Source organism: Podarcis pityusensis, assembly GCF_964106645.2.
Source record: "Podarcis pityusensis genome assembly, chromosome: 2".
Lineage (NCBI taxonomy): Eukaryota > Metazoa > Chordata > Lepidosauria > Squamata > Lacertidae > Podarcis > Podarcis pityusensis.
The window spans coordinates 118,598,035-118,843,735 of record NC_138029.1 but is presented as its reverse complement, the minus strand read 5'-3'; the positions used below and the strand labels follow the sequence as shown (position 1 = coordinate 118,843,735).

The following is a 245,701-nucleotide window of genomic DNA, read 5'->3' as shown; positions in this document are numbered from 1 at the left end:
GGTTCTCCTTGCCCTCCACCAAACACCCATCAAGTGTAACAAAAGAGATATTTACATTTCCCTGTTTCCCAGCCAAGTTAATCACACCCTTTTGTCTTCATCTGGGTTTGTTATTTCTGGAATGACACTCAGGTATCAGGATGCCAGGAATTATCACTCAGGCAGAGGGGCTGCTGAGTAGCTGAGCTCACATATCTATATGAATTTCTGAAGTTTTCCCAGTGAGCCAGTACATTTATCAGTGAATTCCTTTGGTATTGTGCAGCAGAGGCCCTTTGAATAGATTTTGTTGTTGTTGTTTAGTCGTGTCCGACTCTTCGTGACCCCATGGACCAGATAGATGAAGTGTTTTGTGGGGACAAAAAACAAGTCACAAAAGCGACTGTGCTGATTTTGGTAGTGGGCTGCATGTGCATGATATCTACTGGAGGGGCAGCACCCCCCCCCAACCTATACATAAATTCCTGCAACACTTTCAATTGGAATTGGAACCGGAGCAACCTTGCCGCTGTTTTTTAGGACTACAACTCCCGTCATCCCTCAGCACTGGCCATGGTAAGCTGGGGCTGATGGGAGTTGGAGTCCAGCAGCAAGAAAACAAAAATATAGGGGGTGGGGGAAAGACACGCGTTTCCAATCCCCCTTTCTTTTCCCAGGAATTTCCTCCATTTCCCCCACCCCCACCCCGCCTCGCGGGCCTTTGCTTCTCCCAGGGTCGGGGGCGGAGATGATTCTGGGATCCACCCCAGTTTTGTGCAGGTTGCGACCTCCAAAGGGGCGACGCCGAAGGGGGTCGATCCTCAGAAAAGACTTCCTCGCAAACGGGTTGCGCCTGTGCGGAGTCACTTCCTGCTCCGCCTTCTCCCGGGGGAAGCCTGGTGCGAGAGGGGAGACCCAAAGTAGCTTTTTCATATATGCTGTATATATTGCATCTCCGGAAAGCGGGAGGATCTCCTGGGATTTGAGGGATCAGGTGAGTTAGCTCGCTTGCAAGGGGCTGGGAGGTGGGGCTGCGTGCAGTGCAAAAGAGAGGAGGAGGGAAAGGGAAAGGGAAAGGAAGATGTGATTTACGAATTTCTAGATCTAGATATATATAAATAAAAAGAAGCCACAAAAGGGGGGTGGGGAGTCAAATATAAGTGTAATAGAAATGTATGGGATTTTTTTCAAAGATACGCAGACAAACAAATTACAAAAATACATTTCTATTACACATATATTTGACTTCCCTCCCCCCGTTTTGTGGTCTCTTTTTAGTTTTGATTTTCATACTGCATTTTCCACAATACTCCATCTTTAAGTTATTCTTTAGTTTCTCTGAATAATACATCTAACTGCTTGTTTTACGCTAATCCTGCTAATGAGCTTATTTGCATAAATGAGTTTTTTCAAATATTCCACAAATTCTCCCCGATTTTTAATTTAAAAAATTTATTCTCGGTTTCTTATTGCACCCGTTAACCTTGCCATTTTGGCATAATCCATTAATTTAATTAGCTACTTGGCTGGTACCGCAACTTTTTTCCATTTCTGGGCAGTGATTTATGAATTCCTAAAGCACACTTTTCTCAAAACATTCCAAGGCGGCATGTAACATCTGGGAATCAAACCAGCAGAAAGCTTTAACTGGAAAAAATAATCAGTAAATACTGATTGATTGATTGATTGATTGATGCAGGCAGGCACCTCGTGTGGTGGGCTTCAGAGCACAAATTGTGCTAGTGGGCATTTGTTTCATTTTTGTAAAAATAATAAATTTTGGGGCTGCCTTTCATTGCAAAGAAATAGCAAGTCACTTTATGGGGACGTGGAATGTAACAAAACATGCTGATCAAAACCATATCAAGTCCAAGGGGACTGAGGAGGAGTGGTTTGGTTTGGTTTTGAAGGGGTAATACATTTATGTGTTTTTCCTCCCCCCCCCCCACATATATGTATATGTATATATATTAAATTTTTCAGATTTTGAAATTTACAAACATTTGTCAAACAACCAAAATAAAAAGAGAATTTTATAGGTTCCCCTTGACTTCCCTCCTCCCCATTGTGGGTCCTTATGTTAACTTTTTTCCTCCTGCATCTTCTCTATTAATCCAAATCTATTAAATCTCCATTATAACCATAGTTTGACGTTAAACTACAAGTTCCATTCCAATCCTACTAATAATTTTAATTGTTTACAATGATTTTTAAAGTAAATTACAGTGGCGCCTCGGGTTACAGATGCTTCAGGTTACAGATGCTTCAGGTTACAGATTCCGCTAACCCAGAAACAGTACCTCGGGTTAAGAACTTTGCTTCAGGATGAGAACAGAAATTGCATGGCGGCGGCAGCAGGAGGCCCCATTAGCTAAAGTGGAACCGCAGGTTAAGAACAGTTTCAGGTTAAGAACGGACCTCCAGAACAAATTAAGTTCTTAACCTGAGGTACCACTGTATATATTTCCCCCATTCCTTATTAAAATTTTGCTCCTCCTGGTTTTTAATTCTTCTGGTCATTTTTGCTATTTCGGAATACTCCATCAGTTTAATCTGCCATTCTTCTCTGGTAGGGACTTCTTTCCACCTCTGGGCTAGTAACATACATTTATTTGTGTTTTTCAAGTCACTTGGAGACCTCCAGGCAACAAGCAAATAACAGATCTAAAGAAAAAGCAATAATCAGCATCAGTTGGCAGTACTCTTTGCACCCTGGGAGAAGGAAACTCATGTTATCAGTTCCCAGTCGGCGCTACAAAATTTTGTTGCAGGTCCTGTTTATCCCCTCTGATTCAGAAATATTCTTTTGTTCTTTCTTTTTTCCTCAGGCAAAGGATCCTGACCTAGAATCCAGCTGTGAACTCTGGAGGGCCTGTTATTTCCGCACTTGATTTGGTGGGAGGCTCATTTCACACACCCCAATTCAGGCCACCAGGAACCAAAATGGCGGCAGATCGTGGCGATGCGTCCGATTTTGGCACAGAGACTATCAGAAAGTTGGGTGTGAAGACTGAGAAGCAGGACCCAGTGGATATCGAGCCAGGGAACGGCACAGGGAAAGAGCCTCGTGCCGCCCAGCCTGAGAGCGCCAAGGGATTCTGGGAAGGTGCCGCACTGGACCATGTCAAATGGGAGCCCGAGGGGGCAGCGCAAGGATGCTGGGAGACTCAGTGGCAGCGGTTTTTGAAGGCGGTACAGTCCCCGCACTTGGAACGAGGAAAGGTCCCCCAACCGGGACCTGCACTGAGGGCTATTTCTCAGGCCGATCTGCCTCCCTTTGAGGGAGCGCCGGAGAGAGGCCTGCAGCTGAGGAGGCAGGAAGGAGCTCAACTCCTGCCCAGTGGTGAAGCCCACAAGAGCTCGGGGGCCGAAGGCGAGGTCCTCGTTCCTAGGACGGTAAAGGAAGAGGACCTGGATGTGGAGAGTGTCCGCCAGCACTTCCGGCAGTTTTGCTACCGGGCGGCCGAAGGGCCCCGCAAGGTTTGCAGCCGCCTCCGGGACCTTTGCCGACAGTGGCTGCAGCCGGAGAGGCACACCAAGGAGCAGATCCTGGAGCTGCTGGTGTTGGAGCAATTTCTGACCGTCCTGCCTCCAGAAGTCCAGGCCTGGGTCAGGGAGGGGAGCCCAGAGTCCTGCGCGCAAGCAGTGGCCCTGGCTGAGGACTTCCTGCTGCAGCAATCCCGAGAGGAGGAGAGATGGGAAGAGGAGGTGAGCCAGGTGCTTTCAGCCAGGTCATTTTTTGGTTAATAAAAATAATAAAAATAATAATAATACAGTCATACCTCAGGTTAAATGTGCTTCAGGTTGAGCATTTTCAAGTTATGCTCTGCGGCGACCCGGAAGTAACAGAGCGCATTACGTCCAGGTTTCGCCGCTCTCACATGCTCAGATGCTAAAAATGACGTCACGTGCATGCGCGGAAGCGGCAGAACGCGACATGCGCAGATGTGCAGTCATGTCTTACGTTCTACTCAGGATGTGAACGGGGTTCCGGAACGGATCCCATTCACATCCAGAGGTACCACTGTAATAAAATTAATTTATAGACAGTCGTAGCTTGGTTGACTAATGCCTTGCGACTCAAACATTTTGGTTCCCGAACGCCGCAAACCCAGAAGTGAGTGTTCCGGTTTGGAAAGGTTCTTGCAAAGCTTCCGCAGCTTCCGATTGGCTGCAGGAGCTTCGCCTTGGTTTATGAACGTTTTGGAAGTCAAATGGACTTCCGGAACGGATTCCATTCGACTTCCGAGGTACGACTGTACAGTGGTACCTCGGGTTAAGAACTTACCGTATTTTTCGCTCTATAACACGCACCAGACCATAACACGCACGTAGTTTTTAGAGGAGGAAAACAAGAAAAAAAATATTCTAAATGAAACAGTGGGTGTATGATTTTTGTGGTTCATGCTGTGGCCACAGACATGTGATCTGACAGTGAGTTTGGAGTAGCCCAATGCAAAAATCCTGAGGATCCATGTGGATCCATGCTTTGTAACCACGTTTTTGCACCATTGCAGCCCCAGGCAACAGTGGGTGCGTGATTTTTTTGGTACAGACTGTAGCCATGGACATGTAATGTGATCTGATGGTGAATTTGGGGTGACCCAGTGCAAAAATCCTGAGGATCCATGTGGATCCGTGCTTTGTCACCACGTTTTAAATGGGGAGGGAAGGAAAGCAAAAGCCCCCCCCCCCAAGCCAGACAGGATATACGAAGTATGATTTCTTTTTTATTTACGGTATTTCTTTTTTGGCCACCTCTGTCACTGCAACCTTTGCTCTGTGCTTGCACACTTTTGGGCAATAGGGCATGTAACACACTTTTTTTCATCTGCCAAGATATAGAAAATCAATTTTAATGTCCCTATATAAAATGCCTAGTGAAGCAGAAGGATATTACATCAGCCACTGTATTAAGGCTAAACGTTTGAAGAACAGCTCTCTATGGGGGGGGGGAGACTAAATTCCATTTTCAATCAATTGTTATTGTGGCAGCAATTATCAGTGTATAGCGCACAATGAGGAAAAGAACTTTAAAAAATATATATAAAAAACATTCTCACGTTATACTTCAAAGAAGAGTATTAGGCTTTTAATGAAGGGGAGAGGAGAGATGCTGTAATCCTCCTGGCTCAGGAGATTCTGATTTACCAGCCGCGTGTAGAAAGTATAGATTAAGATATTTGATATACAGCATATAAATCCAGAGATTTCCATGTCTCACTCTGCAATCCAGCCTGCTGTTACTTACGAGCAGGGAAGCAGGGTTTCTCTTCCAAACAAGCATACTGTCTCCCTCCAGCAGTACATTGCTTGGAGAAGCTGTAATTTGGAGGGGGCCTGGGGGCAGGGCTCTCTGCTTTTGGAAAAGAAATGAGAAACCTACCATTGTAAAGCAAAAGTCCCCCCCCCCACCCAAGCCAGCCCTCTCTCTGTCTCTCTCTCCCACCTGCATGCTTTTGCTTTTCGGCTGCCTGCGAGTCCCTAGAGCACGGAGAGGAGGAAGTGGTGGGCTGGAGCCTGCACGCAGTGTGACTAGGAAAGAATTAGAAGGGAGGACTCGATCCTTTCCTTAACCCTCTGCTTGCCAGGAGGGCAGGGGATTCCCTGCTCTTTGTTGAGTTTGAGCAAACGCAGCAACAGAAGCCGGTGGGCAGTAAGACCCTGAGGCAGAATGCAGGAAAGCTTCCGCCTTCCCCCTTCCCTCCGCCCGCCCGCCCGATCTTTTTTTTGCTTGATTTTTGCCTATTTTGCCCCTGCGCTCCGGAGAGTCAGCGCCAGGGTCCACACATTCGCTCAATAACACGCACAGACATTTCCCCTTACTCTTTAGGAGAAAAAATCTGCGTGTTATAGAGCGAAATTTACGGTAATTCGTTCTGGAGGTCTGTTCTTAACCTGAAACTGTTCTTAACCTGAAGCACCACTTTAACTAATGGGGCCACTGAGCCGCCACTGCACAATTTCTGTTCTCATTCTGAAGCAAAGTTCTTAACCAGAGGTACTATTTCTGGGTTAGCGGAGTCTGTAACCTGAAGTGTCTGTAACCTGAAGCGTCTGTAACCTAAGGTACCACTGTACTGCCCTATACCCACAGGTCTCAGGGTGTCTCACAGAATAAAATCAGAATATAAAACCACAAAATACATAATCAAACAAAAACAATAACCCCCCTTGCCCGTTTTAAAAGGGCATAGAATGTCAATCAAATCAACCAAAGGACTGGCTAAAAAGGAACTTTTCTGCTTGGCGTTTAAAGGTTTATAATGAAGGTGCCATGGGAACTTCCCTGGGGAGAGCATTCCAGACGGGGAGCTACTTCAGAGAAGGCCCCGTTCTCGTGTTGTCACCCTCTGGACTTGCAAGAAAAACCTGATTAATGCAGATTTAGAGCAGCCATGGCTTCTCCCGAAGACTCCTGGGAGCTGCAGTTTGTTAAGGCTGCTGAGACCTCTTAGGAGGCTGCCTCCCTATTCCCCTCCCACGGCCACAATTCCCAGAGTGGTTTACTAACAATCCCTTTTCCCTGGAACTCTGGGAATTATAGCTCTGGGAGGGGAGTAGGGTGTCCCCAAAGAGCTCTCAGCAGCCTTAACAAACTCGACTTCCCAGGATTCTTTGGGGGAAGCCATGACTGTTTAAAGTGGTATCGTATCATAGCACTTTAAATGTATGCTGTGAATGAGCACTCTCTTCCAGGACTAAAACAGCAGACAGCTTCACTTTTGACTCTTAGATAATAATAATAATAATAATAATAATAATAATAATAATAATAATAATTTATTATTTATACCCCACCCATCTTGCTGAGTTTCCCCAGCCACTCTGGGCGGCTCCCAATCAAGTGTTAAAAACAATACTGCATTAAACATTAAAAACTTCCCTAAACAGGGAAACCTAAACAGGGCTGCCTTCAGATGTCTTTTAAAGAGAAGATGGCTGTTTATTTCCTTCACATCTGAAGGGAGGGCGTTCTACAGGGTGGGTGCCACTACCGAGAAGGCCCTCTGTCTGGTTCCCTGTAACCTCACTTCTCACAATGAGGGAACCTCCAGAAGGCCCTCGGCGCTGGATCTCAGTGTCCGGGCTGAATGATGGGGGTGGAGATGCTCCTTCAGGTATACAGGACCGAGGCCGTTTAGTGCTTTAAAGGTCAGCACCAACACTTTGAATCGTGCTCGGAAACGTACAGGGAGACAATGCAGATCTCTCAGAACCGGTGTTATGTGGTCCCGGCGGCCACTCCCAGTCACCAGTCTAGCTGCCGCATTCTGGATTAATTGCAGTTTCCAGGTCACCTTCAAAGGTAGCCCCACGTAGAGCGCATTGCAGTAGTCCAGTGGGCCTCAGCAGCTGCTTAATTTCTATTTCTGCTTTTAATTTTCCAGGTGCCAGGGGTGTCTAAGGAGGTAGCTGCCGAGTCTTCAGAGGCAGAGCAGGCGCCGTCGGACACCTGGAAGGCGGTGCTCTCTAGAGAGGTCAAGCAAGAGGGGGACGGAGAAACCACCTGTGCAGGTGAGGATGCTTTGCACCTGATTACCAGCCACAGTTACCCCAGGGAGGTGGTCGAGAAATGTGTCCCTGCCTCCCATAAGAACTGCATAAATTGCCTAATGGGGCAGTAACCTCTCCCCGCACCTAGCCAAATAGAGAGTGAGCATGCTCTGTAACTCACCATAGAGTGTCTGTTAGAAAAGGAACAATGGAACACTAGGAGCGGGGCAAGTCAAAGTGGCCGGCTGGAAGAGATTTGGCTCTACAGTTTTACAGCGTGTACTTTGTAATTTGGAGTTTTCAAGGTCTGCCTTTAAATTGCTATGTATATATTTATTTCTATTATAGATTTTGTTTTCTGATACTTCTGTTGTACTCTGTTTCGAAAACATGTTTTGGGAAGAAGTTTACTTACAATCTTACTGGAAATTTATTTACAATCTTAAATAAACACATTGTGATGTTTTGTTGTAGCTCCCATTTATTATGACTGTGGTACCTTGGTTTACAACCATAATCCCTTCCGGGGGTTTGTTTGTAAACAGGTTGTAACCCAAGGCGTGTTTTCGCCAATGGGGCCTCCAAAAATTCTTTGTTCTAGTACAAAAAAAATGGGTTGTAATCCAAAACAAGTTTGCAAACTGGGACACGCATTTCCGGGTTTGACGTGTTTGTAATCCAAAACGTATGCAAACCAGACTGTTTGCAAACCAAGGTACCATTGTATTTTCATATTGATGGTGATGATATAAATTTTTAACTTACCTGTTGCTAATAGTAGTCATAATCATAGCTGTCAACTTACAGATTTGAAAATAAGGGACCAGCAGCCTCGAAAATAAGGGATCAGCAGCCAAAATAAGGGATCAACAATTACTTTGATAAAATACATATTTTGTTGCGTGCAAATGGCTTTAGATACCTATTAGGTTCACAAATTACCATGTAGCATATATTCAACACAAAAAAAGCAACAATTTGTTGTTGACAAAGCACAGCTGGACATAGAAAGGGCCCCATTACCTTCAGTAGCTTATTTAAGGGACATCATCAATAAGGGACAGCAGCGGAACATGGTGCTGGGATAAGGGACTGTCCCGCCAAATAAGGGACGCTTGACAGCTGTGGTCATAATTCACATCAGAGTTGCATCAGAGTCAGGTTAGAACCATTGGAATGAATGAACCGGTTAGTCATGTCCATTAAATTTGGTGGGTTAACTCTGAGTAGGACCAGCCTTAGCTACAACCCCTTGCTAACTCGCCTTTTAGGAAACCTCCTAATTAGCATTTATCTAGAATTTTAGGGCAAAGGTTCTCAAACCATTCAGCCCCAGAACACGCTTGAGGGAGCTCAAGGCCCTCCAGTCACAAAGTAGCGGTTCAAGACTAAAGCCAGGAACAAAATGGAGATTGGGTCTGGCATAATCAGCTGGCAACAACCGACATTACTGATACCTAATCACTCTTTGGCAACTGCTATTTATATCACCACAAGGATTCCCACTGTGGCAGGGAGTACCATGGCTCCATTTTCCTCAGGAAGCTGCCTTATACTGAGTTAGAACATTGCTCCATCTAGCTCAGCATTGCCTGTTCTGACTGGCAGCAGCTCTCCAGGGTTTGGGCTGGGTGTTCATCAGTATGCAGAGAGGTAGTTGGAGGATGGATGGCGGATAACGGATTGAGGTTGAATCCTGACAAGACAGAAGTACTGTTTTGGGGGGACAGGAGGCGGGCAGGTGTGGGGGACTCCCTGGTCTTGAATGGGGTAACTGTGCCCCTGAAGGACCAGGTGCGCTGCCCGGGAGTCATTTTGGACTCACAGCTGTCCATGGAGGCGCAGGTCAAATCCGTGTCCAGGGCAGCTGTTTACCAGCTCCATCTGGTACGCAAGCTGAGACCCTACCTGCCCGCAGACTGTCTCTCCAGAGTGGTCCATGCTCAGGTTATCTCCCGCTTGGACTACTGCAATGCGCTCTACGTTGGGCTACCTTTGAAGGTGACCTGAAAACTGCAATTAATCCAGAATGCAGCAGCTAGACAGGTGACTGGGAGTGGCCGCCGTGACCACATAACACCGGTCCTGAGAGATCTGCATTGGCTCCCAGTACGTTTCCAAGCACAATTCAAAGTGTTGGTGCTGACCTTTAGAGCCCTAAACGGCCTTGGTCCTGTATACCTGAAGGAGCGTCTCCACCCCCATCGATCAGCCCAGACACTGAGGTCCAGCGCCGAGGGCCTTCTGGCGGTTCCCTCATTGCGTGAAGTGAGGTTACAGGGAACCAGACAGAGGGCCTTCTTGGTAATGGCGCCCGCCCTGTGGAACACCCTCCCTTCAGATGTGAAGGAAATAAGCAACAATCCTATCTTTAAAAGACATCTGAAGGCAGCCCTGTTTAGGGAAGTTTTTAATATTTAATGCTGTATTGTTTTTAACACTTGATTGGGAGCCGCCCAGAGTGGCTGGGGAAACTCAGCCAGATGGGCGGGGTATAAATAATAAATTATTATTATTATTATTATTCAGACAAGGAATCTTTCCCAGCCTGGGACTTTCTGCATGCAAAGCACATGGTCTGCCCCTGATCTTCCTTCCTTATGTTGAGCTTGGCCTGTTGTTCCTTCATCCCTTAGCACAGAGAGACTGACATGTGGACGCTCTGCTTCTTCCAGCAGATGATCAGAAGAGGCCATTGGTGATGGAGCAAAATTGGACAGGACGTCCCGGGGAAGACGATCCACGTGGGATGTTGGCAGAAAGGGATAAACGAAGCGTTGCCCAATGCCCGGTTCGGGGAGTAACGTCTGAAATCCAAGAGGGAAAGGAAGGGGGTGCAGTCACGAATTCTTGGGGAGGTGAGAAAGGACCGGAGGGAAATGCCAAGGGGGCAAAGGCTGACCTTGAATGCGGGAAAGCGCTTGGACACGATTCCGAAAACGAAACAAACCTTGGGCAAGAGAAGCTGTGCAAGTGCCCAATCTGCGGGCAAAGCCTTAGCAGGAGAACCGGGCTCCTTATACACCAGAGGATCCACACGGGAGAGAAACCCTATAGCTGCTCAGACTGCAGGAAAAGCTTCCGGCACAAGTCGGTCCTTATTCGACATCAGAGAATCCACACGGGCGAGAAGCCACACAAGTGCCCCGACTGCGCCAAAAGCTTCCGGGACAGATCGGCTTTGGATGTGCACCGGAGAACCCACACGAGGGAAAAACCCTATCAGTGTTCAGACTGTGGGAAAAGCTTCAGCCACCGCTCCAACTTGATTACTCACGAGCGGATCCACACGGGAGAGAAGCCGTTCAAGTGCTTGGAGTGCGAGAAAAGCTTCAGCGACCGGTCGTCCCTAACGGCGCACAAACGGGCCCACACCGGAGAGAGGCCGTACAGGTGCGCCAAGTGCGGGAAGAGCTTCTCTCAGAGCTCCAGCCTCCTTTCGCACCAGAGAATCCACACAGGGGAGAGGCCCCACGAGTGCCCGGATTGCGTGAAGTGCTTCCGCGACAAGTCGGCTTTCTTCGTTCACCGGAGGACCCACACGAGAGAGAAGCCGTATAACTGCTCTGGCTGCGGGAAGAGCTTCAGCCATCGCTCCAACCTGAACACGCACGAAAGGATACACACAGGGGAGAAACCTTACAAGTGCTTGGACTGTGGGAAAACCTTCGCCCAGAGACCAAGCCTTACTGCACATGAGAGAATCCATTCCAAAAAGACATTGCAGAGCTGCTGAAAGGTTGGGGACAAATTCCGTGTCCAGAGGAATGCGTAGCTGACATCATTAGGAGACGGCGCCTGTGTTTGTCAAGTGCCTTCTCCCGTGTTGTACCCCACCTGAACTTTTAAGATCCTCCTCAGAGGCCCTGCTCAGAGATTTCCTGCCAGATGAAGGGATGAGAGCCCCCACTAGGGACAGGACCTTTTTAGAAATGGCACCCTGGTACTTGAATAGCCTTCCCAGAGAGGTTTTATTTGCCTGGTGCTACCTACTGGGCCCTTTAAATAACTGACCTTTTATTGTCTGGGCCTCTCAGTTATAAACTGAGTTTTAATCGGTGCTTCTTAATTGTGTTTCAGCTTTTTAATTAACTTGTTAGGAGTTTTTGTTGTTTGATATTGTATTTTTAATGTGCTTTTTCTTCTTCACCACAACATGCCCAGGGACCTCTTGTCATGGGGTGGCTATATAAATGCAGAAATTTACAAATGAAATGGTATATGGTTTCAGGAGATCTGAGGTTCAGTCCTCATTCACCCAGGAAGCCCTTTGCATGGTGCCTGGTCCCTCTCTCTCTCTCTCTCTCTCTCTCTCCCCTACTTCACAGGGTTGTTGTGGACATGAAATGGGGGAGGGGCCTTGCATGCTGTCTCTCAACCTGTTTGGAGGGAGAATGGGATAAAAATGTTAGAAAGTAAATACAGATCAATTTATTTATGCAAAGAAAAACTGCTTGAGTACTAATAGTGTCTGTTTGGAAGGCAGGTATTGCCCCTTGTTGACAAGTTTTGTTCCAACAAAATTCCCTGCCCCAAATCCCTTTCCCAACTATGCTGAGAATTATGTGTTAGATATATACAGTCGTGCCTTGGAAGTTGAATGGAATCCATTCCAGAAGTCCGTTTGACTTCCAAAACATTCGACTTCCAAGGCGCAGCTTCCAATTGGCTGCAGGAGCATCCCTGCAGCCAATCAGAAGCCGCGGGAGCCACGCCAGATGTCCGGCTTCGGAAAATCATTCAAAAACTGGAACAATCACTTCCAGTTTTCAATCATTCAGGAGCCAAAACATTTGAGTTTACAGACGTTCGGCTTCCAAGGTTCCACTGTATCCAGAATATTTTCATCTATTTTGCTTAATCCTTTTTTGGTTGTTCCCTTCATAATCAGTGAATCGTATTCTGTTGGTGCCCACAGAGGGGTCCATTCTTTGCAGTCAAAGTGAAGACTACAAGCCTAGCGTGTAAATATTGGGGAAATGGAGGTTGGGTCTGTCCCGTATCATTGATAATGTCAGACTATGTCTTAATTGAATTCCCTAATTAAATTACGATACGATAATCTTTATTGTCATTGTCCCATACAGAACAACGAAATTGAAAAATCTACATAAGACATTCAAAGCCCAGCTATCCCAACCTGGTTAGCCCCCTAAAAACTCTGCTACCCCATTTTTAAATACAGTATATTCCCATACAGACTCCTTACAATGCGCTTAAAAAAACCCCCCAAAATTCCCCAATTCTTTGCATTTCCTTGTTGCAAAAAGCTTTTGTCAAAGGTGAAGAGACTTAATTTTTGCTTGTATTTATTCCACACCTTAATCAATTTTTGGTACATGGATTAACTTTAGTAATATTTTTAGTAGGTCCTGAACAATACCATAAAGCAGGGGTTGCCACCGTGGTGCCCTAGACTCTGAGCTTTCATTTAATAATAATAAACAGTCTATTATTATTTTTTAATGATATTTATTGAAAAATTTTTAGAATTACAGAAAAGAACACAGCAGAAAAAGAAAAAGAAAAAAAAGAAAACAAAGAGAAAACAAACCACATCAAACAATGTAAATTAAAAAAAAAACCAAAAATACACCACAAACAGATAAAAACAAATCCATCATTCTCGAATCCTCAACTTTCATTACCTTCTTTCTTTGACCTCCTCCTCCTCCCTTTTTTTGTATCCTAGTTATTAATTATCGCAGCAAATCCTTTCCATATTTCATAATATTCTGTCATTACATTACCTTAATCTATTTTCATCTTATCTTATAGAAAACCTTAAAACTTAAAACTTAACTCTTATTTTTACCAACTTCTCATAACCATAATATTCTTACCTAATTCTTTAGACATTTTGGCTAGAGCCAAGTAATTTCGTTCCAACATTTTTCTAACATTCATCAATTTTATAAAACAATCCTAGTAATAAAAAGAAAGAAAGAAAAACAATCCAATCTTCATCCAGCGTCCCTTCCTGCTGGTCCCGGGTTTTGTCAGTCCTCTTTATCCCATTGATCTAGCGCATTAACCTCGAAACCTTATATCCGAGGCCCTTAAGTCTCTTCCATGTCCCTTCCGCAGCTCTTCTTCATATTCTCCTTTCACACATGGGAACTCCAGCTTGGTAATGTTTTTGACCCTTTTCAACAAATCAGCCCCTTTTCCAAAGTCCAGACTAAACTCCATGTGGTATTTAAAAACATGTTTCAGAATCTCTCCAAGATTAAGAGCCCCCACAGCCCCAAACATCTCACGGCCCATTGCCAGACTCGGAAAGTCCAAACATCCCTGCATAGGGGGGTCTATCCAACCCCCCATTTCCAAACCAGTCCAAACCTTATCTTTCCAAATCTGGCTTTTTCCAAGTTCATTTGTCAAATCCAAAAGCTCATGTTCCTGCAGGGCCACAGCTCCCTCCATCTCTGGCGCCCAAGATTCAGCAACATCCTCTTCTCTCATCTGTTCTGTCAGGGCACACTCCTGGTTTAATTCCTGGGTGGGCTCCACATAGTTTCCCACTGCCTGTTCAAAAATTCTGACCGCATTAGTCATCAAATCCGTATTCTCATTTAACTGTTCCAGTAGGGCATTTGTTTTACAGAGAGCACACAACAGAGCTTCTGAATACATTGTCCTACAAGGTCACAAGTCTATTTCCCACAATTGTAATCTGTAACAGCTGCAAGCTCCCTGGAATTAGTTACAGTTTCACAGTCTCCCTCTAGGGGGAAAACTTCTATTTGTTCTTTCTTTTAAGGACGAATCTAGCAACAAAGTTTCCTTTTTGAGATATTTTGTCAATATTTGTTCCTTTAAAATGCGAAAGGGAACAGTGGAATCACTATGTTTCTCTTCTTTTAGCTATCTGTCAAAAGCGTTTGTCTCTGGTCAATGAGCTTCAAACGTCAGTCCTGACACCCCGCTCCAGGATCAGGACGGTGGAAAGTCACTTTACTTTAAACTCACTTCTGCAGGTTTAAACAGTCCGAAAAAGATCCTCCTCCTTCTCCTGCTTCCGAAGGGGGTTCAACAATTTTAAATGATGAAAGTTAATCTTTTAGAAGCGATTTTCTGAGCTCTAGTTTACGTTGTCTTTGCTTTATTCTGTCTACAAAGAAACGGAAGGCTGACTTCCTGTTTAGACCTTCCCGTTTCAGTACCAAATTGAAGTAAATTTTTAAGTCCAATTCCTTTCTGCTCGCAAGTGCTTATTTAAAGTCCAATTGTCCGAAATTTAAGTACTCACGGGTGATTATTTTAGAAGCCAAATTGTCCCAGGAAAAAGGCAGCGCTCTCCGGCAACGGATATGCGGCTTCGCTCCACGGAAAAAGCAGTTGACTCTCAGCACCACGCCACTTCCCCCTCTTTGCTTCAGAGCCCGTTAGTGGGTTCCTTTGCGGGTTGGGGGGGCGCTAAGGGTGCCCGCCGAGTCCCATGGTCACAGGCTTCATCCGCCTGTGATTTTTAAAAGGGTCCCCGCTTCGCCGTAGTGGAAAACACCCGTTTCGCGTGGAGCTAGTCCCTCCAGATCAGAGGGAGTCCGCCATTGCCGATGGCGCCACCCCGGAAGTCCCTCTTACCCCGGAATAATAATAAACAGTCTAGTTCAGTGGCATACCACCTGCTTTGTCCCAGGTTTAATCCACAGTATCTCGAGATTGGGCTGGAAATGTCCCCGAACCATAGCTGTCAACTTTCCCCCTTTCTTGTGAGGAATCCTATTCGGAATAAGGGAATTTCCCTTTAAAAAAGGGAAACGTTGACAGCTATGCCCCCAACGCCATCCCTGGAGAGTAGCCGCCAGTCATTGCAGTTAACACTGAGCTATTTGGACCTGGGCCCTGACTCGGTTTCTGTGCCCTGTAGCCCCCTTTTTCTCCCCTGGAGCAGGAAAGTGCTCACCTTTGGGATTTATTTTTCTCCAAGCAGGTGGCAAGAGGTGCTGGGAGGAAGAGACGGACCGTCCAGAAATGGCCGGGGATCTCCATCCGTACTGGGTCCTGCCGGAGAACGTTGAGCCAAACCTTTCCCAGCGTCCGGATCAGGGCAAAGCTTCGGCAGGCCGGCGAGGAGGCCCATCAAATAAGGAAAGAGAGGCAGCCTCCGTTGTTTGTTATCAGCACTTCTATGAGCCGTGCGGCGACAGACAGGTACAAGAGAGGCTCACCAAAGGCGGGAGAGAGAAGACATGCCTAGAGTGCGGGAAGGCCTTTCGGCGGAGGGCCGAATTGGTCGCCCACCAGAGGATTCACCCCGGAGGGAAACCGTACGAGTGCCTGGACTGCGGGCGAAACTTTAGCTACAAATCCCGCCTCATCACCCACAAAACGATGCACACGGGAGAGAAGCCGTACAAGTGCCCCGACTGCGGGAAGAGCTTCAGCCGGCAGCCGCACCTCATGTCACACGAGAGAGTCCACACAGGGGAGAAGCCCTACACGTGCGCCGAGTGCGGGAGGAGCTTCAGCGACAGGTCTAACCTGAACACGCACAAGAGGACCCACACCGGCGAAAAGCCGTACCGGTGCTCACACTGCGGGAAAAGCTTCAGCCAGAGCTCCACGTGCATGAAGCACGAGAGGATCCACACGGGGGAGAAGCCCTACAAGTGCGGGGAGTGCGGGAAGAGCTTCTGCCAGCGGTCGCAGCTCACCAACCACGAGAGGACCCACACGGGAGAGAAGCCCTACGGATGCTCCGTCTGCGGGAGGGAGTTCAGCAGGAGGATGGTCCTCGTCACTCACCAGAGGAGGCACACGGGAGAGAGGCAGAAAGCGCATCTGCACTGCGAGAAGAGTTTTGCTCATGCTGCCGACTGTACAAGGCACGAAAGAAGCCATGCGACGCAGGGACCGCAAACCGTTGGGTTGGTCCCAGGGCTGTCTGTGGGCACACCGTGTTTAAATAAATAAACAACACCGCTGTTTCCACCTTAAGCTGAGTTCTGCAACGTGTGTTGTGAAAATTTTGCATGTCATTGCTCTTGTTTTGCATATTCCATTTTTTCCACTTAAGCACGAATAAAGGTAAAGGAGGGACCCCTGACCGTTAGGTCCGGTCGTGGCTGACTCTGGGGTTGCGGCGCTCATCTCGCTTTACTGGCCGAGGGAGCCGGCGTACAGCTTCCGGGTCATGTGGCCAGCATGACTAAGCCGCTTCTGGTGAACCAGAGCAGCGCACGGAAATGCTGTTTACCTTCCCTATTTATCTACTTGCACTTTGACGTGCTTTCGAACTGCTAGGTTGGCAGGAGCAGGGACTGAGCAAGGGAGGCTCACCCTGTCGCGGGGATTCGAACCGCCAACCTTCTGATCGGCAAGCCCTAGGCTCTGTGGTTTAGACCACAGCGTCACCCACATCCCCTTTCCACTTAAGCATGCATATAAAGGTAAAGGGACCCCTGACCATTAGGTCCAGTTGTGGCTGACTCTGGGGTTGCGACGCTCATCTCGCTTTATTGGCCGAGGGAGTTGGCGCATACACACACACAAATGTGTGCTGACCTGAAGAAATCCTGTTCAGCTTATAGAGATGGGAGACACAGGCATACCAACAAACGAACGTGTTTGCATTAGGAGATGTCCTGAATTAGAGGACCTTATGCATTATATCTTGCGCTGCCCCTTATATAATGAAGGAAGAGAAAGATTTTTAGCACCTATAATGACAAGGTCCCCTGGCCAGAACCCTTCTGACATGATTTTATATCTCCTCGCAGACACAGATAAGTATGTGACCTGGCGTGTAGCACTCTTTGCAACTGCTGCTAGGAAAATTAGAGCAAATTATATAGCCAAGGTAGCCACCAGCTGTAAAGGAGATGAATTCATCTGACCCTATCTACATCAAGCTATATTCTATCTTTATCATCAAACCCCAAATATAATTGCACACTGTATTAATTAACATTATTTTTTAATATATTAGTGGCCATGTGATAATTTTAGCTTACTTGCACCCATAAGGACCAGAAACCTGAATTATTATTATTTTTACAAGAAAGCAAGTGGAGAGTCGCAGGAAGCAGAATTCTGTAGCCAGTGCTGAATTCTGATCCTGTTCTTTGCTGTGGGAGCACTCTGCCCCGGTTGTCCCGTATTACAAAAACTATCCCTTCGTTTGGGATACATTTTCCGTTCATTTTAAAGAATACTTGTTTAACCCCCAATGCCCCTTACGTCAGTGAGAAATTGCAAGAGGAGGATCAAAATCAGCCAGAAAATTCCAGAGGGCTGGAACTTTGTGGGATGTTCCTCAGAGGGCTATAGGTTCAATCCCTGGCATCTCCAGACATGTCCCTTGCAGAGTGTGTGAGAGTCATGCTGGCTTGCCTTACAGGGCTGTTGTGAAGGATTACGACTAGATGACGGGTGTAAAGCACTTTAGAGCACTTGAAAGCGCTATACCAATGTTAAGTAGTATTTATTATAAGAATGGATTGGTATTATTACAATGATAAGCTGCTGTTCCTCTGAGGAATTTAAGGTGACACACTGGTTCTCTCTCTCCCTGTTTTATCCTCAAAATAATCCTGTAAGGAAAGTTAGGCTGACTGCCACAAGTTCACTCACTACCTGGCTGAGTTAGGGTTTGAATGCTGTACCACACAACCTTGGACTGAATGGGCATTTTTATAACCCGAAGAGCAGGCTGGGAGTGCAAAAAAATAGACTCATTTTGTTAAGGAGGACTTTGCTTCCTGTCTGCTTGGAAGCAAGTCTCAGTTCTGTGGGGCTTACTCCCACAGGCTGCAATACACTTACTTACCGTATTTTTCACTCTATAGGACGCACCGGACCATAAGAGGGGGAGAACAGGGGGGAAATCTTTTTTTCTTGTTCTCCCCCTCAAAAGCAAGGTGCGTTCAAGAGCAGGTCGGGGAACAGCGCAAAGGCTGCGCACAGCCTTGCCGCTGCCCCCCGAGCTTGTGGGGCTGGCGGTGGGGGGAAGTGCTGTTTTCCCCCACCGCCAACCTCAAAGATCCCTGAAGCCTTTGGAGCGCAGCTGCACTCCAAAGGCTTGAGGCTTCGGGGACATCCTTTGTAGCCTCCTGTGGAGGCTTTGCACAGCCATCCCGAAGCTAGAACAGCTTTGGGCTGCAGGCTGCTATCCGCAAGCCTTGGGAGCCCGGCGGGAGTTCCCACCGGGCTCCACGGGCTTGCGGATAGCTTCCTGAAGCCTGGAGAGCGAGAGGGGTCGGTGCACACCGACCCCTCTCGCTCTCCAGGCTTCAGCGAAAGCCTGCATTCGCTCCATAGGATGCACACACATTTCCCCTTCATTTTTGGAGGGGGAAAAGTGTGTCCTATAGAGCGAAATATACGGTGCCTGGGAGCAAGCCCCATTGAATTTAATGAACTTGCTTCATAGTAGACAAGTATGATAGGATTGAACTGCAATCCCCACCCCTACGTCTACCTAGAAAGTAAGATGCATTGTAGACAGCGGGACCTACTTCCGAGTAAACTTGCACCTGAAATAATCGGAGAATGCATCAAAATAAGAGACCAGACATTGAAATGCAGGAAAAAAATTGTGCACTACTCAACCAATAGTATTCAGCAAGCGCTTTCTGGAGTGGGGGCGGGACGGATCCTAGCTAAGGGGCAGAGTATCTGCGTTGCAGATTCAGTCTCTGGCTGAGAGAGAAATCCTCCAGTCTGAAAGCCTGGGGAGCTGCTGCAGTACTGAGCCAGCTGGACTCTTGTAGAAGGAAGCTTCCTATGTCCCTACATTATATTTTCTTTCAGAAGGCACTCAGGGCTTTGATCACTTTCAACAGAATAAAATGAATGGAGCTCCCAAACCGGAAGCCGATGGGGGTAGTTCGTGACTCAACCCTTTTCTGTCTCTATGAGCCAATAGTGGCTTTCTATGTAATGTCTGCCCACCTCTGATTTGTGGGAGAGGCTGCACCGTAGAGATTTTCTTTCAAAAAGTGAAGAGTGGTGCAGCCTGCGTTTCTAGTTTCGAAGATGGAGAGGAAACCTATAACCTGCAACTTCCATCATCCCTGACCATTGGCCATGCTGAGTGATGTGAGACAGGAGTCCCAACAACTTCTAGGTGGGCCACACTCTCCACACACCTCCAAAAAACACTGCCCAACCAATATTTTATTGTAGCTGTAATTTGGTAAAGGCCCCCCCCCCATTCCTAAAGACAACCCACAGCAGCATAGATGGGCCTCGTTTGCATGTAATAATAAGAGCCTTGCTGGATGAGAATAAAGGCCTCCTTAGTACCCAGTTTCCAACAGTGGTCAGCCTTTGGGAAGCTCGAAGGCAGAACCTGACCCTAGGAGTGCTCCACTTCTGATCCTCAGCAACGGGTACCATTTCTGATCCTGAAGAGGTAGCATATATAACTACTCTATCATTAACAGTGGCTGTTGAAAGCCTTCTCTATCACTTGGTCTAATCCCCTTTTCAGCGCATCTAAGACAGTGGCAGTGAGTTCCACTGGTTAACCCTGTGCCGCTTAATATTTCACGCTACTTGCGTTCTTTAGGGTTTCGACAACAGCAGAGCAACTCTGCATTGAGAAGAAGCACAAAGCTCCTGTGTGCAGCCGAGAGCTGGATTTGGACTGGATCATAGCTGTCAACCTTCCCATTTTTTTGCAGGAAATTCCCTTATTCCAGCGCCGCTTCCCGCTGCTATCCCGGATTGTTAGATATCCCGTAGACTGTCCCCGGGACAGGTGCGGCTGCTGATTCCTTATTTTCAAATCTGAAAGTTGACCGCTATGGACTGGATAGGAGGAAGGAAGGAGGGCAGTTTAAGAAGCCTTTGCTACAGCTCAAAGGGGAGATTTTTTTGGGCTGCAGATCCAAACCAGCCCCAGCCTGAGCTCCCGACCTAAAACCAAACTACATTTCAGGGTGGTTGTGTGCAGAAGTTTCATCCACTTGTGGCTGAAATGCAGGGGTCATTGCAGCACTGGACTCCACTGCAAGGCTTTTGTGTGGTCGCAACTCGGCTCCAGCCCCACCTTCAGCCTGGAAAAGGGATATGATAACGGTGCGCCTATATTGCAGGGTTGTTGTTGTTGCAATTAACCACCCATTGCAGGGGGTTGGACTAGATGACCGTTTGGGTCCCATCCATCTCTCCAGTTTTATAGTTCTGCGAGTCTGTCTCAGCCTGGACCCCAACTTGCAACATTAACATTGGACTACACTGCAGGGTTGCTGTAAGCTAGAGCACCCCCACCCAACAACCTGTAATAGTATAATAATTATTATTTATTTCTTATACCCCGCCCATCTGACGGATAATAGGCTAAATTTGCATTGGGATTATTTGCAAGGTCAGGCTTATTTTAAAACCCTATTAAAAACCCTCACAACCTTGAAATTTTATGCACCAAATAAGAGTGGAGTTATCGATCTTTTTTTCCATTGTTACTTTTATGTTACCTGCTGGGAAACCGCGGTAAAATCCTGCATCTCTCCATAGGTATCTATAAACAGGGCGTTGGCACCGATATATTTTTTTTAATGGTTTCTCCAACGTGAACCCGGGAATTTGCTATTCGCACCATGAGATGTGTCGCTCTTCCCTTTTCTCTCTGTACTCTGTGGGTTTTTGGCGAGGGCATCTCTGTGATCATTTCCTCCTTATTCTACTGGGGGAAACCCAAGCGGAGTTTGAATTTCCCAGGCGCGGCCAAGGCGAAATCGAAGGAGGGGAAGGGGCGGAAGAAAGCCTTGCAAAAGGATCAGGTGAGAGCATGGAAGTGCACGGGAGGTTCTCTTTCCAAGCCTGTTCTCTTTCCGCGCCCCCAACGGAATTCCTTGAGAGCTAGTGCATTGCTCAGTGCAGCCTCCCATCCAAACACAAGATTCCTAATCTTAGTATACCTACTGGGAAGGGATGATTTGGTCAGTGGGCCTCACCTTTTACGCTTCCTTCCTCCCCAGCTTTTGCTGGTTCTGAATGTATTCGGGTGACCTGCTGCAAAGACGGCAGAGCTTTTTGCACCTTTAATAATGTGTGTGCAAAAGAGCACTGGGCAATATCTGCTTCAGGTGTCGATTATCACGGTCAAACTTTGTGAAGAGCAGCGATGTGCACAGGCCCATCAGATTTGCTGCATATGTGTAGTATCCTTCCAGTGATGGATTTTCAGCCGCCCACTTCTCCTGGAGAGCGATGATATTCAAGTTTTGACGGTAGAAGGGAATCATGCAATCATCTCCCTTAATCATCTGTCTTAAACCAAACCCTCTTGTGGCTGTATTTACATGGTGCACTGGTCATTTGTGATCTCTCCTGCCATGAAGTGAGTTGAGTTATTACCTTGCTTCAGTAATTTGTTGGCAACCTGAAGACGCACAGGCTATAATATGTCCAGAGGCTACAGACGACCTGATCCCCATGAAGTCTGAACTGTCATGAGCTAACTTTTTAATAAAGATATATGAATTTATTTTTTAAAAAACAAAAACAAAAGAGGGCACGTCTGCTAATACAGCATGTATGCCAAGCGGAAAGAACCTCTTTTGCACAATTAATTAAAGGTACCGGGTTACCATTTGCATCCAGCCCAAACCCCTCCATTGAAATATACTTAAATGTGGAACACTGTGACTTATATAGTATACAATGGTGATAAGTGATTACAAATATTGTGTTTTGTTTTAAGCTGGCTTGCATTGTTAAGTGTATTTTGTTTGCATATTGTTGTCTGCTAATATTAAACGAAAAGGCGAGGTTTAAGGGAGGGCAGCTGCCACCTTCGTTGCATAAGCTTTCAATGCACCCCTTTTCCCTTGCCCTTCTGCACCTGAGAGGTGTGTTTCTGGGATTCACCCTGTTCTTGTAATTGTACATTGTTTTAACAAAAGTTTAATCCTATTTTTGTAACCCACACCAGGAGCGTGCTGTGGATAGGTGAGAAATCCTATAAATGATTAAGATAGTTCCAATACATCATCATCATCATCATCAACATCATCATCATTTATTGAAATAAATGATGATGATAATAAATTATAGCTATAATCAGCCTAAAAAATGATAAGGAAGATTTTGATAATACAGTAAATAAAATGAGGAAGAGTTTGATAATAAGTAAAAGTAATAAAAGTACAAATAAATAATGATGGTAATAAATTATAACAATAATTCCAGTACAGTGGTGCCCCACAAGACGAATGCCTCGCAAGACGAAAAACTCGCTAGACGAAAGGGTTTTGCGTTTTTTGAGTCGTTCCGCAAGACGAATTTCCCTATGGGCTTGCTTCGCAAGACGAAACGTCTTGCAAGTTCTTGCGAGTTTGTTTCCTTTTTCTTAAAGCTGCTAAGCCGCTAATAGCCGTGCTTCGCAAGACGAAAAAACCGCAAGACGAAGAGACTCGCAGAAGGGATTAATTTCGTCTTGCGAGGCACCACTGTAGAGATAATGAATAGTAATAATAATAATAATAATAATAATAAATTATAGCTATAATAAGCCCAAAAAATGATGAGGAAGATTTTGATAATAAATAAAAATAATAAAAGTACAAATAAATAATGATGGTAATAAATTATGACAATAATTCCAGTAGAGGATAATGAATAGCAATAATAATAATAAATAAATAACTAAATAATTTTATTTATATCCCGCCCTCCCCAGCCGAAGCCGGGCTCAGAGCGGCTAACAACAATAAAAGTAATACAGCATTCTAAAATCAATTCATTCTAAAATCAGTTCAAAATCAAATTAATGGCAACCTTTGGGCCAGAGTTCTGTGAGGATTACCAAAGGAGGGGGTCAGACTCTGCCTTGGCCAAAGGCCTGGTGGAAGAACTCTGTCTTGCAGGCCCTGTGGAAAGATGTCAAGTCTCTTGTGACAGAGTATTAATAATAATTATTAATTACTCTTGTGACAGAGCATTAATAATAATAATAATACAATAAATAAGGATAATAATAAATTATAGCTATAATAAGCCCAATAAATGAGGATTTTTATAATAAATAAAAATAATAAAAGTACAAATAATTAATAATAAATTATTATTATTTTATAACAATAATAATTTCAGTAGAGGATAATGAATAGCAGTAGTAGTAATCATCATCATCATCATCAACTCTGGTGATGACAACCAGCTTGGATGGCTTTAAATGAGAATTGGACAAATTCAGGGAAGAGAAATCTATCTGTGCTACTATCCGTAAAGGCTGGAGGCAGAAATGCTTCTGAATACCGGTTGTTTTTTGTGCTCGTGTCCTGCTTGCAGGTTTCCCATTCATAGCTGTCAACTTTTCCCTTTTCTTGTGAGGAATCCTATTCGGAATAAGGGAATTTCCCTTTAAAAAGGGAAACATTAACAGCTATGTTCCCACTGGGGCCTCTGGTCAGCCACTGTGAGAGCAGGATGCTGGACGAAGATAGGCCCTTGACCTGATCTAGCAGGCAGACTCTTACTATGAGGAGCTATGAAGCACAGGCAGATCTAATTTATTAGGCTTCTGATTCCACCCTCCAAAAGCCTTTGTGCACGACAGGAGAAGGAACTTCGTCTCTCGTTGCCGCACCACAACTCCCATCAGCCCCAGAAAACGTTGGCCGGTGGCCAGTGAAGAAGGGAGTTGTAGTTCAGGAGCGTCTGGAGAACCAAAGTTTCCCCACATCTGATTCTTTGTGGCTAAGAGGACGAAAAATCTTTCTCTGGGCACCCCTTTCTTTCCAGTGAAGTGTTGTAAACAAAACATCTTGCCCTTCTTCCCTTATGGGGGACACGAGAGCCCATATAGAGTCCTTACGTAGGTTCCCTATTGCTAGGAGAAAATAACAGAGGCCAACCAGAGAATATTGAGAAGCAAAGCAGCTAGTAAGCCTGATCTTTATTGATCTGTTGCAACAGGGTGTTCCCCTCACACGCAGGAAAGGAGGAGGACCCAGAACAAACGTGTGCCTGCCTTTATATAGACATTTTAAATTCCCTGCCCTGGAGCTCAAGACCACCCCTCCATACATCATACATACATCACAGAAAAGGCGGTCTACAGCAGAAATGTGTTGTTTATCTCCTGCCTGGCAGGTTACCTGTTAATGGTCACCTGACTGGATTACCTGGGGAGCCTGGCCAGTCTTTTGTAATGATAAATACTTAGCCAGGTCACAGGCTCACCCTATTCAAACACAGACAGACATACCCTTAAGACAGGATTTGTGAAGGAAAAGACGATGGGGAGGCTTTTCCATTTTCCTTTGACCTTGCAGAGAAAACATTTGGTCAGTTTGGGAATCAAACATGGTTTCAGGTCGGTCTTCCTGTGCTGATCTATGTACGTGCTTGGTTGGTACATTTCTGAACATTTATTATATATCTAAGACTTTTAAATTCTTATCACAGAAGCACCTGGGTTCTTTCTTTTTCCCCCTGCCTTTTGCAGCAAAACCTTTTTTGTGGGACTGGCTAGCCGCAGCTCAAGCTTCGCCCGCCATTGGCTTGAAAAAGGAAAATGGCCGCCGAGCCAGGAGATACGTTGACCTTGAGCCTACCGCCCGGTGCTGTGCTGAAGCAGAGGATGAAAGTGGAGGAGCCAGACCCAGCCGAAGTGGGGAAAGGCTCTCGTGCCATGCAGGATGGGAGTATGAGGGAATTCTGGGAGAGAAACGTGTCGGGCCACGTCAAGCAGGAGCCACAGAAGGGACCGCAGCAGCCATGGGAGGCGCAGCTGCAGGAGTTCCTCAGAGCGATGGAGTCTTCCCACTCTGACGGGAGAGACCAGCACCAGCGGACGTTGGCGTTGTGGGACGAGGCCCAAGCTGGCCTGTCTCCAGGTGGCGCCAGGCCACGCCAAGTCCCTTTCCCGCCACATCCCAGGAGAGAAGCCAACAACCTGCTGGCCAAAGAGGAAAGAGAGAGTGGGAAAGTGAAGGAAGAGGAGATTGGTCCTGACGCACCGCGGCAACACTTCCGGCAGTTCGCCTACCAGGAGGGGCCTCGAGAGACTTGCACCCGGCTCCGGGAGCTTTGCCACCGGTGGCTGAAGCCGGAGAGGCACAGCAAGGAGCAGATCCTGGAGCTGGTGATCCTGGAGCAGTTCCTGGCCGTCCTGCCCTCGGAGATGCAGAGCTGGGTCAAGGAATGTCGCCCGGAGACCTGCGCCCAAGTCATTGCCCTGGCGGAGGAGTTCCTGCTGAGGCAGCAGGAGGACGAGAGACTCGGAGGGAAGGTGAGAGGCTTTAGTGTAATAAATGGCTCATACCAAGTCAGACCCAGGTCAGTATTGTCTACACAGACTGGCAGGGGCTCTGCAGGATTTTCAGGCGGAGGACATTCCCATCTGCTGCATGCAACACAGATGCTCTGAGCTACAGCCCTAATATGGTTCGTTCCAGTGGCTTTGTACCGAACCATCCGCTCTATGCATTTAAAGTCCTGTTGTGCCACTTCTTGTTTTTTTCGCAAAAAAAATTATTAATTTTATAACACAAATAAAAAACACAAATAGAAGAGACAAACAATACAAACAAATTCTTGTCGTATCCTTATTTTCTAAACATTGTTATGTTGGCTTCCCCAAGTCCCACCTATCTGATTTTACTTCATCTTTAGCAGTTTACATATATCATAATTTCTAACCATCTTCCCCCCCCCAACAAACTTACTTTAACCATAAAAAACTTCACATTTTATCACTTATAAAATACACTATCTTCTACTTCTAAACCTAATGCCTGTATCCACTTCCAAAGCTATTCTAAGATTTAAATATTAACATATTTTTTCAAATATTCCTTAAACTTCTTCCAATCTTCTTCCACCGTCTCTTCTCTCTGGTCTCGGAGTCTCCCGGTCAGTTCGGCAAGTTCCATCTAGTCCCTCATCTTCATCTGCCGTTCTTCGGTAAATCTTGTCTGTTGTGCCACTTTAAACAGTCATGGCTTTCCCCCCAAATTCCTGGGAACTGTAGTTTATTTAGAGTGCTGAACGTTGTTAGGAGACTGCCTGCACAGAGCTGCAATTTCCAGAGTGGTGTAGCAGCCGGTCCCAGTGAACTCTCTATCGATTCAGAGAGTGAACTCAACTGCAGAAAGGGTTACTTGTGGGCCACACTACTTGTGTAACTTTTAGGGGGAACTAGCCAGGATTTCATTTCATTTTCATTTTAAATTTGTATACCGCCTTTCTATATTACTATACACAAGGCAGCTTCCAAGCTGAAGAAACAACAAAATAGACCTCAAAGAACACACACATAATAACAAGCTGATCCAACACAAAAAGTCACAGTAACTTTAAAATAAACAATTTGTATCAAATATTCAATAACTGACTAGAATATAAAAGTAAAAATAAATACCAGCAAATAATAATTAAACAGTTTACACTGTTTAGAGCAGGGGTCAGCAAACTTTTTCAGCAGGGGGCCAATCCACTGTCCCTCAGACCTTGGGGGCCGGACTATATTTTGAAAAGAAAAAAAAATAACGAATTCCTACGCCCCACAAATAACCCAGAGATGCATTTTAAATAAAAGCACACATTCTACTCATGTAAAAGCACGCTGATTCCCGGACCATCTGCGGGCCGGATTTAGAAGGCAATTGGGCCGGATCCGGCCCCTGGGCCTTAGTTTGCCTACCCATGAATTACAGTAAAGAATTACTGTAATCAATAAAAATAACAGCAAGTCACAATGCATAAAATTTCACAAAACATACAAAACTATGTAAAAGAATCAAATTTATCGGCTACTTGATTTATCGGCTACTTTTAAAATGAGGCTGCATTTTAAATTGCATTTTAACCTGTACTTTAAATTGTGTTTTTCCCCCCATCATGTTTTTTACTGTGATTTTATTGGTGTTAGCCGCCCTGAGCCCGGCTCTGGCCGGGGAGGGTGGAGTATAAATAAAATTTATTATTATTATTATTATTATTATTATTATTGAAAAACAAGGATTCCCGTTGGATAGAGGGCAGGGGTGGTTGTCGACAGAAACATGGCACCCGCTTTTCATTTGGAGGAAAAGCGAGCTGTGGGTCGTCCAATCTGGAACGCAGATGTGATCGGAGGGCCTGCGGCCACTTTCCCCCCGAAATAAAAGTAGGTCGGTTAAGCAGGCTAGTTTTCAACACAATGTGTAGCTTGGCCCTGCAAGAAGAGGATGGGCAGGCATTTTTAGATCTTAACATGACATTCTGAGTGCTTTTATTTATTTATTTGAGACCCTCGCTGTTTCTGTCTTATGTGCTGTTCAAGGAGGCGGTACGGGCCTTCCCTGAGGCGGAACGGGCTCCACCAGATACCTGGCCCAGGCCTCACTTCAGGAAGATCAAGCAAGAGGCCGACAGAGATGCCACCTTGCTTGGTAAGCCTTTTGTTTTTATTTTGTTGTCTTCTTTTTTAAAAAATTTGGTGCTCTGAAATCGCAAAAGGGAATGTTGAAGCTGCAGCGGCTCGCTGGGAGAATGGGTGGCGAACCCAGATACAGTCGTATCCTGGTTCTCGAATTTAATCCATTCCAGGAGTCCGTTTGACTCCCAAAACAGTTCAAAAACCAAGGCACAGCTTCCAACTGGCTGCAGGAGCTTCCTGCAGCCAAACGGAAGCTGCGGAAGCCACGTCGGATGTTCAGCTTCCCAAAAGCATTCGCAAACCAGAACACTCACTTCCGGGTTTGTGAACGTTCGGGAGCCGATTTGTTCAACAACTAAAGCGTTTGACTACCAAGGTACCACTGTATTCTGATTAGGCCCTCTCAGAGGTTCAGAGAAGCCCGGCCTCCTTCCAGCTTTTGAGGCCGCTAGCCATAAAAATAAAAACCACATGTCTCACACACGTGATCCAGCACCAGCTACAAGTAGTTGTCTATATAATCAGCTAATCTGAAGGACATGTTCATCCTGGTCTAATTTTGTGCCATCAGGGCCCATATATTTTTAATAGTATTTATGAACATTTTTGACTCCTTAAAATAACAAAATCTATATCAGCTAACATTTTTTTGGAAACTAAATGACATCTCTTACTTACTTAAATGTGCAGCTCTGAGCTGAGAGTGTGTGTCAAAGGACAAGTTGCAAAACTTATTAAAGACCCCCAAATTTAGGTACCACTTTGAAATCCTGTTTCAAATACCGTTTTGTGCACTGAGCTGACGAACTTTGCCTGTGCTAGCTATGTTGTTGGTTAACTTTCATATTTACAAGTATAAAATCTTTATCACACACACACAAAAAACCCCTCCAGTGAAGGTGAGTTCAACATCTCCTGAGACATTAGTAGGATCTGCATATGGCATTAGGGGGAAGGAGAGGAGCAACCCTGAAAAGTTGATCTTCCTTCCTTTGGTTTTTAACAAATCTTTTTTCCCCCAGCTTCTAAAAATACATAAAACGAACAAACCCCACATACCCACAACCCTGTCAGAAACAGTTCATGCAATATAAATAATAAACATTAAGTTTGTCAATCATTTCGAAATAATTACATCAGTCTTCTGCTCTCCATCTTAACAGATTGTCCCAAAGTGAGTCATGGGCAGCTGGCGGTGAGAAGATAACTTTGTCTTTTCCAGATTAATAATAATTTATTACTTATACCCTGCCCATCTGGCCGGGCCTCCCTAGCCACACTGGGCAGCTTCCAACATAATATCAAAAACACAATAAAACATCAAACATTAAAAACTTCCCTAAACAGGGCTGCCTTCAGATGTCTTCTAAAAGTCAGATAGTTGTTTATTTCCTTGACGTCTGGTGGGAGGGTGTTCCACAGGGCGAGCGTCACCATTCACTTCCTTCCTGTCTTGAGCCTGATTTTTGCCCACTTTCTCTTTTAGCAGAGGATAATAACACCTGGATTATTTCCCCCACTCTAGCATGTTCTGTGGGGACACGTCGGAAGGAGAGGAATCACCCGGGCAACGCTGAGGAACTGGAGCCGTTTGTAGCGTTGTCAAGGGAAGACGAGCAAAACATCGCCAGTCCAGCAGAGGACTCTGAGAGCCTGCAAGGAAACAAACCAGAAGCACAAGGCGGGAAATTCATTAATTCTCAGGGTGGGTACGAGGACCTGGACGACAGCATCGCGCCACAGCCAGCCGCCCTGAAAGGTGAGCAGGAAAACGCAGGGGTTCAGTTGGGGCAAGTTCTCAGGCTGAGGTCCGATCTCATAGTGCACGAGAGGACACTGACGGGTGAGTCCCAGTACAAATGTTCAGTTTGCTGGAAAACCTTTTGCCGCAGGAACGTCCTCATCACTCATCAGAGAATCCACACCGGGGAGAAGCCGTACAAATGCTTGGACTGCGGGAAAAGCTTCAGCCAGCGGTCGCACTTGATCTTGCACGAGAGGACTCACACCGGCGAGAAGCCCTACAAGTGCTCGGACTGCGGGAAAAGCTTCAGCCAGAGGCCCCACCTGGTCAAGCACGAGAGGATCCACACCGGCGAGAAGCCCTACAAGTGCCCCTACTGCAGGAAGAGCTTCAGCGACCGCTCCACCCTGACGACCCACAAGAGGACCCACACGGGGGAGAAGCCATACTCGTGCGCCGACTGCGGGAAGAGCTTCAGCGACCGGTCGTCCCTCATCGCGCACAACCGGACTCACACGGGCGAAAAGCCCTACAAATGCTCCGAGTGCGGGAAGAGCTTCAGTCACCAGTCGACCCTCATTCGACACGAGAGGATCCATAACGGGGACAAGACTCTGAAGTGTTTGGAAGCCGGGAAAAACGCAGTCTCCGTCTTGGGGGCAGATAAGAGACCCCGCTTGGGGGACAAGCCCCCAGTGCCGTGGACCAATTCTGTGAGTTGGGGGGAGCCTCTGTCTCTGAGCCTCAGCAATGCCCCTTCTGAAAAATGAAAATATAATCTCCATCAGAGGGTTGTTTGGAATAAAATAAAATTAAAATAAAAAAAGGTAAATAAAATAAAGATGATGAAGCATTTTGGAAAACAAAAAGGGTGCTTGTAGTCTTTTTTTTTTTGCAGATTTCACCCTGCTAGTTTGCTAGCAGTTATTTGGACACTTAAAGGTAAAAGGACCCCTGATCATTAGGTCTAGTCGTGGCCAACTCTGGGGTTGCGGCGCTTATCTCGCTTTATTGGCCGAGGGAGCCGGCGTACAGCTTCCGGGTCATGTGGCCAGCATGACTAAGCCGCTTCTGGCGAACCAGAGCAGCGCCCGGAAACACCGTTCCGAGCAACAGGAGCTCACCCCATCGCGGGGATTCGAACCACTGACCTTCTGATCGGCAAGTCCTAGGCTCTGTGGTTTAACCCACAGCACCACCTGCATCCCATTTGGACACTTACTTTATGGTAAACTTTATGGTGACAGTAGTTTTTCAAATAGATTGTAAAATAAAGATGGTCTTCCTCAGGACTTTTGCAGTTGTCTTGTAATTTTTATAGCAGAGATGGGAAACCTGCTGTGGCCCTGCAAATGTTTGGGCAGATTCGCACCAGATGCACATGATTTGCTGCAAAGAATCCTGGTTACTGCCTTTTTTAAGGGGGCTGGGAATTGTAGCTCTGAGGGGAAAACTACAGTCCTGAGAATTATTTGGGACTGGTGCTCATTAGGACTGGTAGGGCTAATGGCAGGGAGACCAACAGTAGGTGGTGCCAGAGAGCCAGTGACAGGCAGACCCAACTACAGTTCTAGTTGTCACAGAATCATAGAGTTGGAAGTGACCCCAAGGGTCAACTAAATAGAGATTTTGTCCCAATCCTCTTCCCTGCAGATCTGCATACTGATGGCTTGTCTAGTCTAGCATCCTTTGGACAACCAGAAGCCTCAATGGGAAGCCGCCGCCCCGCCCCCACCAGCAGGACCTTGTATTCAAAGGCATATACAACCTCTGACAACGGAAGAAGAACCTAGCTGTCAGGTGTCTTATCTGTTGATAGCCTTACCCTCCATGAATTTGTCTAACTTCCTTTCAAGAGGGCCTTCTTGGTAGTGGCTCCCGCCCTGTGGAACACCCTCCCATCAGATGTCAAGGAAATAAACAACTCTCTGACTTTTAGAAGACATCTGAAGGCAGCCATGTTTAGGGAAGTTTTTAATGTTTGATTGTGCTTTTAAGAGTCTGTTGGGAGTCTGTTTGGCTGGGGAAACCCACTCAGATGGGAGGGGTATAAATAATAAATGATGATTATGGTGATGATGATGTTGGTGGCCATCACCGCCTCTTGTGGCAGTGAGTTCCACAGTTTATGCCCTGCGTGAAGAAGTCCCTCCTTTTGTTAGTGGATCCATGCTGTACTGTTAAAGCACACCCAATGCACCTTTAAAAAAACACAACTCCTGCTCCCCGCCCCCAACAATCCTGGGAACTGTAGCTTCACCCTGGCAGAGCCCCAAATTAAATTAAAAACTAATTTAAATTTAAGAAATAAATTAAAAAGCCTCTAATTAAAATGCACCTTTCCCCATAGGGGAGCTATATATAATTCTATAAAGCAAGGATTTCCCAGACTGGTCCTTGGAGGTTTACGCCCTCATATTGAAGCTAAGGTGAGCAGATGCACGAAGGAGTTAAAGCTAACGAGTCGATGCCCAGAGGGGCTAGATTTTTTAGGCGAGGAGGGAAGGCTGGCGGCGAGCAACCCGTGAGGTCATTTCCTGTTCCGCCCACCGTGGGAAAGTAGCGTTTGAATTTCCCACGCGGGGCAGGCGCAGCTGGATTGTGGTTTTCCTCCTTCTTGGAGCTCCGGTGAGTCGAGGCGGAGGGCGGGGAAGGCTAGTAGAGGGGAAAAGACGAGCCCAGAGGAAACTGCATGGGATGAGGGCAGGAGGAGGCAAGTCAGATGGGAGGACAGGACGTGAAGGAAGTTGCATTATGGCATTGCAGAGGTGGAAGGGACACCGAGGGTCATCTAGTCCAGTGTTTCCCAACCTTTGGTCTCCAGCTATTTATGGACTACAATTCCCATCATCCCTGACCACTGGGTCTTGCTAGCTAGGGATGATGGGAGTTGTAGTCCAAAAACAGCTGGAGGCCAAAGGTTGGGAAACACAGATCTGGTCCAACCCCCTGCAATGCAGGAATCCAGGACAGATGGCCTGCCAACCTCCGCTTGAAAGGTTGCTGGCAAGGAGAGAAGAGTTCAGACTCTGCCCCCTTCTCTCCCTCAGCCTGCGTTGTTTGCATTAGCTCCATACTACGTGCCTTTGGTCCACCCTTTGGGAAGTTTATCCCTTGAGAGTCTGGGCTCTGATGTTGACTATGTTCCCCTAGATGCTCAAATAGGAAAGCGGGAAAGGGGGTTAGGAAGCCCAGAGGCTACTTGATGTGGTCTACACTGATGGACAGTGGCTCTCTGGGGTTTCCTATTCACAAAAGAAGAACTTTTTCACACAATGCATGCATGCAAAAATAAATAAATAAATAAATAAATAAATAAATAAATAACTGACAGGCAGGGTACCTGCCTGTCAGGTGTTGGTGTGGTTGCTCGAGAGCAAACAGGCAAGACTCCAACCTGTCTTTTCCAGGCTTTATTATCTGTACAAACTATTTTACAGTGCAGAGCGTCACAAGTCCATGTCTGCTCAGTCGCTAGCAGAATCTGGGAGTGGGCGGTCCTTATACCTTCCCCAGCATAACAGTCGTGGGACCCCCATCCTTCTCCTCCTCTCTGTGCGCGCAAACCCACTGCGCAACGTGGGCGCTGGCAAAGGGGGACTTACCTCCCCTCCACTTTGCTCAGGCTTGGTGTTGAGGCTCTCCCTAGCATCTTCTGATCCCTGCGCCCCTTCCCCACTGGAGGCGGGGCTTCCCTCCTCGCCAGAGGAACAACTGCTTCACAAGACCTTCGGAGGCTCCCTGTAACACAACTTCTCTTCCACCTCTCGCCTCTGAGCTGATGGCAGTTCCCTGACACCGCCCTTCCCGGTTCAGAAAACTGGGCTCAGGGTGGCTAACAACCAATTTAAAACACTTAATTGATGCAACAAAAAACACCTTAAAATACAGTATAAAACGTGAATAACAATAAATTCAGAATTCAAAAATCAATTTAGGGGGAAAATCCATCCAATAAACATTAGATGACATTAGCAGACCTATGGAACTCACTCCCACAGGTCTCAGCGATAGCCGCCAATTTGGGGGCTTTAAAAGAGGATTATACAAAATGACGGAGGTTATAAATGGCTGCTCAGCTATGCTGTGCTTCCACAGCTGGGAGGCAGCAATACCAGTTGCTGGAATACCAGTTCTGGATACCAGTTGTTGGAAACCACAGGAGGGGAGAGGGCTCTTGTGCCCGAATCCTGCTTGCTGGTCTGGTTGGCCACTGTGAGAACAGGACGCTGGACTAAACGGAGCATTGGCCTGATCCAGCAGGCTCTTCGTATGTTCTTAGGACAACAGAGGCTGAGTTACTTGACCAGATCAACCAATGTTTTGACTCTGGAAAACAGCTTCATATACTGCACTTAATCTGTTTACCAGAAGTAGGGAACTATGAACCTACAGATGTTGTTGGTTTGCAGCTCCCCTCAGCACCAGCCAGCATGCCCAGTAGTCGAGGATGATGGGATCTGTAGTCACACAACCACCAGCGCTCTTTGGATCTGGTGGGCCGGGGTTCAAATGCCCATTCAGCCATGAAGCCTACTGGGTGGCCTACCTCACAGGGTTGCTGCGGTGATGAAATAGGGGCAGAATCAAAGGTTTGAGACATCCTGGTCTAAATATTGCCAGCTGACTCTTTCTCTTTCCGCAGGGAGGGAAGAAAACCTTGTTAGTCAGGGAGGTTGAATTTCACCCCTTAGAAACACACACACGTTGTCGTTACGCAGTTAAACAGCAGTGCTGTTTTTCAGGTTGGCTTTGGTCTGGGAGAAGGAGAGGGAAAATGGCGAACGAAGGAGGGGGTTCAGCTAGCGGCGTCCGGGTTCAAACTGTGGTGAAGAAGTGGGTGAAAAGAGAGGAGGAGGGCGGAGGAGAAGAATCGCGGCTTGACTCGAGAGAAGACCCACTTGCTATCCGGAGTGAGCATAGAAAACAATTCTGGGTGAGAGCCAGACTGCATGAGATCGCAAAGGAAAACTGTAAGGGACCACAGCCACACAGGGAGGCCCAACTGCAGGAGTTCCTGAGGAAAGTGGAGTCTCTCCACTCGAGAGAGGACAACCCACAGCCATTGGTGCTGCAGCCTCCCATTTCAAGGGATGGTTTTCTGTCCTCTACCGGCAATGCAGCTGATATTGGTTGGCAGGAAATAGGAGAGAAGACTGTGAGCCGAATGATGCCAGGCTTCTGCAGGGGAGGCCAATGGTCTGAGAGCGGCCTCTTGGGCGAAGGCAAGGCCAGCCACAGGGAAGTGAAGGAAGAGATTCCGGATGAGGAGTTGGCCGACCCGGACACCCTGCGGCAGATCTTCCGGCGATTCCCCTATCTGGAAGGTGACGACCCCCGCGAGGTTTGCCAAAGGCTCCGAGAACTTTGCCACCAGTGGCTGAAGCCGGAGAGAAGCAGCAAGGAGCAGATCCTGGATCTGGTGATCCTGGAGCAGTTCCTGGCTGTCTTGCCCTTGGAGACGCAGGGCTGGGTCACCGAACAAGGCCCAGAGACTTGTGCCCAGGCTGTGTTGCTGGTGGAAAACGCCTTACTTATGCAGCAAGAAGGCAAGAGACAGGAAGCTCAGGTGAGAGATTGGAAGTTGCTCATTTCTGAAGAGTTTTTAAATACATATGGCCTAGTCAGAACATGAATGGGAGAAATAAGGTATAGAGGGCAGACAGGGGGAGATGTTCTCACAGTGGCCAAACAGATGTCCATGAGAACAGTAGAAGCCTAGTGCAACAATGGTCTTCATGATTGTGATTCCCTAAGTAAGTGGTATTCAGAGAAACAGTGTTAGAAACACTGATATATAAGCTAATCGTCAAATGGCACCTTAAACCTAGGTTGTGGTCACCACAATGGAAAGTCTAGGCGCCATTTCCCCCTCAATGGGATTTGTTATTATTATATATTCATTTAATTTCTATACCACTTTATATTTTAAAGAAAAAAATCTCAAAGCAGTTCACAGCACATTGAAACATCAAATAAAACAGCCCAGAAGAAAATAAATTTAAGCTTCAATGAAAGTATTTCAGATCCTTCTGTAAGTGACATTTTGCTTTCCCCATATTTATGGACCGACTTAATTTATAGAGATGCCCCATAGCAGAAGAACTCTGGGAAGCCAGTGTGGTGTAGTAGTTAGAATGTCAGACTAGGAGCTGAGAGATCAGGGTTCAAATCCCCACTCAGTCATGAAGCTCAATGGGTGACCTTGGGCCAGTCACAGCCCCTTAGCCTACCTTACAGGGACGTTGTAGGGATTCACTGAAGAGGGGAGGTGAACCATAGACTCCTTGGAGAAAAAGGTGGGAGACAAATGCAATAAATGAGCTCTTCTGCTTAGCTGCTTAAGAAAGCTGGAAGGGGCCAGCCAGGTGGAGGTGTCACTAGCCAACCTGGCATACAGAAATCTCCACATGGTCGCAATTGGACCTGTGCCAGTTGTAAAATGTGCCTGGTGAATTTCAACTACAGTCATACCTTGGAAGTCGAACGAAATCCATTCCATAAGTCCGTACAACTTCCAAAACATTCGAAAACCAAAGTGCAGCTTCTGATTGGCTGCAGGAAGCTCCTGAAGCCAATCAGAAGCTGCAGAAGCCCCGACAGACATTCAGCTTCCAAAAATCATTCGAAAACTGGAACACTCACTTCCAGGTTTTGATCGTTCAGGAGCCGATTTGTTCAGGAGCCAAGGCGTTCGAGATCCAAGGTACGACTGTACAGTGGTACCTCGGGTTAAGTACTTAATTCGTTCTGGAGGTCTGTTCTTAACCTGAAACTGTTCTTAACCCGAAGCACCACTTTAGCTAATGGGGGCTCCCGCTGCTGCCGTGCGATTTCTGTTCTCATCCTGAAGCAAAGTTTTTAACCTGAAGCAGTATTTCTGGGTTAGCGGAGTCTGTAACCTGAAGCATATGTAACCTGAAGCGTATGTAACCTGAGGTACCACTGTACTGCAGAGGAGTATCCTTGCCTGCAACAGCAGCTATTGTGATTAGTAGTCACCAGCAGACTTATCCTACCTGAATTTAAGAACCTGCAGAAGGCCTTGCGCCTGAATCAGGCCAAAGGCCTACCTAGTCCACCATCCTCTTCCTACAGTGACCAACCATAGGAGCAGAACCAGAGCACAATACAACTACTCTTCCCAACCTGCAGTTTGTAGCAACTGGTATTCGGTGGCATCGCTCCTTCCGCCATTGAGAACAGCAGCCATTGATAGTCGTCTCTTCCCTGCATTTGTCTAGTCCTCTTTTAAAGCCACCCAATTTAGTGGCCATCCCTGACTCTTGTGGCAGGGAGTTCTGTAGTTCAGCCCTGTGCTAAAGAAGTCCTTCCTTTTGCCTGCCCTGAATCTCCTAACTTTCTGCCTCATTGTGGTTCCTGCCCCCTGGGGTTCTGGCGTTAGGAGAGAGGGAGGGGAACCCTGCCTTCTGGGACTGCCCTCTCCAGGCCTTGGGCCTGTTCCCTGAATGGGATCCTCACTTGTTCTTTTTAAAAAAAAATTATTGGAAATTTTATTTACAGCATAACATAACCCCCCCACCCCCTAGTACAGAAATACAATAAGCATAACATACAACCATACAAACAACCAAATAAAAGACTTCCTCTATCCCGTATCTGGCCTCCTTATTTACTTCTTATAAGCTGTTTCCTTTATGAATAATTATTAAGATTTTTCTAATTATAACTTAAATATCCACAAAGTCTCCTGCAGACATTAATCGAAACAAGTCCAGGTATGTATTTAGGGCACTGTTTTCTGAAGTATTCTCTGCATTTCCCCCATGCTTTTTGAAACTCTTGCCTCACTTGTTCTTCCAGGTACCGGAGCTTTGCAAAGCAGAGAAGGCGCTTCTATCTGAGGCCAAGGAGGATCAGGCGGACACCTGGCAGGGGCCGGTTTGCATCAAGGAGGAGGACGAGAGTGCGAGTGCCATTTCCTTGGGTAAGAATCTGCTGTGGCTGGGATGGGAGAATTGCTCTGTTGCCTTAGAATGTGTTCCCCCTCTTTTCCCCTTTCTCCGGTCAAAATGAGGAAGAACATCCAACTGACTCTGGTGAATTTTCCTAACTCTCAGAAAAGAACTTACATTATTTGGATGCTCTTTTGCACGTATTGCCTAAACACCATTTTCTAAGGCAGCCCTGTTTAGGGAAGTTTTTAATATTTGATGTTTGATTGCTGGGGATGGATGGGATATAAGTAATAAATTATATTATTATTATTATTATTATTATTATTATTATTATTACCTCTTGTTTAGTTTAGCCTGCTTCTTGATGTTCTTTCTCCCCTTGATACATGGAATGACTCATGTTGGGAATCTCTCTTTATGCCCCTAGGCGATGAGAGGACATGGGAGATGGAGCAACATCGGCCAGAACATTGTGGAGTGGTGGAATTGCTGGGAAGTACCAAACAGAACATTCCTCACTGTCCTGTTTGGGGGGAAAGCTCTGGAAGCCCACAGCAGAATCCCCTAGTGAGGAAAGAGGATGAAGTTGCTCAGTGCAGGCCTGTCTTTAGACAGAAGCCTCACCTGACTTTGCACGAAAGCCCCCATTCAGGAGAGAAGCCATTCAGCTGCTCAGCTTGTGGGAAGAGTTTCAGTTGGCGCTCCAACCTTGTCATACATCAGAGAATGCACACGGGGGAAAGGCCGTACAAGTGTCTGAACTGTGAGAAGAGCTTCAGCCACCGCTCCAACCTCAGCGCCCACGAGGCAGTCCACACCGGAGAGAAGCCCTATAAGTGCACCGACTGTGCGAAGAGCTTCAGCCACCAGTCGCACCTCATCACTCATCGGAGAATCCACACGGGAGAGAAGCCTCATAAGTGCTCGGATTGTGGGAAAAGCTTCAGTAATCCGTCGCATCTCAAAGCCCACCGGAGGATCCATACAGGAGAGAGACCCTACGCGTGCTCCGAGTGTGGGAAGAGCTTCAACCAGAGATCCATCCTTATTGTTCATGCAAGGACCCACATGGGAGTGAAGCCGTACACGTGCGCCGCCTGTGGGAAAAGCTTCAGCCAGAGCGCAAACCTTACAGCTCACGAGAGAATCCATATACCACACGGACCTTCCATTATGCAACAGAGCTCTCTGAGGAAAGGAACTGTCTCAGTACCATAAACATGGCAACAACCTCAGTTGGGGAGGCCACATAGAAGAGCTCCAGTACCTGTTTGATGCTTCTTCTTTTTCAACCTCGCAGATTGTTACGTGGAAAGGAAATATTTAAAGTTGATAATAAAACTGTAAGCCCTTAAAGGCAGGGGGGGATGTGTGGACTCTGCCCTGTGGTTCTGTGAATTCTGTGGCAAGAAAACATGAAGTGTTTGGGAGGGATTTTCTTACAACCTTTTGTCAATTGTTTTTATTTATTTCACGAAATCCATACACCACCAATTACGGATTCGAAAATATTTCAAACCGTCAAACTTAACCGTTTAAAATATCTGCGTAAATCAGAAGAGATACCTGTGGATGGGGAAAAAACAGTGGTTAAAAATACAGTGGTACCTCGGGATAAGTACCTAATTCGTTCCAGAGGTCTGTTCTTAACCTGAAACTGTTCTTAACCTGAAGCACCACTTTAGCTAATGGGGCCTCCTGCTGCCGCCGCGCTGCCGGAGCACGATTTCTGTTCTCATCCTGAAGCAAAGTTCTTAACCCGAGATACTATTTCTGGGTTAGTGGAGTCTGTAACCTGAAGCCTATGTAACCTGAAGCCTATGTAACCTAAGGTGCCACTGTAATGCAAATTAATTAAAATTCTATTTATATTTAATTTTAAAACTCACCCAGTTAAGTTAATAGATTGTTAAATTATTTAAACTGTAATTTGCTTTGAGATTTTTCTTTTGGTAATAATAAATATAATGGATAAGGATTATTTATTATCAGGCCCAAAATTATATACAGGGGAATCCCTGCTTACACAAGGGTTCCATTCCTGGCTGCTGTGCACATCAGTGGGTCATGCACAAGTCCGTTCTGCTCCTGCCCCGCCCCCTTTCGGCACCCAAAACTGCACATCAGCAGACAACCATGTGCTGATCGCACGTGAGTGGCAAGGTGCCTGTATTACTATATCAGCACTGACTCTGGAGCAAAGCTGCAAGCTGCCCTTCAGGTTGGCACCTTTCATAGAATTAGAAATACAGTGGTACCTCGGGTTGCATATGCTTCAGGTTACATATGCTTCAGGTTACAGACTCCGCTAACCCAGAAATAGTGCTTCAGGTTAAGAACTTTGCTTCAGGATAAGAACAGAAATCGTCTTCCGGCAGCGCGGCGGCAGCAGGAAGCCCCATTAGCTAGAGTGGTGCTTCAGGTTAAGAACAGTTTCAGGTTAAGAACGGAACTCCGGAACGAATTAAGTACTTAACCCGAGGTACCACTGTACATTCAAAATCAGTTCTTGTATAAAAAATATGTCTTGCCTATGAGACAGCAGGGACTATAGAGTTTTTCCAAAATCAGTGCTGACTCATAAATGACTCATAAAGGCAGCTTCAAAGCTAAGCTCTTTTATATGTGCCTAAAGTCGCCCACAGGTGTTGTTACTGATACAGAATTATGAGAAACTAAACTTTCCATTACAGGTTCTGGCACCCTTCTGCTGACTGAAACAGGATAACAACCCAAAATCTTGGAATGTATAAGAAACCCGGAACAAATAATAGCCAACCCACACAGCCCAGCTGCAAAAGCTAAATCAGGTTATTCTGCAGAAACACTGAAATAAAATATCAGTTACGTAACAGGATGAGAGAGATTGAAGGACCTGGGGAAACAAAAGGAAGCTTTTGCTTGGTGCCAGGAAAGCACAAAAACAGAGTCCATGTTAGCCTCTCCAGGGAGAGCATTCCTCTCGCCTCAAAGCCACTGTCAATTTCATTTTGAAAGGATGCTCAATGGAAAAGGCTATAGATGTGTTAAGTTGTGGGCGAACATATCAGACGACACAGCGATTCTTCCAAAGCAGCTCTTTATTTGTAAGCTGGAAAAGAACTGAACTGAGGAGCTCAGTCAGCCTGCTTATATAGAGCTCCACTAGAATGCAACAGTAACCATTTTCTGTAACTAGCCAATCACTGAACGTCACTTTCGATCCTTCATTTGCATACAAACTATCCAATCACTGAACGTCACTTTCGATCCTTCATTTGCATACAAACTATCCAATCACTGAACGTCACTTTCGATCCTTCATTTGCATAACTATCTACAGTATCCCCCTGCTGGCCCAGGGTGAGAACTTCAGTACATAACAAGATGGACAGTAGATTGATTTTTACTCTACTGTCTCTAGGATCAGATGCAGCCCATCTCTTAATACCAGTTTCTGGGGTACAGGAGCAAGAAAGGACTATTGTGCACATTCCCTTCTTGTCGTCTGCTTCACAGAGGTATCTTATCGAGTTGGCCAATGTGGGGAACAGGATGCTGGACTAGGTGGGCTGTTGGCCTGATCCAGCAAGCTCTTTTGATGGGCTAGAAGTGTGAGCTAAACAGCCTCCTATAACCAACATGCTTAAGTCTAATTAATGCATGAAGGGGTTAAGACCGTAGAGAAAGCTATCCTGCCAGGTTTAGCTCAACCTGGGAGGAACTAGGTAATCAAGCCTTTGTCCTCCTTCCAGTCTATCTGAGAAGCTCAGTGTGTAAAGACGTCTGAGCTGGGGCTAGAAATCCAGGCAGATGGGTGGGCTATAATAATAATTTAATAATAATAATAATTTATTATTTATACCCCGCCCATCTGACAGAGTTTCTCTGGCCACTCTGGGCGGCTCCCAACAGAATATTAAAAATGTGATAAAAGATCAAATATTAAAAACTTCCCTAAACAGGGCTGACTTCAGATGTCTTGTAAAAGTCAGATAGTTGTTTATTTCCTTGACATCTCATGGGACGGTGTTCCACAGGGCTACCAAGAAGGCCCTCTGCCTGGTTCCCTGTAACCTCACTTCTCGCAGTGAGGGAACCGCCAGAAGGCCCTCAGAGCTGGAACTCAGATCTGGGCTGAACGATGGGGGGTGGTAATAATAACTTCTTCTTCTTCTTCTTCCTCTTCTTCCAAGCTCAGACCGCATGGCTCTAAGAAGCCATTCATGAGTTCCTATACCCATAATTTAGGAACTTTGTAACTGCCTGTGCAATCTGTCCTGAAGCGCATGAATCTCAACTTCAGAGAGGTTGTAAGTAAACCATTAACTTACCAAATGTGTCATCTTTTTCTATGCTTGGGGAAAGAGGGAAACTTTGGAGGGAATTCACAAGGAATTTTTTTTTGGTTACTCTACAGCAGGTATGGAAAGCTTAGGCCCTTCAAATGTCACCAGTAAGCATGGCCAGGGATGATAGGATTTGCAGTTTAGCAACATCTGGAAGGTTGAAGGCTCCTCCATGTATACTGCAGGGGTAGGATCCAAACCAATGGGTTCAAATACCAACAAAAAGAAATTTTGACTTAACGTTTGGAAGAACTGAAATGTTAAGTGCTACTTTTGACAGTGGAAAACACCATCTTGGCATATGCCAAGCTCCTCTGTTAGAGGCCAGATACCAACTTAGCCAGGATCATGGCTGTCAACGTTTCCGCTTTTTAAAGGGAAATTCCCTTATTCCGGATAGGATTCCTCGTAAGAAAAGGGAAATTTGACAGCTATGGCCAGGATGCTGTAGCTGTGACTTGCCCCTGCCTTGCCAGGAGGATGGACTAAACAGCCTTTGAGGATCCCTCCCCAAGTCTCTGATCCCAGGACTCTCAAGGTTTTGATATGTAAATTTTAAAAGGTACTGCCACTGAGAAAGAATCCAGAGGGGATGCAGTTAAGCCAGGGATGGGGAACCTGTGGCCCTCCAGACGTTGGGGGACTCCCGTCGGCCAAAACCAGTATGGCCAATGATCAGGGATGTTGGGAACGGGGAGTCCAATAATATCTTGAGGACCACAGGTCCATCGCCCTTTATATAAATGACAGTGATCGCAGCCAACAGGGGACAGATGAACGGGAAGGCGTTACACCAGAGACCTTCAGCTTTTTCGGACTCACAGTGCAATTGTTTAAGAAGGGCATCATTTTTATATTTTTATGCTGTGAACCGCCCTGAGATCTTCGGATGAAGGGCGGTGTATGAATTCAATCAATCTATCAAACTGAAATATCAGAAGGGGGAGCATGGAAAAGGCGTATGAAGAGCCCCCTGGATCAGGCCAAAGGCAGCCAGCATCTGGTTCTCACAGGGCCCGACCAGATGCCCGGGGGGAGCCCCAGAAGCAAGGCTTTTCTCCCGTCCTACGGCCCCCAGCCCTTCCCTCCTCCGCCTGACCCTGCAGCGCTGCTGCCTGCCAGAGCAGGCAACACTGGGTCAGGCGGACAAGGATTCTGACCGGCACAAGCAGGCTTCCTATACACCCCAAAAAGAGGCCCTGCGTGGTTCTCTCTCGCAGCTCACAATTCCAGAGCTGCCAGGAAGAATGTATTTCAGCCATCAGTAGCAAACCCCGCTTTGTAATTCACTTAATTGAATTATTCGCTTTCTAAGGGGTTAAAACGAACAAGAGGCGCGGTTGGGTTTCCTAGAGCGGACCGGATGTTGTGGCCGGAGGGCGGGATGTAAACAGTGGCGGTCACTTCCTGCCCCGCCCACCGTGGCTAAGTGGCCTTTGAATTTCCCAGATCCTTCCGTGCTTGTTCCTGGGGAGGGGGAGATCAGGTGAGTTGGGCTGGGGTGGAGCGGGTAAGTGATCCTCTTGGGGGGCAGTTGTGGGGGGAGGGATCCAGGGTGGGAGGTGGGAAATGGGCAGGAAGCCCAAGGGAGCGGGGGGGGGGGGGCTACTTTGCAAGCTCAGAGGTTGCCAACTTCTCCCTTAAACTCCTGCTCCTCTGCCTTTTAACAACTGCTTGATTTGCAGAAGGTGGTGCAGTTTCCTCCCTCTGTGCTGTTTGATCAAGGCAATATGCAAATTAATTAACATAAAAGCCCTCAAACTTCGCACGTGCAGATGCTGCTAGTAAGTCTTGGGTGCTGCTCTTAAAGGAGGATGTGGCCACTTTTGCAGTGGGGTTGCAGGAGGTCTTGGATGGACCCTGGCCAGGGGGTATGAGTTGTGGACGCCGGCAGGTTCAGGGCATAGCTGTCAACTTACAGATTTGAAAATAAGAGACCAGCAGCCTTGAAAATTAGGGATCAGCAGCCAAAATAAGGGATTTTAGTCAACCAGCTGAAATGCGAAGTTAAAAGGGACCAGATAATTTGGGAGAGCAGCGCTGGTTTTTAGCCCTTCGTTTCCAGAGGTTGCTGCTCAAGACACCAGCTGATGAAACACTGCAATTAAATAACTACAAGCAGCAACCACTTTTCATGCAAAACGAAGTCCAAGCTATGAAGATGCTGCTGCAGTTCTGTATCTTTTCTCTCGTGCTCCATCTGCAGCTCTCAATTCCATCAGGCGGGGCAGGAGGAAGGGGGGGGGAATAGCGCCCGAAGTAAACCCGCAGATCAGACCATCTATGCTAGGCTACCACTACAAATCTATGGGAGAAGCGCTTGCGGTCCTTCCTCCGCTTTCCCCCTCTATGGTTAGCCCTTGGAACACCTGCCCGCGCCTCTGCCTCCTCCTCCTGGAACGTAAGATCAGGCCAAAGGTCCTGTCCTGTGCTCACAGGGGCTAACCAGAATCCTCATAAAGAAGCCCAGAAGCCGGACTCGAGTGCGACAGCACTGCTCTCCCCAACTTGTGATTCCCAACAACTGACATTCAGAGGCACACACTACCTCCGAAAGTGGAGGTAAGAGGAGCTTGGCAGTGGGGCCGATTTCCTGGTTTGAAAATGGAACCAGTTACAGCAGGGAAGGACATCTGCTTTGCATGGAGAAGTTCCAGCTTCGAACCCTGATTATCTTCGGGTAGGGACGCGGGTGGCGCTGTGGGTTAAACCACAGAGCCTAGGACTTGCCGATCAGAAGGTCGGCAGTTCGAATACCCGCAACAGGGTGAGCCTCCGTTACTTGGTCCCTGCTCCTGCCCACCTAGCAGTTCGAAAGCACGTCAAAGTGCAAGTAGATAAATAGGTACCACTCTGGCGGGAAGGTAAACGGCGTTTCCATGCACTGCTCTGGTTCGCCAGAAGCGGCTTAGTCATGCTGGCCACATGACCCGGAAGCTGCACGCCGGCTCCCTCGGCCAATAAAGCGAGATGAGCGCCGCAACCCCAGAGTTGGCCACGACTGGACCTAATGGTCAGGGGTCCCTTTACCTTTACCTAGGACTGGGAATATCATAGAGAGCTGCTGCTGGCAAGTTTAGACAACACTGAGCTAGACGGACCAATGGTCTGACTCGGGATAAATCAGTTTTGTACAGGGTGAGTCTTTTAAAAAGAGGCCCCGGGGAACATGTGTATTCTGTATCCACGGGGCCTGTTTTAAAGGACTCACCCTGTATATACCTAGAGCAGTAGTGGCGTCTCTGTCACTAGAAGTCTTCAAGCAGAGGCTGGGCAGACATATTTTGGGGGAAAGTTCTTTTTCTGGATTTCTAGCACCTAGCAGGGGGTTGGACTAGATGACCCACAGATCCCTTTTCACTTCCAAGATACTATAGTAGTGATGTGGAGCCTATGCTCCTCTAAATATTGCCGGACCACAACTCCCATCACCCCAGATCATTGGCCCGGCTGCTGAGGCAGGTAAAAGTTGCAGTCCAAAAAAAAAACAGCTGGAGTCACAGGTTTTCTGAGCCCTGCATTATATCTTGGTAGAAATTAGTTGGGCAGCAAAGCCAGTCCAGTAATTGACAGCTATCCTTGGAAGAACTAGTGGAGATGAACATAACTCTCAAATAAACATAGAAATCCAAGGGTTGTGGGTAGTCCAATTTGGATCTACATAGATACTTAAGTTCTGAACTGACTCTTGAGTAACTGGGAAAGAGATCTTGGAGATCTGTTTCTTGTATGCATTTGTTTGCTAAATAGGTTAAAATGATGGTTTGCTGTATTTATATTGGGTTGACCTATGGGTAAACAGAGTTTTATTCATTCAAAATTCAGTAGTAAATAAAAATAAGGACTGACGTTCATAAAATTCTGCATAGTGTAGGAATTGGATAGCTATGTCTCTGCTCCTATTATTAGAAGGTAAGGTTATTTATGAGTCAAGAATCATAGAGTTGAGAGGAGCTTTGCATGCCATCTAGTTCAATTCCCCTACTTGAAGCAGGAAACCCAGAACTAGATTATTCCCAACCGGAAACCTCGGAGCGCACCAGCCTCTCTAGGAATTGGTCCCATTGTGCGACTGCTCTTACCATCAAGAAGTTCTTCCTGTCCTTCAGCTGTAATCAGCCCTCCTATAACCTGATCCCATTAGATCTAGTCCTCCCCTTTTCTATGCGACAGCTTCTCAGGTGTTTGAAGAGGGTGTCTTGTTTTCTCAAGGCTAACTGATTCACACCACACTATTTAAAGCTCCTGGCTCCCCCGCAGAAGAATTCTGGGAACTGTAGTTCATTTAGGGTGCTGGGGATTGAAGTGCTGTGAGGGGAGAATTACAGGTCCCAGGATCCTTTGGGGGAAGCCCTGTGCTTTAAATGGATGGTGTGGCTGTGACATCAGCTCTTTCGAGGGTTCTCCTTAGGACTTATTTTCCAAACCCTTGGCCACACTGATTGTCTCTAAACATGGAGGAGAAGGCTATCAGCCATGATGGCTATTGTCTGTCTCCACGGTCAGTTGCTTGAAACTACTAGTGGGTCCTGTTTGCTTGGGTCCTGCTGCTTGTAGGTTTCAAACAGGCATCTGGCTGGCCACTGTGGGAACAGGATGCTGGACTACAGATGAAACTCGAAAAATTAGCATATCGTGGAAAAGTTCCTTTATTTCAGTAATTCAACTTGAAAGGTGAAACTACTATATGAGATAGACTTGTGACATGCAAAGCGAGATATGTCAAGCCTTGATTTGTTATCATTGTGATGACCATGGCGCACAGCTGATGAGAACCCCAGATTAACCATCTCAGAAAATTAGAATATTCAATGAAATCAGCAAAACAAGGATTGCAGATGGAGCAATATTGGACCTCTGAGAAGTGGAAGCATATCTCGCTTTGCATGTCACGAGTCTATCTCATATATTAGTTTCACCTTTCAAGTTGAATTACTGAAATAAAGGAACTTTTCCACGATACTCTAATTTTTTGAGTTTTACCTGTAGATGGGCCATCAGCCTGATCCGGACTCTTTGTATGCTCTTAAATTCTCCAGAACAGTAGCTTTTTTCTGTTGAACTTAAAAAAAAAAAGAAAGGCATTGATATGCTTTACTGAGAATCCCAGCACTCCCAGTGGGGCTTACTCCTGAGCAGACCTGTGTAGCTTTATGAACTCTAATCTGAGCTGGCCATGGGAAGAATTGGAAGCTGGGCAGTTTTTATTCCACATTAAATGATCTATAACATTATTTGCCTCTGGCTGTGTCCATCATCAGTCCTGGCTCTGACCCCTGACCACCTGCAACCCGCAAAGGATGACCTCCGAGGTAACCTGGCTTTTGGGTAGAAAAGGCTGCCTTGCCCTTGACTAAGTTTGCTCTGATTCTGGCCTCTGGTTTTTCTCTGTTTCAGGGGCCAGGCCTGTTCGGCGTTTGCTTCCCCCTGCACACAACTTCCTTGCGTTGGGAGTTCAGGACTTGGTGGCGCTGCCAGGGCTGACGGACAGAATCGACCGAGGGTGGGGTGGGGGTGGAAATGGCTGCGGAGTCCAGAGATACGTCGGCGCCAGGTCTTCAGCAGGCCGAGCGAGAGAAGAGGGTGGGAGAGCAGAGCCCCGCGGGGCCTGAGGCGGGGAAAGACGGAGGGAGGGGGCCTTGTGTCATCCGTGCGGAGAGCATCCGGGATTTCTGGGAAAGAACTGTCCCCGAGGAAGCGATCCGGGAGCCCCGCAAAGGCCTGCAGCAGCGGTGGGAATCTCAGCTGCAGGAGTTCCTGAAGGCCTTGGAGTCCCCCCATGCGGTCGGGGGCAGCCCGCAGCTCCAGAGAAACAGTGCGCAGACTTCCCTGACCCCTTTTGACAGGATGGCTGACACCAGCCGGCGGCCTAGATGGGAGCCAGACTCCCAAACCCTGCCTGGTCTGAGCGGAGGAGCCTCCCAGGCCGAGAGGGGCCTCCTGGCCAAAGACAAGTCGGACTGCAGGAAGGCCCAGGAGGCTGCCAGCTCGCGTGAAGAGTGCCGCCTCTTCCGGCGGTTTGGCTACCAGGAAGCGGAAGGGCCCCGCGAAGCTTGCCGGCACCTCCGGAGGCTTTGCCACCAGTGGCTGAAGCCGGAGAGGCACACCAAGGAGCAGATCCTGGAGCTGGTCATCCTGGAGCAGTTCCTGGCCATCCTGCCCACGAAGATTCAGAGCTGGGTCCGGGATTGCAGCCCCCAGACCTGCACCCAGGCGGTGATTCTGGCGGAAGATTTCCTGCTGAGGCAGCGGGAGGACGAGGGGCGGGTGGGAGAGCAGCAGGTGAGTGTGGCTGGCCCTGGAGGTGGGGAGGGCATTGGGGACCGGAGGTTTCTTGGGAAGAGGGGATGGGCAAGCTTTGGGTTTAAAGGGGGATGGGGAGCGAAGAAGACTCAAGAGGAAAACGAAGGCAAGAGGAGGAGGAAGACTTGCGATTCTGGATATTATAAAGTGCTGATTTAGACTCAAATGAAATATGCCTTGCGTCAAGTCAGGCATTAGTTTTTCTAGCTACGCATTGTCCACGCTGACGGCAGAGCCTCTCCAGGGTTTCAGGTGGGGGTCTCTCCCAGCCCTCCTGAGATTTCAGGGCTTAAAACTGGGACTGTCTGCACAGAGAGCAAATGTTTTACCCTTTGAGCTGTAACCTCTTCTCTAGGTTTCCCCTCCCTTAGCAATGCACTTGAATTATTGAGGGCTGCCCAGAATAGCAGGCTAGATGCTGCTAGTTTTGCCACTACAGCTAGGCACCTAGTGGGTTGCTGGCCTGACTTTTTGCTTGAAAGCACTCCTTGGCTACACTGATCTGGAAAATGCTATTATTATTATTTTTAAGAACCCCATTCTCTCTATATCCCAGTGCAATTTCCCACTGGTGACAGATCATGGCTCTGGTGTCACATTTTTATAACACTCGTTTAATGTTATAACTCACCAGTTGTCAAGTACGGGAGTTCCCTTCTCCCTTCTTGGTAACTCACCGATAAGAATTAATGAGCATTTGGTAGGTTGATAGTCTTTTTATTGCAGTATCATGTTGCAAGCACAGAGTAGCAACTCTCTGCAAGGATAGCAGTTGCCTACTCTGACTCCTCCCCACTTCCGCAGCAAGAAGGGCACAAACGGGATGTCCCTCCTTTGTTCTCTGACTCGCTCAGGCTTCTGAGTTCGGGGGGAGGGAGGGAGCTCCCCCCACTCTCAATTGATGTATCGCCCAGCTGCTCCCTCCCTTCTGGTTGCTTAGCTACTATCTCAAAGCTGGGTAGCTCCTCCCTCAACTCCACAGCTTCTGTCTCTGCCTGTTTCTCTGCTTCTGGAAACGCTGGGAATGGGGGGCAGGGATATTCCCCTTCCTTTTTTGCGATTGCATTCCCCAATCTTCCCATCCAGATCTACCCCTGGCACCAATGTAGATTAGTTCCTTGTTTGGATAAGCATTTGCTCCAACACAAGGGCAGCCCCATGGGGTAATCCAGCTTGAGAGTTCAGTAGCACCTGAACCCCTGCAACCAAGATTCCTCCTTTGCGGATGCGCTGCTGGCAAGGTAGTCGGCGGGGGGGGGGGGGAGAATCCATCCACTGTTCCTGCCCCCTTGAATGAGATCCTCTTCCCTGTTTTCAGGCAATCCGCCCGTTTGCGGAGGAAGACTCTGCGGAGAAGGCTCCTCTGAACACCTGGCAGAGGCCGCTGCTTGGAGGGATGAAGGAGGAAAGCGAAGGAGACGCCCCCTTGCTGCGTAAGGATCTCTGAGGGGTCGTGGTTGCTCGGTGGCGAGCTGAGCATCGTCACGGCCTCCTTTGCACCCCAGTGACTGGGGACATGGGAGGCAGGAGGCTCCATCGGTCAACCTGGCTCAGAATTGTCGACATTGATGGCCAGTGGCTCGGTGGGCGGGGAAAACTCTTTCAGCCCTACCTGGAAATTTTGGGGATTGAACTTGGGACCTTTGGCTCTTATTTGGGTACTATGGTGCCCTGTGCGAGGCCAAAAGCTGGGAAAGCACTAACTGGGCTTTGGAAAGGAGGCAGGAGGACCCTAGCGCCCTGTCAGAGCCCTCACGCCTCCTTCTGAAACCCCCCTTGTGCCCAGTATGTGCTCCTGCTCTGATTCTTCCCCCTTGTGGCCTTTGGGAGACATCCTGCCAAGCCTGATAGCTCAATGCTGTCCTTGTTTTTTCGTGAGTAGGGAAGAAGGGCAGCCTGATGCTGGCATGTGCCACTTCTGACTGTGCTTATGTGTTTGTGTGTGTATGGAATGCGGCAGAGGGAAGCTTGGAATCATAAAGCTTTAGGCTTGGAAAGGGCCGCCAAGGGTCATCTAGCCCAACCTTGGATTGTAGGAATCACAGCTGAAGAATCCTCCAACGGAGGACCAGCCAACCTCTGTTTAAAAACCTCCAGTGGTGGAGGGTCCATCGTCCCCCAAGGGAGCCCATTCCACGGTCAAACATTCTTCCTCGCAAAATTGGATGCTCCTTGATACAACTCCCCACCCCAAATCTCAGTATTCAGAACAGCAGCATGGCAGAGAGAAATCTATGCTATTGAGCCCATTTCCCTGTGTGCTTCTCTTCTATGTGTGGGGATTTATTATTACAGTAGTACCCCTGGATGCGAACGGGATCCGTTCTGGAGCCCGTTCGCATCCTGAAGCGAATGCAACCCACGTCTGCAGGTAGCAATTTGCCGCTTCTGCGCATGACGTCATTTTGAGCGCCTGCACATGCGCGAGTGGCGAAACCTGGAAGTAGCCGTTACTTCCGGGTCGCCGTGGAGCACAACCCGAAAATGCTTAACCTGAAGCTACTTCAACCCGAGGTATGACTGTATTATCATCATTATTATTTTCATATTGAAAAGGACTTCATCCTAGAGCCACTGCCCACACTGGGGGCTGATGGGAGTTGGTGTTTGACAGACTCTTTATCTCACTGTTATGGGTTCAAGCCCCACATTGGGCAAAAGACTATTGCATTGCAGGGGGTTGGACTAGATGGCCCGCGTGGTCCCTTCCAACTCCTACGATTCTTTGTTTTTATGAACATTTGGAGGGCTACAGGCAGTTCCCCACCCCTGTCCTTAATGAACGCCATTCCTTTGCCCTTTCTAGCAGGCGACGAGAAGTTGTGCAGCCCGGAGAAGAATGACCCGGAAGCTTCCGGAGAGCTGGAGCCACGTTGGATGTTGTCTGGAAGGGTCGAACAGACCGTTCCCCACTGCCCCGGTGCAGGGGAACCTTCCGAGATGCTGTACGGCGGGAACTGCCTGGAGCGGGAAGCAGGGAAGTTCATCAACTCCCAGGGGACATATGAGGACTTGGACGAGAGCGCCATGCAGCCAGGGACCCTCCTCTTCCCCGGCGAGAGGGACAACGCCTGCCATGTGTGCGGGAAGGTCTTCCGGCGGCGCTCCAACCTGATCGCACACGAGAGGATCCACTCGGGGGAGAGGTGGTACAACTGCTCCGAGTGTGGGAAGAGCTTCGTCAGCCGGGCCGCCTTCCTCATCCACCAGCGGGTGCACACCGGGGAGAAGCCCTACAAGTGCTCCTACTGTGGGAAGGGCTTCAACACGGGCTCCAGCCTCATCCGCCACAAGAGGATCCACACGGGCGAGAAGCCCTACAAGTGCCCCGATTGCGGGAAGCGCTTCAACGACTACTCCAACTTCATCGTCCACAAGAGGATCCACACGGGAGAGAAGCCCTACGAGTGCTCTATCTGCGGGAAGCGCTTCAGCGACAACTCCAACTTCATCAAGCACCACCACTGAGAGGTCTGCGGGCTGTGGGTGGGGTAGGGTTTTGGGGGGAGACCGGGGGGGTTGTTTTGTTTGTACTAAACAAAAACTAGTTACAGACTATATAGCAAGACTACAAAGGAGCATCTCTGTGAGTGAGGGCTGTGGCAAAAAAGAGGTGCCCCAAAGCCTCCGTTGCCTTTGATAGCAATTGATTGGGTAGAGAGGGGATGTCTGGGAGACGACAAGGAGAGCAGGTCGTTTGCAGATCAGAGAAAAAGGAAAGCAGAACAAAGAACACACGGAGACTTCTAAAGGTTGCTCCTGTCTTGATGAAGCAGTTGCCCGGACTGGCCTGTAGCTCCCCCTTCACTCCTTGGGCCTCTGTGTCAGGCCCCTCCTTCTGTCTACGGTGAGCTGCAAGGGACCCTCTCTGTGTCTGCCTGGCTCTCTGCTCGGCAACATGCAATAATTGCCTTGTTCTGGGGCGGGAGGGACCTGCAAGCTGTCAGCAGAGAAGCTGTAAAGAGTGGCTCTGTGGGAGAACTGCCAAGTCTAACTCCTGATGCAGGTAGGTAGCCGTGTTGGTTTGACACAGTCAAAATAAAAATAAACAAAAAATTGTCCAGTAGCACCTTATAGACCAACTACGTTTGTTCTGGTATAAGCTTTCGTGTGCATGCACATTTCTGAGAAATACCCCACCGCACCCTCCCACTATATATAAGGGTCTGGTGACTTCTTTTTCAGTGTACAGCCATACCTCTTGTTACGTTTGCTTCAGGTTGCGCAATTTCAGGTTGCGTCCCGCAGTTACCCAGAAGTACCGGAAAAGGTTACTTCCGGGTTTCACCACTCGCGCATGCGCAGAAGCGCAAAATGACGTCATGCACATGCGCAGAAGCAGCAAATCATGAGCTGCGCGCGCCCAGGTTGCATTCTGCTCATGTTGCGAGCGGGGCTCCGGAACGGATCCCGTTTGCAACCAGAGGTACCACTGTATCTGAAGAAGTGTGCACGCACATGAAAGCTTATGAGAGCCAGTGTGGTGTGGTTAAGAGCGGTAGTCTTGTAATCTGGTGAACCGGGTTCGCGTCTCCGCTCCTCCACATGCAGCTGCTGGGTGACCTTGGGCTAGTCACACTTCTCTGAAGCCTCTCAGCCCCACTCACCTCACAGAGTGTTTGTTGTGGGGGAGGAAGGGAAAGGAGAATATTGGCCGCTTTGAGACTCCTTCGGGTAGTGATAAAGCGGGATATCAAGTCCAAACTCCTCTTCTTATACCAGAACAAACTTGGTTAGTCTATAAGGTGCTACTGGACAATTCTTTACTTTGTTTCTTTTTAAGTCTAGCTCCTGTCCCTGCCCTGTGCTGCAGCACCTGTCTGATTCTGCCTCTTCACTATCCCTCGAGCTCCTTGCCTCCAGTATTTCCCAGCTCATCCCCTCCTCTGGGGTGGTGGCCGGTTTCCCACCACCAGGAGCCAAATCCTCTCCCTCTGCACTTTCCATGGAGGGGGGGGTGGACTCTTGGTCAGACTGCTTCCCCAACTGCTCCTCATCCAGCCAGTCCCTGACAGGGGAGCTGGTCCGAAAGAGGCAGTGGGAGGCGGCAAGCCGGACTCCTTCCCCACTTCTGTCACCTTCCTTGTGCTAGTTTCCTACCCCCCCCCCACGCTCCCTTCAATCTAGGGCCGGCCCAAGACATGTTGCCACCTGAAGCAAAACAGAAAATGGCGCTCTGCTGCCACCTGAGGCGACTGGAGGCAGAACACGAAAACCCCTGTGTGCTGAAAAGGGAGAGAATATGATGCTGGAGAGGAGGTGGCCCCGCTCTTCCCAGGTCACACAACAGGAGGCAGCAAGTGGCGCACTTCTGGGGGGGCCCAGATCCGCTACCCCTCTCAGCTTATCTCCGGCCTGCCGCCTGAGGCGACTGCCTCACCAAGCCTAATGGGTGAGCCGGCCCTGCTTCCGTCATGCCTCCTGTTCCTTTTTTCCACTGTCTACTAATCCAGCTGCTTGCTCTGGTCAAGAGGAGCATTTCTCAATGGTTTGAAGGGGGAGGGAGGGACTTCTCTGCTTCCTTTGTAGTGTAGTGGTCAAGAGCGGTAGTCTCGTAGTCTGGGGAACCGGGTTCGCGTCCCCACTCCTCCACATGCAGCTGCTGGGTGACCTTGGGCTAGTCATACTTCTCTGAAGTCTCTCAGCCCGACTCACCTCACAGAGTGTTTGTTGTGGGGGAGGAAGGGAAAGGAGAATGTTAGCCGCTTTGAGACTCCTTAGGGTAGTGATAAAGCGGGGTATCAAATCCAAACTCTTCTTCTTTTTCTCTTTTTCCTCTTCTTTCTGAGCCCCTTAATGGCCAGCAGCCATCTCTCTTCAGCAGGTGAGCAAGCCAAATCTCCCCTTGCCCACCTTCCATGGAGTTCTGTAGGCCGGGATCACAAACCCAACACCGGTATGGGGGCAGCTCAAATGCCTGCCAAAAATACAACCAGCCAGGCAGAGATAAGTGGCAAGCTGGCCCCTGTTGTGTTTGGGTATCCCTCCTGCTCATTCTGCTGTGTGAAGCTCCAGACTACAGGGCCCTACGGCCAGCCCTGATGGTGCCACAGTTCTGAGTCTCCCCATAGCTATTTCAGCACCTGTGGAGGCCGCAGAGAAGCTTGCAACTGGCTCTGTGCTTGCTGCAGGCTCTTCCTCGGCCTCTGCTGCCCATACAAGGGTCTCGCGGCCCATCGCGTTCTTCAAGAAAGAGGAAGGGCTGTAGGACCAGCGGTTAGAGTACATGCTTTGCATGCAGAAGCTCCCAGCTAAAACCCTTAGCACCTCTGCCTGTGTGGTAAGGTAAGAATTTGCTTCCACACCGCTCCGTTTGTGATGCAGGTGAGGGACCACCTTTCAAATAAAAAATGGGACCCAGGAAATTAATTCCAAGTCCAGCATCCAGGGGGGCCCGGCGTTTATTATTATAGATACAGCGGTACCTCGGGTTACATACGCTTCAGGTTACAGACTCTGCTAACGCAGAAATAGTACCTCAGGTTAAGAACCTTGCTTCAGGATGAGAACAGAAATCGCGCGGCGGCAGCGGGAGGCCCCATTAGCTAAAGTGGTACCTCAGGTTAAGAACAGTTTCAGGTTAAGAACGGACCTCCAGAACGAATTAAGTACGTAACCAGAGGTACCACTGTATTGCCATAGGGCAGAGCTCAACTTAACATGGTTGTTCTAGCCGAACCACCACCTAAGAAGAAGTTTGGCGCAAGGAGCATCAGAACAAGGGTTTCATAGGCGGCACACGAAAAGCCACAAAACATCTAAAAATTCTTGAAACGAAAACATCCTTCTACATACATCAGGAAAGGTTACAGGACATCAGAACTAAAACACACATGGCTCCATATCGGTATCTTCACCCCTGCAGTCACCTTGGAGTGACCCAAATGTGCCCAGGCCATGGGTCTCAAATGTCCTCCTCTCACAGTTTCTCTTGCAACCAGGCCTTTGTTGGGCTGTTGGCATTATTTCCCTTATCTCGCTTCCCTTCTCCTTTTTCCTAGGAAGTTTTAATGAGAAGTTTGGATTTACACTCTGGTGCGAGCTAGAACACCCTTAATGACGATTTGTAACACTTTCAGGGTTAGATAGAAGTGGAATGCAGTATAGGAAGGCGGCTTGCGAGTCACAAAATACACGTAGGAATCATTTGTGGAAAGGTTAAATGCAATTAATACTGAAATATTATTAAAGTAAACAAAACACTACCCCCTGGGTCTCTTATTCTTACATCATTGGGAAGGACCTCCCCTTGCCAGAGACCCTTTAGAAGTACTGCCATTTATTTATTTTTATTTATACGGAGCCTGCTCTTCATCCAAAAAGGCTCCTTTCTTTGTTTGCTTTACAAACAAAGAAAAAGTCAATCCTGACCCCGCAGGCTTACAATCTTAAAAAAAAAGAAAGCATGACACACGAGGAAAGGGTGACAGGGAGGGAAGAGGAAAATCAAAATCAAAGCTCAGGCTTTGATTTCTAAACAATTGTTCCCATCATGACCACCTGGCATGGTACAGGCGAATCAACCTTTCCACAGCCAAAAGAGCTACATTTCAGGACGTTCTTCCAAATGTTTTGTCAAAATCTCTCTTTGTTCTTATTTGAATCTGTTGGTTTGGGTGCTATCCCCTACAGCAGAAATGGAGGAGCCTTTGCCCCTCCCTATGTTGCTGGATTACAGATCCCATCGTCCCTGACTGTTGGCCATGCTTTCTGGAAACATCTGGAGGCCAAAGGTTCTCCATATCTGCTGTAGAGCAACAGAAAATAAATTGGCTCCATCGTCATCCTGAAATCATTTAAGACTTGCAGGTTTGTCTCCTGTAGTCACTTCATTGTTACTGGGAAAATGCCTCACAGGAACAAGGAAGTGGTTAACTGGGAACTGGGATCCAGTGCAGAACTGCGGGAGGCAGTGGAAGACAGCAGTGCCTGGAGCGCTCTGGTCCATGGGGTCACGAAGAGTCGGACACGACTAGACTAAACGACTAAAGAACATCTCTGCCATCGATCTCACTGGCCATGTTCAACGCTGACACAATCACATTGGCTCTTCTTGACTCTCGGCAGCAGAGCGTGGACAGTTTTGCTTGTGGATTAGCAATAAATTGACTTTTTTAAAACAGTCAAAAGGGTTCTACATAGAACAAATCCCTTCTAGGCCTTTGGAAGAACCAAAGACATGGGGAAAAAATCACAGATTAAGTACATATTGGGTGGTGCAGTGGTGCTTTTTAAAAATTAAACCCAGTAGCCAATAGAATATAATTAGGTAGTTTTGTTTTTTGTTTTGTTTTGTTTTGTTTTGTTTTTTGTAAGTCTACTCACTTAGCCCAGAAGACCTCCCTAAAAGCCACTGATGGAAAGCCCTTCAAGAGCTTTTGTGGTTTCTGACATTGTTCTTCTGGCTGTAGACAAAATATTTTAGTTGGCTTACCAAGATAGTTTATTCTCAAGCAATATTTAATACCTCTGCCCAGTGGTTCAGAGGGAAAGCAATTGTCAGCACAGCTGCGATAGCATCACCCTTGGTGCCTGGCTTAAGATTGACCTTGTGGACAAATCTGATGGACAGGAGGGAGGAAGGAAGGAAGGAAGGAAGGAGAGAGAGAGAGAGAGAGAGAGAGAGAGAGAGAGAGAGAAATCTACATGCCTTTTGGGAGCATGCTAATCACAAGACACCTCCAGACAAGTTTGTTTTTTTGTGGGTATAGTTTGCAACATGACATTGACGCAATAATAGAGCATGAAATGGAAAAATTATACTGGACCTTCCACACATCGTTCCATGTTATCAATTGTTCTGCAATGCTTCCCAATGTTATGACACAATTGCCGTCTGGAGGGGCATTCTTATGCTGGGGTGGAACCAAAACAAGTTGCAGGATTTCAGCAGAGAGCTACAGGATATAGAATCCTATAACTGTAGAGTTGGAAGAGACCTTGAGGGCCATCTAGTCCAACCCCTTGCAAATCAGAAACTTCCAGCTACCCCGTACGGGGATTGAACCTGCAACCTTGGCATTATAAAGAAAGCACTCTATATCCACCCAAAAAAAAGCCTTTTCCAGGTGCAAAGTGCGATCATGTATAACAAGCACAAATCACTGTAAGGGCACAATATAAAGGATGTCTTCCGGGGCCGAGATAGTAGATCTGTTGAAAGCAATGGACTTAAAAAATAATTAAGTGGGTTTACTCAGAGTAGGACTCAGTTTACCTTCATGTGGGTCTGGTAGCTCACTGGCAGGACTGGTGACCTAAAACTGGAGCGCCTTCTCTGTCATCACAGACAGAGCCCTGGGTTCAAATTGCACGTTTATGCAACAAGCTTAATCTTCCTCACAGGGTAGTGAGGCTGAAAGGCAAGGCTGGTGAATTGGGTTTGTTGCTTTCTTGGAGGAAGGTTGGTTATTAAACCTTTTTAAATGATAGACATGAGATGTATAAGCCTGTAGAAAGAGTAAATAAGTCCCCCCCCCCCTTGGTGTGAAAAGCTGGACTCAGCCCAGTGAAATTGGCAGGGGATGTGGCTTCAGGGAACGAAAAATGGAGCCCTCCTTCACACGACACTAAACTTCCCTGGAATTGAATTCTGTAAGGTGCTATGAGGGCTGCTGCTTAGATGCCTTTGAACAGTTCCTGTTGGCTGGGGCTGAGGGGAGAAGTTGCCAAAATTATCTGGAGGGCACCACGTTGGGGAAGGCTGATAGACAACATGGAAGAGAGCTCTCTTGAGAGGCTATTGGCTGGCAATACCTAAGAGTGGAGCCTCCTTTCCCAGAGGCTTCTGCATGCTAAAAGGTTGGGGGTCCACCAAGTCCCCAATGGGGAGCGGCCATCTTTTCTCCTCACGCCTTTCCTTACACCTTCCTCACAAGTTTTCCAGAAGCAGCGATCTTGGGGTAGCAAAGCAACCCGAGTTACGTACAATTTCGGGGTAACAATACAACTGGTTTGAAGAACAGGTGGGAACAAAAAAGGATCGGCCTTTCTTGCAGCCCATCGTTTGAGTGTTTATAAAGAAATAAAAATGTTTTGCTCAAGATGGTGTGCTTCATCTTTTTTTTCCCCCTTTCGTGATGGTTTGTTTTGTGTTTCCGATGTTATTTCAGCCTCATGGTTAACCTGAGACCCTTTGGGGGCCGGTGAGCTTTCTCTGGTCCACCAAGTCTTTTTCCCAAATGGTCTAGGAACATCATGGCCCTCCCAAAGGGGCAGGAAACATCATGGCCCTCCAGATTTCATTAGGCCCCCAACTCCCCTCAGCCCCAGCTAATGTGGCCGAAGGGCGGCCATGATTGTGGTTGCAGTTCAGCAACCTCTGGAGGATGCCTGTCAGCTGTCTGAGAATGGGAGTATACAGTCATACCTCAGGTTACAGACGCTTCAGGTTGCGTTTATTCCAGGTTACGGACTGCCAAAACCCGGAAGATGCGCCGCGGTGGGTTGCGAAGGCTGGAGGTTGCGAACATGCATCCCGCGTGGATCACGTTCGCAACCCGAGCGTCCACTGTATATACACACAGTCATACCTGCGGGTTGCGCGTTTTCAGGTTGCAGACCGTGCCGAATCCGGAAGTACCAGAATGGGTTACTTCCAGGTTTTGGCACTCACGCATGCGTAGAAACGCAAATGACATCACGCGCATGCGCAGAAGCGCTGAATCATGTCACGTGCATGCGGCGCTGCGGGTTGTGAATGCTGCGGGTTCCGAACATGCCTCCCGCAAGGATCATGTTCGCAACCCGAGGTATAACTGTATATATAAGGCATCAAAAAAGAGGGGGAAAACAGAGAGCATTTGTTTTTAAAAAAATTATTTCCACAAACACTTTTCTAGCTTCCCCCCACTGTGCAAACACTAATAGTTGAGCGAAATCTCCCTTTTGTGCAATGCGACAGCTGATACCAAGCACATGACAAAACCTGTATGGGGTGGCGGTGGGGAGAGTAAACCTTTTACCAAAGTGCATCTGTTGGGAGCCAGCCGGCACCAAATCACACAGGGTAAGCCAAAACTGAATTAGGATGAACAAGGTCTGCTCTGGAGCACCCGGCCCTATGAGCACAGCAACTCTTCTTGGCAAGTCTGTGAGGCAGTTGAGGTGCAAAACTCTGTTGACTAGCTATATATAGACTGCAGATGGGGACACACTTCTGGCAGCATGTAACTGTGGCTCTCAAAAGCTTGGGCTGGCTGTTTGGATGCTACTGGGCTCAGTTCAAGATCCACATAATAATTTAAAAGGCCCTTAGCAGCTTGGGGCCAGGATAACTCGAAAGACTGCCTAATCCTTGATATTCCTGCCTGGTCTCCGAGATCTGCAGGGGAGTCTCCCTTAGTGGTTCTCCCCGGCCCAGATGTACAGCTCACATCCCCTAAATTTGTGGGTCCAATTCTGTGGCACACCCTCCCAGCTGAGTTTAGGAAGACCCCTCTCTCCCTGTTGAAATTTCAGGTGTTTGACGAAGGCCTTTCTGTTTGAGCAGGAATGTTAAGTTTCCTCCCATGATTTTCTGATTTATTGTAATTGGTGCTGTCGATTGTATGCTTTGGAATGTGAAATTTGGGGCTTCCCTCGGGCTTGATCCAGTAGTTGCAGTTGGTGCTGAATGCTGCAGCACAGTTGCTGACAGGGCGGGGGCATTGTCAGCGTATACTCAGAGATCTGGGCTTGTTGCTGATTTGCTACTGGGCCAAGTTCAAAGTGCTACTATTAGTATACAAATAAATACCTTTTAGAAACCCTATCCAGATTCGTAGAACAAGGATGTGTATTTTAACTTGCTTTTTAGTTTCTCACTGATTCTTTTTTTTTTAATGTAATGTTTTAAATAGTTGTGTTTAACTTTATTCTTTCCATAAACCTCTTTAAGGTTTTTTGCAATCAACGGTGTATAAATTTATGATATGAATAAATAAAATTAATTTGGATGTATACCACTTAGAAACTTTGGCAATTAAGCAATATATAAACCCAGTCAGATGGGCGGCATATAAATAATAAAAAGTTTTATTATTATTGTTATTGTTTCCCTTTCATTGCTTGTCCGATTATAACCAGTAATGGCTGATTGCCTTAAGTAAAGGACCCTGCTTAAATCTTACAGTGGCAACAGAAACAAGCAGGAAAAGGCAGGACAAGGATTTGATGAGTGTGTTGGACCGTTCTGAGGAGGGCTGCAATGAATGGTGAGAGCCTCCCCCTGCTTCTGATCAGGATCCTGACTCTTCCCAGGAGCAGGAGGACAGTATAGATTTGGAGTGGTGGTTCGCAGAGGGACTCAGTTTACAAGGCAGAAGCTGGGACATACTGGATGGGGAACAGCTAGGAGGAGAAACACTGGAAGAGAGAGGGTTAACAGATTCACAGTCTCTGGACATCATTCACCCTCCTTCTCCAAAGTCACGGAGAGCTCAGAAGGTGGCAGCACAGAAAGCACAGTGGTTGTGAGATCAGGTTACAAGACGCTGTAGTGACGTGGGTGACTAGGGAGGAAGTGGGTGGAATCCTTAATTGGGAGCACCGTCATTCCTAGGAAATGGATTCTTTGTTCTCTCGCTGTGATCATTAAAGTTTCTAACTGGTGAGAAGACTCCTTTTCCTTTGTTCTGCTTATCTACTGCCAAAGGTGAAGCAGTTCCTGTGCAAGTGCTACAGATATGGCACATTACTCTAAACCAGTGGTTCTCAACCTGTGGGTCCCCAGATGTTGTTGGACTACAACTCCCATCATCCCTGAGCTCTGGCCTTGCTAGCTAGGGGTGATGGGAGTTGTAGTTCAACAACATCTGGAGACCTACAGGTTGAGAAAGGCTGCTCTAAACCCATATGGAAAAGAAACAAGTTTATTGCTACCCAACAGCCCGACCACTAAAGAAGCCCCCCTCCTGAATGAGTCCTCTCGTGGATAACCAGGTGCGGTCGCTGGCTGAAGCTTTTCCGACAGTTTGTGCACGCGTATGGCTTCTCTCCCGTGTGGGTCCTCTTGTGCGTAATGAGGAACGAGCTGCGGGTGAAGCTTTTCCCGCACTCGGGGCATTTGTAGGGCCTCTCCCCTGTGTGGGTCCTTTCGTGCGCGGCGAGGGCCGAGAGCTGCTTGTAGCTTTTCTCGCAGTCCACACATTTGTAGGGCCTCTCGCCCGTGTGGGTCCTCTTGTGCTTGACAAGGATGGACCTCTCGTTGAAGCTCTTCCCGCAGTCTGAGCATCTGTAGGGCCTTTCCCCCGTGTGGGTCCTCTCGTGGACGATGAGGGTGGATCGCTGAATGAAGCTCTTCTTGCAGCGGGAGCATCGGTAGGGTCTCTCTCCCGTATGCGTCCTCTTGTGCACTGTCAGCGTCGACTTGTGTTTAAAGTTTTTCTCACAGACGGGGCATTTATACTGCTTCTCTCCTGGCCAGGGGTTCTCAAGTGCCAGAAGGCTGGGCTGAAATAATTTGTCCCCTCCTGGATAACTCATCTGTTGGCTCTCAGGGGCTGTCCTGTGCTGATCCAGACAGCACAAAATGTGTTGTTTGCCCCAAACGCCACACAATTCCAGTTCCCCAGAATTCTCCGGCCGACTCGTCTGCCACTCCGCAGGCTTCTCATCACCTCCTGGAGCAAGAAAAGCATCTTAACATCAGTTTGGCTCATCCCCCAGGAAGAATAAATAAGAAAATCTCAAAAAGGGAGAAGCTGCAGTAAAGGGCAACCCAAATGATGAGCAGGCTCGTGAAACTCTCCTAAGAGGAAATGTTAAAAAGTTGGTGGCTTTATAGTTGTGAAGTTCTCCCTATTGGCAGTTACGCAAACTGCAGCGTGACGATAGCCTTACCTTTTTATGTATATAGGAAGAAAGGTCTATAAAATTTTGCATGGTGTGAAGAAAGTGGTTAGGGAGAAGTTTTTCCCCTCATGCTAAAGTGTAGATGCCTTAAATAATAAATAACAACACACAAAGCATTACCTGACAGAGTGGCATCTGCTTCATCTTCTTGTTTGACCGCGTCGAAGAGCGTCCCTTCCCAAGCCTGTGACAGAGCTGTCTCTGTGTTCGGAAACTCATCAGCCTCCTCTTTGAACGGCATCTGAGTAAACAGAAATCAGGGTCAACTGGGAGTGATTATGGCCTAGCGCTACTGTTTGGCAGAGTGAGAAGGCCTGCCTTTATTTACTGCCTGGGCTGTGAAGCTTACCAATAAGTCTTGAGCAAGTTCATATCTTAACAGACCAAGCACCAGGACAACCTTCTCGTCAAGCGGTACAAAACTCTTCAAGCAGTCCAATAATGAGATGAGAACTTTATAATCAACCCTGAAGCTCACTGGATTGCTTTGGCTAAGTCACCAAATCTACTAGTGGCATTTATAACCCATATTCTTTCTGAGTTGTGCAGGAACAGTGGTAGGGAACCTTTTTTTGGCATGGAAGGCCAGATTATTATTATTTATTAAATTTATCTACTGACCTTCATCCAAGGATCACGGGGTGGTTTACAGTATAAAAACACAAAAATACATAATATGACGACAAACAAAAGAATACCGCCCCCAACACACAGTTTATAAGGCCTATATTGTTTATTTAGCCAGAGGCCTGGGTGAAGAGGAATGTTTTTGCCTGCCACACATTTGTCCCCACCCTTCTGGAAGTGATGTCATCATGATATCAGGTGATGGACAGGTGGGCTGCTGCCCCACCCACCCATCAAAGTTCCTTGCACAGCTGGTGGCCAGACACATGCGAACCGCAGCACAAGGCCTTATGCTCAGCGACAGGAAAGCACTGAGCATAGGGAGGACAAAGGCTTCAAAAAACACAGGAACTTGGTCCACCGGAAACTTGGTTGTGTAATCAATCCATCAGGCTTCAACTCGGCACCCATCAGTTGACAGGTGATGACTTGACCCCTGCTTTCTGTAGGGAGCAGCTGCATGCATGATCAGATTCCCACAGAGAATTCAGCAGATCCAGCCACAGCTCTACCTGCCTCTACCTGAAGTCATCTATGATGTCTTGGGTGACATGAGGTGGCTGTAGTTTGGTGAAAACAGTCTTACAGGCCAAATAGGGACGAATTTTGGGCCACACTTTACTGGGGTAGTGTCAGGCTTCAAGGAATTGGCTTGCTCCGCGCCTTGGCAGTAGATTAGCAGAACTGAAGGAATGGGTTTCCAAAACTTAAAACCTGACTGAGCAGTCAGTCTGAAACGGGCCCCAAAATCCGCATTTTTCCTTCTCCAAGGGAGCATTTCTAAAATGCTTTAACTTGAGCTGTTGAGCAAATGCACAACAGGAACCCAGCTGTATAAACAAAGTGCTCTCCCTTATCTGTCCATGAAGGCTGGTAATGACGGATGGCCTTGTCCATTCCAAAGTGGAGCAGGGATGGCACATCTGGGTCTTATCTTACATCCTGACCACACTCTGATGCACAGACTTAGTCTGGGAATGGCGCCAGGAGGGCTCTTAGAGTTGGTGACCTTCTTACCCCAAGATAAGGAATACAGGAACAGGAACACCCTTATATGGTCAAGAGTACAGGAAGAGGAACACCCTTTTATGGTTAAGAGTACCGGAGCAGGAACATCTGTGATGTCAACTTGCGTGTATAAGCTGACGTGGTTGGATTCCTGGGGAAGGGGGGAGAGGGTGCCTGGAGGATATATATACTGCATGAAATTTCTCATTTCTTTGGACTTGCTGTGAACTGACTACACAAGTGCCTTCTGCTATCCAGAGAGCAGAATAAACTCTTTCTTTGAACCAACCTCGGTGTCGGTTGACTTCCTTTCTCCCTCCCGGGAGCAACGCAGACCCCACCAGTCGGTAAAGTCTAATAAGGCTACAGAACAAAGTTAGAATTCTTTAATAATCACAGCAAGGGATGATGAACGTCTCCCTCGTAAGAGTGGTGGTGCTTCCAATTAAGGCTACACACACACCAATCCCTCTCAATCTATGTCACCCCTACGTCTGGTAACCTGAGCTTGTGCTTTCTGTTTTTCAACGTTCTCAGCTAAGAATAAGCTGTTAGATGGGCAAGTGACAGGACACCTGTCACGCTGACTCCATTTCTGGGACGCTTTGGAACAGCTCCTTTCCTCCATGGCTTTTCTCCATGGCCCAGGCTCTCTGCTCTATGGAACTGCCAGCGTCAAAGCCTCTCACCTCCTCCTCCTCCTCCAGCCTCCTCAGCAGGAAATCCTTGGCCAGGGACACAGCCCGTAAGCAGGTCTCCGGCCCACCTTCTACAACCCGGGTCCGGACTTCACAGGGCAGGATGGCCAGGAACTGCTCCAGGATCACCAGCTCCAGGATCTGCTCCTTTGTGTGCCTCTCAGGCTTCAGCCACCGGTGGCAAAGATCTCTAAGCTGGCTGCATGCCTCTCGGGGGCCTTTGGCCTCCTGGTAGCAGAACTGCCTGAAGGACTGGCACTGTGCTTCCAGAGCCCCAACCTCCTCTGGGAGCTCCTCCTTCAGCATCTTGCAGCCTGCCTTGTTTTGGGCCAACTGACTATTGTTGGCAACCTGTTGGGTTGGTCTCTCCCCTCCAAGCTGCTGACCAGGTTCAGCCACCCTCCTGGCACCATAAATGGGTGAGGTTCCCGATTGCCTGGACTCCACTGCCTTCAGGAAACGACACCATTGGGCTTCCCAGTGCTGTTGCGGTCCTTCCTTTGCTTCCCCTTTTGCCTCCTCTGAATTATTTGTTCTCTCCAAATCCCCCAGGCTCTCCGCCCAGGCGGCAGGAGGGCACTTTGCTCCAAGAGCTGCAGCGTCCGATTCTTCCCTCTTCTTTCCCTTTTCTAGCACAGCTCGGAGGTGGAGACCCAGGGCTGCTATTTCCCCAGCCTCGGTGGCCATGTTGTCTTTTCAGGTCATGTGGTCGTGAGGTCAGTGCTCGGGGCTGAGCAAAACAAGAAAAACTGGAATTAAGTCATGAGAAGTCCCTTACCGAGATAGATAGATAGATAGATAGATAGATAGATAGATAGATAGATAAATAAATGTGTTAAGAGTTCCCAAAGGAGGAGTAGGGTGGGAGCACGTAGAGGAATTTGATCCAGGTTGCATTTAAAAGCAAACGGGACCTAATCTGCCCTTTCTGAAATGACATGAGAACCAAACCACACCTCTCTTTGGAAACGTTTTCTGAATTTTGCACTGCTGTTCTCCAGCCATGCATACAAAACATTTGCTTAAATACATCTATTAGAGAAAAGAACATGTTAAAAAACATTGCATTAAGGAGAAATGTTTATAGCGGGCAGATTTGCATACAAACATGCGAGGAACGATTCACAGTGAGGGGAAAGGACAGATTTGCCCAGTCCAGCTTCTGAGAAGACATGCACAGGACTGTGCTGTTGATTTTGTTTCTAAAAATTCAAATAATGGACTGCAAGGGAAGTGCAAGCTGTCAGTCACATTTGATTAACACAATCCAAAGTTTGTAAGCTAGTAATAAACCATGGCTTATGAATATGGTTTGTGGTTAACAAATTATGGTTATACCGCTGGTGGCCTGTGTGTTCAGACATTCAAATAAACCATGGTTTAGTGCAACATACAAACCACTGAAGGCTATTCTCCTCAGAGAGCTGCTGCTAACAGAGTCCCCTGTGATGAGAAATTGACTGTTAGATTACCGTACTCTAAGAATTGTAGTTCTGTGAGGGGGAAATTGTGTCTTCAAACAACTCTCAGCACCCTTAACTACAACTCCCATGATGCTTTGGTGGGAAGCCATGGTTTTAAATATATAGTGCAGATGGGTCCTGTATCTGGACTTTAATGAGCATTTGTTCTAATTTGTTCATGGGACAGTTATTTGACAATCAGTCTTTGTCCTGCATTCATCCTTACTTTGCTAGAGAGCACTCATTCATTTATACGATGTTTTTCAATACATTTCCTTGTCATTCTCCTAACCACAAAAAATCCTCTCTTTTATAAAGTAGATTTGTTGCTTGAGAGAAACAGAGCCCTTTCATCCACTTTCAAATGTGCAAACCTAAAGTTCTGATGTGCATTTAAATCCCTCCTGCAAATCAGCAGCAGGCTGGTTGCCAACCACACATTCAAAGCCACACACACACCCCATCACAGGACCACTGGGAACTGTAGTTTGCCCCTTGTGGTGCTGCAATTCCCAGCACCCTAAACGAACGATAATTCCCTGGATTCCTTGAGGGAAGCCAACTGCACCATAAATTTAACACACGTAATTTCAGACCCCTCCCCAAAATAGCATGGAAACTGTAGCCCCACACACAGCTACAATTCCCAGCACTCTGAACAAACTACAGCTCCCAGGATTCTTGGGGTGGGTGTGGGGAAATGCACTTTAAATGGCGCGATCTGGAGGCACCTAAAGGGCAAACACACAGGCATGAGACTCACTGGTCAGTTTTACTGACACAGCCGCACTGCTGCCAAGGAAATCATTTTGTGACATTTTAGTGGGTGCAAATGAAAGCACTGCCTTGGCTGCAGATACCCACCCTGCCCACTATCCTGCCATCCCGGGGGACCAGCCCAGCTACCTGGATTTCCCGGGGGGCACTCAGTGTGGACCAGTCATCTGACTCAGTCTAAGTAAGGAAGGGGGGATCTCCATGTATCTGGGCAAGAGTGGAGGGTGGGGGCAAAGGGAGGTCTTTAAACCCCCTACCTTGATATTTCCCCCCCTCCCCTGGTGCCCCCACTCCCTAAAAGCTCCCTTACCCTCTAAACTCACCTGATCCCCCTCCCACTGCTAGTGAAAAAAATATCTCCCACTTGAATCCACACCTGGGGAATTCAAAGGGCAGGTCACGTGAGGAGGCAAAGTAGGAAGTAAATTCCAAGCCGCCCTCTTTTCTCTTTCCAGGAATAAGGCATCCAGGCCTGTCTAGGAACCGACTCGGTCATCTTAACTCTTAAAAGACCGAGGCTGTGGCCAAAACCATACACTGAAAAGCACATTTCACATTATGCAAAGAAGCACCTCTGTGGGGAGGGGAGACTAGATGGCCGGTTTACCAGACTGCCCCTCCAATTTGATCATTTTGCTTTTTAAAGGAACTCACAACAGGAACAGTCTGCTTCAGCTTCCCGGGGGCGTGGCGCGCGTCCTGGGGGCATGGCGCCCACCGGGTCGCACTGCCGGGACGATGTGCTCCCTCCGCACTCCCCTTTCTCCGCCAGTGCTTAACAACCAGATAGATTGACATGTCTGAGCTCTTTGTTCCCTCCTCCCTCGGGGGCTGAGGAAATGCACACATCAAACGTATCTACTTATTTATTTCATCGAGAACCTACAAAGCAACACTAGACGTTGTGCTATATCCAGATTAAAAGGGGAGTGGGTTGCCTGCCTCTCAGGCTCACAATCTAAAAACAGGCCACATTTTTAAGATGACATTTTGGAAAGATTCTTAACAGTCAGCCTAATATTTATCAGGCATTCTGATGTTATCGTGTTTGTTTTGCTGTGTTAAGTCTTTTTTGGGGTGGGAATATATGAGAAATGCAAGAATTTGGAAGAAACCTATTAAAAGGGCTTATAAAACCTGCTCCTCAAAACCACTAACTTGCCAAGAGGCTAGTTAGCTTGTGTTTTCATGGTGGCTGAATAAAAGAGGGGTTGTAGCCTGTTAGCAGGCAAGTAATACAGTGGTACCTCGGGTTACAGACGCTTCAGGTTACAGACTCCACTAACCCAGAAATAGTACCTTGGGTTAAGAACTTTGCTTCAGGATGAGAACAGAAATCGTGCTCCGGCAGCACAGCAGCAGCAGGAGGCCCCATTAGCTAAAGTGGTGCTTCAGGTTAAGAACAGTTTCAGGTTAAGAACAGACCTCTGGAACAAATTAAGTACTGTATTTTTCGCTCTATAGGGCGCACCGGACCATAGGGCGCACCTAGATATTAGGGGGGGAAATAAAGAAATCCCCCCCCCCAGCCCCAAAAAGCAAAGAAGCCAAGACAGCGAGCGGGATCCTTGGCTTCGTTTTTAGTCGCAGGGCTGGGGCGGGGGAAGCCTGAGCTTCCCCCAGCCCCCAGAACGGGTCCGGGAGCGGCGGCGAGGTTGCGCGCTCCGAAGGCTTGCGGATAGCTTCCTGAAGCCTGGAGAGCGAGGGGTCGATGTGCACTGACCCCTCTCACTCTCGAGGCTTCAGCGAAAGCCTGCATTCGCTCCATGTCCTGTAGAGCGAAAAATACGGTACTTAACCCGAGGTACCACTGTAAAAGACAAAGAGCCTTTTTCCAAACAGACTGGCATCTAAGCAGCCCACCTTTCTGCAAACCCATTCACACACATGGAATTCCTGGCTACCAAGGCCCACCAGGAAAGTGGTCAAAGTACAAGGCTGAGCTATGTTAGGCACACCTCACTGCTTATTCATACAGGGCCTCAAATGAGGCCACCCAAAAACATGGTAGTGGAAGGTTAACTAAGGTGTGGTTTAGTGTTATGAATCAAACAAACCATGGTTACAGTCAGCTTGCAAATCAAGATCAGAAACCGTGGCTTGAAATTGATTTGTAAACCATGGTTTGTGCTACGACCCCCAACAGGGAGAGTTTCAGCAAGCCGAAAATGGCAGCAAACAAGCAATTCTGAAGGATGGTTTGGATTGTAAACCATGGTTTGGCACAAACGTGAGGCAGTGAGAAAGGGATTCAGCTGACAAGTGCCCCCAAACAGAAGCCTGTGTAAGGACTTCAAATAGCACAATGGGGCTCCCCCTTCTCCCCCAGAACTGGTTTGGGGGACAAAGAAGAAGGATCATTCAGTCTGGCAAGCTGAAATGCTTGCGCTGATGGAACAGTAAGACCTAAATTCCTTTCCAGAAGCTTCTGTTCATTTTCTGCAAGGAAATCCTTGCACACCATGCTTTTTTAAAGTACCATACACCTTCTTTGCCTTTTTAAAAGACACCTTTTGGTTTCAAATCCAGCACTGATATAACAGGGAGGTAGGATTGCCATCCAAGTGCAGAGCACCCTTAGGCACACACAACATCACAAAAGGAGGTTCTTCAGGTCCTCCTGGCCAAAGGTTGCTTGCCAGAGTGAATATTGCCATGAGCTGATTTCTCTTAGGGCCATTCAACACAACGGTTTCTGCATTATTAAAAAAAAAAAAACATGTCCTTGGGTCAGTAGCTCAGGCTGACTTATCTCCAATTCCCTTCCTGACTTCCCGATGCAGGAAAACCAGAGTCTTTTTACACACTAACCACCAAACTGTGGTTAGCAGGAAACAGGAAACCTACTTAAACGGTGGTTTGTCCAAAGCAGGAAGTGAGAAAGCAGGAATCTAGTTAGACGGCTATGTTGTACATCCACAGCCGGGGGCAGTATATTCTTCTGAACACCAGTTGCTCTGAATCACGGAGGCTAGTGGTGTTGCGCTTGCAGGCTTCCCATTGGCGGACCTTGTTGGCCATTGTGAGAACAGGATGCTGGACTAGATGGGCCCCATCCAGCAGGACTGTTCTGGATCCAAGCTCACAAGGTGGCAGCGCTCAGCACCAAAGATGGCCACGTCAAGGGTTGTATCCAAGGCTGGTCCCATTGACAGTAGACCTACTGAACTAATGGACACAGCTAATGATCTAGGTTCATTAAGGAAATTTTTAATGTCTGATGCTGTATTGATGCTGTATTGTTTTTAATATTCAGTTGGAAGCTGCCCAGAGTGGCTAGGGAAACCCAGCCAGATGGGCGGGGTATAAATAATAAACTATTATTATTATTATTATCATTAGTTTCTCTACACAGAACTCCACAGATTACATCAGTGTTTCCTACTGTGGTCTATACTGCCCCCTGGGGGTTGCTGGAATGATGCAGAGGTGCAATTGGGGACCATGAATAAAAACAGAGGGGCTGTGGAAGCATAGGGAAAGAAGAAAATTTTGAAAAACTGTTCATACACATTTCATCTGTTGTGTAATGATGCTTACTGCCACGTTGGGCACCATTGCAGGACGGTGACAACCCCTCCCCTGGATCCGGTGGTCATGAGGGGCTTTCCCAGGTGTCGGTGACCCCTTTTTGGCTTCACCCAGGCCCAAGAAATGGATCACAGCTTGCCTGCCTATTTGGCCAATGGCAAGTGAGCTACGGTGTCAGCCCGGCTCCTGGGGCGGATCGGACGGAGCCCGCAGGCTTCACTCTGGTCCGCCCTCCCATGAGTTTTTAATCCCGGGTCCTAGTCCATCTCTTCATCCAGTTTTCACTGCATCTTTCTGTCTGTTTGTTTAAATTAGAAGATAGATTTCCGGTGCAGGACGGCGCTGAGTATATTTTTTCCCCTGAAAAGCGGGAGATAGGCCAAATAAGTTTGGGAACCTCTGGGATATGTCCAACGGATTTGGCATCTGAACCAGCCCATTACTGAAACCCAGTGGGTCACCACTAAATGTGCATTTAACCGAGACCTATAACCAATCTTAGGTCTCTCTGGTAAGCCTTACTTTCCTGATTACCTGTAGAACACACTTGTTTACTTAATTCACACATTACATTTTCCCGATGTACAAAAGAAGCCATCAAATACTTTAAAAGGTGTGTGTGGGAGGAAGCTTGTTAAGCAGCCCTCCGTAAGGCTTCTTCTATGCAAAACCTTCATGTTAAAAAAACCAACACCCAATTCCACAATATATACAGTCATACCTCGGGTTAAATATGCTTCGGGTTGAGCTTTTTCAGTTTACGGTCCGCGGCGACCCAGAAGTAACGGAGCGCGTTACTTCCGGGTTTTCCTGCTCGTGCATGCGCAGATGCTCAAAACGATGTCGTGCGCATGCGCGGAAGCGGCGAAACACGACCCATGCACGCTCAGATGCGTGTTACGTTCTACTCAGGATACGAACGGGGCTCCGGAACGGATCCCGTTCGCATCCAGAGGTACCATTGTACAGTTATGAACTCCGAAGAGCATACGGAATCGGGCAAAAGGGCAGCTTCACAACCAGTCAGCGCACTGGAAGGCCTTCTCACGGGTGTGCAGTTTCTGGTGGGTCATGAGGATGTCCCTGCGGCCGAAGCTCTTCCCGCACACCAGGCATTTGAAAGGCTTCTCCCCGGTGTGGGCCCTCTCATGGATGACCAGGCAAGTCCTCTGGCTGAAGCTCTTCCCGCACTCGGAGCACTTGTAGGGCTTCTCGCCCGTGTGGGTCCTGCGGTGGGTGACGAGGAACTGCTTCCTGCTGAAGCTCCTGCCACAGTCGGGGCAGATGTAGGGCTTCTCTCCCGTGTGGGTCCTCTCGTGCTTGATCAGGTCTGACTTGGAGATGAAGCCCTTGCCGCAGTGCGAGCAGATATAGGGCTTCTCCCCCGTGTGGATCCTCTCGTGCTTGATGATGTACGACTTGCGGCTGAAGCTCTTCCCGCAGTACGAGCAGGAGTAGGGCCTCTCCCCGGTGTGCGAGCGCTGGTGCTCTATCAGCTCCGACCGCCACACAAAGCCCTTCCCGCATTCCGGGCACTTTTTCAGGCGCTCGTCTTCGATCCGCGGCTGCACAGCCACTCCTCCCTTGGCTGGCTGGTAGCCCTGTGGCCCGCAAACCAGTTTGTCCCTCCTGTTCTCCGGGTGGCTTCCCGGCAGGCTCTCGGAGGCTTCCCCTGGATCGGGACTGTTCCACTCGGCAATCCCCAAAAGCACCTCGTGAGGCCTTGGATCTGTGGAACGGTCTGGGTCGTCCTCCCCGCACACTCTCTCGGAAGCTGCCGGAAAGAAGGAAATCAAAACACAAGTCATTCTGCCAATGAATTACAGTGGTACCTCTGGATACGAATGGGATCCGTTCCGGAGCCCCGTTCACATCCTGAAGTAAACGTAAGACGCACCTGTGCATGTGCGGATCGTGCTTCGGCGCTTCCGCACATGCGCGTGACGTCATTTTCAGCGTCTGCGCATGCATGAGCGGCAAAACCCAGAATAATAATAATAATAATAATAAATTTTATTTATATCCCGCCCTCCCCAGCCGAAGCCGGGCTCAGGGTGGCTAACAACAATCAAATAATCAAACAATCAAATAATCCAACATTCTAAAAACATTTCATTATAAAAATTAATTAAAATCAAATTAATGGCAACCGTTAAGCAAAATTCTGTGCAGGTTGCCGGAGGAGGGAGTCATGCTGGGCCCTGACCAAAGGCCTGGTGGAACAACTCTGTCTTGCAGGCCTTGCGGAAAGATGTCAGGTCCCGCAGGGCCCTAGTCTCTTGTGACAGAGCGTTCCACCAGATTGGAGCCACAGCCGAGAAAGCCCTGGCTCTAGTTGAGGCCAGCCTAACCTCTCTGAGGCCTGGGACCTTCAGGATGTTTTTATTTGCAGACCGTAGGTTCCTCTGTGGGGCATACCAGGAGAGGCGGTCCCATACATGCTCCGTTACTTCCGGGTCGCCGCGGAGCACAACCCGAAAATATTCATCCCGAAGCTACTTCAACTTGAGGTATGACTGTATTAGTCTATGTGGAAATGGCTCAACTAACAAATAGGTTAAGAGGTAACGCCAAACAATTATTTTCTCAAAAATGGGAAATGTTTAAGAGAGACTTACAAAAAACAACAACAGTGACATATTATCTATTGCTTGTGTACATAAAATATTAAGAAATATAGGAAAATCGGTATGCTAGGTTGTAAGAAAGTATTAGAAATTATATTAAACGTAAGGTAATAATTATAGGCACATTCAAAATCACAAATGTCAACTATATCGGGAAATGATGGGAAGTATATATTTATTTTACTTCAGTTTGTTGTTGTTTTGTTTTGTTTTGTTTTGTTTTGTTTTATGTACCATTATATGATTATAGCTTAGCTGATATCTAAGTGGAATTAGATGGTCAAATTAACATTCTAAGTTAAACTAATTTAAGAATATATATATATATATATATATATATATATATATATATAGACACACACACACACACACACACAGTGGTATCTCGCAAGACGAATGCCTCGCAAGACGAAAAACTCGCAAGATGAAAGAGTTTTTGGTTTTTTGAGTTGCTTCGCGAGACGAATTTCCCTATGGGCTTGCTTTGCAAGACGGAAACGTCTTGCAAGTTTGTTTCCTTTTTCTTAAAACTGTTACAGTAATACAGGGTGCATTGCTTGAAGAGGTGCAGTTGCGACTTGATTTCGAGGAGCAACTCATAGCACGCGGTGTGGTAGCCTTTTTTGAGGTTTTTGAAGATTTTTTGAAAAAATGGAAACCGTGCTTCGCAAGACGAAAAAACTCGCAGAACGAATTAATTTCGTCTTGTGAGGCACCACTGTATATTAGTATGTATGTGTATGTGTGAAGTTAAATCTGTAATGACATTAATGAATTTCAATAAAGAATTTTTTCATCCAAAAAACAAAACAAAGTACACACTGCCTGTTGAGGCATCTGACTGGCTACTGTGAGGTAAAAGGTAAAGGTAAAGGTAAAAGGTAAAGGACCACTGGAAAGTTAAAATTCCAGTCAAAGATGACTATGAGGTACAACGCTCATCTCTCTTTCAGGCCGAGGGAGCCGGCGTTTGTCCACAGACAGCTTTCTGGGTCATGTGGCCAGCAGGACTAAACTGCTTCTGGCGCAATGGGACACCGTGACGGAAACCACCGCGCACGGAAACGCTATTTACCTTCCCGCCGCAGCAGTACCTAATTATCTACTTGCGCTGGTGTGCTTTTGAGCTGCTAGGTTGGCAGGAGCTGGGACAGAGCAACGGGAGCTTACCCCATCGCAGGGATTTGAACCGGAGTATTTTTGGGTTATTGTTTCTGTTTTGATTTTATATACTGTGATCTTTTTATGTGAACCACCCTGAGACCTCCGGATATAGGGCAGTATATAAATTCTAATAATAATAATAATAATAATAATAATAATAATAATAATAAACACCACATACAGATAAATAAAATGAGAGAGCATTGCAAGGCTGTATAATTTAGAATTGCTCAAGCAAGGCAACATCTCACTCATATCACCACTGCCTGACCTCACACCTCTTTAAAACACCAATACATGAGTCACTCACACTCTAAACACCATAGAAAGAGGAGTCCTCACCCAACAAGGCTGTGTCTCTGTCGTCGTCCTCCTCCTCCTCCTGCTTCATCTCCCCTAAGATGACCCTCCGCCAGGTGTCTGAGGAAGCGTCTTCAGCGGTGGGGAAATGAGCAGCCTCCTCTTTGAACGGGCCCAACATCTGAAACAAGAGCACAGGACGTTGAAAGGAGGCGAGGCTGGTTGCTGGCAAATTCAAGGGGCTGGTTTGAGTGAGCCCTATAAACCTTGGGACCTGGATACCTGAAAAATCACCTCTCCCTTTAGAGACCCAACCAGTCACTGCACCACCTGCAGATACAAACTTATTTTATTTATTCGTTGCATTTTAATCCCACCTGTTTTCCTCAAACTGATAGAATCTGGCTTCATCACGATGATCCAAAATGCGGCAGCTAGACTGGTGACTGGGAGCGGCCGCCGAGACCACATAACACCAGTCCTGAAAGACCTACATTGGCTCCCAGTACGTTTCTGAGCAAATTCAAAGTGTTGGTGTTGACCTTTAAAGCACTAAACGGCCTCGGCCCAGTATATCTGAAGGAGCGTCTCCACCCCCATCGTTCAGCCTGGACACTGAGGTCCAGTGCCGAGGGCCTTCTGGCGGTTCCCTCCCTGCGAGAAGCGAACCAGGGAAAGGGCCTTCTCGGTGGTGGCACCCGCCCTGTGGAACGCCATTCCATTAGATGTGAAGGAAATAAACAACTATCTGACTTTTAGGAGACATCTTAGGGCAGCCCTGTTTAGGGAAGTTTTTAATGTTTGATGTTTTATTGTGTTTTTAATATTTTGTTGGGAGCCACCCAGAGTGGCTGGGTGTAAATTATTATTATTATTATTATTATTATTATTATTATTATTATTTATACCCCACCCATCTGGCTGGGCTTCCCTAGCCACTCTGGGCGGTTTCCAACAAAATCTAAAAATATAGTAATGCATCAAACATTAAAAGCTTCCCTAAACAGGTCTGCCTTCAGATGTCTTCTAAAAGTCTGGTAGTTGTTGTTCTCTTTGACATCTGGTGGGAGGGCGTTCCACAGGGCGGGTGCCACTACCGATAAGGCCCTCCGCCTGGTTCCCTGCAACATGGCTTCTCGCAGGGAGGGAACTGCCAGAAGACCCTCAGTGCTGGACCTCAGTGTCCGGGTAGAACAATGGGGGTGGAGACACTCCAGATATACTGGACCGAGGCCGTTTATTATTCTTATTATTCTTACTATTCTTATTCAGAAGTGTTACCACTTCCAACTGTGGAGACAGAGCAGAACCACCATGCTAGTAGCCATCGATGGTCCACTTCATGCATTAGTGCAAGACAGTGTGCTTCTGAGTATCACTTGTTGGAGGCTTCAGGTGGGGAGAGATGCTGTCGCAAGCAGGTCTTGCTCAGGGGCTTCCCACTGGAGCATCTGTTTGGCCACTGTGGGAAACAAGATGGTGGGCTAGAAGGAGCCCCTTTGGCCTGACCTCTTCCTGGGTCCTTCCTAACATCCTCACCAGCTCTTCCTGCCTCTCGTCCTTTTGCTGCCGCAGCAGGAAGTCCTCCACCAGGGCCACCGCCTGGGAACAGTTCTCCGGCTCCACATCCCTGACCCAGTTCTGCACCTCCGCTGGCAGGACAGCCAGGAACTGCTCCAGCACCACCAGCTCCAGGATCTGCTCCTTGGTGTGCCTCTCGGGCTTCAGCCACAGGTTGCACAGCTCCCAGAGCCGGTTGCACACCTCCCTTGGCCCCTCGTTCTCCTGGTAGCCGAACTGCCGGAAGTGCTGTCGCTGCGCCTCTGAGCTGGCTGGCTCTTCCTCTAGAACCTCCTCCTTCACCTTCAAGCAGCTGACTTTGTCGCTGCCCCACAAGCCACTCTCTGCCAGCTGGGTTTCTTTACAGAGGTCCGGCAGGAGGCGGGCCATCCTCTCGCTCCCCTCCGAGATGCTGACTGGGGCGACGGCTGTGCTGTTGAAGGGAGAAAAGAAAAATTGGAGCTGGAAATCTTCTTTGGCTGAAGGCTACCTGCCAGAGTAGGGGGAGCCTTGCATTAAGGCACCAGCCTGGTAGCCACAGAGTCATAGAATCGTGGGATTGTAGAGTCAAAAGGGACCTAGAGGGTCATCCAGTCCAACCCGCTGCTCTGCGGGAATATTTTTCCTGAACCCACGACCTTGGGATCAAGAGACTCATGCTCTGTTGACTGAGCTATCTATTGGGCAGTGTGGAGGAGTTGTGGAAGTTTCTGCCTGAACTCTATGGAACGCAAATTGGAGTAGGATCAAGTGCAACACAAGAAACAAAAGAAGCAATAAAAATATAACTAAAAATCGTCAGGACGTCAGGGCATTACATTTGCTACAAAAAGCAGAAAAATAATTGAGGTGGTCCTCCATGAGCAATATTCAAGTGGTCCACTGGGTGGTAGGGGGTGGGAAGTTTGGAAACCACTGGTGTAATAAACAGACTATACCTATGTCTACAGGAAAGATGCTCTTGTGGATCCAGATTGCCACCCCCTCATTCTGCACAAAGACTCGCTCTCTGCTCCACTTGAAGTGTGTATCATCCAAAAAAAAAAACAACAAAAAAAATCGAAGGGCTCCTCGTTTTTCTGCCGCTCTCCCCTACCTGGCAGGCAGATTTCCAACCAAGGATGTTTTCCCAGCCTTCCCTCTCCTCCCCAGCCCCACAGCAGGGAAAAGCTTCCCCAGTTGCACTTCTGCCTGCCATGGAGCCCATTCGAGGCCCAGCACACCCTCCCTTCCCCTCCGCCCTTCCCACTTGCCTGGTTCTTTCGCAGCCACCGGAAAAGTCCTTCCGAGCCCTGATTATCTGCGCGTGGGAAAATTCAAAGGCCACTTTCCCATGGGAAGCGGAACAGGAAGTGGCATTTGATTGTTTTTGTTTCCCCCTTTCCTGCCGCAGAGGAGCTTCCGGTCTCTCTAGGAGGCGGTATTCCCTCACCTTAACCCTTTGCGGAGCAAAAGAGTCTTAATGCAGATTGTGACAAAGCTCGCTGACATGGGGGCCCTTCAGATGTTGCTGAACTACAACTCCCATCGCCCCTGGCTGGGGATGGCGGGAGCTGCACTCTGTTAATGTCTGGAGGACATGACATTTGAGACTAACACTGGGTTGGGAAACCTGTGGACATTGCTGGACTCAAGATTGCGCACATATCATACATTTTGAGTACATCTTCTTCCCCACCAAAGGGTGGCTGGTGAAACCCAGCCAGATGGGCAAGATATAAATAAAATTATGATGATGATGATGAATTATAGGAGCTGTAATTTTCTATGGGTGCTGGGAATTGTAACTATTTGTGGGGTAAACTGCAGTTCCCAGGATTGGGGCATGTGTGTGGTTTAAATATACGGTTGATTCCCATCAACCCCAGCCAGGATGACCAACAGATGGCATAAAAGGGGCATAGCTGCCAACAGTTCCCTTTTTTTAAGAGAAATTCCCTTAATCCGAATAGGATTCCTCGCAAGAAAAGGGAAAAGTTGGCGGCTATGAAAAGGGGAGGAAGAGAAGTTAGCGTCGCACAGGCACAGTCTCCAGTTGCTTGGGAAAAACCCTGGAGAGGAGGGGACTTTCAGTCTCAGCAAGGGGGACACACCTGCCGGAGATGAGTTGCTGTGCTTATTAGGCCTGACACTCCTGTGTCGATCGTGTTTTTGCTAATAAAGAGTTAACTCCAACTTGCTGAGTGTGTGTACATAGCACCTCCCAGGGCCTAGCTGCACTCCCAAGGAGACTAGTCCATGGTATTTTAAAAACAACAACCAGTAAACAAATTTCAGTACAAAACCATCATGTATTTAATGCAAAAGTTCAGAAGCCCCATAAAACCACCCAGTCAAACCTTCATAATGAAACCAGATTCCTGCCCCAGGAAGGGATTGCTTTCAGCACCCAAGGCAAGCCCTGCTTTTGGCAGGGATCAATGCTGCTCTGGAACTTCAGAGTAGAACCAAGCACAGTGGGGCACGGCCAATAGTCAAGGGTCTGGGGAGTTGGAGTCCAATAACACACTGAGGGCCACAGATTCTCCTTGCCCCCGTAAGAGAGGAATGTCCTAAGTTCATGGCAGAGGTGGCCAGCCCATCTCTCTCAGGTGGATTCTCTGATGTCCTGTAAGGTTCCACCACTCCCTGAAACTTTCGCTGCTCCCAGAGAAGGCCCTGCCTTCTCTGCCAAGTGGGTCATCTGATGCTTGGAGAAACTCGACCTGTTGCTGAAGCTGCTCCGGCACTCCAGGCACGAATAGGACTTGTTGCCCGTGTGGATCTTCTCGTGGGCCGTCAAGCTGGAGTGGTGCTTGAAGCTCTTCCCGCACTCGGAGCACACATACGGCTTCTCGCCCGTGTGGATCCTCTGGTGGTTCTTCAGGTCGATGCGTTGGCTGAAGCTCCTCCCGCACTCGGAGCACTGGTACGGCCTCTCGCCCGTGTGGATCCTTTGGTGCCGTGCCAGGATTGGCCTCGTGCTGTAACACTTCCAGCAAACTGGGCACCTGTGAAGCTTCTCCCTTGGAGGTTTTGTTTCCCGTGGGACGAGGAACGACTTCCACCGGTAAGTCCTCCCGGAATTGGTCCACACCTCTTCTCTTTCATCTATGAGGAGGCCTCCAGAGGCCTCACCTTTCTGCTCTAGTCTTCCCAAAGATTCCTCTCGTGTTTCTGAGTGCTCAGAACGGAGGAGTGGACCTTCAGCCTCGCCAAACATTATTCTATCACACAAAGAGGATGAGGAGAGGCAGTCCTGGCTCCAAGCCTCCTCTGCAGAAAGGAGAAGAGCAGATTGCACCTTACTTGTCTCAGGGGAAAGTTTAAAAGGGAAGCTATCTCTGCCTCAGAAACATTCCTCAGAAACTTTCTGGCTACAGGGAACCAGACAGAGGGCCTTCTCGGTAGTGGCGCCTGCCCTGTGGAACGCCCTCCCATCAGATGTCAAAGAGATAAACAACTACCTGACATTCAGAAGACATCTTAAGGCAGCCCTGTTCAGGGAAGTTTTTAATATGTAACGCTGTACTGTTTTTAACACTTGATTGGGAGCCACCCAGAGTGGCTGGGGAAACTCAGCCAGATGGGCAGGGTATAAATAATAAATTATTATTATTATTATTATTATTATTATTATTATTATCCCCACCCCCCCAAAAAAGTATCCTGCTCCCTTAAATAGCTCTTCTTCAAAAAGCTCTTGGTAAGGATGACAAAAGGTGGCACTGTGGGTTAAACCACAGAGCCTAGGACTTGCTGATCTGAAGGTCAGCGGTTTGAGTCCCCGCGACGGAGTGAGCTACCGCTGCTCAGTCCCTGCTCCTGCCTACCTAGCAGTTCGAAAGCACGTCAAAGTGCAAGTAGATAAATAGGTACTGCTCCGGCGGGAAGGTAAACGGTGTTTCTGTGCGCTGCTCTGGTTCGCCAGAAGTGGCTTAATCATGCTGGCCACATGACCTGGAAGCTGTACGCCGGCTCCCTCGGCCAGTAAAGCGAGAGGAGCACCGCAACCCCAGAGTCGGCCACAACTGGACCTAATGGTCAGGGGTCCCTTTACCTTTACTTTAAGGATGACCAAATGATCAAGGGGACGGATCAGCTCCCCTATGAGGAAAAGTTGCAGAGTTTGGGGCTACATATGGACTTATCCCTGCTCGTTTCCCCCAAAATGTTTCTAATGGGCACTCACTCGAAAAAGAAACATTATTCTGGGATCTTCTCATTAAAGTCTTGTTGGCTTCAAAGGAATAATCTTCTGGCTGAAGAGGCTTCTGCTTGGTCTCACTCGCCATACCACCACCTTTTGGAAGAGAAGAATATATTCACAAATGACAATTTAAAAACTTGTGGGACCACACACATGCAACACAACCATAGCTACTGGCTTCCAAAGCAGGGGGCCGATGGTGGGAATGGTTAGACTAATTCGTGGAAGCAGATAGGCTTATAAGCCATGGCAGCTAAATGGAGCTTTCCTGTTCAAAGGCAGGTTATCTCCAAATGCCGTAAGAACGTCAACAATATGGCCGGGGCTGTGGGCAGTGATGTCATCCAGCCAAGATTAGCTCTCTTCTCCTTTCTTTCCTTATATTCCAGCACTAAATGAGTTGAATTAACACCTTTCCACTCACAACGGCACAGAGAATAAAGGCTTGCAGCTTCTGACACAACTCCGAAGTCTCAAGGATCTAAAGAAAATGATTTGCGCTCTGATTTTGAATCCTGAGACTCACTTCTGTCAGCGGAGGGGGAGATCAGCCAGGTGGCTGTCAATACAGCTCCAAAGAACAGAAAAGGCAGGAAACTCAGTTTAGCTGTGATGCCTGCTCTTAGAGTTAAACTCTAGCTCAGATACACAAGAATACTGGTCTCTCTACGGAGCAGAAATAAAAAATATTTCAAGACAGGTCGCTGATTTCAAAAACCATTAATTGAGCAAAAGATCAGAGCATAAAGAATAAAAACCACTGTCACCAGACCAGCAATAAACTATATGGCTGAGGCTGATGGGAGATGTAGTGCAAAACATTTAGACAGCACCACGTTGGAAAGGCTGATATAGATATACATATTTTTTAAAACCAACCAACCTTGAGATACATGTTTTCTGGCTTTACATCTATCTTGTCAGGAAAAGTCTTTAGGAAATATGATATTCTGACTGAACTAGGAAGATTCAAGCCGGCTGGCCACGTTCTTTAAACGACATTACCTGAAATTCTCTCCATTTCCTTGGAGTCCGGTACACAGAGATTGTTGGTGCCTTTAGGCCTGGAAGTGAGGGTCAGCTTGGGAAAGAAACATCCTCCTTCAGAAGGGAAGACAAAAATACAAGTGGAATTAGGAAAATTTTACTCCTTCTGACACACTTCTCCATACTAACCTAGGTCCTAACCAGACCCTGAGATCATCTTTTGGGGCCCTTCTTCGTGTGCCTCCTCCACGAGAGATCCAGAGGGTGGCAGCACGAGAACGGGGCCTTTTCTGCAGTGGCTCCCTGTTTGTGAAAAGCTCTCCCCGGGGACATTGGCCTGGCGCCTTCATTATACACCTTTCAGCGCCAGGCAAAAACGTTCCTCTTCAACCAGGCCTGTGGCTGATGAACATTCTGTGTCCTTTTAAATGTGTTTTGTGGGAAGGAGGGATATTGGTTTATTTCAGTTTTCGTTCTCGTTTTTATTATGAATTTCGTGTTTTTATTTTGTATTTTTATGCTGTGAACTTCCCCAAGACCTTCGTATGAAAGGTGGTATACAAAATGAATAAATGAATAAATGCAGCTCCCAGAATTCTTTGGGGGAAGCCATGCCTGCTAAAGGGGTATAAGAATGCTTTAAATGTATGGTGAGGATGTGAACTTTTTTTTTTTTTTAAATGATATTTATTGGAAAAAAATTTAGAATTACAAAAAAAGACAAAACAGAAAAAAGAAAAAAAAAGAAAAAAGTAATCCATCATTCTCAAATTCAAATTCTCAACTTTCATTACCGTCTTTCTTTGACCTCCTCCTCCCTTTTCTTGTATCCCAATTAATAATCATCACAGCAAATCCTTTCCATAATTCATAATATTCTGTCATTACATTACCTTAATCTATTTTCATCTTATCTTATAAAGAACCTTAAAGCTTAAAGCTTAAATCTTATTTTTACCAACTTCTCATAACCATAATATTCTTACCTAATTCTTTAAACATTTTTGCTAGAGCCAAGTAATTTCATTTCAACATTTTTCTAACATTCATCAATTTTATAAAACAATCCTAACGATAGAAAAAAGAAATAAGCACAATCCAATCTTCATCCAGCGTCCCTTCCTCCTGGTCCCGGGTTTTGTCAGTCCTTTTTATCCCATTGATCTAGCGCATTAACCTGGTAACCTTATATCCGAGGCCCTCAAGTCTCTTCCATGTCCCTTCCGCAGCTCTTCTTCATATTTTCCTTTCACTCGTGGGAACTCCAGCTTGATAATGTTTTTGACCCTTTTCAGCAAATCAGCCCCTTTTCCATAGTCCGGACTAAACTCCATGTAATATTTAAGAACATGTTTCAGATTCCCTCCAAAATTGAGAGCCCCCACAGCTCCAAACATCTGACGGCCCATTGCCAGACTCAGAAAGGATGTGAACTTTGACAGGGAGCTTTTCCAAACCCTAAATGGGGATTGATCCTGAGGCCTTCTGTATGCATGCATGAATGAATTGATTTATTTTGGTCCCTGACCAGAGTACAACATATACAGTCAAACCTTGGATCCTGAACACCTTGGTACTCAGACGTTTTGGCTCCTGAACGCCGCAAACCCGGAAGTGAGTGTTCTGGTTTGCGAATGTTCTTTGGAATCCGAACGTCCGATGGGGCTTCTGTGGCTTCCGATTGGCTGCAGGAGCTTCCTACAGCCAATCAGAAGCTTTGGGTTCCAAACGTTTTGGAAGTCGAACGGACTTCCGGAATGGATTCCGTTCGACTTCCAAGGTACGATGGTACAACAACAGAGAACATACAAACATAAATAGATTAAAATTAAGCTCTATGAGTTAATACACGATAAATAATTCAAACTGCTAAAATATATAAGTTAAAGCCTTAATTGCTAATTTAAAACATATGAAGACATTGGCGGTTAGATTCATTCAAAGCTTGTCTCTTTAATTTTATAGCAGCAGCACAGAATTTAACCACTTTTAAGGTAATCTCTAGTTCCCTGTCCTCTGTTAAGTATTTCAAGTAATAATCATCAGTTCTGCTTGGGGTTTGCTGCATGATTTGAGCAATAAATACAGTGGTACCTCGGGTTAAGTACTTAATTCGTTCCGGAGGTCCGTTCTTAACTTGAAACTGTTCTTAACCTGAAGCACCACTTTAGCTAATGGGGCCTCCTGCTGCTGCTGTGCTGCCGGAGCACGATTTCTGTTCTCATCCTGAAGCAAAGTTCTTAAGCCAAGGTACTATTTCTGGGTTAGCGGAGTCTGTAACCTGAAGCGTATGTAACCTGAAGCGTATGTAACCCGAGGTACCACTCTATAGAGCGTATAACCTTGTAATAGTGACAATGTATGCAGAGCAAGTGCTCTAGCCACTGAGCTATGGCCCTTTCCTTACTCAAACTGACAGACGGGAAAAGTAGAGCTATTATATGCTTTCCTAGAGCCTTCCCAAGCCCTCTCAACACCGTTTATTGAGCAGCAAAGAAGGGATGCCTACCCAGAGAGGCCCAGTTGAAGTTGTTCTCTACCATGACATCTATATAGAGAGCTCTTTGGTCCGGATCCAAAAGGGCCCATTCTTCCTCACTGAAGTGGATCGCTACATCCTGAAAGGTCACCAAAACCTGGAAAGAAGACACAAGAACTTCGGAAGGGGCTTCATCCCAAGTCAGGTTGTTGATCCGCCGAGTTCACTAGTTTATAGACTGATCAACCAGAGGATCTCCAGGGTCCCAGGCAAGGAAATTGCATAGTACAGAGTCAGACCATCGGTCCATCTATTTTCTATGCCAGGCGTAGCCAACAAGATGCCCAGTTGACATTTTGCTGCACTACAAATCCCATCATCCCTGTCCATTGGCCATGCTGGCTGGGGCTGATGGGAGTTGGAGTCCAAAAACAAATCCAGAGGCCACCACAATAGCTACCCTTGATCAATGCTAACTGGGTTTCAAGACAGGGCTTTTCCTGGGACGTTCTACATGCATAAGAGGTGCTCTACAATTGACCTATATCCCTTCCCGAAAGGACTTGACGCCTTCGCACAAGCCACACAGTTGATCCATCTAATTAATTTTATTTATTGAATTTACAGTCGTACCTCAGAAGTCGAACGCAAGTTGAATGTTTTGGCTCCCAAACACCGCAAACCCAGAAGTGAGTGTTCCAGTTTGTGAACGTTCTTTGGAACCCGAATGTCCAATGCAGCTTACGTGGCTTCCGATTGGCTGCAAGATAGCTTCCTGCAGCCAATCGGAAGCCGCATCTTGGTTTCCAAACGTTTTGGAAGTCGAACGGACTTCCGGAATGGGTTCTGTTTGACTTCCGAGGTACCACTGTAAATACCGCCCTATAACCGGAGGTCTCAGGGCAGTTCACAGAACAAAATCAAAATATAAAACCACAAAACATATAATCAAAATAAAAACAACAGCCCAATAACCCCCCCAAAAAACCCCACATTTTAAAAGGGCATAGGATATCTAATTAAGTATTTTCTACACTGATTGGCAGAGAATCTCCAGGTTTTTGGGTAGGGTCCTTACAAGCTCTAGCTGAAGATAGCAGCAATTGTTTATGGGAGACTCTCAAACAAAGTACTTGTGTTATAAAATCCAACACATTCCCACTGCTCCTCTAACTGTTGCACCTCACTGTCTCTCCATAGAGCTTCTCAGGAGCAGCAGGTGGGGCTAAGGCCACCTTTCATACTGAAGCGAAGGGAAATTGGTAGGTTGTCGCCCCAGAGCCAGTTGTCCCCTTGCCCACCTGAGCTGGAACCAGAGCAACTGTTGCCACACCAGCAGGAAGAGGGGCTGGCTCAGAAAGCGTCAGGGATGCCATCCTTCTGAACGCGGTGGTGAAAATGGGTTCGTTCCAGTGGTTGAGCACTGCTGAAAGAAACAGAAGGGAGACAGCAGGAGAGGTAAGCCTCGAGCGTTGCTACAAAAGGGAATGAGGAAGGTGGAAGAGGCAAGCCTAGAATATTGTCATAAAATAGGAATGGGGACAACAGAAGAGGCAAGCTGCAGAAGTGAACCAGGATGGTGGAAGAGGCAAGCCTGAAATATTGCCATAAAATAGGAATGGGGACAACAGAAGAGGCAAGTTGCAGAGTTGAACCATGATGGTTGAAGACATGTCACACGCGGCAGTGAAAATGGGCTCATCCCAGTGGTTGAGCGCTGCTGAAAAAAACGTAAGCCGCAAGTATGGCTACAAAAGGCAACGAGGAAGGTGGAAGAGGCAAGCCATAAAGGAGAATGGGAACAACAGAAGAGCAAGCAAGAGAGTGAACCAGGATGGTGGAAGAGGCAAGCCTGAAATATTGACATAAAACAGAACGGGGACAACAGAAGAGGCAAGCTGTAGAAGTGAACCAGGATGGTGGAAGTGGCAAGCCTCTGTTTTTCTGGCTCACACAGATATCTTAGGAACCCATGACCTTGTTACTTTCTCCAAACATCCCCTGAGCCACACCTGGGTCACATGCCCACAATTTATTCAACTCCTGACACAAACAGCGAGGTGTCATCTTGAATGGCAATTTACAGTATTTACGCCACGTCATTTTAATATTTCAAATGCCCCTACAGATTCTTGGCTCTCCTCTGGCATTTGCAAATCCTCTAAGTAACCCTCCAGAACCCCCCCCCCAATTTCTTTTCAACAGAGCTATTAAACATGTTTTAATAAAATGCCTTAGACTCAGAATTATAGCATCACAAGGGATCCAAAGGGTCATTTAGCCCAACCCCCTGAAATGTCATGAATGTCCGTCTGCTCATTTCCCAATCCTCCAAACCTACAATAAGTCTGTCATTCTCTCAGAGGCTGCCTCCTCGCAGTGCTCCTGTGCTTTTGACAGCTTCATAACAGGCAGAAATGCTTCAGGTGAAGCTTTCCCCCCAAATACAGAAACAGTGAGCAGTTTCTGTTTTTTAAAAAATTTAAAGCAGAGACATCACCTTGCCAACAAAGGTCCGTATAGTGAAAGCCATGGTTTTCCCAGTAGTGATGTATGGAAGTGAGAGCTGGACCATAAAGAAGGCTGATCGCCGAAGAACGGATGCTTTTGAATTACAGTGCTGGAGGAGACTCTTGAGAGTCCCATGGACTGCAAGAAGATCAAACCTCTCCATTCTTAAGGAAATCAGCCCCGAGTGCTCACTGGAAGGACAGATCCTGAAGCTGAGGCTCCAGTACTTTGGCCACCTCATGAGAAGAGAAGACTCTCTGGAAAAGACCCTGGTGTTGGGAAAGATGGGGGGCACAAGGAGAAGGGGACGACAGAGGACGAGATGGTGGGACAGTGTTCTCGAAGCTACCAGCATGAGTTTGACCAAACTGCGGGAGGCAGTGGGAGACAGGAGGGCCTGACGTGCTCTGGTCCAGGGGGTCACGAAGAGTTGGAGACGACTAAACAACAACAACAACAGAGCTGCAAACTCTACCTTCCCCAAACTCTGGAAGTTTTGCCATAGAGGTCCCATCAGCCCTGGTTGGCATGGAGGTTGATGGGAGTTGTAGCGCCATCTGGGACTGATGGTAGTTGTAGTCCAAAACATTTAGAGAGTGTATCAAGTTGGGGGAGCCTTCTCTAAATCCATTTCTTTGCAAAGTGCACCATGGTTGCCACATTTGTTCTGGCATGGTAAAGTCACTCTGTGTAGGTTTGTTCAGCAATTTGGTTTAAGAATACAGTGGTACCTCGGGTTAAGTACTTAATTCTTTCTGGAGGTCCGTTCTTAACCTGAAACTGTTCTTAACCTGAAGCACCACTTTAACTAATGGGGCCTCCTGCTGCCGCCATGCTGCCACCATGCGATTTCTGTTCACATCCTGAAGCAAAGTTCTTAACCAGAGGTACTATTTCTGGTGCTGGAGGAGACTCTTGAGAGTCCCATGGACTGCAAAAAGATCAAACCAATCCATTCTTAAGGAAATCAGCCCTGAGTGCTCACTGGAAGGACAGATCTTGAAGCTGAGGCTCCAATACTTTGGCCACCTCATGAGAAGAGAAGACTCCCTGGAAAAGACCCTGATGTTGGGAAAGATGGAGGGCACAAGGAGAAGGGGACAACAGAGGACGAGATGATTGGACAGTGTTCTCGAAGCTACCAGCATGAGTTTGACCAAACTGCGGGAGGCAGTGGAAGACAGGAGGGCCTGACGTGCTCTGGTCCAGGGGGACAGGAAGAGTCTGACATGACTTAACAACAACAACTATTTCTGGGTTAGCGGAGTCTGTAACCTGAAGCATATGTAACCCGAGGTACTACTGTAAAAGGAAAACTCCCCTGCCTAGATCCAGGTTTGGGGCACCAACTGCAGCTTCCTGAAAGGCATGCGGGATTAGGAAATTGAGAATAGAACAACGCCTGCCACCTGGGCTCACCAAAACATCAAATAAACCCAGCTAGGTGTGCTCCACTTTCGCTTGCCTCGCTCTTATTTCATAGAGTGACAGAATCATAGAGTTGGAAGGGGTCCCAAGGATCATCCCAACCAACGCCCTACAGTGCAGGAATCTCAAAACGCCGCCCCCCTCCCAATTTGAAACCGTACAAGAGACCCTGCTTAGCTTTGCAAATGTGCCAGCAGCAGCCAATTGTTTAGTCCCAGGCTAGAACCTGCGGGCTTCAGCATCGCCCAGCCCCGCAAATTGCCAGGCGATAAAGGAGAGCTGTTCCCGGCACATGTGCAGAGCGCTGTTCGATTCCCACCCACATCTCGCTCGCGAGGGAGCCTTGCATGGGTCGGACACTTTCGGGGATGATCGGGGTTACAGAAAAGGGATCTCCCGCTCCCTTAAAAACAACCCTCCGCTCTGTGATCTGCCCCGCCTGCCCGGTGCCCGATCCCTTTCTCTCCCCAGGATCTACCTCCGCTTCCTTCCTTGCCCCTCGTGGCGCAGGGCAGCGGGCGTCTTGCTCCACGCAAAGTCTCCCCGGGGTTGGCCTCCGCCTGCCCCCCGGCTACCCTTGGGGAAATAAATCGAGACCACAAGGGAGCTGGAGGAGGAAGAGGAGAAGAAGCCACCGAAGCCCCGAGCCGCTCTGTTATGGATGAGATTCCTGCATTGCAGGGGGTTGGGCTAGATGACCACCAGGGATCCCCGCTCCCAAGTCTACAGTTCTGTGCCTCGCTTAAAACAGCTGCTTCAGGCTTCCGGTTCCCAGCTTCCGCCTCATCTTTGGCCATCCTGCTTCCGGAGAGGGGAGTTGGCTGGAGGAGGAGGAGCGCAGGAGCTGCCTTGCCACCGACCTCTGAATGCTTTCCGAGCCGCAGCTCAGAGCAGCGCCGCCTATCTCCTGCGCATAAGCGTGAAACTCTGGAAGGGACCCCTGGGCATCATCCAGTCCAACCCCCTGCAATGCAGGAATATGCAGCTGACCTCTTGCAACCTTGGCAGGATCAGCACCATGCTCTAAGCGGCGGAGCTATCCTCTACCTCGCCGGCTGTTTTTTGGCTGGTTCCTGGCAGGGGATTTGGTGAGTCCAGAGGCAGGGAGTCCCAAAGTGTAGGTGCCGCCACACTAAAAGATTAATTTCCTTATTCCAGTTCACCAATAATTTATTAGGGACTCTCCATCACTAGCTGCAAACTGTGGTTGCAGGTGAAAAATATAAGATCTCCTTCACCAGGCCCAGCTCTTGAATGTTCTCAGCCAGGACACTGAGATCCAGCGCCGGTTCCCTCATTGCGAGAAGTGAGGTTACAGGGAACCAGACAGACGGCCTTCTCGGTAGTGGCACCCACCCTGTGAAACACCCTCCCTTCAGATCTGAAGGAAATAAGCAGCTATCCTATCTTTAAAAGACATCTGAACGCAGCCCTGTTTAGGGAAGTTTTTAATATTTAATGCTGTACTGTTTTTAACATTTGATTGGGAGCTGCCCAGAGTGGCTGGGGAGACTCAGCCAGATGGGCGGGGTATAAATAAATTATTATTATTATTATTATTATTATTATTCTCTCGACTTCAGTCTGGCTCCAACCGGAAACCCACACCCAAGATAACAGATCCTGCAGCTGCTCATCGCAGTACAGTCCCTTGACTGTCTTGGAAAGGTCTTATATTATTGAAGACAGACAAAAAGCAGTCTTATTGTTGCCGATTCCTGCATCGCAGGGGGTTAGACTAGATGCCCCTTAGGATTCCGTCCAACTCTACAATTCTATTATTCTATTATTCATTAATTCATCACCTTCCATGCAGACTCCCTTGAAATGTGTTGGACGCTCATTCATTGGAGGTTTTTAAACAGAGGCTGGGTGGCAATCTGTCAGTGATTCCTTATCTGAGATACCTGTGTGACAGGGGGTTGGACTAGAGGACCTTCGGAGAGTCCCATTCAAAACACTACTATGATTCTATACAATCATCTCAGCTGTACTCTTACATTTGTATAGAAGGGAACTATTTATGGCAGCATATTGGAGATGTAATAAAGATAATGCTTCTTCGATGCATATGTTTATGCAATATCCTATGCTTATGAAGTTTTGGGAGAAGGTCCCTGATTGTTATATTGTAAATACTACTTTTTTGGCACGGGGGGGGGGTGTAGTACTGTCAGAGGATAACATTATTTTAAATTACGTTGGATTTGACAACCTGTCAACGTAAATGATTTTGCTGTGCCTTCGCTACAGCTAAAAGACTTGAGTCAGTGGAATGATAAATCTATAGTCGCCCTTTATTCTGACAACTCTTGCAACAGACAGACAGATAGCTTATAGACACAGATTGTGTCTGGACAAATAGAATGACATTTGGAATACATTTATAAAAAAATACAGTGGGTTAAATAGATAGGTAGATAGATAGATAGATAGATAGATAATTTATTACGGTCAGAGACCAGCTTATAAAACACACTTGGAGGTACAATCCCAGAAAGAAAACAAACAGTTAAAACAATGTACAACAATAAATTATAAATTTATAAATGCGATAAGCATATGGACACTTAAAACTTTAAGATAAGCTACCGCATAGATATGACACAGAGTCACCCATGGAACCGAGTTTGGGGGTTTTCTTCACGAACTAGTTTGAGTCGGGGGATGGTCTGCGCCTACAGATCTGTACACAGTGGGTTACAAATAAATGTATATGTATTAGAATAATAATTTCACTCATATACCTTTGTATTATGGAATTATAGTGGCTGTTTCTTTTAATGCTCCTTTTCCTTTTTTCGCGTTATTTTGCTCAATCGAAATGTTTTCAATAAAATAGAATTAAAATAAATAAACCAGCAGCAACATCATACTAAACGAACACTCAAGGCAAAGCTCCATGGTGCTGATGGGAGGGCACCAGCTTGGGGAAGGCTGCATAGTGGCATCTTACGGTAGCAGCCTTTCAGCTGTCACAAGACTCTGAAAATGCTTCTCCCACCCCACCGCCTTCTCCTCCTCCCGTTAACAGGGTTAAGGAGAGCGAGCCTTCGTTCCTAGAGAGGCCGCGAGAGCCTCTTCCGGCTTCGCTCAACCTTGGCTGGAGGACCCGAGGGAGCAGGGCAGCTGGTGGGCGGTGATGTCGGTGAGTGTGAAAAGCGCCCGCTTTCGGGTTCAGCAGAGCCCTTCGTCAGGCTGGAGGCTAAGCAGAGCAAGGGACAGAGGAGAGGGGTGGGGGAAAGGGCCTGGCGATGTTGCGGCCACAAAGCCCACATTTAATGCATTTAATCCCAGTCTTCTATGGGGAGGAGACTGCAAGCTCAGTTGGGTAAGGGCGTAGTAGTTTGCTCTGCAAGTTTCAGGTTACACCGAGGGCTGCTGGGAGAAAAGAGCACACAATGGCTGACCCCTCGTTTGTTTTAATATATATATATATAATAGATAAATAAAACTGACATGTCTCCACAGCCCCAGATGGAAATCTGCAATCTCCTCCAACCCTCCCTCTTAAAGCTGTTACTAAATACTATATTTAATAACGCACACCTTCTTGTTTGCTTAACAGTCTCTTGACAGCAGGAAGCGGAAAAGTTGGCCTCTGTTTTCCTATATTTTGGCTATTGTGTCCAAATCGATGCCGTTTGAGAGGTCTTGGGATCGCTTCCAGACTGTCACTATTTTTGAGCGTTTCGGGTATTTGGGGGATTCAGTCACATCGGTACAGCCAATAGAGGTTTCCCAACTGACGTTACTGGCTCAAACCACAGCAAAATCTTTACAGTGCAGAGAGGAAACAGCAAAGTCATCAATTTTCTCAACTGAAATTGAAGTTTTTTTGTGGGGGCGGAATGCAGATGAAAACACAGACATTCATAATTCAACAGCAACAACAATCTCTTCTTAAGATTTGGAAACATGCATTGTCGCTGAATATTGACCTTATTCTTTGTTTCCATTTGGCAGAAGCATTCCCCATGAAGAATATTGATTTATGATTATACCCTGCAGAGAGAGGGTAATATTTTCAGGCAATGCATTGATTTTTGGAGGGAACAAGTACTTGGAGTGCTTCTGGCTCAGCCCCGTTTTTTACTGCAGTGTCTGCTGAGCTGAGAAATGTGTCTGCCTGGATCTCCAGCTGCATTAGCAGGACTGAAGCAGAAGGGGATTCAGTGCGCCTTGAATCAGAGAAAGGAAGAGAAAAGGGCCTTTCTGTCGACGTGGTCAAGATTACTAGGAAATTCTATCAAAGACGGAGTGCTCCAGACATATTATGAAAAAGGTCTTGAAATAGATGATGAGAGGATTATAATTTTAAAAGAGGTTTTGAAGAAGAGAGAGAATTACAGTGGTACCTCGGGTTACATACGCTTCAGGTTACAGACTCCACTAACCCAGAAATAGTTCTTCAGGTTAAGAACTTTGCTTCAGGATGAGAACAGAAATCTTGCTCCGGCGGCACGGCGGCAGCAGGAGGCCCCATTAGCTAAAGTGGTGCTTCAGGTTAAGAACAGTTTCAGGTTAAGAACGGACCTCTGGAACAAATTAAGTACTTAACCCAAAGTACCACTGTATAAATTTTTGACGGAGGCCCTTTAAAAAAAATATATCTGCTTTAGATGGGAATTCCCTGAAGGGATTTCCTTTACTTATAAAGGCAAAAAACAAAGGTGTGTAGATTTAGACAGAACTATATGGGAAACAGATTCAAAAGAAAGGAAATTACCAAATGCTTTTTTCTTATATGGTGTCCAATCTCCCTTCCCATCAGGGCAAGAGGGTCTTTCAACAGTCAAAGCTTTCCCCAAAGGATCCTGGGAACTGTAGTTTGTTAAGCATCCTCAGAGTTCGTAGGAGTCCCCTCCCCATATTTTCCTCAGAGAGCTATAATTTCCAGAGTGGTCCTCTTTCCTTTTCTGCCCCTCTTTACTGAACAAGATCTCTGCTGCTCTGTTGCTAGGTTCTGAGTCTGCAGAAGCAAGAAAAAATGAATCTCCCTGAGACAGAGGACGCTCTTCAAGACACTTGGCAGGGATTGCTCTTCCAGGATATCAAGCAAGAGGCCGATGATGGAGTTGCTACCTTCTCAGGCAAGGATCCTCTTTGCTTGATTGCCCTCTCATCCTATCCTGGGACTCCCGCCCCCTCCAATTTGACCCCAAAGGATCAGTATTGACCACTTTGGGAAACTGTGCTCTAGAGATGGGGAACAATAGACATTCTGCTGTTAATCACCATGATTACTGGTCATTTATAGATCTAATCTCCATGAATTTAGAGTCACACATACCCTGGTTAGTTGGTTTTTAAAGCCGGAGATTATTTAATTATTTGATGTATTTATTATCCCACCTTTCTACCACGGCAGCTTACAGGTCAGTACAGTCAAACCTCGGCTCCTGAACGGCTCTGTTTTCAAACGTTTTGGCTTCCGAATGCTGAAAACCTGGGAGTAAATGCTCTGGTTTTCTAATGTTTTTCGGAAGCCAATCGTCCGATGCGGCTTCCGCTTGAGTGCAGGAAGCTCTTGCAACCAATCGGAAGCCGTGCCTCAGTTGTCGGACGTTTCAAAAGCCAAATGGGCTTCCAGAATGGATTATGTTCAACAACCTGAGGTTTGACTGTATCAAATACAAAGGAATAAAACTATCTTGACAGGAAACAATAGTTAAAAGTACATTGAAACACATTTAAAACCAGGCTTAAGATGCAGTTTGCCCTGACAGCGGCCTAGTGGTCTGCATCGCCTGCACCTTGGTTTTCAAAAGCCTGGATTAATAGGAAGGCCTTAGGATAACAAATAGGAAAGCAGTTTAACATCTCCTGAGAGGTAATTCCACAATATGGGGGCTGCCACAGAAAAGGCTCTGTGCTTCTGACAGAGAGAATGGTCTCACCTGAGGAGCTCAGCACCCAGGCAAGTTCGTATAGGGAGATCTGATGTTTCAGGTGGGGCTTCCAAGCACTTTTCAAAGGCAGCCCCACCTAGAGCAGGTTACAGTAGTCTAACTGGGATGTAATTCAGGCATGTGGCACCGTCGCTGTTTCCATGCAGCTGCTCCTAGTGTGTAGCCAGTGTTCCTTCCTTCCTTTCTCTGCCCCTCCATCTCTCTCCAAAAAAAAAAGACGCACATTGCAATTCTGTTCTTATTCCGGCAGGTGATGCGTGGATGTGTGGGAATGAGCCAAATCAGGCTGGAAACCCTGCAGAAGTGGAACCACATGCGATGCTACTGAGAGGAGCAGAACAGAATTTATCTTGGAGCCCCAATCTGGGAGATGAAGCCTCTGAGAGCCAGCAGGGAAACTGCCTAGCAGAAGAGGAGGACAACTTGATTGATCACCAGGGCAGGTACGAGGAACTGGAGGACAGAATATTCCAGCAGGGTCTCCCCGAGGATCAGCACGAAAAAGGACCCCTTGGGTGTGTAGAAGTCTTAAGGGAGACGTCTGATCTTCTGGCACATGGAATAATCCAAGCCAACAGAGCTCTGTTCAAATGCCCAGATTGTGGCCAAAACTTTAACAGTAGATCGGTCCTCATTAAACATCAGAGGATCCACACGGGAGAGAAGCCTTTCAAGTGCTCCGTTTGTGGGAAGGGCTTCCGCCAACACTCTCACCTTGTTAACCACGAGAGAATCCACACCGGAGAGAAACCGTACAGCTGTCCCAGCTGCGGGAAAAGCTTTGGTGACCCCTCACACCTCATCAGGCACAAGAGGACCCACATGAGAGAGAGGCCGTACAAGTGCTTGGTGTGTGGAAAGAGTTTCTGCACAGGGAACGAGCTTCTCATGCATGAGAGAATCCACACGAGCGAGAAACCGTGCCAGTGCGCTGCCTGTGGGCAAAGCTTCACTAGGATGTCGGTCCTCATTAGCCACCAGAGGATGCATACAGGGGAGAAGCCACACAAATGCTCCGAGTGCGAGAAGTGCTTCCAATACAATTCGCAGCTCGCAAAACATCAGAAAATCCACACAGGAGAGAAGCCCTACGAATGCTCCGAGTGCGGGAAGTGCTTCCGGCAGCATTCCCAGCTCGTGAACCACCAGGGCATCCACACGGGTGAGAAGCCCTACAAATGCCCCGAGTGCGGGAAGTGCTTCCGGCAGCAATCGCAACTTGTGAAACACCAGAGGATCCACACGGGAGAGAAGCCCTACAAGTGCGCGCAGTGCGGAAAATGCTTCCGGCAGCACTCTCAGCTCGGGAGCCACCAGAGAATCCACACAGGGGAGAGGCCATATGCGTGTTCAGATTGTGGCAGGGCCTTCAGCGACCCGTCTCACCTCAACAGACACAAAAGAACCCATACCGGAGAGAAACCTTGCGAGTGCTCTGTTTGCGGGAAAAGCTTTAGCACCAGTGCCTATCTTACGACTCACATGAGAATCCACACAGGAGAGAAACCGTATCAGTGCTCAGAGTGTGGGAAAAGCTTCAACCACAATTCAGGTCTCCTTGCCCATGAGAGAATCCACAGGGGAGAGAAGCCATATAAATGCCCGGAATGTGGCCAAAGCTTTAGCAGCAGATCAGTCCTCATTAAACATCAGAGAATCCACACGGGAGAAAAACCTTTCAAATGCTCCATTTGTGGGAAGGACTTCCGCCAGCACTCGCAGCTCATGAACCACGAGAGAACCCACACGGGGGAGAAACCCTTTAGCTGCCCCGACTGCGGGAAAAGCTTTGGGGACCCCTCGCACCTGATCAGGCACAAGAGGACCCACACACGAGACAGGCCGTACAAATGCCTGGCCTGTGGGAAGAGCTTCTGCACAGGGAACGAGCTACTTGTGCACGAAAGGACCCACACGAGCGACAGGCCGTGTCGGTGCTCGGAATGCGGGAAATGCTTCCGGAGGAGGTCAGCCCTTATCAGTCACCAGAGAATCCACACGGGAGAGAAGCCGTACAAATGCTCCGAGTGCGGGAAGTGCTTCCGAGAGCGCTCCCCGCTTGTGAAACACCAGAGAATCCACACAGGGGAGAAACCGTACACATGTTTGGAGTGTGGGAAGTGCTTCCGTCAGCTCTCGCAGCTTGTGAACCACCGGAGAATCCACACAGGGGAGAGGCCGTTCGTGTGTCCCGAATGTGGGCGGAACTTCAGCGACCCCTCGCACCTCTTCAGGCACAAGAAAATCCACGTAGCACGAGAAACCTTGTAAAGGTTTGCGTCGTCTACCTTCTTCCTCATCCGAGAATCCAAATCATTGAGTTAGGAGAGAAACCGTATCAGCAATCGAGAGTGCAGGGTAAAAGCTTCGACCACGTTTATGGCTACACAGCAGAGAGAAACTGTACAAAGGCATAGATTGCAGGAAAAGCTTCCATGGTGGCTGACGGATCATCGCACACAGGAAAGCAAAAACGGTGCAGAAAGAAGATTATGGGGGCAGATTTTTTTAGCCAGGCTGAGCTAGTTTCTCACCAGAGCAGGGTTGGTCTCAAAACTGTTCACCTCCAGCAAACACTTAAAAGAAGAAGAAGAAGAAGAGTTTGGATTTTATATCCCACCTTTCACTCCCCTTCAGGAGTCTCAAAGCGGCTAACATTCTCCTTTCCCTTCCTCCCCCACAACAAACACTCTGTGAGGTGAGTGGGGCTGAGAGACTTCAAAGAAGTGTGACTGGCCCAAGGTCACCCAGCAGCTGCATGTGGAGGAGCGGAGACTCGAACCCGGTTCCCCAGATTACGAGACTACCGCTCTTAACCACTACACCACACTGGCACCACAAGGGCTGAAACTTACTTAACCCACCAGCAACAAACGTGAGGCCCACCAGTCACAAGATGCGAGGGCAGAGCCAGTCGCAAAATAGGGGCAGATCTGAGATGAAGTTCAGCAGAGTCAGCTGAAAACCACTGCTCCCTGATCTCAGTTTCTAAATTCTTTGCCTTAGCAATTTCCCTGTAACACAGAGTTCCACAGTTCAGCTTTCCTCAAGCTGTGAGCAGTATCATGGAAGAATCATGATAGCTTTGTTTTAGGCAGAATTTTGCTCTAAGTGGAGAAGTCAAATTATTTTATGTTTCCTTTCTCTCCATGCATCTCTCACAAGTACTTTTATTCACCTCCTGCTATTTCTTCTCCTTTCCTCCCTTCACCGTTCCCTATGCCCACTCCAAGCTGCCAGTTTCTTTCATTCCTCCTATAACAGCTTTCTTCCTTCTTTCCTTTCATTGCTATTCTCAGGTGTGTGGGGATTTCTTACGGGAAGGGCGAAATATTATTATTGTTATTTGAAATATTAACCTTTGAATATGTGATTTCCCTCAATATTTCCTCTGGCCGGTTCCCTCCAGAGGAAGAACTTCATTTCTTCCTGCTCCTCTAAATTTCTGTCTCCCAGGAAACTTGACCCGGTGTGCAATAAAATTATGGTGCTGACATTGGTCCAACAGTTCGGGAACCAGACAGGCGAGTGAGGAGAAAGCACTGGGCAGGTGATGGCGCTGAACTCCACCTGAGAGTGGATTGAGATTCCTGGCCCGCTGTTTTAAGAAATACGGTTTGCCCATGGGCAAAAGAAGCCTGATGGACTATTCCCAGTTTAATGAACACCTGTTTACACACAGAACATAGGAATAGCCTGCTGGATCAAGCCAGGGGCCCATCTAGTCCAGCATTCTGTTCTCACAGTGGCCAACCAGATGCCTCAATGGGAAGCTGGCTAGCAGGACTGATAAAACTGTCCCTAAATCAGTGGGTGGCACTGTGGTCTAAACCACTGAGCCTCTTGAGCTTGCCAATCCTAAGGTTGGTAGTTTGAATCCCCGTGACGGGGTGAGCTCCCATTACTCTGCCCCAGCTCCTGCCAACCTAGCAGTTTGAAAGCACACCAGCGCGAGTAGATAAATAGGTACCACTGTGGCGGGAAGGTAAACGGCGTTTCCGTGCACTCTGGCACTCATCACGGTGTCCTGTTGCGCCAGAAGCTGCTTAGTCATGCTGGCCATATGGCTCAGAAAGCAGTCTGTGGACAAACACCGGCTCTCTTGGCCTGAAAGCGGAATTGAGTGCTGCACCCAAAGTTGAATTCGACTGGACTTAACCAGAGGTCCTATACATTTACCCCAAATCAGCCATAAAGTTATAAGCTAAAAAGGTGTTGATTTTGGACTATTGCAGAATGGTAGGGTGTGTGAAAGTAAGATGTTGAGACTGTAGTGGGTCAAAATTTTAATACCTTGGGGTTGGAAATATATTAAAATTTTTATCCACAACCGTCTCGGTATCGGCTTACTGGTGCTGATAGGTTTGTTCAGGGTGGTCACGCAGTATGAATACAGCAGCCACACAATCCCTGCTGGGTTGTAGAGCTTTTCCTCCAACAAGGATGAGCCTGACAGGCTGGATTGGACAGGAGGCCCAGCCAGCATCCTGATTTCCCAGTGGCCAAACAGATGCCCAATGGAACCCCAAAAGCAGGACCTGCGTGCAATAGCACTTTGCCCACTTGCGATTCCCAGCAGCTGTTATCCAGAGGTAAACTACCTCTGGCGGTAGAGGTACAACTTAGCCAGCTTTATGCCCCATGAATTTGATTTAAAGCCATTGCATCCTGCAGCAGCGAGTTCCATAGTTAAACTCTGTGCTTGCCCTGAATCTTCTAAGATTCTGCTTTGCTGGATGTCCCCGAGTTATTAAAATGTGTTCTGAGAATGTAAGAACAGCTGGATCAGGCAAAGGAGCCCACCTGGTCCAGCTTCCTTAATTCCTCCAAACATCCAGCCAGAGTCCTCTGCCATAGCAGAGCATAAAGGACACATCCCTCCTATGCAACTGATACCCTGGCCCTAGAGATGGAGTCTCCATTCGGCTGCCATGCCTTTGCTTAGGGTTGCCAAAACTTGTTTTAGACAACCCCCAGATTCAGGACAAAGCACCACCTTTCAGAAACTCACCCTGGACATTCTCCCACACATTAGTTATGTGACTGCCACCTTTATTCTAGATTAATTTTTTACCATTTTTAAACAGGTGTGGGTAGAGACCTCAGTAAGCTCATGTCAAGATTGGAGAATTGTTCCTTTCCCAGTCATGAGAGCACTGTGTTGATGGTTCAGGAGGGAGATACTTCCAAATGTGGTCCATGTTGAATTATTCCATATTTCTGAAGTTATGTATAATCCATGGAGAAATAAATATTTGCAGGGAGGGAATTGGCTTTCAGGTACTCAAAATTCTTCTAGAACTTTTGGGGGGAGTTTTGCTACCCGAATAAATTATCACCTTGCTTGGCATAACCTAGTCTGCAGTTTATTTCTATTTTGCAAAAAGATATGATAAATTATGGGGAGAAGGAAGGAGATATGCAGGACCCTCTAGCTAGATTCCAGCTCTGGGATCTCTGATGGACCCTTACTGGGTTCTGTGATTTTAGCAAGCATCACCCACATTGTCTTTCAAGCACCTCTGAATCCACAAGGACTAGAAATTTGCATTTTAAAAAACTGAGTTCCTTAGGAGACTTGAGTTGTCTTTTCTCATATTCCCTTTTTGGTGTACCTACATTCACAGCCTGTGCAGAACTGTACTTATGGTTTAACACACCATCCACAAATAAAAAAAATATTTTGGAAAGAGCAGCACAGATTTGTGTGTGTTTTCTTACTGCCAGTTTCGTAAGCTTTATTCCAGCCTTCCAGCCAATTATATAACTCTTGATTTGTTTTCCTGCATTTTCTGTCTTGTCATTGAAGCTGCAGGCAGTGACAAACTACCCAGACCTGGTTCCAGCCTCCATTTTTCCTAATATTTTATTACATTTTTAAATCCTGAACTGGGAGTTCTCCACACAGCAACATTTTATTGCAGAGCCCATTTGCCCCCCTCCCCTTTAACCAGATCACAAATGCACCAATTGGAGTTTGCTTTAGAAAGGAATTCATTCCAGTTCAAGTTTGACCCTTTACAAAACAAAGTTCACAGTTAATCTAAAATAGGGTTTCCCAAACTTTGGTCTCTCTCCAGCTGTTTTTGGACTATAACTCCCATCATCTCTAGCTAGCAGAACCAGTAGTCAAGGATGGAAATTGTAGTCCATAAAAACAGCTGGAGACCCAAGTTTGGAAACCCTGATCCTTTGCAATCTCCCTCCAAAAGTACTCAGAAGTTTACATGCTGCTGTGCTGAAGTATAAAATATACCAAGACTAATAAAACATTGGCACACACAGAGTGGAATAGGAATTGTTTATTTTCCCCCAACAATTGCAATCTGTAAACTTAAAGGCCCAAAGGGTTGGATTTCTGAAAGAATGCCATGGGCCTCAGATTGTGACCTGACAGAAGATGGTCCGATGAACTAGAAATCACCCAAGATTTTTGAACTAATTCACTGAACACTGTTCAACCAATGCACTTAACCCTGACACATGGGAAGATGCCTGTTTTCCAGCTGTTTTCCTAGCCACTAGACATGCATATTTTTTTGGGGGGGGGGGTGTCAGAATTAGGCCAGACGAAACCAGTCTTCTTTCCCCAGCCCCCGGCCGCACACAATCGGTGTTTTGTGGTGTCAAGAAACGTCTCCTTCCCACTGATGTCTCTCCCAAAGCTCTGATTTCAACTTTTGAACTTCTTCTTGCGGGGGCCTGCTTGTCTCTTTGCCCTTTTGGTGCCTGCTTGCAAATCCACCTCCATGGGATCCCCTCTCTCTCCCCCCGCGACACTTTTATCCACCGCTGGCTCTGCCACCTCTCCGTCGCTGCTCTTTCCCTTGGCTGCTGGGTTTTTCTCCGGGAAAAGCTCAGGCGGGTACAAGTAGCTCATGCTGTCGTCCGTTCCGCTGCTCTCGCTGCTGGACGCGTGCTCCCAGGATCCCTTCCGATCGGACTGCCGGTGGATCCCTGCCGGTGGATCCTCCCGGGTGGCACGGGGCTTCCGGAGCAAGCAGGCGGGAACGTACTTCGTGCCCTCCTTCTCGCATTCTTCATACCGTCTCAGCGCCTTCTGATAGCGCCGGCCTTGCACGTGGCGCAAGACGTGCGCCGGGATCCTGTTGATGTGGCGGAGGGTGAGCTTGCAGAAGAGCTGCGCGGGGCTTTTGGTGCTGGGCACGATGTGCGGCCCGTACTCGCCGTAGTCCAGCGCCCCGGCCGCCCGGACCAGCCGCGAGTACTTCTTGCCATTCGTGTAGGCCTGGAGCTCCGGCAACCGGCAGGGCAGCTCGTGGCCGGTCAGGGCGCAGCGGACTCTGTCCCCCGCAGGCAGGAGGCGCAGCGCGGGATGCTCCCGCAAGAAGCGCCGCACGGCGTCTGCCGGACCCTCGCGCGCCGCCTCGCACATGGCCGCTGTGGGAGGGGCTACGGCGGCCGCGAGGGAAATAAGGAGAGGCGGCAGCCAATCAGGGCCGCCCAGGCTGCCGCTCCTAGAGAAGCGGGAAACGATCGCAGGCCTGGCACCCGTCAACACTTCCGGCTCCCTGCCTTCACCTGCGCCATATGCGGGGCGGGAAGCGAGGCGAGGGTTTATCACGAGGCGTCCTTCCCTCCTGTGTGCGGGAGGAGCTGGTTTCTCAATAATAATAATAATAATAATGATGGTGATGATGTTTGGGTGACAACTCCGTACAGGAATCTTGGAGAAAGAGACTTAGGCGGCAAACGGGTTCCCTGTGTGTTTTGTTGATTGTCATGGATTAAATTTGTATACTGCCCTTTACCTGCGGGTCTCAGGGTCATTCACAATCTAAAATCACAATATTATAATAATAAAAAATAAAACAAAAACAAAAATAATCCATTAACCCACCCACTCCATTTTGTGGCAGAAGCACCTCCTCAATCCTTTGTGTTTTAACTTTTTGCCTGGGTGGGATGTTCTAATTATTATTTTTTAAAAGAAATACAATTTTTCTTCTAGATTTTTTTTTTTAAATGCTGGTTTTTATATATGCGTGTTTTTGCTTAAAATATTTTAAGTCGCTTTGAACTGCTGTGTCAAAAAACGGCTAATAATTTTAATAATAAGAGGGACAGATAGTTAACCCCCTCTAAAAACCATAGATCTGTGAGAATGATAGAGATCACCCAACACGCACGTTTAACAAACAATAGGTTCCCAATATTCTTTAAACAGTCCCATGACTGAAAATGAAAGTAGCAACCCACCGCAGTAATGTTGCCCAATTGAGCATTTGGAGAGCATTTGGTTCCTTTTAATCTGGGTAGCAGACAGGGAAACGTGTCTGTGGTGCATCAAAACACACTGCCTACAACACACGTGCTTAAAAATGGGTCTGGGACTCAGTGAAATAAAATTCCTAATTGGCTGAATATCAGAAATCAAAAACTTTGTTTCCAGAAATGTGAGGCATGGATACCAGTAGTAAATAATATTCAATGATTTCCCGGGGCTGGAAATGTCTTCCTATATACATAAAAACGTAAGGCTGTCGTTACACTACAGTTCATATGACTGCCTCTCAGGGGACAAGCTATCTCCAACATAAAACAGAGCAGCAGGCAGCTGAACGAACAAGCAGCGCAGATGCCAGGCAGCTGTTTAAAGGAGAGTGGGAGGTGCGCTGTGTTAAACACAGCTGCTGCCACCTTTAACAGCCAGGGAGGTGCTTCAGAGATCCATAGAATTACGTATAAAATTGTAGAGCTGGAAGGGACCCCAGGGGGCATCAAGTCCAACCCCCTGCACTGCAGGAATCTCAGCTAAATCCACGACAGATGGCCATCCAACCTCTGCTTAAAAAACTTCAGGGAAGTCCACCACCTCCCAAGGTAGACTGTTCCCCTGTCAAACAACTTTTACCGTCAGGGAGTTCTTCCTGATGTTAGTCAGAATCTCCTTTCTTGTAACTTGAAGCTATTGCTTCAGATTTTACCCTCTGGAGCACGAGAAAACAATATTGCTCCATCTTCCATGTGAGAGCCCTTGAGATATTTGAAAATGGCTATCATATTTCCTCTCAGTCTCATCTTATCCAATCTAAACATACCCAACTTCCTCAACTGTTCTTCACAAGGCTTGATTTCCTGTTGTTTCCACCAAGAGCTCCTGAAGGAGTTTTAAACTCCAAAACCCACAGAGCAAACTACAAAAAAGAATTTTGCTTCACTGAACACCAGAGCTTCCCACTTTTTTTGTCCTGTCCTTTTAAGGTGTTTTGCCCCAGCCCCCATTCTGCTGCATACTCAAATCTTAGAGGCAAAACAAGATGTAATATGCATCCCTTTTAAAACAAGATCTTTTTATTTTTAATTTCCAGATTTCCTTAGTTTCAGAAGCTGCAGTCTTTGCCTATAGATACCAGGCTGCTTTGTAACTGATCCAGCACACATTCAAACTGAGGCACTTGCACCAAGGCCACCTGCGCACAATCCATTTATAATGCACTTTCAAAAATCACGGCTTCCCTCCAAAGACTTCTGGGAGTTGCGGTTTGCTAAGGGTGCTGAGAGTTGATAGGAGACCCCACTATTCCCCTTCCAGAGTTACTATTCCCATAGTTATCATTACTATTTATTAAATTTGTACATCTGGGGGTGGAGCAACAAACTACAGCTCACAGAATTGTTGTTGGGAAGCCATGACACTTCAAAGTGGTATCATGGTGTCTTAAAATGTGTGGCGTAAATATGGCCAAAGTTCTGAAACTTAACAATTATGACTTGGGGGGAAAATGGGCTGCTAGAACTTCCTGGGGGTTCGAGGAAAGGCGAAACCAGGGATGGGGGGATGGCCTGCTGTGAGCACACTAAATGTTGCTGAACTACAATTCGGCTAAGGGGGGTTCAAATGGATAAGCGGTCTGAGGGGATGTGGCAGGTTTGTAAGAAACAGCTTCTACCCCAATACAGTGGTACCTCGGGTTAAGTACTTAATTTGTTCTGGAGGTCCGTTCTTAACCTGAAACTGTTCTTAACCTGAAGCACCACTTTAGCTAATGGGGACTCCTGCTGCCACCGCGCCACCAGAGCACGATTTCTGTTCTCATCCTGAAGCAAAGTTCTTAACCCGAGGTACTATTTCTGGGTTAGCAGAGTCTGTAACCTGAAGCGTCTGTAACCTGAAGCGTCTGTAACCCGAGTTACCACTGTACAAGAGTTTGTATTTCATTGACACAATGACCCTCTGGGTCTGTGTTGGACTCCAACTCCCCGGCCAGCATGGTCAGTGGTGAGGGAGGAAGGGAGTTGTAGCCCAGCAAAAATAATTGGGGGGGGGGGGCGGGAATCTGGAGGTCCACAGGTTCCTACCCCTGCTGTTATGTGACTTCCTTCTCGGAAGCCTCCTCCTTTAGAACGGCTGTTGAGCTGGAGTTTCCCTGCAACTGGGGCTGCCCCAGAGAATCTCCCCCATGTGGGTTTCTTCCTGTTTAATGAGCTGGGCTGGAGCTGGAAAGCTCTCCGGAAGTGGTTTCTCGCCTGTGTGGGTCAATTTGTGCCGCCGGAAGGACGTCCCGTCTCTGTAGCACCTCCCGCAGTCCGAGCACTGATAGGGCTTCTCCCCGGTGTGGATCCTCCGATGCCTTCGCAAGGACGTCCGGGTGCCGAAGCATTTTGCGCACTCGGCGCATTCGTAGGGCTTCTCCCCCGTGTGGGTCTGCCAGTGGATGACCAGGTTGGTCCTCTGGCTGAAGCTGCGGCCGCACTCCGAGCACCCAAAGGCCTTCCCGGCTCCCGCGCGTTTCAGGGCGCACTTGGCAAGCGAGCCTTCGCTGCACCCTCGGCCCTCGCGCCCCTCCCTCGCGCACACCGGCGATTCCTGTGCGGCCGCTTCCCCTTCGCCAGGGGAGCCTCTCTGGTCCTGCTGCTCGCGCCGTTCCCTCACGTGCGTTATGCCGTGCCGGAAAAGGTACTGCGCCTTGCTGAAGCCTTGCGCGCAGACCGAGCACGTGTACGGCTTGTCGCTCGGGTGCCCCTCTTCGTGTTTCAGGAGCTCCTCCAGGTTTTGGAAGCCCTTCCCGCAGTCGGCGCACTTGTGGGCTTTGGTGCGCGTTTGGGCCGCGATGTGCCTCCTGGCGGCCGTCCAGTCGCTGAAGCGGCGCCCGCACTCGGTGCACTCATAGGGCTTCTCTCCCGTGTGGATCCTCTCATGCCTCTTGAAGGAGGTCCTGTCGCTGAAGCTCCTTCCGCACTCAGCGCACTGGAAGGGCCTCTCCCCCGTGTGGGTCCTTCGGTGGCCGCTGAGGTGCGCCTGCTGGCTGAAGCACTTCCCGCAGTCGGAGCAGGCAAACGGCTTCTCTCCCGTGTGCGTCCTTTCGTGGATGATGAGCTTCCCTCGGCTGGCCAGCCTTTTCCCGCACACCAAGCACTGGTGCGTCCTCCGTCCCGGAAGACTCGCTTGGTTCGGGACAAGGAGGTCAGGATTCTGCATGAAGGCCTTCATGCTTTCGAAAGCTCCCTCGCTCTGGAAGATTCCCAGCTGGGCCAAATAATCCTCAGGCTTGCCATAGCCTTCCAGGCAATTAAGGAACTGGACTTGGCTTTCATGTGAGCGGCTCCCCAGTTGCCCCTTGGCGTCTCCTGCCCATGCGCTGCCGAGCGCATCTTCTGGCTCAGCTCTTCTCAACAAAGCCTCATCGCACAGTTCCACGTCTCTAGAACTTTCCGGCCCATTCGTCTGCTTCTCATACCCCTTCTCAGCCCCTGCCGGAAGAAGCAGAGAATTGTGACATAAAATTTTTGTTGGTTTTTAAAATCTTCTGTCTGGTTTTTTTTCCAATGTTGCCTGGTGTTTTGTTTTAATTCTGCTGATAGCTTAGAATAGTGTGTGTGTGTGTGTGTGTGTGTGTGTGTGTGTGTGTGTGTGTAGTTTTAGTGTGGTTTGGACTTTCTGTAAGCTATTTTGGGAACCTATTAAAGAGCAGTGTGTAAATCAAATAAGAGTGAATACAAATAAATACCCAAAGAACTCCTTCCTCTTGATCTCTCCTCTCTTTCCGCAGCTCCCTGGACAAATATCTCACTTTCTCCTTCCTCTTCGTCCAGCCAGGAGACGAATTCGGGTTTGAGAAGCCATAGTCCTTCAGAGGAAACAAAACGAAAAACCATCAGCACAACCTTTTTACTTTTGTGACTTCTCGAAAAGGGCTCCACTCAACCTTACTGGCCCTCTTCAGACACCAGAGAAGTGGCTAGGCTCTTCCACAGGAAAGCTACCTGATGCATGGGTCCATCTATCTCAGTATTGTCTTCACTGACTGGCAGCAGCTATCTGGGGAATCAGGCAAGGAGCCTTTCCTAATCCTGCCTGGAGGTGCCAGGGATTGAAACTGAGACTTTGTGCTCAGCCACAGAGCTGCGACTCTTCCCCACTTTGCCATGTCCGCCCTCAAACGTGGAGCTGACCCCGCCCGCTCTCCCCTAAACATTTAAAGAATTCTTATATCCCTTCAGCTGCCACAGCTTCTGCACCCAAAACATCCCGGGGACTGTGGTTGGTTAAAGGTGCTGAGAGCTGACAGCAGACCCCTGTTCTCCTCACAAAGTGACAATTCCCAGACTGGTTTAACAATCAAGCCCTCTTCCCAGGGAATTATGGGACTTTTACCTCTGCGAAGGGAATAGGGGCCTCCTAATAACGCTTATCACCCTTAATAAACTACAGCTCCCAGAATTCTTTGGGGGCAGCCATGACTCTTTAAAGTGCTATCATAGAGCTTTAAATATGAAAGTGTCATCTGTGGGGTCAGGTGGATTATGAATCTCCTGCCCCCAGCAGGGAAGGTGTTGAAATTCAGCTGCCAAAAACATAGTGAGATGAACCAAACCAATACTCATATTTTTCTGCTTTTTGAACAGCGTCCTTACCCAGGGAGACCACGTTCCCGTAATTCTCCAGCATAACTTCCCTGTACAGGGCTTTTTGGCTGGCATCCAGGAGACTCCATTCGGCGCTGGAGAAATACACAGCCACCTCTTCAAAAGTCACTTGCTCCTGAAAGGAGAAAGCACCGTCAACTTCTCAGCAACGCGATTTCTCATTTGCTCACAGTTCATATCAAGCGAGGGCTGTGCCACTGTTTGCAGGGAGCATAGGAAAAAGCATGGGATGTTGAGCTGAGCAAAGAATGCAGCTTCTGAGCTTGTTTAAGGTTCTAGTCCTCATGGACACCGGTCTTGAAAGACCTACATTGGCTCCCAGTACATTTCCAAGCACAATTCAAAGTGTTGGTGCTGACCTTTAAAGCCCTAAATGGCCTCGGTCCAGTATACCTGAAGGAGCATCTCCACCCCCATTGTTCTGCCCGGACACTGAGGTCCAGTGCTGAGGGCCTTCTGGCGGTTCCCTCACTGCGAGAAGCCAAGTTACAGGGAACCAGGCAGAGGGCCAGGCAGAGGGCCAGACTTTTAGAAGACATCTGAAGGCAGCCCTGTTTAGGGAAGCTTTTAATGTTTGATGCATTATTGTATTTTAATATTTTGTTGGAAGCTGCCCAGAGTGGCGGGGGAAGCCCAGCCAGATGGGCGGGGTACAAATAAATTATTATTATTATTATTATTATTATTATTATTATTATTATTGGTGCAAAGATCCGCTAGAAAGCAGGCAGAGCTACAGTCCCCAGAGTTCCCTGTGAAGAGGTGTTGCATGTTAAACCGCTCGGGGAATTGTAGCTCTGTGATGGGGATAGGGGCCCCCTAACAATTCTTTTTCTTAGTTTTCTAATAATTCTTTTTATTAGTTTTCAATTACAATCCAAGAATAGCCTTATTATAACAATGCCAGTTTACAATACAATTACCAATACCAATCATTCAAATACTGAATTATATAATTTAGATAAAGTGGCCCCTCCTCACATGCTAGAATTGAAGGTTGATGAGTTTCTTTACAGTATTTCTGCGTTCCAAAATCTTATTAATTTCAATTACATTCCGGTCATAATAATAATCCCATTATACGACAACTGCAATATTAATAACTTCGTGTTGACACATTAAATGATTGATAAAACTACAAGTGAGGCGCTCAAACTATAACCTTGTTCTTCCTGTGTGTGGAAATTATTCTGTCCGTGTTATTTCTTCCTGTCCTTGTAAAATATTATATCTATTCCCCCCCCCCAGTTGTTGCTGTTCTCCATCATGCCTTGGGCGAAGCTGATATTCCATTGTAGTTCCAGAAATTTCTCCCTTGCTCTGTCCCGTGCTTTGTTGTTTTGCAACTTTAACAACAGCTGCAAAAGTCACTCTGTCCCAATAAATAACCTGTTTTTGCCATTTTCCCTCTCACCCTGGGAAGAGCGGTCTGTCAAACTGCAGATGACTCAATAATGAACCTTATCAGTTCCTTGGCAAGTTGACAGATTCCTTTCATCCTACCATCCCTGGGAAGTTTTGTTTTTTTTTTTTTTAGGATGCCCAGAACTGCTCCCTAACAATTCTGTGCATCCTAAAAAACAACCCACTTTCCATGATTCTTTGGGTGAATTCATGACCATCTAAAGTAGTGTCACAGCGCTTCAGAGGTATGGCTCAAATGTCACCTAAGAATGCTCATTCCCCTATGGGAATTTTTGGAGATTTTCCCCTTTCAAGGTTTTCCGGACCCCCTTATACAGCAGTACCTCGGGTTAAGAACTTAATTCCTTCCGGAGGTCCATTCTTAACCTGAAACTGTTCTTAACCTGAAGCACCACTTTAGCTAATGGGGCCTCCCGCTGCTGCTGTGCCACCAGAGCACGATTTCTGTTCTCATCCTGAAGCAAAGTTCTTAACCCGAGGTACTATTTCTGGGTTAGCGGAGTCTGTAACCTGAAGTCTGTAACCTGAAGCGTCTGTAACCCGAGGTACCACTGTAAAGCCTTTTTGTACTTCTGCAGATAGACTGGGGTTCCCTTAGCCTGCTGTTGCTTCCCCCTCGTGGGCGGTGCTGTTTTGGCTACTTAAGGAACGGCACCCATTTCCCGAAAATCGAGAAAAAAAGGAACGGCACAACAGTGGTCAGCAAGCACCTACCTTCTCAACCCCTTCAGATTGCTTGCAGCAAACCGTTCTTACCTCTTCTTGCTCCTCACTGCTTCTTTCCCTCGGGAGGAAATTGTCAGCCGTCGCTGCTCGCGAGCCACCCTCTGGCCCTATCGCCCTGACCCAGCTCTGCATTTCTGGGGGCAAGGCCCTCAGGAACTCCTCCAGGGCCACCAGGTCCAAAATCTGCTCCTTGCCGTGTCTCTCCGGCTTCAGCCACCGGCAGCACAGCTCCCAGAGCTGCCGGCAAACTTGCCGCGGCCACTCGGCTTCGTGGTGGCTAAATGGCCGGATATATTGATGCCACGTGTTGGAGACGCTGCTGGTCCCATTTGGGGTATCTTCCCCGCTTCTCCTCTCAAGGCCCCACATGCTCCCGGCTTGAAGAATGCAAGGACCCGCAGCCCTGCCGGCAAGGTAGCTGGCCTGCTCCTCTTCCGCCATTTTCGTCCCCACTTTCGGATCCGCTGGCAACTGGAAGCTTGGGGTGTTGGCGCTGCCTTGCTCAGTGGCCATTTTGCGTCTCAGGCCAAGCCGGGCATCTGCAACCGGGGTGACCATTCGTCCAATGTTGACTTTTGGAAGGGTGGTTGGGCACCTCAAAACAACACCCACCACAGGCCAAAGAGGCCCAAATTTGTTCCCGGTGAGCTTCTCCCTAAGGGAAGGAATAAGCACCATTAAAAAGGTTAGGAGAGACTAGAAACGTTTTTATTTATTTTAAATTTCTATACCGCTTTATATTTTTAAGAAAAATCTCAAAGTGGTTTACAACATGTTAATTCAATAAAACATAAATAAAACAATCTGAAGAAAGTCAAATATAGAGTATACAGTGAAAGCAACATTAACAGAAAACTAAAATATTATCTTAAAGATTTCAGAATAAAACTTACTTCTGTCTCCCATGGGAATCTATGGGACTTTGAGATCAAAATCAGATGGCAATGAAATCTCATCCCAGCTAACTTTACAATGATATATACTCTCAATGAATTTTTTCTGAAAACTATGTTGGCTCAGGTAGCCTAAGAGCATAGTACAAACCCTGGAACTGACCTGAGTTAGCTGTGCTGATGCCAGCCAACCAACGTGAGGCGAGGAGAGAGAAATGTCAGTCCAAAAGACCAGTAGTTGCAAAACCACCAAAGTTTATGGTGTTAACATATTACTTTATTTTATTTTTTATAAAAAAATATTTTAAATTTTCTGTTTAGAAATTTAAAATACTAATTTTAACATCATTATAATATCGATGACTTCCCTTCTTCTCTTTCCACGGTTCATTTTACATATCATAAATCCCGGCATATTTTATGTAAACTTAACCATTCAGTATTCCATTATTACATCCATCTAAACTATTTACACTGTTGAATTTATCTTAATGCTGCCACCGTTTTCAGATATACACAATTCTTACCCCATATATTCAATAAACGTTTCCCAATCTTCTCTGAACGTATGTTCTTCTTGCTTTTCCCCCCTATATGTTAAATCTGCAACTTGCGTATATTCTGTCAACTTGACTTGCCGTTCTTCTTTAGTTGGGACCTTGCTCGTTTTCCCTTTTTTGGGCTAGCAAAACACGGGCCGCAGTAGTAGCATACATAAATAACTTTTTTGGGACACTTGGGCATATTACTTTATTTTAAAATCTGCATTTACTGTTGTTTTGAACATGCATTTTATATTTGACTTCCTTTAGTAATGTTTTCTTTTGAAATGCTTCCAATTTATTTTCTGTTGTTATCTTTGCTGCATTAAATGTGCATTCTGGAGCTGGCCTCCTTTCCAATGTTTTATTTTGATATCCTTAAGGTATTTTACTTTCTTCAGCAACGTTTTATCCTGGATTGTTCTATTTGATGTTTCAAATGTGCCGTAAACCGCTTCGAGATTTTTTTCTTTAAAACTGTAAAGTGACATAGAACTGAAATAAATAATAACAATAACAATAATTAATATTAACTGGAGTCCCTGAGAATTGAACCTGGAGCCTTGTCCTGTAAAGCAAATGTTCTGACACACAGCTGACATCAGAAATCTTCCTCAAAGTTCAGAGTGGGGTGAGGGGAGAAGAAGGGCTTCCCAAATTCTGATAATCTCTCGCATTCCAAAAAGAAAGAAGAAAAATAAGAGTCAGTGTGGTGCAGCGGTTAGAGTGTTGGACTAAGAACAGGGAGACCAGGGTTCAAATCCTGACTCGTCCATGAAGCTCAATGGGTGACCCTGGGCCAGTCTCTGCCTCTCAAAGTAACCTAACTCCCAGGGTTCTTGTTGGGGATTAAATGAGGGAGAACCATGTACGCTCCTTGGAGGAAATGGTGGGATACAAATGCAATAATAAAAATTCAAGACAATTCACCAGTTATTTCCTAATCTTTTGTCCCCATTGGAGGGGGGATACCTTTCAGTGGGGACTATTAACAATCAATTTTCCTGACGAAAAGTATTGCGGCTGGAAGCAAAAGCAGGCAGAACAAAGGTTTAAGTCAGGCTACAATTTTACATACACCTACCAATGAGGACCTGCCGATCAGAAGGTCGGCAGTTCGAATCCCCGATACGGGGTGAGCTCCCGTTGCTCGGTCCCTGCTCCTGCCAACCTAGCAGTTTGAAAGCACGTCAAAGTGCAAGTAGATAAATAGGTACCGCTCCAGCGGGAAGGTAAACAGCATTTCCGTGCACTGCTCTGGTTCGCCAGAAGCAGCTTAGTCATGCTGGCCACATGACCCGGAAGCTGTACGTCGGCTCCCTCAGCCAATAAAGCAAGATGAGTGCCGCAACCCCAGAGTCAGCCAGGACTGGACCTAATGGTCAGGGGTACCTTTTTACCTTTATCAATGAGTAAGCCCCACTGAATACTGAGGAAATTACTTCAGAGTAATTAAGCAAACAGAATTGGTTTCCAAACAGCCCCCTGGAATACATTTCAGGGAGGCTACCAGGTTTTCAAATCTGGTTTTAGTTCATTTTTTTTTAAAATGTTTTAAGCATTTTGTTTTAAGCATTTTTTTTTGTTTTTATAAAAAACACACCTAATTTTATGGTTTCATCATTTTTCCGTAAGCCTATCTGAAGTTGGATGACAACAGAGCGGTCTATAAACATTGTGAAATTTAAATTAAATTAACTGGTCACTTATTCTTCAGAACAGCCTTCCCTAAGCTCCAGATGTCCTCCAGATGTTCCGAACTGGCGCTGGCTGGAGTTGTACCCCCAAAATTTCTGAAGGGCATCATGTTGGAGCTACAGCTCCCCCCAGCCTCACAGAGCAGGGTTGTTGAGAGTTGTAGTTCAAATAATCTGCCAGGCACCAGGTTGGCAATAGCTGGCATTTTGTGGATTGCAGTCCACTCCCTCTGCTGCATGAAGTGTTATTTTGTCATTATTATTATTATTATTATTATTATTATTATTATTATTTTCTGTTACATCCTTGGCTACCCTCCTGCACTCCCCCAGCTTTGGGGTCGCAGCACATTAAAGCCCTATACTGAGCCTGGATGAAAACGGGGCTGGCGAATCCCTCCCCTAAAACTCGTTTTTTTTTATTTTTATTTTTGCAAACGCCTTTTCTTCCAACCGCCTCCCGCTCCTCTTTCATTAGAATCATTGCTTTGTTCATCGCCTTCCAAAACCACGATCTGCACATAATTGAAAGCAGCTGGAAACATGAAAATAGCAAGAATATATGCCTGCAAAAGTCCCTCCAGCCCCAGATCTTTTGCTCTCTCGCCTCCCGGGACTTTTGCCAGGAGCTTTGTTTGAAATCCCTCCCTCTGCAATTGCAACACGCCTTGCACTCACCAAGGATCTTCTTGCAAAAGGCGGAGGGGGCGGGCAGGCGGCATCAACGGGGCATTGTGCCCCCCAACCCTCTTGCTGGGCTGCTACTTGGGGGGCAAAGGACCCTTGCCGGTGCCCCCCAACCCCACGCCCCCTATGGCCGGCAGGATAGGAAGTGATGTCCTCGGTTCCTCTCCCTCCCCTTCCTCCCAGGCTGTTCTGGGAAACAGGAATCTGTCGCCTTAACCCTGAGAAAGTCATTTCCACACCCAACTCCTCCCACCCCACCCCCCAAAAAACCCAACCCTGCTGGATAGGACCCCAAAGGCTCGCCTCTCCTTGAAAAGCCCAGCCTCCTCTTCTGACAGTGGCCAGCCAGAAGACTGCAAGCGCAAGAGCCGCCTCCTTTTTCTGTTGCAAGGATTTAGAGATAGACTGCCACTGGCACTGGAGGCTCCATTTAGCCCTGGGGTGGGGGTGGGGGTCGCTAGCTGTTGTAAAATCCTGGCAAACGACATCTCCGGCCAGCTCCTGGTCGAATTCAGACGGTCGTGATGCGTACATTTTATGCTCTTGTTTTTATAATATTGGCATTTTAGTGATTTTCGTGCAAAGAATGTGCAATAGGGCGGGGGGGGTTGGAGAAGGAGGAGGAAGATAAGGAGATGAACAACTATATCACCTTCAGAGGACATCTGAAGCATAGCTGTCAACCTTCCTTTTTTTGGCGGGGAATTCCCTTATTCCAGCGCCGTTTCCCACTGCTTCCCGCTGCTATCCCGGATTGTTAGATATCCCGTAGATTGTCCCTGGGACAGGTGAGGCTGCTGATCCCTTATTTTCAAATCTGAAAGTTGACAGCTATGATCTGAAGGCAGCCCTGTATAGGGAAGTTTTTAAATGTGTATTGTGCAATGTTTTACAGTGGTACCTTGGTTTGCATACGTCTTGGTTTGCATACGTTTTGGATTATAAACACGTCAGACCCAGAAGTGCGTGTCCCGGTTTGCAACTTTTTTTTTGGTTTACAACCCCCCCTTTTTTTTTATTACAAACAATTTTTTTTGAGGTCCCATTGGTGAAAGCGCGCCTTGGGTTACAACCTGTTTTGGTTTACAAACGGACCTCCGGAACGGATTATGGTTGTAAACCAAGGTACCATTGTATTATGTTTTTATATACATCGGAAGCTGCCCAGACTGGCTGGGGCAACCCAGGCGGATGGGTAGGGTACAAATAATAAAATTATTATTTATTGTCTGTAAGCTGCCAGGGAAGAAGGTGCAGCAACAGCAACAACAGCAACAGCAGCAACAACAACAACATTATTCTTGGCATCCATCTGTGGCTGTAGAGACCGATGGGGAGAGACATGTTTTGTTGCAGCTGGGGCAGAGGAAGGGATCCAGTTGTGGTGCTGCAGAAGCACTGCAACGTTTCTTCTCTCTGCACTCCTCCCAGCGGCCATTCCTCCTCTGGTCACTGCTATGGATACATAACCTCACTGTTTTTTCCCAGTCACATCCATTCAAGAAAGCGACTGGGGTTTGTTCAATCTGGCACATCTCTGCACCAAGAGGAAAGCGTCCCCGGTCCTTATCTGAGAGGCGTTGTTTGCAGATGACACAGCCTTGACCATGCACTCTGAGGGCGCCTACAGAGACTCATCGTAATAATAGTAACGATAGTCTAACGCAGTGGTGGCAGCAGGCCCGGTGCCCTCCAGGTGTTGCAGCTTCAACTCCCATCAGCCCCCAGGGATGATGGGAATTGTAGTCCAGACATGTTGAGTATGCCTGCTCTTTATAAGTTGCACTGAGCCTTCTCTGTGGTGGCCCCCCCAGTGGTGAATTGCTCCTCCATAAAGGATCTTTTTGGTTCCAAGTGGATCTCAGCTAGATCTGGAAGGTTCCACAATGATTACCCTAACTCTAACCACTGCACAGACTCTCTTAACAAACAAACCACCACAGTATTAAGAGTTTACAATGATAAATACACTTTCCCTTTTCAAAGATATAATAATAATAATAATAATAATAATAATAATAATAATAATTTATTTGTACCCCGCCCATCTGGCTGGTTTCCCCAGCCACTCAGGGTGGCTTCCAACAAAGATTAAAAATATATTAAAATATCACACATTAAAAACTTCCCTGAACAGGGCTGCCTTCAAATGTCTTCTGATGTCAGGTAGTTGTATATCTCTTTGACATCTGATGGGAGGGCATTCCACAGGGCGGGTGCCACTACCGAGAAGGCCCTCTGCCTGGTTCCCTGTAGCTTGGCTTCTCGCAGTGAGGGAACTCAGTGTCCGGGCAGAATGATGGGGGTGGAGACGCTCCTTCAGGTATACGGGGCCGAGGCCAAGTATATCAATGTCCAAGCCATACTTTTCACATTTTTTAAGAGCTCCTTTTTATTTGTTATAATCAGTGTTTCTTACGTGTCCATAAAAACATTTTCTCTAAAATTCTTGGATTGGGAAAAAATACCCAAACAAACCAAATCTGATCATCATAGAACCCCTAAGCTACCTAGGAACAAAAAAAATCTATTAGCTATGTGAGTCATATGTCTTTCTAATGACAAATTTCCCTATCCTAGGGCAAAGCTAATCTCAAAACATGGAGCCACTCCTGGAAGAATTGCTGACACAGAGGCTGGGCAGTGGGAGAGAAGAGAAATCTTAAGTTTAAAACTCTCTGCATATATACAAATCAGCATTCGTCAGCATCACATTTTGTACTCTTCGCCCTTCAAACCCACCTCCCTCCCGCTAGAAGTGGCAAGGAACGTGTACATGCTACAGATTTATACCCTACAAACTTAAAACCTACTAGAAACTTCGGCCTGTACCCCTAACTGCTACTAAGCTACTACTAGGGTTTCGTTCCCCTTGCTAAAAGACATGTGTCAAAGGGGCAGTGGAATTGTGAACAGCATGCCACTCTGGCTGCCGTTTGCTTGAGGACTAGTTTCTTTGACAGGGTTGCAGAAGCTGCGACCTTCCAGGTTTTTGCTGGAATATGACTCCCATCACCCCTCCAGCTCTGTGTACTTTTCCACCACCTCGCAAGAAAAGAGGGCCTTTCCTGAATGGAGAGTCACAGGTGCTCAGCGGTCAGCAAAGCTTTCCACTTCTCCAGAAATCAGGCTGGAAGTTAAGCAGAGCAGAGGGCAGGAGGGAAAGGGCAGTGAGGAACCACTTAAGATGCTGTAGCCATGAGGTCTGCATTAAGTCACACGGCCTGGCCACACCTCGGCTTAATGTGGACTGTGAATCGCTTGCTCATCCTTTAATGATCCATGCGACGGTCACCTCCAGGCTTGATTATTGTAACTCGCTCTACGCGGGGCTGCCCTTGAAGCTGACCCAGAAACTCCAGCGGGCGCAGAATGCCACGGCGAGGCTCCTTATGGGGTCCTTGCCGTGGGATCACATTCATCCAGTGCTTTACCAACTGCACTGGCTCCCGGTGAAGTACAGGGTCAGGTTGAAGGTGCTGGTTTTGACCTTTAAAGCCCTATGCGGCCTAGGACCACATACCTACGGGCCACCTCTCCTGGTATGCCCCGCGGAGGACCTGAAGGTCCACAAATGACAACATTTTGGAGGTCCCGAGCCTCAAGGAGGTTAGATTGGTTTCAACTAGGGCCAGGGCCTTTTCAGCACTGGCCCCGACGTGGTGGAACGCTCTGTCACAAGAGACTAGGGCCCTGCGGGACTTGACATCTTTCCGCAAGGCCTGCAAGACAGAGCTGTTCCGCCTGGCCTTTGGTTTGGACTTGGTCTGACCCTTATGTTTCCCTCCCCTTATGTCTTGATTTATCAGCTACTTTAAAATGAGGCTGCATTTTAAATTGCATTTTAACCTGTATTTTAAATTGGTTTTCCCCCCCCTTTCCTTTCCCCCGACCTCTCTTTTCCCCCTATTATGTTTTTACTGTGATTTTATTGGTGTTAACTGCCCTGAGCCAGGCTCTGGCAGGGGAGGGCAGGGTATAAATAAAATGTATTATTATTATTATTATTATTATTATTATTAATCCCACCTCGTCCATGTGGTGTTCTCCTTCAAAGGCTGCCATCCCACAATTTCTCCTCCCTAATCCCAGAGATTCCCTGCGCATTCCCTGCAGCTCTCCTATTCGGATTTTCAAAGCATGTGACTTTGCGGCTAGACAGTGACAGAGCCAGCGATTCCCTCCCTCCCTCTGCCTCTTGAGAATGGCTTGTGTTTTCCTGGTGTCTTGGTCAGCCCTGATAAAGCTATTTATTGCCTGGTTGTGGACATGAGACGCTTTCTAGGTCTTCCCACTCAGCCGTTTTGGCATGTGGTTCATATTAAAAGGCAGAAAGATGCATTTTTAAAAAGAGTCTGGGCGTAATCAGGGTGGGTCATAAGGCAACTACAGCCACATTCACACCTCTGCCGGATTCAAGTTACAAAAAGAGAGATTCCAACTAAACAATGATTCCATCTGCTTGACAGTGAATGGTCCCCCAGGAGGTTATGGCCGCTCCTTCCTTGGAGGTTTTTGAGCAGAGTGTGAATGGCCATCTATCATGGATGCTTTAGCTGAGATTCCTGCCTTGCAGCGGGTTGAATCAGACGACCCTCAGGACCAACTCTACAATTCTATGGTTCTATAAACAGTCATGGTTTCCCCCAAAGAATCATAGGAACTGTGGTTTGCTAAGGGTGCTGAGAGGCCTCTGTTCCTATCGCAGAGTTACAACTCCCAGTGTGGTTTGATATTAAGCAGAGGGCCTTCTTGGTAGTGGCGCCTGCCCTGTGGAATGCCCTCCCATCAGATGTCAAGGAAATAAACAACTACAGTCATACCTCAGGTTACAGCTGCTTCAGGTTGCGTTTTCTCGGGTTACGCACCCGCCGAAACCCGGAAGTACCGGAACAGGCTACTTCCAGGTTTCGATGGTTGCACATGCACAGAAGTGCTAAATCGCGCTTTGCGCATGCGCAGAAGAGCCGAATCGCAACCTGCAGATGCGCTGCTGCGGGTTGCGAACGCTGTGGGTTGTGAACATGCATCCCACACAGATCACGTTCACAACCCGAGCAACCACTGTATCTGACTTTTAGAAGACACCTGAAGGCAGTTCCTGTTTAGGGAAGTTTTTAATGTTTGATGTTTTACTGTGTTTTTAATGTTCTGTTGGGAGCCACCCAGAGTGGCTGGGGAAGCCCAGCCAGATGGGTGGGGTATAAATTAATAATAATAATAATAATAATAATAATAATAATTCCCTCTTCACGGGGAGCTCTGGGAACTGTGGCTCTGTGAAAGGAATAGAGGTCTCGCCTAACAACTCTGAGCACTTTTAACAGAACACAGCTCCCAGAATCCTTTGGGGGGAAGCCATGACGGTTTAAAGCGCTACCACAGCACGTTAAACGTACGTGTGAGTGGCATACATGTGTGCATCAAAATGTCATTTTCCGAGACAGTATGGAACTGTGAAACTCAAGTCTGTGTCTTGTCCCCCCCCCCCCCATTTCTAACACTTCCCCTCTTGGTGGGTGCTCTGATGGCGCACGAGAAGCGAGCGGTCGCTGAAGATCTTCCCGCAGTCCGAGCACCTGTAGGGCTTCTCCCCTGTGTGGATCCTCATGTGGACCCTGAGGTTCGAGTTGCCGCCGAAGCTCTTCCCGCAGTCCGTGCACGTGTAGGGTTTCTCTCGCGTGTGGGTCCTCTCGTGCACCAGGAGGCCCGAGCTCTGGCTGAAGCTCTTGCCGCAGTCCCTGCACTTGTAGGGCTTCTCTCCCGTGTGGATCCGCTGGTGCCGGATGAGCACCGGCCTCTCCCGGAAGCTCTTCCCGCAGTCCCTGCACGTGTAGGGCCTCTCGCCCGTGTGGGTCCTCCGGTGGACTATCAGGTTGGAGTTGTCACAGAAGCTCTTGCCGCAGTCCGAGCACTGGTATGGCTTCTCGCCCGTGTGGATCCTCTCGTGGGTGATCAGGTACGCCCTCGTGCTGAAGCCCTTCCCGCAGACGGAGCACTTGTAGGGCTTCTCGCCCGTGTGGGTCCTCTCGTGGGCCTGCAGGTTGCACTTCAGCTGGAAGTCTTTCCCGCAGTGGGCGCAGGACTTCTGCCTCTCGTGAGCCGGCTTCTGCGACTCGCTTGGTGCAGGGACGGCGAGCTGGGCTGCATTCCCATCAAATTCCACGTACCTGCCCTGGGAATTTATAAACTTGTCCCCTTCTTTCTCGGGGTACGCTTCCTCCTGGCTGGCAGACGCTTTGCCCTGATTGGGCCAGCCAGAGGCGTTCTGCCCGCCTTTTCCTGACAGCACCCAGTGCGGTTCCCGTTTCCTGGCATCTTCTTGTATGTTCTGCTCCTGCCCACCTCCTGCTGGAATAAGGAGAGAATCTCAATGTTATTTGCTGTTTGCCTGTTAGCTACGAAGCCATGTTCAAAGCCTTGCTATTAATGTGCAGCGCCCTGAGGAGCTTGGCACCAGGTTACCTGAAGGACAATGTTCTCTGTTTAGACTTTGTTCAGTGTGAGGGCCATTTTCCCTTCTGCAGAACCTTCTGAGGGCCATATGCCAGTGCTGGGCAGGACCAAAGAAAAACACGGGAGAAGCAATGTGGTTAAAACTCTGCCACCAGGAATCCTTACCCAGCAAGGGTGCATCCCTGTCGCCTTCCTGTTTGATCTCTCTGAAGAGAGGCCTTGGCCAGGCACCCAAGGGAGACGCCTCCACTTCAGGGATCTTGGCAGCCCCCTCCTTGGACACCCCCGGCACCTGAAACGGAAGGAGAGATTGTTCTTACTTATCCAACCCCAGCCCGGTGGGCATGGTGCTTCACTCCTGCCCCAGAGAGCTTACACTATTTTTTTTTAAAAAAAAAATAGGTGGGTGGGAGAGGAAGGGGAAAATGTGTGATTATTTCAGCTACTGTAGGGCATACTCAGACCATTCACAGGCTAGAAGCAGACACCCACACCCTGGGTTTCAGATACCTGGGACCTTCTGCTTGCTAAGTGTGAACAATGAATTAAGTTTCTTCCCCATGTAGCTTAGTGTTGTCTGTTCTGACTGGCAGCAGCTATTGAGGTCACATGCAGAGGAAGATTATTCCCATCCCTTGCGGTCAGGCCCTTTTTCGAACTGAAGATGCCAGGGAATGAACCTATGAATATTTCTGTATCCGAAGTAAGAGCTCTGCCACTGTCCGTCCATTAAGGCCAACGTTCACCCAACTTAAAACACTAGGAGACCATGTTGAATAGTCATGGCTTCCCCCAAAGAATTATGGGAGTTTGTAATGGGCACTGAGAGTTGTTGGGAAGCCCCCTTTCCCCCTCAGAGGCCGTCAATTCCCAGAGCTCCCTGAGAAGAGGGGTTGACTGTTAAAGCACTCTGAGAACCGCAGCTCTGTGAGGGAAACGGGGGTTTCTGAACGCTCCCAGAATCCTTTGGGAGAAGCCGTGACTGTTATAGTGCCTTAATGTAGGCTGTGAATGCGGCCTGCCTCTGCCCTCTCCGCAACTCCGAAAGCCTCACAGGTAGCAGGGAGAAGCAGAATATTCCTCCAGATATTCCTCTATGCCACAGGAGCGGCGAGGATCCTAATTGCTAAAAACTGGAAAAAAGAAATTGTGCCAACGAAAAAGGAATGGCAAGACAAACTGTTAGAGTATATTGAACTGGGTAGATTAACAGAGGCAATTAGAGATCACACTAGAGAAGAGTTTCAAAAAGCATGGGGGAAACGCAGAGAATACGTCACAAAACAGTGCCCTAAAATACATACCTGGACTTGTTTCAATTAATGTCTGCAGGAAACTTTGTGGATATTTAAGTTATAATTAGAAAAATCTTAATAATTATTCATAAAGGAAACAGCTTATAAGAAGTAAATAAGGAGGCCAGAGACGGAATAGAGGAAGTCTTTTATTTGGTTGTTTGTATTGTTGTATGTTATGCTTATTGGACGTTATGTTCACGCTTAATGAGGGTGGATTTCTGTATTGGCGGGAATGGGGGGTTTATGTTATGTTGTAAATAAAACTTCCAATAAAATTAAAAAAAGAGGAAGGTAGCAGGGAGAAGCAGACACTCACCTGCTCGGGCCGCTGCTGCCTTAGCAGGAAGTCTTCCGCCAAGGCCACCGCCCGCGAGCAGCTGTCCGGCCCACCTTTCCTGACCCAGCTCTGCATCTCCGAGGGCAGGACAGCCAGGAACTGCTCCAGGATCACCAGCTCCAGGATCTGCTCCTTGCTGCGCCTCTCCGGCTTCAGCCACCAGTGGCAAAGATCCCAGAGGCGGCTGCAAGTCTCTCGAGGCCCCTCGGCCTCCTGGTAGCCGAACTGCCGGAAGCGCTGGCGCTCAGCGTCCATGCCAGTGGCCACGCCGTTATCCCCCTCCCCCAGGACCTCTTCCTTGACTTTCCCGGACTCTCCTGTCTCTTTGGCCAAGGGGCTGTTAGCTGGCTGCTGGGCTTCTCTGCAGGGCCCTGGCAGGAGAGGGGCTGTCATCTCTCTCCTCAGATGTGGCCTGGCGCCATCCATTCCCACCGAAGGAGGCAGGATGGGGTGGGCCTCGTCCCGCAACGCCAACGTCCGCTGCTGCGGGTTTCTCCCATCGGAGTGGGAAGACTCCATCGCTCTGAGGAACTCCTGCAGCTGGGCCTCCCATGGCTGTTGTGGCCCCTTCTGTGGCTCCTGCTTAACATGGCCTGACATGTTTCTCTCCCAGAATTCCCTGGTATTCCTGGCCTGCATGACGTGCGGGCCATTCCCCACTCCTGGGTCACAGGCCGCTAGGTCCGGTTGCTCCAATTTCACTCCCTGTTGAGGCCCAGCCTCGGGCTGGAGACCCAGCACCAATCCGTCCCTCGACATGGCTGCCATTTTATTTCTTCCCGGCAAATGTCCACCTGAGCCCAAGTTACCAGTTCTTTCCGCAAGCCCAGGCTGTGAAGCTTTTGTCCTCACGAAGCTGCTGGGTGTGCAGACATGCAAGCGCTTTGGAAGGGAAGTTTAAGCTTCCTGAGGAGGAAAACAAAAGGAGATCTATACTAATTTCATAAGAATACAAGACAAGCACTGTTAGGTCAAACCAAGGCTAAATATATGCACTTAATACCACTCCACAATCACAGTTCGAAAGCACATCAAAGTGCAAGTAGATAAATAGGTACCACTCTGGCAGGAAGGTAAACAGCGTTTCTGTGCGCTGCTTAGTCATGCTGGCCACATGACCTGGAAAAACTGTCTGCGGACAAACATTGGCTCCCTCTGCCAGTAAAGCGAGATGAGCGCCGCAACCCCAGAGTTGTTTGTGACTGGACTTAATTGTCAGGGGTCCTTTACCTTTACCTTTAACAGTCTCCTAACAACTGTCCATGACTCTTAAAATGGAACAAGAGTGTTTCCAAAAGGTGTGAATGTCATTCTCTGTCACCCCAGGGGATTGGACTAGATATAGGGCTGCCACATATACTAGGATTTCAAATGCGGAATTGAAAATTTGCCCTTGATCCTAGGCAAGTCAATTGCAAAATCGTGGGGGTTTTTTGTTGTTTTTTGTTTAGGTTTGGTTAAAAAAAAAAGCTCAATAACCTACTTTCTGAAATATGGCAACCTTAGACTAGAACCTGAAGGGGAAACCGCAGGGAAGATGCAGATTTTGGATAAATATCACAAGAAACCAATGGCCTCTCCTTCGCTGGAGATGTTTAAGCAGAGGCTGCACAGGGACGCATTGAACAAAAGCATTGAATAGATTACCTCCCTGCTCATTTCTATCTGTATAATTCTATGTTCTATAATTCTATGAACCTGGGACTTTTCACATGCAAAGCGGGGGATCTACCCCTGAGCTAGGACATATTCTTCATTTTTTCACCCTCCTGCCCATATTTCTCCTTCCATGCCTGTGTTCATACATATTCAATACAATCAACACCCACAGCTCTTTTAGGGAATAACACTAAGGCCTGTTGGGCCAGGACCTGGGAGACCAGGGTTCAAATCCCCCTCTGCCATGAAGTTCACAGGGTGATCTTGGGTAAGGTTACCAGACGTCCCTGTTTCCCAGGGACAGTCCCTGGATTTACAAATCTGTCCCCATACAAAATCAATTGAAGTTGAAAAGTGTCCCTGGATTCATTGAAAAAAAACTGGTAACCTTAATCTTGGGCCAGTCAGCAATTCTCAGCCTAGCCTACCCGCAAGGGCTGTTCTGAGGATAAATTGGGGAGGACTATGTCTTCCACCTTGAGTTCCATATAACACCGGTCTTGAAAGACCTACACTGGCTCCCAGTGTGTTTCCGAGCACAATTCAAAGTGTTGGTGCTGACCTTTAAAGCCCTAAACGGCCTCAGCCCAGTATACCTGAAGGAGCGTCTCCACCTGCATCGTTCTGCCCGGACACTGAGGTCCAGTGCCGAGGGCCTTCTGGCTGTTCCCTTGCTGTGAGAAGCCAAGTTCCAGAGAACCAGGCAGAGGGCCTTCTCGGTAGTGGCACCCGCCCTGTGGAACGCCCTCCCACCAGATGTATAAGAGAACAACAACTACCAGACTTTTAGAAGACATCTGAAGGCAGCCCTGTTTAGGGAAGCTTTTAATGTTTAATAGGTTATTGTATTTTAGTGTTTTGTTGGAAGCCACCCAGAGTGGCTGGGGAAACCCAGCCAGATGGGCGGGGTATAAATAATAAATAAATTATTATTATTATTATTATTATTATTATTATTATTATTATTCCTCATAGGTAAGGTGGGATATAAAATATAATTAGTAAATAAATGGCCCATCTAGTCTGGCATTCTCTTCTCACAGTGGCCAAACCAGACACCCCAATGGGAAACCCCAAGTAGGACATGTGTAACAGCACTGACTCCTCCCACTTGTGATTCCCAAAAATTGATACCAGAGGCGTATTCTGCCTTTGCCAGTGCAAGGAAAACACAGACACTGCGGCTGGCAGCCACTGAATGCTTTATCAAGCGAAGAAGCATAAAATCACAGAATTGCAGAGTTGGAAGGGACCACAAGAGTCATCTAATCCTGCCCCCAGCAATGCAGGATTTTTGCCCAAAGTGGGTGTCAAACCCACAACCCTGAGATTAAGAATTTCATGCTCTACCGACTGAGCTATCTCCCTAGGTCCTTGATTCAGAGCGATCCAACAGAGGAAGGGTGTGTGTGCGTGCAAAAAGGCACCATCACAAGCTAACCCCAGTGCAGAAATCCAGCAGGTGCAGCTGCCCCCAAACACAGAAATGCCATGATGGAGGAAAGCTTCACCTGTTCAACTTCTGCCTGCCACCCTGTTACGAAAGGCACAGAAGCCCAACCGGAGAATCTCTCTACTGAAATTCTCCATCTCTTCCTGCTGCAAACCCACTTTCCCCCACTCACCTGATCTTTCCTAAAAAGAACAAGGGAGGTGGGAGATCAGCACCGCTGCTCCTCCTGCAGCGCCTGGGAAATTTAAACCCCTGCTTTCCCACAGTAGGCGGGGCAGGAAGTGAGTTGCGCTCTCTTGCATCCCTCTGCTCCCAAAGCCTCTTAGTATCTCTAGGAAATGCAAGTCTCCATGAACTTAACCCCTTTAGTGAACGGCCATAAAGCAAATTGCTCAGAAAGCGGAGGGCCATTTCTGTTTAGCATCCCTTGGGATCGCAGCCCAGCATCCTGTTTCAAGTCACAGTGGCCTGTGGGAAATCTTCAAGGAGGACCAGAGCAAAAGAACACTCCCCCCCCTGTGGTTTCCAGCAAATGGTATTCAGAGGCATTATTGCCTCTGCATGGTGTAGTGGTTAAGAGCGGTGGTGAACCGGGTTCGATTCCCCGCTCCTCCACATGCATCTGCTGGGTGACCTTGGGCTAGTCACACTTCTTTGAAGTCTCTCAGCCTCACTCACCTCTCAGAGTGTTTGGGGGAGGAAGGGAAAGGAGACTGTGAGCCGCTTTGAGACTCCTTAAGGGGACAAACCTAGACAGCATCTAAAAAAGCAGAGACATCAGCTTGCCGACAAAGGTCCGTATTGTTAAAGCTATGGTTTTCCCAGAGCACCGAAGAATTGATGCTTTTGAATTATGGTGCTGGAGGAGACTCTTGAGAGTCCCATGGACTGCAAGAAGATCAAACCTATCCATTCTTAAGGAAATCAGCCCTCAGTGCTCACTGGAAGGACAGATCCTGAAGCTGAGGCTCCAATACATTGGCCACCTCAGGAGAAGAGAAGACTCCCTGGAAAAGACCCTGATGTTGGGAAAGATGGAAGGCACAAGGAGAAGGGGACAACAGAGGACGAGGTGGTTGGACAGTGTACTCGAAGCTACCAGCATGAGTTTGACCAAACTGCGGGAGGCAGTGGAAGACAGGAGTGCCTGGCGTGCTCTGGTCCATGGGGTCACGAAGAGTCAGACACGACTAAACAACAATGTTTATTATTATTGACTATACTGTTTATTCTCTCCTGGCCCCAGGGCACTGCTGTTGGGTCTCACACCATCCTCAGAACGACCCTGTGAGGTAGGCTAGAAGCAGAGAGTTGCCCATGCAGAAAAAAAAGAGGTTCCTCTTGGGGACAGCTTGATTTACGTCCGATCCCAATGCTGGGGAATAGGGGAGGCCAGACAGGTGGGGTATCAAAGGTTTACAGCTCCCCAGTGTGGAAAACTGGGGCTAGGGAGTGTTTCTGGATCTGTATTCAGAAATGTGGAGGGCCAGAGGCTCTGCTTCAGTCAGCCTCCGGCCCTCCAGATGTGCAACTACAACTCCCATCAGCCCCAGCAAGCACGGGCAATGGCCAGGGATGTGGGTGGTGCTGTGGGTTAAACCACAGAGCCTAGGACTTGCCGATCAGAAGGTCGGCGGTTCGAATCCCCGTGACAGGGTGAGCTCCCGTTGCTCGGTCCCTGCTCCTGCCAACCTAGCAGTTCTAAAGCACGTCAAAGTGCAAGTAGATAAATAGGTACCACTCTGGCGGGAAGGTAAACGGCGTTTCCGTGCGCTGCTCTGGTTCGCCAGAAGCGGCTTAGTCATGCTGGCCACATGACCCGGAAGCTGTATGCCAGCTCCCTTGGCCAATAAAGCGAGATGAGCTCCGCAACCCCAGAGTCGGCCACAACTGGACCTAATGGTCAGGGGTCCCTTTACCTTTACCTAACATCTGGCGGGACAATGATTCTGCACAGCTTTGTACCTGCTGCATTAACTCACATCCCCATCAGTTGTATCTGCAGCAGAGCAGCCGAGTGTGTTTTGGGGGCTGGGGGGCTGGGCAGCAAATGTTTGGGGAAGTGGCACTGGTTGAATTTCTGCCTGCAAACATTCTGCTGCCACCACTCACCCAGTGAGGTGCACAGAACCCAATTTGGAATAGAGCGAGGGCAGAGAACCATTTTCAGGTTTTTCCTTCTGGGGGCCACATGCAAGTGGTGGGAAGGGCCAGAGGCAGTGGGGGCTGGTGTCCACACATGCGCACACAACCCTCTCCACCCTCCATCCAGGCAATCACTGGGTCTCAAGGACATATCAGCCAGGCCCAAACACTCAGGGAGAATTTGAAGCAAAGTCAGTTGGAGGCATGGCCTGGGGAGAGGCTGCATTTGCCGCCACCCCCCCCCCCCGTCACTGATCATCCTATCTGTCAGGGATGCTTTAGTTGAGATTCCTGCATGTAAATTGAAATACTTTATTGTCACTTGTACAACTTGCATACAGTGAGATTACACGAGCACCCCCCACTCAGCTCTCTTAGTCTTAATTCCCCTCCTTTACTGACGCACACCCACCAAACCCGAAAGTCAGTTGCCTCATTGTTATCTTTTCATTCAGCAGCCTAACAGCCCACGGATAGAAGCTGTTCTTTACCCTGTTGGTGTGACTAATCATGCTTCTGTATCTTCTGCCTGAGGGCAGGAGATCAAGAAAGTGCCGGCCAGGGTGTGAATTATCCCTGAGAACTTTCCTCACTCTCCTGAAGCAAGTTTTTCCACTGTTTCATCCAGCGGATTCACGGGACAGCCCATAATATCTTGTGCTGTATTCACCACCCTCTGTAGGCACTTCCTATCAGTTGATGCCAAACCAGCGTACCACACTGTGATGCAGTATGAAAGGACACTTTCTATTGTTGACCGGTAGAAGGAGATCATCAAATGTTGATTGACACTGTTCTTACGCAATATTCTGAGGAGATGGAGTCTCTGTTGGGCTTTCTTAACTACCTGGGTTGTATTTATTTTCCAAGTAAGGTCTTCACTGAGATAAACTCCTAGGAATTTAAAGGAAGAGACTCTCTCCACACAGCCCTCCCTGATGTACAGTGGGGCTAGTTCTCTTCTCCTCCGAAAGTCCAACACCATCTCCTTTGCCTTGCTGATATTAAGGTGCAAGTTGTTCCCTAGGCACCATGTAGATATTTTTTGGAGCTCCCCTCTATACGCTGATTCATCCCCACCTGATATTAAACCCATTATGGTGGTGTCATCTGCAAACTTAATTGCAGATTATTAATTATTAATAATTGTGTAGGGGGTATTCTGTGATTCTATAATATATGAACGTATTTCCTGTTGTAGCAGAGCCAGTGTTAAGGCAGGCATCTTAGGCTGTGATCTGAACCCCACTTACCCGAGAGAAAGCCCCGCCGAATTCCATCAGGCTTCCTTCTGAGCAGATTTGCGAGGACCGTGTTGTTGATCTTTCCCAACAAATGCCCTCTTTGCGTCACAAGTGAAAATAAGCAACGCCTTTTAAGCCACATGACTTTGGGAACCCGTGGCAAACTGAGGAAGCTACCAAGCTGATTTTGATAATCTGTGTTCTCTACACAGACTGCCAGGGGCTCTCCAGGGTTTTAGAAGGGGAGGTCTCTCCCAATGTTACCTAGAGATGCTGGGGTTTGAACCAGGGACCTTTCTGCAGCATCAGCATCCCAGGAGCTCAAGGTGGTTGAACTAGGTTTCCCTTGGGGTCCCAAATCTATGATTCTACGGTTCCAACGCTGCGTGGTAGCTTAGGCTGAGAGACAGTGACTGGCCAGCGAGTGTCATGGCCGAGTGGGGATTTTAACCCTGATCTCCCAAGTCCTAGGTCAGCACTCTAACCGCTACACCGCACTGCCTATTTGCAAGTCTGATGCTCTACCTCATTGCCTGAAAGTCCAGTCAGTCAGATTCGCTGGATGACTCCCATTTCTAATGTTATGAGAGAGAGAAAGCTTTCCTAGGCTTCATACAAGACACCATCTTTAAAGCACATTTGGAGCGCATTCTTCCCACCTCAAAGAATTCTGGGCACTTTGGTTTGTTAAGGGCTGCTGGGAATTGTAACTGTGAGGGGTAAACTACAAGGCCCAGAATTCTTTGAGGGAAAGAATGTGCTTTAAAGGTACAGCATATATGCAACCCTGTTCACCTTCACCACACGAGCCATGGTTTTATAACAAACAATGCTTTCGACCCTGAGGTGCATATTTTCAGGACTCAACTTATTTTTTGTAATTTCAAGTTGTTTTACACTCTTTCTAAAATGTTTCTTAATTGCTCTAACCTGCCTGGGATCTTAGGGTGAGGGGCAGGTAATAATTTATAATAATAACAGTACTACTACTACTACTACTACTACTACTACTATTACGAATACCCATGTAGCAGTTCGAAAGCACATCCAAGTGCAAGTAGATAAATAGGTACCACTCCAGCAGGAAGATAAATGCCGTTTCCATGCGCTGCTCTGGTTCACCATAAGTGGCTTAGTCATGCTGGCCACATGACCCGGAAGCTGTATGCCGGCTCCCTCGGCCAATAAAGCGAGATGAGCGCCGCAACCCCAGAGTCGTCCGCGACTGAACCTAATGGTCAGGGGTCCCTTTACCTCTTTTATGTCACACAAAGAAACACCAAAGCAGAGGAGAAAGAATCACAACAGAAACATTTGAGAAAGTGTGTTACTAATTTTACCAGCATTTCCTAAACTGCACATAGAAGCACCAGCTCACGATGTTATGGATTGAGACCAGGGGGTTTGGGAAGGGACCTGCCAGTTCAGATCCAGGTTTTTCTCTAGAAACGTTCCCTGTGGCCATTCATACTTCCACCGTTCAGCTGTGATTCTGCGGTCAAAACATTCTGAACCCTTTCCCTCCATTATAAAGACTTTTAAAAATGACTCTAGTCCGAGGCAAGTCCACATCTGGCCCTTGAATGGTTTAAGTGGTTTCTGTCACTGAAGTCACTGAAATCTGTTGGTGGTCGGCTGTGTAAATTGCTTCTCAAAATGTTTGTCCACTGAGCAGAGGGTTTCCCTGCTCAAATTAGCCAGAATAGCTTAGTTTGACAAATAGACCATCATTCCTCACATTCAGACAAAAAAAGAAATGCACAGCTGTCTAGCCTTACGTGGCTACAAAGATTTTGAGCATACAAGGCTAACCAAAACGAGGCAATAGGTTTTATAAGCAGTTATAAACAGGATAATAGGAAGATGCCTTCTCCTGAACCTGACTGTTGCTCCATCTACTTCAGTAGTGTCTACACTGACGGGCAGCTGCTGTCCAGGGTTTCAGGCAGGGGGACTCTTCCCTGCTGTCCCTGAAAATGCTTTTGGGCAATTGAACCTGGAACTTCTGCATGAAAGGCAGATGAGATAAGGCCCTTCCACCGAGCAAGTGGATTCTCTCATGTCTGCAGGCTGGTGGGATTTTGGGGAGCTCAGGAGACAAGCTGTGGTGTCTGACAGTGCCAAAGGAGAAGTGGATTTTTATAATGGAATGATAATTGTTTCTGGAGGAGCATCTCCACCTCCATCATTCAGCCCGGACACTGAAGTCCTCCTCTGAAGGTCTTCTGGCGGTTCCCTCACTGCGAGAAGTGAAGCGACAGGGAACCAGGCAGAGGGCCTTCTCGGCAGTGGCGGCTGCCTTGTGGAACGCCCACTTATGGGTGTAGCTGAGGGGGCAGAAGGGCAGCTCCCCCCCCCAATCAAGTAAATAAATAAAAATACTTAAATGAATCAGAATATTTGAAATTGAAATGCTCGCTGAGGTCACTTGGATGATGTGGTGCATTCTAGCAACTCAACTGAGCGATTGGCATGGCTTCCATGAACTGACCAATCGCGTTGCAGGTGGCTCAGTTCTGGAAGCTTCTCATCATTTCCAGCATTTCTCCTGAGAGCGCACACCAGCAGGGCCAGCCTAGAAACAACTGGAAGTTTCTATACAGCAGAAAGCCCTGAGTCGATGATGTTAATTTTTTTATTTAACTTCCTAGCTTTCAAATGACTGAAGGCTTTGACAGATTTTCCCCGAGCACTTAGGGTCAAAAGAAAGTAATTTAAAAGAACGGTTGTTGAGACGTTTCATTCCGAATCTGCTAGACAGAGCCAGACGGAGGAGGATGGCAGGCGCGTGTCTGCCCCCCCCCCCACATCAATCCTGGTTACACTCATGCATCCTGCCCTCAGATGCCAAGGAGATAATTATACGACTTTCCATAGAGATCTGAAGGCAGCCCTGCGTCGGAAAGCTTTTAATGTGCGACGACGGCCTGTGGTGTTTTAGCATACAGGGGTACCTCTGGTTAAGAACTTAATTCATTCTGGAGGTCCGTTCTTAACCTGAAACTGTTCTTTTTTTTTATAAGATATTTATTAAGATTTTCAAGAAATTACAGAATAAAAAGGAAAAAAGAAAAATACAAAAAGGAAAAATACAAAATAAAAATAGTTAAAAAAACAATTCAATCATCACATATTTTTCATTTGCTTATTTCCCGGACCTCCTCACACCTTCCTTCTATGTATTCCAGTTCAAATTATTATTTCAGCAAATCCCTCCCCTCTTCATTCATCTTAATCTTCAATTTTTAAATATTATAACATTAGATTTTTACCTATTAATAGTCCATTTTCTCATATTCCCTTATAACATTACAGCTAAAGACCACTTAGCTTCAATCCAACATCATTCTAACATTCATTAATTTTACAGTATTTCTGTAAATAATCTTTAAACTTTTTCCAATCTTCTTCCACCGACTCATCTCCCTGGTCTCGGATTCTGCCAGTCATTTCTGCCAGTTCCATATAGGTGATGGACTTAACCTGAAACTGTTCTTAACCTGAGGTACCACTTTAGCTAATGGGGCCTCCCGCTGCCACTGCACGATTTCTGTTCTCATCCTGAAGCAAACTTCTTAACCCGAGGTACTATTTCTGGGTTAGCAGAGTCTGTAACCTGAAGCGTATGTAACCTGAAGCGTCTGTAACCCGAAGTACCACTGTATTCTGTGGGAAGCTGCGCAGAGTGGCTGAAGCAACCTGGTCAGATGGGCAGGGTACAAAAATTAAATTATTATAATTATTCCTCCCTAGAGGATCCTGTCGCTCGTGTGGAGTCTCTGGTGTTTGGCGAAGTTCGACACATAGCGGAAGACCTTCCCGCAGTCCTGGCACTCGTAGGCGTTCTCTTCCGCGTGGACCCGTTGGTGCTTGGCGAGGCTTTGCTTGCTGCAGAACCGCCGGCGGCACTCGGCGCACTCGTACGGCTTCTCTCCGGTGTGGCTGCGGTGGTGGGAGACCAGGTGGGCCTTGCTGATGAAGGACTTGCCGCAGAGAACGCACCCGTAGGGCCTCTCGCCCGTGTGGATCCTCAGGTGCTTCACAAATTCCTCCTTCCAGCGGTAGGTCTTCTTGCAGGCCGGGCAGGCGTAGGGCTTCTCGCCGGTATGGATCCTCTGGTGGTTGGTGAGCTTCCCTCTCTCGCGGAAGCTCTTCCCGCACTCGGCGCACTCGTGGGGCTTCTGCCCCGTGTGGATCCTCTGGTGGCGGATCAGCTTGTCCCTGCGACGGAAGCTCTTCCCGCACTCCAGGCAGACGTGGGGCTTCTCGCCCGTGTGCATCTTCTGGTGGCGGATTAAGGTCGATTTGTGCTGGAAGTTCCGGCCGCACTCGGGGCAAAGGTACTTGACCGCCACGCCGTGGAGCCCCGCCTCAGGAACAGGCCCGTCGGCTTCCGACCGGTGCGACGGCTCCTCCCATGTCACCGCGGGAAGCCACTCCTGCTGCCGCTTCGATCCGCAAGCTTCCTCAAAGCTCTCGCACCTCAGCGTGAGGCGGCCGGCGGATTTGCCCAGGAACATCCTGCTTGCTTCCGCTAACCCCGAACCTCTTTGCTGCCTGACCTCTTCCTCTTCCTGGGACGTCGTACGGCTGTCTGAAGTAAAAGACACGGTTGAGTCATCGACACCCACCCCCGGCCAAATCATTTTTAGTTTTATTTAATAAGATTTAGATGCCACTTAAGAATAGTTCAAAAACTGAAGCAGTTTCCCATCTAATGTCACTTCTTCCCGCAAAGTTCTGAACCTGAGGTACTATTTCTGGGTTAGCGGAATCTGTAACCTGAAGCGTCTGTAACCTGAAGCGTCTGTAACCCGACGTACCACTGTACATTCAAAGTAGTATGATACCACATTAAATAGTACAGTTGTACCTTGGTTCTGGAACGCCTTGTGACTCAAACATTTTGGCTCCCGAACACCACAAACCCGGAAGTGAGTGTTCCAGTTTGCGAATGTTTTTTGGAAGCCAAACATCCAACACTGCTTCCAACTGAGTGCAGGAAGCTCCTGCAGCCAATCGGAAGTTGTGCCTTGGTTTTCGAACGTTTTCAGAAGTTGAACAGACTTCTGGAACAGATTCCGTTCGAGAACCAAGGTACAACTGAATGGCCTCCCCCAAAGAATCCTGGGAAATGTAGGTGGTTAAGGGCGCTGAGAGCTGTTAGGAGGCGTCCTATTCCCCTCTCAGAGCTACAGTTCCCAGAGTTCCCGTGGAAAAGGGATTGATTGACTGTTAAACCATTGTTAAACTGTAGCTCTGTGAGGGGAATAAAGCCGCGTGTGTGTGTGTCGCTTAACAACTTTTGGCACCTTTAACAAACTACAGTTCCCAGGATTCCTTGGGGGAAGCCATGACAAGTGCTTTGAATGAGTGGTGTGGCCTTCCTTTCACTTACAAGTTTAATAATAATAATAATAATAATAATAATAATAATAATAATAATTTATACCCTTCCCATCTGGTTGGGTTTCCCCCAGCTCCCAACAGAATATAAAAAACACGATAAAACATCAAACATTAAAAATTTCCCTAAACAGGGCTGCCTTCAGATGTCTTCTAAAAGTCTGGTAGTTGTTTATTTCCTTGACATCTGGTGGGAGGGTGTTCCACAGGGCAGGAGCCACTATCGAGAAGGCCTCTGCCTGGTTCCTTGTAACCTCACTTCTCACGGTGAGGGAACCGCCCGAAGGACCTCCTAGCTGGACCTCAGTGTCTGGGCTGAACGATGGGGGTGGAGACGCTCCTTCAGGTATATTATTAGCTCCTCCCCCTCCCTCCTCCCACTCCTGCTAGCTAAGTGACTCCATACCGATTGTTTCTGCATCTCTGTCGCCCTTCTGCTTGATCTCCTTGAAGAGTGGTCTCTGCCAAGCATCCGATGGAACTTGCTCTCCCTCGGGAGAATTCACCATCACCTCCACAAAGGGTCCCAGCTCCTGTAAGAAGAACGGAAAGGTTTCTGTCAGAGCTGGGACAGGGAAAGGATCCACTAGAGGCGGCATGGAGACCGGTGTGGGAGAAATTTCACCTGATTTTTGTTAAGAAATGTGTCATTTCATAAAGGTAAATTGCAATGGAATGATTGTGATGGAGCAGCAAAAAAAGCTAATGCTATTCTAGGCTGCACCAACAGAAGTCTAGTGTCCAGATCAAGGGAAGTAATAGGATGGCTCTATTCTGCCTTTCAATGACAAACCTAGACAGCATCTTAAAAAGTAGAGACATCACCTTGCCAACAAAGGCCCATATAGTCAAAGCTATGGTTTTCCCAGTAGTGATGTATGGAAGTGAGAGCTGGACCATAAAGAAGGCTGATCACCGAAGAATTGATGCTTTTGAATTATGGTGCTGGAGGAGACTCTTGAGAGTCCCATGGACTGCAAGAAGATAACCTCTCCATTCTGAAGAAAATCAGCCCTGAGTGCTCACTGGAAGGACAGATCCTGAAGCCGAGGCTCCAATATTTTGGCCACCTCATGAGAAGAGAAGACTCCCTGGAAAAGACCCTGATATTGGGAAAGATGGAGGGCACAAGGAGAAGGGGACGACAGAGGACGAGAAGGTTGGACAGTGTTCTCGAAGCTACCAGCATGAGTTTGACCAAACTGCGGGAGGCAGTGGAAGACAGGAGTGCCTGGCGTGCTCTGGTCCAGGGGGTCATGAAGAGTCGGACACGACTAAACAACAACATTCTGCCTTTGTCAGAGCACACCTGGAACACTGTGTCCAGTTCTGGGCACCACAATGAACCAATCAATTCAAGTTAAAAGAAAGGAGGTTCCCACTAAACATTAGGAAGGACTTTCATTGGAGGTTTTTAAGCAGAGCTTGGATGGCATTATACCTCTGTGAAGGGCAAAACTACAGCTCCCAGGAATCTTTGGGGGGAAGCCATGACTGTGAAAAGTGTGATGAATATGCTTTGAATGTACAGCATGAGACTTTTAACCTCCGGGTCCTGGGTTCGAGCCCCAGGTTGGGCAAAAGATTCCTGCATTGCAGAGGGTGGAAACAGATGACCCTCGGGGTCCTTCCAACTCTACCATTCTAGGATTCTACTGTGGCCAGAGTCCAACCACTACACCACACTGCTCTACACACTATACCACACTTCCAGTTCACTCCCCTCCCTTTGCCCCACCCACTCAGGTTAAACTCTGGTTTATCAACAGATCCAGGCACTCGGCCCCCACCTAACCTAGCAAATTCCCACGTGAACCTCCCAAACTTCAGGCCGGCCACCGCCCCAGTCACCTCCTGCCCCAATTGTTCTGCCTCTTGTTGCCTTAGCAGGAAATCCTCAGCCAGGGCGATCACGTGGGCGCAGGTCTCAGGCTCCCGTTCCCTGACCCAGCTCTGCATCTCCGGGGGCAGGACAGCCAGGAACTGCTCCAAGATCACCAGCTCCAGGATCTGCTCCTTGGTGTGCCTCTCCGGCTTCAGCCACCGATGGCACAGGCTCCGGAGTTGGCCGTAGGCGTAGTGCAGACCCTCGGCCTCTTGGTAGCAGAAGCGCCTGAACTGCTGGCGCTGGGCCTCTGCCTCGACTGCACCGCTCAGAAGAACAGCGGCCTTCCCTTTTCTGCTGCCCCTCCTTGCTCTGGCACCGTTTGGCGTGCCAGTCGCTTGCTGCCCTTCCATTTCGGAGGCGGGTGCCCTCTGTCGAGACCCCCACTCTCTGGCCAGCCATTTGCACGTCGTGAGCGCTCCCTCGAAGGAGGCGGGGAACACTTTGACCCCGTCCCAAGGCAGGGCCTCCTGACACGGCGGCAGGCTTCCCCACCCTGAGCGAGGGGACGGCCTCGCCTTCAAGAACACCTCGTTTTCTCGGGTTTCCCAATGCACCTCCTCCAGTTCCGGCTTGACATGGGTTGAGGCAGTCCACGCATGAGGCTCCCCGATGCACACCATCTGGATATCATGAGCGTCGGCGTCAGCCAGGTCCTGGGCCTCTGTTTTTATCCCGCCATGTTGTCCGAGCGCAACCCGGAACTGCAGGCTCAGGGATGGTGAGGCGCTTCCTTCCTCAGCGGCCATTTTGTCTTGGCCTTCCCTCAGCCGTGGCTCTCAAACTCGCAGGGCTTAGCACACATCTGAGGGAAACAATGTGCCAGGGCAGATGGCTAAGCATCCAAACATGAGAATCGAAGTCTCTTTTTGTCAAATTGAAGTTGGGGGCCTTCTCGATAGGCAACTGGGCCTTCTCCCTGAAAGAAGATAACCAAGAGAAGGAGAAAAAGCTGTTAAAGTGCTGTTACTTTTGGAGCAGACTGCTTTCAGCTTCACGCTGCAGTTTATTCCATTTCCCAGTTAAGGTAAAGGTAAAGGGACCCCTGACCTTTAGGTCCAGTCGTGGCCGACTCAAGGGTTGCGGTGCTCATCTCGCTTTATTGGCCGAGGGAGCTGGCGTACAGCTTCCGGGTCATGTGGCCAGCATGACTAAGCCGCTTCTGGCGAACCAGAGCAGCGCACGGAAACGCCGTTTACCTTCCCGCTGGAATTTATCTACTTATTTATCTACTTGCACTTTGATGTGCTTTCGAACTGCTAGGTGGGCAGGAGCAGGGACCGAGCAACGGGAGCTCACCCCGTCGCGGAGATTCGAACCGCCGACCTTCTGATCAGCAAGTCCTAGGCTCTGTGGTTTAACACAGCGCCACCTGCGTGCCTATATTTCCCTGTTATTTTGCGCATAATATTTGAGCTGCAATGCAATGGCATATCACACAAGTTTAGCACTCGTTTCCGTGTCATTTGACTCCCAAAGAAATCTGTTTGCATCCCACTCAACCTGGTGGTGTTTCTCACTGCAATTTTGCCACCTTTTCCATGGGTTTAGGCCATTGCCGCTCATGTTGCAAGAGGTGAGGCGGCATGCGCTGCGCCCTCTTCACATTTCAAGGTTTGCACCTCTTTGTTTTTTGCCTGATGAGAAAACATGACAATATTTTGGCGTCCATTGTCGTGCCATAAAGGGAATCCTTTGGCAATTTACTTTTAAAAAAAAGTTCCTTATGAAACTTTGTTAGTGCCCATTTGACCTAAAATAAACCTCTTTCTATGCATTTTTGCCTAATATGTACATTTTTGGCAAGCGACTTTCACAAAAGGGACACATTTTTGCTATATTCTATGTCTCACAAATATATGCAGTTTCATACACATCCTTTCGGCTGGGGAACGGGACTGCAAATTTTGGATAAGTGCACATTTTGAAGGATCCCGGTGTTTTGGTCACATATTATTTCCAGAAAGTGTAAATTAGGAGGGCAGGGGGTTATTGGTTTGCTTTGTTCTTGTTTTTATTATGCATTTGTGTTTTTATCTTGTATTTCAATGCTGTGAACCTCCCTGAGATCTATGGATCTCCCTGAGATCTATGGTATGCAAATGTAACTAATAATAAAAATTAGTGAACCAAATTTCTACCCTTGCCCTAGATGTAGAGCTTTATATATGGTACATCAGCCTTCTCCAGCACCCTCCTGACATTTCGTTTCGGACTACAACTCCCATCAGTGCCATCCTGCACTGGCTGAGGCCGATGGGAGTTATAGTCTGAAACATCTGGAGAACACAAAGAAACAATAATGATAGTAATAAAATACTCTCCAGGTTTCTAGCTTTCACCTTTTAAGGGAGAGGTATTCAAGACACTTCCAGGGGGATATTTATTCATTTATTCAATACATATTCTGCCCTTCCCCCAAAGGAGCCCAGGGTGGAATAGGAGGATCAAAATATGATTACAGCCAGGAAAATAAGTTTCTACAAAGAGAGAAGGAAGAAGAAAGGGGGATCAAAATATGTAGGGGCCACCTGAAGCCTTATATCCTGGCTCAGATCAGAGGGATCACATCCAGGCTGAATTGAGAGCAGCAAGACACGGGAGCATTTAGGATCATTGGCCCAATCCTGTGGAAGGCTCAGTAGAGACCCAATGGATGCCTTCTCTTTAATCTTTAAAAGTCTGCTGCGAACTTTCCCATGCTGCCAGACTTATGCAGGCTACTAAAAATAGTTAGTGGATGATCTTGGGTTTTCATTTTTACATGTTTCTTTAGTGTGTGTTTGTGTGTACTCGTTTGTTGTAAACCACTTTGATATTTTTTAGCGGCATACAAACATTTTTTTATTGATCAGATTGGTCTTGTCCGCCTGCCAAAATATTTGACCATTTGGCTTTCTGCCTTATGATAGAACTGCACACCACCCTGTTATGCCAACGAAAGCAGCTCAAAAGGAGCAGCGCAGCACCAATGTGCCAGTAAATACAATTTTCTCTTTCCGGGCACATTTGGGGAGAATGCCCCTCTCTCTTTGCACGGAGCAAAAAGTAATCCCTTTCTCCCCAGCTGTTTCTTTTCCTCTCCAACCCCAGTGAAACCTCCTTCCCCCCACAAAGATCACCCCATTCTCCTTCCTCCAACTCACCAGCTCCTTGCAGCTGCTGCCCTGCAAACCTTCTTGGCAATGTCCTGCCAAGGCTCTGGTTTTCCTCTGTGGCAAAACACAGGAAAGGATTCCTCGCCAGGGCATTGAAGGGAAGAGGAAAGGAGATCTTCCCTTGCAGCCGCCTGCCTTTCCTGGCCTCTCTAGGAAGCAGAGAAGTGCCTGGGTGACGCTTTATTTTTTTAACCCTTATTGCAGACATCTCTCTCTCTCTCTCTCTCTCTCTCTCTCTCTCTCTCTCTCTCTCTCTCTCTCTGGGACAAGCCACCATCACTCTCACAAGGCCAGGTACTCCTTAAAAAACAAACAAAGCCCTGGCCTTGAAGCAGCAGCGTGACAGGCAGACATCTAACAGGTGCAGCCAGGCACAGCATTGCATTTCCATGCCAGGGGAGAGCTTTGCTGCTAAATTTCTGCCTGCCACTTGAAAGATGCAATATCCCTTAGGGGAGAGGATGGTGGAAACCCCCATAACTCAGGAAGTTCTGTGTTTGATGTGCACTGATAGATATTTATAATTTTATACTATAATTTTATTTATAATTTTGCTTATACCCCACCCATCTGGCTGGGTTGGCCCAGTAACTCTGGGCGGTTTCCAACACATGTAAAAACATAACAACAACATATTGCATCCCCCCCCCACCTTCTTCTCTAAGGAGCTCAGAGGGGCGTACAGCAGGGGTAGGCAAACTAAGGCCCAGTGGCTGGATGTGGCCCAGTCGCCTTCTCAATCTGGCCCGCGGACGGTCCAGGAATCAGCATGTTTTTACATGAGGAGAATGTGCCCTTTTATTTAAAATGCATCTCTGGGTTATTTGTGGGGCCTGCCTGGTGTTATTACATGATTAGAAAGTGTGCTTTTATTTAAAATGCATCTCTGGGATATTTGTGGGGCATAGGAATTCGTTCATTATTTTTTTCAAAATATAGTCCAGCCCCCCACAAGGTCTGAGGGACAGTGGACTGGCCCCCTGCTGAAAAAGTTTGCTGACCCCTGCTCTAACCACTACCCCACACTGCCTCTGCGAGAACGTTTGGTCTTATTCGGAAGTTCATGATGAACTAAGAAAGTATCGCGGCAGGCCGGGTGGTACCGGGTGGTCCTAAAGTTGCATTGCTAAGCTTGTTCATTGGCAATTTAAAATAACTAGTGTTTATTTAATTCCTGCATTGCCTTTTGTTGGGGGGGCAGAACCTGAGCTTGCTATTCATAGAATCATAGAATCATAGAGTTGGAAGAGACCACAAGGGCCATCGAGTCCAACCCCCTGCCAAGCAGGAAACACCATCAGAGCACTCCTGACATATGGTTGTCAAGCCTCTGCTTAAAGACATCCAAAGAAGGAGACTCCACCACACTCCTTGGCAGCAAATTCCACTGTCGAACAGCTCTTACTGTCAGGAAGTTCTTCCTAATGTTTAGGTGGAATCTTCTTTCTTGTAGTTTGGATCCATTGCTCCGTGTCCGCTTCTCTGGAGCAGCAGAAAACAACCTTTCTCCCTCCTCTATGTGACATCCTTTTATATATTTGAACATGACTATCATATCACCCCTTAACCTCCTCTTCTCCAGGCTAAACATGCCCAGCTCCCTTAGCCGTTCCTCATAAGGCATCATTTCCAGGCCTTTGACCATTTTGGTTGCCCTCCTCTGGACACGTTCCAGTTTGTCAGTGTCCTTCTTGAACTGTGGCGCCCAGAACTGGACACAGTACTCCAGGTGAGGTCTGACCAGAGCAGAATACAGTGGCACTATTACTTCCCTTGATCTAGATGCTATACTACTAGTGATGCAGCCCAGAATTGCATTGGCTTTTTTAGCTGCCGCGTCACACTGTTGGCTCATGTCAAGTTTGTGGTCAACCAAGACTCCTAGATCCTTTTCACATGTACTGCTCTCAAGCTAGGTGTCACCCATCTTGTATTTGTGCCTCTCATTTCTTTTGCCCAAGTGCAATACTTTACATTTCTCCCTGTTAAAATTCATCTTGTTTGTTTTTGCCCAGTTCTCTAATCTGTCAAGGTCGTTTTGAAGTGTGATCCTGTCCTCTGGGGTGTTAGCCACCCCTCCCAGTTTGGTGTCATCTGCAAATTTGATCAGGATGCCCTTGAGTCCATCATCCAAGTCGTTGATAAAGATGTTGAATAAGACCGGTCCCAAGACAGAACCCTGTGGCACCCCACTAGTCACTCTTCTCCAGGATGAAGAGGAACCATTGATGAGCACCCTTTGGGTTCGGTCAGTCAGCCAGTTACAAATCCACCGAGTGGTAGCATAGTCAAGACCGCATTTTACCAGCTTCTTTACAATAATATCATGGGGCACCTTGTCAAATGCCTTGCTGAAATCAAGGTAGGCTACATCCACTGTGTTCCCTTCATCTACCAGGCTTGTAATTCTGTCAAAAAACGAGATCAGGTTAGTCTGACATGACTTATTTTTCAGAAATCCATGCTGACTATTGATGATCACAGCATTCCTTTCTAGGTGCTCACAGACTGTTTGCTTAATGATCTGCTCCAAAATCTTCCCTGGTATTGATGTCAGACTGACTGGGCGGTAATTATTTGGGTCCTCTCTTTCCCCCTTTTTGAAAATAGGGACAACATTTGTCAAAAACATATTGATTTTTATTGCCCCCCTTGGCTTTGCCCATGACAGCAACAATTAAAAGCCCAGCACTGTAAAGCAGCAGGCCAGTCTATGACAGGGCATGTGGCTGGAAAGAGTCTAAATGCAACGAATTCAGGATATAAATGCAACAAATAAATAAAACTCTGGCTGGCAGAGAAAGCTCCTCCTTCTCCTCGCCCTGCCAAGCTCCTTGATCTTTTTAAACTGAGCTCTTGGGATGCTGCAAAGAGTTAAGTCAACAGAGGCTGTAGTTGCTAGAGAAGGGCCGGAAATCTGTGGGTTTTCCTTTCTTAAAAGTGAGCCTCTCTGTGTGTGTGTGTGTGTGTGGCTGGGGGGTGGAGAATGGGAAACCCTCCAGTCTCCTTCCTGCTCCACCTTCTCCAGGAGGGAACCTGCCTTTTGAATCCCCAGCCACGGTTTGCACTGCATTGCTTGGCTGATCTGCAAAAGAGTTTTGCTCTGGATTTATTTCTGCTGCATCTCTGGAAGGGAGGTGAGTTTTAAAGGGGTGGGTGCCAGACCAGAAAGGAGGGGGGGAGAGACACCAGGAGAGGGAGGTAATGGGCTGCAGGGACCAGGCACCCACACCCACCCACCCACCCTCCAGTCATTTAAAAAGCAAACAAACACCTATACTATCTGTGCAAATTTCACCTGCCACAATCAGTTTCTGCTTGGCTATTTCATCTGCTTCCTGCTTCCACTATGTGCTTTGGAGTCCTCTTCTTCTTCTTCTTTGGCGGTCTCTCGTAGCTGAGTAAGATTGTCTTCCATGAACACAGTCTTAACAGTGAGACCTTAAGTGACTGTGGAGGCCAGTTCTGGATCCACACGCCCTTGCACAGTGGGGACATTGGTTTCTGGGCTGGAGTTGATCACGGTGAGGGTTTGCCAAGCGTGCCTTCCTCTTAGCACGTTTCTCCCTTGCGTCCTGAGTTCGAGTGTCTTCACAGCCCATGATACCTTTGGTAAAGGCAGTTCTCCAGTTGGAGCACTCGCAAGCCAGTGTTTCCCAGTTGTCGGTGTTTATACTACATTTTAAGGATGCAGGTGGCGCTGTGGGTTAAACCATAGAGCCTAGGTCTTGCCGATCAGAAGGTCAGCGGTTCGAATCCCCACGACGGAGTGAGCTCCTGTTGCTCAGTCCCAGCTCCTGCCAACCTAGCAGTTCGAAAGCACGTCAAAGTGCAAGTAGATAAATAGGTACCGCTCCGGCGGGAAGGTAAACGGTGTTTCCATGCACTGCTCTGGTTCGCCAGAAGCGGCTTAGTCATGCTGGCTACATGACCCAGAAACTGTACGCCGGCTTCCTCGGCCAGTAAAGCCAGATGAGCTCCGCAACCCCAGAGTCGGTCACGACTGGACCTAATGGTCAGGGGTCCCTTTACCTTTACCTTTACACTACATTTTAAAAGATTTGTCCTGAGAGAGTCTTTAAACCTCTTTGGTTTTTGCCACCAGCATTATGCTTTCGATTCTTAAGCCGGGAATAGAGTAGTTGCTTTGGAAGACAATAATCAGGCATCCGCACAACATGAATAGCCCTACAAAGCTGATGTTGAAGTATTGTTGCTTCGATACTGGTGATCTTTGCTTCTTCCAGTACACTGACATAAGGTCGCCTGTCGTCCCAAGTGATGTGTAAAAATTTTCGGAGACACTCTTGATAGAATCTTTCAAGGCGTTGGAGATGGCGTTTATAAGTGTTCCATGTTTCACAAGTAAGGTCGGTAGTACAATAGCTTAGCATTTCGGTTTCCCTGCGAATGTCCCGGTCCTTAAACACTCTGTGTTTCAATTAGGAGAAAGCTGCACTCACAGAGCTCAGGCAATGCCAGATTTTGGCATCGATGTCAGCCCTTGTGGAAAGATAACTGCCCAGGTAGGAAAAGTGATTGACACTTTCCAACGTTGCACCATTAAGTTGGATTTGTGGCACTGCAGAGAGGTTGTTTTGTGCTTGTTGGTGCAGCACTTTGGTTTTTTTTGGATTTATTTATTTCTTTTTAAAAAATATATTTTTATCAACATTGTTTTATTTCTGTGAAATTATTTTTATATATTATACAATTTATCTCATACAAGTTTTCTCATACAATTTATATACTGCTTGACTGAAAAAAACGCTCAAAGAGATGTACAAAAAGAATAAAACTAAAATGATCGGTAAAAAGAGCTAAAAGCAGTTAAAAGCAGCTGCTTAAAACATTCAAATAATAATAAAAATCCACTAAAAACAGATTAAAACACATGTAAATAGTCTACATATCTGGGTAGGTTTGCCTAAAGAAAAATACTTTCAGCAAGCTCCAGAAAGAGTACAGGAAAGGGACCGGCCTGATGTCAATGGGAGGGAGTTCCAAAGTGTCACACTAACTGGTCATTTATATATACTGTATATTTATTCTGCATATATCATATTAATATATGAATAAAAATTAAAACAAACCAAAAAATCCATATCTCTTTCTCTAAACAGGCCCATCATTTGTGAGTGCAACTTGTTTGAAGGGCAGAAGTACGGTAGAGACACAGGCCATTTATCCGAAAGTCTGAAGTTATAAGAAGGCGAGGAAGAGTGGTGTGAAGCTTGACTTGCGATAAGCCTGTCCCATAGCTTCGGAAAGAAAATGGCTGACCAGCAAAGGATTCTGGGAGGCCAGGCTGCTCTGGATGAAGACCAAATGGATGAGGAGGACCTCACGGGCCCTGAACAAGTTGAGGGATCTGGAAGACGTGGGAAAGCACCTCACGGCATCCTTCATCCCAGGAGCGTCAGGAGACTTATGAAGAGGATAACGATCCCCTGGGTTAAAGAGGAGGCGGAGGAGGGCCTGCTCCAGAGCCAGGGGTCCGAGTGGCTGGAGTCCCCCGGGGGGAAGCAGGCCCCTTGCTCGCAGCCGACAGAGCCCGCCATGCCCTGGGGAGACATCAAGGCCTTCCTGGCCCACTTTGAGGGGGCCGGCGAGGCCAACCAGTGGGCGACCCGGCTGGGAGAAGCAGCCGAGGAAGGCTTGGGCGGCCCCAACGCCCGAGAGAGTTACGGGAAGATGAAGGCGGCCATCTTGCGCGGGGAGGCCAGCTGCAGGGAGTGGCAGCGCCAGCGCTTCCGTCTCTTCTGCTACGAGGAGGCCGAGGGGCCCCGGGAGGTTTGCGGGCAGCTGCGGGATTTCTGCCACCAGTGGCTGAAGCCGGAGAGGCGCAGCAAGGAGCAGATCCTGGAGCTGGTGATCTTGGAGCAGTTCCTGGCCGTCCTGCCCTCGGAGATGCAGGGCTGGGTGAAGGGAAGCGGCCCGGAGACCTGCGGGCAGGCGGTGGCCCTGGCGGAGGAGTTTCTGCTGAGGCAGCGAGAGGGCGAGCGCCAGGAAGAGGAGGTGAGGCTGCCGAGAGGGAGAGGGCAAAGTCTGAGAGCTGCTATTGCTCCTTACAGACCAGTACTGCTGGCACCGGTTGGCCAGCGGCTTTCCCAGCCATGACCGGAGATGAGTGAGGCTGAACATTTTGCATCTGCTCTGCCCCTGAAGTTGTGGTGCTTCAGACATGCAAGCTGGGCTGCCTTTAGCTCAGGGGTTGGGAACCTCAGGCCTGGGGCTGCACACAGCCTCTGCTTGCCCCAGGCCAACCCCTCACTGCTCCTGCTTCCTAGTACAGTGGTACCTTGGCTTAAGAACTTAATTCGTTCTCGAGGTCTGTTCTTAACCTGAAACTGTTCTTAACCTGAAGCACCACTTTAGCTAATGGGGCCTCCTGCAGCCGCTGTGCCGCCGCTGTGCGATTTCTGTCCTCATCCCGAAGCAAAGTTCTTAACCCGAGGTAATATTTCTGGGTTAGCAGAGTCTGTAACCTGAAGCGTATGTAACCCGAGGTACCACTGTATTGTTGTGGTTGTTGCCTTCTCCCTGTCTCGAGAGACATTGGAGTGTGACGACCTGGGGGCTCAAGCCTCGGCTGTGTGTATGGATGCCCCGGGCTGCCCAGATGATATGATTATTATATATTCATTCATATCCAGCTGTTTTTGGACTACAACTCATTCGAAATATGCACTTCTCTGAGTTTTGCCATGCAGTTCTCTGGCCAAGTGACATGTACAGAAATGCATATGTCGGGGTAAAGAAGTATGCATAAAAATTAGTGAAAATAACAGCCAGAAATGCATTATATTGTTGTGGGGAGGAAATGCGCTGCAAAAATGTGTATTTTATGCAAAATTGCATACAAAAGTGTGTTGTGGTATCTCGCCCAGAAAAATAATAATAGCAAACTGACGAGGGAAAGTGAGGAGCTGAACTTGCAATTAGAAAAATGGGGAACTGAGAGGAACTGTAATTGACAGATTTGCCCGTCCTTACTGTTGGGTTCTTGCTGCCTTTTCAGGTCTTGGGGCTGTTTGAGGAAGGAGCTGGGGATTCCCTCGAGGGTGAGCAGATCCTGTTGGATTCCAACCAGACACAGCTGGACAGTGAACTTGAGCAAGAGAACGACCCAGCAGATGGGAGCGTCTGTGGTAAGTCCAGTACATGGGTTAGTCTTCCCTTTGTGTTGCTTTGAAACCTGCCTTTGCAGCCATGAAAGCTAGAGACTTCCTTTGCCCTGCTGGGCAGAAACAGAGCCCCAGGACCTTGTCACTCATACAGATCTCTCTTTGGATGTTGTCTCTAACAGGTGACCTCGAGGGATCCAGTGAAAATGAGGCTTCCGTGGGGAATCCAGAGCAAACAGAGGTTGATGGAGCCTTGCTCAGAAGAGAAAAATGTGTTTCCCGGCACCATCCAAAACCAGGACAAACTTCCAAGAAATGGCTCAGGACAAGGAGGAAGCAGGAATGCAGCCCAGACAAAAGATCAGGTGCCTCTTTCCTTGGAGTAGACGATGTCAAGGACACCCCAGCGAGGTCTGCGTTCGAGAAGGTGGAGCCCTGTGAGGAAGAGGGGGGCGATTTTGGTGACGATGCGGACTTCTTAATTGATGCTGAGGGCAAGCCCCACAAACGCTCAGAGTTTGCGACGCCCAGTCAGAGAGCTGAGTTTATGAAGCATCGCGCGGGAGCCCAAGTGGCAAGTGAGAAGATTTGCTGCTGTTTGAGCTGCGGGAAAAGCTTGCACTCCGATTTAAGCCCAGCTGAGCACGAGCAAAGTGACGCACAGGAAGAAGAGGCTTGCAGATGCTCAGACTGCGGGGAAAACCTGGACAGGGGCTTGGCACTTGTTAAGCGTGCAATAATCCACGCAGGAGAGAAGCGTTACGCGTGCTTAACCTGCGGGGAAAAGTTTAGCCTCTATTCGAGCCTCATGAAACACAAGCGCACCCACGCTGGAGAGGAGATGTATGCGCCCTTTGAGGCCGGGAAGCGAATCTGCCGGAGCGACAGCCCTCCTTCCGTGACAGAGAAAACTCCGGCAGCAGAGAAGCCTTACACATGCCCGACTTGTGGGAAGAGCTTCAGTAAGAGTTCCGGCCTCCGTTTCCACAAGAGAATCCACACTGGCGAGCGGCCTTACGCGTGCGGGGATTGCGGGAAGAGCTTCAGCCAGCGGTCCAACCTTATCCTGCACCAGAGGACCCACACCGGGGTGAAGCCTTTCCGGTGTTCCGAGTGCGGGAAGAGCTTCCTCCGCAGCTCGGACCTGGTGAGGCACGAAATCACCCACACGGGAGAGAAGCCGTACACGTGCGCCGAGTGTGGCAGGTCCTTTGGCCACAACTCAACGCTCATTGCCCACGAGAGGACCCACACGGGCGAGAAGCCGTACAAGTGCTCCATCTGCGGTAGAAGCTTCCGGCACCACTCGGGCCTTATCAAACATGAGAGGACCCACACCGGGGAGAGGCCGTACGCCTGCCCAGCCTGCGGGAAAGGCTTCAGCCAGAGCTCAGGCCTCACGCTCCACATGAGGACCCACACGGGAGAGAAGCCTTACCAGTGTTCGGCTTGCGGGAAGAGCTACAGCCAGAGGTCAAAGCTTACCAAGCACGAGAGAACTCACCTGACAGAATAACTTTACATTTTCTCATTCAGAGGGTCAGGGTGTGAGGTGGGCAGAGGTTGGACCTCAAACCTCTGGTCTGTGGGGTGCTTGTGGGGGGAAACTTCAGTTACACGTGAGAGCTGCCAAACAGTGGGCTCCGTTAGCAAATCTGATTGTGGGGGCATCCCCACAGCAGTGCCATGTGTCCACACCAGGTGTCGCCAAACAACACCCACAGGAGACAGTGTGCCCTCCTGTGGCACCTGTGGAAAACTTCAATAAATCACCTCTCAAACATCCACAAGTTGAAAGGGACCCTGCCCTCCCTGCTCAGTTCCTGCCTGCACTGTCTCAGCCCCTCCTAAATTGAATGCGCCTCTTTATAGCTGCCCACATTTCACTAGGTGCCAGGGCTTCAGAGAGATGTTCTGAATGGGAGAGAAGAGCAACTTCTTTCTGTAAGTGGTGGCAGATGTAGGTACCTGTTTTTTCTTGAGGGGGAAGGTGCGTGCCTGCATCTTTTTGCGGCCTTGTCTCTTTTCCTGCTCTTGTGGATGTGCCCACCATTTTGTGCTATGCCACATCCCCACAGCAGCCATTTTGTGACAGGCTCCGCTGGCAGTTTCTCAGAATTCCACTGGCCCAAAAAATGTGGCTGACCACATGCTATTGTCCTCATCAAAATGCTATCCTGTATAATTTCCCCCTTAATTGAGACGTACTGTCGCTGTGGAAAACCTGTTGCTGTGGAATTTAATCCAATAAATTTAAAACAAACAAACAAGCTGTAAAAACAGATTAAATTGGGCAGGGAGGAAGGGACGTCATTTGGTTGAGGATGACATGGTCAAGATGCTGTGGAAAATGTGAACAGTACCAAGTCCACAAGAAGTGAATTGCATTTCTCAGGGCTTCAGCATGAATTGTGGGTGGTCCTTGTAGCCCCCAACAACTCAAGCCTCTTCCATTTGAATGTTCATTCAAACAATAAGCTATTCCACTGCATTTCTTGTTGTTCCAGTAAGCGAGGTGTTTGCTCTTTATTTTTCTAATCCCAACTTGTCTTTTTCTTAACATGGTTTTAACTGCCACAGAGGGCGCTTCCAGACTCTCGCTATTTGGCGGGCAGGATTCCTTCATATACCAGAAAATGCAGGTTGTACAGTTGCAGTTGATGGGGAGGTCTTGAGCCACAAATCCACTTCCATCCCCCCAATAAAGGATTAGACTTTTTTCAGGAAGGAAAGTGATGGGGAAACTCACTGAGGTAACCCTTGCTTGGACGCCGTCTTATGTAGCCTTCCCACAAACAAAGCAGAATTCATGAGAACATAGGAAGCTGCCTTATCTACCAAGTTCAGACCTTGGGTCCATCTTGCTCTCAGTAGTTTCTAATCTGACTGGCAGTGGCTCTCCTGGATTTCAAACAGGATCTTCTCCCAGCATTCCCACAGATTCCAGGGATTAAATCTGTATGCAAAGCAGATGTTCTGCAGCCAACACCTGTCTAATCTGTGAACCAATTACAGTGAATGCTCAATAAACAAGACGCCTGGAAGGGCAGCTATACCTCACACCCTGTTTGTGTCCAGATGTCCAACTCACATTTGCTTATGACTGAAAATAGTTGTTTGAAAGGGGGAAAGCATACTGTCTTCATTTTTTCAATGGTGTATGTACACATGCTGGGGATTGAGGGGCACCCCCTCATGTGAAAGGGAAAATACCTCACCTAAGGTGGTGTCTGTTATATGCTTTTTTCACTTGCATCTGTATTAAAAAAAAGAATGGATATTTCTTTTAAAAATGGATGGTTAATTGGGATGCGTATTTAAAAGAGCTGTGGTGTGGGTTGGGGGGGCGTCTATTAAAATGTTTGATTAAAGCAAGGGTGGCTAATTCCCATTTAGGCAGATTTCTGCCCTCTGCATGTTTTTCTGGACCCCCAAACACTGATTTTGGCAAGGGTAATGTCAGTCCAGCTCACACACAGTGAGAGTCCTGCTATGAGCAGACCCCAGCCCTCTTGCGAGGAAGAGAAGAAGAAGAGTTTGGACTTGATATCCCGCTTATCACTACCCGAAGGAGTCTCAAAGCGGCTAACATTCTCCTTTCCCTTCCTCCCCCACAACAAACACTCTGTGAGGTGAGTGGGGCTGAGAGACTTCAGAGAAGTGTGACTGGCCCAAGGTCACCCAGCAGCTGCATGTGGAGGAGCGGAGACGCGAACCCGGTTCCCCAGATTATGAGACTACCGCTCTCAACCACCACACCACACTGGCTCTCACCAGTGGATAAAAAATGGCCCCTCCTCAGGCATCAGCACCATAGTTTGATGATCACAGAGCGTATGGTAACCCCAGCCTCCCTCAGCTGATCAGCATGCACAGTCTCTCGGGTATTGTGATTTTATGAGGGAATATTTACTGAGACCTGCAGGTGCCGCCAGGGGGTACTGGCACCCGCAGGCCCCACTCTGGCAACCCCTGAGGAGTGACAAATCCAGAAAACATTCCAATTAAAGCAATTAAATCATTATTTTATTGGTATTTAATCTTCATCAACAATAACCAGAACAAAAGAATAACTACAATAGATTCCGACTAAACTTCAGGAAGAACTTTCTGACTGTAAGAGCTGTTCGACAGTGGAAAGGACTCCATCGGGAGGTGATGGTCTCTGCTTCCTTGGAGGTTTTCAAGCAGAGGTTGGGTGGCCATCTGTCACGGATGCTTTCGCTGAGATTCAGGGGGTTATACTAGATAACCCTGGGGGGGGGGATCCCTTGCAACTCTACAATTATAGGGTTCTATGCTTATTCAAGCAGGGTGGCGCTGTGGGTTAAACCACAGAACCTAGGACTTCCCAATCAGAAGGTTGGCAGTTAGAATCCCCTCCCGTTGCTCGGTCCCTGCTCCGGCCAACCTAGCAGTTCGAAAGCACATCAAAGTGCAAGTAGATAAATAGGTACCGCTCCAGCGGGAAGGTAAACGGTGTTTCCGTGCGCTGCTCTGGTTCGCCAGAAGCAGCTTAGTCATGCTGGCCACATGACCCGGAAGCTGTACGCCGGCTCCCTCAGCCAATAAAGCGAGATGAGCGCTGCAACCCCAGAGTCGGCCAGGACTGGACCTAATGGTCAGGGGTCCCTTTACCTTATGCTTATTCAAAGGTTAGCTTAAATTTGTCACTTCCAGTTCCCTTACATAGGCTGTGCTTTGGTGCTGAAAGTAAAGAACAGCTAAATGAGCAAGTGAGGAGGCAAAATTCATAGCTGTCCCTTAGCCTGGTGGTTTTTTGGATATGCCACTGGTGGATTATGTCCAAATTACACAGTTTGTGAAAATAATGAAATTGTTCCAAATTGCAAAAAATAAAACATTTTAGAAGGCCATTACAGGAACAGGGTGTTGTTGTTTGCTGTAATGTTTCTAGTAAATAGAAGTCTAGCATGGAGATGTGGTTTGGGGGTAAGAAATGTTAACAGTGGGCTTCAAAGCCAAAGCAGTACAAATGGCCATCGGAAGAGGGTTGTGGGACCAGTAAGTCAGTTAACCAGCAAAATGCACTTTGACTTTGCAGGTCCCACCCTCTTCTTCTGATTTTAACACTGCATTTTAATATTGCAGCAACTGCTTAATGCACAGGTCAACGAGGTGCGGGAGCCCTGCCTTTTTTGGCAACGAGGCACCTTCAAAAGGAGGAGCACAAATCTCAATCAAACAAACCTACTGGGTGCGTTTTAATCGATTCCAGAGGCGTGATGAAAGGGTTAAGGGTAAAAAAAGATAAAGCGAGCCTCGCTTCCTAGAGCGGCCCTGAGAATGAGTGGGCACGTGAGTGTGCGCCGATTTGTGTTGAAGGTTCCTTCCTGTTCCGCCTTTTGGACCCTCCCCCGCCCGCCCTCCCGCTGTTGGCAGAAGTGGCACCTGGAGTTCAGCTGCAGCAGCGACCTTGCAGGGGTCGCCCTCAGAGGAGGTGAGAGATGCGCGGAGCCTCCTTTCTCATCGGGGGGGAAAGCGAATTCAGCATTTATTTCTTTTCCAGGCCGAGGTGAACAGTGGAGCTTTTTATTTTGCAGTTTCCTCTTAGTTTGGAGTCCCAAAAGGATCTGCAGATTCGGTTGGTTGGTTGAAAGCCACTGCGGCGGGGGGTGGGGGGACAACACACATTTTCTCTCCTTCCCACCCCACACCGTTTCCCTTTCTTTTTAAAGCTAGGGTGGGGTGGGTTGCTAATAATAATAATAATAATAATTTTTATTTATTTATATGCCACCCTCCCCAGCCGAAGCCAGGCTCAGAGCGGCTAACAACAGTAAAAGTAACACAGTTTACATAAAATCAGAATCGATTAATAGAAATGCATTCTAAAATCAATTCATTCTAAAATCAATTCAGAATCAAATTAGGAGTGTAACTTTGGAACCCCAGAATTGGAAGGGGCCCCGAGGGTCATCCAGTCCAACCCCCCTGCATTGCAGGAATCTTTTTGGCCAACATGGGGCTCGAATCCACAACCCTATACCGATTGTTTTTTAGACGATCTAGCTGAGCTGGCTGTAGCTCTCGTGAGGTTTCAGGCAGGAGAAATTTCCAGCCTTTAACATGGAGATGCCGGGGACTGAACCTGACAGTTATTGATGGCTATGCTTGGCTATGCTTGGAGGGAATAATGCTTCTGAATACCAGTTGCTGGAAACGACAGGAGGTGAGCGTGCCCTTGTGCTCGGATCCTGCTTGCAGGTTCATCTTATTTCAACATCCTCAGAGCCTCCCTCAGAGTGGAGACCTGGAGAAGGGCCTCAGAAGAAGATCTAAAGGTCTCTCACATCAGGAGAGACATTCCAGAACATAATGGGTTCCTGAGCTGCGTCAGCGTGTAAGAAATCTGAGATTGTAAGAAATCTTTTATAAAAAAACATTTACAATATACAATGCAGCTGTTTGCAGAAGTATTTTATATTCATTAAGAGCAAGAGAGAAGGCTAAGGGATGTCTAGCAGCCCCCGCTCTAGGGCCCGGAGGGGGGGAGAGTGCGGTCTCCAAAGGCCGATCGATTGCCAAATGACTGATATTTGTGGAACACAGTTTAATACTGCAAACAGTTTTGCCTAATAACTTAGTTTGGAAGATACTGGTTTAATAAAGCTCAAAAGGAAGGTTTGGACAATTATAAAAAAAATTGTTTTCAAATAGGGGCAAAAATGTGCTGAGGCTTTTCTTTTTCTTACAAACAGGGAGAATTGAGCTTGTCCTGAGCCTATGGCATCACTGCCATTACTTTCCAAAACTGTGACACTGCAGAAGGTCGCATCCGTGGCATCGGATCAGCCTGTTGAATGAGCATCAGGCTGAGCATAAAACTCATGGGCTGTGGGACGGCGAAGACTTCATGGTGGGCTCTTCTGAGAGCAGCTGTAAGCCTGAGGAAGACAACGGTTGACTTCAGAGATGTCTCTTGTGGAAAGAAAGAGGGTGTCAAAATGGGAGTCGGCAGGAAGCCAGGACCAAGATGTGCCTGAGAAGTCAGGAGCGAAGGTGGAGGAGCTGGATGCAAAGGGCCGTGGGCCAGGGGACCGAGCGGAGGAAAAGCAAGAGGGGAAGGAAAACCCTCGAATTATCCAGTGTGGGGCCACTGAGGACTTCCTGAGATGGCCGCCACTCCCTCAGGTGAAGCAAGAGGCAGATGACAAACTGACTGAGCACTGGGAAGCCCAGTGGCAAGAATTCTTGAAGGCCACACCATCCCTTTGCTCGACACTTGAAGACCCGCCGGCATGTCCGCCATGGAGCGACTCAATGGCCTTTCTTGCCTCCTTTGAGGGAGCAGCTACCGTTCGCCGCTGGGCTCGAGGCGAGTGGGTGACCCGTCTTGCACCTTCCTCCGGCAGAGAAGAGGACCGAGCTTCCAGCCCCCTGAACGTGGCCCAGGTGGGGTCCTCCGGGAAGGGTAGGGAAGACTTCGTGGGGACAGAGATGCAGGACCCACAGCTGTGTCCGCAGAAGGCCCAGGGCCTCTGGGAGGTTTGCTGCCGACTCCGGGAGCTTTGCCAGCAGTGGCTGACGCCCAAGACACCCATGGAGGGGCAGGTGCTGGAGCTGGTGATCCTGGAGCAGTTCCTCTCCATCTTGCCGCCGGACATGCAGAGCTGGGTCAGGGAGCGCTGCCCGGCAGCGTGTGCCCAGGCTGTGGCCCTGGCTGAGGCCTTCCTCTTGAGGCGTCGAGAGGCTGAGAAGCAGCAGTGTGAGGTGAGCATCTCTTGCCCCGAAGGAGGAAGGACTGGAATGGGCTGCAGAGCAGATCTGAAGTGTCAGAAGGCAGACTTCTGGCGGGAGAGGGCAAGGATGGGTGCTGTGATGGTGTGTGTGTGTGTCTCTCCCCCCCCCCCCCAATCTCCCTGCAACTGGAAGGGCTGTAGCTTAAAGGCAGCACTTCGGCTTTGCATGCAGAAGGTTCCAGGTTCAATCCTCGGCATTGCTGGGTAAGGGCTGGGAATGTCTCCCAACTCCAGCCTTGGAGAGCCACTTTCAGGGAACCAGGCAGAGGGCCTTCTCGGTAGTGGCACCTGCCCTGTGGAACGCCCTCCCATCAGATGTCAAAGAGATAAACAACTACCTGACATTTAGAAGACATTTGAAGGCAGCCCTGTTTAGGGAAGATTTTAATGTGTGACATTTTAATGTATTTTTAATCTTTGTTGGAAGCCACCCAGAGTGGCTGGGAATTATTATTGTTGTTGTTGTTGTTGTTGTTGTTGTTGTTGCAGGTAGACAATAGTGCAGGTAGACAATACTGAGCTAGGTGGACCAGCAATTGCGTGACTCAAGATAATGTAGCTTCAAACATTATTTCATATTCTATGCTACTTTGCCTATTCTATGCTACTTTGCCTATCTAGATCTACTTTATCGGTAAAGGTAAAAGGTAAAGGACCCCTGGACGATTAAGTCCAGTCAAAGGCGATTATGGGGTTGTGGCGCCCATCTCGCTTTCAGGCCAAGGGAGCCAGCGTTTGTCTGCAGACAGCTTTCTGAGTTAAGTGTCCAGAATGACTAAACCACTTTTGGTGCAACCGGACACCGTGACAAGTGCCAGAGCACACGGAAATGCCATTTACCTTCCTGCTATAGCAGTACCTATTTATCTACTTGCACTTTGATGTGCTTTCGAACTGCTAGGTTGGCAGGAGCTGGGACAGAGCAACAGGAGCTCACTCCGTCGTGGGGATTTGAACCACCGACCTTCCGATTGGCAAGCCCAAAAAGCTCAGTGGTTTAGACCACAGCGTACAAGAGCTACTTCCTACATAAGGAAAACAAGTGAGGCAGAGCTACAATGCGCAGGGTGGTTTAAATATCAGTCCCTCTTTTTGTAGCTGTTTGAGGAGAATAGAGGGTTTCTTAACAATGCTCAGCACCCCCAGGAAACTACAGTTCCCTGGATGCTCTGGGGGAAGCACTGACGTCATATAATTCTGCTTTAAATGCAGCGTGCAGATGCGCTGGAGTGCACTGTGTGTTGGAAACCAGCTATTAGACCCATTGCTGCCCTGCTAACTTGTAATGTTGCTCGCAAAGGCATTCACATGGGTGACTTTGGGAAGGGGTGCGTGTGTCGGTATGTGTGCCATCTGTGTGAGCTCATGGCATCCAGCCCTTGCCTGTAGCTTTTCCCTTTTCAGCCCCGCCCCCCTGCATTGATGCAAGACCTTCACTGCTGCTGTTGCAGGTCCCGGGGCCTCTGGAGACGACAGCTCTGAACTTCTCAACGGCTGAGTGGACGCTTTCCGACATCTGGCAGAAACACCTCAGCAGAGGGAGCAAGCTAGAGGGGGACAGAGATGCCGGCTTGCTGGGTAAGGAGAGAAACATGTCATCGGCAGTAGACGGCAACATTAATAATGGGATTTCGGTGCTGGCTCTTTTTAAATATGCAAGTTAAGTTTCTAGTCCGTCGTGCTGTCTTCCTTGGGACGTTATCAGGTTCTTCTTCCTGCCACTCGTTGGGAAAGGGGCTCTGGATTCTTATTTTTATTTTGTACTTCTGCAAACTTGGGTATATCCCCTCACTCCAAGCATGCCAATCCTTCCTTTAAGCATGGATCGTTCACCTTTTATTCATTCATTCATACATTTAGTGAGTTTCACCCCCACCTTTCCTCCCAAAGGAGCCAAAGGCAGGAAACAGCGAGTGATAAAAAAGAATTCCCCCCCCAATTTTTTTTATTGATTTTCACAAAATTATAAACAAACAAACACATAAAACAAACAAACATAAATCATAACCTTATTAAAAATTACACTTATTAATATGTTAAGTGACTTCCTCGCTTCCCCTTGGTTGAATTTCAATGCATATCATTTTAACGGTTTTCCAAATCACAGTTCTTATAAAATTTACCTTAAACATTAACATCCTTAGATCTTTTCATTTTGAAATTAAACATATTAATTCATCACTTAACTTATATAAAATCCTAAGCCAATTAAGTATCTGCAAGCTGTTTCCAATTAATTTAACTTGACATATTTAACTAAGTAATCATTAAATTTAGTCCATTCTTCCTGATACTCCTCCTCCTTCTGGTCGCGGCCTCTTCCGGTTAGGTCGGCTAGCTCCGAAAAATCCATCAACTTCATCTGCCATTCTTCCACCGTTGGTAATTCTTGCGTTTTTCACTTTTTAGCTAGTAAAATTTGAGCAGCAGTTGTGGCATACAAAAATAATTTAACATCTTTCTTGGGCAATTCCAAACCTGTTATTCCAAGAGGAAAGGCCTCTGGTTTCTTTATAAATGTATATTTCAACATTTTTTTCAATTCATTATAAATCTTTTCCCAGAAGTCTTTCACCTTGGGGCAGGTCCACCACTTATGATAAAAGGTTCCTTCCTTTTCTTTACATTTCCAACATAGATTATCACAGTTATGATATATCTTTGCTAATTTTACAGGAGTCAAATACCATCTGTACATCATTTTCATTATATTTGATAAAAAAGAATTTTAAAAAATCGTTAAACTTCTTTAAAGCGTCTTAAAAACAATTCCGGCACATGCACACTGGGAAGGATCTCTGCTGAAAAGACTGGTTGGTCTTCAGCAGACAGCAAAAGGAAAGCAGAGATGGGAGTAGATTCCCCAGGGAAGGTGCCCCACCCCACACTACAGGCCTGATTCCTACATTGCACAGAACAGAACTCTTGATAAGGTAGCATTTGCAGAAGCCTCCCACCCCCCTGGAGAATGCAGCTATCAATTGAGAATATAGGAATGAGATGATCTTTCAGGTATCCTGGCCCCAAGCTATATAGCCTTTATACATCCAAGCCATGTGAGTTTTAATCTCTTTTTAGTCTCTTGCTGTTTTAATTTTTCAAATGTCTTCAATTGTTAATTTTTCTTTGTTTTGTTTTGTTTTGTTTTGTTTTGTTGTAAACTGCCTTGGTAGAGAATCAGAGAGTTGTATTCCATGGTCAAACAGCTCTTAACCGCCAGAAAATTTGTCCAGCTGGTGGTTTTGGTCTTGTTTTACAATCAAGAGGTTGATTAATTTTATGAAATGCAGTGGTACCTCGGGTTACAGACGCTTCAGGTTACAGACTCTGCTAACCCTGAAATAGTACCTCGGGTTAAGAACTTTGCTTCAGGGTGAGAACAGAAATCGCGTGGCAGCAGGAGGCCCCATTAGCTAAAGTGATACCTCAGGTTAAGAACAGTTTCAGGTTAAGAACGGACCTCCAGAACAAATTAAGTTCTTAACCTGAGGTACCACTGTAAATAAACATAGCATCTTGAACTTGGCCTAGTAGCTAATTGGCAGTCCATGTTGCAGAATAAAAAGGTAAAGGTACCCCTGACCGTTAGGCCCAGTCGCAGACAATTCTGGGGTTGTGCGCTCATCTCGCTCTATAGGCCAAGGGAGCCGGTGTTTGTCCGCAGACAGCTTCTGGGTCATGTGGCCAGCATAACTAAGCTGCTTCTGGCAAACTAGTTAACAAAGAAGAGTGTAAAAAAGGTAAAGGTAAAGGGACCCCTGACCATTAGGTCCAGTCGTGACTGACTCTGGGGTTGCGGCGCTCATCTCACTTTACTGGCCGAGGGAGCCAGCGTACAGCTTCCGGGTCATGTGGCCAGCATGACTAAGCCGCTTCTGGTGAACCAGAGCAGCGCACAGAAACGCTGTTTACCTTCCCACTGGAGCGGTACCTATTTATCTACTTTGACGTGCTTTCGAACTGCTAGGTGGGCAGGAGCTGGGACCTAACAATGGGAGTTCACCCTGTCGCGGGGATTCGAACTGCCAACCTTCCGATCGGCAAGCCCTAGGCTCTGCGGTTTAGACCACAGCGCCACCCGCGTCCCACATGTTGCAGAATACACCCACACAAAAAACCAGTGCCCTGCCCAGGGCTGGGGAGCATCTCTCCTAGGCACAAGGTATGACTCACGTGCCGACTCTCTTTTATTTTTACCTTATTCCAGGTGGGTGGCGAAGCGAGGATCAGAAAAGCCTCTTACTCAGAAGAAGCGAGCAGATGACGACCCTGAGGCAGGCCAAGGAGAACGTGGTCCAATGTCCTAACCAGGGGGATGCCCTTAAGAATCTGGACAGGCCAGAGCGGAAGCAGGAGCCCCTTCGAGGGATCAAGTCCAATAGACTGTCCCGCTGCAGTGGAGAAAAGGACAGTGGCAATCTCACCGTGGCTGGGACTCTGCAAGGACTTTCCAAGGGTGAAAGCAAGGACTTCTCGAGGGTGTGCCCCGACCGTCCAGCGCCCGAGGGAGTGAACACCGACGTGAAAATATACAACTGCACGGATTGTGGGAAGAGCTTTTCCCGCAGCTCGAACCTCATGAGCCACCAGAGGACCCACGCGGGCGACAAGCCGTACAAATGTTCAGACTGCGGGAAGGGCTTCACCCGCAGCTCGAACCTGATCAACCACCAGAGGACCCACACAGGTGAGAGGCCTTACACATGTCTGGACTGCGGGGAGAGCTTTTCTCGAAGCTCGCAGCTTATCAGCCACCGCCGGATCCACACGGGCGAGAAGCCGTACCAGTGCGCCGAGTGCCGGAAGTCGTTCAGCTTGCGCTCACTCCTGATCCGCCACCAGAAGATCCACACGGGCGAGAAGCCGTACCAGTGCGCCGAGTGCGGGAAGAGGTTCATCGAGAGCTCTGAGCTCATCACCCACGAGAGGACCCACACGGGCGAGAAGCCCTACAAGTGCGGCGTTTGCGGCATCAGCTTCTGCCAGAGCTCGAACCTCTTGGCGCACACCCGGACCCACACGGGGGAAAAGCCCTACCGGTGCGCCAGCTGCGGGAAGAGCTTCAGCCGCAGCTCGAACCTCATTGTTCACGAGAGGACGCACACGGGCGAGAAGCCCTACGAGTGCTCCTACTGCGGGAAAGGCTTCAGCCAGAACTCCCGCCTCCTCAGCCACAAGAGAATCCACACCAGGGAGGCCGTGTGAAAAGCGCTCGGCTCTCGAGAGAGAAAAAGCAAAGCCAGGCACGTTTCGGACAAATGGGGATGTTGAAAACTCCGGCTCTGTTAGGCGCAAGAATGTCTGTGCAGAACGGAAGCGGGGGAACCTCTGGGAGCTGCTGAACTAGAACTCCCATTGTCCCTTCTCACTGGGGCGGATGGGAGTTGTAGCTCAGCGATGTTTAGAGCAGTTTCCCAAACTTGGGTTTCCTGCTGTTTTTGGACCACAACTCCCATCATCCCTAGCTAGCAGGGCCAGTGGTCAGGGACGATGGGAACTGTTGTCCAAAAACAGTTAGAGACCCTGGTTCGGAGGGCCACTGTTCCTGATGCAGAAGGGCATGGTTAAGAATCAAAATAGTTTCCGGTGGCTGCAGGGAGAGATCTGCAGGGTGGGGACCTTGATGCTGCAGAAGCTGAGCTCTTGTGCAGACAGGCCTTGCTCTGCCTCGTCCCAAGGATCCTGGCTCCTCATCCCCAGATTGAGCCTGATCTGACACTTACTCTGAAGCAGAGGTTTCCAGTCACCCTCTGATGAGCGCTCCCCGGACTGAGACATCTTACGAAACTCATATACCGTTTTGGAGTTCCTGCTTCCACCAGGTCGGCATTCGATGGTTATTTTATTTGCCCCAGTGGAGTTACTTGAAATCTGCTTATGGCTCTGCTTAATCTTTTTCGTTGCTGCTTTTGTCCTGAGCGTGTTTGAATTGTTGCAGAGTTTGAGATACTTGAAACAATTTAATAAAATTCCAATGGAAAAAATAGAATAAGAAATGCTTATAGTACACTACTTATTTCCCTCTCTCTCCTAGTCACTAATGTATTGATGTTGGATTAGATTCAGGAAGAAGGTGGGTGGCTCAACTAGAATTGGTCGGCTCCGCTGGTCATTGGCTCTCCGGCGCCACCTACTGTCGGGCTCCCTGCCCTCCGCCTTATCATTCTCGATGGACATCAGCCGCTGCTGCTCATCACCATTTCTCCCTTTTTTTTTGCTTCCAACGGTGGTCCTTTAAAAGGGTTAAAACCATGGAGCACTGATTCTCAGAGAAGCCAAGAAATTTGAAAAGGAGGAGGGGGGCGGACTCTAAATACTGCAAAGTCCCTTCCTCCTCCAGCTCCTCCTTTATAGAGAAAGGACAGCATTCTCATCCAGGCATTTGCAACACCCACACAAACAAACCCCATTATTCTGTTCTGCTACTGTTCCCCCACCTCTTTCCCTTTTGTCTCTTATAACAGAGGGCATGCCCACAGGTGTAGTTTGTGGATGAAATTCATTCAGCTATACAAGTCTTAAAGGGGCAGGGGCTCCAGTCACCTGTCTGAACAATACTACCTCCAATTGTTGTGGTCTTTCATACAATTAAATGCCCCTCCATCTAAATAATTTTTAAAAGCTGCAGATGGCTGGTACTCTTCCTATTAACATGATAGCTTTCTTTGTTCAGTTACCGTATTTTTCGCTCTATTGGACGCAGTTTTTCCCCTCCAAAAATGGAGGGGAAATGTGTGTGCGTCCTATGGAGCGAATGCAGGCTTGTGCCATAACCGCGCACAACCCCTCCGGCAGGGAGAGGCTGCATGGGGCTATGGCTTCTTTAGCCCCACGCAGCCTCTCCTGGGAGGGAGAGGCTGCACGGGGCTAAAGGGGAAGCCAAAACAGCGAGCGGGATCCATCCCGCTCGCTGCCTTGGCTTGTTCCATAGCTGCGCACAGCCCCTCCGGCAAGGAGAGGCTGCACGGGGCTATGGCTTCTTTAGCCCTGCGCAGCGTCTTCCGGCAAGGAGAGGTTGCGCGGGGCTAAAGAGGAAGCCAAAACTTGGCTTGTTCCATAGCTGCGCGCAACCCCTGCGGCAAGGAGAGGTTATGCGCAGCCTGTACGCTGCTCTTTGGGGCTGGGGGGAAAAAGATTTTTTTTCTTGATTTCCCCCCCTAAAAACTGGGTGCGCCCTATGGTCCGGTGCGCCCTATGGTGCGAAAAATACGGTAATTTGTTTAAAATAAAATAATATATAAACTAATATAAAATAAAATATAAAATAATATATGCCCTAAAAGACAGACTGAAATTTTTGATATTATGATATTTAACAAATGCATTTAAGTCCTGCCTGGGGTGCTAATGGTACGGTTCAGAAACAGCATGATAATATCTATAGCTTTTCTTGAAAAGTAATTGTTATGTACTGAGTTGAATAGAATCCAAAATGCAGCAGTCTGATTGGTCCTAGAACAATAGGATTCAGAATGCAGCAGTCTGATTGGTCCACAGGAGCCACCCAATCCTGCTCCAGGTGGAAGTGAATCCGCAACCTGATTGGCCTACAGGAGAATCCCGGAATTAGCCAATCATGTGGGGCCCATTGTGTAATGTATATAAAGCAGACATTCTGGGGGAACTTCCATTCCTCCTCACAACTATGAGCTGAATAAAGAGCATGAAATCCACTCTATATTTCAGTAATCAAACTCCTGATTTATTCCTTGTTCTGTGCCTGTAATATGTGCGGTTCCGGCACTTTGGCTACCGGGAGGCTGAGGGCCCCCGCGAGGTCTGCAGCCGCCTCTGGTTCCTGTGCTACCAGTGGCTGAAGCCCAAGAGGCGCACCAAGGAGCAGATCCTGGAGCTGCTGATCCTGGAGCAGTTCCTGGCCGTCCTGCCCCCGGAAGTGCAGAGCTGGGTCAAGGATCGCGACCCGGAGACCTGCGTCCAGGCGGTGGCCCTGGCAGAGGACTTCATGCTGAGGCTGGAAGAGGAGCCCCTGGGGGCAGGCGGTGAAGTCCCCCAGTCTCTCAGACAAGGAGAGAAGGGTTTGGGGGCGCTGTTGCCTTTGCAACATATGGAGAAAGTGGTATGGGTCAGCCTTTCCCCTCTGCTTTGCCTCTCCATCCCCCCGACTTCCCCTCTTCTTCTCATTTTCCCTGCCTGGACTTCCCTTCTGCTCCAAACCTAAATTGTCTGTTACCTAGACTAGGATTTTTCAAATCTTCTACTCCCAGGCCTCAGTTGATGGGCCTAGAGATTTCTGGGATAGATCTCAGAAATAAATGGTGGCGGATGGAGACAGGGAGACAGAGTTGGGTATAATCAGCGGGGAAGGAATCGGATCATTTTCTCTTGCTAATCCCTCTTTGCCAGCTGCCAAAGGATCTTCCTTCGCCGTTGTGGCGTTTGCCTGTGTGAAAATGTCCATACAGGGGGAGAGAAAGGGTTAATATGTAGACCAATAGGAAAGCTGGAGCCTACCTGTTTACAAAAGGGCTTTGCCCAAGGTTTGGGTGGTAGTAGTTGGTTGGTTGGCTGGGAAAGGCAGTTGGAAAAGCAGTTGGCAGACAGTTGGAATTAGAAAGACAGTGAGTGCAGTTGGTTTTTGTGTGAGGGGAGGTAGAAGAGTTAAGAGACAGGATAAAATAAGACGAAGAAGATAAAGAGTAACAACGTTTTGTGTGACGGAAGAACTTAAAATAGAAAAAGGGACACGACAAGGTTGCCCAATTTCCCCACTACTTTTTATTTCGGTCCTGGAGGTTTTGCTGAACATGATTAGAAGGGACCAGTTGGTTAAAGGTATACAGGTCGGAGCTAAACAGTACAAATTGAGAGCATTTGCAGATGATTTAGTACTGACGTTACAGGAGCCAGAATCTAGTACCAAAAGGGTTTTGGAACTGATTCAAGAATTTGGTCAGGTTGCAGGATTTAAATTGAACAAGTTAAAAACTAAGGTTTTAGAGAAAAATCTAACACCAATGGAGAGAGAGAGGTTTCAGAATGTGACAGGTTTAACAGTGGTTAAGAAAGTTAAATACCTGGGGATTAACATGACAGCAAAAAATGGGAATTTATTTAAAGATAACTATGAAAAATGTTGGGCTGAAGTGAAAAAAGATTTAGAAATTTGGTCAAATTTGAAGCTTTCACTGCTGGGCCGTATTGCCGCGGTAAAAATGAATGTATTGCCTAGAATGTTGTTTTTGTTTCAAACACTGCAAATTGTGGACAAAATGGACTGTTTCAAGAGGTGGCAGAGAGATATTTCCAGATTTGTCTGGCAGGGCAAGAAGCCCAGAATAAAATTCAAAATACTAACAGATGCAAAGGAAAGAGGTGGATTTGCCCTGCCAGACCTTAAACTTTATTATGAATCAGCAGCCTTTTGCTGGTTGAAAGAATGGCTGCTTTTTGAAAACACTGACATTTTGGATCTAGAAGGTTTTAATAATGTGTTTGGATTGCATGCATATCTGTGGTATGATAAGGTAAAAGCACATAAAGCATTTAAAAATCACATTGTCAGGAAAGCACTGTTTAATGTTTGGATAAGATACAAGGATTTATTGGAAAACAAAACTCCAAGGTGGCTGTCACCAATGGAAGCGAAAGCCTTGAAAAAGCTCAATATGGAGGTCAAATGGCCGAAATATTGGGAAATTTTGGAACAAGATGGAGATAGACTGAAATTGCAGAGCTTTGAAAAATTAAAAAACAAAGTGCGAGACTGGCTTCATTATTATCAGATAATGGAGGCATACAATTTGGACAAGAAAATTGGCTTCCAGGTGGAAAAATCAAAATTAGAAACAGAACTGTTAGAACCCAAAACTAAGAATTTTTCAAGAATGTATAACTTGCTGCTGAAATGGAACACTCAGGATGAAACGGTGAAATCTGCTATGATTAAATGCGCACAAGACGTTGGACACAACATTATGTCCGCTGACTGGGAACAGTTATGGACCACAGGTATGAAGTTTACGGCATGTAATGCCCTAAGAGAGAATATTATGAAAATGATATACAGGTGGTACATAACCCCAGTTAAGCTTGCAAAAATCTACCATTTGCCTGATAATAAATGTTGGAAATGTAAAGAAACTGAAGGTACATTTTTTCACCTTTGGTGGACGTGCCCAAAGATTAAGGCTTTCTGGGAGATGATATATAATGAATTAAAAAAGGTATTTAAATATACCTTCTTGAAGAAACCAGAGGCCTTTCTCCTGGGCATAGTCGGCCAATCGGTGTTAAAAAAGGATAGAACTTTCTTTATGTATGCCACAACAGCAGCAAGAATACTCATCGCAAAGTATTGGAAGACACAAGAGCTACCCACACTGGAGGAATGGCAGATGAAATTGATGGACTATATGGAATTGGCGGAAATGAGTGGCAGAATCCGTGACCAGGGAGAAGAGTCGGTGGAAGAAGACTGGAAGAAATTCAAAGATTACTTACAGAAATATTGCAAAATTAAAGAATGTTAGAGTGATGTTGGATCGAAACTAAGTGGCTTCTAGCTGTACAGGCTTTAAAGTTATATATAGATCAAGATTAAGGATTAGGATTAAAAAGGTTAAAAGAATGGAAAATTGGTTTTTAATAGGTAAAAATTTAATGTTATATTATATTAAGATTAAGGGTTGGGATTAAAAAGGAGGGAAAGGAATTGCTGGACAAACAAACTGAACTGGAATACAAAAGAGGGAGGTATGAGGAGGTCCGGGAAATAAGTAAATGTAAAAGTAGTGATGAAAAGATGGAATTGTTTTTAACTGTTTTTTTCTTTTTTCTTTTTGTATTCGGTATTCGGTATTGTGTATTTTTATTTTTATTTTTAAACTCTTTTTTCTTTTATTAATGTGTTTCTTTTCATGTGAAACTTTAATAAATATCATTAAAAAAAAAAAGAGTAACAACGTTTTGAATGCAGTTAAAGTTTATTCGTGTTTGCAATAAACTACACTCTTCTTTGGGAGGCGGGTGGTGCTGTGGGTTAAACCACAGAGCCTAGGGCTTGCTGATCAGAAGGTCGGCGGTTCGAATCCCTGCGATGGGGTGAGCTCCCGTTGCTTGGTCCCTGCTCCTGCTAACCTAGCAGTTTGAAAGCACGCCAAAGTGCAAGTAGATAAATAGGTACCACTCCGGCGGGAAGGTAAACGGCGTTTCCGTGTGCTGCTCTGGTTTGCCAGAAGCGGCTTAGTCATGCTGGCCACATGACCCGGAAGCTGTACGCCAGCTCCCTCGGCCAATAAAGCGAGATGAGCGCCGCAACCCCAGAGTCGGTCATGACTTTATTGCATATATACAGAAGCAATGTACACAGCTTAATACATTGGCAGGATTTTAAAAAGTCTTGTAAAGACATTATGATTGGACCAGAAGTAATTTTAATGATTTCATGATTTAAAATGGACATGCAGTAGGATGATAAACAATGGAACCAGGGAAGGGAATAAGGGGAAGTCAACTCTATTTCCCCCCCTATGTTTGAATATGTATTGTTGCTTTTATTTTTTGTTGGTTTTGGAAAATTAATGAAATAAATAAAATAATATTTTTTAAAAAGCAAAAAAAAAAAAAAAGCGGCTTTACCTCTTTCCTGCACCCTGACATGCTTTAATCTCGGTGGGCCTTGGCAGGACAGTTATCCACAGGCCGGGCAGAATTAAACACTCTCCTCTTCTTTAGTGATGCTATAATCTGTCAGCAGAGTGACACTGATTTCGGAGCCTGTGACCGACATGGCCCTGGTGGGAGTTGCACTCTGGACGATGCGGGAATGGCCCGGAGGGGTCTTGGCTTGGCAGCACAGGACTTCCTTCTTAAAATGTTGGCGGAAACTTTTGCTCAGCCAGTAGAGAGCAAAGGGGTTGACGCAGGAATTGCTGAAAGCCAGAGCCCGGGAGAATATTGTGGCAACGAGGTGGAAGGTGGATGTGTCGACAGAAGCGTAGTAAGTGAAGGAACGATAAAGGTAAAGGACATGATTCGGGAGCCAACAGAGGGCAAACAGGCCAACCAAGACCAGCACAGTTTTGGCGACTCTCTTGCGAGATTCAATCTGCAGAGGGAAATCGTTGCACATGTAAAAAAACCCACTTTTAAAAAAAAATAAATCTGCATACGAGAGTCACAAAAAGCAATGTGTACGCCAGACGCCCCCACCCCACCCCACATCACCCCTTGTAAATCGTGAAAGGGAGCCCGCTGAAGAAGGTTGTCACCTTTGGAAAACGTGCTGAGAAGGATGAAGAAGAGCTTGTGGATCCTTAAACTACCGTCAGGGAGCATTGTGAACAGATTGAGAAATGTGTGAAAGCTTGGGAACGTTTAGAGGAGTGTACAGAGGCACTCTTTGCCTTCTTGCATGCTAGAGACCATTGTGTGGCTCAGAAACTCTTCAGCAAATTGAAATAAATGTTAATATAAGCCTGTGTCCTCCTTGTGCATAGCTGATGAAAACCTGAGTCTGTTCAGTTTGAGTAAACACGCAGCTCTGCACCTGTGATATGAAAGTGAATGCAGCTAGCTCTGTGGTAATTCTGGGAGAATTTAAGAGTTGCCATCAGGATACATCTATGTTATGTACAGTGGTACCTTAGGTTAAGAACTTAATTCGTTCCGGAGGTCCATTCTTAACCTGAAACTGTTCTTAACCTGAAACACCACTTTAGCTGATGGGGCCTCCCGCTGCCGCTGCGCGATTTCTGTTCTCATCCTGAAGCAAAGTTTTTAACCCGAGGTACTATTTCTGGGTTAGCGGAGTCTGTAACCTGAAGCGTCTGTAACCCAAGGTACCACTGTAGAAGATTTGCAGCTGCTTAACAAAGTGTTTCTGTAGACTTCTGATATTAAAAATATTTCCTGTCCAAAAAAATTTAAATCTGCATACAATCTCTTTAAAAAAATAACAATTGTGACTAAAGATTTTCCTCATTCAGAAAAGCACAAGCATTGCCTCTTTCTTCAGGTTGTGTTTCCTACAGATCAGTTTCATTTGTTGTGTCATATGCATTATAAGGTTAGGAAGAAAAGAGTTGGAGAGGGGGAGGGTGGTGGTAAAGCTTATGTTTTTTTACTTAGTGTATGTGTGGGGTTTTGTGTCAGCGTTAGCTGGGTAGGTTCTTCTTTCTATTCATTTATTACATTTCCTTGGTAGTGAGAGGTATTGGGGGCCAGGGTGTGGTTGGTTGTCTGTGGTTGGCTGCAGTGGGGTTTGTTTGCATTTGTGGGATGGGTGGGTGGGTGTTTTTGAATCAGGTTAGCCATATTGATTCGTTTCCTGACGGTGGATTCTTGTCGTTGTCTTGTTGGGCTGTGTATGTGATAAAGGGAACCAAAGTGGGATGAAGGCGTCGTCTTCTTTTTGTCCCTGTGGTAGCTTCAGTTTATTGGTTAGTTTTTCTAATAAGACCGTTCCCCATACAATTTCATACCATTGGTCCATGTTTATTCCTGACAGGTCTCTTCAGTGTCTGGCTGCTGAGAGTAGATGGGTTATGAGCTCTTTATGACTGGGCATTATTATCTTGGAAGATGTTCAGTAGGGCCAGTTCTGGGGTGACGTCTAATACCTGTTTAATTACAGTCATACCTCATGTTACGTCCGCTTCATGTTACGTTCCTTCAGGATACGTCCCGCGGCAACCCGGAAGTACCAGAAAGGGTTACTTCCGGGTTTTGCCGCTCGTGCATGTGCAGAATCACAAAATGATGTCACATGCATGCGCAGAAGCGGCAAATCGCAACCCACGCTCTTTTCATGTTGCGAACGGGCCTCCGGAACGGATCCCGTTCGCAACCAGAGGTACCACTGTATTTTGCTTATTTCTTCTATGACTGCTGTCCAGAAGGGTTGGATTTTGAGGCAATCCCACCACATGGGGAGGTATGTGCCTGTGGAGGTGCACCCTCTCCAGCATTTTGGTGACGTTCCTGGGCGTATTAGCGCTAGTTTCTGTGGTGTTAGGTGCCACCTGTAGGTGAGTTTCAGAGTGAGTTCTTTTCTTTTCACTGATATGGACTTAAAGGGAGGTTTAGACCACATTTTGGTCCATTGGGTGGGGTTGATTTCATAGCCTATGTCGTCCTCCCATTGTTAAGGAAGGTGTGCAATTGGTGGTGTGTTAGCCAGGGTATTTGGGTGTCCTTCTGCATATAATCTTAAAAGAAAATAGCCCCGAAACAACATGGCAGTAAACGTTAGACCAGTCTCCCTGAACTTGGTGCCCAGTGAGCTCTGCTAGCTCAGGATGATGGGAATTGTATTTTAAAACATCTGGGAGGCACCAGGTTTGGGAAAGCTGTATTGAAGTTTCTTTGGGCAGGAGCTATGGTTTATGTGTTGGAGGAAACAAAATGAACTCTCCATCCTGCAACTTTATTTATTTGCAGAAGGTTAGGAGATTTTAATAGTTCAAGAAGATTTGAGTGGCTGACCAACTTAAATGTCAAATATTGGCAATGTGTTTTTAAAGTATTAACTTTTCTTGGAACAACAACAAAAATGCTTTAATCGTCAAAATATTTGTTACCTTGGTAAATTACAAAAAAGCCTAGGGTACTCCCTTACCGAAGAGTTTCCCACTGAATTCAATGGGACTTACTTCTGAGTACAGGATTTGCTCACTTTGGAAAAAACAGTAGAATTCTTCTGTTGCATGCTCATTGATTATGGTCAAAACCTTGGTCAAAGCAAGGTTCAGACAAACACAACAGCATTTTATCAAATGTATTTTGTGTTGGGATTTTGCCTATGTGCAGCTTCATACAAAGCAATTAAGCGTTGTCCGAAGGCCAAGAAGACTGAGCAGAGGGAGTAATTCTGCCTAGAGATATGGGATCTTGGATACAACTCTGCTATTGGTCGAGGTTTCCACTTAGGCATGATGACTCATAAGCTTCCCTGACTGGATAGCATTGGTCAGTGTGGTGTTCTGAGAGTCGTTTGGAGTTTGTTAAGAGAGAGCTAGTTTAAGATCCGTATCTGTTCATGTATACAGTAACTTGTAGAGTCTGCTGTAAATAATAAACACCTCTAACTAACCAAGTTACTAGTAGAAGCGTCTTGTTCCTGCTTCATCCTTCCTGCCTGCAACTGATTGCTTCTGGAAGTCTGCGTATGCTCTGCTATACTCAACTGGGTCTGGCTGAGATCGTGCAACAGGTTAAAGTTGCAAAACACCAATATTTTGTTCACTGGTAGCAGAGACATCCAGAATTACCAATTCAACTGTACATTTGGGGGGGGGGGATGAAATTAATTGTTTAATCCTGCAACGAACCACAGCTTCTTCAAGCTGCACCTGCAAATGAAGATTTGTCCTTTGCAGGAAGGCTTTGAAACAGCCTGACTCACACAACCTCATCAATATATATGAGCTTGGCTAGGTATGACCAGAGATTTGCCAACCAAACCCTCTCAGTGGTGGAGGAGAACACTGGTGGCTTTCCGTTCCATACCTTCTTAGCACAGAAGCTCAACTGGGCTGATAAACCAGGTGAGTTAAAAGAAAGTAAGGTTTGATGCAGGAGACGCGTGAAAGCGATGTTTCCCATCAATGAACAGAAGTCTGGCCTTCAACTCCCCGAAGTAGATGACCACCAGTAGTTAAAAACCACTGCTCAGGTCAGCACAACATACATCTCAGTAGCACAGTTAATTAACATTGCTGATTAGCTACTTAATTAAGCAAAGTGGCGCTTTCTAGGTACATGGCTCCTCGCTCACCTATTGATACAACCTTTGGTCCATAAGTGAAGAAGCTTCTGCTATGGGCTTTCAGGGAGATGGACTCTCGATCAGCCAGAGCAGCAACCCCAAACATCTGGAGGGCACCAGCTTGGCGAAGGCTGCCCTAGATCTCTACTTACCTGCTTGCGAGCATGGCTGTGCTCTTCTGCTGGCATGTTGGATGTGCTTTTGTACAGCGCCTTTGCAATGAGAAAGTAGTAGATCGATATAACTGCCAGCGGTATGATATAAAACATCAAGAAGCACACCAGAGAATGAGCTTCCTGGATGATTCTCTCGGAGACGGGGTAAGGCGCGCAGGTCTCAAAGGAGCCGTTTTTATCAGGAATGTGAAAGGCGTAGAGGTCAGAGGACACGGCCTCTGGAACGGCTAATAACATGGAGATGATCCAGACGGCCGCGGCTTTGCAGCAGGTCTTCAGGACGGCATCAGCCCTTTGCAGTTCCAAGGGCTTCACAATTGCCTTGTACCTGGAATGGCAATTAAGGTCAGAGTGTTGAAAGCAATGAAAGCACTGAGCGAAATCAAAGGAACACCCCGTTTCCCAATAACAGTCTCCCTGGCATTCTCTGTGCCCCATCAGACTCCAGGAAATGTGTTTGGCTTCCAGACTTTTGGAACAATCTGTTACGAATGCTTAACGCTTGCATGCATATGGCAATTAACTAAATTGAACATAGTTGGCTTAGCTGATCTCAGCCTGTTTGGACAAATATATTGAGCCTTGGAGATTCTATTCTGCCTTTTGGTTGGGGCTTCATCTACACCATGGTAGGCAAACTAAGGCCCGGGGCCGGATCTGGCCCAATCACCTTCTCGGTCCGGTCCGCAGACGGTCCAGGAAGCAGCGTGTTTTTACATGAGTAGAATGTGTCCTTTTATTTAAAATGCATCTCTGGGTTATTTGTGGGGCCTGCCTGGTGTTTTTACGTGAGCAGAATGTGTGCTTTTATTTTAAATACATCTCTGGGTCATTTGTGGGGCATAGGAATTCGTTCATCCCCCCCCCCCAAAAAAAATATAGTCCAGCCCGCCACAAGGTCTGAGGGACAGTGGACCGGCCCCCTGCTGAAAAAGTTTGCTGACCCCTGATCTACACTGATAAATGGGCTGCAAAAGTTTTATGTCATTCTTACACTTCAATTTTTGCTCTTCCTGAACTGCTTTAATACACCACTAGGTGGCATCAAGACACAGCTTACTTTATCCTGCCCAAACTTGGTTTGTATCATCACTCATTCTTAAGGAAATCAGCCCTGAGCGCTCACTGGAAGGACAGATCCTGAAGCTGAGGCTCCAATACTTTGGCCACCTCATGAGAAGAGAAGACTCCCTGGAAAAGACCCTGATGTTGGGAAAGATGGAGGCCACAAGGAGAAGGGGACGACAGAGGACGAGATGGTTGGACGGTGTTCTCGAAGCTACCAGCATGAGTTTGACCAAACTGCGGGAGGCAGTGGAGGACAGAGGTGCCTGGCGTGCTCTGGTCCACGGACACGACTAAACAACAACAACATTGTATCATCATCATCATCACCACCACCACCATCACCATCGTTATCACTATCATATAAAGTGGGAAATGTTGTTCTTCCAGATGCTAGCAGTTTAATCATTTGGGATTGTTCCAAATATTCCATGTCACATTCAGCGTCTGTTATTCAGGAATCAAGAGTTAACATTTTACATATCTGAGACAAATTGCTAAAAAATACAGTTGCTTCCATTAACATAAAGGGAGGTCTTAATCTCCAAACACAGACTGGAAATACAAAGCTTTGAAATAATGGGAAACAGGGACATCAAAAGCTCCCATCACCTTGGCTGTTGGCCGTGCTGGTTGGGGAGGTGGAATCCAGTACCTAGTGGAGTGGGGCACAGGCTCAAATCCCCCCCCCCAGGCTAAGGGGTCGTTTCAAAGACTGTATACACATTGTACATTAAAAGCACATGACATCCCTCTCCGCCCAAATGATCCTGGGAATTGCAGTTCACCCCTCACAGAGCTACAATTCCCAGCCCCCTTGACAGGTAAAAAAGGTAAAGGACCCCTCAAAGAACCTGGGAACTGGTTGTAAGTTGCTTTAGGTTTCCTTGAGCAACATAAATTTAATTAATAACAGCAACAACAGTAACTACAACCATAGAGAGGCAGTGTCATAATGGTTAGAGCGACCAGGGTTCAAATCCTGCTCACTGGGCGACCTTGGGCCAGTCACTGCCTTTTGGCCTAACCTACTTCACAGGGTCGTTGTGAGGATGAATTGGGGGAGAGGGAGAAAGAAGCATGTTGTCAGAGCTGCTTCCAGATCCTAGCTCACAGAGGATCACGCTAGCCAGCGATCATTAAACAAAAGTCTTTATTGAGTTACAGTTTCCATTCTCAAGCTGCTGCGTGCAACCCTACGTCTCATGGTTAGATCGGCGAAGCTCCATCTGAGTCTCCGCCCCCTGTACACCAGTTTAAGATTCTAGCCTTACTCCACCTCTTCCGTCTCTCCTTTCTCCTCCGGGTCCTGCTACCCCCCGGGGTCCCTTCCTTCCTGGATTCTTCTGACACTGACGTTGACCCCCCTGACTCCTCCCCCTCTTTTCGGCGGGCTTTGGGACCTGGCTCCCTATCCGGGCTGCCAACTGCACCGCCCTCCTGTACATTTGAACTTGGCGCGCGCGCCCAGCCTTCAACCTTCCTCTCGACCGTTTCCTCGCTCCCCGATGGAGGCGTGGCCAATCCTGACTCATGTCCTCCCACTGGCAGTGCGCCGCCTGATCCCGATGCCTGGGACTCCTCCCCCCTACTGCACTCTGGTGTGGACGCTGGTCCTGATTTCCAACTGCTGCTCTCTGAGTCCCCTCTGGCCCCTTCTTCCTGGGGTGTCCCCCTCGGCACCCCCCTTGCTCTGACCATGGGAGCCCCTTTCTGTGAATCTTCCGATTCGCTGGAAAGACTCAGAGACCTCGGACCGCTGTCATCGCTAACATTACCTTCGGACTCCTCCCCCTCGCTCTCTATTTCCTCCCTTTCCTGTGCCTCTGCTCCTGAACCCCTGACACATGTACACTCTCTTAAGCTCCTTGGAAGAAAAATGTGGTCTATGAAGGTAATTGGACAAGGGTGGCGCTGTGGGTTAAACCACAGAGCCTAGGACTTGCCGATCAGAGGTCAGCAGTTCGAATCCCTGCAACGGGTGAGCTCCCGTTGCTCGGTCTCTGCTCCTGCCCACCTAGCAGTTCGAAAGCACGTCAAAGTGCAAGTACAGTGGTACCTCGGGTTAAGTACTTAATTGGTTCCGGAGGTCTGTTCCTAACCTGAAACTGTTCTTAATCTGAAGCACCACTTTAGCTAATGGGGCCTCCTGCTGCCGCCGTGCCACCGGAGCACAATTTCTGTTCTCATCCTAAAGCAAAGTTCTTAACCTGAAGCACTATTTCTGGGTTAGCAGAGTCTGTAACCTGAAGCGTATGTAACCTGAGGTACCACTGTAGATAAATAGGTACCGCTCCGGTGGGAAGCTAAACGGCGTTTCCGTGCGCTGCTCTGGTTCGCCAGAAGCGGCTCAGTCATGCTGGCCACATGACCCGGAAGCTGTACACTGGCTCTCTCGGCCAATAAAGCGAGATGAGCACCGCAACCCCAGAGTCGTCCGCGACTGAACCTAATGGTCAAGGATCCCTTTACCTTTACCTTTATGAAGGTAATAATTAAATAACAGTTTGATCTCCTCACAGCTTTACAATTCCCAATACCCTTAACAAACCAATGTTACCAGGATTATTTTGGGGGTGGGGGACAACACTCTGAAAATGCCTAGGATGCAACTGAGTTATTGTTAGAAGGCAGTTTTTAAAATGAGAGGTGATAAATACAGGGTGCCATGGCGCCTATAGACTCTTTCACTGGTGTCCCTGGGCAGGTAACTCAGACCTTCCAAGTGCCCCTATTTTCCAGAAACAGTCCCGGATTTACAAAAGCCATCCCAGTTTCTTGATCCCAGAATTTCCTGCTTTTCCTTAAGACGTCCCTATTTTCATCAGAGAAATGTTGGAGGGTATGGAGTTATGCGACCCCCCCCCAAGCCAAGTTGATTGGAAGACATCTGAAGGCAGCCCTGTATATGTTTTATTATGTTATTATATATGCTGGAAGCTGCTCAGAGTGGCTAGGGCAACCCAGTCAGATGGATGGGGTAGAAACTAGAGTTGGAAAGGCCTGGAAAAAAACCCAGAAAAATTGGGGGGGGGCACACCACGTTTTTTCCGCCCTTCCCCAAAGCCGTCTTTTCCAGGGAAAACTGAAAGAAAAAAAAGTTGGATATAGTTTTAATATTCCATACCCCCCCATTTTTCCTGGAAAAAAACGGACCCCCAGAGGAAAATGGGGAACACCTGTTTTCCTCCAGTTTTTCCAGCCCCCCCCCCCAGGCCCTCCCATCTCTAGCAGAAACAGTAAAATTATCATTATGGAATGAGCGTCCCTCTTTTTTTACTGGAGAAATGTTGGAGGGTTTGCAAGACACCAAAACTCCCGACTCGGAACTCAGCCCCATCCAAGCCAACGCGCGAGCAAACCCCGCCCCGCTGCCAGACTCTTGGTCCTTCCAACTCACCTGTCCGCACTGAGCACGGTTAAAGTGAACACGGAGACGCCGACAGACGTCCTCTGGATGAAGGAGAGCAGCTTGCAGCCCATTCTTCCGAACAGCCAGGTGTCCACGATGTAGCACGCAGCATCCACGGGGACGCAGGTGAGCAGGAGGAGCAGGTCTCCGAAAGCCAGGCTGGTGATGAAGATGTTTGGGACGGTCTGCATCGACTTGATCTTGAAGAAGACTTGAACGAGGATCACATTCCCAAGGAGACCAACGGCAATGATCGCGGCGTATGCCACGCAGATTGTGCAGAGCACGCCCAAGCCGAGCGAAGTGTCTTCGGACCACCTTTCCTCCTCCGCAGTTTGATTCCCCGTGGCAGGTGCCGGGTGACCAGTTGCGTTCGCAAAATCGGGAGGAGCCGCGTTCATCCCCAGCGGAGGTGCCCTGGACATTTTGCCAGCTGAGGGTGGAATTAAATTGGTCAGAAGCATTAATGCTGCTAAGAGAGAGAGACAGACTGACAGAGACAGAGAGAGAAGAGAGAAGAGAGAGAGAGAGAGAGAGAGAAAGAAAGAAAGAGAGAAAGAGAGAAAGAGAGAAAGAGAAAGCAATTGGCTGCAAATCCAATTCCACAAGATGTTTTACTCACATCTCCTCGCTCTGGAGTCTCAAAGCATGATAGGAATGGATGCTCACAGATTCACTGCTGAACTGTGTGGGAGGTGTGGAGCGTCTTTATCTTTTTAAAAAAAAAAAATATGCCTTTCAGCAGCTACTGTGGGGGAAAGAGAGAGGAGGAGGAAATTGGAGTGGGGGGTGGGGATTGATGGCTTTTTCTCACTGGTTTCCCTGTCAACAGTACTCTGCTATTTCGATTAGGCTGGCTCTTTGCACAATTTGCACGCCAAATTGACTTTCTCCATATAAAAAGCGTCTATGGCGCACCGGCTGAGTGCCTATGTACCCAATATAACATTGTAACAGGGGGAATTTGGGAACACCTTGTCTCAAAATAGAGGCAAACAAGAGAAATCATGTTTGGCTCTTGCTTTACTCAGTCCTTATATTGAGTTCTAAAAGACTTCACAAATGCAATCTCAGGCATCCTTAAAAAGGTAAAGGTAAAGGATCCTTGACAGTTAAGTCCAGTCGCGAACGACTCTGGGGTTGTGGCACTCATCTCGTTTTACGCAGGCAGTTTTTCTGGGTCATGTGGCCAGCATGACTAAGCCGCTTCTGGTGAAACCAGAGCAGTGCATGGAAACACCATTTACTTTCCCACCAGAGCGGTACCTATTTATCTACTTGCACTTTGATGTGCTTTTGAACTGCTAGGTTGGCAGGAGCTGGGACTGAACAATGGGAGCTCACTCCATTGCAGGGTACCATCGCGGCTGCTCCCCCACCTGCGCTGGGTGCCCCGCCCCCAGGATGCGCACCAGCCCGGTCCCCGCCAGCTCCCCCCCCCCCCCCCGTGCCAGAGCATGAAGCTCCACCATTGTCAGTAGGAAGTGCAAGACAAACCTTTCCTTCTGTGGTTTCCAACAAGAGATATTTAGAAGCACCATCACCTCTGGCGCTGGAGGCAGAATATACTCATTAGGGTTTGTAGTCACTGATTGCCTTCTCCACCTTGAAAGTTAAGGGACGCGGTCTAAACCATTAAGCCTCTTTGACTTCCCACTCAGAAGGTCAGCGGTTCGAATCCACACGACAGGGTGAGCTCCTGTTGTTCTGTCCCAGCTGCTGCCAACCTAGCAGTTTGAAAGCACACCAGTGTTTCCAAAACTTCTCCCTTTTCCTTATGGGGTATTCCGGAGCCTGAATAGAGTCCTTAAGTGGGTTCCCTGTCAGTAGGAGAAAACAAAGGCCAGCCAGAGTATTTTGAGAAGCGGATTGGCTTGTAAGCCTGATCTTTATTAAAGGAACTGTTGCAACATGGTCCCCACTCCCCACATGCAGGAGGGAGGAGAGAACCCAGAGCAATGGTGTGCAAGCCCTTATATAGACTTTTTAAATTGCCCACCCGTTAGCCCAAGACCACCCCCAAAAACATCATACATACATCACAGAAGGAGGCTGTCTACAGCAGAAATCCTGCCTGCCAGGATACCTGATAATGGTCACTGATTGTATTACCTGGGCAGTCTAGCCATTCTTTTGTGACCGTTAATACTTTAGTTCCTGAATCCAGGTCACAGACTTACCCTTAGTGATACACAAATGTGGCCTTAAGACAGGATTTGCAAGCAAAAAGACAATGGGAAGGCTTTTCCTATTTGCCTCCCTTACTGCGGAGGAATATTTGAGGTCATTGGGAGAGTCGAAATGGCTCCAGGATTGCTCTCCCATACTATTTCAGACTCATGGTTCGTGTATATTTATGAATATTTATTCTGTCTTTGAGACCTTAAAGTTCTTATAACCAGTGCGAGTAGATAAATAGGTACTGCTGTGACAGGAAGGTAAACAGCGTTTCCGTGCACTCTGGTTTCTGGCACAGTGTCCCATTGCGCCAGAAGCGGTTTAGGCCACATGACCCAGAAAACTGTCTGTGGACAAACGCCGGCTCCCTCGGCTTGAAAGCAAGACGAGCGCCTCAACCCCATAGTTGCCTTTGACTGGACTTAACTGTCCAGGGTCCTTTATCTTCACCTCCTTGAATATGCCTAATCTTTTAAAGCCACCAATTGTTGTTGTGTAGCAATGCTGGAAAGTACACGGGGAACGGGATTTCTTCCGTGGCCTCCAAAGCAAGACGTTGTCCAATACAGGCCTTTTAGTAGCCAGCGAGAAAGTATTGCGCACTTGCCTGTCGCTCTTGGTTCCAAGTCATTCGCTTCTTTGTGCACTTATTAAAAAACCGCCTTCTGCAGCTTTTACCTTCCCTTATTACAATGCTTTCTTCCCACATTCTCCAGATGTTGCAATTGAACAAAGTTAAGATGAAGAAAATGTCTGTTTTGCAAGTTGTGCATTTCTTTCTTTCCTTCCAGAATGAATCCTTTCCCCCATTGAGACATCATTCCTCCCCCTCCCATTTCTTGCATAATGACTTCTATTGTTCTTCCTGCTGCAGAGATACTGTTCCCCAGAGGGAAAAGGGTGTGGCTTTTATCAGAGCATTCCCTGAAGCCAGGAATGCTTCACCCCATCTCTTCAGAAGAGAAGCTCTTCGGCTTGGCTTGGAGGGTCAACTTGCTGCCTTTGCTCTCCTCTGGAGAAAGATCCATCAAGGAAAAAGACAACACCTCCCCACTTGCTCACCCTCATTTCAAGCTGACAGCGGGTCCTTTCTGACGGGTAGCAAGGCTTCAGGCTCAGTTATGCCCAGCTGAGCTGAGTGACAGCCAGGGACAGTGTACAGAGTTGTCTGAGGGAGGTGCAAATGGCACCATGCTTTGTGGGAGGTGGGATCTCATCTATGAGTCATGCCTGGTGGTCAGGGCAGGGTCACTGCAAAACCCACTTGGGACCTCATTGCTCAGTCCAGCTAGCGCAGCACTGTCCACACCAGCAGTGTGGACAAGCTTTTGTGGGCCACTGCCCCTTGGTTCCACAAACTCATCCCAGTGGCCCCTGTGCAACTTTATAAAAAGCATTATTGTCTCCCCCATGCTTTTTAACATCTACATGAAGCCGCTGGGAGAGATCATCAGGGGGTTTGGGCTGGGTGTTCATCAGTATGCGGATGATACCCAGCTCTACCTCTCTCTCAAATCAGAACCAGTGAAGGTGGTGAAAGTCCTGTGTGAGTGTCTGGAGGCGGTTAGAGGATGGATGGTGGCTAATGGACTGAGGTTGAATCCTGACAAGACAGAAGTACTGTTTTGGGGGGACAGGAGGCGGGCAGGTGTGGAGGACTCCCTGGTCCTGAATGGGGTAACTGTGCCCCTGAAGGAGCAGGTGCGCAGCCTGTGAGTCATTTTGGACTCACAGCTGTCCATGGAGGCACAAGTCAATTCTGTGTCCAGGGCAGCTGTTTACCAGCTCCATCTGGTATGCAGGCTGAGACCTTACCTGCCCATGGACTGTCTCGCCAGAGTGGGGCATGCTCTAGTCATCTCCCGCTTGGACTACTGCAATGCGCTCTACGTGGGGCGACTTTTGAAGGTGACCTGGAAACTACAACTAATCCAGAATGCGGCAGCTAGACTGATGACTGGGAGCGGCCGCCGATACCACATAACACCGGGTTGGAAAGACCTACATTGGCTCCCAGGATGTTTCCGAGCACAATTCAAAGTGTTGGTACTGACCTTTAAAGCCCTAAATGGCCTTGGTCCTGTATACCTGAAGGAGCGTCTCCACCCCCATCGTTCAGACTGGACACTGAGGTCCAGCTCCAAGGGCCTTCTGGCAGTTCCCTCCCTGCGAGAAGTGAGGTTACAGGGAACCAGGCAGAGGGCCTTCTCGGTAGTGCCGCCTGCCATGTGGAACGCTCTCCCATCAGATGTGAAAGAAATAAACAACTATATGACATTTAGAAGACATCTGAAGGCAGCAGCCCTGTTTAGGGAAGTTTTTTAATGTTTTAATGTATTTTTAACCTTCTGTTGGAAGCCACCCAAAGTGGCTGGAGAAACCCAGCCAGATGGGCGGGGTAGAAATTATTATTATTCAGAATAGTGTTTTGCAGGACCCCCTAAGGAACATAACAACACAATAGAATTCAAAACAGTAACAGGCTAGCAAAGGGCAGCTTGTGCCTCAAAGCAGGATGTCTGTCCATCATTTTCCTCTCATGCCCCAAAGATAAGAGACAGGCAACTTCATTTTAGCATTGCTCTTTGAGATGAAGACACACTGCACACATCCAGTTTTACTAATTAAGAACATTGCAACTTAGGACATATTTTACTCAAAAAGGTATCATCCGGACATTCTTTTTTTGCCTTGTTTCTAGCCACAGGGCTGTGCTTTAAAGCTTGTGTCTGAGCATTTTCCTTCCTTCCTTCCTTCCTTCCTTCCTTCCTTCCTTCCTTCCTTCCTTCCTCCTTTCTTTCCCAGCACATTCCCCACAAAAACCTGCTTCTTACCACTGAAAACAATTCTGCAGAAAACCTGAATTGCTGTTTGTTCCGATTCAGCACTGAAGAGCAGGTTTTCCTGGGGAAAGTAGCAAAGGAGAGAGAGAGAGAGAGAGAGAGAGAGAGAGAGAAAGAAAGAAAGAAAGAAAGAAAGAAAGAAAGAAAGAAAGAAAGAAAGAAAAAGAAAGAAAGAAAGAAAGAAAAAAAGAAGTGTTTGGACACATCAGGTTGAGATGTGGACCCGTGCCTAGAAATTGTAGGGCAAATGCTTTCTCCTGGGCATAGTGGGCCAAATGGTGTTAAAAAAGGATAGAACTTTCTTTATGTATGCAACAACAGCAGCAAGAATACTCATCGCAAAGTATTGGAAGACACAAGAACTTCCCACGCTGGAGGAATGGCAGATGAAACTTATGGACTATATGGAATTGGCGGAAATGACTGGCAGAATCCGTGACCAGGGAGAAGAGTCGGTGGAGGAAGACTGGAAGAAATTCAAAGACTATCTTCAGAAACACTGCAAAATTAAGGAATGTTAGAATGATGTTGGATTGAAAATAAGTGGTTTCCAGCTGTACAGGTTAAAGTTAAGGAGAGATTAAGATTAAAGATCAAGATTAAAGATGTTTAAAGAAATGGAAATTTGATAATAAAAGGGAAAAATTTAAAGGTATATGACATTAAGAACAAGGATTAGGCTTAAAAAAGTTGAAGTTATATATTTTAATATTTTATCAAACTAAAGATTGGGTTTAAAAAAGTGGAAAAGTAACTGCTGGACAAATAATGTAGATTGGAATACAAAAGAGGGAGGTATGAGGAAGTCCAGAAAATAAGTAATTTAAAATTGGGAATGGAAAAGAGAGTTTGTTTTTAATTGTTATGTTTTGTGTTTTTATTGTTAAATTTTGTATTGTTTTTTTGTGTGTGTTGTTTTTCTTTTTTCTTTGTTTAAAACCTTAATAAAAAATTATTAAAAAAAATAAAAAATAAATTGTAGGGCAAATGCTAAGTGTGGATAAGTCCTAAATTGCATGGGCTTTCCAGAGATGGGCATGCGTGGGCGTGTGGACAAGCAAATAATATGTTTAGAGTCTGAAAGTTCCTTAATTGCATAACACAGGGCCTGTTAAAAGCCTATCAGTAATCTGAATTGGGCAATTCATCTCTGGTATATATTAATATTCTCAAGATTTGAGTCACTGGGATAATAGAAGATTGCGCTCACTCTTTCGAAAAGGCTAATCAAATTCATAGTTGCTTTGTTAGCCCACATTTTCTGGAGCTGGTGTGTGTAAAAGCCGAGAGCAAGAGTGTGGGTAAAGGGGTAGAGAGATATTTCTCATTTTAAAAAATTCTTTTGGAGATTTGCTGGAGAGCTGGAGCACTCAGTTCAGGCCCTGATAAGGAGAAAGCCAACTTCCAACTTCCAAACTAGAAACCAGGTGTTAATTGCAAATGCAATCAACCTGCATGCTTTCAAATATGTAAATAGGGATCCTGGATAAGCCTGAGCAGTCTCAGAAGCAGGGGGGTGGGTGGGAGGAGGTTATAATAATAATAATAATAATTTATTATTTATACCCCGCCCATCTGGCTGGGTTTCCCCAGCCACTCTGGGCGGCTTCCAAAAGAATATTAAAATACTATGATACATCAAACATTAAAAGCTTCCCTAAACAGGGCTGCCTTCAGATGTCTTCTAAAAGTCTGGTAGTTGTTGTTCTCTTTGACATCTGGTGGGAGGGCGTTCCACAGGGAGGGCGCCACTACCGAGAAGGCCCTCTGCCTGGTTCCCTGTAACTTGGCTTCTCGCAGTGAGGGAACCGCCAGAAGGCCCTCGGTGCTGGACCTCAGTGTCCGGGTAGAACGATGGAGGTGGAGACGCTCCTTCAGGTATACTGGACCGAGGCCGTTTAGGGCTTTAAAGGTCAGCACCAACACTTTGAATTGTGCTCGGAAACGTACTGGGAGCCAATGTAGGTCTTTCAAGACCGGTGTTATATGGTCTCGGCGGCTGTTCCCAGTCACCAGTCTGGCTGCTGCATTCTGGATTAGTTGTAGTTTCCGGGTCACCTTCAAAGGTAGCCCCACGTAGAGCGCATTGCAGTAGTCCAAGCGGGAGATAACCAGAGCATGCACCACTCTGGCGAGGCAGTCCGCTGGCAGATAGGGTCTCAACCTACGTACCAGATGGAGCTGGTACACAGCTGCCCTGGACACGGATTTAACCTGTGCCTCCATGGACAGCTGTGAGTCCAAAATGACTCCCAGGCTGCGCACCTGGTCCTTCAGGGGCACGGTTACCCCATTCAGGACCAGGGAATCCCCCACACCTGCCCGCCTCCTGTCCCCCAGAAACAGTACTTCTGTCTTGTCAGGATTCAACCTCAATCTGTTTGCCGCCATCCATCCTCCAACCGCCTCCAGACACTCACACAGGACCTTCAGGTTGAGATGGACAGTTTAACTCTTTGTGGTGTGCCTCCCCAATCTCCAAGCAGGGTTAGATCCCAGCATCACCTGAGCTCTGCGAGTGCAGCTTTCTCCCGATTGAAGTGCAGAGTGTTTGAGGACCAGGACCAGGACATTCGCAGGGAAACCAAAATGCTTGTTTACAAAGCTATTGTACTACCAACCTTGCTGTATGCCTGTGAAACATGGACCACTTATAAATGCCATCTCCAACTCCTTGAAAGAGTCCATCAGCAGTGTCTCTGAAAAATTGTACGCATCACTTGGGAAGACAGGCGAACTAATGCCAGTGTACTGGAAGAAGCAAAGATTACCAGTGTTGAAGCAATGATTCTTCAACATCAACTTCGTTGGACTGGTCATGTTGTGCGGATGCCTGATGATCGTCTTCCAAAGCAACTACTCTATTCCGAACTTAAAAATGGAAAGCGTAATGCTGGTGGTCAACAAAAGAGGTTCAAAGACTCTCTCAGGGCCAAAAAAAAAAAGTATAAACACTGACAACTGGGAAATACTGGCCTGTGAGCGCTCCAGTTGGAGAACAGACTTTACCAAAGGGAGAAACATGCTAAGAGGAAGGCACGCTTGGCAAATCCACACCATGATCAACTCCCGCCCTGAAACCAATGTCCCCACTGTGGAAGGATGTGTGGATCCAGAATTGGCCTCCACAGTCACTTAAGGACTCATTGTTAAAACCGTGTTTATGGAAGACAATCTTGCTTGGTTATGAGTGATCGCCAAAGAAAGAAGAAGCAGAGATCCCAGTGTTTCCAGGCACCATTTACACAGACATCATTGAACCTTGGCGCCCATCATGGTTAACCTGCAGCCTTGCTGGCTGGGGCTGGTGTGCACTGGAGGCTCACCCTCCCTTTCCCCCACACATGTACATCCCATAATAGGTAAGAGGTGTCATCATGACATCAGAGGTGTCTCTTATGTCTTTGGCATAAGAAGAGCCTTTTAGTTGCACAGGTGCTGTTAGCAAGGCATTGAGGGGGGGATGTTTTCAACTCCAGTGTACAGTAGGAAACGGTAAACATGCCATTTAAGAGTAATTTGGATCACTTCCAGCTCCGTGCATCCACATCGTAAACACATTCCCAGATATCACCAGCCCCCACCCCACCCCTAACTGGATCTCTGTTGCCACCTCTGCCTTTGGGTGTTTCTTCATGTTCACATTTGAATATTCTTTGAGGTGATCAGGAAATGACTCAAGATGAATTCAGCAGGTGTTATTGTCTCTGCACCTCCATACCTGTCGCAATGCCCCCCCCCCCCATCTTGCAAGGAGGCATCAGAGAGACAAATGAGAGGGTGCCAGGTGTGGAGAGAGGCTGATTCACGCCCCATCATAAAATTATATGCCTTCATTCCACCTGACAACTTAAACAATGCTGCATTTGAAGTTTCAATGAAGCACTCTTGAGTTATGGAATGAGGTGGGGGGGGGGCTGGCTTAGATAGAAGATAGCAACAGGGACCAGCCAAAAGCTCCTTTCTGCTCTTATTTTTCCCCACAGAAACCAAAAGGCCTGTGTTTTGCTTTGGCTTCTAACTGCTTTTAAAGACAGGGTTTAAAATAAATGTGACAAAAAGTAATAATTGAAATACTTTTCTTTACCAAGACACACACACCCTTTCCCCCAAGTGTGCTGTTCTTCATGAAGGGACGTGGGTGGCGCTGTGCTCTAAACCACTGAGCCTCTTGGGCTTGCTGATCGGAAGGTTGGTGGTTCAGATCTGCATGACGTGGTGAGCTCCCGTTGCTCTGTCCCAGCTCCTGCCAACCTAGCAGTTCGAAAGCATGCCAGTGCAAGTAGATAAATAGGTACTGCTCCGGCGGGAAGGTAAATGGCGTTTCCGTGTGCTCTGGTTTCCGTCACTGTGACCCGTTGCACCGGAAGCGGTTTAGTCCTGCTGGCATGACCCGGAAAGCTGTCTGTGGACAAACGCTGGCTCCCTCGGCCTGAAAGCAAGATGAGAGCCGCAAACCCATAGTCACCTTTGACAGGACTTAACCGTCCAGGGGTCCTTTACCATTTTACCTGTTCTTAACATAAGAAGGGGACGCAGGTGGCGCTGTGGGTTAAACCACAGAGCCTAGGACTTGCCAATCAGAAGGTTGGAGGTTCGAATCCCTGCGACGGGGTGCGCTCCCGTTGCTCGGTCCCAGCTTCTGCCAACCTAGCAGTTTGAAAGCACGTCAAAGTGCAAGTAGATCAATAGGTACCGCTCCGGCGGGAAGGTAAACGGCGTTTCCGTGTGCTGCTCTGGTTCGCCAGAAGCGGCTTAGTCATGCTGGCCACATGACCCGGAAGCTGTACGCCGGCTCCCTTGGCCAATAAAGCGAGATGAGTGCCACAACCCCAGAGTCTGCCACGACTGGACCTAATGGTCAGGGGTCCCTTTACCTTTACCTTTAACATAAGAAGAGCCTGCTAGATGAAGCCCAACGAGGCCCATCCTGTTCTTCCAGTGGCCAACTAGGCAGGACTCAAGCACAAGAGCAACTCTCCCTTGCTCCCTAACGCTGCTTTCACCTTGTGCTTTCTTTTTCTCTAAACTAGAATATCCCAAGGGCAGTTGCTCCATTCCCTCGACCATTTGGGTTGCCTTTTCTGAGTTAGGAAGTTTAGGAGGTTGAGCCCAATGTGCTAAGGATACATTGGTGTGCACCATTTCTTCACTCAATTCTACTCCACTGGTGATGTGAAAGTTAACTTTCTCTTCTGTCGTTTAGAGACACATGTTCACCTTGGACACTCTTATTCTTGGGTCTCTTCCCCCCCCCCTTCATTTCAATACGGTCCTGATCCAAAGTTTTCCCTTGGCTCATAGACTTGATAACTCCTAAGGATATAGTTTTAAGGATCAATTCCTGTCTCCTAACCCAGTGGTGTAGCGTGGGTTGCCAGTGCCCAGGGCAAGTATTGCGCCCCCTGTCAGGGCAGGGCGGCAGAGGGTGGTGGGGAAGGGTTTTTCCAGCAGAGGGGAGCTAGGAAGGGGACAGCGGCAGTGGCCGTTTATTTTATGATTGTTTCATGACACTTTTACTCCACCTGGTTGTTTAAAAAAGCCACTCAAAGTGGTTTATTTTCCTTGGTTTATTTCCCAGGGCAACAGCGCCTCTAGCCCCCCTCACGCTACGCCACTGTCCTTCTGGCTGCTCTGGAAGATTTATTTCATTTTATTAGTTACCGCATTCCCATTCCCCCTTATTCTTGCAGGAGCTGAACATGGTTCCCCCCTCTCCTCAATTAATCCCCAGAACCGCCCTGTGAGGGAGGTTAGGCTGAGAGAGGCAGTGAGAGGATTTGAACCCTGGTCTCCTAGGTCCTAGTCTGACACTTTGCCACGCTGGATCTCAAAGGGGCAGAATTCAGGGATGTTGAATATCCTCCTCGCAGATCTTCTCTGTACATCTTAAGACTTTTAACTTGGTTTTAACAAAAACTTTTACATTGCCTTCCTTGCCAGTTACAGCCCAATTCAAGGCACTGCGTGATCGGCCTGGGAGCTCTCGCTGCTGCCTTCAGGGAAAGGTTCTTACTGAAATATTCCTCCTCTCCTTCTCCCCCAGCCATCACTAACTGCTTCTGCGTGGGAATAAAAGAGCCTTTTGTATTTTGCTCCCCCATGTGCGGGAGACTCACTCAGCCGCCATCTCTGCTAAGGCAGTTGCTCAATGATGAGCAACTATCGAAAGCCTTCATGGGCGGGAAGTGGGGCTGAATGGAACAGCCAGCAATCATATTCACTTCCATAGGCCAGATTTATTAACCATCATACATATCCTCAGGGTGAAATAAACTGTCTCCAAGGGGAGGGATCTGCCCCCCCCATCAGTAAAAAAATAGTTAGGGATTTTTAACTTAACTAAAGTGGGACACGGGTGGCGCTGTGGTCTAAACCACAGAGCCTAGGGCTTGCCGATCGGAAGGTTGGCGGTTCGAATCCCCGCGACGGGTTGAGCTCCCGTTGCTCGGTCCCTGCTCCTGCCAACCTAGAAGTTCAAAAGCACATCAAAGTGCAAGTAGATAAATAGGTACCGCTCCGGCGGGAAGGTAAATGGCGTTTCTGTGTGCTGCTCTGGTTTCACCAGAAGCGGCTTAGTCATGCTGGCCAGATGACGCCAGCTCCCTAGGCCAGTAAAGCGAGATGAGCGCCGCAACCCCAGAGTCGTCCGCGACTGGACCTAACGGTCGGGGGGTCCCTTTACCTTTACTAAAGTAAACTGGATAGAGAGAAGTCTCTCTCTCTCTCTCTCTCTCTCTCTCTCTCTGTCTCTCTCTCTCTCTCTCTCTCTCTCTCTCTCGTGTGTGTGTGTGTGTGTGTCTGTGTGTGTGTGTGTGTGTGTGTGTGTGTGTGTGTGTACATCTCCTGGTCTTCCCTTGGAAGGGACTGGCTGGCACAAAGGCACAAAGGAGGAAGTAATTTGCACAATTCAGCACTGACCTGCAGAATTTTCCGCCATCAACTGTGTCGACGGCTACTAGCAGGTAGCTTTGTAAGAGGCTCAGTTGAGTTCATAAAGAGAAAACAGGTCTTGCAGTGGCTATAAACCCTCATGGTACACCTCTGAAAACTAGCAGGTGATGTGTGTGTCAGGGGGAGGCAAATGACAAGAAGGAGCAGATGCCCCCTAGCCCTGCTTGGGAGCTTCCTGGGGGCACCTGGTTGGCCATTGTAGGAAGCCAGATGTTGGGCGAGACGGGCCTTTGGTCCAACACAAAAAGACTCTTCCACGTTTTGTTATCTTCCTTCCCTCTCCTGCCAATTTGGGAAACTGTGAGATCACTAGAACATGTATTTTGCTCCTACTCTCTCACTGTTGAATCCAAGACCCAGGGCCTTGCAGAGCCAGGCAGAGGCCCAGGCCAGGTAGATAAGGTGCTCCCCCCCCTTTTTTTTACCCTGGGGATAACTGAGGTCTTATAAATAAGTGGTACTTCGGGTTACATACTCTTCAGGTTACATACGCTTCAGGTTACACTCTGCTAGCCCAGAAATAGTGCTTCAGGTTAAGAACTTTGCTTCAGGATAAGAACAGAAATCGTGCTCTGGCGGTGCGGCGGCAGTGGGAGGCCCCATTAACTAAAGTGGTGCTTCAGGTTAAGAACAGTTTCAGGTTAAGAATGGACCTCCAGAACGAATTAAGTACTTAACCCGAGGTACCACTGTATATAAATAATTTTCACAAAAGTTACGCTGAGAAATAATTTTATTTCAAGGCTTGAACCGTATCTGCATATAAAGACAAAATGGAAAATATAGATATACAATGGTCCCCTGCAATTGTGGATATGCTTTGGAATTGGAGGCCCGGGCCAAGTGGCCCATATGCCCCCCCCCCCCCCCGTCTGGGCCTGCCAAGACCTGTGTGGTTCCCTTTCTTTCACTGAGCCCTGAGTTCCCGTTGTGAGCCCTGATCCATTCTGGCAAAGCAGAGCAAGAGCCCAGGTGAAGCTTTAGGTTATCAGGACCCCAGGCAGCTGCTTACCAGATGCAAGGCAAGCTCAAATGCAGAGATATTTGAGTGATGCTCCACCAACAGAGTCCACCACCTGCTGCAAACTTAAATAGGTGGCTGTCTCAAGCTCCACCTCCTCAGAGAACTTAGGGTTAGGGTCAGGATTAGAGGTCAGACTGCCTTCTTCTTTACTTGCTTATATATTATATTTTATTGAGTTTTCCAATTTAATAATCCAATAAGAAACATATTATAACATTCCAAATTACAATACAATAAAAAGCCGAATATATTGCCAAATTATATATCTTTGGGTGACTTCCCATGCTCTGAATTTCGCGGAGGGCTAATCATCTAATATCACATTACACTTCTTAATTAGTCAGTAAACTATTCCGATGTTAATCCTTCACTTAATTTTCATTTTGGTTTGCAACCACTGGTCTGTCCAAGCTTTCGTCTTCATGGGGCATAGGTTGAGAGCTTGCCTGCTCAACTGGCAGGCTTTTCTAAACCCTTAACTGAAACTAACTTATTGAATTGGCTCAGAATACTTTGAGAAGGGTGGAAGGAGAGGCTGAAAAAAGATCTTCAGCCGATTTGTCACGACTGTAAAGAGCAGACTGGGCAGCCAGAGACCCAGGAAGAACCAGACAGGCCCTCAAGGCAAAAAACTCGTTTTCTGAGTGCAGTGAAGCTCTGCATCCATTGGCGACATTCTTCTCACCCGAGGAAGCTTGACCTTCTGGTGAGTAAAGGATGTGTGGCGGGTGCTGTGCAAAACTTCATCTAGGAAATAAATACAGAGGGAGTCAACCACCCCTCCAATGATTCACGCCTTTTGAAAATAATCCAGGAAAGCTTAAACTGGAAATACGATTTTTCTTTCTGCGTTTTCAAGATGTTCTGTAAAACCTAGGAAACTATTAGGAACATTTTTTTTAAAAGAAAGGAAGATGCTTCACACACAAACTCACCCACCTCACAAGCCAGTGCCAGATTTGCTCAAGAGACAGGCTAAGGGGGGTCTGTTTCCGGCACTAGACAAGCAAACGCATCATAAAATAAGAGGAAGATAAATTTCTGAAAGAATTTGATATTTCAAAAAAAGTATCAAAGCAGCCATTGTGGCAGGTGGGGGAATGAGAACTTTATTACCTTTTGTGCTAGCTTTCTACTTTGGGGGAATCTTCTCAGAAAAAGCACTCAAAAACAGGGTGCACCAAACCCCTCACTTTGAAACGTCATCCTCCATAGTGCCAGTTCCAGATGCTACCGCCCACTTCCCATCTCGTCCTGCAGTACTGGTAGCCTGTGGCCTACGATCCTATCTATCTATCTATCTATCTATCTGTTAATTTGTGGGTGAACATATCAGACGACACAGCGATTCTTCAAACAGCTCTTGTTTATTCACAGGCCAGAATAGAACTGAACTGAACAGAACTGAATTGAAGGGTTCAGCCAGCCTGCTTATATAGAGCTCTACTAGAACGCAACAGTAACCATTTTCTGTAACTATCCAATCACTGAACGTCACTTTCAATCCCTTATTTGCATATGTGGACCTGAGGGAAAACTATCTACAGTATCCCTCTGCTGGCCCAGTGTGAGAACTTCAGTATATAGCACTATCTATCTATCCAGCTATCTGGATATATATATACCGTATTTTTCGCACCATAGGACGCACTTTTTCCCCTTCAAAAATGAAGGGGGAATGTGTGTGCGTCCTATGGAGCGAAGACAGCATAGCCCCACGACCCTCTGCCGGCTGGAGAGGTAACACGCAGCTATGGCAGCAGCCTCTATAGCCGCGCACCTTTGCGCTGCTCCCCGACCTGCTCTTTGGGGCTGGTGGTGGGCTTCCCCCCGCCAGCCCCAAAGAGCAGGTCGAAAGGAACCAGAAGCCTGGAGAGTGAGAGGGGTCGGTGCGCACCGACCCCTCTCGCTCTCCAGGCTTCCAAGGTAGCCGCCTGAAGGCGTCTGAACGCACCTTAAACGGCACCTTGTTTTAGAGGGGGAAAACAAGAGGGGGGAAATTCTCCCCCTCTCTGCGCAGCGCCTCCTGCCGCTTCGCTGAAGGGGTGCTGGGCAGAGAGGGAGAGATTTTTTTTTTCTTGTTCTCCCCCCTCTAAAACAAGGTGCGTCCTATTGTCCGGTGCATCCTATGGTGCGAAAAATACGGTAGTTCCTACTCACCAGTCTCAGGAGCAGCCCCTGGTAAGCTTCCTGAACCATTTGATGTGGAGCTGGTGGTACAAGAGCTCTGCGACTTCAGAGAATGGGGTGACGTCCTCTGCGAGTGATGGTGATACCCCAGAGTTGCGGCAGAGCTGCTACAATCTGAAACAGCATAGGAGGGCAGGTTTTGGAGGGTATGAAAGCATAAACGGTCTCCTGCCCCCCTGAAGTCCATTTTTTATTTGCTGCCATTTATGCCTAGAACTGCCTCCCAGAATGCCTCCGCACGACCTCTTCTCTAGTCTAGATTACTTTAGGTCTTTCTTCAAAACTCGGCTTTTCCTAGAAGCCTTTGGGGTCATCCCACTAGTTCCCCATGCCTTATTGTAAACTAAGCCAAAGAACGTGGAATTAAAGCTGTCAGAGATTCTTTCCATAGCTTCCTTCACCTGCTTCTCATCTTCTGCTGCCTCCTCTGTTGTTTAGCTGTGTCTGTATGAGAATGGAATCCCCCTGGGACAAGGACTGGTCATACTGTACTTGGAATTTGTAAAGCCCTAAAAAAACAGAACCATCACACAGAGACACAGACACAGAACCTGTGCCTCCGCTTAACTTAAATAGATTTTTTAAAAGGCTTGCTGTTGCTTTGTTTCCCCTTTAACTGCTGCTTCGCTCTATTTAAAGCCCTGTATATGAGGTTCTTGGGCTTTTTAAATAACACATTTAAATTTTTGTTGCATTGTTTTAAATCATTTGGTATTTTGAGCCTTTGTTGTTAGCCACACTTAAATCTATTTTTTAAAAAAGATTTAAAAATGCTATGTTCATTTTAAAATATAATAAATAATAATCCTAACACATATCATAAGGGACGCGGGTGGCGCTGTGGTCTAAACCACTGAGCCTAGGGCTTCCGATCAGAAGGTGGGCGGTTTGAATCCCCACAACGATGGGGTGAGCTCTCATTGCTCGGTCCCTGCTCCTGCCCACCTAGCAGTTTGAAAGCACGTCAAAGTGCAAGTAGATAAATAGGTACTGCTCCGGCGGGAAGGTAAACGGCGTTTCCGTGCACTGCTCTGGTTCGCCAGAAGCAGCTTAGTCATGCTGGCTACATGACCTGGAAGCTGTCTGCGGACAAACACCGGCTTCCTCGGCCTATAGAGCGAGGTGAGCGCACAACCCCAGAGTTGACCGTGACTGGACCTAACGGTCAGGGGTACCTTTACCTTTACTGTTAACACATATCATAGCATACGGGATTGGTGGATTGTATCTGAGGACTTTCGTAGGGGGTCCAGTCCCCTCACTCCCTGTGCTATAATGGCCTCTGACTGGGCAAGGGCAATGGCTGGGCCTCTCCATCACAGTCCCTCCAGTACAGGCAGGGGGCAGCTCAGATGACAAGAAGTGCAAAAGCAGCCACAAAGAACAATGTCAGCCCATCCCCAAGGGTTGGTTTTATATATATGAGAATGTCATACCAGAACAGCTGAGCCGAAACTTTCCCAAGCAGAAATGCACTCGGCATTGTTTCCTCACGTTCTCCTTCATGAGACAGTGGAACACGAAAATGAAGAATCCTAGAGGAAGGAGTCAGGGGGCGGGGAGCAGGAAAAACATTCATTAGATTATACCCCCCTCCCCACTCCTCTGGCCACAATTTTGCCATCATCTCTTCAACTACAGAATGGGTCAGAGTCAGACCAAGAGATTTTGCTGCCAGCAGAGAGCAAGGTGGCCGTAATGCTTCTGAGTTTTAGTTGCTGAATTACTACTACTACTACTACTACTAATTTATTTATACTTCACCCATCTGGCTGGGTTTCCCCAGCCACTCTGGGAGGCTTCCAACCGAATACAGTGGTGCCTTGCAAGACGAAATTAATCCGTTCCGCGAGTCTCTTCGTCTTGCGGTTTTTTCGTCTTGCGAAGCATTGCTATTAGCGGCTTAGCGGCTATTAGCGGCTTAGCGGCTATTAACGGCTTAGCGGCTTAGCGGCTATTAACGGCTTAGCGGCTTTAAGAAAAAGGAAACAAACTCGCAAGAACTCGCAAGACGTTTTGTCTTGCGAGGCAAGCCCATAGGGAAATTCGTCTTGCGGAACGACTCAAAAAACGGAAAACTCTTTCGTCTAGCGAGTTTTTCGTCTTGCGAGGCATTCGTCTTGCGGGGCACCACTGTATTAAAAACACAATACAGCATTAAACCTTCAAAACCTTCCCTAAACAGGGCTGCTTTCAGCTGTCTTTTAAAAGTAAGATAGTTGTTTATTTCTTTGACATCTGATGGGAGGGTGTTCCACAGGGCGGGCGCCACTACCGAGAAGGCCCTCTGCCTGGTTCCCTGTAACTTCGCTTCTTGTAGGGCGGGAACTGCCAGAAGGCCTGAACAATGGGGGTGGAGATGCTCCTTCAGGTCTACTGGACAGAAGCCGTTTGGGGCTTTAAATGTCAGCACCAACATTTTGAATTGTGCTTGGAAACGTACTGGGAGCCAATGTAGGCCTTTTTCAGGACCAGTGTTATATGGTATCGGCGGCCGCTCCCAGTCACCTCACCAGTCTAGCTGCCGCATTCTGGATTAGTTGCAGTTAGGGTCTCAGTCTGCGCACCAGATGGACCTGGTAGGCAGCTGCCCTGGACACAGAATTGACTTGTGCCTCCATGGACAGCTGTGAGTCCAAAATGACTCCCAGGCTGCGCACCTGGTCCTTCAGGGGCACAGTTACCCCATTTAGGACCAGGGCGTCCTCCACACCCGCCCGCCTCCTGTCCCCCAAAACAGTACTTCTGTCTTGTTAGGATTCAACCTCAATCCATTAGCCACCATCCATCCTCCAACTGCCTCCAGACACTCACACAGGACCTTCACCACCTTCACTGGTTATGATTTGAAAGAGAGGTAGAGCTGGGTATCATCCACATACTGATGAACACCCAGCCCAAACCTCCTGATGATCTCTCCCAGCGGCTTCATGTAGATGCTAAAAAGCATGGGGGAGGGGATACTGCTTTTTATAGGGTTGCACAGGGGCCACTGGGATGAGTTTGTGGAACCAAGGGTCAGTGGCCCACAAAGGCTTGGGAACTGCTGGTGTGGACAGTGCTGTGCTAGCTGGACTGAGCAATGAGGTCCCAAGTGGGTTTTGCATCCTCCAACCGCCACCAGGCACTCACACAGGACCTTCACTGCCCTCACTGGTTCTGATTTAAAAGAGAGGTAGAGGTAGAACCGCAGGAGGGGAAATAGAGCTCCTCTTGGACTCATGTCTGGCTTGCAGGTTTCCCATAATGGACATCCCATAAATGGCCACTGTGAGAACAAGAGGACGGACTAGATGGGCCTCTGGCCTGACTCAGCAGGCTCCTCTGGTCCCTCTTCTGAAGCCCACCCACCTGTGTACAAACACTTACCTTGGAAGGTGTTGCAAATGGCAAAGAGGTAGGAGAACAATGTCTGCATGGACCCCAGCGAGAAAAAGGCAAAACCCCACGTTAAGCTGAGCAGGACCATTAAGCTGACCACCCGCTTCAAGCTGTGGAGGAAGCTGTGGTTCCAGCTGCTGACTCGGCCAGGACTCTTCGTTTTCATGGTGTGAATCTGCAGAAGGACCGCGATGAACATGATGGTGTTCATCAGGAACACCAAGCAGAAATAGGCCAGCACAGAGATGTAAAACACAAGGTCATCGCGGATCCAGCAACTGTAGCAGACAAGGTGAGGAGGGAGAGAGACGCTGTTAAGGCTGCCGGCAGGGCCATTTCTTTCAGATGGGCTCATGATAGCTGGAAGTCTCTCTTGAGGCTTTTCAATGAGACACCCATCAGTGGTGGTTAGTTAAATTCATATCCTGTCCTTTCCCCCAAACAAATGATAAGACAATAAACACATCTTAAAACTAATCCCAGCGCAGAAGCAGACTCAACTTAAAAGCCTTGTTGAAAAGGAAGGCACTTAAGACAACAAAAACTGACTAAGGCTGGATATAATCCTCAATAAACAAACTTGAATTTTATGTTGGAAATTGCAGAATAAGTTTTAGAGTGGGTTATGCAGTAGGCCAGGCTTCCTGGTTACAAATCCTACATGATCTTAATATATATGATTTGCAAAGCGCTAAAGGAATTGTAAGCATCGGATGTTTGGGCATTGTATGCACGCAGCTAAACAGACAGAGGAATCTCCTTGAGAAAGGCCAGGACCATAAATTGACCCATCAGATGGAAGGGAGTGAACAGCTTGGTGTACCGAAAAGCAAGGAAGGTTGAATTCTCCTCCCCCCCAAAAAAAAATCCAAAAAGGGGGGGAACGGAAGGGGATATAGGTATGACCTCCTTCCTGCTGATCTGAGGAGAATCAAAGCATAGAGACTTACAAAGGTGTGACTGGACTGCTGCTTAGGGGGTCGCTTAAAACCCCATAGAAGTCTCTGCTTATAATGAGAACCGTGGAAACGATGACCGCAGGAATTCCTAATGGCAAAGAGGGAGAAAGAAGAATGGGTTAGCCAGAAAGGAAAAAGACCAGCATGGATGCAATTGTGACCCGTCTGAGGAAGACGAGAGTCCTCAGGAAGACCTGTATCACCAGGGGAGTGAGGGGATGGGCGACAGCAAAGGCACATGGCAAGAATTTAATTCAGCTTATGACATTTCACTTGGGAGAGTCCACTGAAATAAACACAATGCTGTTGGCTCTGAGAATACGTTGAATAACAATAATAATTTATTATTTATACCCCGCCCATCTGGCTGGGCTTCCCCAGCCACTCTGGGCGGCTTCCAACAAAATATTAAAATACAGTAATGCATCAAACATTAAAAGCTTCCCTGAACAGGGTTGCCTTCAGATGTCTTCTAAAAGTCTGGTAGTTGTTGTTCTCTTTGACATCTGAAGGGAGGGTGTTCCACAGGGTGGGTGCCACTACCGAGAAGGCCCTCTGCCTGGTTCCCTGTAACTTGGCTTCTCACAGTGAGGGAACCGCCAGAAGGCCCTTGGCACTGGACCTCAGTTTAGGCCGTGATTGAACATGCCTTGAAACAGAAGAGGCAATGAGGGATTTTGCTAGGGAGTGAGCTCCCTTTCCCTGCCCTTGCCATTTAGAGCCTCTGGATCAAGAGCTGTCTCCCCACCCCCAGGCCGGCTAAACGTCCCAATGGAAATCCCTGTTAGTATCTCAGCTCACAGTCAGAGGTAAACTGGCCTCCCCCGGGCAACTGAGTGAGATACTTGATGACCTCTCCGCTGCGTCTCCCGGCAGGCTAGGTCATAAACCGGCGATTTCCCTCACACAGATGTGAGGAAAACACACCCTCTGCTTCTCTGCTTCTCTCCCTCCCTGCATTCTCCCCAGGGAGGGGAAATGAGACAGACAGGAGTCCTTTCTACATGTTTTATTCCTGTCACTCAACAGTACATAGAAATGCGACTGCACCCTTCAGTCTCCATCAGAAGAGTCACACACTCCTCCCCTGTACTTCCAGCACAGGTCAGATGACACACTGAGCTAACATCCGGTGCTCAGTACAGAGAATAGGCTCCACCTTTTCTCCAACAGTACATCTGCAAAACATAACATCCTGTTTTGCATTCCAGCCATCTGGAGCTGGCTTTTGCCTTGGTGCTTTTTCCCAACATCCTCCCCCAAAAGCATCAATTGGCAAAACATGATCCAGAGAAGAGAACAAACAGTTGTTATACATATAACAGTCCCCTGTTGTTTCAGTTCCACCCTTGGAACTCCCCACCACTGGTTTCACCAGTGTACCTCTCTGGTTGTCTGGCTTCCAAGGAATGAGTGCTTCTGCATTACCTTGGCTTGCTACTCTCTGTTGTGTCTTTGTCTCTGACTTAGACACTGCTTTAACCTGCTTTGAGTTGTTAACAATAGCAACACACGCAACAGCTAAGTTAGCAAACTCTTTTGAGTACCTTGTTGATGGTACACCCTTTGTGACTCTCCCAGACCTGCGTTTGAGGTTCTGATCCTCTGTGCTCACTGGTTCAACCTTTGGACTCTGTTGAGAACCAGTAGCTATCAGTGGTTCTTCCTTCACCTGTGAAGGTCTATCCATTGTGTGAGATTTTCTCTCAATGACCGTTACAACTGAACTCTCTGAGCTATCACTGTCATCGTCAGTACCACTGTAATCTGTGACATCAGAAAAATCATCAACATCATCTGAATTGCCACCTGTGGGAAATGTTTGTTCTACAACCCGCTCTTGCTCTGGAGCACTCTCTAGAAACTTTGTGAGAATCACCTGACCAGATTCAGACAAAATTACTCTGTAGAGACCCTTTTCATATCCCACAAAAATGCCTCTGGCATTCTTTACTCCACCTGGAGCTTCTGTTCTCACATGAGACCCGAAAACCTTAAAATAGGCAACAGAAGGTTTTCTATTGAACAGCTTCTCAAAAGGAGAACATCCCAACTTTGTTGAGACCTTTCTCAACCACACATGAAGATAGGACGCTAGCGATTCGGCCCAATATTCATGTGGCAAATGTGAACTCAGCAATTGCGCATACATCCCCTTTTGCAATTCTTTGTTCACTCTAACACAGACCCCCCTGTTCCACGCTTCTGGCGAAACAGCAATTTTGTGGTCTATCCCTTTTCCATCCAGGAACTTCTGAAACTTCTGTAACAGAAAAACTTGCTTGTCATCTGTGAAAAGACAATCAATGTTAGCATCATGCATACTTTTAACCTTGTCACAAAACTCCTGAAACTTTTCTAAAGTTTCTTGCGGTTTCTCCATCATATAAACCCAAGAATAATTAGTGAAACAATCCACACACAAAAGGTAATACTTTGCACTGCCTCTAGATGGTTCTAGAGGACCAATCACATCAGCATACACCCGCTGAAATGCTCTGTCGACCTTCTTCGTCACCTTCCTGGTGCTCACACTGGTCACACCTGCAAGAGAGATTTCGTTAGAATCAGAAGAATTACATTTCATGTAATCACTTTGATCAAAAGTCAACAAATACAGTCCATCTTTCTCTTTGGCAGTAAGAAACAGTTCTCCATCTTTGTAGATCTTGCAGCTTTTAGCATCATAGGACAGTTTCAGTCCTTTCTTTGCAATCTGCGACACGCTCAGCAGATTAAATCTCAGTTCTGGAACCAGGTAAACATCACTTATAGTCAAGTTCAGACTCTCAAGATACACAGTCCCAATTCCTGTTGCTTCCAACTCTTGACCGTTGGCCTGTTTCACAGCGAAGCTTTGCTTCTTCAACGTCGAAAACAGTTGTCTGTGCGGGCACATATGAACCGTCGCGCCCGTGTCAATTATGAACGAGTTCCCAACATCTGGCGTGGTTCCTTTCGCCATCATAGCCTTTGCAGGTTTCACCTGGCACTTGGAACGGCTTTTGCCTGACGCCTCAGGCTTCGTAGAGCTGCTCTTTGCTCCTCTTGACTGGCGCGGCTTCTTACAGTTTCGCTGTAGATGCCCAGTCTGTCCACAATTGTAGCATCGGACAGCACTCAATGCTACTCCATGCTTCCCAGTAGCATCATCAGTGGGGAGATTAGAACTCTGTTCTTCCCTCCCCCTGTCTTTCACTTCCAGTGCAGCAAGTCTGTCGTGTTCATTCAGGACCACAGCACACACTCTCTCCGCGGTCAGCTGCGCGGCCGGTAGGGAACCAAGCTGACTGGCAACAACCTTGTAGGTGCGGTTAAGGCTGTTTATCATCATGAAGCAAAACACTTCCTCCTGAAGACGGAAATTGCGTTCCACCATCTGTTGACGCAGAAACTTCATTTCTGTCAGGTGCGCTTGAACATCTCCATCAGGCGCAAGTCTCAGATTAGTCAATTTCTCAAAATACAGCAACGCTGAAGAACCAGCATCTCTCTGATGCGTTGTACGCAGCGTGTCCCAAACCTTGTTCAGGAGCACCAACAGTTCCAACAGCCACAGTTCCTGCACTCTCCCCTCTGGGGTCAAAGCTCTCCTCAGCTTTCGTTGAGCTCTTAGGAACTTGGCCAGCATCATCTTGGCTCACCCCTTCTGGGGTAGTTATCCATCCAGACCCTGATGAATAACTGTCTCTGGTCAGGGGAGATGAGTTAGGCAAGTCTCCCCCCTTCTTGGCATCCATTTTGAATCCAAGCCTCTCTCACTTTCAAACAAGCTGTAAAATCCAACAGTTGTTTTTTTCTTTCTCAGTCAGGCAAACTGCAAGCTGTTTATGCTCTTTAGCACCTGGCAGCTAAACTCTGGCTGCTATGGAAAGTCCCTTCCAAGGGCACGTAAACTTGTAGCCAAAACATTCTCTGATTTTGTTTCGCTTTCCCAGGCTCACACTCACAGTCCAGCCCCTTTGCCAGTAACTTTCCAACTTTCCGTTACCTAGCAACAATGCATTTCAATAGGACAGTTTATCAACCACAAGAATTTGTGGAATGCAGGCTTCAGCCTTTAAGCTGCAGGCCTCTTCCTCCCGGAGCTCTTGTTTTCGTTGAAACGCAGCTCCGTGAACCAGTGAATTAATCAAACTGCGTTCACTCTTTTAGCCCGAAATGCAGCATACCTTGAACTTTGTTGCTCTGGAAAACACCTCTTCTTTCCACCAGCTGTCTGTTGAGCCTCTGGCTTCTTTCAGACGCTTCTCTTCCTCCTTGGAGCAGAGGAGGACAATCCACCAGCCTCTCATGCAGATGTCCGATGAATCGCAACCATCCGAAGGCTGCCATATGTTAGTATCTCAGCTCACAGTCAGAGGTAAACTGGCCTCCCCCGGGCAACTGAGTGAGATACTTGATGACCTCTCCGCTGCGTCTCCCGGCAGGCTAGGTCATAAACCGGCGATTTTCCTCATTAGATGTGAGGAAAACACACCCTCTGCTTCTCTGCTTCTCTCCCTCCCTGCATTCTCCCCAGGGAGGGGAAATGAGACAGACAGGAGTCCTTTCTACATGTTTTATTCCTGTCACTCAACAGTACATAGAAATGCGACTGCACCCTTCAGTCTCCATCAGAAGAGTCACACACTCCTCCCCTGTACTTCCAGCACAGGTCAGATGACACACTGAGCTAACATCCGGTGCTCAGTACAGAGAATAGGCTCCACCTTTTCTCCAACAGTACATCTGCAAAACATAACATCCTGTTTTGCTTTCCAGCCATCTGGAGCTGGCTTTTGCCTTGGTGCTTTTTCCCAACAATCCCACCCCAAGCAGGACTTGCAGAAAGCAGCGGCCCCCGCCACAGCCACTCCCTAGGAACTAGTGTGCCATCGCGACCAAGAGACACGGACAGACATTTCTCCCACAAATATGCCCAGTCCCTTTTGGGAAGATCAGGAGGCAAGTGATTGCTGCACTGCAACTCTATTATTCTAACTGGCCTTTCAGAGATATTTCTCTGCGGCTCCTGACTTTCAATCACACTTCTTCTGAACCTCCGCTCTTTTTTGTTTTGTTTTTGTGACTGTGTGGAACCCAGTCCAGCTACTGATTGATTGATTGATTGTGTGGCGGTAGTACATTGTTTATCACTTTTATTTTACGGATCAATGGTCTCGTTAGATAGTAAAAATTCATGTTCAATTGCTGTTTTAAAAAGGGGTTATTTTTAAAATGGACTAATCCATTTTGCAATACTTTCTATGGGAAAGCACGCCTTGGTTTCGGAACGCTTTGGTTTTGGAACGGACTTCCGGAATGGATTAAGTTTGAGAACAAAGGTACCACTGTATTGATGGAGACAAAGAGAGACAAAACAGATAGAAGTACAGACAGAGAGACAGAGAGAGAAACACACACACACACACACACAGAGAGAGAGAGAGAGAGAGAGAGAGAAAACCGGGTAGAGAGGCGGAGAGACAGATGGGACGCCCCTCTGCCTTCTGCAGGGTCTTAATGCCACCTCCTGCACCAAGGGGGAAATCACATATCCCCCCTCCGCCCACTGCTGGTATATGGCCCCCAGAAGATTCCCTGTGAAGTAATATGGCCCTAAGATGGGAAGTGCCCCCCCTGCCCTGCACTTACCCCAGCCAGCCAGGGAAACCTTGAGCATGTAATGCGGGACGTAAGTGTTGAAGACCCTGACCAGTGCATAGTACATGTGGACGGCTTCCAGGCCCATCCAGGTGAAGGCAGCCAGCAGGAAGTAGTGGAGAGCCACGGACACGGCGATGCAGAGGCCGCGCACCTGGAAAGAGGCCAGCCAGGAGTCCAGCAGGAAGGTGAGGTTGAGCATCAGCAGCGCAGAGCAGAGGTGGACGAGGATTCTGGACGGGTCGTCCCCACGGAGCTTGCTGGAACGAAAGAGGTGAAGGGCTCATTCGCCCCCTGTGCCCAAGACGCAGCCCCTTTAAGTCCCCCGTGTGAAGGGTCTAGAGCAGGATGCAGCCCCAGAGTTAGGGCATCGCAGGCACCAGGGGAGTGGAGCCAAACAACAACAACAGACCTATATTTATACCTGCTGAGAGAAGCTCCATAAAAAAGCAACGGTACCAAAATGAATGGACGTGGGTGGTGCTGTGGGTTAAACCACAGAGCCTAGGACTTGCCAATCAGAAGGTCGGCGGTTCGAATCCCCACGATTCGAGCTCCCGTTGCTTGGTCCCTGCTCCTGCCAACCTAGCAGTTCGAAAGCACGTCTAAGTGCAAGTAGATAAATAGGTACCGCTCAGGCGGGAAGGTAAACGGTGTTTCCGTGCGCTGCTCTGGTTCGCCAGAAGCGGCTTAGTCATGCTTGCCACATGACCCGCTAGCTGTATGCCGGCTCCCTCGGCCAGTAAAGCGAGATGAGTGCCGCAACCCCAGAGTCGGCCATGACTGGACCTAATGGTCAGGGGTCCCTTTACCTTTACCAAAATGAATTATTGTGAAAATAAGAAATTTGGGGAGGGAGGTGGCAAATTTTGTCCTTGCTCAGGGCACCGTATTGCCAAAGCCTGCCCCTCCTGCGTGGCAAGAACCCCACGCCGCTTGCTGCAAGGATGGCGAACCACAAACCAGATTTGGCCCTGGAAACAGGCTTATGTAGCTGTATAAAATCTAAGTAAATAAACGTTGCTGTCGGATAGAAAATGGCAGGTGGGTCCTACTTACTCGATGGAAAGGTACACCACTAGAGCCAAGCCGAGGAAGATGGAGGAAAAGCCACATCCCACGTGGGAGACCAATGTTAAAATCTTATCCTCACATCCCGTCCGGTATACGTCCTAGAAACCAGGGTGGAAGTCAATAGCCTCTCATTGGAAGAGTTGGTGAGGAAACAGACCCAAAATGATATCTGTTTGGGCATTGCTGACTGAGGTGTGAATTTTTTGGCTTCTTTGGATCATGATTCCCCTGCCCCACTCCCTCCCACCCGCCCCCCCCAAAGTATTCTGTGAAATTTGGAGTGAAAGGAAAGATTCACATGGGGCCTAAGGCTCAGGGTGAACCAGTTCTTTCTTCAGCTCATCCTTGTTCCTGCATTCTGATACCTCGCGGCTCCTACTTCTTTACTGTAAATTTTGGAATGCCTGTGAGTGATAGACTGTATGTGTGCAAAAACAGTTTGCAAAACCCTCAGGAGCAAATTTTCCATGCAATTTTGCAAATTCCAGAAATATAATCTCCAGAAGTAGTAGTATCACAAGTTCTGGCATTTCACCAATGTGTGTGTGTGTGTGTGTGTGTGTGTGTGTGTGTACAAGTGAGTGATTTGGATCAGGCCCAAGGCACTACGGGAGAAGGTTGAATCCTTTCTCCCTGTGCCATTTTCCTGGTTGAAATTGTTTCCCAAAATCTGCTGTTTGCACCAGCAGATATAAACATAAAGATACCAAACTATTACACTAATACCAGTTCGTTGCTTCAAAATGATCCAATGACATCATGGCTGTGAGATGGGATTTGACTTGTGGGGCGTGGACGGTGGGCACATTTTTCAGCCACTATACCAACTCTACCAGGCCAAAGGTACTGACTCCACAACTGAACCCCAGCCCTCTTGTCTGATGTTGAAGATAGGATTTTAAAAGAAATACAACCAGTGTTGTTTTTTTCTGGGGGGGACGCAGGGGTACACATACCCCTAAACATTTTGTGAATCTTTGTACTTTTGCCTATTTGCTATATTTATTTTCCCCGATTGGAACTATAAAATGGTGATTTTCCTGAGTCAAAATGAGAGTACCCCTAAACATTTTCTTTAGGGGGGAAAAGCACTGCTATAGAACTGAACGAAAAGAGACATTCCACGCTGTCCTTTGCAGGAACCACACGGCAGTGGCGTAGCGTGGGTTGTCAGCACCCGGGGCAAGGCAAGTAATTTGCGCCCCCTAACCCATGGATTTGCGCCCCCTAACCTGTGGATTTGCGCCCCCTAACCCATGGATTTGCCCTAACCCCAGATGTTGCGCCCGGTGTGGCCGGCCCCCCCTGCACCCCCCATGCTACGCCACTGGGTTGGCCAGTTGGTGTTAAAAAAGATAGAACTTTTTTTATGTATGCTACAACAGCAGCAAGAATACTCATTGCAAAGTATTGGAAGACGCAAGATTTACCCACTCTGGAAGAATGGCAGATGAAGTTGATTGACTGCATGGGATTGGCAGAAATGACTGGCAGAATCCGCAACCAGGGAGAAGAGTCGGCAGAAGAAGATTGGAAGAAATTTAAGGACTATTTACAGAAATACTGCAATATTAAGGAATGTTGAATGATGTTGGATTGAAATTACGTTAAGTGGTTTCTAGCTGTAATGGTATAAAAGGTTATGAAAAAATGGTTTTTTAAAGTAAAAGTTTAAGTTTCAAGAACTTGGATAGAAAATAAGGTGTTATTTAGCGGTAATGCTATGAGATAAGGATTTGCTGAACAAATAATTTGAACTAGAAAACAAGAAGGGGAGGTATGAGGAGGTCAGGGAAATATGTTATTGAAAAATAAGTTGTGAATTTTATGTGTTTTTAATATATATTTTTTCTATTTTTTGCATTTTTCTCTTTGTATAAAATTGAAAACTTTAATAAATATCTTATTTTAAAAAAAGGAATTTATTAAATTTATTATTTGTGGAGCCCCCGCGGGCCGAGGCAGCCAAAGCCCCCTCCCCTTGGGCGCCCGACGGAGGAAGGAACCACGGCCCGCCGGGCGGCCAGCGGCCTCTCTCCCAGTGCTGGGGGCGCACGGCGGCGGCGGCAGCGGCAGCGGCAGCGGCGGCTTCTCCTCCTCCTCCTCCTCCTCCTCCTCCTCGGGACTCGCTTCTCCGGAGGCTGCCCCAAGGTGAGCCCGAGCCTTTCTCCCTGCTCCGCGTCTGGCTGCCTTGCTCTGCCGCGGGGGCGACAGGGTGTGTGTGTGTTGTGCGTTGCGTTCTGCCTCCCGGGGCGGGAGGGAGCATCCCGGAGCCGCCTCCCCCTCCTCCTCCTGCGCGGGGCATGTGCCAGAGGAGGCTCCCCGGGAAATGGCCCTGGGCGCTGGGGGGTCTGGGCGGCATCCGTGGCGGCGGCGCTGAGCGAGGCGAGGAGGAGAAGCTGCCGGCGGGCGAGGGATGCGCGGGCTGAGCGAGGGGCGTTCCCCTTCCCTCTGGACTCGCGCCCCCCCCAGAAGTTGCGCCCGGTGCGGCCGGCACCCCTGGCACCCCCCACGCTACGCCACTGCCACACGGGGCAATTAGTTCTGACAAATCAGTGACAAAAGCTTACCAGCAAGACTCCAAAATGGGTCAGGTGGCTGCAGTTGCAGATTGTGTAATTTGCGTTTGTGCGCTGCACCTCACACCCTGATGTATCCCAGCCTCCTTGGTTATCTGCGCAGCAGGGAAGAGAAGAGATTTCATCTGCAGTTACTCGTCCCTCACCATTTATAGATCTTTTCCCAACAGAACACAGGGGATGTGTGACTCTCTGCAGAGACTCCTGCTGACTTGGGGCTTAGCTGCAACCATCACAGGGAGGGGCGGAGAGGCGCTGAGCTTCTCATGCTCCCACCATGCACTTCTCAGATCGCCCACTTAAGACTGCTGTTGGTAAATTTGTGGGAGAAAGAAACCTTGAAAGTTGTGCTTTACTTGGTTGCATCCCTTTTAAACAGAGGCATAATTCTCTGCTGCCTAGAGCTGTTGCACTGGAACTTTGAACTACAGACGCACATTTGAATGCATCAAAATATTATTTCAGTTACAGCTCCCCTCAAGCTACTCCTTCAAATCATGCAATTCTCAGCTAACTTTGAATTTGCTGCATTTTTGCCTAGAAGTCTTGACCTAAATACTAAATTCGTTCTAGGTTTAATGAAAGAGGGTCATACTGAAGTGACTAACTTTGGAGCAAACCTAACATTTCGCCCACCATCCCGGTTTTAAATAAGAGATGATTTGTTGTCTGTGTCCAGCTGGTGAAGTGTTAAATGCTCTCATGGGCAACAGCTAAAACCATAAATCAGAACTTAACCGCTTATTATTACAGTGGTACCTTGGTTCTCAAACACCTTGGTTCTCAAACAACTTGGAACCCAAACACTGCAAACCCAGAAGTAAGTGTTCTGGTTTGCGAACTTTTTTTGGAAACTGAACATGCTCCATTTTGAGTGTTACGCTTCCGATTTGAGTGCCACGCTTCCATTTTGAGTGCCACACTTCTGTTTTGAGTATCACGCTGAGGTCTGTCTGTTTTTGCTATTTATTTTGTGTTTTTGTTTTGTGGCTTTTTTTTGTTTTGTTTTTGTGACTGTGTGGAACCCAGTCCAGCTACTGATTGATTGATTGATTGATTGTGTGTGTGTGTGTGTGACTGTAGGACATTGTTTATTGCAGGTTTCCTCAACCTCAGCCCTCCAGATGTTTTGAGACTACAATTCCCATCATCCCTGACTGCTGGTCCTGCTACCTAGGGATCATGGGAGTTGTAAGCCAAAAACATCTGGAGGGCCGAGGCTGAGGAAGCCTGGTCTATCGCTTTCATTTTATGGATCAATGGTCTCGTTAGATAATAAAATTCACGTTATATTGCTATTTTTAAAAGGGGTTGTTTTTAAAAGTCTGGAACTCTGGTTTCTCTTCAGATCGTATAAATCTTTCGCCTTTTGCCAATGTAGGTCTTTCAAGACCGGTGTTATGTGGTCTCGGCAGCCGCCCCCAGTCACCAGTCTAGCTGCCGCATTCTGGATTAGTTGTAGTTTCCGGGTCGCCTTCAAAGGTAGCCCCACGGAGAGTGCATTGCAGTACTAGTTAAAGTTAAGGCAGCTGCATTTGACACAGCTGGCTTGTGCTCAAGAGGACTTCTGCTGGAGGAGAAGATATCAGTGCAATGATGCCCTGTTTGCATATCGCTGGGAAGCAACAGCAGGGAAGGCCTGTTTGCCTTCAAGCGCTCTGTGGGCTTCCCAGGGACGCCACGGAAATCAGTACACCAGACTAGATGGACCTTTGTTCTGGCCCAGAGCAGAGCTAGCTATATCCTTTATACTCACCGTTCTTCTTAAAGTTCCAAAATACACAGTGCACAGACTCATTGCCCTGAAAAGCAAAAGGAATGGCTTAGGAGAGTGGTGGCGAATGTATGGCACATGTGGCAGGGTGGGCACTCGGAGACCTCTCTGTGGGCACACGCACCATCGCCCCAGCATGGCCGTTGTTGGGGGCTGGCAAAGTGGGCAGCCGCCCCCCCCCAATTGAAAACAGACAGGCCGATCAGATAAGAGGCAGATAGCTATTTATGTTGTTAGCTTTTATGAAAATAATAAGCCGAAGGTGGATGCACACACGAAATAAAGCCAGCCAGGAACTACTAGTCCCCAAGCAAGTTCAGCCTCCAAAATCAGTATCAGTACCACCAGCCAACCAGCTCCAAAAAAATTTAGAATGATAGCATTCTCCTGCAGGACAAATTATTCAGATTTTATCTTGGTTGTGGTCAGTGCTTCTCTGCATGAAGGACATTTCAAGAAATCTGTTCCGAGAGGGGCAGCAGTTACACCTTTACTGAAGAAGCCTCCTCTCAGCTTGGTGATTTTGGAAATTACAGACCAGCTTGAAATCCAACAGTTTTGACTAAAATGGTCGAGCAAGCAATGATTCCATCTCTTTATGACTTAGGGTTGACTTAGGGCTCATCCGCTTGACCCATCACTTTCCCCAGGGGGGAACCCGCTGTTTCCCTCTGGATCAGAGCAAAGTCAAGTGGGTTTTCTGTGGAATGATATTTATCCTGATTTAGAGCTGAATAACAGGTTGGAAAGGCAAAACCACCTGGACCTGTGCTTTTCCTTCTCTAGGTGACCTGTGTGGCCTGACATGTACCTTCTTTCAGCTGATATTATTCTTTCGTATAGGGGTAGCCAGCATGGTCCTCTGCAGATGCTACTGAATTATAACACTTCTGATCTCTGCCTATTGGCCATGCTGGTGGGGTTGGGAGTCCAGCAACATCTGAAGGGGGCAGTCGTGGCCAGATACTGCCGGGGCAGGGAGGACTATCGGTGGTGGAAGACGCGAGTGGAGCGGCGGGCAGCAGCCTGAGGAGAAGACAGGATTTCTCTCTTCCCCTCCCTTTATCCCTTTCACCCCCACCCGGAAATATCTGTGACTAGAAAGAGCCCGACCCCTTTATTTTGACCCGTTTTAGGGTCTATTGCCTTGACTTTTGTCTTTGTGGGGGTGGGAAAGAGGTTTAGGAAGCCCTTCAGGCCAGTAATGAGGTGTGGGGGGCACAACGTAAGAAGGCCGTGATGAGGGACCCCTGAGGTGGGGCCTGAGCCCCCTCCCCCAATTCCCCATTCCCAATTTACAGGCCTTCTCTATTTATCTCTATCTGCCGCCCCCCATTAAAAAGGATTGGTATGCTCTCCACCATCCCGCCTTAAAAGGTTTTTTAAAAAAAAATCTGAAGGGCACCATAATAGCTGTCCCTACGTACACCAATAGCCTGCCTTTACTTCATCATGGGGTTCTTAGGCAAATTCTCATCAAACAGCAAAACATCATCATCATCATATATTTATACCCCGCCCATCTGGTGGGTTTATTTATTTATTTGTTTGTATGTGCGCATGCAGACAATCGTTATGTCAGGGAACTGCCATCGGAGCTAGAGGCGGAGGGAAGGCTCCAGAGGGATGCCGGAGAGGGTCCCAGTAGGGAGAGAGGCAGCCCATCTGCTGGGGAAGGAAATCAGCGTAACACCAGTAGAGAAGGGGGGCAGATGGGGGAATCGGAGAGGAGGCTCCAAGACTCCTCGTCGGAGACCAGCGGAGAGAGTATGGGTACTTCCGCGCAGGGAGAGTAGGAGGAGACTTGGCGTCAAACAACTTTTATGCTGGAAAAGGTTCAAGAAACGCCCACTGACGGATTCTGCCAGTGACTGAGACAGCCACGAAGCTAGAGGCTGTCCAGTCAGAAAGGGTTCAACCAGGTAACCTAGCCGGGAGTGGCGGCAACTTACGCACGAGCAACCCCTAAACCCATTACACGTTATTATCCCATATTAAATGGCTGTGTTGGCACTTTGCGATAAATAAGTAGGTTTGGGTTGCAATTTGGGCACTTGCTCTCTAAAAGGTTCCCCACCGCTGGCTTAGGGGGTGTTTTGCTTCAAGATGTTGGGAAGGGCCACAGGTGAGCAGCAGAGCGCAGTGGTGACGCTAACTGCTCCAGCAGCGGGAGCAGTGTACATTCAGGGGTGTGGCTGGCGCGCGTCCCAGGGAGCGTGGCACGTGTCAAGGGGGTGCGCGGCAAGCAACGCACGCCCTGGAGAGCTGCTGCTGCCAGTCAGTGTAAACAATACGGAATTAGATGCACCACTGGTCTGGCTCCGTGTTCAGGCAGCTTCCTGCGTTCTTGAATTCCAACAGCTGGCCTTTAGCATCATCCCCAAATCAAAGCAAAGCATCTCTATTTGCCAGCAATCAATGCGCTCTAATGCTGCAGAATCAACACTTATGCAACTGGAGACAACAGGATACTATACCGTCGTTGAGTTTATATGTTGCAGAATTATATTCACTGGCTCCGAGAGGTTTTGAACAACCACATTTTCAACACTGGCGCCCACAACATAGGTGATCAGTTTTTTATTCTTTTCCTGTAACAGACAGGTGCAAAGTTTCATAGCTTGGGAGCCAACCATTGGTAAACACAACAACACAAAAACCCTCTTTTTTTCTTATACATTTTTGGTTGAATGAGCAATTTGCAAAAGATCTGAATTAACTGTCAGCCCTACCAGCTCTTCCTCTCCCACCCACCTCCTCTTTTTCTTTTAAATTGTTTTTTATTAATTTTGGGATTGAAAAACAAGAAACAGTACCCACAAAATTTCTAATAAGTCCACATCCAAACATCTTCCAATATTTGGCTATAATTAAACAACCACTGCCATCAAAAAGATGACAAATTCTTTGCTTCTTAAACTCTTATTATTTTTAAATATAGAAAGCAAAGAAAGCATTATTTTTAAATATAGAAAGCAAAGTTTTTTGTCGTCCCCCCCCCCCCCAACTATCACTCTACATTCTGCAGTTACCGAGCATGCTTACTCCTTGCTGGACTGATTTGGAAGAATTTTTCACCCCCTTTAAAGATTTTTGGTGCTACTTGCTTCTCGTTCTCACATGGGCTACAATTCTGGTGGGCCTCGTCACCGAAATTAGCCATTATAAGGAGTGCTGTTAAACTGCAACTGTTAGCACATGGTTCCTCAGCCCAATTCAATCTGTCTTCAAAGACATTCGTGGTCTGGACTCCCAGATATCTTCTGCATGTACCCCACCAGCAAAAGCTGTTAAAATCTGCCAGCAAAGCCCTTTCTCCAGGCACCATCCTCTCATGAGGTGAGAGGGCTACCTGTCAGGAACAGGGCCTTCTCTGTGGTGGCCTCTGGGGCAACCTTGAGAGACGCACTCTGTCTTCCTCCCCAGCCTCTTTGACAGAAATAAGGCATGTGGAAACTGAGATTGTCTGATTGTTGATATGCCTGATTTGGATCTGTTTTGGAATTTTAAGAACTGTGTACACCGCCTTGTGAACCTATGTGGAAAATCGGAAGGAAGGAAGGAAGGAAGGAAGGAAGGAAGGAAGGAAGGAAGGAAGGAAGGAAGGGCAGTCAAAAGACTATGCTGAAGGCCAACTGAAATGTGTGAGAATATTTAGAATTAGCCAAATGAACAGATATAATAAGACAAAACCAAAAAAGTGAAGTGAAAAAGGAATGGGAGTGCCTAAATGAATACCTTAAAAACCAAGGTTCGAGGCAGAAATCTGGCTGAGTTTGGAATAATCTTGTGAAGTGAAAGGATAAGAAAGAGGGATTTATATCTAGATGCTAGGATAGAGATGATAAGGAAAACAAGAAAACAGGAAGATACAATGAGAGGTAAAGGAGGTGCTGTGGGATTGGTGGAAGTCAATGTTTGTTTTTCTTTTTCGTGTTTATATTATTAACTTGTAAGATATGGATTTGGGGTTTTTTGTATGCTGGTTTTTGTGTTTTGTATATTGTTATTTTCTGATATTTTTCGTGTTGTTGTGTGGAAAATACTAATAAAATTTACTTTAAAAAAAGAAAGAAAGAAATGTGTGAGAGGGAGATTCTGGAGCTTCCTCTTGCCATTTGCCTCCTGATCTGCCTGTGCCATTTGGCAGTGGCCATGTTTACCTGAAACAGCGAAGTTGTTCCGAAGAAAGAAAACTGGATCTTTGTGTGATCTTCTGGCTCAAAGGACTGGGCCTCCAAGTAACCCTTCAGCAGTTCTGGCAAAAATATGGATGCCAGCGCCATGTCAAAGGGTGCCTGGCGGATATCAATCTGCATGGAAGAGAAAATGTTTGGGGGGCTAGAGTCACCTCCAGACAAAACTACAGATGGTCACATATCCTCCTCCTCCTCACACCCGTGTGCCTTTCCAAGTTCCCTATGTACATCTAAGCCACAGTCCAGAGAGCAAAGCCCACTTTTACCCCATTTTTCAGTGGAAGAGTGGGAAACTTTGACTTAGCAGCCCTCTGGACCTGGCAGGAACCGGTCGTGGGGCAGAAGGACAGAGTCAAAAGAAGGGCCTCTTACCTGTGGATCCATTGCAGAGTCATAGGATATGACCCCAAAAGCAACTCCCTTGAAATTCACGGGATCTGGGCGCATGAGAGCCAAAGCCAGCCTTGGGAGAACGATGGACTCACTTTTCCCACTGAAGCTCAGCTTGAAACCTATTTGTTCCAGTACCTTTAAAATGCTAAACAACAAAGGGAACAAGACAAGTGAGCTTTGTTTTATGGCTCTCACAACTAGACGGTGGTATCCCCTTCTCTCTCATTATCAACCCATGTATTATTCTATTTGGTCCTTACTACACCAACATACGTGGGACACGGGTGGCGCTGTGGGTTAAACCAAAGAGCCTAGGACTTGCCGATTGGAAGGTCGGCGGTTCGAATCCCCGCAATGGGGTGTGCTCCCGTTGCTCGGTCTCTGCTCCTGCCAACCTAGCAGTTCAAAAGCATGTCAAAGTGCAAGTAGATAAATAGGTACCGCTCCGGCGGGAAGGTAAACGGTGTTTCCGTGCGCTGCTCTGGTTCGCCAGAAGCGGCTTAGTCATGTTGGCCACATGACCCGGAAGCTGTACGCCGGCTCCTTCGGCCAATAAAGCGAGATGAGCACCGCAACCCCAGAGTCGGCCATGACTGGACCTAATGGTCAGGGGTCCCTTCACCCTTTACCTGTATGCTATGTATGTATGTATGTATAATTTATTTATTATTTATTATTTATTATTTATTAATTACTACTACCACTGTGAGAATAGGATGCTGGACTTGATGGGCCATTGCCTGTTCCAGCAGCCAGTCGCTTGGCTGCAGTGATGCTTGTTGAATGGTTTCTTTAAATGTAAAGGTTCATCATTGTTCCACCCGATGTGTATGTCTTTAAGGGGCCAGAGCAAGATAACGAGACCCAGCTTTACAGCTGTGAAACATAGCAGGTGCTGCTGAGTTGTATTGATTAAGCTGTGTCAGCAATTGGGTGTAGTATACAAGGAGCAGCACCTAGCTCTCCCATTACCCTGGGGGATGGGTTGGTGGTTGGGTCATGTTTGTTTGTTGATGTATTTAGTGTAAAAGGAGTTTTTGTTTTTAATTAAAAGCTTGTTTAAGTTATTTTTGAGTCCCTTTTTAATGCATGGTCTCCCCAGCAAGCTCTCTGCGCTACTAAACTGCAAATAGCCAACACTGAATTACCGTATTTTTTGCTCTAGAAGACTCACTTTTTCCCTCCTAAAAAGTAAGAGGAAATGTGTGTGCGTCTTATGGAGCGAATGCAGGCTGCGCAGCTATCCCAGAAGCCAGAACAGCAAGAGGGATTGCTGCTTTCGCTGCACAGCGATCCCTCTTGCTGTTCTGGCTTCTGAGATTCAGAATATTTTTTTTCTTGTTTTCCTCCTCCAAAAACTAGGTGCGTCTTGTGGTCTGGTGCGTCTTATAGAGCGAAAAATACGGTAAGTGGGCAAATGGAGGACAGGAGCAAATCATGCCTCCTCGTAGCGTTAGGAAGCCTGCCTCCAGTTTCACAGTTTTTCACACCATCTGCTACCCAAAAAGGTGCTGAAGTGAGAAACAAAAACAAAAAAAGACACTTGTTTGGTCCTGGTTTGGAAGCAGCCTTCAGATTTTTCAGCTCGGCTTGTAGCAATTGCAGACTACGTTTCCTAGTAAGCGCTTGCATGCATCTTGAATCTGGTTGTCCTAAGGGTGAAGGGGAGGGGATAGAGCAGCCCAGACGCCCCTGGCCTGGATTCCGCTGCCCTAGGAATCTGCCCGCCCTGCCTATGACCCTGATGTGAAAAAACAGCCTAATTTAACTAGAGAAAAGGTGCTGTGTAAAAGCTGCTACTCAGATCACTACAGCTTGGCAGGCTACAGTAGGAGGGCGAACACTGTGGGGAGAATCACGACACAACCCAGCGCTTTTTATTTGGCAAGTCTATAGTCTATTTTCAGCCCCCCAACATAACGTTTGATTCCCAGGTGTTAAAAAATGAGAGGCTGAGGATCCCACATTGCATTTCAAAGACCCTGACAATTTTAGGCACCTCCTCCATATCCCAAACTCATCCCCCTACCAGGAGATTGGTTTAGGTCCAGGGTTGAACCAGCAGCCTTTGGAGTGAATCTGGCTGCCAAAATGGATTTGGTCCACAGTCAGCAAGCTTTAAATGAGTTGCTGCATTTTGATTCAATTGCCTCCCCCATTCTGAGCATTTTCACCAGGGGGGATGATAGCGCTTCCACTGCTCTTGGGGCCTGGTCTCACCACCCGCCATGATTCTGTGGAGGATTTCGCCCCGTTGGGGATTCCTAGCTTGCAGGATTCAATCTGTCTTTAACATACAGTCACCACTTCTGGTACATCCTTCTCTGCTCTTCTTAAAAAGTTTGCATCCAGAGATAACTGGTTCTCTCCATTCCAAGAGGTTTCTGTTGTGCCCACTATAGTGTTATAGATTTGGGGGGTGCGGAACCCCCTAACCCTAGAAATTAATAAATGGTAGGGATTTTGATTATTTTGAGTAGTGAAGGGAAGATTGGAGGCCAGTGGAAAAGTACAGGCTAAATTTCCTTTCAAAGCCAGGGCCTCACCTGGGGTTAGAGACATTAACGTGACAAAAAGTGTTGATGGTCTTTCTAAGAGGATCTTGGGTCTGGGAGAAAGAAGGTTGCCAGGGTAACTGGGTGTGAAGTGACAGGAAAAGAGAGTCTTTAGCGAGGTGTGCTGGGAAGAAGAAGGAGAGAACCAAGAGAGAGATCCATCTTGGGCAGGCTGGCTGAAGGCTGGCTGGGAGAGATGCTTTTGACTGCTATGGGGAACAAGTTCCTCTTGAAAGGACCATGCTGTGAGATCCAGACTCCCTCCATGTAGACTGCATGCCATGAAGGAGGGCCCTCCTACACTAGCCCTTCCCTGACAAAGTTTCCTTTATGAATGTTGGGTTTGGGGGGAAGGGGTTAATACAAGGGAGTATTAAATCCCCTAGCCAGGCTTTGCAAAGCTTGTTCCCTCCAAATGTTTGTGAACTACAACTCCCAGCAGCCAGCATGGCTGTATACTGTGGCAGCTGATAGGCGTCAGAGGCAAATGAGAACAGGAGCACAAAAACTCTGGAGAATAAGCAGCTGGGCAAAGGCTGTCCTAGTAAAGGTAAAGGGACCCCTGACCATTAGGTCCAGTCGTGACCGACTCTGGGGTTGCAGCGCTCATCTCACTTTATTGGCCAAAGAAGCTGGCATACAGTTTCCGGGTCATGCGGCCAGCATGACTAAGCTGCTTCTGGCGAACCAGAGCAGCGCACGGAAACGCCGTTTACCTTCCCACCGGAGTGGTACCTATTTATCGACTTGCACTTTGACGTGCTTTCAAACTGCTAGGTTGGCAGGAGCAGGGACCAAGCAACAGAGCTCACCCCGTCGTGGGGATTCAAACCACCGACCTTCTGATCGGCAAGTCCTAGGCTCTGTGGTTTAACCCACAGCGCCACCCGCACCCCAAGGCTGTCCTAGTTACACTTTAAAGTCACACAAGGATCCTTCTTTCCTGTGTGGGTAGCAACTGATTCTCTGGCAAGACCCCTTACCTGTTGATCTGTCCTTGCAAGCCCTGGGCGTTGGTAGCCTGTGTCAGAATGATATCTATTATTTGTAATGCTTTCCTTGCCAGCGCCTCGCTGATCTCCTCACAGTTGGCAATTTCAGTGAGCTTGCTCACAAGGACCTCGATTTTTTCCTTACTCAGCTTAGAAGAATTCAGCAGAATCAAAATGAGATCTGCCACTTCCTCAGCGTTTTCTGCAACAGAAAAAAAAGTAGGTTTTTCTTCCTCACGAATGAAGGCATCACCAGGAGGCTACTTGGTATTGGTACGGTGGTACCTCGGGTTAAGTACTGAATCCGTTCTGGAGGTTCGTTCTTAACCTGTAACTGTTCTTAACCTGAAGCACCACTTTAGCTAATGGGGCCTCCTGCTGCCGCCGCGCTGCCACTGCACAATTTCTGTTCTCATCCTGAAGCAAAGTTCTTAACCTGAGGTACTATTTCTGGGTTAGCGGAGTCTGTAACCTGAAGCGTATGTAACCCGAGGTACTACTGTATTGGTATGGGGATGAACATGCCTTTCTTTCTCTCGAAGGAGGCAGACCTGGGAATGGTAGTCAAGGAAGGATATAGGCTTATAAGGATCTAGAAACCTGTCTGAACAAGTTGCCTTGCCCAGGGACCTGAAAGACCTTGTTCTCTGGTCTGTGGCTCCTGACCTTGTACAGGTGAGGCAACTCCTGGCCAAATTTTATGGGTCTCACCATTATCCCAAGGCTCCTTGCTGGATTTCCATCCCACAAACCTTGTGTGAGCTTGGCCACAGGCAGGGCACCCAAGAACGTGGACCCGTTGTTCACCCCACCCCCAGAGAGCCACGCTCACGAAGTCAGCACAAGTTCAGATTCCTAGCAAAGTTGAAAGCTGTAGTGTTCAGGTGGGATTGCTATGAGGAGTTATAAAAATATGGAGCACGCCATTTGCGTCAGAAATGAAAGCATTGCGTTGACTGGGCTTCAGCCATTTGATATGATTTCTGATCAATCCACGCCTCTGCATCTCTGTCCTATTTCTCTTGCTTGACAAGTCACGTACACAGACCAGTTGCCGGTTGCTTCACCAGGCATAAAGATATTAGGTAGCTTTGATTTAGCTTCTCTTGGTTTTGTTAATCTTAGGGCCAGGAAGAGAGTTCACAAGGAGATGATAAAGATGCCTATCTTTCCATGCCATCCTCCCTCTCCTGTTTACTGCTGTTTATGACCTCCGGGGTTTGCTAAAAGCATTCCTCCTTGATTCCTATTTTATTTACTCCTATGTATGCATGCTCAGGGACGCGGGTGCCGCTGTGGGTTAAACCAGAGAGTCTAGGGCTTGCCGATCAGAAGGTCGGCGGTTCGAATCCCCGCGACGGGGTGAGCTCCCCTTGCTCGGTCCCTGCTCCTGCCAACCTAGCAGTTCGAAAGCACGTCAAAGTGCAAGTAGATAAACAGGTACCGCTCTGGCGGGAAGGTAAACGGCGTTTCCGTGCGCTGCTCTGGTTCGCCAGAAGTGACTTAGTCATGCTGGCCACATGACCCAGAAGCTGTACGCCAGCTCCCTGGGCCAATAAAGCAAGATGAGCGCCGGCAACCCCAGAGTCGGCCACGACTGGACCTAATGGTCAGGGGTCCCTTTACCTTTACCTTTATGCATGCTCAAGTAGGAAATAGTTTCTTTGTAGTTACAAGGATTTCACTGATCTGACTTTGCCCCGCGTGGAGATATTTTTGAAATGCTCAGAGGACATCTGATTGGTTCTTACAAGCACTGTGTTAAAAGTTCTTTTGTTAATAAAGGGACCTGGGCCAGGGTGTGACAGATTATTATTCGCACTTCCTCCCAGAGTCTTGCTGGCCAAGCCTCGTGTGTATTCTATTAATCAGAGTCCAATCCTTCCTTGCTTTGGGAACGCAACAAAAGCCGCCCGGGAGAACCAGCATAAAAGGAGCCTGCTGACTCTGAGCACAAGATCCCTCTCCTCCCTTGAGTTTTCCAGAAACTGACATTCAGAAGCATTGCTGGCTCTGACTGTGAAAGCAGGGCAGAGCTGTCATGGCTAGTGGCCATCGATAGCCCTCTCCTCCTCCACGAATTCCTTCAATCCTCTTTTAAAGCCATCCAAATTGGTGGCTATCGCTGCCTCTTGCGTCAACAAACTCCATGTGCCGCATGAAAGAGGACTTTCTCTTCTATGTCCTGGAAACCCCTGACCATTGGTTACGTGGGCTGCTAGAACTGCAGCCAAGCAACACCTGGAGGTCTACAGGTCCCCTGTCCCTGGTGTTTGAAGGAACAGACAAACAATAACCTCAGGACATCATGGATAAGAGGATACAGAGAGGACATATGATAGCCAGTGCTTTTCTCCATGGTACTCATCATGAAGCTGCTACAGTAAGTGCCACACATTTAACCAGTGCTTTTCTTCTAAAGACAAAAAGGTGCCAGTACTGTGTACCTTTGAGCACCCCCAGAACCAAAGCTATTGGCAAAACCTATTGGTGTTTCGCAACTTTCGGACTAGTTGCAGGACCTTAGCGAGACCTAGCAGAGTAAACGCAGAATCCACAGAAGCAATTGGCGACTTGGCTGCAGACAGGATAGACGAAGCAGAAACCAGGAACTTGTAGTTAGGTGTTTATTATATACAGTGGACTATTTACAGGAACAGAACACGGATCTTTTGCTAGCTCTCTCATACACAACTCACAACTCCTACACTGACACACAGAACTCTGAACACTGAACACTGAACTCTGAACTAACACATTCCAGTTAGTAGGCCATTAATTATCACTCCTCAGAGAGAGCTTGACCAATCAGGGAGCTGTCTCCATGCCTCTGTTATCACCAGGCAGACCTACTCCTTCAGATTGCTTTCTGGCTGTCTGCCAAACCTTAATTGACTCTGTGTGAGTAGCTGCACGTATTCAGATTTCCCAACAAAAGCCTGATGGTAGCCATCTTCAAATATCTAAAGGGCTGTCCCATGGAAGATGGAGCAAGCTTGTTTTATCCTGCTCCGCAGAGTCGGACCCATATCCCAATTTTTCCAGTTACAAAAAAAGGAGGAAATTCCAACTAAACATCAGGAAGAACTTTCTGACAGTAAGAGGTGTTCAACAGCGGAATGGTCTCTCCCAGATGGTGGTGGACATTCCTTCCTTGGAGGTTTTTAAGCAGTGGTTAGATGGTCATCTGCCATATTTAATCTAGTTGAGGTTCCTGCATTGCAGCAGGTTGGACTGGATTACTCTCGGGGGTCCCTTCCAACTCTACAATTCTATGATTGTATGTCAAGCAAAGAAAACCCACTTACCCACTGTGATGGTCATGTTTTTCAGTTCCATGATAGTATTAGGTAGCGTTTGCACCAGCTGGCACACAGTCAGGTTTTGTCTCCTCCAATAAGCATTTCCCGTGTTGATATTAATCACACTTCAAAATGTAAAGGAGAGAAAGAGAAACCAAGAGAAATTAAGAGCATGCATTACCGAGACCACATAATGCCGGTCTTGAAAGATCTACATTGGCTCCCAGTACGTTTCAAGGCACAATTCAAAGTGTTGGTGCTGACCTTTAAAGCCCTAAACAGCCTCAGTCCAGTACACCTGAAGGAGCGTCTCTACCCCCATCGTTCTGCCCAGACACCGAGGTCCAGCGCCGAGGGCCTTCTGGCGGTTTCCTCACTGCGAGAAGCCAAGTTACAGGGGACCAGGCAGAGGGCCTTCTTGGTAGTGGCACCCCCCCCCCCCCCGTGGAACACCCTCCCACCAGATGTCAAAGAGAAGAACAACTATCAGACTTTTAGAAGACATCTGAAGGCAGCCCTGTTTAGGGAAGCTTTTAAAGTTGAACAGACCACTGTATTTTATTACTTTGTTGGAAGCTGCCCAGGGTGGCTGGGGAGACCAAGCCAGATGGGCGGGGTATAAATAATAAATTATTATTATTATTATTATTATTTATTATTATTATTAATTAAGCAGGACTGTCAGGAACCGTGCTGTATCATTCTGGGCCTGGGGAACAAGGACAGCAGTCGCAGGCTTCAGAGAGCACAGAGGTGCGTCGCATAGAAGCATGATGAAAGCCATCTTAAAATATCTCAGGGACCTACCCATGGAAGAGGGAGCAAGGCTTCAGAGAGCACAGAGGTGTGTCACATAGAAGCATGATGAAAGCCATCTTAAAATATCTCAGGGACCTACCCATGGAAGAGGGAGCAAGCTTTTCTTCTGTTCTGGAGAGTAGGGCACAAACCAATGGCTTCGAGTTACAAGAAAGGAGATTCCAACTCGACATTAGGAAGACCTTTCTGACAGTTAAGAGCCGTTCAACAGTGGAAGGGAGAACCTCAGAACATGGTTGACCATCCTTCGTTGGAGGTTACTAAGCCGAGATTGGATGGCCACCTGTCAGGCATTGTTTAGCTGTGATTCCTGCACTGCAGAGGGTTGGACTGGATAACTCCAACTCCAATGAGTCTATGCATTTAATCTTGTCTTCCTGTTTGGCGGCCATGGCGAACGGCTGCCCATTGCATCAGAGCTGTCTCGCACGGAATATTTTGAGGATGAGATGGGAGTAATCACCCTCCCAAACCCCCCAGGGTCGGGGGGAGGCAGCTCCACCCACAGATCACCCAACACTTGCTCCCAGTCTGGAAGGAATGAGGGGGCTGGGGGGGGTTGGGTGTAAAGCACCATGCATTTCTTTGGAAACTCTCCAAAGCTGTCGCCATGAGCAACAAACACTTGCTTTTTAAGATGAAATTTGGACTTAATTAACGGGCATGCTCTGAACGAGGGGAGATAAAGAATTCTGCTAACTGATTCAGCCATTGGGGTACCAAAGGATTCGAGTGGAAGAAGGATTATCATCATCATGGGACTGGTATGTTGGAACGGAAGTGGGGTGAACCTCCATTATTTCCTTTTGTTATATTTTCCATTTGCTATCTTACTTGGCAAATCTCCCTGGAAGGACTGCCTGCCTGAAAGAAAGATTACTTCATTATTGTTATGATTAAGGTTTAACTACAGAATTAACTGTGTGGAATTGGTTTATGAATTTTGCAATTACTTTTAACAGATCAATAAAAGAATAGACAATGGAAATTATGGTTTCTAGCTAAAGTACAGGCTTATTTGTCTTGGAAGGAGATAAAACAAAGAAGTTTGGATACCGTATTTTTCCATCTATAAGACGCCCCCAAGTATAAGACTATTTTGGGGGACTCAGATTTAAGAAAATGGGGGGAAGACATTATTTTTTAGGGGGAAAACCTAGTCTTATACGCGGAAAAATACGGTATATGCCTGGTACAAATAGCGGAAAGCCAGATTTCCTCCAGCTTGGGATGTGTTACAGTGGAATTTACAGGAGTGAGAAGTGAAAGTGAATTGCCACGGACAGATTGTTGGAGTAGAAAGAGGTAAACAAAGAAAATAAACATGAAGGATTTTTTTCCACACAGAATCATACTATATTGGTCTAATCCGCCTGCTAGATGAACTCAGAGGCTGTTAAAAACAATATCGGAATGGCTTATTGGAACTACCTGGACTAATTAAGAGAAGCAGCAAAATTGTGAGTGAGATCATTGCTCCCCGAACCTCAGAGCATGGGAAGTCAACCAAAGACTTATAATTTGGTATAAAATTTGGATCGTTCAATTATTTTATAATTTGGAATTTTTTAATGTGGCTTTTATTGGATTGTTAAAATGGAAAACTTAATAATTTTTTTAAAAAAATCTTGTCTTGTAAAAGGCCTTGAAAGCGCTGTTGCTTTCATGTAAACTGCCTTATGAACCTTCACAGAAAGGTAGGGTATAAAAGCATTCATACAGGTGAAATGTGTTGAGGTTGAGGAAGAAGAGAGAAGGACCCACAACTCACCACGCTCTGGTAGCAGATTGGTCTCCGTTCATCTTGCAGGGCTGAGATGCCACAGTGGCAGGAGCTGTCTCCGGCCACTCGTAGGTCCCCTTGTATTTGGATGGCGGTGTGTGCTGAGAGCAGTTCTTTAGGTCTTGGAGCAAGAGCAGACAATGAGAGCCAATTCCACTGGACTCAGCCAATCCAGCATCCTTTCCCCCAACAACCTCCAGGGCATGAAGGCAAGAGCCCTTCCCCCTGTTTTGCTGCCCAGCAAACGAATAACACTGGGCAACAATTTTTTACTTTTTGAATGTTGTCTAGATTTCTACAACTGATTTAGGGTATTTTTGCACTGCTGAATCAGAAAATGGCATCCGTTTCTCTCCATCAGGTCAGGTATTTGAGCTATGTTGATTTGAAAAAAATCAGATCTTGTGACAAAATCGATTACATTTTTGTGGCATTATCAGCTGATTTTTGTCAACACATATCATCCTAAATATGTTTTTAAGAGAAAAAAATGTTTTTCCAACAACATATATTGATTACCTGATAGAAACATCGATTACTGTAAACTGAATGGTGGGCATTGATAAAGGTAAGTACACGTAAATTGCATGTTGCTTCACCATTTTTCAAACTTCAGGGCTTGAACTTCCGTTTCTTGGAACTCCTGGAATGCTCAGTGGCAGGGAGGTCTCTCTTCAGAGTCCAACAGTAGTCAGCCATCATGACTGCGTCCCAGCGACCCTGATACCTGGTCTCCATCTCTTTCATTTCCTAATGGAATCTCTCCCCCTGCTCGTCACTCATTAAACCCAGGTTCTCAGGAAACCGGTCCATATGTGAAAATAGGTAGTGCATCTTGACGCTCATGTTGCAGCCCAGGTTTCTGAAAGCAGTCAGCATGTTGTTGACAAGTTCTGCGTAGTTTCTGGCCTTATTGTTGCCGAGAAAGTTCTTCACTACCAGAACAAATGCCTTCCACGCTTCCAGTTCCACTTTGTTCATTGAGTTTCCGAACTCTGCATCTCTGATGAGCTGACGGATCTGAGGACTGTCAAAGATGCCAGCTTTTAACTTCTCTATGGTCAGTCATGGAAAAGCCTGGCACAAGTAAGTGAAGCAGTCACCATCCTTGTCCAGAGCCTTGGTGAACTGCTTGATTAAGCCGAGCTTGATGTGCAGGTGGGAAGAGTATTCTGTTTCTGTCCACCAGAGGGTCGTTGATGATGTTCCTTTCTTTGCAAGGCACCAATTCCTCCCGCACAGGCCAGTCCTTCTTCGTGTAATGCTGAGCACGGTCCCTACTATCCCACATGCACAGAAAACATGGGTACTTGGTGAAGCCAGACTGTTGTCCCAACAAAAAGTTCACCATCTTCAGGTCAACACAAATAAACCACTTAAGTTGATCATAACCAATTTTCTCCAGCACATGCTTCACCGCTTTATAGTTCTCCTTCAGTGTAGTCAAGTGAGCCAGGTTGCCGTTGTGTAGCAGAACACATTTCAGTGATTGCTTGCTGCTGTCAGTGAACAGTCTCCAATCTTTGGGTTCGTACTGTGGCACTCCAAGCTTGAGCAGAAGCTGCGCAATATCTGCACAGTACACCAAGTCCTTCTCTTCCGAGAAAAAATGGAGGTACTCTTGATGCCTGTTGCGGAAGAATCTGATGCGAGCACTGTCAGAGAGGAGTTTTTTCCCCTTCAATCTGGATGCCAACAGTTCGGCAGAGTCCTTTGACAAGCTGAGGTCACGAACTAGATCATTCAGCTCCTTTTCGGAAAATGTATGTGGAGCATCATCTTCAAGAACCACTTCTTCTTCTTCATGTCCTTCAACACTGGAGGCATCTTCGTCACTAATGTCAGGAAGGAAGTTCTCCAAAGATAGGCACTGGAATTTCATCACAATGAGCTACAGGACGACATGCTGATTGAAGATCAGCATACTTGAGGCTGCTCCGGTTCTTTGTGTTGATCCCAGTCACATCAACAGCGCAGAAGTAGCAGTCAGTGACATGGTTTGTTGGCTCCCTCCAAACCATGGGAATTCCAAAGTTCAGACTCCTCTTGCCATTGGTCCACCCACGTAGAGTCTCGGTGCATGCCTTGCACACCATGTGTGGCGCCCAAGCTTTATCCTGGTCACCAAGTTTAATACCCAAATAAGCATGGTAAGCAACTTTATGCTTTGCCGCACCAATTTATGGAAGATTTTGAGGTTTTATGACTTCAAACTGATCCCTTTTCAACATAATCACCCAGAACTATCGGACCTGAATACTTCTTGTCATTAAAATAATCATTTCCAATCAAAACAATTATTCGACATGGCATTTTACCCCCACCAACTTCTCCTAAAATGCTCCACACAAGCATATATGTGAACAAAAACGTAAAAAAAGACATGTGGCCATAGCTCAAAAACTTGACCTGATTGAGCAAAACCAATGTGATTTTTGGATTCAGCGCATCAGATTTGTCCTAAATCAACTGAAAAAATGCAGACAACAAATTTGTTATTGACCAGTGTAATCAGTGGCAGCCGGCTTCTAAAAGTGGAGATTCTAGCTGTCATGGCTGATAGCAGTTAGTCCAGCCCTGCATGCATTTGTCTTAACTCCCTTCTAAAACTGCCATCACATCCACAGTATACTGCTATTGAATTGTATATATACAGCAGTGAATTTACCAGATGATGGTAAAGAGATCTCTTCATATATAGTGGTACCTTGGTTCTCAAACTTAATCTGTTCCGGAAGTCCGTTCCAAAACCATAGCATTCCAAAACCAAGGCACACTTTCCCATAGAAAGTAATGCAAAACGGATTAATCCGTTCCAGACTTTTAAAAACAACCCCTAAAACAGCGATTTAACATGAAGCTTACTATCTAACAAGGCCACCCATCCACAAAATGAAAGCAATCATCAATGTACTGTACTATAAAATAAATAAGACAGCATTGTAGATGATAAAAATTAAAAATAATTTTTTTTCTTAATTGCACTGACGATAGCCATTATTTGGATGGGGGGCTTTTATCCATTTCCACAGTCACACAATCAAGTAATCAGTAGCTGAACAGGGTTCCACACAGTCACAAAAACAAATTAACCAAAAAAGCCTCAAAAACAAAAACGCAAAATAAATAGCAAAAACAAAAGCGCCAAACTTAAACTGTTCCGGAAGTCCGTTTGACTTCCGAAATGTTCGAAAACCTAGGTGTGGCTTCTGATTGGTGCAGGCGCCCCAGAAACAATAGCTGACAGCCGCATTGGACGTTCGGCTTCCGAAAAACCTTCAAGAAACGGAACACTTACTTCCAGGTTTTCAGTGTTTGAGAACTGAGGCGTTTGAGTACCAAGGCATTTGAGAACCAAGGTACCACTGTATATATACAACAGTTAATTTACCAGGAGATGGTAAAGTGATCTCTTCACACACAGAGATTTATATTGGCCGGGGCTCCGCTCACACCCACCACAATGAAAATTGCGTTTCCCTTTTCCTTTGAGGGCACAAAGTGCAAAATTGCAACCCAGCAATTCCTTTATTGGAGAGAGAGCCAGCGGGGTGCAGAAACTGGCATGCTCACAGCAACAGATGTTGTGGCAGGGCTGCACTACTCACCTGACCTCTGTTCAACTGAGCCTTGAGGCCACAGACAGCCGGGTTCAAATCCCCTCCCAGCCACAAAGCTCACTGCGTCATCTTGCGCTGTTCACCATCTTTCAGCCTAGCCTACCGCGGAGGGTCATTGTAAGAACAGAAAACGGGAAACTGGGTGTGCTGTTTTGCGCTCCTTGGGGGCATAGCTGTCAACTTTTCCCTTTTCTTGCGAGGAATCCTATTCGGAGTAAGGGAATTTCCCTTTAAAAAAGGGAAACGTTGACAGCTATGCTTGGGGGGTGGTCAGGATTAAGAAACCACCATTTTCTGTTTTAGTAGTGTGCCACTTTCCCACAGAATTGTGCCCAAAGTGGCTCACAGCAACAAACCAAGCAAGCCTTCATTCTAACAACTATGTTCTCAGCAGGCATTTCAAAGAAGGTTTTTTGCCCCCTGGTTTTGTGCTTAACTTTTAACTGATTTCTGCAGTGTATTCCTGTATTATAACCTCTCCTGCATTTCTGCTGTAAAGTGCTTGGAAGCTGAGGGGTTGAGCAGTAGATAAAATTGCTAAACTGAAAAATGTACTAGAAGTAACCACCACAACAGTAAGTAAATACAGTGGTACCTCTGGTTACGAACTTAATTCGTTCCGGAGGACCATTCTTAACCTGAAACCTGAGGTACCACTTTAGCTAATGGGGCCTCCCGCTGCCACCACGCGATTTCTGTTCTCATCCTGAGGTAAAGTTCTTAACCCGAGGTACTACTTCCGAGTTAGCAGAGTCTGTAACCCAAAGTGTTTGTAACCCAACGTACCACTGTACACACACACACACACACACACACACAATCAATCAATCAATCAATCAATCCATGCAACACTGTATTACCCAGCACAAATAAGCCAACCTCGATTTAACAGCTTAAATCTGATGGATACATTACCTAAGTAAACAACGGCGACATCTTTAGATTCCATTGAAAGAGGCTTCTCAGTATAATTGCCATTCAAGGCAGCCTGTAACTTTCCCCTGATGGTTTCTCTGGGTTTGTCAGATGTGGCCTTGATGACAGACTTTGAGGAAAAGCTGAAAGCACAACAGACAGACAGACAGACAGACAGACACTTGCACTTTGTATTGGGGCTCAACCTTGGCATCTCTTTCCAATACAGACTTCTACCTCTGCCCCTAAGCCAGTGCAGAGAGCATTTCCCTCATTTCTGAAGACACAAAGGGAACCCTCACAGATCAGGGATCAGGGGAGGTTCTTCTGGCTCAGAGGATGGCCAGTCGATCAATCATTTATTATACAGTCACAAGGGCATGAAGCTCAAAGGGTGTTGCTGCCAACGAACGTCCCGTCAACGTCTTTGTCTAGAAATGGTGAAACTGCAACCAAAGCTGGGGCAGCCTTCCACCAGCACTAACACACTAATGATGGAGCTGGTTTGGGAAAGGAGGAGGAGCGTCTCTCATAACTTCCAAGGGGCTTTAACAGGGTTTTCACATTAAGTCCTTTCCGAAGGTTGGTTCCAGTATGTATCTGAGCACAATTCAAAGTGCTGGTGCTGACCTTTAAAGCCCTAAACGGCCTCGGCCCAGTATACCTGAAGGAGCGTCTCCACCCCCATCATTCAGCCCAGACACTGAGGTCCAGCTCCGAGGGCCTTGTGGCGGTTCCCTCATTGCAAGAAGTGAGATTACAGGGAACCAGGCAGAGGGCCTTCTTGGTAGTGGCGCCTGCCCTGTGGAACACCCTCCCATCAGATGCCAAAGAAGTAAACAACTATATGACATTTAGAAGACATCTGAAAGCAGCCCTGTTTAGGGAAGTTTTTAATGACTGATGTTTTAATGCATTTTTTATCTTTTGTTGGAAGCTGCCCAGAGTGGCTAGGGAAACCCAGCCAGATGGGCGGGGTAGAAATATTATTATTATTATTGTTATTATTATTATTATTATTAATTGAGTCAGCCAGTCCTATGGATTTCCACAGTGCTCATTTACTGGAAAAGGCTGCTGGGGTGGGCGAGTTCCTTTTGAAACACAGGAGGCTGCCTTGTACTAAGTTGGACCATTGCTCCGTCTAGCTCAGGCTGAGTACGCATTACACCTTTAAAATACATTCAGAGCACTAGATACAGGTAGGTAGCTGTGTTGGTCTGACGTCGTCGAAATAATTTTTTTTAAATGGCATTTGATGGCATCATGGACCCTGCCGAGTACTGAAGATTGTCAAGCATTGCTGGGAATTGCAAACTGCTTTGAGGTTTTCTACAATCAGGTAGCATACAAATTTTATGAAATAAACAAAAAACATAATTAGACTTGTAACTGCCAGGGGTGAACGGTGCCCAAAATTCTCTGAGGGAGGAAATGTGCTTCAAAGGTGCGCTAAAGGCATCGTGCACACACAGCCTTGGCATTGCCAGCACTGGCCGGCAGTGGCTCTCTGTGGTTTCTGGCAGCCGTTCCACCTTTAGAACAGGCATGTGGAGTTGCTGTATGTCACATGTCTGTTTACTTCCAGCACAGTCTGCTGGGAACTTCCACTGTATATAGCTTTTGCCTATGCTGCTGTTTGCTTGAACATGAAGGGAAGCAGACATGTTTTTTCCTTTGTCCTGATGCTGAATAAACGCTTGTAAATATGCTTACATATGCCTCTGTCCGCTACTTCTGTGGCAAAGAGTTCTTATCTCTGCTGGCTTGCATGCTCAGTCTCTAAAGGTCTCTGAGGCTTGAGTCGCAGTTTTGAGTTTGCCCGGCTGCTGGCCGATGTGCTGGAGCCAGCTGGGGGCCTGCCAATTGCCCCCATCTCCCCGCACGCATCCCAACAGAGACACCAGGACTGAACCTGGGATCTTCTATATGCAAAGTAGACCCCTGAGCCACGGCCCCTCCTCTTCCCATCTGCAAAGTAGCGTTCAGTTATTCACCACATGTAAAAGGTGCTTTCCCTGCAAAGCTCAAGGCAGCTGGAATCTCGAATAATTTTCGCATTTCAGAGGGAGATCCTCACTGGTGGGGAGATGCTGTGATCTGGCAACTTCATCAGTCGTTTGCCTGCCGGCTCCACAACATCAAACGAGGATTTGCTTTTCACGTCCTTGCCATAAACTTGAACATAAGAGCAGAGAGAGCCTGCTGGGTCAAGCCAAGGGCCATGTAGTCCAGAATCCTGTTCTCACACTGGCCAACCAGATGTCTCTACTGGGATGCCCACACTTGCAACTTGAACACAAGAACAGCCCTCTCTCCTCCTGCTGTTTCCAGAAGCATATTGGAGGCAGAGCCAGTGGCATGTGATGAAATGGTTCGTAGGGGAACACAGCAAGCATGCATGAGCTTCGTGCCTCCCTCCCGAAGCTGGACAGAAGCCTCCAGGGCTTTGAGAAAGAGGCGCCAGGTCTCTGGCAGGATGCCGGAGCCCTGCTGCCTCCTTCCCTAAGTAACCAAAGAAACCCCTGTGTTGCAAAGAGAACGTCAGCAATGTCTAGGGCAACACGATGACCATGTACATGTTGGGATGTGTCCAGGGAGACGGGGGCATTTGGTAGGCCCCCAGCTGGCTCCAGCCCTCTGGCCGGCAGCCGGGCGAACCCCGATTCTCAGAACAGCATCAAAAACTGCGACTCAGAGACCTTTAGAGACTGAGCACGCAAGCCAGCAGAGATAAGAACTCTTTGCAACGGAAGTAGCGGACAGAGGCATATGTAAGCATATTTACAAGCGTTTATTCAGCATCAGGACAAAAGAAAAACATGTCTGCTTCCCTTCGTGTCCAAGCAAACAGCATAGGCAAAAGCTATATACAACGGAAGTTCCCAGCAGACTGTGCTGGAAGTAAGCAGACATGTGACATACAACAACTCCACATGCCTGTTCTAAAGGTGGAATGGAACTATATCCTAACAGTACATACGCAATAGACAATCTTTTATAGAATTCCTTCAAACCATAACAAGTCCAAAATGAAATCTTTAGGCTCAAAGCTTCTGAAAATCTTTAAAAGAAGCGAGGTACCAGACTTCGTACGATGATGAAAGACAAGCTGTGAAGCTTTGTGTATTCAGCAAATATGATGTCCAACACTGAACAGTGATTCCGGATATTGACTACTGTTTCATGGATTTCTTCGTCAGTGTGGTGGGAGGATATAGAATTGCTTCATAAACCCATCTTATTTCGAATGAATGTATGCAAATGAAAATATCAAATGCTGTGGGACAGGGCTCATGTAATAATGTAGTCACTGAGCAGTTTATGAGATGGGTTTATGACTTGTTATGGTTTGAAGGAATTCTATAAAAGATTGTCTATTGCATATGTACATGGTCATCGTGTTGCCTAGACTTTGCTGACGGCCTGCTTCTCTAAAGCTGGGTGGGCTTTGAGAAGGTGTCAGGAGGGTTCTTGGACCCTCTAGGGGACTAGCCTCGTCCCCCTAGTCAGAGCATAGCCATCATGGTGAGCAGCCATCGACAGCCCTCTCTTCCTCCATGAATTTGTCCAGTTGTCTTTTAAGGTTGTCCAAGCCGGTGGCCATCGCTGCCTCCCGTTCGAACCATTTCCATCCTTTCAACGATGCCCTGTGTGAAGAAAGCCTTCCTTTCGTCTGTGTCAAATCTGCCCACGTTCCTCTACATTGGATGGTCCCACGACTTCCAATGTTATGAGAGAGAAAAGCTTTTCTCCATCCACTGTTTGTGCACCATGCGACGTTTTATAATTGCCTTTGATGTCACCCCTTTTCTCTAAAAAGCGCCAAACTCTGCAACCATTTCCCATGGGGGAGGCGCTCCATCCCCTTGATCATTTTGGCTGCCCCTTTCATGACGGCTGCCTGCCTTTGAGTAGCAACTGCTTCTAGCCTTCCTGACCCTCTGCCACTGGCCTAGATCTCCTGTGTAAGAAGGGGTGCCCCACGGAGGACCTTAAGGTCCACAAATGACAATATTTTGGAGGTCCCAGGTCGCAAGGTGGTTAGATTGGTCTCAACTAGGGTCAGGGCCTTTTCAGTACTGGCCCCGACTTGGTGGAATGCTCTGTCACAAGATACCAGGGCCCTGCGGGACTTGACATCTTTCCACAGGGCCTGCAAGACAGAGCTGTTCCGCCTGGCCTTTGGTTTGGACTCAGTCTGACCCTTATGTTTCCCTCCCCTTATGGTCTTGATTTATTGGCTATTTTAAAACGAGGCTGCATTTTAAATTGCATTTTAACCTGTATTTTAAATTGGTTTCCCCCCCCCCTTTTCTCTTTCTCCCCTATTATGTTTTTACTGTGATTTTATTGGTGTTAGCCACCCTGAGCCCGGCTCTGGCCGGGAGGGCAGGGTATAAATAAAATTTATTTTATTATTATTATTATTATTATTATTATTATTATTAAACCACCCCCTCTTCATCAGCTTGCCACTTCCTGGAAACATTTGTGGCCCGTTCTAAGCGCTTGACATTACATGGGTTAATGGTGAGGCCTGTGGCAACATATCCCAGAATCCTCAGCAATGTGCATGTAGATTCTGCAGCATGAGCACAGCAAATGTGCAAATCACTTTCCGGAGGCAGAAAGTACAGAAACAACTACTTGAGGAAAATGAACAGCCTACCTTTCAGGAGCCTGCTTTTCATCGCTCTTCAGTTCACAATATGCAAAGTAAAAAAATAAAAAAATAAAAAAGAGGCGATTACTAAGGAATGATATCTTAAGTGCAAGAGCTCAATCAAGATGATTTAGCAGAAGAAAGGCAGCTGATTAGCTCATACTTGTTGCAATGAAATATTCTAACGTCAATTGCCCTCCGTGTGCTATGAATGCCTTTGGCACGACACCATGTTTCTCTGACATCACACGGCATTTTGAGTAGTCCCTTAGTTTGTCTATTAAATGCTCTGATAATTGCCTTCTGCAGTTTTTCACTCTGTGATGAGGAAAAACTGAAAGTCACTCAGCTCTCCTGGAACATTTGGAGCAATTTAAAGCAATTTCAGGTTCCTTGGATACAGGAAATCTCAAAAGGGTGACTTTGGGGGTTGGGGGGGGAGGAACAGCCAGTTCTGAAAAATGGATGTACCTGAGGACGGGAAAGGGAGATTCTATGAAGCAAACCAAAACCATTTATATTGTTACACGATTGGGGCCAGGGGTCAGTCTGGATTATATCTGTGGATTCCTCCAGGGCCTGCTACTCTAGTTTAGAATCTAGCAGAAAAGGCTGCTGAACCAGTCAGACCATTTTCTTTGTAAGATAATGACTTTAGCTGTCTAGTTAAGTACCACCATTGACATGTCCAAAGAGGCTGCTCTGTTGCCATAGAAACAAATGGAGGCAGGTATAAAGACAACAGGCAGGATGCTAGGACGGAGGCATCATCCTAGGACGGAGAATAGGTGTTTGTGAGTTTTGGCTGATGCTGGAAGCGGGATATACAGGGGCTTGTATTACTGTGTGCTGACCCAAAGCTGGACTAGGGGCTTCCCTGGAAACCCCTGCAGAACCAAGATCCGTTGGGGTGTTAATGCTGTGAGCCCCTCCATTCTACAGTCAGTTTGTATATAGGTGGAGATTAAACCATATATTTTAAAGACACCACAATCTCCAATGCCCTTCATTGTAAGTAAACAAATTCTGAAAAGGCGCAGGCATCCCCGAAGTCTCTCACCACTCAAGAGACTGGAGTGAGCACAATAATATTTCCAATATTTGAGATGTAGGCCAGAGAATATTATGCATGCTTAAATTCAACTGGAAACCAAGAAGACAGTTTCCAGTAAGCTCCAAAGCAGACATTACAATGGATGCAAGAACGCTCTTAACCACTCAACTCATTCTCAGCGTACGGATTTCTGACGGAAAGGCATCACTCACACACAAGCTTTCAGCAGGTTTGGGAGAACTTCAAAGTCTGCAGAAGCACAAAAGGCATATGTGGGGGGAACCCTAAAAGGGAGGAGGCAATATTCCATAACAACCCAGTGGGAACCAAGCATTATTCAGAGAGAATGGTTTGCTGCTTGACTGTGGGAGGAGAGAAAAATGGTCCATCTTGTATCTCCGAAAATACCTGGCACGACATCATTGTGCTCAGAGGTGCCTTGCCTTGACACGCACGCACACACTTTCCCCATCACTGGCAGGCAAGGGAATTCTGAGCATGATGACATCACACCACCCATATTCTCTAGGTAGGCAGATGTTACTGAAAAGAAAGGCAGGGCTGCTACTCTTGGTAGTAGCCACGACTTGCAAAATCACCATATTTTTCGCTCTATAAGACACACCCGACCATAAGACGCACCTAGTTTTAGAGGAGAAGAACAAGAAAAAAATATTCTCTCCCTCTCTGCGCAGCGCCTCTCCAGCAAAGTAGGAGGAAAAATGGAAGGGGCTTTGCAGCGCCTCTCCAGCGAAGCGAAGTCAGAACAGCAAGAGGGATCCCTGCGCAGCAAAAGCAGCAAACCCTCTTGCTGTTCTGGCTTCTGGAATAGCCATGCCAAGCCTCTTCAGGGCAGGGGGAGCGTTCGTCCCGTTGCCCTGAAGAGGCTTCGCGCGGCTATCCCTGAAGCCAGAACAGCAAGAGGGATCAGTGCGCACCGATCCCTCCGGCTCTCCTGGCTTCAGGGATAGCTGCACAGCCTGCATTCGCTCCATAAGACGCACACACACTTCCCCTTACTTTTTAGGAGGGGAAAAGTGCATCTTATAGAGCGAAAAATACGGTAGTTACAAGTCCGAGTAGGTTTAAGATGGCCTTTGCAACTCCTCCCATGATGCCTTGCCATTGTCCACTCTGGCTGGGGCTGATGGGAATTATAGTTCCAAACACCTGGAAAGCAGCACTATGAGGAAGCATCATGTCTCCGTTCTGGCTACTGTTGGCCCATAGTTGATGGCAATGGAAGTGGCAGAGACAGCTTGAATTGGTCTGGACCAGTTGCGTAAAAGATTATATGCCACCGTTGTTTATCTTTGCATAATGTACAAAAGCAAGACATGTTTACCATTAAACCTCCTCAAACCAGTTGCCATGGCGCATCCTTTACTGCTGCCATGGCAATCCCCCCTTCAGGCGCGAGAACTCCGTGAGAAGTAATTTCCTAAAAGCATGAGATGCAAAGAAGAGATTGAAGAAAAGAGGAAAACAACACCCAAGTGACTATTTTACGTAAGAAGGAGAGAGGGGAAGAGGCTTTGTGCAAACTATGGTGCATAAAATGCATACATACCCCAGTTCTCATGCGCTCCCTCCTTTGTGGAATAGGGACTCTGGATCAAAAAGCAGTGAGGGTGGGGGGAACAAAACAGACAAAAACGGGGGGGGGGGGAGGCAAACATCAATATGGGAGGGGAGGACGTTCAGCAACCCTGCATGGTATTATGGGCTGGGTGTATGTGTCCAGTCTAGATGAAACTCTGGGTTCCTTCCAAAACCTGTGATCTATATCTGTGAGGCTAGGGTGTATGAGGGAACCTGGTGGAGCAGCCAAACTAGTCCCTTTGTGAAGGCAATAACCATGGGTCGGCAGACTAAGGCCCACGGGCCGGATCAGGCCCAATTGCCTTCTGGATCCGGCCTGTGGATGGTCCGGGAATCGCCACGTGGATCGGCAGCGCGCTCGTTCTTTCCCTATCCTTCCTTCGGCGGCGGTGGCAGCGGCTCCTCCCTCCCTCCTCCTGGCTTCTTCCTGCCCTGCCTAGAGGAGGAAGGGGGCTGGCCTCTGTTGGTGCCAGCAGCAGCAGCAGCCCTCCAGCGACCGCCATTTTAAGCAGCCCCTCTCCAGAGCCCTTTCGTGGACCACTCATTGTCCCTCCGCTGCCAGCCCCTGCCACTTGCAAGACACAAGTAAGCAGCCACCAGGGCTCATGGTGTAATAATAATAATAATAATAATAATAATAATAATAATATGTTATTTATACCCCGCCCATCTGGCTGAGTTTCCCCAGCCACTCTGGGCGGCTTCCAACAGAACACTAAAATACAATAACCTATTAAATTTTAAAACTTTCCCTAAACAGGGCTGCCTTCAGATGTCTTCTAAAAGTTTGGTAGTTGTTGTTCTCTTTGACATCTGGTGGAAGGGAGTTCCACAGGGCGGGTACCACTACCGACGCTCCTTCAGGTATACTGGACCGAGGCCGTTTAGGGCTTTGTTCTTGCATCATTCTCCTCCCCAAAAATATAGTCTGGCCCCCCACAAGGTCTGAGGGACAGTGAACCAGCCCCCTGCTGAAAAAGTTTGCTGACCCCTGGCAATGACCTTAGCTGCTCAGCTAAGCACCAGACACCTACATCTTAAAAGCGTCGGTTCCATCTTAAATGAGTGAGCTCCATTGAAACACTGCCCTCCTCCCCATCCTGCTCACCTGGCTGATATATGTGGCATATTCTTACCCTCACAGCAACCCTGAGAGGTAGGTTAGACTGCTGAGAGACAGTGATGGGGCCCCAAGGTCACCAAGTGAGCTTCAGGGCTGAGTGGGGATTTGATCCCTCATCTCCTGATCACTACACCACCCTGGATCAGAGACAGCAGATCCTAGAGGAGAACTCTCTCTCCCCCCCTGGAATATAGTACTGTATTGCCCATACTGCTGCTCCTTAGTAATGTGAGTTTTTAGTCTGGTTTTAAATGTATTCTTGCTAACCACCTATTCCTACATTTGATAAGAGTGGCAGAAAGCAAAACAACCAAACAGACAAATAAAATACTCACCGAGCGTTTGCCTTGATGTTATGGTTTGTAACAACAAAATCAGGACCAGGGAATAAACTCATCAACTGTAGGAGAGAGAAAAATTAACTACAGTTTGCTTCCCTGGGTAAAAATTGTTCAGCATTTTGTCTAACAATGGTGATCCTCTGTGAAAAACCAACCATTAAACATTGCGGTAGTAGCTGCCTAAAAGAGCTGATTGCTGCTAAACCATTGAGCTTGCCCCACAACTAGAAACGAATACACCCACCCCGGAAGAGACCCCTAAGCATTCACACATAGTAGTGCACATACATGGTAAATACTGTTCTGTAATTAAGTCTTCCACTTGCAGAATGTAGTTTTCCCTCACTCTCCTTCCCCTGTGTGTGTCCCCTGCCTGCCCCAAATCTGCTCCAGTGGGTTGAGGGAACCCCTAAACCAAATGGGGGGCAGGCCTGCAGGGTCGCCAGGGGGAATAGGGGCAGAGGAAGTTCTGTTGGGCGAGTGGAAGCCATCCCACCAGGGCAATAGCTCAGTGCTAGATGAAAACCAGAGGCCTATACTTTGGGTTATGGAAGTGAGAGCTGGACCATAAAGAAGGCTGATCGCCGAAGAATTGATGTTTTTGAATTATGGTGCTGGAGGAGACTCTTAAGAGTCCCATGGACTGCAAGAAGATCAAACCTATCCATTTTTAAGGAGATCAGCCCTGAGTGCTCACTGGAAGGACAGATCCTGAAGCTGAGGCTCCAATACTGTGGCCACCTCATGAGAAGAGAAGACTCCCTGGAAAAGACCCTGATGTTGGGAAAGATGGAGGGCACAAGGAGAAGGGGACGACAGAGGACGAGATGGCTGGACAGTGTTCTCGAAGCTACCAGCGTGAGTTTGACCAAACTGCGGGAGGCAGTGGAAGACAGGAGTGCCTGGCGTGCTCTGGACCAGGGGGTCACAAAGAGTCGGACACGACTAAACGACTAAACAACAACATAGTTTGGGTTGACTTTGTGCTCCACTTTCTGTACAGTGGAATTGATTATAATCTGCTAACATGTAAACTGGTGTTCAGGGATGGGCAAGAGAGGAATTAGTACTCACCCATTTTGTTGAGAGCTTCTTAACATCATAGTAATCAAATGTCTCTGGAGGATTGGAGAACACAGAGAAGTTCATCTGGATGTTATAGAACGTTACTGCAACAAGAGAGGAAGGAGAATTACATCCGCATTGAAATTCGCAAGTGACTTTTCCTACACATCATCCTTTGTGGGGAACACAGCTATTTTTTTGGGAACTGGGCATTTAATCTGCTGAATGCAAAGCTGTGGCTGATGCCCTGAGATGGTGGCTTTGTGTATGCTGTCCCCCCAGCGGTTCCTGTCACTTATCTCTCCTTATTGGTCTCAGACTTTTTAGTTAAGTAAATGGATGAGAAAGACGAAGAAAGTGATATTTAGGATGGGCGTCTTTTCTGAAGTCTTGGGCAGTTATGGGCTACATAAAACTCAAATATTTTTGCTCTCCAGAGTTTAGTAGGCTTGTATCTATGTTATCCAAGAACTGCAGCTACCAGTCAAGTCCTCTATTATTCAACTGCCCTTCAAATCATGGAATCACCACAGCTTCACGCTTGTACACATTAATCGTCTCCAAATAATAGGAGAACATCCATATTCGCTTCTTCTAATGTGCTGCTTACTGCATTGCTAATGGCTGACTGTGATTGCGCGGAGAGGAATGACATATTAATTCTCCTGCTACTAAGAACTCTCCTGGAAAGGTCTCCCAAATATTTTGTAGTGTTGGGGCTTGGCAGTTGTAGTGTTGGGGGTTGGCACCCATTCCTGGGTGCCAGGCTCTTCCCATAATTTCTGAAATCGGTAAATGTCAAGCCTGTTTTCCCAGGAGCTTGGCTTAGAGAGGCATCATCACAGTAATGGCAGACTCATTACTCTGACAAAAGGTGGGACATTCAGCCTTAGATATGAAGAGGAGGGCAGTCCCTCCTCCAGCTGTATGCTAATTAGCAAAAGACAATAACAGAGTTAAGTGCTGGTTAAGTGCCATGGGATGTGGGTGGCACTGTGGTTTAAACCACCGAGCCTAGGGCTTGCCGATCAGAAGGTCGGCGGTTCAAATCCCCGCCACGGGGTGAGCTCCCGTTGCTCGGTCTCTGCTCCTGCCCACCTAGCAGTTCGAGAGCACGTCAAAGTGCAAGTAGATAAATAGGTACTGCTCCATGCGCTGCTCTGGTTTGCCAGAAGTGGCTTAGTCATGCTGCCCACATGACCCAGAAGCTGTACACCGGCTCCCTCGGCCAGTAAAGCAAGATGAGCACCACAACCCCAGAGTCGTCCACGACTGGTCCCTTTACCTTTACGTGCCAAGACTCCTGTTATGGGGTAGCTGTTAATAGTATTATTCTGCTTAAGGAATCTTTTCTCCTTTTGCCACTGAGAAGGTTGACAAATAAATTATCACTTCAGTGCAGATAAGGAGAAATTTTCTGTTGGACTGTGAGGGGGTTTTGGTCACATGAGCTGAATAAAACATTGTTTTATTTTTTTCCCCTTTTCCCCTTTTATTTTTCAATATTACATTCAATTACATCCTTAATCATTCTTTGCAGTACATACTATATCTATCTATCTATCATCTATCTATCTACCTACCGGTAATCTATCTATCTATCTATCTATCTATCTATCTATCTATCTTTCTATCTATCATCTATATCTATCTATATCTATTTTCTGTTGTGACTTCCCTCCACCTGTGCTCAGCTTCCATTGTTTTTCATTCCTTTAATATTGCATTAAAGAAAGTTATTTACATATTCCCCATTAATCCCTTTTCATCTTTTAACCTTAACTTTACGAACTTCAGTCAATGCATATCAATAAATTTGTTTTGGAACAATGTTTTGTCATGTATTCTTCCACACATTCCCCTTCTTTTCCTAATTTCTGATTTGATTGGAATCTAATAGCTGCTGTCATTTTGGCCAATTCAATGAATTCACAAAGCTTGTACTGCCACTCTGCTACTGATAGAATCTTGTCCCCTTTCCAATTTTTAGCTATTAGCAATCTGGCAGCGGCTGTAGCATATAAAAACACTTTTTTATTGTCACTAGGGATGTCCTTTGAAACTAAGGCTAATAGAAACGCTTCTGGTTTTTTCTCAAATGATGTTTTAGACATCTTTTTTCATTCTTCACGAATATTGCTCCAGAATTTTTTAATTTTCCCTCATCCCCCCACACGATACATTGTTCCCTCTCCCTCATGACATCTCCAACACTTACTTGATTTTAATTTGTATATTTTGACTAGTCTGACGGGAGTCATATACCACCTGTACATCATCTTCATCTGGTTTTCTCTAATTGTGTAACAGGCAGTAAACTTAATATCTTGCTTCCACATTAAGTTTTAATGTAAATCCCATCTATTACCTGAACGTGGCATGGCTCCTGTGGGTGCTGGTGTAGACCAAAAAGTCTCCAGCGTGGTCTTGGCATTTATATCGATGGTTGATGCTTTCGATTCAGTGATAAGTTTTGTATTGGTAAGATGAGGAACAGATACGGTTTCAGAAGCCTGATGTGTCGCCCCATCATATCTAGAGGTTGTAGAAACTTGGGTAGGTTTGGAGGTGGGCACAGTCCAGGTGCTTTTGGGAGCTGTCTCAGCATACTGAGAAGTTGGCATGTACCAGGTGGGTTGAGTTGGGATGCCCTGAGGGGTAGCTCCATCGGGTCGAGAGGTGGATGCAATCAACTCCTGTTGATGTGTTGTTCCATCTCTGTCAGAGGTTGGTATTTTCACATAAGAGCTGGAAGGAACCCCATCAGCTGCTGATGTTGTTGGTTCTGCTTTGGGTGTGGCTTCATCAGACCTGGAAGGAGACACTGTCCATTTGGTTTTATAACATTATAATAATACAGTGGTACCTCAGGTTACAGACGCTTCAGGTTACAGACTCGGCTAACCCAGAAATAGTACCTCGGGTTAAGAACTTTGCTTCAGGATGAGAACAGAAATCGTGCTCTGGCGGCATGGCAGCAGCGGGAGGCCCCATTAGCTAAAGTGGTGCTTCAGGTTAAGAACAGTTTCAGGTTAAGAACAGACCTCTGGAACGAATTAAGTGCTTAACCAGAGGTACCACTGTAATAAGAATTTATTATTTATACCCCACCCATCCGGCTGGGTTTTCCCAGCCACTCTGGGTGGCTCCCAATCGGGTATTAAAAACACAATACAGCATTAAACATTAAAAGCTTCCCTAAACAGGGCTGCCTTCAGATGTCTTCTAAAAGTAGGATAGTTGCTTATTTCCTTGACATCTGATGGGAGGGCATTCCATAGGGCAGGCGCCACTACCAAGAAGGTCCTCTGCCTGGTTCCCTGTAACCTCACTTCTCGCAGGGAGGGAACCGCCAGAAGGCCCTCAGAGCTAGATCTCAGTGTCTGGGCTGAACGATGGGGGTGGAGACGCTCCTTCAGGTATACTGGGCCGAGGCCGTTTAGGGCTTTAAAGGTCAGCACCAACACTTTGAATAGTGCTCAGAAATGTACTGGGAGCCAATGTAGGTCTTTGAGGACCGGTGTTATGTGGTCTTGACGGCCACTCCCAGTCACTAGTCTAGCTGCCACATTCTGGATTAGTTGTAGTTTCCGAGTCACCTTCAAAGGTAACCCCACGTAGAGTGTGTTGCAGTAGTCTAAGCAGGAGATAACCAGAGCAGGCACCACTCTGGCGAGACAGTCTGCAGGCAGGGAGGGTCTCAGCCTGCATACCAGATGGAGCTGGTAGACAGCTGCCCTGGACACAGAATTGATCTGTGCCTCCATGGACAGCTGTGAGTCCAAAATGACTCCATTCAGGACCAGGGAGTCCTCCACACCAGCCCGTGAAGGAACAGTCCCAGAAGAGATCCATGGAAGACCATCGTCCAGAAGTGTGACTTCAGACTTAGAGGTTGTTGCTAAAGAAGACAGAGGCACAGTTACAACCACATTAGAGTTGGCTCAGGATTTCAATGAGTCTCAGGAGGCCCAATAGGAAATGTGGTAGAAGCTGTACTGGGGTCCTTGATAACTACAACTGTGGTTTCCAGGGTAGCATTTCCAGTGGGAATGAACATCTTGAAATACATGTCATCTCTGTCACTCTACAAAACCCACTCAAATCTGATGGCTTCAACTGTTTCGGAAGGAAGGTTCAGAAACACGCCGTATTCTGAATTGAATCTACCTGTCCTTGTGGTCTAAAACAGGGTGAAAATCTTGTACATATATATATATATATATATATATATATATATATATATTGCTCTTTACATAATGCATTGAGAGAGCGATACTTGGGACAATTTTTTTATCTATGCCAGGCAAGAGAAATACGCAACTTAGAAAACTGGGCATTTTTAAATTTGTGATAACTGATGAGAGGAGAATATAATCAAGAGAATTTTATTATTTATTATATACATTTTTGTTAGCTACCTTGGATGATTCAACAGCTTTGAGATGATGATGATGATGATGATGATGATGATTTTACTACAATCAATTGGTATATAACGTATTTTGTGATATAAATAAAAAGTGGATATAAATTTAGCAAATAAATAATCGTAAGAAGACCCAGCCAGGGTCCTGCTATCTCCCTGTAATGCAGGACTTGGGACGGGGCCACCGTCCTCCAGATGCTGCCGGACTCCAACTCCCATCAGCCCTGACCATTGGCCATGCTGGGTGCAGGGGCTGATGGGAGTTGGAGCCCAACACCTGCAGGGCCACAGGTTCCCTGTCCAGAGCCAGCTGCCCATGAGGCAAGGTTTTAACCCGGATCACCCCATTCTATTCGCTACGTACCTGTGACTGAGGGGTCAGGGGCTTTGCTTGTCAGTGGTGGAGCTAAAGATGTATAGTTAAAGTCACGTGACCCTGTTGAAAAGAGGGAGAAATGCACAGAGACGAATAAACACAAGATTGAGAAATGCATAAATACGAATAAAGACAGGGTTCACCAATAAACCATTCACATGGATGCCAACTCTTTGAAAATACCAAGATCTTGGAGTTTGAGTAATAGGATAATGAAAGAATGCTTTTAGATATCTCTGGAGCCCAACTCTGGTGCAGGAGAGGAGGACAGTGTCATCTGCATATAAAAATATGGGAACTGCCTTAGGTCCTAACCTAGGAGGGTGGCCATTCACAACAGGTAGATGTTTTGCGGGTGGCCTAGGACTTGCTGATCAGAAGGTCGGCGGTTCGAATCCCTGCGACGGGTGAGCTCCCATTGCTCAGTCCCTGCTCCTGCCAACCTAGCAGTTCGAAAGCACGTCAAAGTGCAAGTAGATAAATAGATACTGCTCCAGCGGGAAGGTAAACGGCGTTTCCATGCACTGCTCTGGTTCGCCAGAAGCAGCTCAGTCATGCTGGCCACACGACCCGGAAGCTGTACGCCAGCTCCCTCGGCCAGTAAAGCGAGATGAGCGCTGCAACCCCAGAGTCGGCCACGCCTGAACCTAATGGTCAGGGGTCCCTTTACCTTTACCTAGATGTTTCATGTCATTCAAAAATAGATTAAATAGGTGTGGGGCAAGAATACAGCTTTCTATGGCAGGGAGTTGTTGAGATGGAATAAAATCCCACAGCTTGAACCCCCTACAAGTTCCCTGAGGGCCATTTCCCGTGATGCTCATGAAAGGGCAGAGCTGCCTTTCGGTGAACAGCAACAGGACCTCAGAGGGGCTCTTATCTGCTGGCCAGTCATGCGCTCCAATAAACTCAACCACCTGCTTGTTGTTCTCCTCCTTTGTCCTCATTCCCCATTATCTGTTCCAGGTACTATCAGCTTTTCATAAATTTCAGGTTGTCAAAAACAGCCATAAAAGGCAAAGGAGGAAATTTATAGCTTGTGCAGAAGTTCCCACACACCATAGCAGAGATTTCGCACGGCAGATTAATAAATAAAGCTTTACCACTCTGTCTCCAACCAGAATCTCAAAAGCTTGGTCAGAGAACTTGTCCAGACTGGAGTTAGGTGGGTTTGCACTGGCCTGTCTCCACATTGACATAGTGACGTACACCCCACCCTAGTGTTGTCCCAAGGCTCATCCCCCCACCCTGCTTGAATTAGGGTTTTGAAAAAATCCTGGCCATTTTGGATTTCCCAGGGATTAAGCCCCCCCCCCCAAAGTTGTGATTCCTGCATTGCAGAAAGTTGGACTAGAGGGTGTTTGGGATCCCATACAATTCTATGATTCTGTGATATGATTCTAAAGGGTGGAAGATCTGGGATAGTGCTGGCATGGGAAGGGAAATTCCTCTACAATGATGGGGAGGGAGCTGGTGTGAATCTACCTTCTGCTCCAGTGCAGACAAACCTCTAGATAACAAAGCATTTGGTTGATGCTACCAGCCATCAAAGGATGGGGAACAAGAGGCCAAAGCAGTCTGTGCTTGAGAGTTTTGGCTGATGCTGGAAGCTGGAGAGACAAAGGCTTGTCTTGCTCTGTGTGCTGGACCCAAAGCTGTGGCTTGAGGATCTCCCTGGGAATCTAATGGGAAACAAGATCTGCTGTAGGATTAATGCTGTGAGCCCTTCCATCCCATATTCAGGTTGTAAAGGTAAAGGTAAAGAACCCCTGACCGTTTAGTTCAGTCGTGGCCGACTCTGGGGTTGTGGCACTCATCTCGCTCTATAGGCCGAGGGAGCTGGCGTTTGTCCACAAACAGCTTCCGGGCTGGAGCGGTACCTACCGTATTTTTCGCCCTATAGGACGCACTTTTTCCCCTCCAAAAATGAAGGGGAAATGTGTGTGCGTCCTATGGGGCGAATGCAGGCTTTCGCTGAAGCCTGGAGAGCGAGAGGCGTCGGTGCGCACCGACACCTCTCGCTCTCCAGGCTCCAGGAAGCTATCTGCAAGCCTTGCGCACCCGGGGGGAGTTCCCCTGGGCACGCAAGGCTTGCGGGCAGCAGCCTGCAGCACGGGGCGCCCTCCGGAGGATGCCCCGTGCTTCGCGCAGGTGTCGGCAAGCCTTGCGCACCTGGGGGGAGATCTCCCCCGGGAGCGCAAGGCTTGCGGGCGGCAGCCTGCAGCGTGGAGCACGGGGCGCCCTTGGGAGGGCGCCCCCTGCTTCGCGCAGGTGTCCGCAAGCCTTGCGCGCCCGGGGGGAGATCCCCCCTGGGCGCGCACGGCTTGCGGGCGGCAGCCTGCAGCGCGGAGCACGGGGCGCCCTCCGGAGGACGCCCCGTGCTTGGCGCAGGTGTCGGCAAGCCTTGCGCACCCGGGGGATCTCCCATGGGAGCGCAAGGCTTGCGGGCGGTAGCCTGCAGCGCGGAGCATGGGGCGCCCTCCAAAGGACGCCCCGTGCTTCGCGCAGGTGTCTGCAGCCTGCCGCCCGGCGCGTGGGGCGCCCTGAAGCAGAGCGCCCCTCACGCTGGGCAGACATCAGCCAGCCCCACAAGCTCGGGGGACAACAGGGAGGCGCAGCGCAGGGGGGGAAATAAAGGAAAAAAAATTTTCCTTTATTTCCACCCCCCCAAAAGTAGGTGCGTCCTATGGGACGGAGCGTCCTATGGAACGAAAAATACGGTATTTATCTACTCGCACTTTGACGTGCTTTTGAACTGCTAGGGTGGCAGGAGCAGGGACCGAGCAACGGGAGCTCACCCCGTACATATGGGCAAATAACACCATATACCCTAAAGACGGACGCGGGTAGCGCTGTGGGCTAAACCACAGAGCCTAGGACTTGCTGATCAAATGGTTGGTGGTTCAAATCCCTGTGACGGGGTGAGCTCCCGTTGCTCGGTCCCTGCTCCTGCCAACCTAGCTGTTTGAAAGCACATCAAAGTGCAAGAAGATACATAGGTACTGCTCCAGCAGGAAGGTAAACGGTGTTTCCATGTGCTGCTCTGGTTTGCCAGAAGCGGCTTAGTCATGCTGGCCACATGACCCGGAAGCTGTACGCCAGCTCCCTCGGCCAATGAAGCGAGATGAGCGCCGCAACCCCAGAGTCGGTCACGACTGGACCTAATGGTCAGGGGTTCCTTTATCTTTCTTATCCTAAAGACACCATAGTCTCCGCCAGCCTTCATTCCGAGGAAACTGAAACCTGGGTGAGCGCAGGCAGCCCTGGGGTCTGCTGAGGCTCAGACATTGGGGTGTGTGCGTGAAAACGTATTGTTCAAAATGATGGGCGCAAGCAAGATGGAGGAGGCTCCTGCGCAGGCTCTGTTGGCATGATACTCACCACAATCTTGGTGATGGTCGGACTCGAGTGTTGCGCCGTTCAAGGACCAGTAATCGCCTTCCCAGCTAACAACATCTCCAGAGGAACACTTCTTCATCTGCTGCTCCTCCAGCACGGAACTCCACATTTGGAAATAATGCAGGATGCCTACGAAGCGGATGTCTTCGGCCTGCTTCTTGCGGAGGCAGCCAATCACAAAAGTCCCACGAGGCTGCAGGCGCTTGTGTCTGAGCTCAGGGAGCTCTTTGCTCATCATCCTGCCCCCATCATGGAAGACCTCGAGCAAGGTCTTGTTCCCGTCCCACACACAGCACATCTGGTGCGTCTTGGGGACCATGAGATCTTTCCCCAAATCAACCAGGGTGCCGAAAAGGGACATTTGCAGGGTACAGTTATTGGCAAACAAAGCCAGCTCCACATCTTTGGGGTCCCTGGAGGAACTGCCGATGTCATAAGAAAAGGCCGCCCAAGTGCCCACACTATTATTAGTCTTGTTCAGATAGATGCACACGGTAAATATGTGCAAGCCTTGGGCAATGCGGCCGGCCAAGGAGGGGTATTTCTGTGTCTGTCCAGACAGGACCAGTTGCTTCCCTTTCAGAGAAGCAGCTTCTGTTCATGACATGGGTAGCAAGAGAAATAAGAGAAGAGAATGAGGACATTTTTCAAACAATCCATCAGCTGCATAGCCTAGCCTTCCCTAAGCCGGTGCCCCGAATGTATCGACCAGCAACCTGCACCAGCCCCAGTCAGCACAGCCCCAATCCGTTCAGATGTTTTTAAGATTAAGCACTATATAAATCCTTTTAAATAAAATATGTAGACTATCTGGAGCACACCTGGCTGGTGTGTGTGTTCTGGGGCAGCTAGCGATTTTTTACAGAGATCTGCGACTGTTGAAATATAAAGCATAACAAAATAAAAAAATTAAAATGTTGCACAATACAAATGTAGTGACTGAAGTGCAAAAAAAAAGGTACTTTCACATAAACTCTGAACTGGAGGTGATGGACCAGGAAAGAGACTCTGGGGTTATAGTAGGTGGCTTACTGTTGACTGCCACTTTCATAATGCTATTTTACAAATCTATGATGTGACCCCTTTTGGAATATACTGTGTACAGTGGTACCTCGGGTTACAGACGCTTTGGGTTACAGACGCTTCAGGTTACAGACTTCGCTAACCCCGAAATAGAACCTCAGGTTAAGAACTTTGCTTCAGGATGAGAACAGAAATCGCGTGGCGGCGGCAGGAGGCCCCATTAGCTAAAGTGGTACCTCAGGTTAAGAACAGTTTCAGGTTAAGAACGGACCTCCGGAACGAATTAAGTTCTTAACCCGAGGCACCACTGTACTGTGTTCTGTTTGCCTCGTCTCAAAAAGGGTCTTGTGGACTTGGAAAAGGTCCAGTAAAGGGCACCCCCAAAAATGATCAAGGGGATACTGTGATCCTTTGTGGGAACCGCCCTGAGGGTATAGGGCGGTATATAAATCCAGTAAATAAAAAATAAAAATAATCATTCCTCCACAAAGTCCTTCTTCATGCAGTACAGAGTTAAATTATGGAATTCCCTCCCCCAGGAGATTGTGATGGTCAACAACTTGGATGGCTTCAAAAGGGGGTTGGACAAATTCACGGAGGAGATTCAGCCCCTTCATGGCTCCTTCCCAGGAGGCCTCTGGTCTGCCTCTGCACTCGGAGGCGGCTGGAAGCCGCCAGAGGGAGAAAGCTTGGAGTTGCTTAAGAAGAAGAGTTTGGATTTGATATCCCGCTTTATCACTACCCGAAGGAGTCTCAAAGCAGCTAACATTCCCTTCCTCCCCCACAACAAACACTCTGTGAGGTGAGTGGGGCTGAGAGACTTCAGAGAAGTGTGACTGGCCCAAGGTCACCCAACAGCTGCATGTGGAGGAGCGGGGAAGCGAACCCGGTTCACCAGATTACAAGTCCACCACTCTTAACCACTACACCACACTGGCCCTGTGGCCCATCTAGTCCAGGATACCTTCTTCATTATTATTAATCACTACTAGTATTCCTTTGTTCATTTCCCACCCAACACCCTAAGGTCACAGGGCAGGTTACAACACTGCAAGGCAGGGCCGGATTTAGGTTTGATGCGGCCCTAAGCTACTGAAGGAAATGGGGCCCTTTATATGTCCAGCTGTCCTTTGTCGACAACAAATTGTTGCTGTTTTTTGTGTTGAATAGAGTGGTACCTCTGGTTGCGAACAGAATCCGTTCCGGAGGCCCATTTGCAACCTGAAAAGAACGCAACCCGCATCTGCGTGGGTTGTGATTTTCCGCTTCTGTGCATGCACGTGATGTCATTTTGTGTGTCTGCACATGCGCGAGCGGCGAAATCCGGAAGTAACCCTTTCCGGTACTTCTGGGTCGCCGCGGGACACAACCTGAAAACGCGCAAACTGAAGCAAACGTAACATGAGGTGTGACTGTACAGTGGTACCTCGGGTTAAGTACTTAATTCGTTCCGGAGGTCCGTTCTTAACCTGAAACTGTACTTAACCTAAAGCACCACTTTAGCTAATGGGGCCTCCCGCTGCTGCCGCTGCGCCGCCGGAGCACGATTTCTGTTCTCATCCTGAAGCAAAGTTCTTAACCTGAAGCACTATTTCTGGGTTAGCGGAGTCTGTAACCTGAAGCGTAAGTAACCTGAAGCATATGTAACCCGAGGTACCACTGTATATGTTATATGGTAATTTATGGACCTAATAGGTATCTAAGGCCATTTGCATGTCACAAAAGCTGTATTTTATCAAAGTAATTGTTGAAATGAAATACAATTAAGAAGAAGTATATTAATAGTGAACGGGCCCTCATACTCCTGAATTTGTAGGTAAATGAACAGAAGCACTGGGAAAACCTTTACCTGACAGAAGGAACAAGCCCACAAGGATGACGACCAGGCTGCAGAGGATCTTGTCTGAAGAACTTCCAGCTAAACTCCCCATTCGCCCTCTCATCATCTAGACACACTTTGAAAGGCAGAAGGGAATTCCGCGAGGCACTTTCTGGAGTAGTGAGGGACACACGGAAGAAGAAGAGGTGAGGCTTGCTCGATTCTGGATCAAATCAAAGCTATCTTGGTGAAACTGGATTACTTGTGCATGTTAAGGGGGATACACCCATTTCACACTTCTAGAACCAAAACACAGCTAACCTTCAAAACTCAATTTTTGCAATGCACGTCTTCAGCCAAACTGTATGTACAGAAATGCGTATATTTGGGGGAAACGTGGATTAGAAATGTGGCCTAATTAAGGAATGCAGTACTACGTGAGATCATCACCCCTCGACCTCCAGAGCATGGGAAGTCACCCAAAGATTTATAATTTGGCATAAAATTTGGACTGTTTGATTGTATTATAATTTGGAATGTTTTTAATGTGGTTTTTATTGGATTGTTAAAATGGCAAACAATAAATATTATTATAAAAAAGAAAGAAATGCAGAGTTTGTGTAGACCACCTTGAGCTAAATGGTCTAAGGCTATTAGGGTTAGAACATAAGGTCAACAGCAGCCTTGCATTTTAATATCCTCCTTAACCAAGTTCTTGCACATTTTTAATTCGCTTATTCATTCATTCATGTCTAAATGAATTCATTACAAGACACTTTGCCAAGATTCAAAAACAAGACCACTTACCTAACAAGGAAGCCGCTAATAAGATCTGCTGTGCTATTTTGCCAGCTCTAGTCCCTTCTGCAGGCCATACAAATGAGCTACTTGCCAATTTGTGTTTTCCCTTTTTTTGCAGAAGGACAATTTCAATGCCGCTTGAGTGTTGCAAATGGGACCTTCCCTGCCATTGTGAAGAAGGACTTCCCCTTATAGGCTGGCAGGAGATGTAAAGGCCAAGAGATCTGCCCTGCCCACTTTATATTTTACAACACTTGCTGCCATTCCCTGTCCTCCCTCTCACTCTGCTTTTTAACTAGGGGCTCATTTCCTTCCCCCCTTTTTATGGGTAGCAGTTATCTGTTATCTACCGAGATTTTAAAGATAAGAATTACCGTATTTTTCCGTGTCTAAGACTAGGGTTTTTTTTTTACCAAAAAGTTAGGTTTAAAATTGGGGCTTGTCTTATACATGGGGGCGTCTTATACACGGAAAAATGAGGTACCGTATTTTTCGGCCCATAGGGCACACCGGCCCATAGGGCGCACCTAGTTTTTTTGGGGGGAAATAAAGAAAAAAAAATATTTCCCCCCCCCAGGCTCGGGGCTGGGGCGGGGGAAGCCCGAGCTTCCCCTGACCCCAGCCCCCAGAACAGGCAGCTCTCCACAAGCCGTGGGAGAGCTGTGCAAAGTCGCGCAGCTCTCCAACGGTTTGCGGATAGCTTCCTGAAGCCTGGAGAGTGAGAGGGGTCAGTGCGCACCGACCCCTCTCGCTCTCCAGGCTTCAGTGAAAGCCTGCATTCGCCCCATAGGACGCACACACATTTCCCCTTCATTTTTGGAGGGGGAAAAGTGCGTCCTATAGGGCGAAAAATATGGTAATTCTGTGTGAAGCTGACCTGCGATCAACTCCATGGATCAGAGATACTGGGAAACAAAAGAGCACCAAGTCAGAAGTTCTCCAAGGGATGAGGGGAGGGGGGCAAATTCAGCTCAAATTTGGAACCAAAGTTGCCAAATTCACACTTTCTGAAACAATGTGATAACCAAAACGCACCCATCCTTCCCATATTTGCACTTCTCTGAATTTTGCAGTGCTGTTCACCAACAAGCCAAAGTTTCCAAAAAGGATCTATTAGGCCAGTGTTTCCCAACCTTTGGTCTCCAGCTGTTTTTGGACTACAACTCCCATCATCCCTAGCTAGCAAGACCAGTGGTCAGGCATGATGGGAATTGTAGTCTGAAACAGCTGGAGACCAAAGGTTGGGAAACACTGTATTAGGCAAATGTATATGTAAATTGAATGTATTAGTGAAAGTAGGATACAAAAATGCATTATACTGGGGGAAATTGCTTGAAATGATGTTCGTGTTAGTCAAAACAGCACACACAAAAATGTGTTGATTCGGAGAAATCCACACTAAAATTCTGGTATCTGAAGACAAACCTTGACCACAAACTTGACATGAGCCAACAGTGTGACGCGGCAGCTAAAAAAGCCAATGCAATTCTGGGCTGCATCAATAGGAGTATAGCATCTAGATCAAGGGAAGTAATAGTGCCACTGTATTCTGCTCTGGTCAGACCTCACCTGGAGTACTGTGTCCAGTTCTGGGCACCACAGTACAAGAGGGACACTGACAAACTGGAACGTGTCCAGAGGAGGGCAACCAAAATGGTCAAAGGCCTGGAAACGATGCCTTATGAGGAACGGCTAAGGGAGCTGGGCATGTTTAGCCTGAAGAAGAGGAGGTTAAGGGGTGATATGATAGCCATGTTCAATATATAAAAGGATGTCACATAGAGGAGGGAGAAAGGTTGTTTTCTGCTGCTCCAGAGAAGCGGACATGGAGCAATGGATCCAAACTACAAGAAAGAAGATTGCACCTAAACATTAGGAAGAACTTCCTGACAGTAAGAGCTGTTTGACAGTGGAATTTGCTGCCAAGGAGTGTGGTGGAGTCTCCTTCTTTGGAGGTCTTTAAGCAGAGGCTTGACAACCATATGTCAGGAGTGCTCTGATGGTGTTTCCTGCTTGGCAGGGGGTTGGACTCGATGGCCCTTGTGGTCTCTTCCAACTCTATGATTCTATGATTCTAAGAAGTCTGCATGCACAGGAAATCTTATACCAAGAACAAACTTAGTTGGTCTCTAAGGTGCTACTGGACAATTTTTATATATATTTTGTATATATTACACTAAAATGCTGCAGAAGTCCCATGAAGGTTTCTGAAAAGAAAGTTCGAAGCAGGGATAGGCAGCCTGAGGTCTGTGGGTCAGATCCGGCCCCATCGCTTTCTCAATCCGGCCCACGGACGGTCCGGGAATCAGCGTGTTTTTACATGAGTAGAATTTGTGCTTTTATTTAAAATGCATCTCTGGATTATTTGTGGGGCCTGCCTGGTGTTTTTACACAAGTAGCATGTGTGCTTTTATTTAAAATGTATCTCTGGATTATTTTGGGGGCAAAATATAGTTCGCCCCCCCCA

The 245,701-nt window shown here is 47.5% G+C and overlaps 16 protein-coding genes and 1 long non-coding RNA gene across 43 annotated transcripts; 7 read left to right on the top strand and 10 right to left on the bottom strand.

The window, feature by feature from the left end:
- Nucleotides 1–641: 641 nt before the first annotated feature.
- LOC308469492 (uncharacterized protein) lies at nucleotides 642–16,419 on the top strand. Of its 9 annotated transcripts, none has more exons than XM_080992026.1 (5): nucleotides 642–973; nucleotides 2,808–3,687; nucleotides 7,371–7,497; nucleotides 10,152–10,334; nucleotides 15,410–16,419. In XM_080992026.1, exons 2-5 carry the CDS (start codon nucleotides 2,923–2,925, stop codon nucleotides 16,393–16,395), a joined length of 2,061 nt encoding a protein of 686 aa, XP_080848152.1. In that variant the 5' UTR covers nucleotides 642–973; nucleotides 2,808–2,922; the 3' UTR covers nucleotides 16,396–16,419. The 9 variants fall into 9 exon arrangements, with proteins under 9 accessions (XP_080848152.1, XP_080848151.1, XP_080848150.1 ...); XM_080992025.1 differs by having other exon boundaries at nucleotides 2,808–3,696; nucleotides 10,155–10,334; XM_080992024.1 differs by having other exon boundaries at nucleotides 2,808–3,696; nucleotides 15,413–16,419.
- Nucleotides 16,420–21,095: 4,676 nt separating this feature from the next.
- Nucleotides 21,096–30,409, top strand: LOC308469598 (uncharacterized protein). 2 transcript variants are annotated; one of them, XM_080992292.1, is made up of 4 exons: nucleotides 21,096–21,209; nucleotides 24,881–25,666; nucleotides 27,704–27,809; nucleotides 29,322–30,409. In XM_080992292.1, exons 2-4 carry the CDS (start codon nucleotides 24,950–24,952, stop codon nucleotides 30,308–30,310), a joined length of 1,812 nt encoding a protein of 603 aa, XP_080848418.1. In that variant the 5' UTR covers nucleotides 21,096–21,209; nucleotides 24,881–24,949; the 3' UTR covers nucleotides 30,311–30,409. The 2 variants fall into 2 exon arrangements, with proteins under 2 accessions (XP_080848418.1, XP_080848417.1); XM_080992291.1 differs by having other exon boundaries at nucleotides 27,701–27,809.
- On the bottom strand, nucleotides 27,534–29,305 carry LOC308470284. Its single transcript, XR_013982338.1, has 2 exons — nucleotides 28,932–29,305; nucleotides 27,534–27,592 (listed from the first exon to the last, which is right to left on the bottom strand). It is a non-coding gene; the product is annotated as an uncharacterized lncRNA (long non-coding RNA).
- Nucleotides 30,410–32,085: 1,676 nt separating the features above from the next.
- On the top strand, nucleotides 32,086–38,904 carry LOC308469646 (uncharacterized protein). Of its 2 annotated transcripts, XM_080992398.1 has the most exons (4): nucleotides 32,086–32,168; nucleotides 34,286–35,109; nucleotides 37,365–37,488; nucleotides 37,887–38,904. In XM_080992398.1, the coding sequence occupies exons 2-4, from the start codon at nucleotides 34,318–34,320 to the stop codon at nucleotides 38,675–38,677; spliced, it is 1,707 nt and encodes a 568-aa protein (XP_080848524.1). In that variant the 5' UTR covers nucleotides 32,086–32,168; nucleotides 34,286–34,317; the 3' UTR covers nucleotides 38,678–38,904. The 2 variants fall into 2 exon arrangements, with proteins under 2 accessions (XP_080848524.1, XP_080848525.1); XM_080992399.1 differs by lacking the exon at nucleotides 32,086–32,168 and having other exon boundaries at nucleotides 33,159–35,109.
- A 4,270-nt stretch (nucleotides 38,905–43,174) lies between these two features.
- Nucleotides 43,175–51,570, top strand: LOC308469730 (uncharacterized protein). 2 transcript variants are annotated; one of them, XM_080992611.1, is made up of 4 exons: nucleotides 43,175–43,273; nucleotides 47,185–48,069; nucleotides 49,409–49,523; nucleotides 50,900–51,570. In XM_080992611.1, exons 2-4 carry the CDS (start codon nucleotides 47,308–47,310, stop codon nucleotides 51,556–51,558), a joined length of 1,536 nt encoding a protein of 511 aa, XP_080848737.1. In that variant the 5' UTR covers nucleotides 43,175–43,273; nucleotides 47,185–47,307; the 3' UTR covers nucleotides 51,559–51,570. The 2 variants fall into 2 exon arrangements, with proteins under 2 accessions (XP_080848737.1, XP_080848736.1); XM_080992610.1 differs by having other exon boundaries at nucleotides 50,897–51,570.
- A 1,225-nt stretch (nucleotides 51,571–52,795) lies between these two features.
- Nucleotides 52,796–66,999, bottom strand: LOC308469728 (uncharacterized protein). Of its 3 annotated transcripts, none has more exons than XM_080992607.1 (4): nucleotides 66,873–66,999; nucleotides 64,248–64,986; nucleotides 62,044–62,164; nucleotides 52,796–61,691 (listed from the first exon to the last, which is right to left on the bottom strand). In XM_080992607.1, exons 2-4 carry the CDS (start codon nucleotides 64,941–64,943, stop codon nucleotides 60,967–60,969), a joined length of 1,542 nt encoding a protein of 513 aa, XP_080848733.1. In that variant the 5' UTR covers nucleotides 64,944–64,986; nucleotides 66,873–66,999; the 3' UTR covers nucleotides 52,796–60,966. The 3 variants fall into 3 exon arrangements, with proteins under 3 accessions (XP_080848733.1, XP_080848731.1, XP_080848732.1); XM_080992605.1 differs by having other exon boundaries at nucleotides 66,820–66,998; XM_080992606.1 differs by lacking the exon at nucleotides 66,873–66,999 and having other exon boundaries at nucleotides 64,248–66,713.
- Nucleotides 67,000–67,346: 347 nt separating this feature from the next.
- On the bottom strand, nucleotides 67,347–77,344 carry LOC308469869 (zinc finger and SCAN domain-containing protein 16-like). Of its 2 annotated transcripts, XR_013982150.1 has the most exons (5): nucleotides 76,932–77,344; nucleotides 75,658–76,111; nucleotides 74,161–74,299; nucleotides 68,250–71,801; nucleotides 67,347–68,189 (listed from the first exon to the last, which is right to left on the bottom strand). XR_013982150.1 is itself a non-coding variant. In XM_080992921.1 (4 exons), the coding sequence occupies exons 2-4, from the start codon at nucleotides 76,066–76,068 to the stop codon at nucleotides 71,041–71,043; spliced, it is 1,311 nt and encodes a 436-aa protein (XP_080849047.1). In that variant the 5' UTR covers nucleotides 76,069–76,111; nucleotides 76,932–77,344; the 3' UTR covers nucleotides 67,347–71,040. The 2 variants fall into 2 exon arrangements, 1 of the variants encoding a protein (XP_080849047.1); XM_080992921.1 differs by having other exon boundaries at nucleotides 67,347–71,801.
- Nucleotides 67,347–126,740, bottom strand: LOC308469610 (uncharacterized protein). Of its 5 annotated transcripts, XR_013982122.1 has the most exons (5): nucleotides 123,421–123,625; nucleotides 120,116–121,042; nucleotides 118,667–118,793; nucleotides 117,434–118,396; nucleotides 67,347–67,952 (listed from the first exon to the last, which is right to left on the bottom strand). XR_013982122.1 is itself a non-coding variant. In XM_080992319.1 (4 exons), the coding sequence occupies exons 2-4, from the start codon at nucleotides 120,902–120,904 to the stop codon at nucleotides 117,543–117,545; spliced, it is 1,767 nt and encodes a 588-aa protein (XP_080848445.1). In that variant the 5' UTR covers nucleotides 120,905–121,042; nucleotides 123,421–123,627; the 3' UTR covers nucleotides 114,361–117,542. The 5 variants fall into 5 exon arrangements, 4 of the variants coding, with proteins under 4 accessions (XP_080848445.1, XP_080848443.1, XP_080848442.1 ...); XM_080992319.1 differs by lacking the exon at nucleotides 67,347–67,952 and having other exon boundaries at nucleotides 114,361–118,393; nucleotides 123,421–123,627; XM_080992317.1 differs by lacking the exons at nucleotides 67,347–67,952; nucleotides 123,421–123,625 and adding an exon at nucleotides 126,647–126,740 and having other exon boundaries at nucleotides 114,362–118,396.
- Nucleotides 77,950–88,280, bottom strand: LOC308469805 (zinc finger protein 34-like). 4 transcript variants are annotated; one of them, XM_080992769.1, is made up of 6 exons: nucleotides 87,751–88,280; nucleotides 84,635–84,756; nucleotides 83,364–83,490; nucleotides 80,873–80,968; nucleotides 79,850–79,960; nucleotides 77,950–78,933 (listed from the first exon to the last, which is right to left on the bottom strand). In XM_080992769.1, exons 1-6 carry the CDS (start codon nucleotides 88,067–88,069, stop codon nucleotides 78,266–78,268), a joined length of 1,443 nt encoding a protein of 480 aa, XP_080848895.1. In that variant the 5' UTR covers nucleotides 88,070–88,280; the 3' UTR covers nucleotides 77,950–78,265. The 4 variants fall into 4 exon arrangements, with proteins under 4 accessions (XP_080848895.1, XP_080848894.1, XP_080848897.1 ...); XM_080992768.1 differs by having other exon boundaries at nucleotides 84,635–84,759; nucleotides 87,751–88,279; XM_080992771.1 differs by lacking the exon at nucleotides 87,751–88,280 and adding an exon at nucleotides 87,264–87,297 and having other exon boundaries at nucleotides 84,635–84,759.
- On the top strand, nucleotides 90,357–96,678 carry LOC308469456 (uncharacterized protein). Of its 3 annotated transcripts, none has more exons than XM_080991941.1 (3): nucleotides 90,357–90,420; nucleotides 92,236–92,365; nucleotides 93,435–96,678. In XM_080991941.1, exons 1-3 carry the CDS (start codon nucleotides 90,415–90,417, stop codon nucleotides 95,453–95,455), a joined length of 2,157 nt encoding a protein of 718 aa, XP_080848067.1. In that variant the 5' UTR covers nucleotides 90,357–90,414; the 3' UTR covers nucleotides 95,456–96,678. The 3 variants fall into 3 exon arrangements, with proteins under 3 accessions (XP_080848067.1, XP_080848065.1, XP_080848066.1); XM_080991939.1 differs by lacking the exon at nucleotides 90,357–90,420 and adding an exon at nucleotides 91,227–91,290; XM_080991940.1 differs by lacking the exon at nucleotides 90,357–90,420 and adding an exon at nucleotides 91,343–91,557.
- SURF2 (surfeit 2) lies at nucleotides 99,472–100,595 on the bottom strand. Its single transcript, XM_080993331.1, has one exon. It carries the CDS (start codon nucleotides 100,578–100,580, stop codon nucleotides 99,858–99,860), a length of 723 nt encoding a protein of 240 aa, XP_080849457.1. The 5' UTR covers nucleotides 100,581–100,595; the 3' UTR covers nucleotides 99,472–99,857.
- Nucleotides 102,482–112,195, bottom strand: LOC308469427 (uncharacterized protein). 2 transcript variants are annotated; one of them, XM_080991876.1, is made up of 5 exons: nucleotides 112,037–112,195; nucleotides 108,215–108,881; nucleotides 106,064–106,190; nucleotides 105,157–105,276; nucleotides 102,482–104,899 (listed from the first exon to the last, which is right to left on the bottom strand). In XM_080991876.1, the coding sequence occupies exons 1-5, from the start codon at nucleotides 112,078–112,080 to the stop codon at nucleotides 103,548–103,550; spliced, it is 2,310 nt and encodes a 769-aa protein (XP_080848002.1). In that variant the 5' UTR covers nucleotides 112,081–112,195; the 3' UTR covers nucleotides 102,482–103,547. The 2 variants fall into 2 exon arrangements, with proteins under 2 accessions (XP_080848002.1, XP_080848003.1); XM_080991877.1 differs by having other exon boundaries at nucleotides 108,257–108,881.
- A 1,216-nt stretch (nucleotides 126,741–127,956) lies between the features above and the next one.
- On the bottom strand, nucleotides 127,957–137,492 carry LOC308469623 (uncharacterized protein). 2 transcript variants are annotated; one of them, XR_013982125.1, is made up of 5 exons: nucleotides 137,075–137,492; nucleotides 133,895–134,847; nucleotides 132,450–132,576; nucleotides 130,121–131,231; nucleotides 127,957–129,634 (listed from the first exon to the last, which is right to left on the bottom strand). XR_013982125.1 is itself a non-coding variant. In XM_080992350.1 (4 exons), the coding sequence occupies exons 2-4, from the start codon at nucleotides 134,675–134,677 to the stop codon at nucleotides 130,387–130,389; spliced, it is 1,755 nt and encodes a 584-aa protein (XP_080848476.1). In that variant the 5' UTR covers nucleotides 134,678–134,847; nucleotides 137,075–137,492; the 3' UTR covers nucleotides 129,659–130,386. The 2 variants fall into 2 exon arrangements, 1 of the variants encoding a protein (XP_080848476.1); XM_080992350.1 differs by lacking the exon at nucleotides 127,957–129,634 and having other exon boundaries at nucleotides 129,659–131,231.
- Nucleotides 137,493–140,040: 2,548 nt separating this feature from the next.
- LOC308469449 (uncharacterized protein) lies at nucleotides 140,041–147,273 on the top strand. Its single transcript, XM_080991928.1, has 4 exons — nucleotides 140,041–140,223; nucleotides 142,210–143,104; nucleotides 144,108–144,237; nucleotides 144,396–147,273. Exons 2-4 carry the CDS (start codon nucleotides 142,361–142,363, stop codon nucleotides 145,727–145,729), a joined length of 2,208 nt encoding a protein of 735 aa, XP_080848054.1. The 5' UTR covers nucleotides 140,041–140,223; nucleotides 142,210–142,360; the 3' UTR covers nucleotides 145,730–147,273.
- Nucleotides 147,274–151,149: 3,876 nt separating this feature from the next.
- Nucleotides 151,150–159,649, top strand: LOC308469548 (uncharacterized protein; the record flags this gene model as incomplete). Its single annotated transcript, XM_080992166.1, has 3 exons — nucleotides 151,150–151,947; nucleotides 153,428–153,554; nucleotides 156,184–159,649. 3 exons carry the CDS (start codon nucleotides 151,150–151,152, stop codon nucleotides 157,179–157,181), a joined length of 1,923 nt encoding a protein of 640 aa, XP_080848292.1. The 3' UTR covers nucleotides 157,182–159,649.
- Nucleotides 159,650–162,901: 3,252 nt separating this feature from the next.
- On the bottom strand, nucleotides 162,902–173,060 carry BRS3 (bombesin receptor subtype 3). Of its 2 annotated transcripts, XM_080992995.1 has the most exons (4): nucleotides 172,979–173,060; nucleotides 172,345–172,789; nucleotides 167,856–168,207; nucleotides 162,902–164,043 (listed from the first exon to the last, which is right to left on the bottom strand). In XM_080992995.1, exons 2-4 carry the CDS (start codon nucleotides 172,779–172,781, stop codon nucleotides 163,648–163,650), a joined length of 1,185 nt encoding a protein of 394 aa, XP_080849121.1. In that variant the 5' UTR covers nucleotides 172,782–172,789; nucleotides 172,979–173,060; the 3' UTR covers nucleotides 162,902–163,647. The 2 variants fall into 2 exon arrangements, with proteins under 2 accessions (XP_080849121.1, XP_080849120.1); XM_080992994.1 differs by lacking the exon at nucleotides 172,979–173,060 and having other exon boundaries at nucleotides 172,345–172,953.
- Nucleotides 173,061–185,046: 11,986 nt separating this feature from the next.
- Nucleotides 185,047–226,284, bottom strand: LOC308469447 (adhesion G-protein coupled receptor G4-like). The gene is made up of 17 exons (XM_080991926.1): nucleotides 226,209–226,284; nucleotides 221,537–221,679; nucleotides 216,990–217,122; nucleotides 214,406–214,524; nucleotides 211,089–211,299; nucleotides 207,530–207,695; nucleotides 207,122–207,271; nucleotides 205,436–205,549; nucleotides 202,941–202,986; nucleotides 201,176–201,279; nucleotides 198,591–198,703; nucleotides 197,523–197,791; nucleotides 191,877–191,973; nucleotides 190,915–191,204; nucleotides 188,982–189,080; nucleotides 187,516–187,659; nucleotides 185,047–186,102 (listed from the first exon to the last, which is right to left on the bottom strand). Exons 2-17 carry the CDS (start codon nucleotides 221,568–221,570, stop codon nucleotides 185,975–185,977), a joined length of 2,217 nt encoding a protein of 738 aa, XP_080848052.1. The 5' UTR covers nucleotides 221,571–221,679; nucleotides 226,209–226,284; the 3' UTR covers nucleotides 185,047–185,974.
- Nucleotides 226,285–245,701: the final 19,417 nt, after the last annotated feature.

What these genes read in the sequence shown, in the direction of transcription:
- LOC308469449 (XM_080991928.1), top strand. Translation starts at nt 142,361, where the DNA reads ATGGCTGACCAGCAAAGGATTCTGGGAGGCCAGGCTGCTCTGGATGAA. An exon ending in GCGAGCGCCAGGAAGAGGAG is followed by an intron (nt 143,105 to 144,107) that starts GTGAGGCTGCCG and finishes CTGCCTTTTCAG; the next exon opens with GTCTTGGGGCTGTTTGAGGA. An exon ending in AGCAGATGGGAGCGTCTGTG is followed by an intron (nt 144,238 to 144,395) that starts GTAAGTCCAGTA and finishes TGTCTCTAACAG; the next exon opens with GTGACCTCGAGGGATCCAGT.
- LOC308469869 (XM_080992921.1), bottom strand. Translation starts at nt 76,068, where the DNA reads ATGGCCCGCCTCCTGCCGGACCTCTGTAAAGAAACCCAGCTGGCAGAG. An exon ending in ACGAGAGGCAGGAAGAGCTG is followed by an intron (nt 74,300 to 75,657) that starts GTGAGGATGTTA and finishes CTCTTGTTTCAG; the next exon opens with ATGTTGGGCCCGTTCAAAGA. An exon ending in CAGAGACACAGCCTTGTTGG is followed by an intron (nt 71,802 to 74,160) that starts GTGAGGACTCCT and finishes TCTTTCCGGCAG; the next exon opens with CTTCCGAGAGAGTGTGCGGG.
- LOC308469492 (XM_080992023.1), top strand. Translation starts at nt 2,923, where the DNA reads ATGGCGGCAGATCGTGGCGATGCGTCCGATTTTGGCACAGAGACTATC. An exon ending in GGGAAGAGGAGGTGAGCCAG is followed by an intron (nt 3,697 to 7,370) that starts GTGCTTTCAGCC and finishes TTAATTTTCCAG; the next exon opens with GTGCCAGGGGTGTCTAAGGA. An exon ending in AGTCACGAATTCTTGGGGAG is followed by an intron (nt 10,335 to 15,409) that starts GTGAGAAAGGAC and finishes TTTTTCTCCAAG; the next exon opens with CAGGTGGCAAGAGGTGCTGG.
- LOC308469728 (XM_080992607.1), bottom strand. Translation starts at nt 64,943, where the DNA reads ATGGCCACCGAGGCTGGGGAAATAGCAGCCCTGGGTCTCCACCTCCGA. An exon ending in GGCTGGAGGAGGAGGAGGAG is followed by an intron (nt 62,165 to 64,247) that starts GTGAGAGGCTTT and finishes CTGTTTACTCAG; the next exon opens with ATGCCGTTCAAAGAGGAGGC. An exon ending in AGCAGATGCCACTCTGTCAG is followed by an intron (nt 61,692 to 62,043) that starts GTAATGCTTTGT and finishes TTCTTGCTCCAG; the next exon opens with GAGGTGATGAGAAGCCTGCG.
- LOC308469805 (XM_080992768.1), bottom strand. Translation starts at nt 88,069, where the DNA reads ATGGCCAAAGATGAGGCGGAAGCTGGGAACCGGAAGCCTGAAGCAGCT. An exon ending in TTGCTCTGGTTCCAGCTCAG is followed by an intron (nt 83,491 to 84,634) that starts GTGGGCAAGGGG and finishes TCTTCTTTCCAG; the next exon opens with GTTTTGGTGACCTTTCAGGA. An exon ending in GAATAATGTTTCTTTTTCGA is followed by an intron (nt 78,934 to 79,849) that starts GTGAGTGCCCAT and finishes TCCTTTCTGCAG; the next exon opens with AGGAGGCTTGGAGCCAGGAC.
- SURF2 (XM_080993331.1), bottom strand. Translation starts at nt 100,580, where the DNA reads ATGTGCGAGGCGGCGCGCGAGGGTCCGGCAGACGCCGTGCGGCGCTTC.
- BRS3 (XM_080992994.1), bottom strand. Translation starts at nt 172,820, where the DNA reads ATGCTTCTGACCAATTTAATTCCACCCTCAGCTGGCAAAATGTCCAGG. An exon ending in ACCGTGCTCAGTGCGGACAG is followed by an intron (nt 168,208 to 172,344) that starts GTGAGTTGGAAG and finishes TTGCCATTCCAG; the next exon opens with GTACAAGGCAATTGTGAAGC. An exon ending in ACAGCCATGCTCGCAAGCAG is followed by an intron (nt 164,044 to 167,855) that starts GTAAGTAGAGAT and finishes TTCCCTCTGCAG; the next exon opens with ATTGAATCTCGCAAGAGAGT.
- LOC308469623 (XM_080992350.1), bottom strand. Translation starts at nt 134,677, where the DNA reads ATGGCCGCTGAGGAAGGAAGCGCCTCACCATCCCTGAGCCTGCAGTTC. An exon ending in CAGAACAATTGGGGCAGGAG is followed by an intron (nt 132,577 to 133,894) that starts GTGACTGGGGCG and finishes TTCTTCTTACAG; the next exon opens with GAGCTGGGACCCTTTGTGGA. An exon ending in CAGAGATGCAGAAACAATCG is followed by an intron (nt 131,232 to 132,449) that starts GTATGGAGTCAC and finishes CTTTTACTTCAG; the next exon opens with ACAGCCGTACGACGTCCCAG.
- LOC308469447 (XM_080991926.1), bottom strand. Translation starts at nt 221,570, where the DNA reads ATGGAATCTAAAGATGTCGCCGTTGTTTACTTAG. An exon ending in TTGCAAGGACAGATCAACAG is followed by an intron (nt 207,696 to 211,088) that starts GTAAGGGGTCTT and finishes TTTGTTGTTTAG; the next exon opens with CATTTTAAAGGTACTGGAAC. An exon ending in ACTCTGCAATGGATCCACAG is followed by an intron (nt 207,272 to 207,529) that starts GTAAGAGGCCCT and finishes TCTTCCATGCAG; the next exon opens with ATTGATATCCGCCAGGCACC.
- LOC308469730 (XM_080992610.1), top strand. Translation starts at nt 47,308, where the DNA reads ATGGCTGCGGAGTCCAGAGATACGTCGGCGCCAGGTCTTCAGCAGGCC. An exon ending in GGCGGGTGGGAGAGCAGCAG is followed by an intron (nt 48,070 to 49,408) that starts GTGAGTGTGGCT and finishes CCCTGTTTTCAG; the next exon opens with GCAATCCGCCCGTTTGCGGA. An exon ending in AGGAGACGCCCCCTTGCTGC is followed by an intron (nt 49,524 to 50,896) that starts GTAAGGATCTCT and finishes TGCCCTTTCTAG; the next exon opens with CAGGCGACGAGAAGTTGTGC.
- LOC308469427 (XM_080991876.1), bottom strand. Translation starts at nt 112,080, where the DNA reads ATGCCGCCTGCCCGCCCCCTCCGCCTTTTGCAAGAAGATCCTTG. An exon ending in CTTTTGCAAGAAGATCCTTG is followed by an intron (nt 108,882 to 112,036) that starts GTGAGTGCAAGG and finishes TCCTTCCCTTAG; the next exon opens with GGAGAAGCTCACCGGGAACA. An exon ending in AATCTGAAGGGGTTGAGAAG is followed by an intron (nt 106,191 to 108,214) that starts GTAGGTGCTTGC and finishes TTCTCCTTTCAG; the next exon opens with GAGCAAGTGACTTTTGAAGA.
- LOC308469610 (XM_080992317.1), bottom strand. Translation starts at nt 120,904, where the DNA reads ATGGCAGCCATGTCGAGGGACGGATTGGTGCTGGGTCTCCAGCCCGAG. An exon ending in GGCAGCAGCGGCCCGAGCAG is followed by an intron (nt 118,794 to 120,115) that starts GTGAGTGTCTGC and finishes CTTCCGTTTCAG; the next exon opens with GTGCCGGGGGTGTCCAAGGA. An exon ending in CAGGGATGCACCCTTGCTGG is followed by an intron (nt 118,397 to 118,666) that starts GTAAGGATTCCT and finishes TCCTTATTCCAG; the next exon opens with CAGGAGGTGGGCAGGAGCAG.
- LOC308469598 (XM_080992291.1), top strand. Translation starts at nt 24,950, where the DNA reads ATGGCCGCCGAGCCAGGAGATACGTTGACCTTGAGCCTACCGCCCGGT. An exon ending in ACGAGAGACTCGGAGGGAAG is followed by an intron (nt 25,667 to 27,700) that starts GTGAGAGGCTTT and finishes GTGCTGTTCAAG; the next exon opens with GAGGCGGTACGGGCCTTCCC. An exon ending in CAGAGATGCCACCTTGCTTG is followed by an intron (nt 27,810 to 29,321) that starts GTAAGCCTTTTG and finishes CCCCCACTCTAG; the next exon opens with CATGTTCTGTGGGGACACGT.
- LOC308469456 (XM_080991939.1), top strand. Translation starts at nt 91,267, where the DNA reads ATGATTATACCCTGCAGAGAGAGG. An exon ending in TTATACCCTGCAGAGAGAGG is followed by an intron (nt 91,291 to 92,235) that starts GTAATATTTTCA and finishes CTCTGTTGCTAG; the next exon opens with GTTCTGAGTCTGCAGAAGCA. An exon ending in TGGAGTTGCTACCTTCTCAG is followed by an intron (nt 92,366 to 93,434) that starts GCAAGGATCCTC and finishes TTATTCCGGCAG; the next exon opens with GTGATGCGTGGATGTGTGGG.
- LOC308469646 (XM_080992398.1), top strand. Translation starts at nt 34,318, where the DNA reads ATGGCGAACGAAGGAGGGGGTTCAGCTAGCGGCGTCCGGGTTCAAACT. An exon ending in GCAAGAGACAGGAAGCTCAG is followed by an intron (nt 35,110 to 37,364) that starts GTGAGAGATTGG and finishes TTGTTCTTCCAG; the next exon opens with GTACCGGAGCTTTGCAAAGC. An exon ending in TGCGAGTGCCATTTCCTTGG is followed by an intron (nt 37,489 to 37,886) that starts GTAAGAATCTGC and finishes TTATGCCCCTAG; the next exon opens with GCGATGAGAGGACATGGGAG.